Source organism: Macrotis lagotis, chromosome 1, assembly GCF_037893015.1.
Source record: "Macrotis lagotis isolate mMagLag1 chromosome 1, bilby.v1.9.chrom.fasta, whole genome shotgun sequence".
Lineage (NCBI taxonomy): Eukaryota > Metazoa > Chordata > Mammalia > Peramelemorphia > Peramelidae > Macrotis > Macrotis lagotis.
The window spans coordinates 589755899-590035485 of NC_133658.1; the positions used below are offsets into that span (position 1 = coordinate 589755899).

The 279587-nt window shown below is 35.0% G+C and overlaps 4 protein-coding genes across 12 annotated transcripts; 1 reads left to right on the top strand and 3 right to left on the bottom strand.

Annotated features, from left to right (window-relative positions):
• Positions 1-2486: 2486 nt before the first annotated feature.
• A4GNT (alpha-1,4-N-acetylglucosaminyltransferase) lies at positions 2487-6871 on the bottom strand. The gene is made up of 2 exons (XM_074211590.1): positions 6458-6871; positions 2487-3110 (listed from the first exon to the last, which is right to left on the bottom strand). Exons 1-2 carry the CDS (start codon positions 6869-6871, stop codon positions 2487-2489), a joined length of 1038 nt encoding a protein of 345 aa, XP_074067691.1.
• A 31095-nt stretch (positions 6872-37966) lies between these two features.
• DBR1 (debranching RNA lariats 1) lies at positions 37967-47732 on the bottom strand. The gene is made up of 8 exons (XM_074214852.1): positions 47391-47732; positions 46370-46494; positions 45108-45188; positions 44676-44761; positions 43504-43728; positions 41380-41457; positions 40185-40330; positions 37967-39403 (listed from the first exon to the last, which is right to left on the bottom strand). The coding sequence occupies exons 1-8, from the start codon at positions 47585-47587 to the stop codon at positions 38710-38712; spliced, it is 1632 nt and encodes a 543-aa protein (XP_074070953.1). The 5' UTR covers positions 47588-47732; the 3' UTR covers positions 37967-38709.
• Positions 47733-60016: 12284 nt separating this feature from the next.
• ARMC8 (armadillo repeat containing 8) lies at positions 60017-193520 on the top strand. Of its 7 annotated transcripts, none has more exons than XM_074214853.1 (24): positions 60019-60292; positions 65799-65861; positions 72528-72589; positions 78512-78588; positions 108863-108934; positions 111081-111223; positions 111336-111433; positions 119565-119657; positions 127485-127565; positions 131593-131668; positions 131772-131862; positions 132537-132597; positions 142851-143051; positions 144016-144111; positions 163756-163838; positions 164141-164222; positions 171801-171887; positions 173766-173858; positions 176530-176679; positions 177661-177756; positions 188362-188457; positions 190178-190250; positions 192306-192399; positions 192838-193520. In XM_074214853.1, the coding sequence occupies exons 2-24, from the start codon at positions 65801-65803 to the stop codon at positions 192869-192871; spliced, it is 2100 nt and encodes a 699-aa protein (XP_074070954.1). In that variant the 5' UTR covers positions 60019-60292; positions 65799-65800; the 3' UTR covers positions 192872-193520. The 7 variants fall into 7 exon arrangements, with proteins under 7 accessions (XP_074070957.1, XP_074070954.1, XP_074070959.1 ...); XM_074214857.1 differs by lacking the exon at positions 60019-60292 and adding an exon at positions 71430-71564 and having other exon boundaries at positions 65826-65861; XM_074214856.1 differs by lacking the exon at positions 119565-119657 and having other exon boundaries at positions 60017-60292.
• Positions 193521-206845: 13325 nt separating this feature from the next.
• On the bottom strand, positions 206846-255317 carry NME9 (NME/NM23 family member 9). Of its 3 annotated transcripts, XM_074214861.1 has the most exons (12): positions 254936-255317; positions 250258-250335; positions 232592-232649; positions 228808-228908; positions 221749-221820; positions 218903-219019; positions 217425-217500; positions 213393-213475; positions 209918-210010; positions 209013-209167; positions 207618-207730; positions 206846-207066 (listed from the first exon to the last, which is right to left on the bottom strand). In XM_074214861.1, the coding sequence occupies exons 3-12, from the start codon at positions 232614-232616 to the stop codon at positions 207032-207034; spliced, it is 870 nt and encodes a 289-aa protein (XP_074070962.1). In that variant the 5' UTR covers positions 232617-232649; positions 250258-250335; positions 254936-255317; the 3' UTR covers positions 206846-207031. The 3 variants fall into 3 exon arrangements, with proteins under 3 accessions (XP_074070962.1, XP_074070961.1, XP_074070963.1); XM_074214860.1 differs by lacking the exon at positions 250258-250335; XM_074214862.1 differs by lacking the exons at positions 221749-221820; positions 250258-250335.
• Between the last annotated feature and the right edge of the window lie 24270 nt (positions 255318-279587).

Genomic DNA, 279587 nt, shown 5'->3' on the forward strand with positions numbered 1-279587 from the left:
CTCCAGGCTATTTTTTTCCTGTTCAACATTCAGTCATCTGGTCTAATTATTGCATAGAATGGACTCTATTAATTACTCTTTAATTCAGGACAGGACACGGGCCAGAAGGCGTAGTTCGGGGCCGAGAGTAGCACAATGTTCCTTAAAACATTAAAATGCTTCAGTTTGCTGGCTTGGCGACAAACCTCCCTTCTCTTCTCCCCCACCACCACCACCACTCATTTCCTTTTGAGCTTCCCAGCACTGAACTAGCTCTGCCAACGCCTACGTTGTCGAGCTCATCATTTATATGGATATCCTGGAAGTTATGCTGTAATTAGTGGTTTCACATATTTTGCCATAATTCGACAGCATCAAAGACACAGCCCTGTAGACAGGCCTCTGTTCCGCTCGTGGCATTGCTCCTGGAACTGTCAGGCAGCAAACACTATTTATATTGACTCTTCCTAGGCCATTTCTGCAGCCCTATCGGCGCCCAGCTATCAGCCCAAGGAGAACCCTGGCAAGAATCTTGCCAGCAACCCCCCCTGTGATGGTCTCGGGACAACCTTTAGAGAGCCTTGAGCTCCCGGGGGAGGATCTTCTCCTGTCTTTTACTCTGGAAAATCTCAGTCAACATTTCTATGTGTAAAAGAATCCCCCACCTCGGAATTTTAACTGCCCTAGAATCAGCACCAGGTGCTTTGCCACTTGAAAGGAGCCTGGTGACATTCAAAACCTGTTTTTCAGTTGAAACTTCAGCTAGTGCGGGATTGACCTCAGCCTGAGACGATCAGAAAGTGGCCTCAGCGTGGACCGAGGAGGGCTTGCGGGGAGCGCTGCGGCAATGTGCAGCCAGCCTCTCTAGTCTCGGCCCCATCACTGATCCATGTGGCCCCGCAGGTCTTTGGCATCGGGGAATCATTACTCATTCTAATAGGACTAAACTGTATGTCAGTCACATTTATCCACCGCCTCCGGCCTCCCTTGGAAAGTTTTATGCTTGAAGTGACCATTTTCCAAGGCACCTCCCTAATCGTGCCACCAGAGAGGACACTGCAATAGGCCAAATCAGTGTGGGCAGGGACTGCCTTTTCTTTGACCACACAGCACAATACCTTGGAGGCAATAAACCGTACTCACACAAAGAGATTCTGCTTTTTCCGAGCCAACAGGATTCTAGCTGTGGACACAATCTCTTCTGCCTGTATTTCCCCTCCCCTTTTTTGGAACCACCTATGCCTGGAATCTTTATGTTCCAGGATGCAATATGAGCAATTAGCAATGGGTTCTTTGATATAATTAAATAAAACCAAAACAAAATTTATGTAGAAAATTAAGGATGCAATTGTAAAGAAAAGAGAAAGATTATTGAGAAAGCAGAATAAATTATTAAAGGCAAAAGACATAAATTTGGACATAAGAATTTTTAAAAATCTTGCACAACAAAAATGGCCAAAATAAACAGTCTAGAATATTTTTTTACTGAAACATTTGTTACAAGAATTCTGTCATCCAGAATCTATAAGAAAAGACACAACTTTATGAGAATATTGACTTTTTTCCAATAGAGCCAAGGAATATTAAAAGATAGTTTTTGAAAAGGAGATGCATAAATTTTAAATATTACCTTAAAAATTTTTCATACTCTAAAAATCAAAGACTTACATATTAAAACAATTTGAGATAGTAATTTATACCATCAAATTTGCCAAAATAATTTTAAAATTAGGTCTAATGTTAACAGGACTGACAGAAAATAAATATTCATTTTTGATGGAACTATAAATTTAGGTAATAATTTTATAGAAAAATTTCAGCAACACACAAGTTACAAAATTGATTTTATCTTCTGACATAATGATGTCACTATTAGGACTACAGATTAAGACTTATTAAAAGAAAAAAGACCTATTTAAACAACAAATCTCATAACTTCTAATTTGTAATTTAAAAAATGAAAAGCAGCTTTAGATCATCAATTTAGAGCTGGAAAAGGCCTTAGACACCATCTAATTAATACTCTCATTTTACAGATAAAAAACTTAAGGCTCAGAAAAGTTGTGACTTGTTCAGGTTCACCTAAGTAGAAATTAGGTAAGTATTTCCATCCTAGGTTCCAAGTCCCTAATAGATTTTGGTACAACAACATAATGTAATGCTATTTGTGCTATTAAACAGGAATATAAAGCAACATAGAAAGAAATATACAAAGTTCTGCCAAGTGAAAAAAATTTTAAGAAAATATAATAATGAAAAACTCAGCAGTTGAAGGAATTCCAAATTAAAATGTGCTCCCCCTGGAAATAGTGAGTTCCCCCTCACTGGAGCTCTTGAAGAAAAAAAATTGAATGGCCACTGAAATAACACTGAGATTGGGCCATGAGTCACTGCTTCTCTTCAGGTCTAGGAGAGATAGCAATAGTGGGGGGGGGGGGGGAGAAAAATTATTTAAATATAAAGGAAGTATCTAATTTAATGTATTTGTTAAACCATAGGCCTCTAATTTATTTAGTGGGGGGGATGGTATCTTTTGGTTCTCCTTTATCCATTCTCTCTTTGCCTTGAATGAGATTCTTGTAAGTTATAGGGCAGTACTTTTGATAAAGATTTTCTGCCAATGTGTTGCTCCCACTAATCACAGCCTTCTTATCTTGGTTCATGTAGTTCCATAAATGCAAGGCATAGGAGTCATTGAAACTTGGTTCTACATCCCAGACCTCATAGTAACGTGTCCATTCCTTATATGAGATGGGATAAAACCTCTGGGGATGTAAGAAGGATAAATTTGGACACTTGAGGTCTTTTATCTTCTGAAAATCTGTAAGATTACATGACAGCCTCAGCATTCTTGTCATTAGTTCAGGGCCCTGGTTACCCCAAATGTTCCCATTATAATGCTCAATAAAATTTTCCATACAGTCCCAAATGAAAGGGTGATGATGGTGGAACCCAAAAACCCCATTGCTGGAGAATTTAGAAGCCTGGGCTGCCAGAAAATTATCCTCTGGAATGGGTCTGATAGAAATTATGTCAGTGTCCATGTAGATCCCACCATATTTCCAGATGAAAGCAAGCCTACAAGCATCCGAGCTGATGTGGATCCAGCTTTTTTCTGCACTGGAATTGATCTGCAGGAATATAGAGAAATTAATCTTCTGAAAAAACAAAGCTAAATTTTTTTAGTTTAAAAACAAACTACCAGGCTCAGAGTACCATTATTACAGTGGCAACTTACAAAGAACCAAATAATCAAAAGAAAACAATTTTATATTTGAAGAGATCATCTCATCCAAATCTCTCATTGTAAGATCTAAGTCTGTATAATTTGTCCAAGAAGAGATGATCTACAGTTGTTTGTCCTTCTTTCTCAGAAAACCAATGATATCACAAGTGTGACGCCCTGACTTACACATGAATTAGATTTAAGTGATGCAGAGCTGTGTAGTCATTGGCCTCATCCTCTCCTCCAGATTCAGAGAAGTCCAGTAGCAAGACAAAGGTCACAATGACTGGCAATGGCCCAGGATGCAGTAGTGACCTTGGCTCTTCTAAATTAAGGTCTTTCCAAGTTCTTAGTTTATATGTGCAAATGCATTAAGCCCAGGTGTTACCAGCAGTTGTCAGAACCCATGACAACTTGGAAGATCTGTTTGTGAACTAGAAAGGACTGCAATGGAACTGGGGGAAGCATGAGCTCTTTGCAAACTCAGATACCATCTCTATCAATACACTTATTTGAAATGATGTTTGATAACCTATGCTTCTCTTAATTGTTAAGCTAGGTTGTATCTCACAAAGTTGCAAGTCTTCATGCAACCCAGTATTCTGAGGTTATCATCATAATTACAGGTAAAATTGCCAATAGTTTTGTTGCCTCTTGCAGACCTACCTTAAGGGAAAAATGTAACCTGTCTTAATCTGTTTCCTTATTTGTAAAAATGATATAAAAACCCATATTACTTGCTTCAGCAGTTGTGAATCTTAACTAAGATGATCTATTTAAAGACTTTGCATATTTTAGAACTGCATATAGGTGTCTGTTATTATCATTTTCAGTCCCCTCATTTTTTATTCATGGTAGTTGTGAGGATGACAATAGTCTAAGAGGCAATGAAGTAATGTAATGGCTAAAGTCCTGGACTCCAAGACCTGAGTTAAAATTCTACCTTAGACATTAGCTAGTAGTGACACTGTTGCAAATTACTTAATCCTCTTTTAGTCTCAGCTTCACCATCTGTAAAATGGAATCAATGATAGCACCCACCTCCCAGGGTTGCTGTGAGGACCAAAGTCAAGAACATATGGAAAGCATTTGTAAACCTTAAAATGCTCTAAAAATAATTATTAGTCAATCTTATTAAATCCTGGAACCCAAGAAAATGGTGAACCTGAAATTCAGCATTATTATTTATAGCAATGTCCTATTAGAAACTGTATGGACAATGTCATTTGGCAGGTTACCTATTTAATTGAAAATTTGCTTATTTATCATGCATTGCAGGTGGCAAAGAGAAATTCCATTTCCTAAATCCCCTTAACATCAAGAATTTCTTAGTCATTTCTTAGTTGGACCTAATGACATGTAGCATTATCACTTGATACTTCCTAAATTTGCTTCATTTAAATTATTTTAATATGCAATATATCATCCTCAAGAAGGAAGAAAAACAAATAAACAATAACAACCACCAAAACAGAAAGATAAGATTACTAAGTGTTGCATTGACCTGCAAGAGACATAGAAATTCTTCCCAGATTCTAGCAATCATAAAAAATAAATAAACCCAGTTTTCACAAAGAAAAAAGAATATATATAAAATATATACATATATAAACTAAAAGAAAAATAACAATTTTAGAAATATCTTGTACAGTAAGAGACAAGATAGTAGCCCCTTTTCCTTTCCTTTCCCATTTCATTAACTAAGGAAAATAAACTCTGCCTGTCACATTTGAATATACATGGTGATGACAGAGCCAGCAACAGAGAGGAATTGAACAATGAAAAAGAGATAGAATTTTTTACCTTCATCAAAGATATGGAAAAACTGCAGGGTTCTGTAATGCTTTATCAGTCAGGATGGAGAAATGAAGACTTAGGGTAATTATACTAGAGAGCCATCAGGAGTGGCAGAAAGAAGGAAAGGAAAATTTAAAGAGTGGGAGTAAAGAAGAGAGAATGTGTGTGTGTGTGTGTGTGTGTGAGAGAGAGAGAGAGAGAGAGAGAGAGAGAGAGAGAGAGAGAGAGAGATTTCCCTCCTTTTCTCCTTCCCCTTTCTCTATTCTCAAGCACTAGGAAATAGAGAGCAATAGTATTATACAGGACTTATGAAGAAGAGATAATCACAGGGAGTTTCAAAGGTAGTACCTCAAATGACAAGGTGTATAAACATAATGAAAGACCAGCCAATATTGCTCAGTCTTGGGAATTATCATGTCCAGTGAACCTGCTTCAGTAAGTGCCTGATGATCTGAAACGGAAGGGCCCTTGTTCTCCATTTTTAAGTATATGCAGATATTTTTTTACTATTTCTAGTTCATTAAACTCATGATAAGGAAATGAGCTTTTATCGGCTGCTTAGTCAGAATTGCCTGCATTCAAAAGGAACACAGCAGGAAGAGCAAGCCTCTCTGTTCTCATTGATGTTTGGAACAAGGTGAGTTATAAGCCTACAGGTAGAAAGACAGTAGTAGTCATGGGAGTAGTTTTCTGTTGACAGGTATTTTTTCCCCAACCAGGACTTATATATGGTCAAAGGTGAACATGGCACCCCTGTTTCTTTTCTTCTCTGAATTTATTCTTTCCTAACATTAGGTGAAGAGCTAAGACATGTTGGAGATAGGATAGACTAGGTCATGAACTCCTGAGATATTAAAAGGTATGGATGATAACTCTTTCCAGACTAGAATTTGCCATCAGTGAAGCTACAAGTAACCATTTGTAGTACTAAGCCAAGCAGTGAATCAAACCAGCAATGGAGACATTGTTTTCTGGAGAAATTTAATGAGAATTTGAAAATAAACTTGACTGGGCAAATAGTTTATTGTAAATGTTTTAAATTTGAGCCCATTCTCCCCAGGGATGAAGCTGACAGAGGAGAAAATGTGCCTTAGTTCAAGGGGTTGTATTTGTATCTGTTGTTGTTACATCTTTTTTAGTAATCATCCCTACATTTGAAAAGTTTATTGATATTAATTTGTTAAATGATATTGGGATACTAATCACTGGCACATTTAATTATAAGAATGGGATACTAGCAGCAACTGGTGATTGATACACTTGAAGGAAGTCCAAGATGATAACATTAGAAAAATGTACCCAACCCCTCAACAGTACCCCTATAAACCAGAGGGAAAAATATAGGCTTGTTCAGGAATCAGTCAGAGGAAAAAATCCCATCCCTCAAATCTTTCTAGGTCCAAAGAGAGTCTTTGGCACAAGAATTATTTTCTTTTATACCCTTTGAACACTTACTTGAGTATACCATGAGAATAGAGGTGTCTCCTGTAGCAAAGTTTCCATATCAAGAGGGAAAAAGAAGACATTCCTGATTGCTGATAAGAGGGAAAAGCTTGGGTAGGTAGCATTTAATGGCAAATAAGTAGAATTATTATCTAGTCCTTTCATTAAAAAAATAATAGACCTTTCAGGATATATTCTAGCTGCAGATTCTACAGCACATGAAACTAAGGGAGAAGGCTCCAGGCGATCAGTGGTCTCCAGGAATACAATGCTTCTTCGTCTCAAAATATTCTCAGGTTTCATCATGGTCTTGTATGTAGGTATGCAGGAAAAGAAACATCTGGGTTTCAGAGTCATTTCATACAGGAATCCACAAGCAAATAATAGCAAAAAGACTGAAAGGGAGATCTGGAACTCCTTCAGCATTGTTTTTTCTTCATAGACCTTTTTCTTTAAAATAAGAAAACAAATTGAAAATTATCTTAGGTACTGGCTTAAAAACTATTAATATCCCATTCATCTTAGAGGTAGCAAGGAGTAATGGATAAAGTAAAGGACTTTAAATCAGGAAGACTAGGATTCAAATCCTACCATACAAGGGCTGTGTGCGACACAAGAAGGAAAAGGAAAATGGAAAGGATGGGAGTAAAGAGAGGAAGAAAGAGAAGAGAGGAGAGGAGGGGAGGGGAGGGGAGTGGAAGGGAGGGAAGGGAAGGGAAGGGAGGGGTAGGGAGGGGAGGGGATGGCAGGGGAGGGGAGAGATGAAATGAATGTCAAAGGAAAGAGAAGAGATAGAGAGACCCTGAGCAAATCACTCAACCTCACTAAACATTAGTTTCCCCATCCATAAAATTAAGGGGGTCTACTAGTTAACTTTTTAGGTTACTTCCAGCTCTAAATTTATGTTCCTATGTTCTTATTCTCTTGCAAGTTTTTAATTTATTCAATAAAGCAACAAAATTCACACACTAGAATTCTTTAAAGTCCTTTGGCCCAGGAAATGACCCACAGCTGTTAATTCATTAAGAACAGGTCTTACTTGTGGCAGAAAAGTAAATTAAATTTTGTCCTTTTTTATTCATTTCCACTAATTATGTAGTGAATAAAGTTCTAAACATAGAGTAAAGAAGACCTGAGTTCCAATGAGACAATATTAAAAAAAAAAAAACCAGTACAGTGACTAGCATATATTAGGCATTGTATAAAAGCATATTCATTCTCCCTTTCCTTTCTATTTTTCTTCTCCCTTTTAACACTAAGGAGGTTATTAACAACATAGCACTGACAGCATTATTTGTGAAAAGAAAATATTAGAGTCAAAAGTATTATGGAATGAGTGGGTGAAGTAGGGTTTGTCAATGTAATATAATATTATTTTGCTAAAAGGAGCCACAAATATAAGAATTTAAGGAAATATGGGAAGACTTTTATGAGATAATGCAATATGAAGGAAACAAAGCCAAAAGAATATCATCTTCTTGAGGACAGGATTGATTTCATGTTTGCTTTCCTATCTCAGTGCCTTTCATCAAATTGAATTTAGAATAATATACAGCATAATATTAACAATAGAAATAAAGTCATCATTGAGAGGCAACAAAATTCCAGTCAAGTACTAAAGTATCATACTATCCAAGTTAAAGGACACATCTCTTTCCTATGATGACAATCAATGAATTAACCATTTTCAGAGATTATACTGGAGAAGGAAAACATTGGAAAAGGGAATAGAATTTGGTGTTTGAGTGAATGTTTGAAAGTATCTATAGTATCAAAATAAATTATATCAGTTATTTTAAGGTTTATATATCTTGTGGAATGACAAATAGAAAGAATTCAGGGAAGCACAGGAAGAATATGAAATAGGGGCAGCTAGGTGGCACAGTGGATACAGCACTGGCCCTGGAGGACTTGTGTTCAAATTTGACCTCAGACATTTAATTACATAGCTGTGTGACTGTGGGTAGGTCACTTAAACTCATTGCCTTGCCAAAAAAAAAAAATACAAAACAAAGCAGAGTGAGGAAAGTAAAGCCAACAACGAAAAGAAACAAAACTTAGGTAAAGGACAGTGTTGGTGACAAATGATTAAATTGAAAGCATATATATGTTTTTCCTCTCCCATAACAATTGACAGACTACAAGACTTAAAAGTGTCTTGAAGGGGCAGCTAGGTGATGCAGTGGATAAAGCACCAGCCCTGGAGTCAGGAGTACCTGCGTTCAAATCCAGTCTCAGACACTTAATAATTACCTAGCTGTGTGGCCTTGGGCAAGCCACTTAACCCCATTGCCTTGAAAAATCTTAATAAAAAAAAGTGTCTTGAACTATCAATTTTAATTATTCTATTATCACTGATTCTATGTACTTGTTACTATGTAACATGTTGGGGGTAAGGGTTTGAGTGTTTGAGGGGAAGTGTCTATTGTATTAAATCAAAATGCATCAGTACATTTTTTTCTTTTTTTTTTTCAGAAAGATTTTATTTGAGTTTTACAATTCCCCCCCCATTCTTACCTCCCTCCCCCCACAGAAGGCATTCTGTTAGACTTTACATTGGTTCCATGTTATACATTGATCTCAGTTGAATGTGATGACAGAGAAATCATATCCTTAAGGAAGGAAAAATAAAGTATGCGATAGTAAAATTACATAATAATATAATGCTTTTTTTTCTAATTTGAAAGTAATAGTCTTGGGTCTTTGTTCAAAATCCATAATTCTTTTTCTGGATACAGATGGGATTCTCCATTGAAGACAGTTCCAAATTGTCCCTGATTGTTGCGCTGATGGAATGAGCAAGTCCATTAAGGTTGATCATTGCTCCCATGTTGCTGTTAGGGTGTACAATGTTTTTCTGGTTCTGCTCATCTCACTCAGCATCAGTTCATGAAAATCCCTCCAGGCTTCCCTGAAATCTCATCCCTCCTGGTTTCTAATAGAACAATAGTGTTCCATGACATACATATACCACAGTTTGCTAAGCCATTCCCCAGTTGAACAACATTTACTTGATTTCCAATTTTTTTTTGCCACCACAAACAGGGCTGCTATGAATATTTTTGTACAAGTGATGTTTTTACCCTTTTTCATCATCTCTTCAGGGTATAGACCCAGTAGTGGTATTGCTGGATCAAAGGGTATATACATTTTTGTTGCCCTTTGAGTATAGTTCCAAATTGCTCCCCAGAAAGGTTGGATGAGTTTACAGCTCCACCAACAATGTAATAGTGTCCCAGATTTCCCACATCCCTTCCAACATTGATCATTGTCCTTTCTGGTCATATTGGTCAGTCTGAGAGGTGTGAGGTGGTACTCAGAGATGCTTTAATTTGCATTTCTCTACTAAGTAATGATTTGGAGCAATTTTTTCATATGACTATGGATCACTTTGATTTCCTCAGCTATAAATTGCCTTTGCATATCCTTTGACCATTTGTCAATTGGAGAGTGGCTTGTTCTTTTTGAAAATTTGACTCAGTTCTCTATATTTTTAGAAATGAGTCCTTTGTCAGAAATATTAGTTGCAAAAATTGTTTTCCAATTTACTACATTTCTTTTGATCTTGGTTACAGTGGTTTTGTCTGTGCAAAAGCTTTTTAATTTAATGTAATCAAAATTATCTAGTTTTTTTTTTGTTGTTTTTTTAGATTTTGCAAGGCAATGGAGTTAAGTGGCTTGCCCAAGGCCACATGGCTAAGTAATTATTAAGTGTCTGAGGCTGGATTTGAACTCAGGTACTCCTGACTCCAAGGCCAGTGCTCTATCCACTGCACCACCTAGCCATCCTTATCTAGTTTGTTTTTAATGATGTTCCCTATCTCTTCCTTGGTCATAAACTGTTTCCCCTTCCATAGATCTGACAAGTAAACTACTCCTTGATCTTCTAGGTGCTTATAGTATTGTTTTTTTATGTCTAAATGCTGTATCCATTTGGATCTTATCTTGGTATAGGGTGTGAGGTGTTAGTCTACATCAGTACATTTTAATCTGGTGCCTTAGATCACTCGGTCACCCTGACAGCTGGCTACATCAGTACATTTTAAAGGAAAAACCACTACTTAAGAAAGAACCTTATCAATGCAATTGCCAACCATTATTCCAGACATCTGATAATAAAGAAAGTTGCCTAGAGAAGCAAACAGAACCAGGAGAATACTGTACATGGTAATTGCAATTTTGTTCAATAAAGAATTTTGAATGACATAGTTACTCTTAGCAATACAATGACCCAAGGGATTGGGACTGGTGATGAAGCACACACTATACCTCCAGAGAAAGAACTGATATTGATTGAATACAAACTAAAGCATGCCACTTTTCACCTTTTACTTTCATTTTTTTCTTTTATTCAAGTTTTCTTCTACAAAATGACTAATATGAAAATGTTTTACATAATTGCACATGTTTAATAACCTGTATCTGATTTCTTATCATCTCAAGGAGGGGAAAGGGAGGGAGGGAGGAAGGGAAGGAGGAAGGGAAGGAAGGATAGAATTTGGAACTCAAAACTTTAAATTAAAATGATTAAAAATTAAAAAAAATAAAGAATACTTCCACTCCCAGATGAGAAAAACTGAAGCAAATAGGGTCAATGACTTGCTCAGGGTTAAACAGTTAGAAAGTGTCTGAGATCAGATTTTAACTCAGAAAGATGAGCCTTCCCAAGTCCAGATCTTTTGTGTTATCTACTGTACTACCTACTTGCTCTATATAGAGATGAGGAGGCCTCTACTTGAGTTCAATGTTACTATATACCAGTTGAACATCCTTGTTATATGTGTATGTATATATCTATACATATATAGCATGTATATATATATCTTCATAAACATATGTATATTTGCATTTGGGTTTGTATGTATATATCTTCCTCCTTTGCAAAGCTAGGGAATGATAAGTACAGAACACTATTTTTGTATTAATACTCAATTGGCATGTTTGCTTAGTATTGCTAAACTGCTTCTCTTGTAAAAAAATAACTCTAGGTAAAAGAAGAAAGAAAAGGGGGAGGGAGAGAGAGAATTCTTTTCAATTTTAAACAACCATTTGAAAGGTTGCCCCAAATCTCTAAAAATCAGAAATACAAATCAAAACAATTCTGAGGTTTCACCTCACTCCAACAATTTGATAAAAATAATAAAAATAGGAATAATCAATGTTGGAAGAACTTCATGAATACCAACACATTAATATATAGCATTAGAGGAATCTTTTTTTAAGTGCTAAGAATATCACTTTGATCCAAAGATCCTTCTCCCATATATTTAACCCAAGAGGTCAAAGACAATAAAGAAAGGCCCTATGGTCAAACCAAAATAACTACAGCACTTTTGAAGCATCAAAGAACTGGAAAGAAGCTTAATTGTCAGCAATTCTGAAATGACTAAATAAATTATGGTGCATGCATATAATGGAAGTTTCTATGTCATAAGTGATGACTATGAAGAATTCAGATAAATGCAAGAAAACTTAAATGCACTAATACAAAATGAAGCAAACAGAATCAAGAAAAGTATATATGAATGTGTGTGTGTATGTGTGTGTATGTGTGTGTGTGTGTGTGTGTGTGTGTGTATATATATATATATATAGAGAGAGAGAGAGAGAGAGAGAGAGATTACAAATATGTAAGTAGAAAGAAAAGAGTAAAGAAAGGAAGGGAAGGAAAAGAAGAGAAATGAAAATTAAAAAGGAAATAAAACAGTATAATTAGAATTATTTAGTTTGGTCCTGAAAAAGAGGAGAAAACACATAATCCTCCATTCTTTGAGGAGGTGGGAGAATTGATGATGGATATGAAATCAGAGTTAGTTAATATATTGCTAAATTTGGCTGAACTGCTTTTTCCTTTTTCTTTGTTTCAAAAAGATGAAGGAAAAGACACCTTCAAAAATAAAAGTTATATAAAAATTTTTTTTATTTTAAAAGAAATAAAATGCAGACTATTTTGCATAAAGCACATAGAGAAGTTCCCACAATTCCTTTTTAGTGTTGGGCTATGGAATTATGTATTGAAGAACAAATAAATAAAGTAACCCAAAGTCATCCTATCCCTGGTCATGAATTACTATTAACATTATCAACCCTTGTAAGGTACAATACTGACATAGGTTAGGGGTAAAGGAACTATAACTCAATTTTTCTGGATCTAGATACAAAAGATCTAGTGTAATTTCCTAAAAGAAGGAATAAGGGATAGCTGGGTGGTATGGTGAATAACACACCAGCCTTGGACTTAGTGCTACAAGCCACAGAGAAAGTAAAGGTCTCCACTGGGGATGGTGGAAAAGGGTTACCCAAAAGAAGGAGAAAGAAACTCTTGACTTTTATAGGTTCAGTGTCTTAGAAAGTCCTTTCTGTGCTCTCTTAATTCTGATTGCTTAAAAAATGGATAATGTTCAGTTTCAGGACCACATCCAGATGGTAACCACACCATACTGAGAACTGGGAATATTTCACCAAGAGAAGGCTTGGGACTAGCATGATAGTAGTCTTTAAACAGTTGGATAGTTAGCACTGAAAGAAAGATTTATCATATTCTGCATAGCACTGGAAAACAAAAATATAACCAATGGATGAAAGTTATGGGTGGTGGGTTTCAGTTCAATAGAATGAAGTACTTCCTAATATTTAGAGATGTTCAAAAATAAGAGATGCTTCCTCAAAAGACAGCAAGTTCCCCAACAGTAGAAATCTGCAAACAGAAAATGCATGCCCACTTGTGGGTACTTCAAAGAAGAATCTTGCATAGACTAGATATAAGTTGAATTAGTTAACTCCTAAAGTTCCTTATAACTCTGAAGTTTCTCAATGTAAAGACTGACAGATTGCTTTCTGTGGGAGGGTAGGGGGAGGGAAGATTGGGGGAAAAATTGTAAAACTCAAAATAAATAAAATACTTAATTTAAAAAAATTAAAATTAAAAAAGAAAAAAAAGAAACATAGAGTCCGTGAATTTCAGAAGAACCTGGAAGGGCTTGCATGAAGTGAAGTGAGTAGAAATAAGAGAACATTGCTCATGGCAACAGCAACATTGTACAATGATCAACTATGAATGGCTTAGCTATTTTCAGCAATGCAATGATACAAGACAAATCTGAAGGTATCATGATTAAAAACTGCTATCCACCTCCAGATAAAGAAATAATGGAGTCTGAATAAAGATCAAAGCATACTATTTTCACTTTATTTTTTTTCATAGTTCTTTTTTAGCTTATGGTCTGTTTCTTTCACAAAATGTCTAACAAAGAAGCATGTTTTACATGACTGAACATAAATAATCTATATTAAAGTATTTACTGATTTAGGGAGGGAGGAGGCAAAGGAGGGAAGGAAAACATTTGGAACCCCAAATTTTTTTTAAAAAACATTAAATTTTGGGGTGGAGCCAAGATGGCGACAAGAGTGGATCCTGTCCTAGGTGCTCTCTCATAAATCTTTGAAACTAAGGATTCTAACTAAATTTTCAAGAGACAGAACCCACAGAGAGACCCAATGAGGCAGTTCTCCTACTCAAGGTAACCTGGAAAAGAGCAGAAAGGCTCTGCTCCCTGGGGTTGAAGGGGCGGCCTGCCAGAGGGGTGGCCCACCAGAGTGAAAGAAAACTTCAGCCTCCCAGAGGCAGCCCCAGGGCACTGGAAGCCATGGCTCACAGCAGCGGGGGAGTTTCCTGATCTATGCCACGGGGAGCACCGGGCACAACTTGGGGGAACAGTGGGAGGACCTCTGCCAGAGCGAGCACGTGAAGCCCAGCCCTCAGGGCACACAGCAAGCAACTTGGTCATGCTGCAGCCCAGATCCAGCAACAGTAAGCAGAAGCCAGTAAACAGGAGCCCCCAGAGCATGAGTGCTGAGCCTAGGGAAGGAGCAGAGAGAAACTGCCGAGCTCTGTCCTCTGTCCCTGAAACAGGACTCTAGGGTTCTGACCACATTCAGATCCTGATCGTAGTCTAGGCCCCCCCCATAGAACAGCAAGGCCCCCCCCACCTCAGCCCCATGGCAAAGGGGGGGGGGTTTATGGTCATCCACAGACCAGGAGGGAAGACAGAGCCTCACACACTGAGACCCTTGTGGGAGTGTCCCAAAAGCTCAGGAAGCACGCCAAAAACAGGCTTAGGCTGGGAAAATGAGCAAGCAGAGAAAAGAGAGAAACACCATTGAGAAATACAATATCTATGAGCCCAAGAAGGATCAGTATACTCAGTCTGAAGATGAGGAAACACAAGCTCCTGCATCTAAAGACTCCAAGAAAAACAGAAACTGGGATCAGGCTATGACAGAGCTCAAAAAAGACTTTGAAAATCAAATGAGGGAGTTAGAAGAAAAAATGGGAAAAGAAAGGAGAGAGATGCAGGAATAATATGAAAATGAAGTCAGCAGCCTAGTCAAGGAAATCCAAAAAAATGCTGAAGAAAATAGCATGCTAAAAACTAGCTTAGGTCAAATGGATAAAACAGTTCAAAAAATTATTGAGGAGAATGCTTTAAAAAGCAAAATTAGCCAGATGGAAAAAGAGATAAGAAAACTTTCTGAGGAGAACAAATCCCTCAGACAAAGAATAGAATTCAGGGAGATCGATGAATTTACCAGAAATCAGGAATCAATACTTCAAAACCAAAAAAGTGAAAAATTAGAAGAAAATGTGAAAGATCTCATTGAAAAAACAACTGATATGGAAAACAGACTTAGGAAAGATAATTTAAAAATTATTGGAATGCCTGAAAGTCATGATCAGGAAAAGAGCCTTGACATCATTTTCAAAGAATTACTACAGGAAAATTGCCCTGATATTCTAGAAGCAGAGGGCAAAATAGAAATGGAGAGAATCCACTGATCCCCCTGAGAAAGAGATCCCAAAAAAACAACCCCTAGGAATATTATAGCCAAGTTCCAGAACTCCCAAGTCAAAGAGAAAATACTACAAGCAGCCAGGACACAATTCAAATATCATGGAGCTGCAGTCAGGATCACACAGGACTTAGCAGCAACTACATTGGAAGCTCCTAGGGCTTGGAATATAATATACCAGAAGGCAAAAGAGCTTAGAATGCAGCCAAGAATGAACTACCCAGCAAGGCTGAATGTCCTCTTCCAGGGAAAAAAGATGGACTTTCAATGAACCAGGGGAATTTCAAATGTTCCTGTTGGAATGGCCAGAGCTGAATAGAAGGTTTAATCTTCAGATAGAGGACTCAGGTGAAGCATAGAGATTAGAGGAGAAGCGGAAAATATGAGGGACTTAATGATGATGAACTGCATGTATTCCTGCATAGAAAAATGACACTGTAAAAAAAGGTGGCTTAGCCCTACCTGATCTAAAATTATATTATAAAGCATCAGTCATCAAAACTGTTTGGTATTGGCTAGGAAATAGAGTGGTGGACCAGTGGAATAGACTAGGAGTAAAAGCAGATGATTACAGTAATCTCCTGTTTGATAAACCCAAAGAGTCCGGCCATTGGGATAAAAACTCCCCCTTTGATAAAAACTGCTGGGATAATTGGAAGTTAGTATGGAAGAAACTTAGATTAGACCAACACCTCACACCCTTTACCAAGATAAGATCCAAATGGTTACAGGATTTAGACATAAAAAAAAATATTACAAGCAAATTAGAAGATCAAGGATTACTTTACCTGTCAGATCTATGGAAAGGGGAGCAGTTTATGACTAAGGAAGAGTTGGAGAACATCACCAAAAACCAATTAGATGATTTCAATTACATTAATTTAAAAGGCTTTTGCACAGATAAAACCAATGTAATCAAGATCAAAAGAAATGTAGTAAATTGGGAAACAATCTTTACAACTAATGATTCTGACAAAGGACTCATTTCTAAAATATACAGAGAACTGAGTTATATTTTTAAAACAAAAAGCCATTCCCCAATTGACAAATGGTCAAAGGATATGCAAAGGCAATTTACAGATGAGGAGATCAAAGCAATCCATAGACATATGAAAAAATGCACTAAATCATTAATTATTAGAGAAATGCAAATTAAAGCTTCTCTGAGGTACCACCTCACACCGCTCAGATTGGCCAATATGACCAGGAAGGATAATGATCATTGTTGGAAGGGTTGTGGGAAATCTGGGACACTATTACACTGTTGGTGGAGCTGTGAACTCATCCAACCCCTCTGGAGAGTTATTTGGAACTATGCCCAAAGGGCAACAAAAATGTGCATACCCTTTGACCCAGCAATACCACTACTGGGTCTATACCCTGAAGAGATGATGAAAAAGGGTAAAAACATTACTTGTACAAAAATATTTATAGCAGCCCTGTTTGTGGTGGCAAAAAAATTGGAAATCAAGTAAATGTTGTTCAGCTGGGGAATGGCTTAGCAAAGTGTGGTATATGTATGTCATGGAACACTATTGTTCTATTAGAAACCAGGAGGGATGGGATTTCAGGGAAGCCTGGAGGGATTTGCATGAATTGATGCTAAGTGAGATGAGCAGAACCAGAAAGACACTGTACACCCTAACAGCAACATGGGAGTGATGTTCAAGCTTGAAGGACTCGCTCATTCCATCAGTGCAACAATCAGGAACAATTTTGGGCTGTCTGCAAAGGAGAATACCATCTGTATCCATATAAGGAGATGTGGAGTTTAAACAAAGTTCAAGGACTATTCCCTTTAATTTAGAAAAAAACAGATATCTTATTGTCTGATCTTGTCACCTCTTAGACTTCTCTTCTCTTCTTTAAGGATATGATTTCTCTCTCATCACACCCAATTTGGATCAAGGTACAACATGGAAACAAAGTAAAGACTTACAGAGTGCTTTCTGTGGAGGGGGGGGAAGCAAGATAGGGGGGAAAATTGTAAAACTCAAAAAATATCTTTAATAAAAATTAATTTTAAAAAATGACACTGATAATACTCATATGAACCTTCTCAGTTAATAGAGCAGGTAGAGGGAGCTTTTATAGTTGAAGCACAGGAGAAAGCTGAATTCGAAGATAAAATATGGAGTAAAAATGGAGTCAATAGAAAAAAGGGAAATGTAATGGGAGAAAGAAAAAGGAGAGGGGGAATAGGCCAAGATATTTCATATAATAAGATTTTTCTTTATTACAATGAGCTACTGCAATGATATGGAAGGGGGGAAGGCAAGGGGGAATGAGGGAATCTTCACTCTCATCAGAGGTGGTTAGGAGAGGAAACAGCATATATACTCAATGGGGTATAGGCATCTGGAGTAAGAAGGAGCGGGGGGAAAGGGGGGAGGGGGGATGATGTGAGTGATGGAGGAGAGGATGGACCATGGGGGGAGAGTGGTCAGATATAACACGTTTTCCTTTTTACTTCTTGCAAGGGGCTGGGATTGGAAGGCCTGTCCAGAACCATAGGGCCAGGTGGATGCTGGGCCTAAGGGGTGGTATGGGGGCTCAGGGCCTCTTGGCCCCAGGACCAGGGATCTGTCTGCTGCTCCACTCAGCTACGCTACAGCAGAGTCAGAGTGAAAGAAGAGGGAAAATATAGTACATGATAGTGGAGAAATACGAAAGGAGAGAGTTGCGATCAGCAATGGCAACAGTTGGAAGTAACTTTTGCCATGGACTTCTCATAAAGAATGTGACCCACTCACGACAGAGTTGTAAGGCAAATGGGGCTGGGTGGCCCACCTGGGGCCACATAGCAGGGTGATCGTTGGGTGTCTGAGGACAGATTTGGACCCAGGTGCTCCTGGCTCAAGGGCCAATGCTCTGTCTGCCACCTAGCCACCCCTACTATTATTACTATTTTATTTTATTTTGGGTTTTTTTTTCTTTTTTTGGTTTTTGCAGGGCAGTGGGGATCAGGCGGCTTGCATGTCACACAGCTGGGTGATTGTTGGGTATATGGGGCCGGATGTGGGCTTAGGTGCTCATGGCTCCAGGGCTGGTGCTCTGTCCACTGCACCACCTGGCCATACCTACAATTATTACTGTTATTTTTTTTAATTTTAATTTTTTTCTCTCTCCTTTACTTTAGTGCTCAAGTGAGTCTATATTTTTGGGGAGTAGGGGGGTATTTTGTTTACTCTTAAACAAGAATATTTTATTAATGTATAAAAAAATTTGTACAAAATGAGAATAAATAAATATTAAATATTAAAAAAGACATAAAAAACATTAAATTTTGTCTTTACATGTAATTCAAATAATACTATTTTAAAAACAAAAAAAAATAACTCTGAAGTTTCTAATGTTACCACTCAAAGTATAACATCTTGGGAAGAGCCCTGGATTTGGAGTCAAGAGGTGTGTGTTTGGATTCTGTCTCTGAAACTATCAATGGAACTCGGCATAAGCTCTCTGTGCTTCAGTTTCCTCATCTGTAATGCAGGAAAAAACACTTGCTCTCTTCCTGCCTCATATGGTTGTTGAAGGTAGGAGTTATTATTTTCCTTCAACCAAGATTGTTATGAAACCATACCACTATATCTTGTAAGAGAACAAGAAAGAAAGACTTATCTTTTCTATAATTCTAGTGTAATGTTAAACAGTTAAAATTCTGTTTAATTTTCTATGGCAAAAGATACTATAAATTTAAAATACTCTCCTACCACTTGGTGGCAGCATACGCTATTGAAAGGGCCATTACAGTTAGGAGAGAGACTTGATATGAGGAAACTGCCAAAAACAAACTATGCTGGAACTGATATACATACTAAAATGTTGCTCACAGTCACTCAAATAACACTTTTTTTTAAGGATTTTGCAAGGCAAATGGGGTTAAGTGGCTTGCCCAAGGCCACAGAGCTAGGTAATTATTAAGTGTCTGAGGCCAGTTCTGAAGTCAGGTACTCCTGATTCCAGGGCCAGTGCTCTATCCACTGTACCACCTAGCCACCCCTCTTTTTTGTGATCTTAAAGAGGCTGTCATTTAAATTTGTTTGCTTCAGTTTCCTTACCTGTAGAATGAGCTAGAAAAAGAAATGGCAAGCTACTTGCCAAGTATCTTTGCCAAGAAAATTCCAAATGGGATCACAAAGAATTGGACATGTCTGAACAGCACAGGGGATAAGTTTATATCCTAATATTTTTATTTAATTACAAAAAAGTTGTTATCCAACTATGCAGTAGTCATTGAATATTGAATATAAAGGAATAGTAATAGTATAATGACTTTTCCCAGAACTGTTTCTATCTGAACAAAATAAATGATAAGAATGAATGAATACTGATAATTGGGGGCAGCTAGGAGGTGTAGTGATAGAGCACTAGCTCTGAGTTCAATCTCATCCTCAGACTTAGCTGTATGTCTTTGATCAAGACACTTAACTCCAATGTCTTGCAAAAATTTAAAAAAAAAAGACATAATTGAACTTAAAAACTAGTATGCTCAAAATTGTAATACTTTAATAACTAATAGAATATTCAAATTAAAACAAATGGGTCAGTTGACTTAACCCAAGACAGTTTCTACCAGAAATCCATTGAAAATTTTGATAATTAAATATAAAGACAAAAATTTCATCTAATATATCTGTAGAATGAATAAAATACTTGAGATTCTACTACCAGATATATAGAGGAATTATATAAATTCAACTACAAAACACTCATTAAAGGAATAAAGACAAAACTAAATGATTGTATAAATTTTAATTGTTTGTAAGTAATCCAACTCAATATAAGAAAAATACTGACTAAATTAATTTACCTACTTAATGCCATAGGAAATTATCTAAGGTTTAGTTTAGAGATTCAGAAAAGAATCTAATTATAAAATTTCATCTGGAAAAAAGGTCAAGATTATCAAGGGAAATAATAAAAAATTTTTAAAAGTTAAAGGGGCCTAGTTGGACTAAATCTCAGATTATATTGGTTAAGAAATAGAAAGCTAGATCATCAGAACATATTCAGTATATAACATAAGAAGCAAAAGAACATTGTAATCTCATGTTTGACAAATCCAAAGATCCCAGCTACTGAAGTAAGAATTCACTATTCTAAAACAAAACAAAACATGCTGGGAAAACTGAAAAACAAGCTGAAGAAACTACAATCAAACCAAAAACTCACACTATATACCAAGAAATGACTAAATTAATACACTATTGACATAAAAGGTGATATCATAAATGAATTAGAAAGAAATAACTTTTCAGGTCTATAGGAAAGGAAAGGGTTCATGACCAAACAAGGGATAGAGAGGATCATAGAAAATAAAGGGAACAATTATGATTATATAAAGTTAAGATTTTTGCACAAATGAAAACAATGTAGAATTAGAAAAAAAAATAACTTGAAAAAAATCTTTATAACAATTTTCTCTGATAGGAGTCCCATTTCCAAGGTATATAAGGAACTGATTCAAATGTGTCAGAATAAGAATAATTTCCCAGTTGATAAATGATCAAAGGATATCAATAGGCAGTTTTCAGATGAAGAAATTAAAGCTATCTATAGTCACATGAAAAAATACTCTAAATCACAGTTGACTAGAGAAATTCACATTGAAACAACTCTGAAGTACCACCTCATACCTATCAGATTAGCTAATATGACAGAAAAGGAAAATGATAAATGTTGGATAAGAGAAGGGAAAATTTGGACATTAATGCATTGTTGGTGGAATTGTGAATTGATCCAATCAATCTGGAGACCAATTTGGAACTATGCCCAAAGAGCAAGCAAACTATGCATATCCTTTAATCCAATAATACCACTTTATGTCTTATCCCAAAGAGATCCTTAAAATGTACTACATATGCAGCTCTTTTTGTGGTGACAGAATTGTAAATTGAAGGGATGACCATCAATTGGGAAATGACTAAACAAGTTGTTGTGTATGAATGCAATGAATACTATTGTGCTATAAAAAATAATAAGGGGGCAACTAGGTGGCACAATGGATAGAACACTGGCCCTGTAGTCAAGAGGACCTGAGTTCAAATCCATCCTCAAGATATTTAATAATTTCTTCACTGTGTGACCTTGGGCAAGTCGCTTAACCTCATTGCCTTGCAAAAATATCAAAAAAATATTAACAAGAAGGATGATTTCATAAAACCAGGAAAGACTTACATTAACTGATGCTGAGTGAATTGAGCAGAACCAGAAAAGCTTCATACACAGCAACTTTGTATGACAAGCAACTATGATTTACTTAGCTCTTCTCAGCAATGCAATGATCCAAGACAATTCCAAAGGACTCACGATGAAAAGTATTATACATATTCACTGAAAGAACTATGGAGTCTGATTGCAGATTGAAGCATACTATTTTCATTTTCTTTTGTTTGTTGTTTTCCCTTTTTCATAGCGTTTCCCTTTTGTTCTGTTTCATCTTTCACAACATGACTAATGTAGAAATATGTTTAGCTATAGTACAGGATATATATGTAGATTTCATATATATACATATATATATGTATATATCTATGTCAGATTACTTGCCATGTTGGTAAGTCAGGGAGAAAAAATCTGAAACTCAAAATCTTGTGAAAAATGAATGGTGAAAACTATTTACATGTTATTTGAAAAAAAATTTTTTAAATCTCTGCAGCAAGTTTCTCTGATAGGAGACCCATTTCTAAGATAATATAAGAAACTAATTAAAATATATCAGGGTGGCTAGGTGGCGTATGGATAGAGCACCAACCCTGGAGTCAGGAGTACCTGAGTTCAAATCCGACCTCAGACACTTAATGATTACCTAGCTGTGTGGCCTTGGGCAAGCCACTTAAACTCATTTGCCTTGCAAAAACCTAAAAAAAATTTTCTTTAAAAAGAGTCATGCTCAAATTGATAAAAGGGCAAATAATATAAACAGGAAGTTTTCTAAAGGAGAAGCTATCAATAGCCAAAAGGAAAAAAACTGTTTCAAGTCACTAATAATTAGAGAAATTTCATTAAAAATAACTTTGAGATTATTCCTCATAACCATCATATTCTCAAGCTTGACAAAAATGAAAATAACAAATATTAGAAGAGCTCTAGCAAAATAGGTACACCAATCCACCATTGAAAGAACTGTGAATTTGCTTAGCCATTCTGGAAAGCCATTTGGAATTATGCCTAAACCCTTTGTCCATATTCTTTGACCCAGCAATACTACTACATTCTATGTCCACAACCTTTGACCCTGTAAGAGCACTACAAAGTCAATACCCCAAAGAGATTAAAAGGAAAAAAAGGACCTATATGTACAAAATATAAATTTATAAAAGCTCTTTTTTGTTGTTTTTTATGGTATATGAATATAATGGAATAATACAGTGCTATAAGAAATGATGAATAAGAAGATTTTAAAAACATCTGAAAAAATTGGATAAATTGATTAGAGTGAAGTGAGCAGAATCAGAAGTAAAATGTATATAATTATAACATTGTAAAAGATAAACAGCTTTGAAAGACTTAAAACACAACGACCATCCATGATTTCAGATGATCTCTAATGAAATGAGGAATGAACTCTTGAGTACTCATATTTTGGGGTCTTTAAGCTACCTCTAGCCAAGTTATTGTTTTAAAAGTCAAGTGGCAACACTTGGATTTTTGAAAATATCTTTTGTAGTTAATATCTAAGAAGACCGGGTCCCCAGGGTTAAAGATATTTATCAGAGATGAAGGTAGATGGGAGACTTTGTTATAGCATCTCCCCTTACAATTGTGAGGAAAGCAGAAACCATCTGGAAGCTTGTCCTGGACCACAGAAAGCTAAACAAACTCATCATGTCCACCATTACAGCTATTCCTGATCGTGTCAATGTTATTGACCAGACCCAGAATAAGTGGCAAGGATTGATTATCCTAGTCCATTTTTTTGTCTATTCCTGTAGCTAAGACTAGTCAGGAACAGTTTGTTTTCACTTGGGAAGGAAGCCAGTATGCTTTCACTATCCTTTCTCAGGGCACCTGAGTTCTTTTATGTTGTCACATTATAATGGTCAAAGACCTGAAAGAGACCTCCATTTTTTTTAGGTTTTTTTTTTGCAAGGCAAATGGGGTTGAGTGGCTTGGCCATACAGCTAGGTAATTATTAAAGAGACCTCCATTTCTGAAGGACTTAATAAGAGTACAATATCTATGACATAATATTGACCTGGCCAGATTAGTCCTATAGATTAGATTAAATGGTGATTGATATAAGGATGCAACTCCCTAAGGCAAGTTTTGGGGAGTTTAATGGGGAGAGATAATTCAGAGGATTCTGTTCATTGCCTAAAATAAGTTATTGATATTCACTTCCCTCAAAATCCTATAAGGAAATTCAAAGATTTACTGGACTCCAGATTGTACAGAACTCTCATTCCTCCATTGATTAAGTTACCTGTAAGCCTACCTCTTTAAAGTGGGACCTAAGTAAGCCGGGAAACAATTTTTACAACTAGAGTCTCTAACAAAGGACCCATTTCTAAAATTGTCTTCAGTTTTTAAATGTTATCTTATATAGTATGTCTTTTTTCTCTTTAATTTCTTTCATTTGGATTTGATTCTTCTTTCACAACACGATTAACATTGATCTATGTCTAGCATGGTTATACATGTATAACATATTAGATTGTCTTCTGTCGGGAGGGGGAGAAGAATGTAAAACTCAAAACCTTGCAAAAAATGATTATTGAAAAATATCATTACATGTAGTTGGAAAAACAAATAAATAAAATATTTTTCAAAAATTTCCACTAAGGAAGAATAAAAATATCCACCATGAAAAAATACATAAATAAAGTGGGGCTCAGAACAGACTACGGAGCTAGAAGATCTAAAGCAGACTGTCACCCCTTGGGTGGGCACTTTATCAATATCCCCTTTGATCCTCACAGTAACACTGGGAAAAAAGTATCATGATGAATAAGAAAATGAAGTTTTCTTATAAGTAAGTTCTCTGGAGCCTGTATGAGGATGTGCCTTCTGCACGAATTTACCTTCCCCCCCCCCCCCCAGACATGCCATAGGTGATTTGGCCGCATTCCAAAGATTCCAGGAGCCAGCCACTCCGTGGAATACAGGTAGTACTGGGGAGAACTGGCTATTCTAACAGTATTGACTTCATTCAAAGTAAAATCTTCTCAAAATGGTAGACTTGTAGACTTTTCCCATATTTCTGTTAAAGGAACTCAGGAATCCCTCCCAACTAAAATAGCAACTAGCCTTCTTTGTTCTCCACTGATAAATACTCTGAGGCTCCAAGCCTTAGTGGGAATCTCACCCATGGAGAATTTTTTCTGCCTGGGACTTTCTTTCTTTCTTTCTTTCTTTCTTTCTTTCTTTCTTTCTTTCTTTCTTTCTTTCTTTCTTTCTTTCTTTCTTTCTTTCTTTCTTTCTCTCTTTCTTTCTCTCTCTCTCTCTCTCTCTCTCTCTCTCTCTCTCTCTCTCTTTCTTTCTTTCTTTCTTCCTTTCTCTCCCACTCGGGACTCAAAAGGCTGAAAAGAACACGGGATTCCCCCAGCCACAGACTGTTCAGAGTTGGTGCTCCCCCGAATTGGTGATGTTATCTTTATCTTTTTCTTCTACTTTGATTATAGTATTACTAACCCTTTGTCTTTAATGTATTATTTGCTGTATTGGATGTTATTGTAATCAATCTATTCCTTGTGTTGTGTAATTAAAATACTTTCATTCTCACAAGTGTCAGCGAGAGTGTCATTTGCAGGAATGAATCCGAACCTCATTTAAAATCACAATACACGTGATTATCCCCATTTTTAAAGTTAAGGAAATTGAGGAAAACAACAGTTAGTCATTTGGAGTTTATTGAATAGGAGAGGAAGTGAAATGATACCTGCACTTTAGGGAAAAAATCACTTAAAGAAATAGTGGATGATTTGAAGTGGACAGGGAGTTGAGGCAATCAGACCCATCCAGGAATGTGATGAAGTCCTGCACCAGAGTGGTGGCAATGTTAAAGGAGAGAAGGAGGTGTTTGAAAGATTTTTGGAGATATGATAGAGCAGAGAGTTTGGGGAAAGACAGCTAGATCTGAGAATTGTCAGCATAGAAATAGTAAATAAATCCAAAGTTGCTTATGTACCAAGTCAAGCAGTATATTGAGAAAAAAAAGGACCCAGAACTGAGAGGGTACATTAAAGCAGACAGAAGAATGGTCATAAATCAGATGGAGAATGGTGTCCTAAAAACTGAAAGAAAAGAGAATTTCAAGGAGGAGAGGGCAAAAGTGTCAAAGGCTGCAGAGATGTCAAGAATGAGGACTGATTGGATTCAGCAACTAAAACACATTATTAACTTTGAAGAGAGTAGTTTTGATTTGAAAACTGGATTGTAAAGAGTTAAGACAGTAGAAGAGAAAAAGTGGAGGCACAAATTGTAGATGACCTTTTTGAGGGGGTTTAGTTTCAAAGAACAGAAGAGATACAGGATAAAAGAGGGACTGGGAAGAGTCAGGTGAAGGATTTTTTTTCAGGATAGGGAGACATGGGTTTGTTTGTAGGCAATAGGGAATGAGCCAATATACAGGGAGAGACTGAAGACAAGTGAAGGAGTGGGGATGATAGAAAACAATCTATTTGACAAGTAAAAAGATTCAGTCAGGTAGCTGAAATTATAAACCAGAAGTTGTCACTGGGACTGAATGACTGTAATTACATAATAGAAGCCTACTATCTTTTTTAAACTAAGAGATGAACAATCTCTATACCATAGATACCCCCAAAATAACCCTATGAATTTAAATAATTTTGAAGTCAACTATTCATCATGGAGAGAGTTGCTGAGACATGAGATTGATTCACCAAATTGTAAGATCAATATTTTAAAATAGTTTTCACCAAATATTCACCATCTCCAAATTTCATGGAAAGAAAAGTTTTCAAAGTATAGAAATTTGGAAGAAGAAATTTGAACCAGGTAGATACAGAAAAAGGCATACATTATTCCTATCTGCTATGAGATTTGTCCCAAGGATTATTTTCAATGTTTCTTCAGAAGATGAACTTAAATTCTAGGGCTCTTATTTAATTGTCAAAAATATAGTCACTTTTATCCTCTTGTGTAATCACCCATAGAACATTAGATATTGAAGAATAATAGTTGAATAAGAATATCTTGAATTATTTTGACTAAAATTCTATCAAAAAAGAACAAGATAACTGATAATTATAATAACAGTAATATCTAATATTTACATAGTGCTTTCAGGTTTTTAAGATACCTTTTATACATTATCTCTTTTGCTCTTTGCAACAACTTCATAAAATATTTGACACTGTGTTATAGATAAGGAAAGACATTCAAAGACATTATTTGATTTGCTCTAAGTCACAGAGCTCATTGAAAAAATACTTGGGGACAATATCTGAGCTTAAATTTTCAGTTCTGCCATTAGTTATGTGACAGAGAACCTCAGTTTACTTACATATAAAATTAGTTTCCTTAAGGAATTTTTTAAGAGAAAGTACATCAGTGCTATATAGAACTGCGCACTATCATTAGGATCATCTAAAATATATATTTTCTCCCTTGTTTGTAGATCTTAATTTTGCTGGTTCTTTTTCCTCTCATTTTAAGATTTTATTAGTCAGCATAATAAAGTATCTGTAGAAGATTTTTTTTTACTTTTTTTATCAGTTTTATAATCTATTCATTGGCTCTAGAGAAGCACTGGCTTTCCTTCTTTTTAAAGATGTACCTTTATAAATGAAATTGAACTGATCATTCCTGGACAAAGGCAGAGGAAAGACTATGAAGACTACCTATGAAGTCTTGTTGTTTTTTGAACAACTTTAAACTCAAAAAAGTTTTTAGACATGATCTGCATTTATCAAAATTGGTTTATTTAAATCTATCAATACTTTGCAAACCCTTGAACCGACTTTATTTGCAAAATGAGAGTGAACCTGTGGCTAGTTATTCCTAATTCTAACATTCTGTGATTCTGTGGGTCTTTAGAATTACATATCACTTCAATCTAGATGAAACATTTCCTATCTAATTTAGACAAAAGCTATACCTTGTCAATAAAATTTATTGAAATCAAAATTGTTTAACTTCAAGGACAATAGAGGTATAAGTCTTCTGAGGCTTTCTTTATTATATTCAAAATCGTAAGTCTGAAAGAAGCAAAATCAGAAAAAATAAGAACCTACCTTCAAAGCAGGAATGTGTAATCTGTCAGAATTTGGAGTCTTGTTGCCAAAGAACAATTTTTATTTCTATTTTCCTTCTGATAAGCAACTACCCAAAGTTTCAAAGCAATAAAGTCAAGGAAACACATCCAGGATAGAAAACTTGCTAAATGTAAAAGTTTTCTCTAAGCTCCTCCCTTTCCCTCCCTTGCCAAACCAAAGTGGCAGGGCACAATCTGCTGAAACATAGAATTGGATTTGGAGTCAGGCTTAGTTTCTGGTCTGGCTTTGTTTCCTACTGGCTTGGTGACCTCGAGCCTGTCAGTTCCCCTTTTTAGGCCTCCAACAGATTCTTCATTTGTAAAATGAGATAGCTGGAATAGGTGAGAAGGCCACTTTCAGGTCTAATATTCTATGACTCAGTAGATGAAGATGAAATCATCAAGTTATTTCTTATGGGATCTGCCAGAAATAGTTATAGGAGATATAACTATAACTAGCAGAACTAGTTATAGTTATTTATTTAGCCCAAAGAACACAACAATTACATGGTGTTTGATTGTTTTCCAGGGTATATCTTCTTATTCACTCAACTACAAATCCTGAGATATTCATTACCTTATGGTCAGCCTTCTGGGCATAAACTGCCCAACATTTAACTACTCTGGTTCCTGTTCTCCTTGTCCCAAGCAGATATACAGACTTGAATTCAACAAAACTCCAAAGTCTCCTTTGGGCATAGGATCAGTCAATCAATAAACATTTATGAAATATTCACTATAACCTCAGTATTAAGGATATAAGAAAGGCAGAAAAAAACCCAAAAGCAACCAGTACCTACTCTCTGTGAGTTCAGAGCATTGACTGAACAGTTCTACCAAGATATACCTTCATCCTAACCTGGCAGGTCCATAAGAATTAACTATACCTAAACTATCCTCTATCTAGGATATGTCTTCATTCTATCCTTTCCCCTGGGGTACAAATATAAGGTTTCCCGGGTTATTTCTAACATGGATACAAACACCCTCCCACAATTCTACTGGTCTTGTTCTGGAAGGAAAGGAAAAAATCAAAGTACATGCACAAGCAAAAAGGTTAGACTTTCACTGGTAGCCATGGTAAGATCATTGGTCTTTAAGTTAGAATGTATGGGCTAAAATTTCAACTCTACTACTTTCTACTTGTGGCACAGCAATCTTGAGAAAGTTGTATAACCTCTCTTGGTTCAGATTTCCTCATCTTTAAAGTGAATTACAAGTAACATGTTGAAGTAACTGTTGTGTAAAGCAATGTGCTATAGAGACTAGGGAAGATACAAAATGTCCTAGGACTATTAGAGACAAAGCTGGTAGATTTGACATCGCATCCCTCTTCCTACTTTCACTTCTGATCAGAACAACATAACTATTTCCCAGCAATGCAATCATGAATTGAGGTCTTTCCTCAGAAGTGACCAGTTTTGACTAAATAATTTAATTGATTTAAGAGTTTTCATACAAATTAGTATGAAAGAATTAACCCAACAAAAGCAATAAATAAAAAAACAATATGCATACCTCACTCCGATTCAAATCTATCTATGTAGAACATCTGTACCTGTTGTATCTTAGAGCATTTACTTGTTGAAAGATGGCTGGTCTGGACAGAGAATCTTCCCTGGCTTCAACTCTCAGCTCCCAAGAACATTCTACTGACTGATGTCAAATTCAAATAGAAAAAGAGTCACTAATCCACACAGAAGATATGTTGCCACATGCTTGTTTCATTTTAAAAATGTAACATTATCCATGTTTTGTTTCATTGACATTTATTTTATTAAATATTTCCCCAATTATATTTTAATCTGGTAGCAGCCATATTTGGGAATGTTGCAAGTCACATGGACAGGAAGGCTGCATATTTGTCACCTCTGCTCCGATGTAATACTAAAGATCAGTCTCTGCATTGATCTCTGGAATACAACTGGGGGTTAGGGGTGGAGGATGGGATTGGGAGACCACCAACCACAAGTAAAATGAGATAGCTGGAATAGGTGAGAAGGTCACTTCCAGGTCTAACATTCTATGACTCCATAGAAGATGAACATGGTTAATTCTTATGAAACCTGACAGAAGTAGAGATGATTTAACTTAAAGAACTTAACAATAACAGATAGATTGGTTAGTGTCTAGCTCCCACTATCAAGATGCAAGTGCTCAAAGCAAATGAGGTACAGGCCCTACCATTTCTTATATGGGTTAGAAACACTACCTGGAACCATCCCCACCTCCATATTTGAACTGTGATCAGGTACTCCTACTAAAGATTAAGAGGAAGAATATTATGGGACTGTACCTGAAAGATGTCTGAAATAGAGTGAAAAAACAGTATCTATGAAGATACTGAAATAATTTGCATATGTATATGTAAAATTATAAAAGTATTATTCATACTGGAGAATTATGGAGGATGGGGAAAAATAATAAAAGATGAGACTTGGCCAAATACATTCCAATCTTCAAAAGCTGGAAAGTACAATATGAAAGAAAAAGAAATTGCAGCCTTATAAACTTGATAATTTCATGTCAAAATTCTGTAATCTTAATAAATGTTGGTTGGTTTTGAAGAAGACCAAAATGGCATCACTATGTTAGAGACAAGTTAGAATATGGCTGTCTGTGGCTGATCAGAGCAATATGATCTCAGAATGCTCTACCACAGGTTAGGCACAAATAGTCCGTGTGAACATAGTACTCCAAATTTACACATCTCATGTTTTCCTTTGAACTCCTTCAATTCTTCCTTGCTCCTAGAGCACAGCAACTTCTCTGACAAGGGCATGCTATTCTGGGTAGACCAGTGTCTCACATGCTACACAATCTATTTCAAAGTTAAGAGACACCTTCAGAATGTGCTTGGATCTCTTTTTTTGAGCCACCCATGTGAGTGCTTGCTCTGTGTGAGTTTTCCATAAAATAGTCTCTTTGGTTGAACAACGTGGTCATCACAGTTATACTCTGTGTAGTAACATTTGATTGCTTGACAGTTTAGTTCGAGAAAGGACCTCAGTGTCTGGTATCTTATACTGCCAGGTGATCTTCAAAATCTTCCAAACACAATTTAATGGAAGTAATTTCATTTTTCTGGACATGGTGCTGGTAGACTATCCAGGTTTCTGTCCAGGTTTCACAGGCATATCAAATACCTACACTGAGGATGAATATGGCATCAATATCAGCTATGGCCCTGCCAGTAAATTCTTCAACTTGAAAAGGCTTTAAGTCAAGACCAAAGAGGAGGGAGTGCTGGGGCATGATTTTCTGTTTGCAAGTGATTGTACACTCAGTGCAATAAAATATGGATCAATTCTCTGTTGCTTATCCTAATTTTGGTCTAGCATTTAACAAGAAGAAAAGAGGTGCTCCATCAGCCAGTTCCTCACATGCATATGTGGAATCATTGGTCCAGCAAATTAAATGTATGATTTATAAAAACATAGGAAAGGAAGTGGTGGTCAAAAAGAACTAGTATGGGCTCACTAAGAATAAGCCATAGCAAACAATTTCTTGTTGCTATTGTTGTCATTGGAATTTTAGGTAGCTAGCTCAAGGAAACATTCATAGACATGGTATCCACTCATAGACATGGTATCCATGAAACAAATAAACAAACAAAAGACAATATTCATCGCAGCTTTATTTGTAGTGGAAAAGAATTGGAAATTGAGGGGACGCCCATCAATTGGAGTATGGCTGAACAAATTATGGTATATATATTATATATATATATATATATATATATATATATATATATGTATGTATGTATATGATGAAACACTATTGTTCTATAGGAAATCATGAGGGATGGGATTTCAGAAAATCCTGGAAAAATTTGCATGAATTAATGCTGAGTGAGATGAGGAGAAGCAGAAGAGCATTATACACCTTAACTACATATAACACAGGGTGATGACCAGTCTTGATGGACTTGCTCACTCCATCAGTGCAATAGTCAGGGACAATTTTAGGGGATCTGTGATGGATAATACTATCTGTATCCAGAGAAAGAACTGTAGGGTTTAAACTAAGACCAAAGTTTATGATCTTCAATTCTTAAAAGTTGTCTTATGTATTAAATAATTTTGCTATTGCTAATTTTTCTTTCTTTCTTTCTGATTCTTACGACACATTCAATTTTGATCTATGTTTATCATGGATGCAAATATCAGATTGCCTTTTGTTGGGGGAGGGGAGAGGGAAGGGAGGGAAGGAGAGAAAAAATTGTAAAATTCAAAACCTCATAAAAATGATTGGTAGAAATTGGAAAACAAATAAAATATTTATAATAATAAAAAAGACATGAATAAATAACATTTTTTTAAAAGTTCTTTTGGGATAGCTAGGTGGCTCAGGGGATAAAATACCAGCCCTGGAGTCAGGAGGATCTGAATTCAAATCCCACATCAGACACTTAATAATTACCTAGCTGTGTGGCCTTGGGCAAGCCATTTAACCCCATTTGCCTTGCAAAATACCTAAAAAAAAAAAAAAAGTTCTTTCCATGATTCCTGGCACAAAAATCTCTCTTTTCAATGCTCATATTCTTTTGTTGATACAAACATGGAATACCAGAATTATAGAGGTCTAGAGGCTATGCACAGTACTTTTTACTGATTCTCCTTACTTGGAGAGGTTGAGGAGCCACAACTGGGAGAATTGTGATTACATGAGAGGGGTGTGCCTTAGAGACAGTGGAAGATATATAGGCATTCTGTAACTGATTTTTCTCAGTTAACTCCATGATTATAAGAAGTCTTTTTAGCATGATTTGAGGGCCAGAACTGAGCAAGCATGTGTCTTCAAAAAGGCCTAATTCAGCCTTAGTTTAGTCCTCTGCAGCTGTTTTCTGATGACTGGAATCATCATGCATCCAATGACTGTGTCTAAGAGGAGACAATGCTTAAGGAAGAGTAATCTTGGGACCCTTTCTTTGTCAAAGCCATGTGACCCTCCCCAAATCGTCTTTGTCCTTGACTTCTACATTTGTTGTTTTTTATTCTGCATGGTCTCCAATTTTGTAAATTTCAAAGGGTCAGAAAGGTGAGCATCCAAAATGCCATTATATCACAGTCTCAAGAATCAAAATTATGAGTACCCCAAAGGAAAATGGAGAGAGATAGGATGGGTATATACAGTTATAGGAGGTCTATCACCAGCCGGGGCTTATGTGCAATAAATGGTGTTAAAGGTGTATCAAGGACATATAAAACCAGAAAAAGTAAGATGGTCAAGGACCAATAATATGAAATGGTACACAGACTTAATATTTGCACTGCTATCTAAAATATTTAAAGTCTTAGAGATTTGTCTCTAGTACTTATCTTCTTGATAGAATTTATATGAAGCAATGGATGAATACTGTACAGTAGCTAAGTGACTCAGTGGATAGAATGCTGGGTCTGGAATCTGGAAGACTGAGTTCAAATCTGGCCTCAGATACTTAGTAGCTGTGTGATCTGGCTGAATCACATAATATTTGTTTGCCTCAGTTTCCTCATCTGTAAAATAAGGATAATAATAGTACTTACCTCTCAGGGCTTTTTGTAGGGATCAAATGAGATAATAATTGTGAAGTGTTTAGCATAGTGCCTGACACCCGGTAAGCTATAGAAATAGTAATTACTACTACTACTACTACTACTACTACTACTACTACTACTACTACTACTACAATGTGTTGCCTATGGCTTGCTAAGGGTCAGTCATAAGGCGTAGTAGTAGTAGTAGTAGTAGTAGTAGTAGTAGTAGTAGTAGTAGTAGTAGTAGTAGTAGTAGTCATTTAAATGTTATGAGAAATGGTTCAATTTGGTCTAATATCCAAAGCAGTCCAGTCTCAACATCATATAGCTGAATATCTAAAAATGTTGAAATAATGACCAATGAAGAATAAGACTGCTCCAGTGACTATTATAACATCTACCAACATGACAATAGAGATATGTCTTTGCCCTGTGCTTCCTAATCATTGAGGTCAGCCTATCGGAGCCCAACTATAGAACTTGGGCTAAAAATCACCAATCAAAGAACAATTAAATGCTCCTAAGCAGTCAATTGATGGCATCATGCTATCGAACAGTAATGTTCAAAGTACTAAACAATGCTCCACACTCTTGCAAATCTCAAACCCCAACATCACAATGAATTAGAACATCTTATATCTTGTGGTTCCAGTTGATATGGGCTTTATTCTATAGCCTTCCTGGATTTAAGGAGACAATAGTTAATAATAGCTCATTGTTTCTCACAATAGTAATGTAATAGTCAAAGCTACTACAATTGTATGAAAGCAGTCAAAAACTCCAAACAGAAGCTTCCACAACTTTTCCAAAAGGCAGATAACCTACCTAAGATTAAAGCAACAGTTTGGACTTTGTTTAGGATGTATGAAAAGGAAAGGCTAAAGAGACCTTTACAACTTTGTTGAATTCAGATTGCTTAAAAAGTCGAAAGACTCAGCAGAGCTCTATTTATCTTCAAAGCTTTTAGCACAATAGTTCCGGTTTTTAATATGTTCATTAAGCAAGAAATGCTGATACACTTGTTCCAGTCTTCAGTTATTAACAAGCAAAACAAACATCCAGCAAGATATCTTATCCATATTTCCCATTCAGTTCAGCTCAAGTCAGATGCTGAGACAAAGAACAGTGTGTTTAATTTATATTATTGAAGACCATATGATGTAATATTTTAAATGAAAACAGTTGTGCAATATTTGGCAGACTTGAAATCTTTTTATTTTAGTACTTTTCATAGTATCTATTATTCATCATTTCATACATTTTGTAATTCATAGGAAACCTCCGAATTTTTTGACTTCTGAGATTCCTTCAACTCTAAATCTATGAAAAATTAATTCCATTCTCTGAAAAACTGCAAAATTGGATTGATAAAGGTCACAGAGGCTTGTAACAGAACTAGAGTCTGGTCTTCCAAATCTCATAAAAGCTGCATGGAAAACTATTGGATTGGATGTATTTTGAGGTCCTTTCCTAGACCATCCTATCTTTCATCACTGGGACAAAATGATTTCTTTTTTTGTGAATAGCTTTGATAATTCTCTAGAATCCTACTAGTTCCTCTTCTCTATTATACCACCAGTCTATTGTGACTTTATTTACAAAACCTCCAATGAAGTTAAAGTTTGCTCATGAGGACTGTATTTGTTCCTATTATTCTACTTTTTTAAGATCTTGTACTGATAAAAAAAAAAAGGGTGGGGAGAGGAGGACAGAGAAGTGGCTTCAGACTATTCATAATTCTCAGATGCTAGATTCAGAAGCCTAATATAACTCTTGACTCAACCTCAACCTTGATGACAAAGTCTGAAGAATTATTTATACCTCAAAAGATGAAGGAGGAACATGTGAGTAAATGTGATTATGCATAAACTCTTGTAGATCTGTCAGGAAATACCATGAAAGTCCTTTCTGCAATCAATGGAAATCCAGGGGAAAGGTTGGGGGTAAAGAACATTAATAGTTTTGTTAAAAAAAAAAACAAAGAATTTTTATTCTTCTTTCCTGGTAGGAACTTTTTAAGTTCTGGATTCATCTTTTCCAGGGAAATGAGTCATAAACATTTTCTGGTTTCAGAAGTCTAGGTTGACATAAGTATCAACACACCTGGGATCTAAAAAGAAATCAGACTGAGATGAAAATAAATTAGCAATGAGTTTAAAAGAAACCAAGCAAATTTGGTTTAAAAAAATCTATATAGCAGGAATTTTTTTGGGAGAGGGAGGCAAAATGGGAAAAAAAAGTTTATTCAAAATGAATCACCATCTTTACATATAACTCTAAACTTTAAATTGTTTATTTAAGAGTCACAGCATTTCAGAATAGGAAGGGATCTCTAAGACCATGTAGTTAAATCTATATTTATACAGAAATGTCATTTACAACTTCCTAAATAATTGGCCATCTGGCCCTTGAAGACCTATGAGAAGGAATTTCAAACATATAAATAAATTATACTTATGACCTTAGTTAAAGATATCATCAGAACTGTCCCTAATCAGCATGATAGTCATATATCTCATGTTTTATGGAAAACTGCAGTTGCTGGAGATGGTCAGTGACTCACATTGGTATTGGGTAAACCCAATAATGTGATTCCTATCAATTGGTGCTAAGAAAGAACCAAACTCCATAACACTCCAGCAAGTAAACCAGCCCAGATGAAGCAAGACATTCTGAGGGAGAGACATGGTGTCTTAGTAGAGGTCTGCTCCAAGCACAATATATAATAGGGAGACCTGGGGTTGGAAGATATGACTTAGAATTTTGATTCTAACATTTATCAATAATTAGCATTTATATAGAACTTTAGGTTTACAAAGCACTTTACATGTTAACTCATTTCTGTTATTACAGGCTATTATCCTTATTTTACAGATTAGGAAACTGAGGCACAGAAAGATTAAGTGACTTAATTTTAGTGATTGACTTCAGGTAGCTGAAGTTCATTGACTGACACAGGTAATGTCTGAAATGGAATTCAAATTCAGATCTTTCTGACTTCAAGTCTTGTGCTCTGATTCTGAGTCATCAAGCTGTATACCATTTTTTTCAGTATCTTCCAATAATGAACCTAAACTATAATGTAAGTTTTTTCTTTTTGGATCATACTATGGTAGAAGGATAAGAACTTTAATTGGAGAAATGAAATGAGTTATGTATGGAGATTTCCTCAGAATTTGATCAGAGCAGGAGCAAAGTACAAGGTGAATTTGACAACTGTTGCAATTCTAATCAATCCTTGAGGACCATGGACCAAGATAATTTGGGCAGGTGTTGACCACAGTTAGGACTTCATAACTATCCTACTAGGCAATGAGGCAAACCTGTTTCCTCTATCAACCTATAGAACTGGGAGTCAATTCCTCCTTTCGTGAGGCTCCATCCTCATAGTTGTATTATAAACATCATTTCCCTCAAAATCGTTATAGAACTGAAAACTTCTAAGCCTGAACGAAGTACTATTCATCTCTCTCATGCCCCCAGGAAGTAGGAAGGAGTGGAAACTAGAAGAAGCATAATGTACTAAAAAAAGAGGACTGGACTTATAAGAATCTGATGATCTGGATTCAAACCTATGCTTTGACACACTTACCTATTTCATTTAATTCCACCAAGAACAAAAATCCTAAGAGGCTATATGGTGCAGCACAGAGAGCTGGAATTCAGTCAGAAGAACTGTATATGAACTTTGTCTTAGTTTACTAGCTGTATGAACCCAAACTAGTCATTGAATTTAAACCTAAATCCTGTTTCATCAACTGTAAAATAGATCATACTGGCACAATTTGGACTTATTCTACAACCTTGATGGTTATCTCAATTAATTTCTTAGCTAATCTTCCAATCCTGCTAGGGAATTTCCTTAGAATCATTTACCTTCAAAACCAACCGGAAGGACTGAATTTGGGGGAGCTGAAGATTTCTCATTAGACAAACAGAATAAGTACTCTTCCCTTATTAGGACTGGATGCCTTTGGATTACCAATGGTCATTTTCACCTAATTGCCTCAATGAAGGCTTACTGAAAATCTCTTCCAGGTTAAGGGGAGTTATATTTGTATAAATGGGGAAAGAATTGTTTGGTTTTGGGGGCAGATGAATTTGGGATTTAGGATAGGGAGAAATGTCACAAATAGAAATAGAACAAATGTCTGCTAAAGGCAGGCAGTTTAAACTGCATCAGTTTAAATTTCCACTCTCAAACTGGGCATTTTTCCCCTCAGGAACTTCCAATAAGGAACTCTAAAAGAGCCTGTGCCCCTGGCAACCTCCTCCATCCCAGAAAGGCTTTTGGCACATGGCAAGAAAGAGAGCACAAAATAGCCTAAGAAGGCTCTGGCTTTGTCCTTCACTGAACATGAAGGAGTGGGGTGGGAGTGGAGGAGAATGGGGATGGGAGGGTAAATAAGGAGGGGTTGTAATCCTGAGGCTTCTAGTTTTTTTTTGGTGAAGCAATTGGAGTTAAGTGACTTGCCCAGGGTCACACAACTACTAAATGTCTGCGGCCAGATTTGAATTAAATGCTCTTAGCCTTGAGACAGTCTTGTGAGCTAAGGTGTCAGGAGCTCCTGAATTCTTCAGCAGGGGCCCAAAGATAAATTTCCTACAGTGGAAAAAAATGATCATATAGGAAAAACAACTTGTGCCCTGGTTATGATTGGCCAGAATCCTTTAAAGTTGCCTTAGTCATCTCATGGGACAATTCCTGATGTCAACAAATAGAAGGGACCATTGAGAGCATAACACTGCTCTGCAGTACTCACCAGGAACAGGCAGGCAGTGGCAGTGCAGGGAGGGGGTGGCAGGTGGGAGAGTTAGGTCTCTGCAGTGGCAAGGCAACAGGTCTCAGGCCTATAACAACACTCCTATTACAGAATGGGGAGGCAGAGTCAGAGCCAGTGTTTAACACAGTATCTAGCACATAGTAGGTGATTAATAAATGCTTTATTGACTGACCCCAGAAGGGGACAATGCTTAGCCCAGCACTAGGCAGCAGAATGAGGACTCTGTAGTGACAGCACAGAGGAGCATGTTACCCAGGCAGCAGGGAGAAACAGGAACCCCATAAGCAGTGGACAGAGATACAAATGTTGATGAAATGCCGTCCTAAAACAACATCAAGATCGCACAAGTGCTAGCCTCATTTTGCAGGGGAGGGGAACGTGGGCTGAGAGATGTTCTATGAAGGGTTCAGTCACAAACAAGTAGTACTTCAAACTCGGGCCTCAATATCCTGACTGTAAATCCAGTGTGTTTTTTTTTATTACATCCTTAGTCCTGTGTCTGATAGATTCGCAGACTGCCCTAAAAATAATCTAACTTCTTCAAATTAAATTAATATTCTTCTTAATGCTTTCTCAGTTCAAACAATAAGCTTATTTTTGCACAGCTCAAGGTTATTAAAGTTTAGTAAACTGAGCATGGCAAAAAATTTTGACTTGAGAAAGTGAAATTAATCTGGAATATTTAAGAAGTTAAAGAAACACACACACACACACCTCCCTCCCAGAATCACCCTCTCCCCCAAAGCAAATATTGAAATTTCTTGTATTGATTCCATTGATAAATGTGAGGTACACATAGGCAAATTCAATGTCATCTGACTACAAAGAGTATGTACATACTACAATTTATTCTGTATGAAAGTATATGAAAAGTCTTTTCTATTGCTTTCACTCTACATTACTATCATCTGCCGAATAGATAGCTTGATTTCTTCTCTTAATTTTCTTTTGTAGTTGATTTCCATTTCCAGTTTCATCACTTAGTCTTTTAAAGGATTTCTCATTTAAGTTCTTCCCTTCTTCTGATTCTTGATTTTCACTAGATTTCTCCAGTTCATTTGTGGAATTCATTGTGTCATCAGAAGATACCACCATGGAATCTGGTAAGATCCTAATGTCAGAGAAGCTTGTTGAAAAATCAGGCGGGGGTTGATCAGATGATGGCTCCATTGAGGGAGTATTGACATCATCATGTAGGCCTGTAATACTATCTTCACCCTCATCATCCTCATCAAGCATTATTTCATCTGGGTTAATGGAGGATGACAGGACAGAGTTATCTGTGTTATATTCACTTGGTTCTTCTCCTGATCCATTACTGTCTACTTCCTCGTCATAATCTCCACGCAATGACCTTTCTTCTATCACCTGTTTAATTCTATTATTAATATCAGTGAGGCCAAGCTGGGCACAAAATTCTGTGGTCTGAGGACTGATCCTATGAACTAACTCCAGGTTTTTGTGGGGTTTGTTAGGATCATAACATACAGCTGTCACACTGAAGTTACATGGAATTTTGAGATCATGGTTCATTTCTTCCAATACCTCTTTCATTGCATCCTCTGTAGCACTATAATCCCACCTGTTTGGGGGAGAAAAAAATAACATTTATTTTTATCTTGTAAACTTAAACAATACAGAATGAGAAATTAAAAAATTAATTTTAGACTCACAAAGAGAAAATATATTCAATTTTGTAAAAATAATTTTTTTTTGGCAAAGGAGTGGGGTTAAATGGCTTGCCCAAGACCACACAGCTAGGTAATTATTAAGTGTCTGAGGCTGGATTTGAACTCAGGTACCCCTGACTCCAGGGCTGGTGCTCTATCCACTGCACCACCTACTGCCCCCAAAATAATTAATATGGCGGCTAGGTGGCATAGTGTACAGAACACCAACCCTGAAGCCAAGCATACCTGAGTTCAAATCCGGCCTCAGAGAGTGTGCGTGCGTGTGTGTGTGTGTGTGTGTGTGTGTGTGTGTGTGTGTATGTGATGATCATCTCCTAGCTTTCCCTTTAGGTGGTAGGCCCTTAGGTCTTGAAACTGTGATCTACATGTCATTAGTTTTAGGGTTTTTTTTAATACTGGTGAGGGGAAAAACTTCATATATTTTGATGTTATTCAAGAACAATCTCTCTTCATTTTAGGTTTACTTTAAATTATGTATGTATCAGAAAGAAAAAAAAATCTTTTCAATTAAGTCCCTAAGATGTGCTAAGCACTGGGGATAAAAAAGACAAAAATTGGCTCCAGTTTGCAAAAAAGTTGACAATCTACTGGAGGAGGGGAGGAGGAAAAAAGGAGAGTATCATGTACACAGATAAGCATATACAAAGTAATGTAGAACCAGATTTGACTTACTTTGCATGGAGGCCATTATTTTCAGGCATATTCCATAAGCCTCGGGATACATTTACAAGACTATTAGTAGCCTTTAGAATAGTGAGCCATTCAAGGTCATATTCCAAATAGTCCGGTGCATTTGAGTCATGCTCTACTTCTATTATCTATATAAAAAAAATACTTTTAGGAAGAGCTATTCATTTTAACATTACTATTATTAAAACAACATCTAGAATGCTCCCTATTTTTACTACTTAATAAACAATATTTTTGCTCTCAAGGGAAGAAATCAATCATCTAACTTCAGGATTAATTACCCAAAAGAAAGAAATCAAGGTGTGGAGAGGTACTATCCAGTAGTAGTTATCTAACATTTTAAAAAAATATTATGGTTACATAAAACACCATCTTATTTTAGGACTATCTAAAACAATAATTTTAATTTCCAAAATTTACTAATAATTATAATTCTCAATTCAACCATCCATCTTCTTAATTACCTATGCTTCTTCCCTACAGAAGAGGATGTTGGTGATAGCATTTAATCTGTAATAGTAATTACAGAGTATTTAAGCCTGGATCTCCAAATAGAATATTTCTTTTGGAATTTGTTTTTCTGTTGTTATATCACTGTCCCAAAGGTTCAAATTTTATATTTCATCTTTTTAGGAATATTAATTCACTGTTCCTAGAACTAGAAAACCTAGAAAAGTCACTAAACTATCCAGATACAGTGGATGTTGATTTTTAAATGTCTTTTCTCTTTGTTAAATGGAAGGCTCAATATGGTGGAAAGAGGACCATATCCAGAATAATTGTGATATAAAAAAGCAAGAAACTTGAAAGAAGAGAAATAAAATGAAACAAAATACACAAACACCAAAGTGTACGTGTTATTAACATACATTTATATACTAACACTTTAAAATTTTTACAAAACCTTTCTTTTTCAATACTGTAAAGTAGTATAAGTATTTTACAAATTTTACAAATATGAAGGCTGAAGCTCAGAGAAATTAAAGTTATGATTTGCCTAAGATCATACAGCTAGTAAGAATGAGACAGGATTCCAAGTCTTCTGACTCTATGAGCGACATAAATGTACTTCTGTTAGAAAAACTAACATGGATCTTTATGATTAGATGAAATGAAATTCCTTTTTTATATATTCTTAGTACAAAACCCCAAAACAATCATCTTATTTCATTTTTACCTGTAAAAAATCTCTGTGTGGTAGACATTTGTCTAAGGCTAAAAACTTGGTTACTTTTGGTAGCTGTCCATCATTGGCCTAGAAAACAAACATAAATAAATAAACTGTTAAAAAGTAGATACCTGTTAATTATAAATGGATAAATTACAATGTAATAGAAAATTTCTGTGCCATAATGATTAATGAATGTCAAGAATTCAGGTAAGTCTCATTTAGATTTATATGAGCCAGTGTAGAGTGAAGCAAGTGGAACTAGAAATATACAATGTCTACACCATTACAGGCAGAAAGAACAAAAAGACTGTAGGTGAAAATTATATTTTAGCCCTGGATAAGAGTTGAGAAAATACACTTCTTTCTCTTCTTTTCAGAGGTGGGAGATTACAGGTAGGAAATTCTGCATGTGGTATCAGACTCCAGATGTGTTCATCAGTTGATTTCCCTTAACTAATTTCCCCTCTTTTAAAATTCTTTGTACAAGTGATAGTTTGCTAACTAGGGATTGGGAAAAGGAGATATTTAGAAGTGAAGGTGATGTAAAAATATAAGTCTGTTTCCTTACTTCTACAGTAAGGAAGGGGAGTTAGAACATGTCTAAGATTCATTCTTGCCTTAAAAATTCTACAGTTCTCGGATTTACCAAAGGTGTATTTAAAGATTCTCCCCTGTTCTCCCACCCAAGCTGCCTTGGTCCCTTGAATTTATCCCTTTTTATAATATGGCTTCTCCACTAGCTCCTCTAGTTCCCAGTTTCAATCTGTGTCAATTTTGGCTTCTCTGAGAATGAACATTAAGGATGGGACAAAAGACCTCAGTCTGGACCCTGAGAACTGGTAAGACACTATGAGATTCAACTGGGTGTATATATAGAAAGCTAAAAAAAAAAAAAACAACCCTGGAGCAGCTAGGTGGCATAGTGGATAGAGCACCAGCCCTGGAGTCAGGAGTACCTGAGTTCAAATCCAGCCTCAGACACTTAATAATTACCTAGCTGTGTGGCCTTGGACAAGCCACTTAACCCCCATTGTCTTGCAAAAACAAAAAGAAAAAAAAAAGAAAAAACCCCAAATTTATTGAGAACCTACTTAACAGAACACTGTGTTTAGATGTGAGAAAGACAGTTTAGTTATTCTCCATCTTTTAATGTTCCCTCAGTCCCTACATCAACTCAACCTACCATCTTATCTGCCCTTTCTTTGTTCCACTACTAGGCTTCTTGAGGGGGTTAATCTATATCCAATGATTCTACTTCCTTTCACTTCTTTTGTCCCTTGTAACGGAAACAAACCAGGTTACAATACTAAAACTGTTCTATCAAGGGACACCAATGATCTATTCATCACTACATTCAATGGTCTTTTCTCAGGTATCATACACTTTGATCTATTTCTCTGTAGCACGACACGGGAAAATTATTCTTAAAAACTTCTCCTCAGATAATATTGGTTTGTTTCATATAATAATTACCCACTAACACAGAAAATTATTATTTATTAAGTGCTTTTATGTGCTAGGCACTGTGCTGGTTGTGAGGATACAAATACAAAAGCAAGACAGTTTCTGTCTCAAGAGATTTTACTTCACAGAAAGAGTAAACTATATATACTAAATATATAAGTTCACCGAAAAAGTAAACTACATACACACACACACACACACACACACACACTAAATATATAAGTAAAGTAATTGGGAAACAGGAGGAAAGTGAATGATAACTACAGGAATCACAAACAATCTCTTGAAGGAAGTGTCAATTGATCCAAACTATGAGTACTAAAAGGAAGAAGATAGGAAAAAGAACATTCTAAGTATGGTCAACAGCCCAGAAAAGATTCAGAAGGAAGAAATGCAATATGGTGTACAGGGATCAATACATAAATCAATTTTGTGCCAAGGGATGTGTATAATTAATGTGTATGTAATTAATTGGTCTAGAAAACTATACCAGGAAAAAAGGTGGGTAAATTTGTTTTTTCCCCACGAGTCTAAATAAGTGAGATATGAAGTTTCCCTTTGAAAGAGCTGTGGTATTAATGGGAGAGAGCCCATTTAGAAATAAGACATTAAAAAGGTTTTCTAAGTAGATTTCTCAGTAGTAACTACATATTTGAAATACATTACCTGATGCTTCATGAAAGCTGCAAACTTCACGTGAAGATGTGCAGAGAACCAATAAGTAGGTTTCAAATGATGTAAAAGCTCTGAAGCAGCAGGGCTTCCTAAAGTGTTGTTTTCTACTTCTTTTCGAAAGAAGGTTTTTGTTTGAAGAAGTTGCTTTTTATTGCCATAATGGTATATACTTCTTGGCCAGTCATGAGACAGGAATATATCAATAGATTGTTTCAACTATAAAACAAAACAGTATAACATTTAAGATTCTTTTTCAAGGCAATGGGGTTAAGTGGCTTGCCCAAGGCCACACAGCTAGGTAATTATTAAGTGTCTGAGGTCGGATTTGAACCCAGGTACTCCTGACTCCAAGGCCCAAGCTATCCACTACGCCACCTAGCCGCCCACGATATAACATTTAAGGGTAGCCTGACCTAAAAATCAAGGACCCTCACTTCCCTCCTCTTCCATTATCCCTCCACTAACTACACAACCATTTTACCATTCAATTCACTGTTGCTTAAATTAAGACCTCATCCACCCTCTAACATTAAGATAGTCAAAGATGGTATCCACTATTCAAAGCAAACAGCAATCCTTGTTCAGAGGAACCCGACTCAGCCTTTTATACAATTTCTAATGTCAATTTATGTTAAGTGTTTAAGAAGTTTAACAAGGCCACGTGTTGACTGAGCACCTATTAACATAAATAACAAGCTTGGAAATGCCAAAGAATATAAAAAAGTGTAACATATAGAACCTGCCAGCAGCAACTTATATTCTAACTGCAGAAGCAAAAACTTACATACACATAAACAAAGTTAAAAGATAACCTAAGACTTTAAAACCAAATTACAAGATTTCAACATTGCAGGATTGTCTAATTAACATCATAGACAGTAATTAGTACAGGACATCAGAAAAGAGAAAAATCCCTTAGGAGTAAGGAAAAAAATGAAGTAGAAGGTTGGAATTGATTTGAATGACAGAAAAAAAAGAAAGAGCATTACTAGCAGTAGAACTGAAGAGACCAAACAAAGGAATACTAGCAAGATTAATAGGTATGCTCAGTTAATACTACATCAGGAGATGTTGCACTAATCTAATTACAAAAAAAAATTGTAGGGAGTTTAATTTTTATAAAAACGATTTCCAAGGTTACTTTAGTATATTTTTTCCTATACCTGTTTTAATTTGAAGACTTCAATATTTCTCACATGGTATACACTTCTTACTGAGCTTTGATCATAAGGAGGGCACTCATAATGTCCTGAAATTAATCAATGTAAAATAAGTTATATATATATAAATATTATACTTTCCTAGTCTTCAAGACAATTAATAAATGCTAAAAACACATTACAGTTATTTGCTAATATTACATTTGCTTTTATATATTGGTACTGGTGCTTTTCAAATTGTTATAACATTCATTTTTGCTTTATGAAATTACTGTAAAAAATTAAACTGAATTATTTGTGGGATAACAAAACTTGTACTTTGTATATTATGTTGTATATATTTGTTTTAAAGTTATGAAAATTCACAAGAAAAAATAAGGAAATATGCTATGTTACCTATAAGTTTCTATATAGCATTTTTATAAGTCACATTACCTTTTCGGTAGTCATGAGATTTGAAGATACCAGAGATTCCACCAATTCTCAGACCACGGAATTTAATCACTCCAGCATATCCTGAAAAATTATACATGCAAGTAAAAAACTCATGTGCTTCAATATAACACAAAGAACTATGACTCCAGAGCTAAATAAATTATCTAATTATGTCTACAATGCATTTAAATTCATAATGCCAATTAATTCATTCTCAGAAAATTACATTAAATAAATTTTGTGAAAAAGCAATCAGTAATAAAATAAAGAATAATAAGGCAAACCATTACCAAGATCTCTCTTGGTAATTTTTGCTATTAAACAAAAATTTAATAATTTCTTATAAAATTCCCAGGATCTATGTCATGGCAGAAGTTAGTGTTCAAAGTAAGAACATGCCCTAATGCAAAACTACTGGAGCTTACATGAAGAAAAAGAAATGATGCCTTCTAAGAAATTCTCTTTAGAACGGTTTTGTTTAGAGTTCTAAAACAACAAAATCAATAGATTAACCACCACCTATTTATAAGCTAGGTTGTTAGGGACAGGAAAAAAAAATGTCCTTTGGGAAATTTACTTGAGGAAATGATCAGTCTTTACTTATTTATTAGCAAAAGCAGGCCTTTACAAACATTATTTCATTTAACTTTCAAAACAACCTTGCAAGGGAGAAAACCCTATTATTATTATTATTATTATTATTATTATTATCTCCATTTTATGGATGAGAACATTATTTTTAAGTGGCAGGACCTTACAGTTATAAAATATTATGGCTCAACTATACAAAAGAAATAAATAAAAGCACCAATTATAACTTAAATTGTCTTTGCAGGGGCAGTTAGGTAGCACAGTAAATAGGCACTGGTCCTGGAGTCTGGAGGACCTGAGTTCAAATTTGGCCTCAGATTAATAATTACCTATTTGATTGACCTTGGGCAAATCACTTAACCCCACGGCCTTGCAAAAACCAAAAAAATAAAAAATAAAAATAACCCCCCCAAAATTGTCTTTCCATACAGATCAAAATAAATATACCACTGGCTTGGACATGAACATTTTTTCCCCATAAAAAGTTTTAACTCTTTCATCTTTGAAATATGACTTCATGTCCTACTACCCAGATTGGAGACTATCATTGATTGAATAATATAAACTTACTTTGAATTTCACAAAAAACTACATACTCTGTAGTTTAGAGGTCCATATAAAGATATATGCATACCTATCACCACTTTACATAAGAAAAAATGAGCAAATACCTAGATAATATATATTTGGAGCCACCCAGCCACCATAAGGTAGTTCCTGCAGATGATTAGAGGCTTCATGATTTCCCCCAATGAAGATTGTGAGAACAGGAGCTTTCTTCTCACCAGAGTAATACCTAGGATACAAGTATAAATTTGTCAATCACACTATACAACCCCATTTTGTCAGGCTGCTTGTTATGGACCCAATACACTAGAAATTTTTCCATTATGGCAATACAAATCAAACATTCCTTAAGCAACTACAAGAGCATGTGTATGAAAGGAAGAGCATGGGAAGAGGTGTGGGAAGTAGGGTATTTTAACCTGCAATTAAAAATAGAAGGAAATTAATGTGATCTCTATGAAATCAGAGGCCATTTTTTTTGTTTTTGTCTTATAATCTCAGCAGCTGGAATACATAAGAAAGACATACTTGTTAGGTTAAAGAGTGCACGATGAAACACTTTATAATACCAGTGACTGTAATATCCGAGGTATTTAAGAATCGCTCGCTAAAATAAAGAATTCAAATTTTACATAATCCTTTAAAGTTTGCAGAGACGTTATTTGATCCTCAAATGAGGAATATGCTATCATTAACCACATTACAGAGAAGGAAACTGAGTCTCAGACAAGTGAAGTGACTTGCCCCGATGGTCCAACAATCAATTCAACGCAAACATTCAACAAGCGCCTACCATCCATGTGCCAGGCACTGTGCCAAGTCCTAGGAATACAAATCGGGGCAAAAGACAGTATCGAAAGGTTCCTTTGCTTCGGGCTGGACCTTGTGTCCTGACCCAAGACAAGCCCTTGGCACCCGCAGGAGACCACCCGGGGCAGCGCAGTACGTCATCTTTATGCATCCCCTTTCCAGGGTCAGAAAGGAAGAAGGAGAGGATCCACGCAACTGAGCCCGTGTCCTGGGCTAAGAAAGAAGGGCTGGGGAGGAGGAAGGGCGCGAGGCACAGGGGGAGACGGAGACAGAGAGCGGGGAAGCCGGGGGGAGGGAGCCCGGGACCCACGTAACCTGTAGAAGGTCTGCATGTGCCGGTACTTGGGCGGCACGGCCATGCAGCGGAGATCGGCCTCGTTCCGCACCGCCTGGAAGTCGCCGCAGCACAGCAGCAGGTCCGCCGGGCCCCCGCCCCGCCGCTCGGCCAGCGCCAGCGTCTCGTAGATCTTGTCCAGCTCTCCATGACAGCAGCCGGTCACGGCCACCCGCATCCTGCCGGCCCGAAACCTCGGCCTCCGCGCTCCGGTCCGGCCGCCACAGCCGCCGTGGGCGAGCCCTTCCAACACACCGGAGGGGCAGCGGCCGCCCGACGTTGAGCCGGGCACCGAGTCTCCCGCCTTCCCCGGCTCCAGTCAAACTCCGGCGGAAGTGGCGCAGCTCCTCGCTACAAGAGCTCCTCCGCTTCCGGCTCGGCAGATCTCGCGACAACAAGGCGAGCGGCCTTCGAGACTTGGCCGGCGCCCGAGCGGGCCTCGTCCGACTCGTGGGAAAGTCAAGAAGGAAGGTCCTTTGTGATGTTCTTTTTAAGGAAAGTTCTGCGAGGAATGGGGCGGGGAAAGCATTGAGGATTTTAAAAATAAAGTTTTATTGTTGGTTTTTGCTTTTACGTTGCATACATGTACGGGTTACTCCAGATTAGGGAACAAATGAAATAAGTGCCACATGAAGCATCCACCATCGCCATCAACCTAATTTATTTAAAAGTTAACAAACATATTTGTATGCCTTCGCTGCCGCATCGCGGGGGAAAGAAAAGAAATATAAATTTCTAGAGAAATTCATTATGTTTTATAGTAGAAGAAGAAATAATGCTTATACTTCAAAAATTCACCAGGACAAGTCATCAAGAGGCTTCTTCACCCCTTAATTTTTTTTTTTAGATTTTTTGCAAGGCAGTGGGGTTAAGTGGCTTGCCCAAGGCCACACAGCTAGGTAACTATTAAGTGTCTGAGGTCGGATTTGAACCTCTATTCACTGCGCCACCTAGCCACCCTTCTATTAGTCTTCACATTGGTCCCATGGTATGCATTGATCTCAGCTGAATGTGATGAGAGAGGAAATCATATCCTTAGGAAGAAAACCAAAGTATGAGAGAGCAAAATTACATAATAATATAACGCTCCCCCCCCCCCCCCAATTTGAAGGTAATAGTCTTGGGTCTTTGTTCAAAGTCCATAATTCTTTCTCTGGATACAGATGGTATTCTACATCGCAGACAGCCCCAAATTTTCCCTGATTGTTGCACTGATGGAATGAATGAGTCCATCAAGGTTGATCATCACCCCCATGTTGCTGTTACTGTGTACAGTGTTTTTCTGGTTCTGTTCATCTCACTCAGCATTAGTCCATGCAAATCCTTCCAGGCTTCTCTGAATTCCCATCCCTTCTGGTTTTTAATAGAACAATAGTGTTCCATGACACACATATACCACAGTTTGTTAAACCATTCCACAATTGAAGGACATTCACTTAATTTCCAATTTTTTTTGCCACCACAAACAGAGCTGCTATGAATATTTTTGTACAAGTGATGTTTTTACCCTTTTTCATCATCTCTTCAGGGTATAAACCCAGTAGTGGTATTGCTGGGTCAAAGGGCATGCACATTTTTGTTGCCCTTTGGGGGTAGTTCCAAATTGCTCTCCAGAAAGGTTGGATGAGTTCACAGTTACACCAACAATGTATTAGCACCTCATTCTTTCCTACAGAGTCACTGAAGTCCAGTGGCAAGACACAAGTCAAAATGACTGGTGATGATGAACAAGATGAGAGTACATTTTAGGAATCTCTTGTATAGTCCACTTTTTTGCCTAAGAAATGGACAGGTTAAGATAATCATGAAGACAATAACTGGTCAGTTAACCGGAATCTTTTGCAACCTGACTGAATTCTATGCAACAATCTGAACTTCCCATTCAGGGTCCTCCAAATCTATCCATTATAGTTTCTATACTTAAGCTTGAGCGTAACCATTCTACAAGTTGTATGCTAAATCAGGACTTTCATTTGATGATAGCTCAAAATATAGAACATAGAATAGATTTTTCAGAATTGTCTCACCACCATATTAGTCTCAGGTCTTTTCAGAAAACTACTATGAGAATTCCATCCATAGTTGGGTGACTCACACAAGACTGGAATCTCTTCTAGATTTAAACACATACTTTTCAATACAATTACAGAAATATATATTCAAGCAATATGAAGTTGACCAACTTGTTGACAATAAAGAAATTTTTTACAAACAGAAACAATACTAGCTGACACAGATATATATATAGTTCTCATATTGCATACTCATTCATACTTTATTTGGAAAGATTCCTCTGCTGTAACTCAAATACACCTCTTCTAGAATCACCCTAATCTTTTCTCTATAGTGAAGCTAATAACATACCCAGACCTGTTAAACTATGCCTACTTACAATCTCTAGGTTATACTCATTTGGGAGATATACTCTGCTCTTTTTTGATAGCATTTCCTTCTCTTAGTTGCCTTCTACCCAGCATGGTGCAATGGAAAGACCACTGAATTTATCATCAAGGGGCCTGGAGTTTAAATCTTAGTTCTATCCCTTAATATCTATGTGACCTTGGATAAATCTTTAAGTACAACTGTGCCTTATTTTCTTCATCTACACAGTTAAGGGATTAGATTTTTTAAATTCCTCCTAGCTCTGAATCTTTAATTCTATGACCTAATTTCCTGATGCCATCACTCCTAAAAGTAGGCAAAGATTTCAAAAGTGGTATTAAAGATACTATGCTTTCTTTTGATTTCAGGAGGCAGTCAGGGATGTTAAATGAAGCATTTCCATTCCTTCCTATTCTTCACTGCCTGTCTAAACATTCATTCATTCATTCTCCCCATGTTGAAGACATTTCAAAGTTGTCTCTCCAACTGAGAAATTGCTTTAGTTGGATAGGCAACCTGTGATGTGAAGTCAATTAAGCATCAATTCTCCTTCAATAGCCCAGCTCACTCTTCATGAAATTTTTGGTATCTGGATAATAGAAAATCTGATATATATATATACAACTAATACCTAAATTCTGGATCCTATCTTTATAATGCCTGAAATAGGAAAGGAGTCAGTCCTCAATAGAAGCAATCCTCTATGCCACCAAATAGAGGAAAAATCAATTTCTCTTCAAAGTATTCAATGACAGAGGCTAAGCCAAGCAAAGTCATAACTAGCATAAATATTAATGTACATGAGAATCTATTTTCCAACAGGAAGGGACCATGATAGTCTCCCCCAATGCATGGAGAAATAGAAAGTTCAAGTGGGTTCTAACAAACCAGAATCTCATTCTTTGTCAGTAGCATCTCACTTTTGGTCCTATTACCAGCCCCCCCCCCCCAACTTAGGACAGCTGGTGACAATCAGCCAAGAAACTTGAATTTCTTTTAGACTTAAACACATACCTTGTAATCCAATTTCAGAAGTATTTATTCAAGTAATATAAAGTAGGATAACCCATTAACAATAAAAAAATTTTAAAAAAGAAACAATTGTATGAATCAAACAAGCATTTATTTTTAATTGATATTTCATTTTGTTTTTCAACATTTATCTACTTACATATTTATAAATTACACATTTTTTCCACCATCCTCCCTTCCCATCCCTTCCCTCTTAGCAAAGAACAGTCTGGTAAAGGTTGTGCATTGCTTTTTTGTTATTTAATATGTTTACATTAATCATCATCTACCCATTTCTCTCCAGAGATTAAGATAATATAGGGAACGGTGTGCCTGACATATTGGGGAAAATTTTTGAGGTAAAAATACTTTTATTTTTGACATAAATATACTTTAGTTACCATTTGATGCTTTGTAGTTAATTTTGTATGAGGAATTAGGACTTAGGGTAAAGAAAGAAAATCATGGAATAGGAAGGAAAAACATCTTCCCTTGTGACAAGACTAGGGAGTCAATTCCTAGAAGAATTGTGACAAGTATAATAGGATGGTAACAACAAATTGAAGCATTTGCAAAGTATATTAAGGTTTGCAAAGCATTTTATACTACTCTCTCATTTGATCCTCACAACAGCCTGGGAAGTATTGTTACTCTCATTATATTGTGGAAACTGAGACAGACAAACTAAACTACTCTCCTAGTATCTCATAGCAAGCAAGTATTTGAGAAGTGATTTGGATTTAGTATCTTACTGACTCTGGGTTCAATGCTCTGCCCACTAGAAGTGCCTTGGAAAAACTTCAGAATGCACATGGATATTATATGATTGATTTTGGTCAGCTAACCATATGGTGAAGTAGATGCTCATTTATTAACTGCAAAAACATTCAAAAAATACTAGATGACCAGAGCCTTACCCAATTCTCTTTGGCTAAAGGATTTAGTGGATCTCTGTTCTTAGTTTGACTCCTTCACTGACAGTGAGAGATACTGTTGTTTCAGGAAAGGCACTGGTTTATATAAGTTATAGCCTGAATATTGCTCGGTGAAACACATTAGTCTTTTGCTTCTATATTTCTTCTTTCCCATTTTAGGTGAAAGGATCAGAGGTTGCAACTGGTAATTATTAAGTGTCTGAAGTGGGATTTGAACTCAGGTACTCCTGACTCCAAGGCTAGTGTTCTATCCACTGTGCCACCTAGCCGCCCCAACTTTACTAGTTTTGAAAAGTCAATGGGCCTCTGGAAATCTCCACTTGTAATAACTTTTGGTTATGCTTGCTATGCATCCAGTTCGTGCATTCTTGATTTTTGAATCCAGCAAGTTGCTGAGATTAAGAATCATTTGGAAGCCTTTGGACATATACTTGATGGAATTGATCCTTTTAAAGAACTGACCTAAGTCTCCACCCACTCTCCCAGAAATTAAGAAGATATAGGATAGGGTGTCCCTGATAGATTGGGGAAAATATTTGTGCTTTTATTTTTAAAGCAAATATATTTTTATCTGACATAATTATACCCTTGCTACTATTTGATGTTAAGTAGTTAAGTGGAACTGAGTCCTTACTGTTAGCTACCAGTAGGAGAACCAGATAATATTTTCTTAGCTTCAGTAGGTGGAAAATGGATAGAGTGCTAGGCCTAGAGTCAAGAAAATATGAGTGCAAATCCAGACTCATAGCTCTGTGAACCTAATCACTCAATCTCTATCTGCCTCAGGTTCCTCTCCTGTAAAATGAATATAATAACAGCACCTTTCCCCAAGACTATTGTGAAGATAAAATGTGATAATATTTGTAAAGCACCTTGCAAATCTTAGAACATCATATAAATGCTAACTATTATTAAACATTGAAAATCACACTGACAGCATCAGAGAAAAGAACCCTCTGGACACCCCTAGAACCTAGAACCTAGACTTTCCTGTCAGGGTGGTTCATTGCAGCACTCTTTTGGAATCCTGACTCAGACTCAAACTATGGATCATGTTCCTGGTCAATAGAGATTACTACTGACACCTGAGGTTTATAAGAACAAGTGAAACAATACAGAAGCAGAAAAAATCCAGACGATTTCTCAGAACCTAGAAGTAACAGAAGAGAAGGAAAGTATCTCCCTTTTCCTGTTCAGTGCGTAGCCTCTATGATGTGAGTAAATCACCCTCTGGATGGCAGCAAGAGTGTGCAGAAAAGAGAGTGAGATAGTCCCATGCTGGCAGCCATTCTGGTAGTGTTCTGGCTTCATAGCTAATTTTTTTTGTAGGTTTTTTGCAAGGCAAATGGGGTTAAGTGGCTTGCCCAAGGCCACACAGGGCTTCATAGCTAATTGAAGGAGTCTACTCCCACCCATGAGCTAGGGGAACATAGAGAAACCTTGGGCATGTTCCCAAGACCTATTACATATATAAATGGTATATACACAAATGTGTATATACATATGTGTTGTATGCATATTCATAGCTTTAAGTGCTAGCATCAAAGAAAATTAGAAGTAGAAGTAATATTCAGGAGGCAGTATTTGAAATGAATTTCAAAGGCAATTAGAAATTCTTAATCTTCACAACAAACCTGTAAGTTCCACAGGATATATTGTCTCAGTGTAAGCTCAGTAAGATGAAATGTCTCAACTAAAGTCATACTAGTAGAAAACCTCAAAGTTCTGGATTTGGGATTTTGGGTTTTGGGTTTTTGTTGCAACCAGGATTGACTAATCTCTCTATTTTCTTGGGGGCACATTATACTGAAATATTTATTGTCATACAAGTTACTTTTATGCAAAAGACTAAAGGCCAGAATAAAGAATGTGTTCTATATATGATTTTAGAATGAGTTAGCTTACCTTACCACAAAATAGACTGCAAGGTTATAGAATATAAAGGAAAATGTTAAAAGATTTTTATAACTAGATTATTAACAGACACCAAATGGCCACTGGAATCTTTAATACTGAGTTCATGTTTACCATTTGTAAAAGGACTTTTGCTTTTATGGAATTTAAAGTAAGAAGACAGGGTAACTATGCTAATCCCCTTGTCCTGTAGAAGAGAAAAATGATAGTAACTTGTAGTAGTTTGTGTACTAAGATCAGAAAGAAAACAAAAAGAGAATTATACATTAATTCTATGCCTTCCAGGAAAGAATTGTGAAAAAAATGGAGCTGGGAATATAAAATTATTTGTTACAGGCTACAGTACTTACTATTTTATACTTTTACTAACTACGTTGTAACTCAGTTCCACAAATTTATTCTTTAAGAAGGCTTTGCTTAAGTGTTCATATTGGTTATACAAAATATTTAAGTTTGATGTATTGTTACCACTGATGATCCATAGGGTAATTTATGTTGTTATCATTCCATTTTGTAAAGTAATAGCTATAACTGTAGTTCCTGGTTCTTATGAATGAAAGACAATTTTTAATTAAGTGCCGACTATGTACCAAGTACAAAGCTTAGTACTTTATAAATATTATTTCATTTGATTTTCACTACTTTGTACTTTATAAATATTATTTCATTTGATTTTCACTGTAACCTTGAAAGTTAAGTACTATATTACTCCCTATTTTACAGCTGAGGAAACTGAAGCAAGCCAAAGTTAAGTAACTAAGTAACACAGCTCATAAGTTTCTGATGTCATGTTTCAATGACCCTATGCCTACTGTTCTGTGCACTGTGTCACCTGGCTGCTTCTGAGTAAGAATGGAAAAGAAGGCTGTAAATACATTACCATATATTTTAGAATGATCCTTTCTTTAAATAATGTTTTGCTTTCCAATATTCTTTTTTCTCTCAGTTCACAGATAACTGATTGACACAAGTTGCCTAGACTTGACTATCAACTTTGTGTTTTTACTACCTCAGAGAGGTAAGGAAGATTTAAATAAATACTTCCTGCAAGCCAAAATTGAAGTTTCAATCTGGAATAAACACAAATGCTCAGAAAGAAACCACTATTCTTTACTAGGAGTCTAATTAAATTGACTCCATTTGGATTTGGGAGAGGCCTACATAATTTTAGCACTGGACAACTACAGAACTTGTCATCATTAATGAATAAGATTGACTCTGTAACAGACTGAGATACTCCAATAGGACAGAACCAGTTCTGAGGACCAGAATTTCTTAAGTGAAATAGCTATGGGTCACAAATGGTGAACTCATTCATCAAAATTGTCCAGACAGATCAAAAAAACCAAGATTTCTTTTTTCTGACCTCTGGTCCTGGAATTATGCTTAGAAGTTCATAAGTTAGGGTAACTACTCACAATGGTCCTTTTATAGCTAAGATCCCATGAAGAGATTTTTGAGTCATGGCTCAGAACCAAAGTAATTCATCATGATGTGTCGGATCTAACATTCATTAGAGGAACCTTGCTGATTCTTAGTAAGTGATCCTGGGAAAACACTAGGTATCTGGTATGAAATAGGGAACTTGTACATTTTTCATCACAAGGCAGTGGGGTTAAGTAACTTGTCCAAGGTCACATAATTAGGTAATTATTAAGTGTCTAAGGCCAAATTTGAACTCCAGTCCTCCTGACTCTACTGTACTGCTGACACTGTACTACTAGCTGGCCCCAGTTATATACTTTTTAAACTTTAATAACCATCCAGTTGGAGTATGCAAAGACCAAATTCAAAATGAGAATGCAGTTGCTATACTTAATAAGATTTGATGTATTCAATAAATAATAGCAAGTACACTCTGCAAGTGAGACTTATAGTTGTGTTGTAGCAATTCTTTATAGATTCAGTATAATAATTCTGTAATAGCTATGACTAAAGGGACCAGACTACTGTTTAGCTAGAAAAGCAAAATAATGTCACTTTTAAGTACCAATTGCCTTTAAAATGAATCATCTTGATCCCAGATAGCTTTATTAAACTGTCAAGCCTCTAGATGCCACATAAAAAAATAGAGCACTGGCATCTCAAGTGTATTTGAACATTGGATCTTGTCTCTACCTGCTACATAGTTTTCTGTACCCTAATTCAAGGCGATATTCTCTAGTCTACTAGTCACTTGACATACTATTATATGTGAGGGAATGAGAGAGTAAGGGTGAGGGAGGAGAGGGGGAGAGAGGGAGAGAGAGAGAGAGAGAGAGAGAGAGAGAGAGAGAGAGAGAGAGAGAGAGAGAGAAAATGAATATTCCAGCATTCCAGCATCTTTGGTAATTTTCTGTAGAAAGTGTATGGAAATCTTGATTTTTTTACTTTTTTCCCTTCCTGGTATCATGAAAATTTTTTTTTCCTTTGTACTGTGGCTTTGAAATTTAGTTATGATATACATACATAATGGTGGACACTAGGGACCAGCACATGTACAAAGAGATCACTAGTCTATACATTGAAGGGTACACAAGTTAATATCTATACAAGAGGAAGGGATGGTTTCTGAACTGGTCAAAGGAGGGAAGAATCATTCAAGAGGAAAATAGTGAAAGGACAAAAGTAGTTGAAGGGAGAATAAGAGGGAACAATTTAGGGAAGGATTAGTCCTAAGCAAAGTAAACTCTAATGATGTAAAAAAATCTTTACAATTCTTTTTGAAGTAGTATGGAATGAGAAGCTGAGGGATTATCTGAGGGATAAATTGTAGAATGGATGAACATTATAGTATATAAATATAATGGTATGCTATAATTTCAAATTCTTCTCTGCATAATGACTAACCAGGATTCCAGAAGACTAATGATAAAACATGCTTCCTACATCTTGATGAAGAGGTGAAAGACTCAGGAGAATGACACAATTTTTTTTTGGTGGAGGGTGAGGGAGGTATGGTCAATATGGAAATTTGTTTTAGTTTATACATTCTTTTTGGCAAGGCAATGGGGTTAAGTGGCTTGCCCAAGGCCACACAGCTTGGTAATTATTAAGTGTCTGAGCCCGGATTTGAACCCAGGTACTCCTGACTCCAGGACTGGTGTTTTATCCACTGCACCACCTAGCCACCCCTAAAAACTATACATTTTTAAAAGAGGTTTTTTTCTCATGGTCTCAGTTAGAATATGGTGAGAAGGTGAAAATATGTACTGATTAAAAAAAATATTTTTTAAAATCCACCAGAAAAATGGACAAAACCCACATAGATTGAGAAATCTTGGATGTGTTATGATCTGTATAGTGAGCACCTACATCAGTGAGATCATAGATTCATGGAAATATTGAAGTTTCTGAAAACTTTTCTTTCAATAATTTACTTATACTTAGGTTCAATCCTATGCTCTTTACTATAGATTGATAACATGCTTGTTAGAGAAGTAAGCTTCGAAAGTCTGAAATTCCTAGGTTCTCCCCTTCCTATGAATATTTGTCATAGCTATTTGTACTTATGCCATCTTTATAAAATGCCATATTTGTGAATGAACATAATTGTTAAACCATTATCTATTTGCAATAAAAAAAATCCAAGTTAAATAGGTCATAATTTTTCTTAAAAGTCTACAATTTCGGGGCATTTAGGTGGCCCAGTGGATAGAGCCCCAGACCTGGAGTCAGGACCTGAATTTAAATCCAAATTCATACACTTAACCTTGGGCTGTATAACCTTGGGCAAGTCACTCAACCCCATTGCCTTAAATAAAAAAAAAAATAATAAGTTCTACAACCTATTTAAAAATTTTCAAATATTAAATCCCTAGCTATTTCAAATTTTTATCTTTTGTTTAGAAGATTGAATCCATTTACTGTTCTTTGATTTAGTTCCTCCAATTTCTCCATTGTAAGGAAATAATTTAAGAACAGGAACTTTTCTTGATTCCCCATTGTAATTCTTGTCACAGAGGAGATTTCAGTGTAGAGAGAAGGTAGTGGGTTACTCCAAAATGACTGATAACATCCATCAATAAAACTTAATTTAAAAAATAAAATCACCAGTAAAAGATTTTAAGAGATCAAATTCACTTTTATACCACAATTGATCAAGTATATCCAGATTATTTAGTCAGTTCTCTACTTTTGGTCTGTTGTGTTTTTGTTTGATTTTGGTCTGGGTATGTTCTTTTGTCAAATGAAAACTAAAGTATTCATACTTATTGGATGCTTGCATGGAATGGGACATAACCATCCCTAAGTATCTATCTGGTAGATCAAGGAACCCCTTACTCCAAGTCCAGTACATTTTCCACTCTATAGGATGTCCTGAAAGTGTTATAATTTCCTTTTTTCAATATTTTGTTTTAAAATTTTTTTGTAAATAGTATTTATTTTTTCCAATTGCATATAAAGATAGTTTTCATCATTTTCAAAAGATTTTTGAGTTCCCAATTTTTCTTCTTTCTGCCATCCCTTCTCTTCCCCTTCCCCAAGATAGCAAACATGTTAAATGTTGTAAAAGAAGAAACATACAAAGGAGGAAAACCATGAAAATAAAAAAAATGGAAATAGTGTGCTTTGATCTGCATCAGTTCTTTCTCTGAAAGTAGACATTTTCTATCATGAGTCTTTTGAACTGTCTTGTATCATTGTATTCTTGAGCACAGCCAAGTCAATCACAGTAGATTATCGTACAATGGTGCTATTACTGTATAGGGTGTTCTCTTAGTTCTGTTCACTTCACTTAGCACCAGTTCATGTAAGTCTTTCTTAGTTTTTATAAAATCATCCTGCTTGTCATTTCTTATTGCACAATAGTATTCCATTACATTCATATACACCAGCTTGTTCAGTCATTCTCCAATTGATAGGAATTCCCTCAATTTCTAATTTTTTGTTACCACAAAAAGAGCTATTATTATTTTTCTAATTTAAATCCTTTTCCCTTTTTAAGGATATCTTTGGAATACAGAACTAGTAGTAATATTGCTGATCAAAGGGTACACAGTTTGATTCCCCTTTGCATATACTTCTTCCAAATTGGACTGCAGAATGGTTGGATCAGTTTGCAGCTCCATCAATAATGCATTAATGTTCCAATTTTCCCACAACCTCTACAACATTTATCATTTTCCTTTTTCTATCATATTATACAATCTGGTGGGGTTCATGGTACCTTAGCTTGCGTTTTTCTAATCAATAATGACTTAGAGCATTTTTATATAACTATAGATAACTGATTTTTTTTGTCTGAAAATTGCCTGTTCATAATCCTTTGACCATTTATTAACTGGGGAAAAGTTATATTCTTATAAATTTGACTCAGTTCTCTATATTATACTTTGAGAAATGAAGTTTTATCAGAAGTAATGTAAAAATTATTTCCCAATTTTTTGCTTCCCTTATAATCTTGATTGTATTGGCTTTGTGAAAAACCTTTTAAATGTAATCAGAATTCTCCATTTTGCACTTCATAATGTTCTTTTTCTCTTGTTTGGTCATAAATTCTTCCCTTTTCCATAGATCTGATAGATAAAACTATTTCTTGTTCTCCTAATTTTCTTATGGTATCACTATTGTATGCATCAATTATGTATTTTGGTATCTCCAAAACAGTGTGAGATGTTGGTCTATACCTCGTTTCTGTCATACTATTTTCCAATTTTCCCAGCAGTTTTCGTCAAATAGTGAGTTCTTATCTCAGAAGCTTTGGGTCTTAATGCGGTTTCGAGAAATTGTGGCTACAACTTAACACCTTTATATAGTATTCTAGGGTTAAGTCCGTACTTGTTTGAATTTGTTTGTTCTTAGTACCATTATAGCGATGTTCAATTTAACTTTGTATACGTGGCATTAACCTGAGGGGTTGTGTCAAAAAAAAAATGAAGTGGCCTTGGCTTAGTCACTGTTTGCTTCACTGTGTGGGATTTTTTAGTGTTTTTGCAAGGCAATGGGGTTCAGTGGCTTGCCCGAGGCCACTGAGGTCGAATTTGAACTCGGGTCCTCCTGGCTCCATCCACTAGCCGCCCCTTAACTGCGGGCTTTGAGAAGCGTCCTCTAGACCTCCCAGCCCCGCACGCGTAAAGGGTGGCGAGACCCCATCAAAGAGCCTTGGGTGGGATTCCCGTTCGCGCTCTGGGTGACCTTGAACGAGGCTCGGGCTCTGCCAATCAAAGCCAAGGGGTTGGCCCGGGCTCCTGTCAGGTTCAAAAGGAAGAAAAGTTTTCTCCCGACTTGAAAAGCACGCTGTCAACTCTTCTCCTCTAGAGGGCGCCCGCCGGCGAGCAGAGGCCTTGCCCCGCCCAGGCGGAGGCTTCGCACGAGGGCAGTTGCCCCGACGCGCATGCGTCAGCTCTGCCCCCGCCCCTCCCCTCCGTCCCGATCCCCCCGACTAAGATTGATGTCTGTTTCCCATCGGCCGATTCGTTAGCAGTCTGCCCTTTCTTTTTTTAATTCTTCGTCCAGCATCCTTCCCGGAGCTGCGGCCGCGGCCGCGGCGGGGCGCCCCCTTCGCTCGCCGGCCCCTCCGCCCTGCCGGGCACCGGGAGCGGCGGAGGGCGGCCGTCGTCGAAAGTGCCGACGCCATCTCCGGCCTCGACCTCGACCCGGTGGGAAGGATCAAGATGGCGTGTCTGCTGGAGACCCCAATCCGCATGAGCGTCCTTTCGGTGAGTGAGCCGCGGCGGCCGCCCGGGGCGTGGAGGCCGGGGGCGCTCCGCCGCCTCCGGGGCGCGGCCAAGTTTCCCGGCGGTTCCCGCGGCTCCGCCTGGTCCGCGGGGGCGGGGGGGCGTGTGAGGGGCCCCCTCCCCGGCGGCCGGGCTCCGGGGGTGCTCGGGGCATCGGGGCCGGGGGGCGGCGCCGGGGCCCGAGCTCGGCCCCCTCCTCGCGGATCCCCCCGCCCGAGTCCCGGGGGGCGCGGCACGCCGTGGGGGGCGGGGGCTCCCGCCGCGAGCCCCGGAGAAGCGAGCGCGCCGGCTGCCCCCGTTATCCGGAGCCGCCCCGGGGTCCTCCCGGGAGCGGGGCAGCGGGGGCAGCGGGGGCAGCGGGGCAGCGGGGGGCAGCGGGGGCAGCGGGGGCAGCGGGGGCAGCGGGGGCAGCGGGGCAGCGCGGGCAGCGGGGGCCAGCGGGGGCAGCGGGGCAGCGGGGGCAGCGGGGCAGCGGGGGCAGCAGGGGGCAGCGGGGCAGCGCGGGCAGCGGGGGCAGCGGGGCAGCGGGGGCAGCGGGGCAGCGGGGCAGCGCGGGCAGCGGGGGCAGCGGGGCAGCCGGGGGCAGGGCGCCCCCGGGAAGCGGCGGGGCCGGAGCTGTCCAAAAGCGGCGCCGGGCCGGGCGGGTCGGAGCCCCAGGGCCCTCGCGTTTCCTTTATTCCGGTGCTTTTCTTTCCACCTCTTGATGCCCTTGGCCATGGGAGATGCCGCCCGAGCAGATGGGCCACTGAGCCCCTTTCTGCCCGAAGTGGAGGCTCCAGGTGGGCCCGGCCGGGCCCGGCCCGCCCCCTCAGCAGCGCATATTTTGGGAGGATTTTGCACCGAACACCTCGGACCTTTTCTTGTCCACTCCAGATCCAACAGGCTCCATTGACAATGCCGGTGTTGACGCTGGAGCCCGGCTCCCCCTGAGCTGTCCATCCATTCCTCATCCTGTCTTACTTATCAAACTCAACACAAAGGTCCCAGAACACGTTCGTTCTCACCCTGATTAGATTTGGGCCGTAGCCCACGCTGACACAAAAGAATATTTTTGGAGTATAGAATGGTAGTTTCAGTAAAGATTTATGAAGCAACTACTGCTGCATGCACAGTGCCGTGCTAGAGGTCAGGAAGTTAGGAAGTCTGCCTCCTAGTTGGCCTAGGGTAGTGGATGGAGCACCGGCCTTGGAATCTGGAGGACCGGAGTTGGAGTCCAGCCTCAGATGCGCACTTACTAGCTGTGTGACCTCGGTCCAGTCATTTAACTCTGCCTCTGATCTAGGGCTATCTCCAGTCATCCTGATCCATATCTGACCACTGAACTTTACCCTGCTCTGGAGGAGAAAGAGAGGCTGGTCACTCACATTGAATTCATGATCTTGTCGTGACATCACTCTGATGTCATGGTCTTCTTCAATAATGAAAGACAAACATCCTCTTTTCAAGTCTAGTTTAGATATGACCTCTGCCCCATGAAGTTTACAATTCAGTTGGCTACTACAGTCATTCCATACTTTTAAATAAACTTCTTTAGTACTATCAATCATGCATCTCTCTTAATTCTCAAATATTTATCTGCAGTGAAAAGCAGTTATTTTTCACTTTGTCCTGTCTTCAGGGGCTACCTCCTAGTTCATATTATGATAATCATTCAGTAGAACCAACTGGATGTTTAAAACCCTTTATCTTCTGAGGTACAGCCATGGAGTTGTCACTTTTGGAGATAAGGTTTCATAGTTCTGTGGGTCCAGAACTTCATCTCACTCACAGTTGATTGGTGTCTGAGATAATTGGCTTATATTGTCCAATACAGATGTGATCCAGAATAACAATTTATTAAATTTGTTGATACATTATTTAAGTGACTGAAAGTCACTCTGTTGACTTTTTTGTTTTTAGTACTAAGTGAGGTAGCTGGGATAGATAGCATGTCAACTATTTTCTTTTTCTCCTTCCACTGCTTGTTTTTTCTTTTTTCTTTTTGTAATCAGTAGGTAGATTGACAAGCATTGCATCAAAGAGAAAGTTGGATTTGCAGTAAAAGATTCTCCCCTATACTTTCTCTTTTACAGAATTTATCTATTCCACTGGCTTTAATTATCACTTCCTCTACAGATGAAAATTCTCTATTCCTAACACATAAGGATTTTCCTGAAATGCAAAATCACACCTCCAGCTTCTTGTTGAACACATATTACTTTCATTTTTTTAGGGTTTTTTTTTGTTTGGTTTTTTTTTTGGAAGGCAATGGGATTAAGTTGCTTGGCCAAGGCCTCACAGCTAGGTAATTATTAAGTGTCTGAGGCTGGATTTGAACTAAGGTACTCCTGACTCCAGGACTGGTGCTCTATCCACTGCGCCACCTAGCCGCCCCTCTGGACACATATTGCTTGGGAGTTTTGCTATAGACTCATATTAAACATATGAATAAAGTACTATATACTTTTTTACTATAAATATTTTATTTGTTTTTCCAACTATATACATTGGTAGGTTTTTTTTGCAAGGTTTTGAGTTTTAAAATTTTTCTTCTTCCTACCTCCCTTATCTCCCCCCTCCCCTGACAGAAAGCAATCTGATACAGGCTTTACATTTGTAACATGCTAAATATAGATCAAAATTGAATGTGTTTGTTGTGAGAGAAGAATCAGATCTAAAAGGAAAAAAAAATTAGAACAAATGACACAATATATGACAAGTTTTAAAAATTGAAGATAATAAGCTTTGTTCTTCATTTAAACTCCACAATTCCTTCTCTGCTTATGGATGGTATTTTCCATCACAAGTCCCTAAAAGTTGTCTTTGATTATTGTATTACTTAAATGAACAAGTCGATCATGGTTAATCATCACCCCATATTATTGTTAATGTATATAATGATCTTCTGGTTCTGCTCATTTCACTTGGCATCAATTCATGCAAGTTGAAGTACTGTATAAATTTAAAGATAGGGACTGTACCTGCAATTTTGTTTATATAGGAAAAGAAATTGTTAGAATGTAAATGTCTTACAAGTAGTTATTGCTTCATTCTTTACATTTGTATCCCCAAGGTAGGTCAGCACCTTCTCTGCAACTTAGAACCTTAGAGTTATTTAAATTACCAGAAGTTTGAGTAACTTTCTTAGGGTTACATAGCTTAGGGTTACATACATAGTTGTATGTAGACATACAACTTGAACTCAGTCCTCCTGATTTCATGGCTCACTCTATCCACTATACCACTGATGCCTCTCATATAAACATAAGCTGCAATTATTCCTGATCTTCCCCACAGCTTGACCTAGTATAATATTTATTGCTTCTCACTTAAGAGTATTAATATCAATAGCCTCTTAACTGATGCCATTACCTTGCTGGTCTTTTGATTCTCTATCTCTCTAGATTAATTTTATCCCTAAACAACTTTGATTATATGACTCTTCCACTCAAAAAAATACCTTGGCTCCTCATTACCTATATGCCTATATGATAAATTCTTTTCTTTTTTTTTTTTTGTAAGGCAAATGGGGTTAAGTGGCTTGCCCAAGGCCATACAGCTAGGTAATCATTAGTGTCTGAGACCGGATTTGAACCCAGATACTCCTGACTCCAGGGCCAGTGCTTTATCCACTACGCCACCTAGCCGCCCCTATATGATAAATTCTAAACTACTTAACCTTGCACTGTGATACAGTGGAAAGAGCCCAGAACCTGGAAACATGGAAACTTAATTCATATCCTAACAACTTAATCTATATGGCTTTAAACAGATAACATAATTTCTCTGTGCCTCAGTATGTTCATCATTAAAATGAAGACATTGAATTAGATGACCTCTTGTGGACCTTTTCAGTTTTACTTATATGATTTGATGGTCAAGATATTTAGAATCTAGCATCAATTTTACCCTTTTAGCCTCTGCTGTTCATACAGAGAACCTCTACTTCAACTAAACTTCTGATCTATTCTATTTCTTGAATATATGTTGCAATTTCTTACCTCTCTTTTTGCTCACACAGAATGCCTCAGCTCTTTTTAAAGAGTTAGTACTCTATCTCTTTTTCTTTACTTGTACAAACCCCATTTATCTCTCAAAATTTATCTTAATTCCAGCCCTCTGGAGTCTTTCCTGGTTTATGAGAAATTCTGTTAATTTTACACTCATTAATTGCTGTCTTATTATTTATTGTTTTTAATAGCTATATGCCTTGTCTTCCCACCTTGATTATAAACTGAGAGGTTTAATTAATTAATAGGTTTATTCATAAACTAATTGGTTTAACTCTGGAATATACTTCTCTTTTGACCTAGAATTCTTTTCTTTTTCCAAGATAATGTTAGAAGCATATAGATGAATTATTACTATCTAGTTTAGTTTAGTTTTATTTTTCTAGGTAGTCTGACAACTATTTCCTTTTTCTCCTCCCACTGCCTATTTTTTTAAACAAACATGAAGATATGATTTCTGTACAACTTTGAATACTTTCCTGTAACACCAAGTGTGTCAATTGATGCAAAAATTTATAATTTTACTTGAAAATAAACATTTTCATTCTATTTTTCTTTGTTTCATGGATTTAAAAAGATCAGTGGCTGAAGTATAATCCTTATAGGTACTCTTAAATTCTAGTCCTTCTGCTGTTAATAATGCTAGATTATATCATCCTATTTGGCTACAGCTTCACATTTAACTCGTGTCTGTTGCAACTTGATTCTTAGAACTTTTTATATAATCATAAAAACTCAGTTATCTTTTTTTTTTAAGGTTTTTGCAAGGCAATGGGGTTAAGTGGCTTGCTGTAGGCCACACAGCTAGGTAATTAAGTATCTGAGGCTGGATTTGAACTCAGGTACTCCTGACTCCAGGTGCTCTATCTACTGTGCCACCTAGCTGCCCCTATCCTTGTTTTTTTTTGGGTTTTTTTTTTAGGTTTTTACAAGACAAACAGGGTTAAGTGGCTTGCCCAAGGCCACACAGCTAGGTAATTATTAAGTGTCTGAGACCGGATTTGAACCCAGGTACTCCTGACTCCAGGGCCGGTGCTTTATCCACTATGCCACCTAGCTGCCCCTATACTTGTTTTTAATAACAAAATAATAAACCACTGGATTGCATGTTCTAAAGATTCAATGAACACATTTAAAGTAGTTTGTCATTAACTTACTATAAAGAGCCAACTATCCAAAGTATATCAAATGTTGTACCAAAATAAATCAATACTACTGGACTTAAGACTTATTATTGGTCTGAAGAGAATAGGAAGTGCAGTAGTGATGTCATTTCGTATATGGGTCGTTTTGTTAGGTCTACAGCGCTACCTGAATTCAATATTTTAATACCGACAACTTTAAAATGGGGGAAAGGACTGGGAAGTCTCCCAGACTTACTTGGAGATCCTGCTGACTAAGCCCCTCAGATTAAATTTTAAAGAACTGAAGTTTATGATGATACTAAGGGTTATCAGTGATACTGGACTTAATCTAGCTTTCTTCTGATTTGCCGATAGACATGACCTGCCCTAACTTCTATAATGTTGCCAGTTTATGCCGCCATGACTTCAGGTTACAAGGTATAGTGCTATTTGTTTAAGTAGTTTCTTTTCTTCTATAATCTGTAAAACACTTGCCATTATTGAACACTGGTTATTCAATGTTTCAGTTATTCTCCTATGTTCTAATTAGTTATTACATATATTTAAAATAACACGTACACATTTATTGAAAAAAAATTGGTGTTTTCCTTCTGGCATATTCGGAACATAAGTTTTTTTAGTTCAGTAACCTCTTCCCCTTCACCTCTCTCCACTCCATTTGTAATTCAGCAAAAAGTATCTAGGAACTAATAAGACATGTATACTTAGCATATTTTTCTTATTTGGAAAATGAAAATGTAATGCAAATTTTTGTTTAGTTTTATGATGTTTAAACATTGGAAAAAAATCAAATGTTTCAGCAATAAATTATGTTTAATATATAAACTTTTTTGTATTTGCTACATAAGAGTTGTTAAATATAAATACCTCTGGTCTTTGATGGATACTGAATTTAGTTTCTTATATCTGATATTTAATAGATAATAAATTTAGTTTGTATCATATTTACAAAAATATCACACATCAGTATTTCAGATATAATTTTATTAGTGGGGATATTTCCTTCATTGTAAACTTCTTTTCCTTCCAATTCCCCAACTTAGAATTTCTTAGAGAATTGCTGTAACTGACAATTCATCACCCTGTTGCCAAACTGACGTTGAAATTCTTAGAAACATAGTTATGACAATAGGTGTACAGACAAGTAACTGATGCTGAAAGACAGGAAAAAAATAAAATCATAAAATTTTATAAAATTTCATAAAATTCATAAAAGTTCATAAAATCAGCAAGGAACTTGTATTCTGCTTAAATATAGTCCTTTCCATTCAAAGTCATCTTTACAATTAGGCATTAAAGTAGGCTCTGTAATTGGAGTAGGGCCCCTAAGTGCAAAAGAATCTCAATGGTCTAAACAAGTCTGTTTTGTATAAAACTTGAGGGGAGGAATTATACTCTTAGTCAAGAGACAATTAAATTGATGATGAAAATAACAGAACATCTTTACCACAATGATGCTTTGTTAGAACATAGAATGGAAAGGTAATTTGGAATCATTATAGAGGATCTTGAATGCTAGACTAAGGAATTTGGTTTTCATTGTGTTTTATTTGGTCTAAAAAAGACTCAAACCATGGAATCCTGGTGTTCTGGGACATCTGAATAGAGATTCTATGAGAAATTTGACTTTTTAATTTATGCTACCTTTGTTTTTAAGAATTCCAAAATTTTCTTATCTGACAATACTATTGATTTTTCACCTCTCCCCTCTGCCTTCCATTGCAAAACCCTACCATTTGTCCATCTCATGACCTCCAAGTCCTTGACCCCCTCAATTCTCTCCCTGACCATCTTTCCCTGTAATAACCATTTTCTTTTTTCCCTATCTTGACCCCATGGTGAACCAGTACAACTCTGTACTACTCTCTCTTGGACAGTTCTATACAGCAACTGCTGAATGAAGGTGGAAAAAACCAACAATTTTGATTAGCTATACCATAAATTTATATTATATGACCTCAGTGGACCCTTACTACTGCTACTTGGCAATTGTGCTATCCTTCCTTTGTCAGCTCACTATCCCACTCTTCACACTATTGTCTTACAAATCTTTTCATCCCTCCTCTAACCTCCCCTGACTCCTCCTCCTCCTCCTCCTCCTCCCATCCTCTCAATGGAGATCCTTATCTCATTCTTTTTCAGAAAAAATAGAGATTATTTGCCATAAACTCCATAATTATAGCTCCTACCTCCTAGAGTTGTTGTGAGGATCAAATAAGATAATTATTGTAAAGTGCTTGATTATCACAGTGCCTGGCCCACAATACCACTATGTAAATGATAGTTATTGTTATTATTATCAGGCTTCTGGGTTTGTGAGTAGAAATTCCAATGTTTAGAGTCCTCTACAGTGTTATCCTCTATAATGTATAAAATATTTTCCTGGTTCTGCTTGTTTCACCATGTATTAATTCATCAAGAGCTTTCCAGGTTTCTCTGAGTCTATCATATTCATGAATTTTTTTCCCCTCTCTCTAGAGCTACTGGGGAGAATTAGCTTTTTTATCTTGAGTTCACTTGAGTGAAAACACTAGTAACAAGATTGAAAAAAAGTGTGCTGAAGTTAGTCAGAATTTGGAAGTGAATTCCAAATATTTGTTCTAATACTTGGACTGTTAAAAAAAAAAGGCATAGAGATTCAGTGTCTTTTAGAGTGAGAAAGATGGGAATGTAAAAAGTTGAGAATGAAACTCCTGTGGCTTTAAACAATTGAGGGATTTGTTAGCACTTTCCCTCTTGAATCATTTAGTATCAGTAGTATTTTCTTTCAAACATGTTCTATTTTATGGTGTTGACTGTCCAACATTTTGTCTATTGGATATTTCAAACTGAATGTCTTAGAGATATCTTCAACTCATTTTTTCCATAATTCCACTCTTTTTCCCTAATATGCCAGGTTTAAAGACTTGGCATTATCCTTGTATTCTCTCATCTCAAATGTTCAATTCAACAAATCTTGTTCTACTTTAATGAGATTTCTTGCAACTACCTCCCCTCTCTAATTGCAAACCTGGTATCTCAATTCAGTCAGTTACTCTTCACCTCCCTCTCTTCTAGATTACTGGAAGAGCCTCCTAAATGGACTCCTTGCCCCACCCCATTCTACCCTACTGCTGCTAGAGTAATTTTACTTAAGCACCTATTTGACCATGTCACTACCCAATTCAATCAAATTCTGTGACTTCTTATTGCATCTAGGACATTTTTTTTAAAGAGCCCAGTAGAACCTAGCCCTAACATCTTTGTAGCTTCATTGATCATCACCTCTCTCCCCCACCTGTGCTTCTATCCAGCTCTTCTGTCTCTATTCTGTTCCTTCCTCATAATACCTTAGCTCCTCTTTCCTTACCTTTGCACAGGCTGTCCCCTCAGAATAGGGGGACATCATCATCAAGCACATCTACATGCAGTCTTTTCCTGATTTTCCCTAAATTGCAAGTGCTCTCTCAAATCAGATAAATGCTTATTCTCTTCTACCTCTCCCCATACTACTTAGTACTTAACTGTTTTATATACATTTGTATTTATTAACTGGTTATTTATACTTTGTATTTTTTATATGTAGTTATTTCTTTTGCTAGGTCATGAGCTGTTTCTTTTGCTAGGTCATGAGCTGTGGCAGGTAGAGATCTTTTCATTCTTTGTACATAAAACTATGCTTGGTACATAATAGGTTTTTTATGAATACTTGTTGATGGATTGAATAATACTTGATGTACTTAACCTTGAGTTTTGTTCAGTGTTGAACATATGAAATAATGTATGTAAAATATTTTGTAAATTTTAAATTGTTATTTCTGTATCATTTGCTGTCAGCAAAGGCAATGTCTTATGCTTAAACTCAACCCTTGATATTGAATAATTAAAAGAACTTCATTGCCATAAACATCAATCAACTCAGCTCCCAGTAAAGTTTTATAGACTATGCTAACTTAAGTACTCACTCTTCAACTAGAAGGAAATCTACCTTATTACTTACTCAATACCATCCCCCATTCAAGACTTAGCTTAAGTTGATTATAAAAAAACTTTCTTTGATTAACCACCTAGTGTGATTAAGGTACCTAGTAGGACATTTCTTGGGGCATGCTTCCCCATGACTTGGTTCTGACCTCTAGCCATGGCTTTCCTATTACCCCAGACCCTGTCAGCTGCAGGAATGATTTGCCCAGTTCCTGTCTACTCTAGATGAGAGGGCATAAAAAAGCCCTAGTACTGGTGTTCCAAATGAATGGCATTATTGATGAGTAAAAATCACAGAATCAGTAAATAGTCCAATAGCGCTCTATTCCTTATTTTTTTATTCTTTAAATTTAATATTTATTTATTCTCATTCTGTACAAATAATGTTTTTTATACATTAATAAAATATTCTTGTTTAAGAGTAAACAAAATACCCCCTCCCCCCAAAAAATATAGGCTCGCTTGCGATAAAGGAGAGAGAAAAAAATTAAAATTAAAAAAATAATGGTAATAATTGTAGGTATGGCCAAGTGGCGCAGTGGACGGAGCACCGGCCCTGGAGCCAGGAGCACCCAAGCCCACATCCAGCCCCATACACCCAACAGTCATCCAGCTGTGTGACATGCAAGCCATGCCAACCCCACTGCCCTGCAAAAACCAAAAAAAGAAAAAAAGACCCAAAATAAAATAAAATAGTAATAATAGTAGGGGTGGCTGGGTGGTGGATAGAGCACTGGCCCTTGAGTCAGGAGCACCCGGGTCCAAATCTGGCCTCAGACACCCAACGATCACCCTGCTATGCGTTCCCCCCCCCCCCCCCCCGCAGGCCACCCAGCCCCATTTGCCCTGTACCCCCCAATAATAATAATAGTAATTATAATAATAATAATAATAAATGTGCTTCAGTCTGTGTTCCAACACCACCAACTCTGTCACGGGTAGATCACATTCTTTTTTTTAAATTATTTAATATTTATTCTCATTTTGTACAAATAATGTATTTTTATACATTAATAGAATATTCTTGTTTAAGAGTAAATGAAATAACCCCCCACCACCACCACCATGAATATAGACTGGCTTGAGCGATAAAGTAAAGGGGAGAGAAAAAATATTAAAATAAAAAAATAGTAATAATAGTAATAAGATCAAACCTTATGTTCAGCTCTGGTCATTCTGTCTTCATTTTCTTGTTTTTCCTCCATCTCTCTCATTTCTTTTCCCAGTTTTTCTTCTAACTCCCTCATTTGATTTTCAAAGTCTTTTTTGAGCTCTGTCATAGCCGGAGCCCAATGTGTTCAGAGCCCCAGAGTCCTGTTCCAGGGACAGAGCTAGCTCCCAGTCTCTTCACTCCCCTCCCTAGGTTCAATGGGTTCATGCCCTGGGGGCTCCTGCTTACCAGCTCCGCCTGCTTCTGTTCCTGGATCTGGGCTGCCTTGGCCATGCTTCTGGCTGTGTGCCCTGGGGGCTGGGCTTCACTGCCCTCTCTGGCAGAGGTCCCCTACTGTTCCCCCAAGTTGTGCCTGGTGCTCCCCTGGCATAGGTCAGGAAACTCCCCCACTGCTGTGTGCTGCGGCTCCCAGTGCCCTGGGGCTGCCTCCCAGAGGCTGAAGTTCTTTTCACTCTGGCGGGCCACCCCTCTGACAGGCCACCCCCTAAGCCTGAGGAGCAGAGCCTTTCTGCTCTTTTCCAGGTTACCTTGAGTAGGTAAACTGCCTCCCTGGATCCCTCTGTGGGCTCTGTCTCTCGAAAATTTAGTTAGTCCTTAGCTTAGAAGTTGTATGAGAGAGCACCTAAGAGAGGATCCTCTCTTGTTGCCATCTTAGCTCCACCCCCTCTATTCCTTCCATTATATAGCTGTAATTTGAATTTTTATACAGAATCTAAAAGGAACAGGACCCTTTTATTCAAAATCAGATAAATTCAGTTCAGCAAACCTTCATTAAGCATTTACTATGCAGAATTCTGTGCTAGACACTCATAGTGTATATACCTGCACAATTACCTTTTTATCCTAACTAGGAGCACCTGAGCTCATCTCCTATGCCTATGCCATGATACTTTCATGTTCCAGACATTTGTGAATATTTACAAGAGATGCAACATCTGTAGTGGAGAAAGCACTGCCCTTGGAGGTCAGAAAGATGTAGTTTCATGGTAAGATTTATCAAATTATGATGAATAAAATCACTTCATCACAGTGAAACCTCAGTTTATTTGTAAAATGGGCATAATTATGTTATGTACTTTCTGGGGTTATTTTGAAAATCAAACTAAATGTAACTTTTAAACTATTAAAAATAAATGAAATGAAATAAAAATAAATCTTTTCATCAGAGTTGATGGCTTGAGGTGGCATCAAGTGTGGAAAGATCTGATTATTTATAGCTCAGGTGATATTTGTGTCCATGCCAGCAGGAACTAAGAATAACACAACCAGTTACCTAGACACAAAATAACATTTCTATAGACTATCATGGAGTGCATCAACTTATTTATCAAACATTAAGCATTAGACAATGCCTTACATATAGTAAGTACTTAAAAATACTCATTGAATTTAGAGTACAACAAGGAGTAGTAGTTCTAAGGAGCTTGGGAAAATACAAAATTAAAAAAAATTTAAATGTAACATACTTCTTCTGGCATGTTGAGGCACAGTGCTCATAATCCCTGCCCTGGGGAGGCTAAGACTAGTGGATCTCTCATTTTAGAAGTTCTTGTCTGCAGTGGGTTATATCAATCAGGTGTTCAAATTTGAGTGGGAGGTGGGAGGGAGCACTTGTTACCTAGGGAGAGGCAGACAGGCCCAGGGAAGAAATGAAGTAGGCTAAAAGTTTCTTTGCTCGAGTGTGCTTAAATTACACTCTGTTCTTTGGGATCACAAAGTTATTATTGGTTTTTGAAACACTGATGAGAGAAGTCCTTTATTTATTCATACCTTTTATTTTCAAACTTGAATTATTTTTTAAACAGATTTATTTTTCCATGGAATTCTAAAGCTTTTTTTTTTGCGTATGAGAACAAATGATTTCAGACTTTGAAATGCCTCTAAGTCTGACTTGCAAAAGCTGTCTTAAATTTGTTCTTTGAAAGATTATAGCTACCCTCTTTTTCTAGTGCAAAGAACTTCAAACCAAGGCGGTTACCTAATCAGTTGGAGAATGACTGAACCAGTGATGGTATGTGAAAGTAATGAAATATTATTGCATCATAGGAAATGTCAAGAGCTGATTTCAGATTGAAATGAATTGAATTAGAACAATTTGTAAAATAACATTGTACAGAGAAACAACTAGAGACTTAATCACTCTAATCCTTTCAATGACCAACCATAATTCTTGAGTATTTAATGAAACATGGTTCCTCTTTCCTGACAGGGGAACTCTAAACTGCAGAATGAGGTAAATGTTTTCAGATTTGACTAGTGTGTGGATTTGTTTTACTGGACTAGGCATATTCTACACACACACAAGGTGGCCCACAGTGGGTGGTGTAAGCATGATTAGGCCATAGTGATAGTTTTGTAGTATAATGTTATGTAACAAGCTGAGTTTTAATAAATATTAACTGTCATTGCTAAAAATATACTGGATGCAGTAAACCTGGTGGGGGTAGGTAAGGTAAGGTAAGGCAAGAAACTTACATATGGTGTCTTCCTGGAGTAACAGGATAATCCTCTGGCTATCTTTAAATGTTCCAAGAGCAGTTGTCTGGTGGATTCATTTATACTTTGTTTTTCTACAATGCAGAAATAAGATCAGTGGGTGGAAAATTTGGCTTTATAATTTGGGGGAAGGGAGAAGGAATAAGCATTGATATAATGCCTATTACATGCCAGGCACTATGCCAAAGGCATACAATTATTATCTCAATTGATCCTCTCTACAACCCTGGGAGGCAGGTGTTGTTGCTGTCTCCATTTTACAGTTGAAGAAACTGAGGCAGACAGAGGCTAAATGTATGCCTAGGGTACACAACTAAGAAGTGTCTGAGGTTGTATTTGAAGTTAATTCTTCCTGACTCCACACTAAAGAAGATCCCCTGTGCAGCCTCTAAATATGGAAAACTTTTCTACTTGTCAGAACTGTGGCAAAAATGAAATGAGTTACCAAGGAAAATATGCACTTCTTCCTGGTGATTGAAAGACTTCAGGCTAACTGAAGATTTTGCCAGGTGTATTCCATTGCAGTGGTCTCCAAAGTGGGATGGATCATGAGTTTATGCCTGTGACCTGATTCTAAGGGTCATTTACTACCAATTCTAGGAAGACAAATCACACACACACACACACACACACACACACACACACACACACACACACACACTTTAATATCAGTGAGCAGGAATAAATGGATTATGATCTAGATCAGAACTATCTTTATATTATCATCTCCTCCCCCCTTTCATCTTCTAAAGTAATCTGTTGGCCACACTGTCCTTTCAGTCATCTAAGCTTGCATAACCTCAGGGTTGACTTCATTTTCTCCCCTCCCATTCCACATAGCCAGTCAGTTGCCATCTCTCATACTGATTTTTATCTCTATCCACTGAGCCACCACTCCCTTATCACCAACCTAGACATGACTTCCTAATTGGTTTCTCTACCCCAGTTAAGGTGCTTTTTAAAAATTACAATATTAAAGCTCTTCATTCTTGATATCTTTTATCCACATTAGATCATTTAGACCCTCTTCCCATCCCTTAATTTTTTTCTCTTGTAGGCAAAAACCAAAACTAAATGTTGATTTCAGAATGTAACTTCCTGGTATTATGGATCAAGACAGCCTCATTCTTACTAAGAAAAAGTATAAGACAGTCAGGCATAGATTTTTAAGGGATGAGAATTGCAAGCTAATAATGCAGTTAATTATTATCTTAGAAGCATCAAAGTGACAGTGAACAAGAGGGAGTTTATTTAGAGGGTATGTACTGTTAATCTGAGAACTGTAGAAAATTGCAGTTAGGATACAAATAAGAAACAGCACTCTACATGCTTGATTTCAACATTATCTGTGTTATTTTAATTACAGTGAGAAACTTATTATGGAACTTCTGCCTATTGGGACAAAATAAATCTATAGCTACAATACAGGGCTCTCCACTTATTTTCATGATTGCTGTATAGCTGTTTATCAGATAAAAGAGATTTCTGAAGTGGATGGGAGTTTGGACTAGATGATCTCTAAAACTTTTTTCCAATGATGGGCACATTTAATAATATGTTGGTAGAGTTATAAATTGGTTCAACCATTTTGATCATACTAAAAAAGTCAAACCATTCATACCCTGACCCAGCAATAACACACCAGCATATACTCCCAAGGAGGAAAAAGGTGAAGTTTCCATGTGTAAAATCAATCATCAAGCATTTACTAATCACTGTTTTCCTGGCACTATAGTTGAGAATATAAAGACAAAAATCAGAAACAATCCTTGCTCTCAGGGAACTTACAGTCTCTTAGAGGACACAATATATACAGCATGCACAACCCATGCCCTTCCAACCTTTCAAGTCTTTCTATATTTTACTGACACACTAGGATTGCACTACATTTTCCCCACAATATTACTCTATCTCCTGTGTCTAGGCCTTGGATTTGCACTGGTTAATCCTCCCCCCCCCCAGTAGCTTGAAATACTTTCCCCTTTTCATTTCCACCTATTTGAAAATCAATATGAATCAAATAAGTCCAAGTTAATTTTGGGGGGAGTGGCACTAACAACTATATTATTCAGGAAAGAATTCACATATTTAAAGTGTCTCTCAAAAGAAATCATGTGGGCTAAGAGGCATCCATAAAAAGGATTGAATTTTGTGCATGGGGAGGGGGAGTAACTGCCAATGTCAAGGTTATAGGAGATGACATTTTGCTTGTGAAGAAGGTCAAGAAGACCAATTTGGCTTTTGAGTGTGTGAAGGTAAAGTGTGTATAATAAGGTTATGTTTCTCCAGATTATGAAGGGCTTTAAGTGACTGAGGAATTTTGTACTTGCCCCTAGAGTGCATAAGCCATTGGAGTTTTCTGAGTAGGTCTGTGATATTATGCTGTTGTTCAGTCTTGTCAGATACTTTCTGATCCCAGTTGGAGTTTTCTTGGCATTTTTAGTTTGCCATTTCCTTCTCCAGTTCATTTTACAGATGAGGAAACTAAAGCAAATAGGGCAGGATCTGAACTCAGGAGGATGAATCTTCCTGACTTCAAGTCCTGAACCCTATCCATTGTGCCACCTTAGCTGCCCAGGGTAACATAGTCAGACTTAAAAATCTCTCCAGCAGTTGTGTAGAAGATTGATTAGAGGGGGAAGAGACTTGAGTCAGGGAGATAAATTAGGAGACTGTTGCACTTTCCGGTAAGAAGTGGCTCTAAGTGAAAAAAAAGGGGACATTTTGAGGAGAAATATTGTAGAGATAGAAAGAACAGAATCTGAAAACTGTTTGGATATGGGGAGTAAATGAGGGAGGAATCCAAGAGAATACCAAATTTGCAATGCAAGTCTATAGGAAGGATAGTGTTGTTGGGTACAAGGATAGGAAAATTTGGGAGGGGATTAGGTTTTGGGGAGAGATAATAAGTTCTGTTTTGAGACTTAATGTTTGAAATGAAGAAACTGAATCCAGGAGAGGTGAAGTGATTTATTCAAAGTCATGCAGATAATGAGTAGAGCTGGAATCTCTCTAACCTCTTGAAATCCTAATGATTATTGGAAACAAATCTTTACTTTGTCCTTTGAGTCATTTGTAATTGAGCCTTGATGTAGAGCATCAGAATAATGGTATTGACAAGATGGGCTTTTATGACATGGAAGAATCCCTCTCTGTAAATATGAAATCATTGAAAGTACTAGGTATTTTACCAAATGAAGTCTTATGTAATATTTTCCTGCTCAAAATTTAGATGATGTATATTAACCTTTATTATTCTAATTTTTTAAGTGCAAAAAAAGTAGAACTATTTAATTCATAAATCCACCTGGAAGGTATTAGTGAGGTATGGATCTAAGTTTATTTTTCTTCCTATTTACCTGTTTTGTCCAGTAACATTTATTGAAATCCTTTCTCCGTTATACAATTTTATCAAGTTTATTTTGGATAGATCCAAAAACATTAAAAAAAAAGATGAAATTTCTAAAATCCCTAGTTTTAGTGAGATCCTTCTGTGCTTTTTTAAAACAAATTAATTTTCTAAATTAAATTTTAATTTAAATGATTATTGAATTTTCTGAAATATAAAATAATATTAAATATTTTTCAGAATATGGAAGTTTCTTTGCTATCAAATTTTTTTAGTATTTTATTTTTTATTTTCTCTAGTTACATGTAAACATTTTTTACATTTGTTTTTAAAACTTTGAGTTCCAAATTTTATCCCTTTTCTCCCTCTACCCTGTACCCCCATTCAGTAGCAAGTTGCTATGGGCTATACATGTTCAGTCATTGGTCATTTAAAAAAAAACTTATTTCCTAAAATAACTCATTGGTATTTTTGCTCACTAATTTTTCCATATACATTTTGCTGTCATTTTATTTGTTTACATAAAATGTTCTACTGGAATTTTAACTGCTAATATTTTAAGTCTGTAAACTTTTAGAAAAGGCACTCTTAGGCAGTTTACTCTTCCTAGCAAAGAGCAGACATCTCTTTTGATTGATTTTTATTGTTAAAGTTTTATGGTTCTCTTACTTAAATCTCATGTGTTCTATATTAGACTAATAAACAAATTTAATTTTTCTTACTCTTCACTTTAACTTATAAAATACCTTGTAATTTAATTTTTTAAAAAAGATCCTAGGGCAGCTAGGTGCAGCTGTGGATAGAGCACTGGTCTGGAGTGAGGAGGATCTAAGTTCAAATGTGACCTCAGACACTTAATAATTACCTGACTGTTTGACCTTAGGCAAGTCACTTAACTCCATTGTCTTGCCCAAAAAAACCCCCAAAATAAACAGAAACAAAAACAAAAAAACCAGATGCTTAAGAAGTACTCTAGAATTCAGAATGCACTTTACTTAGATGTCATATTAGTCTCACAATTACCTTGTGGATTAGAGGTTGCATATGTGTATTGTTATCCCCATTTTACAGAAGAAGAAAAGCTATAATTTTTCCAAGGTCATTTAGGAAGTCATACATATTGAATGAAATGCTATAACAGGTAATCTATTTTAAATAGGTTAAAGGCATCACAGTTTATTATAATGGCTTTTCCTACTTTCTATGATCAATGAGAAAGTAAATTGTTTATACAGATATTGACTGATTATCATATGTGGGGCACCATAAAGTATATGCAAATTTTTCTCTGTAATTAGTACTTCTCATTTTATAATATATTAAAAAAAATTTTATTTTTTTAAGGCAGTGAGGTTAAGTGACTTGCCCAAGGTCACACAACTAGGGAATTAAGTGTTTGAGGCCAGATTTGAACCCACATTCTCCTGACTCTAGGCCAGTGCTCTATTTTGTTTGTTTGTAGGTTTTTGCAAGGCAATGTAGTTAAGAGGGTTGCCCATGGCCACACAGCTAGGTAATTATTAAGTGTGTGAGGCTGGTTTTGAACTCAGGTCCTCCTGACTCCAGGGCCCATGCTTTATCCACTGTGCCACCTAGCTGCCCCTCAGTTCTCTATTTTGAATATTAATTTAGAATTTTCATTTTCTGCTTGCTTATTTTTACATAATTGAGAGAGGATTTTCAAGTATTATATTCTTAGTCTACAAATGAGCCATCATTTAATCATGAATATACTTTGCAGATTTGCAATGCAATCCTGAACACCCTAGAAAGGAAGATGAAGTGCTAGAATACACTAAAATTGTCAGTAACCAACAGTTTAGTCATAAGTGTCTCAAAATATGTTAAGCTTTTCTAGTTTGGTATAGGGTCTGTTAGAGCGTGTGCTTTGATTATTGCCTAGGCTTTAGAATTTGGGGATCACTCATATCAAGGAGATACATAGGAATAGGGTGTTAGTTGGAATTTGTATTCTTATTTCATAGGTGGTAGCAACAGTATTTTAGAAATATTGATGCCACTATCTTGTCATGTATTTAGTATAATGCATAATTTTGTCAACCTGTCATTTTTTCCTCTACTTTCTAGGAAGTGACAGCTAGCAGTCGCCACTATGTTGACAGGCTATTTGACCCTGATCCTCAGAAAGTTCTACAAGGTGTTATGTAAGTAGCTTATTTTAAGTTTTGTTTGTTTTCAGCATTTGAATCTTTTGTTTTATAATTCTTATTTTACTTGAATTATCTTTGGAAAGCAGCACTTATCATTAAATGATTCTATTTTGTTTTACAATTTAAGGAATTGATCTTTTAGTAACTGAATAGGAAGTGTGGTATTACTCACAGTTACAAATACTTATGTGAAAATATTTTTGCTACTATAATAGAGACCTGGTTGATACTCTTGTATGAAATTGTTATTTTTTATATTTTTCCCTTTGATATTTTGCCCTGAATTTTATATGGAGAATTTTTTGCAATCTCAGTGACTATCATTAAGCAGTTTTATTTACAAATAGATCAACTGTTTACATAGCTTGCCATAGCAAGCTTAATTGAATTGAAAAACTTTTAAAATATATTTTATCAAATAATTACTTGATTTTTAAAGAAGACAGTTTTGAAAGAATATAGTTGTGCAAGAGACAAACAGAAAGAAAATAATGTAATTCCTTTTACTTTTAAATTTTTTACTTTGGATTCATTTGTTTCAGTTTTATTGCTTGAAACTTTTCACCAGGTTTTGGCACATTGTGGATCCACAATTTTGAACTTAGAAATTAAAGAGATTGGAGAATGACAGAAGTTGAGAAATAGCCTACTTGGTTAGAAATATAACAGCAAAAAGATTGACTTTTTTTTTGACACTTCCATAGTGAATTTTTGATTTTTAAATCAATGACACTTTTTAACCCATTACTTGCCTTGGAAAGTACAGTTTTAATTCAATTCAACAAATATTTTTAATGAAAATCTTTTGTACAGAGCACCCAGGCATATATTAGGGAGATGCAAGCTTAGGTAAGATCATGTTTGCCTTCATGCAATTTAACACCTCCCTAGATAACTGATATAAAATGCTTCATAACTACATTAGAGAAACACAAAACAAAGTGCTCTGTTAAGTTGCTAGAAGAAAAAGTTGTCATTGACTGGTAGAAGAAGGTTTCATGAAAGAAGCTATTTGAGTTGGACTTTAAGAAATAGGTATTAATTTGACATAGACAATAAGATAAAACTGTTGTATTGAGGCAAACAGGAAGGATGTTTATAGAGAAGGGAGTAGTCAGATAATGACTCTGGCCTCACAGCTTCATACTTGAACTACTGTAATAGTCTCTTTTTTTATTGTTGTTGTTGTTTTTTATTTTTTTATTTTTTTCTCTGACTTTTTTTAAAAATTTTTATTAAAGATATTAATTGAGTTTTACAATTTTCTCCCAATCTTGCTTCCCCCCCCCCCAAGATAACACTCTGTCAGTCTTTACTTTGTTTCCATGTTGTACCTTGATCCAAATTGGGTGTGATGAGAGAGAAATCATATCCTTAAAGAGAACAGAATTCTCAGAGGTAACCAGATCAGACAATAAGATATCTGGTTTTGGTTTTTTTCCAAATTAAAGGGAATAGTCCTTGTACTTTGTTCAAACTCCACAGCTCCTTATCTGGACAGACAGCCCAAAATTGTTCCCAATTGTTGCACTGATGGAATGAGCAAGTCCTTCAAGGTTGAACATCGCTCCCATGTTGCTGTTAGGGTGTACAGTGTTTTTCTGGTTCTGCTCATCTCACTCAGCATTAGTTCATGCAAATCCCTCCAGGTTTCCCTGAAATTCCGTCCCTCCTGGTTTCTAATAGAACAATAGTGTTCCATGACATACATATACCACAGTTTGCTAAACCATTCCCCAATTGAAGGACATTTACTGGATTTCCAATTCTTTGCCACCACAAACAGGGCTGCTATAAATATTTTTGTACAAGTAATGTTTTTACCCTTTTTCCTCATCTCTTCAGGGTATAGACCCAGTAGTGGTATTGCTGGGTCAAAGGGTATGCACATTTTTGTTGCCCTTTGGGCATAGTTCCAAATAGCTCTCCAGAGGGGTTGAATGAGTTCACAGCTCCACCAACAGTGTAATAGTGTCCCAGATTTCCCACATCCCTTCCAACAATGATCATTATCCTTCCTGGTCATATTGGCCAGTCTGAGAGGTGAGAGGTGGTACCTCAGAGAAGCTTTAATTTGTATTTCTTTAATAATTAATGATTTAGAGCAATTTTTCATATGGCTATGGATTGCTTTGATCTCGTCTGTAAATTGCCTTTGTATATCCTTTGACCATTTGTCAATTGGGGAATGGCTTTTTGTTTTAAAAATATGACTCAGTTCTCTGTATATTTTAGAAATGAGTCCTTTGTCAGAATCATTAATTGTAAAGATTGTTTCCCAATTTACTACTTTTCTTTTGATCTTGATTACATTGGTTTTATCTGTGGAAAAGCTTTTTAATTAAATGTAATCGAATCATCTAATTGGTTTTTAGTGATGTTCTCCAACTCTTCCTTAGTCATAAACTGTTCTCCTTTCCATAGATCCGACAGGTAGACTAGTCCTTGATCTTCTAATTTGCTTATAGTATTGTTTTTTATGTCTATGTCCTGTAACCATTTGGATCTTATCTTGGTAAAGGGTGTGAGGTGTTGGTCTAATCTAAGTTTCTTCCATACTAACTTACAGTTATCCCAGCAGTTTTTATCAGAGGGAGTTTTTATCCCAGTGGCCAGACTCTTTGGGTTTATCAAACAGCAGATTACCATACTCCTCGCCTGCTTTTACACCTGGTCTGTTCCACTGGTCCACCACTCTATTTCTTAGCCAATACCAAACAGTTTTGATGACTGATGCTTTATAATATAATTTTAGATCGGGTAGTGCTAAAGCCACCTTAGTTTGCATTTTTTTTCATTAAGCTCCTGGCAATTCTTGACTTTTTATTTCTCCATATGAATTGTAATAGTCTCTTAATTAGTCACCCTGAATCTGATATTTTCTCTGTCCTATCCTTCTGTCACATGGCTGTCCAATCAAATTTTTAGAGCCCAGATCTGACTACCTTTATCTGTCTTGAAGCTTTAGGGCTCTCTTTTACCATTAAGATTTTACAGTCTGTTTCAGTTTTTAGCTTTTTTGGCCTTTTCCTTTCTTGAGCTCCACAGTCCAGAAAACTGACATTTTAGTTTGCAATCATGACAAGTATTGCATAGGGTCCCTCCCAATATAAAATATCCTTCTTCATCCCTGTGGACCAATAGTTCTTTCAAAGCTCAGTTCAAGTGCTATCTTGGATTCTTTTCCCCGAATCTTCAATTGCTAGTGTTTGCCCAACTCTGACTCAAATCACTATTTATTTATTTTCTATCTTTTCTATATTTGCTCATCTGTGAACATTATATTCCTTTAGTAAATTATAAGCTCTTTGAGGGCAGGGACTGTGTAATTTTTATATTTGGCTCTCCAATAACTATTCTAACATAGCAAGCATATTTTAAATGTTTGCTTGTTTGATGGATTGGAGCTTATATCTTTACTTCAATTCTTCAGTGATCTCATTTTTGAGACTTCTATTTCAACCTGTTACAGGTTGCAGCTCATTCTTGTCCATTCTGTGTTGTTCTTATCCATGTCCTATAAATATGCTAGCTTTTATTATTATTAATGATAATGATAAATTTGTCATATGAGCATCACTCAGTTTGTTGAGGACCATCCTTTTGTTCTTTGATATTTATGTGGATATAATGGATTATTATATAATGGAGGCTGACCAGTAGTTATTACTTTCTCTTGATAGTTGACTAGCTCATTTTATTTCTGGTCATACATTTTTTCTGATGACAGCCTAAATACTGTTGGATAAATTTTCATTTATATTGTGTTGGACTCTGTCCATGTCCACTATGAGCTTTACCATTGTGTATCTTTCAGATTATACTTATTATCTTGTTAATAATCCAGGCAGCAACAGAGTATTTTTGCCATTCTTTAGAGATTGTTCCTGTTCCATGACTTGTAAGGTCTATGTGACCTTACAAGAAGAATATTGTTAAAAAGAGATGGGCTTTTGTTTCAGTGAAAAAGCCTTGGGGCAGTAAAAGAATTGTGCAGTTTCCCTCAGGCAATTTAACTTTCTCCTTTCTGTTTAGTTTTAGATATTGCCATTGTACATTTGTAGTGCTAATGGAAAAACTCAGTGGATTTTTCAATTTAATTTCATATGATAGTTTGTATAATAAACATCCTAGTTGGCATAGTGGATGAAGTCTTGGACCTGGAGTCAGGAAGACCTTTGCTGAGCTGTTTTAGATAGTTATTAGGGGTGTGACTCTGCAGGTCACCTAACCTCTGTCTGCCTCAATTTGCTCATTTGCAAAGTAGGGATAATAATAACACCTACCCTCAGAGTTATTGGTGAGGATCAAATGAGATAATAGATGCAAAGCGCCTCGAAAATCTTAAAAAATGCTATATAAATGCTAGCTATTATTATTTTTCATTATTTTAATTTTTCTGTTTACTTTTTCCTTTGTGGATAGTTAGATTAAACTTTTTTGAGTGACTGAATATAATTTAGGAGATTGTAATGTCCCAAATCTTGATTCACTTAAACAATAATTTATGAAGTGCCTATTATGTGACAGGCACAGTGCTAAATCCTGATAATATGAAAGCAAAAATGATTGAATCAGCATATCAGCTATGAATAGGAGTGCCTGCAGGGCCATGCCATTTTTCTTTTGGACTCACCACTGGATGTTTTTCATAACAACAGCAAACACTTTTAGCAAGCATATTTATATCCCAGTTTTAAGTTATACTTAACAATCAGGTCATTAAACAAAGTCATCCCTGTTGTTACCCTTTCCATAGAACCTTGAATGATTTTGACATACATGCTAAGGGGAGACTCCTTGTTGGAGGAAGCTCTAAAAAGTGGTATGTTGTTCCACTGAGTCAAATGTTTTTTGCTATAATCAACAGTAAGCACAGTGGGATCTTAAATCTTTACCCATTTCAGTTAGTTGTAACTATAAAGTGTGAGTTTTCTATAGAGTTATAATTTGTTGTTCCTATTTCATACCTTTTGAAAGATGTTCTTGGCACATGTACAGATGAGTGTCATAACTTTTGTAAATTTGAAAATAGGCATATGAATGAATAATTATTGCTATTCTTTTGATCACTTTTTGGGGGTACTTTTTATTCCCTTATATTTCTCCTTTGAGATACCTTAAAAACTGATTTTTCAGTGCCTTCAAGATTATTTGGTTTTAGTATGAATTGCATGTGTATTCTCTCTCTCTCTCTCTCTCTCTCTCTCTATATATATATATATATCTATGTACATCCTGAACTGTGATATATAAAAGTCCAAATGTGGCAACCCTACTGTCCTTTGGCAAAAAGAGTTTGTTATGAAAATCAGGTTCTTCAAGTTTTTGGATGGGACCAGAGGAGCACACTCTAGCAAATTCTACTATATTGTAAAGACTACAAGGATATGTTTGGCAAGGAACTTTTATGAAAAGACTTATGTAGATTAATTGGTCTCATCATCTGGTGATTGCCCAGTAGGGGATGATTTTGTTTGATCACTGCAACCCATGAAGAGAATAAGAGAGTGGTCTATTAAGCTATATACTTAGCTAGTGATTACTTCTGATGACAGATGTTTACTTTCTAAAGAATATTTTATCTAAATGTGGAGGAGTTGGGCTAAGGAATGTTTCGTTAACAACTCAGGAAACAGGAAAATTCAAAATGATTTTCAATCCTGTGAGTTAATCTTCCTTTGTATGGAGGGTGATTCAAACATTAACCTAGCTTTTGGTATTGAATTATTTGAGATCTTTTTTCGATGACAAAATTGATATATATTAATAGAAAAAATGATTTATCAATTAAGAATCCTTGGCTAGAGCTTAAGAAGAATAATAGATATCAATGTAGGAAATCATTTATGAATATGTAGTAGGTGAAATTAAAGGAAAATACATTAATAATTATAACTTGACTTTTCATAAGAGAACTTTTAGGAGCAGGATGTAAACTGTATCTTTCAGATTATACTTATCTTATTAATAATCCAAGCAGCAACAGTATTTTTGTCATTTTTTAATCTTTTTTTGTTGTTATTTAATTGGATACTTATTTAATAGGATGTTTAATAAAGTTTTGAGTCAATTGTGGAATTGTGAAAACTGGTCTTTATCAATTATGGTGTTACTACAAACACATAGCATTTTGGAAGGAAAAAAAAGACTGTTTAGTTCCTTCCCTTTTAAATAATTACAGAAACAGTAATGGTATAGGTCCAACTTAAATTACAAATTACAAAATGGCACTCTCTCTCTCTCACTGTGTGTGTGTGTATATATATATATATATATATATATATATATATATATATATATATTGGAATTCAAGTTATTTTGTCATTGCTTTAGTCTTTAAGTGATTTAAGTAAAAAAGGGATTTTAAGGAGGTCTTTTAGTGAAACCACTGAATCATCTTTTATTCAGTAGAAAATACGGAAACAAATTATGTAAAATATCATTAGTTTATTAAATTACAATTTCTGAATTATAATTAAATTCGTTTATTTTTTGCCTACTGTGTTCAGTTATTTCTTGGTAGGCAACTCTCTGGATAATCTATCACTATTTTATACCCAACTTATTTAAATTGGAGCTCATTATTTGCAGGTCCCTACTTGTTCTCCCTTATTCCATCTAAACTTTCAGGTCCTCAGACTTCTTCTTTCAAAGGAAAGCATTATTCTCACACCCAGGTTCATTAACTTGGAGTCATTCATTGCTTTTTGAAAAACAATTTTTTGATGATATTTTGTAACACCATAAATATTTCCAGGATTTTATTTTTTTAGTTTTTTTAGTTTTTTTTTTTTTTTTGCGAGGCAAATGGGGTTAAGTGGCTTGCCCAAGGCCACACAGCTAGGTAATTATTAAGTGTCTTGAGACTGGATTTGAACCCAGGTACTCCTGACTCCAAGGCCAGTGCTTTATCCACTATGCCACCTAGCCGCACCCCCAGGATTTTATTTATGCATTTGTTTGCCCCCTGCACTGTCCCCCCCAACTGTCAAAAAGAAAACAAACCAATATAGGGACTATGTCTAATAATGTTTCTACTATTTAGTATCCTTAGTCCCCCTTTCTTTCAACCTTTAGCTATCTATGTAGTTCTTTCTCTGTGCTTCTCTACTAATTACCATCCATACCCTAGCACCAATCTTGATCATTGACTTTTATCTGAGGTAAGTTCTTTTTAATGTGGTTTTCTTTAAATTATTATAGCTATTATGAATTACTAGTTTTCCTTTCTTTGATTGACATCAGTTTGTTTAAATCTTCTGGTGCTTTTTCTGAATTTTTGATATTGATCCTTTGTATTCATATACTTCAATTTGTTAAATAGTTCCTCCAGGGATGAGCACCTTTTTTTTCAATTTTTTTTCCCATCACAAAAATTGCTACTATGAATATTTTGGGTATGTATGTAACTTTTCCTTTTGTCTTTGACTTTGTTGATTTATATACCAAAGGGTATGAATAGAAATTTTCTAGAATGATAGCAAATTATTGTTTCAGAATTATTGGACCAATTCTTTGTACCACCAATAATGCATATTTTTGTCTTCTACCCATGATTTTTTTGTTTTTGTTTTTTTAGGTTTTTGCTAGGCAAATGGAGTTAAGTGGCTTGCCCAAGGCCACACAGCTAGGTAATTATCAAGTGTCTGAGGCTGGATTTGAACTCAGGTACTCCTGACTCCAGGGCCGGTGCTCTATCCACTACGCTACCTAGCTGCCCCTTCTACCCATGCTTCTTCCGTCACCGACAGCCTCCCAGAATCAATTGCCAAGACCTCCTTTAAAAAAAAAATTTCCTGGATAGAACACTGGCCTTGGAGTCAGGAGGACCTGATTTCAAATCCAGCCTCAGATACTTGATAATTACTTAGCTGTGTGATCTTGGGCAAATCACTTAACTCCATTTGCCTTGCCAAAAGAAAAAAAACTAAAAAAACATTTCCCCAATATTTTATATTTATACACACACACACACACATACATACATACATACATACACACAGACACACACACAGACACACACACACACACACACACACACACATTCTTAGATCTTTCTAATACAGGTCTTTAGTACCACTTTCCTTAATAGCCTCCCAATTGTTCTTTCTGTCCTTTGCCTCTTTCTAATCCATAATTCACAAAATAGTCAAAAATAATATTCCTTAGACAAAGATTTTTCTCATGTTAAAATCTCACCTTTTATTACTCCCTATTGCCTCTAAAGATAAAATACTAACTCCCAAGTCTGGGATTTAAGACCATCCATAATCTAGTTCCTAGTTTCTTTTCCTGCTTAGTCATGTGATTCCCTAATATACAATATATTCCATTCAAAGCATGCTACTATTCCCTAATCTACCATCTCCCACTATGATGTTTTCTTCCTCTTTTTTTAAAAATTTTTAAACATTTTATTTGTTTCCCAATTATATACAATAGTAATATGTACCCATCATTTTTTGCAAGACTCTGAATTCTACAATTTTTCTCCCTCCTTCCTTCCCTCTTACCCACAATAGGCTGTCTGACAGTCTCTACATTGTTTCCATGCCATAATTTGATGTAAATTGAATATTATAAGAGTAAACATAACCTCCCCCCCCCCCAAGAAGATGGGAAATCTCAAGAATAGAGAGAGAGAAAAAAATTGTACTTCAGTCTGTGTTCAGGTTCCAATGGCTCTGTCTCTGGGGTGAGTTGCTTTCTTTACCATAAGTCCACCAGAGAAGTTGCTTCAATATTTTTCCCCTCAGTTGCTATTACGAGCTGTACCTCCACTCTATTTCTCCCCACTCTCATTTATTCTATTCTCTCTCTATCTCTCCTTTCATCCTGGCCCTGTCCAAAAGTGTGTTGCATCTGAGTACCCTCTCCCTCGATCTTTTCTCTATTCTATCACCTATTCCCCCCTTCCCTCCCCCCAATTCCCCCTCATCCTGTCCCTTTCCTCCCATCCTTTTCCAGGGCAAGACAGATTTCCTCACCCTATTAAGTGTGTATGTCATTTCCTCCCTGAGCCATTTCTGATGAGAATGAAGGCTCACTCATTCCCCCTTGCCTTTCCCCCTACCCTCCATTGAAAAAGCTTTTTTTTACTCTTATATGAAATCTCTCAGCTTCTTCTTCATTTCCTTTTCCTTCCTCCCAGTACTTTTCCCCCATCATCCATTGACTCCGTCCCTTTACCACATCATACCATTAAATTCCACTCCTTCCTATGTCTTGCATATATATATATATATATATATATATATATATATATATATATATTCCTTCTAACAGCTCTTTTAAATGAGAAAGTTCATATGAGTTATCAATATCTTCTTCCCATGCAGGAATACAAACAGTTCAACATCATCAAGTTCCTCATAGTTAGTTCCTCTCTTCCGCTCCCACTATGGTTCACCAGAGTCCTGTAATTGGAGATCAAACTTTCTGTTTAGCTCTGGTCGTCTCATTAGGAAAGTTTGAAAGTCCCCTGTTTCATTGAAAAATCCATCTTTTCCCCAAGAGAGGATGTTCAGTTTTGCTAGGTAGTTGATTCTCGGTTGTAAACCAAGATCTTTTGCCTTCCAGAATATCATATTCCAATCCCTATGAGCCCTTCATGTAGATGCTGCCAAATCCTATGTAATCCTGACTATGTAGCCTTGGTAGTTGAATTGTCTGTTTCTGGCAGCTTTTAAAATTTTCCCTTTGATTTGGGAGTTTGGGAATTTGGCTATAATATTCCTGGAAGTTTTTCTTTTGGGATTCCTTTCAGGGGGTGACCGGTGAATTCTCTCAATTTCTATTTTCCCCTCAGCTTCTAGGATCTCAGGGCAATTTTGCTGTATTATTTCTTGAAAAATGATATCTAGGTTCTTTTCCTGGTCGTGGCTTTCAGATAGTCCAATAATTTTCAGATTATTTCTTCTGGATCTGTTTTCAAGGTCAGTTGTTTTTCCAATGAGATATTTCACATTTTCTTACAATTTTTGGCTTTTTTGGAAGAGTTTTATTTCTTCCTGATTTCTTGTGAAGTCATCAGCTTCCTTTAGTTCCATTTTGCATTTGAAGGAGTTATTTTCTTCAGAGAGCTTTTTTTAATCTCCTTTTCCAGCTGGCCAATTCTGCTTTTTAAGGCATTCTTCTCCTCATTTGCCTTTTGTTTTGCTTTTTCCATTAGGCCTAAACTGGTTTTTAACATATTATTTTCTTCAGTATTTTTTTGTATTTCTTTCACCAAGCTTTTGATTTGGTTTTCATGATTTTTCTGCATTGCTCTCATTTCTCCCAATTTTTCCTCCACCTCCCTTAATTGCTTTTCAAAACCTTTTTTGAGCTCATCCACAGTCTGAGCCCATTTTCTATTTCTCTGAATACAGAAGTATGTGTTTTGACCTTCCATAGGACTGAAGTAATTCTCTATGGTCAGAGCCTTCTTTTTCTGTTGTTTACTCATTTCCTCAACCCAAGGCTAATTTACAGCACTTACAAGGCTTTGGGGTTTTTTTTCGGGGGGGACACCCCACTGGAACCTTTATTCCTCCCAAGGTCTTAGGCTCTCTAGGCCGTGCTATGATATGTGGATGACCACCACACTGCCCTCTGCCCTGAGGCTATGAGGCAGGATCCAGCTATCTTAGTTAAGGATGCCCAAACTGAGCCCTGGGTCTGAGTGTAGGCAAACAGCAGAGTCCTGTCCCAGGAAGAGCAGAGAAATCTCTTCAGACTTCCTTTACCTTCTCTGGGGGTGCAGGATGCTTTCTCTCGATTCTTGTTGCAGGTTCTGTGGCCAGTGCTCCTCAGTCTGCACTCACCCAGGTGCAGCAGAGTTCTCTCACTGCCCTTTCAGGCTGCTGTGGGTGACCTCTGGGCTGGGCTGGTCAGCGCTTTGCTGAGCTAGGCTGGGCTGTGCCATGGCTTCTTGTCCAACCCCCGGTCCTGGTGAAGCACACCTTTACTGCAGAGTTTCTAAGTTATCTTGGACTGGGAAAATGTATCACTCAGTCATTCTGTGGGTTCTGCCCCTCTAAATTTTGGCTAGAGCCCTCATTTGGTTTTTTGGGGGGGGGAGGTTGGGAGGGTCGGAGTTGTCAGGGGAATGCTGCCTTCATGCCACCATCTCGGCTCCGCCATGTTTTCTTCCTCTAAAGCTGTTTCCCTTGTCTGGAATGAACTCCCTTCATCCATGCTTATTAAATTCTTTATTATTTTTAAGACTTTAGCTCAGCATTCTTATCTTTTCTTAAAACTACCTTCTATTCTCATATGTATCACATGTATCCATAGCTTCAAATAAAATAATTTTTTTTAAGACTGAGATTGTTTCATTATTTTTGTCTTTTCAGTAACTTACAGAGTATTTATATATCCAACAAACATTTGTTAATTAAATTGAGGAAGGGAAGGTTTAAGGAAAGATCATTTTGTAGCTTGTGCACTGCTAGAAAAGCCTAGATTTCAATGACATGCTTCTTTCAAACTTTGGACATCTTTGGGCAGTTGGAAGTCACTGGTTACTTTCAGGGTTTGTACTTCAGCATGTACAAGAATAAGAAATGAAGGAAAGAATGGAAGAAGTCAAATTTTCAAGTCTCTTCTGTTAGTTTGCCAAGGATTAGTCTTACTTTATATCTAGATGATATGCTTACAATTTGCATCTTTTTTTAACTTTAAAAATAAGTTGAGATAGTTGTTATACTTTAAAAATAAGTTGAGATAGTTGCCCTGACTCCAAGAAATTTTTTGGCTTTTCTTTTATAATCATCTTCTCTTTTTCTAACATTATATCTATTTGTCCTAAACAGATCCCTATCTGGCCTCTCCACATAGATAGATCCCTGAGTCATTTCTGCCTGAATTTATTCTCAGTGAAAATAAAAGAAAATGGGGGATGCTCTAAATCTGGTACCTATTCAACTAAATATTTACTTTGTCCAAAGGGAGTATATAAATAGTTCAGGAATTTAAGGCAATATGTATTTTTTTCAATTTAATGATTTTATTTATTTTGAGTTTTATAATTTTCCCCCAATCTTAGTTCCCTCCCCCCACCTCCTACAGAAGGCAGTTTGTCAGTCTTTACTTGTTTCCATGGTATACACTGATCCAAATTGAATGTGATGAGAGAGAAATCATATCCTTAAGAAAAAAAATAAAGTATAAGAGATAGCAAGATTACAAAATAAGATATCAGGGTTTTTTTTTTCTAACTTAAAGGTAATAGTCCTTGGTCTTTGTTCAAACTCCACAATTCTTTTTCTGGATAGAGATGGTATTCTCCATCTCAGATAGCCCCAAATTGTCCCTGATTGTTGCACTGATGGAATAAGCAAGTCCATCAAGTTTGATCATTACCCCCATATTGTTGTTAGAGTGTACAATGTTTTTCTGGTTCTGCTCATCTCACTCAGCATCAGTTCATGCAGATCCCTCCAGGCTTCCCTGAATTCCCATCCCTCCTGTTTTCTAATAGAACAATAGTGTTCCATGACATACATATAACAGTTTGTTAATCCATTCTTCAGTTGAAGGATATGTACTTGATTTCCAATTCTTTGCCACCACAAACAGGGCTGCTATGAATGTTTTTTGTGCAAGTGATGTTTTTACCCTTTTTCATCATCTCTTCAGGGTATAGACCCAGTAGTGGTATTGTTGGATCAAAGGGTATGCACATTTTTGTTAAGGCAATATGTATTAACAAATTTTTATTTTCTATAAAAAATTTTTTTGTTTTTGGGAAGGATAATTTAAGAGTAGTTTTATTTATTTATTTATTTATCTGTCTATCTATTTATTTCATTCATTCATTCATTTATTTATTTAGGTTTTTGCAAGGCAAATGGGGTTAAGTGGCTTGCCCAAGGCCACACAGCTAGGTAATTATTAAGTGTCTGAGACCAGACTTGAACCCAGGTACTCCTGACTCCAGGGCCAGTGCTTTATCCATTGCACCACCTAGCCGCCCCATTTTTTTTTTGTTTTTTAGTTTTTGCAAGGCAATGGGGTTAAGTGACTTGCCAAAGGTCACACAGCTAGGTTATTGTTAGGTGTCTGTGGTGGAATTTGAACTCAGGTCCTCCTGACTCCAGGACAGGTGTTCTAGCCACTGTGCTACCTAGCTGTCCCAAGAGTAGTATTAAGGGAGAAAATAAAACTGGAATAGTATAGTTGGAAAAAGTAATTAATAGAAAGCCATTTTGTTTTATGTATGATATAACTACTATAGAATCATTTATTGCTAGGTTGAAAGATAAAGGAAAAAAACATTTAAAGGTGAAAAAGGGAAAAAGTAGAATGAGGAGATTTTTAAGAATGTATGTTTCCAAAAATTGAACCACATAGGAAAAATGAAATAGACTATCAGCTTTGTTAATGCCAACAAATTTAATATATGTTACTGATATATGCTATATTAATAATATATTAGTATTTAATATATTAGTATTTAATCATAAAATAATTAGATTCAATATTATAAAGAACATTTAAGAAGGAATATAAAAATATAATGCTGAACATTAGCGTGGTTAGCTTTCAGGAGTCAGAAGTCTTTCTATCATAATTTTTCTGAATTGGAGACGTTCACAGTCCTCACCTCTGTGTCAGTCAAATAGACTGTACAAGAATGTGGTCTTGGCTCTTGTCAGGATGGAGCCTAGACCCTGGCAACTCTCCATACAAAAAGCTTTCTACTTTTGGTACCATCTATTATTTTAAGCAACAGACAAAACTTTACTTCAACAGAACCCTTAGTTAATGAAAACTTCCCTCCCCCAGTTATTTATTAATTTAAATAAATAATATTTCTTTTTTTTTTTCGGAGAAAAACATTTGAATAATGGAAAGAGCTTTGGACTTGAGAGTCTTCCTTAAAACAGAAAAGTTAGTGGTTTCTATCTGCAAAGTAGGAGTAGAAATGCTTTTCTGTCTCACAGAGTTGTGAGGAAAGTGAATTGCAAAATGGAAAGTGCCATATGAAAGTGAATTACTGTTATTCCTGGACTGTCATTGTCATTGATGTTTATAATAATGATTCAATGTAGAGCTGCAAAATTCTTAATTATAGAAAGATTGAATGTGTTCTTTATGCCATGCATAGTAGTAAAAGAAAAAAGCATCTTTTAGATAAATTTTCAGTCACAAAAGTTTGAACTAAAACAATTTTCTTTTTAAATTGTTAATGCAAACCTCTTATTTCTAGACTATTCCAATTAATTGAGATATATTATACTTATTTTTTTTTAACATTTAATATCCTTTTTTGTCCTTTTGTTTACATTTTAGGGTCAATCTGGATGCCCTTTGAAATCTATTTTATCTGTTCAAGAAAGTGTTAAGAAAAGGCAATTTTACTTCAGTCTATCCTCCTTTAAGCTATTCTGACCACTCCACACTCAATAAACTCTGGTGATTTCCCATTACCTCTGGGATAAAGTATAAATTCTCTATTTGGCATTCAAAAGCCTTGACCCCCTTTACCTTTTCAGTCTTCTTACCCTCCTCTCTCCTCACTAGCCCCACCCACCAGCTCTACTGGCCTCCAAGCTATTCCATAAAGAAGATACTCTATCCTTTAGCTCTGGATATATTTTTGTTTTGGGTTTTTGGGGTGTTGTTTTTTTTTTTTGGCTGTGCTAGTGTATGGCTTCCTCTCCATCCTCATCTCTTCCTGGTTTCCTTGGTTTCTTTCAAGTTCCAGTTAAAATTCCACCCTGCATGGGAATCCCTTTTAATTTTAGTGCTTTCCATCTGATATTTATTTCCTATTTATTTCTATATATTTTGTTTGTATGTATTTGTTTACTTGTTGTTTCTCCCATTAAATTGTGGGTTCCTCCATGGCAAGGACACTTTTCTTTCTTTTTATCCCCAGAGCTTAGCAAAGAGTCTGGCATTTACTAAGTACTTATTGTCTGGCTATATGAAGGAAATGTGGTGTAGTATAAGAAGTATAGTGTCAAGTATCCGGACATTGATATTTAAATCCTATCTCTGACACTTTGTAGCTGTGTTTGACCAAATCTATGATCCTTTAAGAACTTTGGTTTACTTATCTGTAAATTTTCACTCCTTATCTCAGGGTAGTTAACTAAAAACTTTGTAAACTTTAAAGTGGATTGTTATTGTGAGATAAGAGAATAAATGTTATTTCTCAAAATAATGTGTCCCACAGGATGGAAGGAGCAGAACAAGATAGGGAAACTTCAGTTTCCCAATTCTTCTTCAATTACACATTTATAATATGCCCTTATTTTCTTATTTGAAGTATGTTCTTAAACATTAATAGGCCTATTTAAATGTTAATTTCCAAAAATATTATAAAGTTAAATATAGATGATTTGAGATTTTAAATTCAATATTTCCATCAATGCAAATATGAAAATCAGTAATTTTATTTAAAAATTAAAAATAAGAGGCAAAAAAGGGATGTCTATTATTTAATATTTTTCTAGAAATGCTACCTATTGCATTAAGCTTGATAAATCGAGGGAAGGAATATAGTCAAAGAAGAAACAAAATGATTGCTTTTTATAGATGATGAAATCATTTCCTCAGAGAACATGAGACACTCAACCAAAAAATTAGTTGAAACAATAACTTCACTTAAATAGCAGACTATAAAGCAAACCCAAAGAAATTATCAGCCTTTCTGGATATTGCCAACAAAAACTCAACAGGAAGAGATATAAAAAGAAATTCCATTCAGAATAACTATTGAATATATAAAATATCTGGCAGTTTACTTACCAAAATGCACAGAGTAATTTTAGGACTTCAAAACATTTTTAAAAAATGTACATTTTAATTGATGTCTTTTTTTACATCAATTAAATTTTCCAGTCTATGCTTCTCCCCATATGCTCTCAAAGAACTGTCACTATGAAAAATAAAAAATGAGGAAGAATTTTTTAAAAGCTCTGTAAAACTAACATTTCAAAAGTCTGAAGTTATTTGCAATATTTCAACCCCATGGTTTCCCACCTTTGAAAAAGCATGGGCAAGGAGAAAGGTACCTTCTCATATCTTCTTTGGGGCTAACTTTGAGCATTATAATTTTGTAGCATTCAGTTTCCATTGTTTTGCTTTTCAGTTAGTTTACCTTGTTTTAGTCATTCTATACATTATTTTCCTGGTTGTACTTCAACTTGTAGCAGGTAGATTATAATAAAAACAATATTGCTCTAAACTTACTCAGTAGTGTGAGATGTTGGTCTAAATCTTACTTATTCCAAATTGTGTTCCAATTACAAAATACTCTTTAGAAGTAAGACTTAAATTGCTCATAGTTAGGATATGCTAACATAATAAAAATGAGGAGACTACCTAAGTTGATTTTTGGATTTAGTATTATGCCTTCTCATTTAAAAATTAGAAGGAAGGGGGGCCTAGCAGTGCCAGATCATTGAAGCTATTTACTACTTTTTTTAAAATAGAAAGGTCAATCAGTGAAACAGATTAGTTCAATAACATGCAGAATAAATGAACTTTGTAGTCTAATGTTCATCAAATACAAAGAACCCAATTACTAGAATAAGTACTCATTATTTGACAAAAAACTTGAAGAGAGTATATCTGAAATGAAGTTTAAACCAACTTCAGATACCACATACCAAGATTAGCTCTCTATATACTGATGCTGCTGATAGAATTATTTTACCGAAAGTACCTTCAAGTTTGCAAAGTGCTTTATGGATATTATCTCATTTAATTTTCACAATAACTCTGGGAAGTAGGTACTGTTATTATCCCTATTTTACAGATGAGGAAACTGAGGTGAAAAGAAGTTACTTTCCCAGGGATGTGCAGCTCTTATCTGAGTCTGGCTTTGAACTTAAATTTTCCTGACTCCAGGTCCAGTATTCTATTCATGTTCCACCTTTGATGCCTCAGATTATAATTGTTCACAGCATAAACAGAATAGAGGAGCAGGGAAAAAATGTCCTTTTGGACTTGTGAATAGTGGAAAAGTTTATGAACAAATAAGTAATAGAAAATATGATAGAAGGTAAAACAGTTTTGATTATATAAAATTAAAAAGGGCGGCTAGGTGGCGCAGTGGATAAGCACTGGCCCTGGAGTCAGGAGTACCTGAGTTCAAATCTGGTCTCAGACACTTAATTAACTAGCTATGTGGCCTTGGGCAGGCCACTTAACCCCATTTGCCTTGCAAAAACCTAAAAAATTAAAATTAAAAAATTAAAATTAAAAACTTGCATAAACACACACACACACACCCAATGTAGTTATGATTAGAAGGAAAGTAGCTAACTGGGAAAGCAATTCTTGCAGCAAATTTCTCTGATAAAAGTCTTTTTTTCCCTAGATAAATAAAGAATTGATTTCTTACTGTCTTTTCTGTTTATATTCTTAGTATTTAACAAAGAACCTTGTTCATAGTAAGCACTTAGTAAAATACTTTATTCATTCATTTTAAGTTGATAAAAATAGGAGTGATGGGTGATGGTAGAGTTTTGGGTAGGTGGATTGGCTGAATAGTAAGTGACAGGGGCAGCTAGGTGGCACAGTGGATAGAGCACTGAGCCTGGAGTCAGGAGGACCTGAGTTCAAATCTGGAATCAGACATGTAATAATTGCTTAGCCGTGTGATCTTGGGCAAATCACTTAACCCTTGCCTTGCCAAAAAAACCCTTAAAAAATAGTGAGTGACAAGGGAAAAAACAACAATGAAATATTTAAAAAATTCACAGAAGAGACCAAAAAGTAATTCATAAGTATATGTAAGCAGACTAATTAATTTTTATATTACTATTGTGTTAAATTTAGTATGCACTTAATTCCCAAAATAATTTAAGTTGTATGATTTACAATTTAAATCAACTTTTTATTGAAATATTTTGTTTAACAGCAAAGTATGCATAAAGATATATTTGAAATTTCACATTAATAAAAACTATAATGGGACTGACATGTTCAGGTTTATTATTTAAATCCACATATACTTTATGAACATATTTTTGAATAGTTCATATTAGGCCTTAGATTGACATTATGTACCCAATCTTAAGGGGTTCCTAAATGATACATTAACTTCTGTCTACTGGAAGTGATTATAAGTAGAAGGATCCTAGGTTCAATCAGGGATACTTAGTTTCAGTTTTTAAATTGTGAATTTGTTTCTCTTATAATCTGTTTGTTAATAGAATTCTTGAGAGGTGACATACTGGAAAAGCTCATTACTTTTTTGTAATTTTAATATTAGAGTTAAGCCATTACTTGTTTTTGGAAGGCTGGTAAAGATGGTTTGTTGTGGACAGAGTAATTTTGAACAAAAGCTAACCATCCATTAATATAATGAAAACTCAGTCATAATACAATAGTGTATTGTAGCCTACTTGAGATTCTGTGTACAAGTAACAGAAAAAACCCTGGGTATAAAGGACCTTTGCCATATAGATGGAAATTTTCTTATGACTTATCTACTTTCTAATAACTCTTTAGTGGTACCTTTTACTTAAGGGATATTTGGAATAGGATATAAATCATTAAAAAATTTCCTTTATTTTAAGATGAAAAGTGTGTGTGTGTGTGTGTGTGTGTGTGTGTGTGTGTGTGTGTGTGTGTGTGTGTGTGTGTGTGTGTGTCTGTCTGTCTGTCTGTCTGTCTGTCTGTCTGTCAGACTTAGGAAAACATTTTTCCAGGTTCTAAGACTATAGTAAAGTTTCTGAGCACCGTAAATCTATCTACTAGGTTCAAAGTAAAAGCATATCATGTGTTATGCAAGTGATTTTCTTTGAAGAGATCAAAATGCCCTTATCCAGGACCATTGTTAATTGAGAAGATAGAATACTTCTTATAGTACCAGTAATGCTGATAACTGAACTGGGTGTGTGTTTCCTAACAGTTCTTCAAAGTACTTTGAATAGGAGTAGTTGATGAAGCTCAATTAGTAAACCATGGTATTAGAGCAGCTTTAAAGCCCAGTCCCCTTCACTAAGAGTTTTAAATTGTATTAAAATCCTTTTACTTTGACTATGATTACTAAATTCTTCTTTAGGTTTCTGTGTATTCATTGTTTAGTTTATGTAAAATATAGGAAGATTGACTTTTTTAGCATAACAGACTCCCATAATATAAAATTTTAAATTTAATTTCTCCAAACATTTAACATTGTTCATTTTTTGATGGTTCCATTATATTTTTGTATCTACAATAAAGAAACTTTTCAGAGTTACAGGTTATCTGAGAATAGCAAAGGTATTGTTTTGTTAGTTTTAATACTCACACTATTTAGTAACTTTTTAAAACCTTATTCCTAACTACTAATGTCACCTTGTAGATTTAGTTTAGGGGTAAAGCAATAATTCAGAATTTGAGATTTATAAGACCATTTCTGAAGTAAAAGTTACTCATCTCACAAGGGATCATGCAGAACTTTCAATCTCAATTTTACTTTACTTATGTTATTTTTATATAGTTTATGCCTAGAATATCATTAAATGCCTATTATCCAGGAGAGCTTAGAGGGAATTATGGCCTGGTATCTTGTTTAGAGTATAGTATGACCTCCCCACAACATACTTAAATAGATTTCTAGAATAATGATGAATACTTATCCATCAGAAAATTTGTTTCTAAGTGAAAATGAAGATGAGATTGAAATTGATTGGAAGATTGACATGAATATTAGAAATAATAGATAAGTTTTTGAATGTTGTTGGCAAGTCAGCGGCACTGGACACAACAATCAAAAAGTTTTTCTGGAGAATAATTAAACCTGTAAAAAAGGCTGATTTTCTCCTTGATCTATAGAAAGGAGATTTTCTTGTTTCCCTGGAGGTCTACAGATTCTTTATGGCACTTTTATGAGAAAGGGAAATGACTCAAAAGCCTAATAATGGAGACTTGTTTAAGGAGTTAAGCCTTAGATTATCTTCTTCAAAATGCCCTTTCAGTCCTGTGCCATATGTCTTATGAACATGTATTTAATTGTATTTGTAAGCTGCATCATTACTACAGAATAGTAATTGATGTTCATAATGACTTGAGTAGTCTTGGAACACTTACTGTATTCATTGTATTCTGTTTTCATAGGATGGGTGCTTAGAGAGTTAATCTTGTATGATCTTGAAATCTACTTTATCACACACCCCGTTCTCTCAAAGTGCAGTATAATCTAAAGATTCTTCGAATTACACTCCAGGATTGACTTTGTACAGCAATGTAGTCCAACATTTATTAAATGCCTGCTATATGGAGTGCATGCTATGAGGTATTAGAGAACAAAGGCACTACCCATTAATTAATATAGTTTAATAGGGAAATCTGACACATACAGAGATAATTATAAGACAAAATTGTGCATATGTACCAAAGAGATACAAATCAAGTGCCAAGTGAAGCATGGGGGAAGATTACCTTGAGGAAATAGGACTTCAGATGAGTTTTAAAGGATAAATAGAAATTCAGCAAGGAGACAGGATATTCCAGACATAGGGAACAACATAAGCACAAGCAGTCATGACTGAATTGTGAAGAAAGCAAGTAGCCTAGTAGACTAAGTATTTACTAATTTAATATGTGAACAGGAACAGGATATGAAATAAGACTGAAAAGATAAGGAAGTACCAGATTGAGGGGCACCTTGAATACAATAAGTCAAAGAAGTTTGAACTTTTTTATGTAGAGGTAGCATAGTGGATAGAGCACCGGCCTTGGAGTCAGGAGTACCTGAGTTCAAATGTGGCCTCAGACACTTAATAATTACCTAGCTGTGTGGCCTTGATTGGGCAAGCCACTTAACCCCATTTTCCTTGCAAAAACCTTTAATAAAAAAAGGGAAGTGATCTGGTAGATGTTAGGAAGGATGGTTTCGTTGGAGAAAAAGAGTGACAAGAAGACCATTGGACTATTGGAGTAATCTAGGTAAGTGTGAATAAAGGTAATTATTTTGATAGTACTTGTAGATGAAATGGATGAATGACAGAGGTATTATAGAAGTAGAATTTCTGGGCAAAGTAACTGATTTGGATATGAGATGCAAGGTAGAAAGCAGATGATGATAGTAGCCTCAGAAATTTGCCATTTACTAGCTGTGTGACCTTGGGTATCCAGGGCTATTTCCAGTCATCTTGATTCATATCTGGACACTGGACTCAGATGACTGTGCAGAAGAAAGTGAGGCTGGTAACTTAGCACAGCATCACCTCACTCAAATCCACTTCTTGTGCTTGTCATGGCATCACCTCCCTGATGTCATGGTCTTCTTTGGGAATGAAGGGCAAAATACCAAGATCAGGAAATGATGTGGATTCTTTTCTTGCCTTCCATAATATTTGTATTTTAATTTGTTATTGTTTTAGAATTTATTTTAATCTCATTTTACCTCCAGTATATTTAGAAATAAGAAAATTCATTTTTCCTTATCTTCCCCCCCTAAAATTAATATCTCTCTTTGAAAATATTGTATAAGAGATATAATCATAACTACAATGGCTTTTTTAGACATTGAATGAAGGAAGTCTTGGTCTCATTTCCCAAGACAATTCATGCTTTGATTAAAAGTTGTCAAGAATAATTAGACCAGACTTTAACTTATCATGTGTTTTGGTTTTGGTGTAGGGTATAATATTTGAATATCATGAATGGATTTTTTTTTAAATTTTGAACATTCTTCAAACTTTGTAAGTTATGAAAATATGTAGACTGAATTCTCTAAAATTTATTTTAATTTGATTAGACCTCTGGGCAATATTCTTTTAAACATTTGATTTGGAAATTTTCTTGAACAATGTATCAAATTCAAATTTGGGAGTTATAAAATACAACTTCAGAAATATAAGTAACAACTGTTATTTATAGCCATTTATTTTTCTGACATTTCTTAATTATATTAACTACTACCTTTCCATATCTGTTGAATATTAACAATAATCACAAAAATGTCGAATTCACTTTTCTGGTATATATATCACAGGTACTCAATTTTTTAATATAATTGATATTTTTAAAGAATGAAAGGATCATTATATGTGATAATTATTAATCAGGAATATTTGATTAACCAGAATACCCCATTTCCCGAGCATGCTGTATAACAGTTGAATTTGTAAATCATTTTACTTATTTCAAGGACCACATAATTGTGTAGCTCTGTTAACTATGGTTTTCATTCCAGAGAAATTGTTATATTTAATAAGGTAAAAAAGTTACATCTTTTCACTGTTTTTGTTGGTCAGTATCTTATCAGTGAAAGTTTTCAGAAATAAGAGAGGTATTTTGTAGACTCAACTGAGAACTTTAGCAACCATGTCAGAGGGACCTACAGTTGGTATGGATTATTGCTAATGACCAGGAAACAGAACCAACCCCAGCTACATCACCTTGAGTGACTTAAGTTTGATCAGTGAGGCTACAAAGAATTAAATTGCAGCCTCATCCACAAGTTTTTCATATCATATATCTGGTCACATTATTTTTTTTTTGGCTGATAATGCTACAGTGTTGATGCATGTTTAAAGTTTGCAAACATTTTTCATTGAGTTATCTGACTTATCCCTAGTACTTGTTGAGTTGATTTTTAAGTGAAGTTTAAGCCTTTACTTTTATCTTTATTAAATTTCATTTTTTCCTTCCTTCCTTCCTTCCTTCCTTCCTTCCTTCCTTCCTTCCTCTCTTTATGAATAAAAGCATTTGCAGGGGAAATTATTTACTGATTCTTTGTTTGCCCTACAAATTCAGATTTCTGTTTATATTGATTTCCTATTACTCCTAATACAAATTTCAAAATAAACCTCACCTTCCTCAATTTTAAATCCCCGTTTCTTGTCCTAGTTATTGTATAATTTTTTTTGTTTTAATAAATTAACATGTCATACTGTAAAGTACTATAACTTTAGTATCTAATAGCTCTTTCTCTGACTGATAGGAAGTCGAAAGATATGAATTAAAAGGTCTCAAAAGTTGTGTAAAATATTCACAACTACATGAAAGAATGTTCCAAATCCCCCAAAATAGGAAAAATGCAAATCATATTTATTTTTGTTTTTACAAGGCAGTGGGGTTAAGTGACTTGTGCAAGGTCACACAACTGAGTAATTATTAAGTGTCTGAGGCTGGATTTGAATTCAGGTCCTCCTGGCTCCTGGGTTGGTGCTTTTTCCACTGTGCCATCTAACTGTCCCGAAAAATGCAAATCAAAAAAATCTTGATTCTTCACCTCACACCCTGCAAATTGGGTAAAGATAACAAAAAAAGGATTAATTTTTAATTAATGTTGTAGGAATAGGCGAATGATAACCACACTAATATATTTTGGTGGAGCTGTGAAATGGTACAATCATTTTAGAAAGAAATTTGGAATTTTGCAAATAAAGTGTCTAAAATGTTTCTTTTCAGACAGAAAGGCCATTACTGGTAAGTCTCAAAGAAGCTATCAATAAGGAAAAAGTCCTCATAAATACCAAAATATGTGTTGTAGCAATTTTTATTATAGCACAGAATTAGAAACAATATTTTTGCATTGATTGGAGAATGGTTAAATAATCTGGGGACAATAAATGTAATGGAATATTATTGTGCTCTAACAAATGATTTATTTGATGAATACAGAAAATTATAGAAAGTTCTACATGAATTGATGCAATGAAGTAAGCAAAACCACAAAACATAATATGTACAATAACTACAATTCTGTAAATTGTTTTAATATTGGAAGAATTAAGTTCATTACAAAAAATATTGTCTCAGGAGGCCATGAAAGAGTTCAAAAAAGAATTTTAAGAATCAAGGAAGAAAAAAAAAGAATCAAGGAAGAGAGAAAAAAATTGGAAAGATAAAGGTGATACAAGAAAGTTATAAAAAAAAAGATCAACATCTTAGTAAAGGAGACACAAAAAAAACCTAAAGAAAATAACACCTTAAAAAGCAGAATTGGTCAAATACAAAAGAGGCACAGAAATTTTATGAAGAGAAGAATGCCTTGAAAAAGAGAATTGGCCAATGGAAAAAAAGATAAACAAAAATTCACTGAAGAGAAGAACTCCTTAAAAAGTAGAAATGGTTAAATGGAAAAGGAGGTATAAAAATCTCATTCAAGAAAATAGTTCCAGGGCAGCTAGGTGGCATAGTGGATAAAGCACCGGCCTCGGAGTCAGGAGTACCTGGGTTCAAATCCAGTCTCAGACACTTAATAATTATCTAGCTGTGTGGCCTTGGGCAAGCCACTTAACCCCATTTGCCTTGCAAAAACCTAAAAAAAAATAGTTCCTTAAAAGTTAGAATTGGGCTAATGGAAGCTAAGGACGTTATGACAGATCAGGAAATAATAAAAAGACTGAAAAAAAATAAGAAAATGTGAAATATCCCAGTAGAAAAAGAATTGACTTTGAAAATAGATCCAGAAGAGCTAATTTTAAAAGTATTAGACTACTTGAAAGCCATGCTAAAAGAAAGAGATGGGGTGGGGCACCTAGATATTTTTTTTAAGTTATCAAGGAAAACTGTCCTGCTCTCTTCAATTCAGAGGGTTAGTAAAAATAGAATTTTTTGTTTTTGCATGGCAATGGGGTTACATGATTTGCCCAAGGTCACACAGCTAAAGTAAATGTTAAGTGTCTGAAGTAATTTTCAAACTCGAGTCTTCCTGACTCCAGGGCCAGTGCTCTATCTACTGCACAACCTAGCTGCCCTGGTAAAATAGAATTTGAAAGAATTCACAAATCACTTTTTGAATGAGATCCCCAAAAGAAATGTCTCAGGAATATTATAATCAAATTCCAAAGTGCCCAGGCCATTGAGAAAATATTGTCAACACCCAAAAAGAAACAATTCAAATATTATGGAGCTACAGTCACAGGTTCTTTGTTGAGATTAGAGGGATTAGAACATGATGTTCCAGAAAGCAAAGAAGCTAGGATTAAATCAAGAATCACTTACCCAACAAAAGTGAGTATATGACTTCAGGGGTAGAAATATGGATATTCAATGAAATAGAGGATTTTCAAGCATTCTTGCTGAAAAGACCAGAATGAATGGACAATTTGACCTTCAAATATAGAAACAAAAAGGTAAACAGAAAAGAGAAATCATAAGGGATTTAATAAGGTTAATCTATTTGCATTTCTGCACAGAAAGATGACATAACTCTTAAGAACTTTCTCATTTGGATAGTTAAGTGTATACAAAGAGAGAAGGCATGGGTATGAGTCGAATATAATGTGATGATATCTAAAAAAAATAAAATGAGAGAGAAACGCACTGGAAGAGGAAAAGGAGAGGAAGAACATGGTAATTTGTCTCACATAAAATGTATGAAAGAGCTTTTACAGTGGAAGGGGAAATGAGGGAGGTATGGTAGAGTGCTTGAACCTTATTTCCATTGTTATTGACTTAAAGAGAGAATAACATACTCAGTTGGGTATAGAAATCTTTCTTACCCTTCAGGAAAGTAGGAAAAGAAGGAAATGATATAGATTTTGAGGACATGGTAGTCAGAAGCAAAAAATTTTTTTCACCATGTTTCTCTGAAAAAGATAACTGAGTTATCTTTTTATAAAAATAATTGCCATTCTCCAGTTGATAAATGGTCAAAGGATATGAACAGGCAGTTTTCTGATTATGCTATCTGTAGCCTTGGAAATATATACTGAATCACTATTGGTTGGAGAAATGCAAATTAAAACCATTTTGAGTAACTACCCCACCGCTATCAATTTGACTAATATGATAGAAAAGAAAAATGACAAATATTGGAGGGGATGTAGAAAAATTTGAGACATTAATGAACTGATCCAACCATTTGGGAGAGCAATTTGGAACTATGCCCAAAGGACTATAAAACTGTAAACATACTCTATGTTCCATTAGTATTACTACTTACTAGGCCTGTATCCTAAAGACATAAGAAACAAACAAAAAAGAAAATATTTATCGCAACTATTTTAGTGATGGTAAAGAATTGAAAATTGTGGGGATGTCCATCAATTTGGGAGTAGCCAAACAAGCTGAAGTGTATGATTTTGATGGAATATTTTTATACTTTAAGAATGATGAAGGGGTGGCTAGGTGGCGTAGTGGATAAAGCACCGGCCTTGGAGTCAGGAGTACCTGGGTTCAAATCCGGTCTCAGACACTTAATAATCACCTAGCTGTGTGGCCTTGGGCAAGCCACTTAACCCCATCTGCCTTGCAAAGAAAAAAACCTAAATAAAAAAGAATGATGAGTGCAGAATGAAGTAAATGAAACCAGGAGAACATTGTACATAGTAACAGGAATATTATGTGGTGATCAACTGTGAATGACTTTGCTGGAACTATCTTCTGAGAGGGTTTGCAGCCCTATGATCATTCTTTTTTTTCTTATTTTTTTGCAAGGCAATGGGGTTAAGTGACTTGCCCAAGGCCAAACAGCTAGGTGATTATTAAGTGTCTGAGGCCGGTTTTGAACTCAGGTACTCCTGACTCCAGGGTCGGTGCTCTATCCACTGTACCACCTACCTGCCCCAATATAATGATCAAAGACAATCCTATTTGTCTACAGAAAAAATGAATGGAGCAGATTTAAGTATACTTCTTTTTGGCTTTTTGGTCTGTATTTTCTTTTACAATATTGATAATTTGGAAATATATTTTGAATAACTGCACATGTATAACCTATAGCAAACTGCTTTCTCATTGAGGAGGAAGGGGAAGAAGAGGAAGAGAATTTGGAAATTAAAACTTTAAAAAAAGAATGTTAAAATTGTTTTTACATGTAATTGGGAAAAAAATAAAAAATAAATATTAAAATAATCATCTATTTCTTTTGTGTTCTCAGTTTTGTTAATATGTTTTATTTTTATTCTGATTTGGTTTAGATTTTTGCCTTGCTTATTTGCTGTTTTATTGATTTGATTTTCTGTCTTTTTATGCATAATAGATAGAAATTTGTCATTTTTATTAATCTTTTCATAAGAACCTGCTTATATTTATTTTTATTTTGGCTTGTTTTGCAAGGCAATGGGGTTAAGTGATTTACCCAAGGTCATACAGCTAGGTAATTATTAAATGTTTGAGGTCAAATCTGAACTCAGAGCACTGGTCCTGAAGTCAGGAGAACCTATCTACTGTGCCACCTAGTTGCCCTGTCTACTTTGATTTTTATTTTTTTCCCTAATTTATCTGTTTATAAATTTTAACATTTCCTCTTTTGTGCCTATAAGTTCGTTGGCTTTCTCATTTTTAAAAATCCCTCTTCAGTTCATTAATCATTCTCTCCTTTTTTGGGGAGAGAATGTTTTTGGTTAAATTATGATTTTTCCACCAAGGACATCTCAGAAATTTTGATACTGTCTCTTAATTATACTTTTAATTACTAATTGTTTCTACCATATGTTCACTGACCCCACTTAAAATTGTATTAAGTCTTCATTTAGTTCTGTCTTCTGTGTGTTCTTGCATCAGTGTTTATTTTATTGCATTATTGTCTATGTCAGTCCTTTTACATTTGTTTGTAATATCTCTATCTTAGTACATGACCACTGTGAAAATTCCACATGGTTTTGTGAAATATGCATATTCTTTTTCCTGTCTCATTTAGAAGATGCCATAGATTTTTTAGATCTGGTTCCAGTTTAGATTCTATATTTTCCCTTTTGCTCGTCTTTTTGTTAGTTTTTATCTAGAAATTTTATCTAGAATTTATATACTCTTTTAGTAATATTTCCTTTATTAATTTAATGCTAAGACGTTTGAGGTGTATCCATTTATTACTGATATTGTTTGTCTAAGATGACTTTTAGGAAAATTTCAATTCCTTGTTTATTATCCCTTTTTATTTTTTGAATGCGTTATATGCCAAACTTCATTGCTTTTTGACACACATTTTATTCTGTCCTGTTTTTATTCTGGTGGGTACAAAATAGTTTTGTGTTATTTGAATATCCTTTCCTTTGTATTTGAAAGTCTTTCTCTTGATCACTTGCAGAACTTGTTGAGTTTAATTACCTGACGTACTAGAATTTGCAGGGGTTTTTTTTTTCTGGAAGTGACTTGCTAATTTTTTTCAATTAATATTTCCTTTTCTTTCTTCATACATTTTGACCAGTTCTCTAGTATTACTTCTTCTGCTATTGTGGTCAGACATTTTGTCATGTCCTGTTCTTAGGTTGTAGCTGCATCTCCCTTTTTTTGAGATCATTATGTTTTGCTTAGATAGTCATGTTTTCTTTTAATGTATTGTTTTTTGCTTCACTTCTAGATTTTTCCTTCACTTCTAGATTTTTCCTTCACTTCTATGCATTTGCATTTCCAATCTCTTATTCTTTCTTTTGTTTCTTTAGTGAGACTTGCCATCATATGTTGCATTTTATTTCTCTTCTACCTGTTATTTTTGTTATACAGGCCATTGGTTCTAACTCTCATAATTCTCATTTATCTTTTAAATTACTCAGTAATAGTATGATGATCCTATGTTCTCAAATTCTACAGGGTCCTCTTTTGCATCAACCATTATATCATTTTTCTTCGTTTTATAGAAATCTTTTACTTCTCAAAAAGCTCCCTGGAGTGCTTCTTCAATGTTGACTGTCTTTCACAGCACCCTGAACAAATTTCCACAGCCTAGCCATCTGCATCTTTACATACTAGAAAGAGGATGGAGTGTGGGGTTGGTTTCTTTTAGGTTTTTTTGGCAAGGCAAATGGGGTTAAGTGGCTTACCCAAGGCCACACAGCTAGCTAATTATTAAGTGTCTGAGACCGGATTTGAACCCAGGCACTCCTGACTCCAGGGCGGTGCTTTAGCCACTGAGCCACTGAGCCACCTAGCCGCCCCTGGGGGTTGGTTTCTTAAGTCAGCTAATTCATCCTCCAGCCCTTAACAGTTTGTGAGAGGAAAGACTGAATGAGGGTAGATTGTGTGTGTGTGTGTGTGTGTGTGTGTGTGTGTGTGTGTGTGTGTGTGTGTGTGTAATTTTTTTTTAAACCTTCTTTTGGATTCTAAATATCTTAGAACTTGGAGGTAGCTGAAGTTCCTTTTATTTTGGTGCATAATTTTTATTTTGGAAAGGTTTGAGAGATTTTGGGGCTTATCTCCATCTTATTGATCCATGTTTTCATAAAAAAGCATTCACTGAGATTCTACCTAATATGAAGGAAGCTTTCCTGTAGATCTCTTGGTCCTGAATAGGCTACAGTAGAATTTGTAGGATGTCCATCCTTTGTCTCTCTGATTCGATATATGACCAGTGCTCTTATTTTATCTGTAGTACAGCTCTCCCAATTTATTGTTTGCACTGTTGCTCCTAAGCTATTTTTCGTGTTTGTTATATTACTACATACTCAACCCACATGCACTTCTCTAGGGCCCTACGAATGACTTGCAAGGAGACTGTCATTTATTATTCACACTCAGGCATGTAACATTGGTGGAAGAGTAATGGTGTTGCCATGATGGTTCTTTTGTTAAGGTAGAATTTTGGAGACCTTAAAAAGCACTGCATAGGGGCGGCTAGGTGGCGCAGTGGATAGAGCACCAGCCCTGGAGTCAGGAGTGCCTGAGTTCAAATGTGGCCTCAGACACTTAATAATTAGCTAGCTGTGTGGCCTTGGGCAAGCCACTTAACCCCATTGCTTTGCAAAAACCTAAAAAAAAAAAAAGCACTGCACAATTTCTCCCATTTGGGCCCATTTCATTAATATCTGCATTGTCTATAAATGCTACATATATTGAATAATCTATGTATCTGTGTTTCAGAGTTAACAAAAGATTTTTTTTCATTTTTTTCCTATTATTGATGGCTACATTGAACTCTTTTGGATGTTTATAGAGTTCACTTACAAAGTTTTGTGATATTCTGGAGTTTGTCATTCAGAAATAGCCTTATGGAAGACTCCATCATATGTGAGGAATCCTTTTTTCTTTTTTTTTTTTAATTTGAAGTCTACACTGAATGTCTTATTGGGGGACAAAGACTGTCTATATATTTAAGTTATAGCTGTTGTTATACCTTCTTAAAGTGTCTTATAATTTATATATAGATAGATATTAGGACTATTTTTAATAGATCAAAGATTATACCACTAGCTCATTACAACATGTACTTTTTGGGGGTTTTTCTTGTCTTCCTAGTAGATATGTGTTGAACTGTCTGCACTACTTTCCCTTCTGCTAACTCAGTTCACCAAAAGAATACTTTTTCTAGACATGGGATAGGATTTTTAAAAAATGCTTTGTTTAGCACATGATGCTACATAGGAGTGGTTAACTAGTAGAATTGCTTGAAAATTGTTTCGGGTATTTCAACATGATTCAAATTTTCTCTTTTTAAATTTAGAGACATGAAAAATGCAGTAATTGGAAACAACAAACAGAAAGCCAACCTCATTGTTTTAGGAGCAGTTCCAAGGTATGTTTTTTGAGAGTGTCTTTTTTTGTAATACATTGATTATGTTTTTACCTTAAGAATTATTTTTTCCTTTTTTGTTTTAAATTCCTAAAGAGACTCTTCATTTTTCTTAATGATATTTGGAAGAATATAAAAATGCTTCTAAAAACTAAAGTATCACAGAATTGGTATATACAGAGAGTATTTTTTTCTTATATTGAAGTTTCATAAAGTCATTGCCTTAGTAGTAAAAAAAATATTCTAAATAAATAAACAGAATGAAGGAACTTGACTGTGCATTGTATTAACATTGTTATTTTCCTCCTAATTCCCAGAATTCTAACAATTTCTGCTCTGATTGGGAGCAATAACTATAGAACTCAAATACCATTTTTGGAATTTATAAAAATTATACTTCATTAATTATCCTACTATGAATTTTGCTTTTTAGAATTACTTTTTCATCGACTTTTTGGTTCTTTGAATGAAAGACCAAAAGTTATTGCTTTCCTAAATCATTCATTGAAATTAGGATTTTCATTTGAAGAGAATTTGGTACTATTTTACTTTGTAGAGTAACATCTATCAGTAGCACTTCTCCCTAGGGAAAATGTTTTTATATAAATTATGCAATATTAAAGGGAAAAAATGGAATTCTGCTTTGAATCTCAAAGGAGCAAGTCTTATGTTTTAACTTTTTTATTCTTTTAGTTTTTGTTTTGTTTTTATTTGATTATATTTCTTAATTTTTACTTAAGAAATAAAACAAGTATTTCCATAACAAAGAGGAACAGGAACAAAGAAGAATTGCTTATGAAACTGCAAATCTATTACATAAAACATGCTTTTTCTTTCAAATATATAATAAAATTGTCATGTAACTTTTTCCTTTTCCATCCCCTACCCTAGAGATGATTGCTATTAGGTATAAATATGTGTGTATGTATAACCGTACTATGATACATACTTCTGTCCATTCTTTCTCTGGATGCAGATCACATCATCATTCATAGATCCTTTGTAGTTAATTTGAGTATTTGTAACATTCAAAATGACTTGGTTGCTCCAAGTTATTCTTAAAACAATATTGTTGTCGCTGTATACAATGTTCTCTTGATTTTGCTTGTTTCGCTTTTTCATTATTTTATGCAAGACTTTCCATGGTTTCTCCTAAATTGTCAAGGAAAACTCAGTAGTTTTCCATCATGATCATATACCACAACTTGTTTAATCATTCCCTACTTGATGGGCATCCTCACAATTTCTAATTTTTTGCCACCACAAAGAAATATTTTAGGACATATTCTTTTTCCTTCTTCCTAACATCTAGGGAAACAGACTGATAATTGCTTTCCAAACTGCTTAGTTCACAGTTCCTCCAGTGATGACTTACTGTTCTACATCCCCTCCAACATTTGTCATTTTCCTTTTCTTTCATTTTAACTAGTCTGATATGTATATAATGATATCTCAAGATTGTTTGCATATATCTTATCAATAATGATTTAATGAGCTTTTTTCCAATTACTATAAATTATTTTGGTTTCCTCATTGGAAAACTATCTATTCATATCCTTTGATCCTTTATCAATTGGGAAGGACTTGTATTCCTATAAATTTGACTCAATTGTCTTTAAAAATGAGAAATGAGGCCTTTATTAGAAAAACACTTGCTGTAAAAATTGTTTCCCAGGCTTTCTGTTTTTCTTCTAATCTTCATTGCATTGGTTTTGATTGTGCAAAAACCAATCAAAATTATGCATTTTTAATGTTCTCTGTCTCTCATTTGGTTATAAATTTTTACCTTCTCCATAAAGCTGACAGGTAAGCTAGTCTTTTCTCTCCTCATCTGCTTATGATATCACCTTTTTTGTCTAAATTATGTACCCATAGATTTGGCAGACTTCTTTATATATTTGAGATATGAGAACTTTATCATAGAAACTAAAATTTTTTTCCCATTTTTCTGTTTTCTTTTTGATCCTGGCTTCATTGGTTTTATTTGTACAAGATCATTTAATATAATTGAGATTATCTATTTTACTACTCTCAATACTCTCTGTCTCTTGTTTATTCATAAATTGTTCACCTGTCCATAAGTATAATGAGTAATATACTCCATGTTCTTTAAGTTTTGCCTTTTAGATTTTTAAAATTATTTTTTTAGACTCTTATATCTGCTTCAGCAAGAAACTTCAAGCACAGAGCTCAAAACTGAATGTGCAGTGGTATTAGGAAGTCTTGCTATGGGAACTGAAAACAATGTCAAGTCTCTCCTGGACTGCCATATTATTCCTGCCTTGCTGCAAGGTATGTAAAGTTTGAATTTAATTTTAATTTAGCCCATCTGAGTATATCTTTCTGTTTTTAATGCAATAATTTCATCTTAAAACTGAACAATGATTCCAGTTTTTATTAACAGGATTACTATCTCAAGATTTGAAGTTCATTGAAGCTTGCCTTAGATGCCTTCGTACCATTTTTACCAGTCCAGTCACCCCAGAGGAGCTACTTTATACAGTAAGTTTTATGAAGATGAAAACTAGTCTTAAGTAACACAAATTAAATCGCACTTTTAGAAGTTTCAAAGTTCTCCATTAATTTTATATAACTTAATTAGTATCTAAGAAAAAAGTATTTTCTCATAGCTACACAGAATTTTTTGGTCCCAAATATTTGTTGAGTGTCTGCTATGTATTAGTGCTGCTGGATGCTGTGGGCATTTTCAGTATATAATGTCTATCGTCAAGGAGCTTATACTATAAACAGGGAAGCTAAAATATATAGGCTAAAAAAGCTAAGATAAATCAATTTATGATTAGGTTTGAATGAGATATAGAAGTACTAAAAGAGTTTGTTTTGTTGTGGACTGAGGACAACTTTATAAAGAATGTGAAAGTAAACTGGACTTTGACTGATAATTAAGTCTTAGTAGAAACATAAAGGATACTTTAGGCAATTAAACTACTGTGAACAGTGACTCAGAAAGAAATGTAAAATATCTATTTTCAGGACTATGAGTAAATTAAGTTTGGTTGGAATGAAAGGTTTATATAGGAAACTAATGGATGATATGACTGGAAAGAAAGAAAAAATTATCCAGGTTATAGAGGGTCTTGAGCAGTAGGCTAAGGAATTTGGACTTTGCATCTCTAGAAAAGGGAGCATGTCTGTCTTAAGGTCTTATTTGGAGCCTCCAGAGTCTGAGTGTAGGAAATATGGTAATCAGGCAATTTGTCATGGCCAGAAAGAAGACAGGGCTAAGGACTTATGTCTGAACAGGTATTACAGGCAAAGAAAATTTTGTATTGACCTGCAGAATGTCCTGTGTTTTTCTTTCTTCCAATTCCTAGTAACTTCTGTTTCTACACAAATGCCCTATATTTTTAAAAAAGAGAAAGGGTTAAAGGAATTCAACTCTGTCTTCTAGGTTATCAGGAATAATGAAATGTTGCAAAGATGAATGAAAGAAATGCTTCATGGAGGAAATAAGAAAAGGTATATGAAGAAGATGAAAGAACTTTTTGAAAATATCAGAAAATTGGGGGTTGGGAGGTTGAAGATTGTGACAGAGAAGGAAAGGAAGAGTTTGTCAGTATTTGGAACTAAGTGATAGATTTGAGGTTCTTTTTGTAGAGGGGTCATCAGATTATATAACAAGGGAAGACATACCTCCTTGAGCTTCAGTCCATAGATATTATGAAATGATAGACAATCTAGGAAGAGTCTGAGGAAAAGACACAAGTAATGGTGGTTGATTACTCCCTGTTGAGACATATTTGTCAAATTGAGTTAAACTGTGGAATGATCTACTTATGACTGTTACCTATTTCCAGTGATTTCAGTGGGGAAAAGAATATCATCAAAAAAAAAATCTGCAAAGTGTTGATAAGAATTATGAAGTTCTGAGAAAAAAAACTGAATACTTTATAACTATAAATGGAATTTTCATTATTAATTCTGATTGAGGATAGGGAAGTCAAAAGAAAAAGGCTGATTTGGGAAATTAACAATAGACTGTGCCTAACAGTGGGATTTGGATTTCTGTAACATAGCTTAACAACATAGGGTTGGTGACCAGGGATAGAATATATTTAACTACAGGATTAAAAATCTGATCAAGAGGGATCACATACATGTGTCAAGTTTGTTGTTACCATAGAACATATTACATAAAAGAGGAGAAGAATAAACAAAAGAAAGAACTAGTAGTTTCCTTAAAAAAAAAATCCAAAATTAGATCCATCAATAAAACCCATGGCTTCAGATGTCTTTTTCACATATTCACAAAATATAGGTTATAAAAAGAACAAATCAGAGATAGTAATTTGAAAAAGAACTTGACTCACAGGTATATCACTGACACTTGGTAGAATCATATTTATAAAGCTGAAAAGGCATACCTTATTGAAAATGAACAGAAAAAGAAAAGGGGTTGTAGAGGAACATTTCTTTTAGTAGTGTATTTTTTTTTAAACAAGGCATTATTCTTGGAAATCCAGGAACTCAAAACAGGAGAACATGGAGAACATTTGAACAAGAATCAGAGGAGAAAAAAATATTTTTGTGTGTTACACATTCCTTGACCAGAATGAGTAGCTGGAAATAGGACACAAATGCAGTTTGGATGCCTGGCATTTTAGTGATAGGGAATTTCAACTATCTGGATATGTGCTAGAAGTTTCTCTCTTTGCCAGAAGCAAAGCAACTGACAAATTATATGCCTAATGATAATTTATTTCTTCAAAAGGTAGAATCAATAAGAAGTTATTTTAGAGCTGAGCCTGACCATGAAGGAGGAACTAATGGCTAAGGTAGAAACAACAGGCACCATGAATTTGAAAACAAGGAAAGTTCAGCATAGTCTGACATAAATCTTAGATTCTAGAAGAGATTTCAAAAGATGCAGAAAGAGAATAATTAGGATTCTAAGATTTTTCAGAGAAAGCCAGTCCAAAAGGTAGAAAGTTTTCTAGAATGAAATTCTGAAGACAGAAGCATTAATTATTCTAAGAAGGATTAACTTAACTTTAAATTTAAAGAGCTCAATTTGATTATATAGAATATTTCAACCAAATTAGATTTTTGTAATAATGAATTGTAAAGTATGTTAACACATGTTCAAAAGCCCTAATAATCAGAGAAATATAATCAAGACAATCTTAAAATACCATCTTATATTTACTTAAACATCAAGCATAGTAAAAAACACAAAAGTATAAAATTAATTGTTAGCAGATCTGTAGGAATATATTATGTGCAACTGTAGCTTCTTATATATAAGACTCTTTTTAAAAAAATTTTTTTTCTTTAAGGCAATGTGCCCAAGGTCACACAGCTAGGCAGTCAGTAAGTGTCTGAGTTTAGATTTGAACTCAGGTGCTGACTCCAGGGCCTACAGTACTCTATCCACACTGCCACCTAGCTGCCCCAATATGTAAGAGTTTTAATGAATTTATAGACTAATAAATATTTTGAAGAACAGTATGGCCGTGTATACTGTAAGATTCACAAAATGAATTAATAACCTTTAACCTAATTCTATTCCTTTTCTTAGAGAAGGAAAGAGACCTATTTGTATAATATATTCAGAACTAATAGATATTACATAGCAAAACACTAGACATGGCCAGTATATCTTATTGGAGAAGGATCAAATAAGTTATTATATATTGAAGTAAAAAATAATATAGTACCATAGAAATTGTAAACACAAAGCATATAAGGATAGAAGGGAATATTGAGAGGATTCAAAGTAAAATCAACAAAACCAGAACTCTGTACATGTTACCCAGAGCAAAATTAAAAAACTAAAAAGTATAGCTACCAAAACTTTGGGCAAATTAGAAAAAAAATACAAAACAAATGTATTTTTAAGTTTGTGGACTCATACTTTGTTAAATTATAATGTAGCAAGTATGTTCTGGGTTCCATCTCCTAGAGCAGGTTTACCCAGATCATACTGCCTCTCCTGTTTCCAAGGATACCTTAAGGGGTTTATAGTTGTCTCTTCTCTAATTCCTTGATTAGAGCCCCCATCAGTTGTGCTCCTCATTATTAGGTGTTGGTGAGTAACACCTTAGTTACACTTAACTACTTAACATCAATTAACTTTTAAAAAAGGGATATTTTCTTCAGAGAACAAGAACAAACAAGTGTATGTGTGTGTGTGTGTGTGTGTGTGTGTGTGTGTGTGTGTGTGTGTGTCCCTAATTCCTTGGGTATATTCTCTCCCCTCTCTCACCTCAGCTTCTAGTAAGGATAGGTTCAAACACAGCATCATCCTTAAAAAGCCCTATTCTCCTCAAGTGCATGTTCAAATGTTGCATTGCTACTAGATGGGTCTTCCTCTCAGCTAATGTTGGGCTAGATCCCAAAAGTCATTCTTAACTTCCCAAGGCATTGATGCTTAGCTAATTGCAAATCTCAGAATCTGGATGCTGGAATGTCTAGATGCTTGCATATTCACCCTCCTGATCTTTCAAAATTCACAAAATCAGAGAGTTTCCTATCACTTTTATCAAAATGGAAAAGATTATGTGGTGAGACAACAGGACCAAAGCCCATTATAATGGGGCCACATGTCAGCTCAAGTAGGGAAAATGCTCAGACTCTCTTTATAGTCTCTTACTGGATACCATCTATGAAGGAGTCAAATGAAGAGTGATCAATCAAAAATAAACAGCTAGAGAGAAAAAATGACCAAGACTAGATGCTAGTGACATTTTGAACCCAATGCCAGGCCTAGGTGTCCAGCCAGTTTAAAAGGCATCTCTTAATCTAACTGTGTGGCTAGCAGAACAGAACTAGTTATAGTACATATATACTTGCTCAAATTTCTCAAAAGATACTTCTTTTATATATCACAGAAGCAGTCTTCATACCCCTTCTACATACTCTTGTATATGCATCAGTCCCCATTACACTATAATCTTTTAATTAAAAATTAGATTTTTAATCCTAACTGCATGTTTGATTAATAATATTCATCAGTTAAAATTTTTTACTAAAAATTATTTTTAAAACATGCATATAAGTTGTAAACTAGGTAAGTAATCAAGAATGAGTTCAAAAGAACAGCAATGTCAGGAGAAGTTCAGAAGGGAGTCTGACAAAGAATACCAAGGGCTACAAAAACAGCTTTAAAAGTTATATTGGGAAGCAAAGATGCAGAGTAGAATGAGAACTTGACAACAGTGATCCTTGTCAAGTACATAAACTTTTTTTAAAAAATTTTTGCCCTAGGTCATACAGCTAGGTAATTAAGTACCTGAGGTTGGATTTAAACTCAGGTCCTCCTGATTCCAGGACCAGTGCTCTTATCCACTGCATCATCTAGTTGCCCAAGTGGGCAGCTCTAAAAAACTCTGTTTTGGAAGAATGAGGTTTTTTTTTTTTTTAAGATTTTTCAAGGCAATGGGGTTAAGTGAATTGCCCAAGGCCACACGGCTAGGTAATTATTAAGTGTCTGAGGCCGGATTTGAACTCAGGTACTCCTGACTCCAAGGCCAGTGCTGCACTGTGCCACCTAGCCGCCCCAAGAATGATTTTTTCCCTTTAGGAACAATGATGAGATTATTGTTCTGATTTCTTAAAAAAAAAATGAGACCAAGAAGAGAAAAAAAGAAAAGTTGCATTGCTACTTGGGTTAGATCAGATGTTACAGATCGATCTATGTAGTGGGACAGATAGAACAAAAAATAGTAAGTAAGGACTTTAAATTGAAGATAAATGAAGAGATGTTAAAATAATATCTGGCTGTCATCATTCAAGTGAACAACATCCTAGACTTTCGAAAAGAATTGGCAAGGTTTATTACTGAGCTACTATTAATGATTTTGAAAGACCATTTAGAGGGAAGAGGGCTGCAAAATTACAGAAGTACAAGTGACCCATTTTTTTTAGGAAAAGGAGGATTAAGGTTGCAAACTATGACAAAATTTGGTTGCTTTCCTGTAAAATGCTAGCATACCTTAATAAAAGATTATGAACCTTTAGAAAAGAAAGACCTGATGCCTTCACAAAATGTGACATCATCTAACCAAACTAATCCTTTTTTCATTTTTTTTTCCTGAAAGGTTAATACAATGATAGATCAGAGTGAGGAATAATAGCAGTCTTAAATATGTGTGGCAAAATCTCTCATGCTATCTTTGTGGAAATAATGGGTAGATATGGGTAGTACAGTTAGGTGAACTGGTTTTGAAAGAATACTAATTTATTTGTCTTTTGATTTAGATCTCTAGTGTAGAACCTGAGAGTACCTGTCAACTGGGGTGTGTGAAGTGTGCAGGGAAGACTAGAACCTCTTGTGGAGGGTTTGTTGAGGTCTTTTCAGAGATCATCTACCTTTGTTGTCCACTTACCACCCAACATATACCTATGACACCAAGAAGCTGTACATGTGCAGTGGCCACACCCTGGTAAAACTCAGCAGACAGGCTAAACCAGGCTGAGGATAACTTGATAAGACTTAAATCTGTTAGAGTTAGGGACATCTACCCCAAGTATTTTAAGAGAACAGTTTCCAGTGGTCATAACTGTTTGAAGGAGGTGCTGTGAAGCATATCCAGCTTGATCAGACATTAAAGACACCAGGGTCATCCATTACATTCCAGGTCATCACCAGTCCTCTTTTGACTTTTGTCTTGCCACTGGACTCTGATATCTTTGGATGAGAGAATGAGGGTGACATCATTGTTCATCTCTGCCCCACTTAAATCCTATTCATGAGCAACTGAAGACATCTCATAAAGTCACTAGTACTCTTCAATTATAATGTCAGCTGTGGCAGAGCATTAAGGTTTTTTTTTTTAAGCAGGTTTAGGCATTGAATTTGGTTATTAAGACATTATTATCTGAGTAGTTTCAGAGGAGACAAACACTAAATTGTAGGGCTTAAAAGGAAAGTAGTGATAAGCAAATTGTGAAAGTATTTTATATATATAAACAACTTTCTCAAGAAATTTGTGCCTTTCTATGTCTTTGAGTTCATCATATTAACATGCTTATTTTGTTGCATTAATTGAAAATAAATTTGTTGTACAAAAAAAGTTTATGAAGAGAGAGAATGTTATTTTTCGCTAATGAAGTCCTTCATTAATTTTTGTTCACCTACTAGGTCAGTAGCCTGAGTAGCCCTTGATCAAAAAGTTTTCTCATTCTTCTGTTAAACTGAACCTGATTTGTTTATATATTTGTGAGTCTTTTGTCAAAGGAGTTTTCTTGGCATAATAGGTATAGACTCTTCAGCCAGTAAAAAAGGGGATCAGAAAGCTCTTTGGATCAGTAAAGATCTTAATGTTACAAAGAAGTAGAACAGCTATCAAATATTATAATGTGTTAGAAATAATCTAATAATATTTGATAATAAAGAGAAAGTAGTTGATTTTATACTTCAACTTATTTCTCTTTTATCTATCTTCCTATGGTTAATTCACATTCCAACAAGCTGAGGCAGGTAGAATCCAAACACTGGAATTTTGTAACCTCTGCTACTTTTGTAACCTTCCCTGTCAGTATTTACTGTATAATCACAGAAAATAAGGATTGCAGGTAAATGTTTTATTTTTATATTATGATTTCTTTGAATCTGATATGGTATAACAAGTCTTTGTTACATTAAGATATTCCCATATTTTCATAGTGGGTTCTTGCCAGTAATTTTATTTTTTATTTTGGGTTTTTTTTTGCAAGGCAATGGGGTAAAGTGACTTGCCCAAGGTCACACAGCTAGGTAACTATAAGTGTCTGAGGCTGGATTTGAACTCAGGTCCTCCTGACTCCAGGGTTGGTGCACTATCTACTGTGCCATTTAGCTGCCCCTTGTAATTCTTTTAAAATCATTCTGTTTATTTATCAAACCTGAGAAGTTTACAAGAGATAAACTGAGCTTCTTTTTAATTATCATTTCTAAGGATAGACACTGAAGGCTCTATTCTTGCTTTTTTGCCCTGAGTGTTTCAGTGCTAGCAAACATACATCAGGCACCTACTATGTGTCAGGGACTTTGTGAGGCACCAGGATTGAAAAAAAAAGACAAAAGAAAGCCCCTTTCCTCCAAGAGCTGACTAGTGAGACAGCACCAAGACAGCACGTAAACAATTTATATATAGGGATGAATAGGAACTAATGAAAATAAGGAAGGGACAAGAATTAAGAGGGATTGGGAGAAGTTTCCTAAAGATTAAGATTGAATTTTAGTTGGAATAAAGGAAGTCAGGAAGGTTAGTAAGTATAACTGAGGAGGGAGAGCATTCCAGGCTTGGGAACAATAAAGAAAAAAGCCAAAAGATGAGTATCTTGTTCATGGAACAACAAGGAGGCCAGTGTCACCGGATCAAAGAATATATGTCAGGGAGTAAGTAAAAAAGACTTAAAAGGTAGGAGGGGGATAGGCTAGGAAGGGCTTTTAATTTCAAATAGAAGATTTTATATTTGGTCTGGAAGTGTTAGGGAACCACTGGAGTTTATTTTCCCATTTTACTTTTTAATTTTTTGGCTTATTTCCTGGAGGTCAACTTCATCACTTTAGAAAATGAAATGTTGAATCTTAAATAGTTTATAATAATATAATTTAAAGGATATTTTCACAGATTAATAGAGCTTAAACTTTCTGTTGTTAATATTTTCCTTTTCAACTTATTTCCAGGATGCTACAGTTATTCCTCACCTCATGGCACTGCTTGGTAGATCTCGTTATACACAAGAATACATTTGTCAGATCTTCTCTCATTGCTGCAAAGTAAGGATGTAGAATGAATGTTTTCTCTAATATAAAATTTTGTATTCCTAAAAGAAATCATTTTTCTTCATTATTTTTGAGATTTGTAAATAGAGCTAATAGATATGGAAAGTTTGAGTATTTATTTTCAGTTTAACATGAAATAAAAATTTTTGGACCATAACTGTGATTTTTATAGTTATAGAGAGTTCTTTAAAACAGATCTGTACCTTATCTGAATCTTAGAGCAGCTCTGAGAGATGAAGTGACCTGATCAGGGTCCACAGCTACATGGATATCAGAGCTTGGGACCTCACTCAGATTTTCTAGATTTCCAAGCCATCTTTCTATTCAATATGTGATTAGTGATTCTGTGAGAGAAATCATTGATTTCATTGGTAAAGATAATCTCTGGAGAGGCAACTTCTGCTAATGCTAAGCAGCAGCATCTCATCTGATGAGAGTTCTTTCAAGAGATTTTTTTCAGAGGTGGTTCTGGAAGTCAGGTCTTGTTGGTATTGGGACCAGATATCTCTCAGCTATACTGTACTGCCTCTCAATTTCATGTATCATGGAGAAAGTTGAAAGTTATACCTCATAGTTATTATGGGAAGAAGTTTCTCTACTAATGGACATTATTCTTTTAAAAGCAGTAAGACTTCATAGTTTCTTTTTTGCTAGCATAAAGTTCAAGAATGTAGTTTTTTTTTTCTTTCTGTCGAAGCAGTTGGGGTTAAACTATTAGTAGGTGTCAAGTATCTGAGGCCAGATTGGGTCAGATCCTTTTGATTCCAGGGCCAGTATTCTATCTACTATACTACAAAATTGCCCCTGGTTGTAGATATAAACTATCAGATTTATACTTGGGGACTCCCTCTTCCTTATTAAAATAAGGGACAAAACTAGTGTAAGAAAATAGTCAAGTTACCTGAATGTTATAATGTGAAGATAATTATGGTAGGAATTTAAGGAAATTGTTCAAATATATAGTTCACTTTTTGTCAAAGGGAAGATGAGTGATTTGGAATTTGGAAATATAATATATTAAATTGGTACTAGGTGACCTTTTAATCTAAATTTGAATTTAGTAAGCCACATTTTAAATAGCCCCTTCCAAAATTCCTTTATGTTAATTAAAACAGGCATTTATTAAATAGGCATTATGTTAAATGCTGGTGATATAAGAAAAAAGCAAAGATAATCTTTACTGTCTTATACACACAAACACACAGTCTCTCAGCCTCAAATATATATTATATATTATGTATTATATATTATATTGTATTATATTGTATTATATTATATTATATACACACATAAATATATATGTATATAAATTTTTACATACCTATATTTATTATATCAAACTATCACTTCCTTTGAATACTTAACGTTCTAATTCATTGAATATTCAATGACTCTTCCAAACCTTTTCAACTCCCCTCAAACTTCCCCTGACTCTTCTTTCTCTCATTCTTTCAACTGGGATCCTTTTCTTATATATTACTGAAAAATTGAGACCATTTTCCAAGTGCTCCCTCTTCTCTCCTGTTCTTTATCTAATCAGTCATATGTCTTCTCCACTATCTCCTCCTTAACTCCTATTTCACTTGATGAAGTGATCATCTCCTTGCCAAGGCCAAACTCCGTACACCAAAAAGTATCCCATTTCATCCTTTCTTCTCCAGCAAAATGCAAATAGACTCAAACCCAGGTCTTTGTGTTCACTCTTTCCTCTTTAATACCAAGTCTCTCATACCAAGTTTAATTTAATTTTACCCCGCTCTCATTTAAAAGTGTATAAATCAATCCCATAGAGATTATGCCATGAAGGTCTTCTCTAGGTTCTCACTCTTTTTCTGTACCCCCCCACCTTGAAAATCCTTTCCTTCCTGCCTTCCTACTGTTACATTTTCCTGATCAGAAACCATTCAGTCAACTCTACTGTTCTTCCTGAAATGGAGTGTGCCAATATACTTCCCAGTGGCCCTTACAACTTCCCCAGCAAAGTGTCCCAAATTGGCCACCATTCCTATATGTTGTTTCCCCCCTTTAGAATGTTAAGCTCTTAATTATACTCTTTCCATTGTTTAGTCAAGTCAACCAACAGTCATTAAATTCTCATCTGTGTGCACCTGGGTGAAGTGCTGGGCATACAAAGACAAAAAAAAAACCTCTTCTCATGGAGCTTACATTCAGTTGATGAGAAATAAATTATATACAAAGAAGCTTATAAAACATTTAAAGTAAATTTCCACATTGAGGCATTATGGGAGAAGGAAGTAGGAGGCCTCATGTCAGAGGTGGCAACTTGAGCTGAATTTTAATGAGCACTAAGATTCTAAGAGAGAGAAATGAGGAAGGAGAGCCTTCCAGGCATGGGATCCAACCTATCCTAAGACATAGAGAATAGGAAATGAAATTTTGAGTGTGAGAAGCAGCTAAAGATCCATGTAAATGCACTGAAGAATGCAAGAAATGAGGAATGGATAATAACACTGGAAAAACAATCTGGAACCAAGTTGTAAAGGATTTTAAAAATGACAAACAGAATTTTGTATTTGATTCTAAAGATAATCAAGGGCCACTCTAGTTTACTGAGCATGGGAGTGACAAAGTCAAGCCTGTGCTTTGTGGAAGATGGAACATCCTTGAAGCAGGGAAAGCAATTAGGCATCTCTCTCAAAGGAAATGAGGGCCTAAACTACAGTGATGACTTCTCAAAAAGAGAGAAGGGGATTGAATTCCTGAAGAATATGTTGGACAGAATGTATATCATTCTGCTTAGCTTAGGAAAAGATCTTACTTTATTTTGCCTAGAGTTTAAAATGAACTTTAGGGCAGCTAGGTGGCATAGTGGATAAAGCACCGGCCTTGGAGTCAGGAGTACCTGGGTTCAAATCCGATCTCAGACACTTGATAATTACCTAGTTGTGTGGCCTTGGGCAAGCCACTTAACCCCATTTGCCTTGCAAAAACCTAAAAAAAAATGAACTCTACTGGAATGATGCTTAGCTGACTTTTAACAATTAACTGGATAGAGCTGTAGAGTAAGGAGAACCTGAGTTCAAATTTGACCTCAGACATTTGATACTTACTAGCCATGTGACCTTGGGCAAGTCACTTAACCCAGTTGCCCCAGAAAAACAAAAAAACCCAGAACTAAGAATTAACTATTGGGGCAGTATGAGAGCTTATTATTATTGTCAACATTTGCAAAGATACCATTTGTAAGAATTAATATTATGATTTTATCTAAAATTATGTTGCCAATTATATTACTGTAGGAATAATTTTTTCTGGAACATTGCTTTAAACAAATATAATTGATATAATTATAGCTAATTATAATGATGAAGAACTAATTTTCAGTTGAAACAATGCCAAAATAAACCAACATGATTTTGCTTTTATTATGTTTTTATAATAAAACTTTAAATATGTGTTTTCCAGCCTTGTCACTGACAAAAGCTATGTCTTTAAATCAATGTCTTAGTAACTTATACATGCCAATAGCATTAAGTTGTTCCTTTCCTGCAAAAAAGATTTGCTGTTTTATTTGTATTCCTTTATTAGAAAATATGTGTTTGATAGCAACCGGTTCAGTTTAGAGGATTTAGATGATAATCCTAAATCCTTTTTGGGTGATTTTGCCAAAATGGAAATATTTTTTAAGGGATTTAAATTTTCCACAATTTACAAATTGACTTAATTATCTAATTATATTTAAGCTTGGGGGTGATGTTCAACCTTGATGGACTTGTTTGTTCCATCAGTGCAACAACCAGGGACAATTTTGGGCTGTCTGCAATGGAGAATACCATCTGTATCTAGATAAAGAGCCATGGAGTTTGAACAAAGTTCAAGGACTATTCCCTTTAATTTAGAAAAAAAAAATCCAGATATCTTATTGTCTGATCTTGTTATCTCTTATACTTTTTGTTTCTTCCTTAAGGATGTGATTTCTCTCTCGTCACACTCAATTTGGATCAATGTACAACATGGAAACAAAAATAAAGACTGACAGATTGCTTTCGGTGAGGGGGGGAGTAAGATTGGGAGAAAAATTATAAAGCTCAAATAAAATCTTTAAAAATAAAAAATAAATATTTAAGCTAATAATATAAGATGGTATAAGGTGTTTACCAATTTTCAGTGCGCCTTTGGAAGATCTGACCTCCTAATCTTTGTCATGCAGACTTTGAATGTCAAAGTGGTAGCCACAGAAATTGAATTAGGTGGAAATCTAGTTCTCTTAAAATCTCTGGAGTATATCCTGAGTAATAGGAGTATAGGAGTCTCTCAATGTATCTTATGATGTTAGTTTACAACATAGTTCTGGTATTGTTCATTTGATTGTACTTTTATAAATTGTCATAATACTTCTCAGAACTTTTCTTCACCCATAAAACATCTAGCCGAAACATGTCCTTAGGACAGGAAACTTCCTGACCAAACTTCCTGATTGCCATTTCTGTCTTTAAGATGTAAAAGGAAATTAGACTTGATGATACACATGTACTGAAATCCCTGCTGTCAGAGGAGAATGAAGCTGAGTTCAAAAGTTTTGACCTCAATAGAGCTAAAGACTGCATTATCTGGAACAAATAGGGCAAGGCCCTGAGGATGAGGGACCTCCAGACTTTGAGAGAAAAGGTGACTCAGACCAGGTTAGAAATGAAAGGAGTCATAACTTCCATGTGGATCAGCTAAAGCACCAGGCCCATGAATGGTTGTTCTTCCAGCCTAGGGGAGATAGAGAAATCTAGTCTCTGCCCCCAAATACTACCCTCCCCAAAAAAGAAAGGAAGGGGAAAAAAAAGGTGGTGGTGAGGTAAGTAATGCTGTTGTCAAATATCGTGTAGGCTTATTATTTCTTTTCTTTGAAACTAAAGAAATATGATGTAAAAGAACAGAGGTTGAATTTTAGAGAAGTGATTTAGAAGTATATGAAATTTTTTGCCAATAGTAAAAATAAAATTTGGTTGTTACAGTTGTCACCTTCAAAAAAACATCATCCTAATGTTACAGATTATCATGTTAAGACTAGAAGGGAGAGAGAGATCTTATTAATAATCTAATCATTTTATTTTATTAACGAGAAAGGTGAGTCTCAAAGATATCTTATAGATATCAATAGAGCCAGGATTTGAATCTAAGTCCCCTAACTTCAAGAATGTTTTTGCTATTCCTGTTCATAAAACACACATAAATGCTAGCTCTTTATTATTATTGATACTAAAGCACATATCATTCTTTCAGAATATCTAATATATGGTAGGAGGAAATTTGAATTCCAAGTGAAGCAATCATTTAAGCACCAGATTGGAAAATCAGACTTGAGACCCTTTATTAGGCTTTTATCTATGATTTGTTCAGGGATTCCAGAAAATGGCTTAACCTTGTATGTTTTATTCCATTCATATGAAAAGTGGGACACTCTTACCATGTCTTGGCTATGATGGAGTTTCATTAAATAAATGGAGTCATGCCATATTTTTTTTAATTAAAAAGATTTTATTTATTTTGAGTTTTACAATTTTTTCCCTAATCTTACTTCCCACCCCCACACAGAAGGCAATTCGCCAGTCTTTACATTGTTTCCATGGTATACATTGATCCAAATTGAATGTGATGAGAGAGAAATCATATCCTTAAGGAAGAAACAAAGTATAAGAGATAGCAAGATCAGACAATAAGATTTTAGGTTTTTTCCCTAAATTAAAGGTAATAGTCCTTGGTCTTTGTTCCAACTCCACATCTCCTTATATGGATACAGATGGTATTCTCCTTTGCAGACAGCCCAAAATTGTTCCTGATTGTTTCACTGATGGAATGAGCGAGTCCTTCTAGGTTGAACATCACTCCCATGTTGCTGTTAGGGTGTACAGTGTTTTTCTGGTTCTGCTCATCTCCCTCAGCATCAGTTCATGCAAATCCCTCCAGGCTTCCCTGAAATCCCATCCCTCCTGGTTTCTAATAGAACAGTAGTGTTCCATGACATACATATACCACACTTTGCTAAGCCATTCCCCAATTGAAGGACATTTACTTGATTTCCAATTCTTTGCCACCACAGATAGGGCTGCTATGAATATTTTTTTGTACAAGTGATGTTTTTACCCTTTTTCATCATTTCTTCAGGGTATAGACCCAGTAGTGGTATTGCTGGATCAAGGGGTATGCACACATGCCATATTTTTAAAGTTTATTTAGTTGCTATCTTCTCTCTCCTTAGCCAGATCTTTGATGAATCTCTTAAAAATAAACAGAATTAAATGATTTAAAAGAAAATAATTTCATTCTTGTACTCCTTCCTCATTCATGTTTCTCCTCTGTGAGTAGTAATAAGGGGAAAAAAAAAACCATGAACCTGAAAATCAGAGAGAAGCTCATATGTAACTTAGACATTAATTTTTATCTCTGAATAATTAAAAATGAACAGTATGGTTACAATTTATAGTAATATGTCCCATCAGATAACATTAATGAGTCAAAACAAACTGGGAACTGGGTGTCTTTTAGAACTCCCAGAATCTATTTTTTTCCTCATTTTGAGATGGATGATACTTAACTCTCAAATGCATTAAGGGGAAGGGAAGGGAATAAACATTTCATAGATCACCAACTATATTCCTATCACTCTAAGTGTTTTTCAAATATTGTCCCATTTGAGACCCACAACAACCCTGTGAGGTCCCATTTTGTGGTTGAGGAAACTGAGACAGACTGTGGCTAAGTGACTTGCCCAGGGCTAAAACAGCCAACCAGTGTCCAAGTTCAAGATCTGAACTTAGGTCTTTCTGACTCAAGACCTCACATTCTCTACACTGTGCCATATGTTTAGTTGAGTATCATTTACATTTAAAGAAGCAAAGCTGCTACTTTTCCTGCGCCTACCCTTTATAGGCCCATATTGAAGGACAGGCACAAGAAAAACAGCAGTGCCTATTCATTTAGCTATTAGAAGTTAGTAGAAGAAATAAACTAGCTCTGACAAAGCAGGTTTCATGCTTCCTTGTGTTTTCCCCAGGGGGCCCACTACTTTGTAAGTCCTCTAACCTGTCCAGAGTTGAACAGAGTAGGCTAAGAACAAGAAGGACAGGAATCAAACAGAAGTTTAATTTCAAAGTGAGGAAAATGACTTGCAAGCAAAAAGGTAAATTAAATACATATGCCAGCTCTATACCTAGTGGGGGGACCTGCTTCAGAGAAAGGCAGATCAGATACTTATTCAGTGAACTGTAGCCCTGATAATGAGGGTAACAGCAACAATATAACAAGTTTGATTTATATCAGGACTTCATAACCAGAATTTGACTAAGCTTGTCTGGTGCTTGTCTGAGTTCAGACACAACATCTGATACTAGTCTAAGCAATACAAAAAATTAAGTGATTTTGTCAGATGGCCAGATCATCCAGAGGGTGAGAGCAGTGGATTGTGGTTATGCTAAGTTCAGTGCTTAGTAGACTTTGGCTCTGGAAAACATGGTGTCTCACAATATTTTGACAACTGTAAAAGTTAGGTTTAACTTGCAAGGTATTAAGGTTTTCATGCAGGTTACCTGCTCATAGTAATGAAAATATCAGTATGGTAAAAAATGTTATGGGACGGCTAGGTGGCGCAGTGGGTAAAGCACTGGCCCTGGAGTCAGGAGTACCTGGATTCAAATCCGGTCTCAGACACTTAATAATTACCTAGCTGTGTGGCCTTGGGCAAGCCACTTAACCCCATTGCCTTGAAAAAATCTAAAAAAAAATTATGTTATAAGAAGGCTTATTGAACAAAGTTTCATTTTATCAGATTTATTCATCAGCTCTGCATAAATATATTTTCTTTTCTTACAGGCACCAGATCATCAAACTATTTTATTTAACCATGGAGCAGTACAGAATATTGCTCATCTGCTAACTTCAGTATCATACAAAGTAAGATGTTAAAAATTATAGATGTAATTGTTGTATTTTTGTGTGTTTTTTTATTTAAGACATTTTTGAGAAAGAACCATACTTTATTTATTGCCTTTGTAATATTGCAGTCAGGAAAATGTGACCCTGTAAAGAAAACATTCATGGTTATTATCTATAAAGAGCTTTCCTTCTGACATTTTTTGACAGGTACAAAGTGCTTTCACTTTTTGGTAGGCAGGAAGTTGGTTTTGATTTTTTTCTGTTTTCATTAATAGTATTTCATATCTTTCTTGGCCTGATGCCAGTGAACAATACTTAACTCCTTTGGAGAAATGTCTTGAGGTATATGCTGCTTTTGAAAAACTGTTGTGTCATTTCTAGAAGTACTTTGGATTGGAAATTTCTAAAAACTGTTTTCATTTATCCACATAACTCTACAATCTAATATTAGGCATTTTCATATGAACATTTAAGATTTGTTATACTATTTCATAGAAATTGTACTATAGGTCAAACAGTCATTAGCATTTAGACTATTTAGTCAGTCTTTTCAAAAATATAAGTAGGTAAGCAATAAATTAACCCTTTGAAATACATTTTAAAAATCAAATCTTGAAAATATTGGCTTGTTTCTGAACCAACATGTTATACTAGAAAGCCAAAAATATGTGCTTATGTCTTGGTAGGTCCTGATTTTTAAAGGGATACTTCAGAGGAGGTTGTGAGGTACCCTTATAGGCCACCTTTATCACTCCTCACCAGAATCTGCTCGTTCCCATGTTTCTTACCATCTACTCTCAAGTGTCTGCAGTTTTTGTTCTGACAAGTGTTAGGAACAGCAAAGCCAGGGTAATTGTGTCACTTTGTTATTAGACTGGGACTGCTAAATGGGAAGGCTGTCTCTTTGTTCCCTGTCCTTCACTTGTGGATTGGGGAGGCAGGTCTTTCCATAGCTTCCAGCAGGTTTACTGATCTGGACTTTGTTTCTCTTTTGGAAATGGGTTCATGAATTATAGGAGGAAGACAGGATTCTGACTCAAGGACAAATAATCACAAGTACTGCAACCAAGAACAGTTGTATGATTATAGATTAGATAATTAAGACCTTAAACCTAATCCAAATACCTCAGGTCTTTCATTTTACAGATAAGGAAACTAAAACTGAAGAGAAAGGTTAAGTGCTTTGCCCAAAAATCATACAAATGGCAAGGCCCTAGATTATTAATTATGATGCTTCCATTTTCGTACCTAGTATTTTCCTCTTCTATTTATACATTCAAACTTTAAATTCCCCTCCCCTAATTAAAACAAACAGTAAAGTTTTTCTGTTTTACTGGCTTTTAACTGTAATTCCTTTGTACTACCAGTCATTTAGTCATTTGTTTCTGAATATAGAACAAAAAAGCTTTTTCCTCATTCAAGAAATTTCAGGCGTTATTTTTTGTTTTGTTTGTTTTTCTCCATCAAGTGACCCCTTAAAATAAAAATAGGTTATATTTGAAAGTAAAATCATAGTGCTTTGGAGATGACTTCAGGAAATGAAGGACTGGAAAGAATTCATGATCCTTCTTCTTAAACTTTCCTAGGAGGACTAACTAAAGTTGCCAGAGGCTCAGTGCAAGTTATTGCTAGACTAAAGGGTTCTTTGTATCATCAGTATCTTTGAGGATCCCACAAAAGGTGTCATGTATATGTATATTCATATATGAAACAAAATGTAAATTTTATAAAGTGAGAAAATTTGGTTTAAAAAAGTGGATGATAAACCCCACCCATCTCTATTGGGTACAATTTGCCTTTTAAAATATAATATATTCCACAAGTTAATTTCAAAGTCTGTCTTGTCTGTGTCTCCTAAACTTCCTTTTATTCTTTTTTTATGCATTAAAAAATGCTTCAGTAATCCCCTTTTCCTTATTCTTTTTTTTGGGAGGGGGAATAGCTTTCTAGTCTCATTGTCTTCTCTTAACTTCTGTCTTATTTAAAGCAAAAAAAAAATTTAAACTATTTGAGTAAATAAATATAGTCAAGCAAAAGAAATCAACATTGGTCATATCCAAAAATGAACATGTCATTTTATACTTTTAAGTCTGTCTCTCAGCATGCTTCATCATAAGTCCTCTGGAGTCATGGTAGGTCATTTTCATTATCAGAGTTCTAAAATTTTTTGAACTGTTTTTCTTTAAAATGTTGTAGTCTTGAAATAAACTATTCTAGTACTTTTTACTTCCCTTATTCTCCATCAGTTTATGAGCTTTTTCTAATTTTCTTTGAACCCATCCTTTTTGTCATTTATGGCTTAATAATATTCCATTACTCTTATTTATTATAATTTGTTCAACTATTCTCCAGTTGATGAGTAGCCGCTTAGTTTCTAGTTCCTTTTTATCTAACAAAAAGTTGTTATCAATACTTTTACACACATAGGTAGAAAGTCAATTTAACCCGTTACAAATCTTGAGATTTGATCCTAATATTTTAACTTCAATATGGTTACTAAATATGAATGCTATATTGAATACAATATGAATTTATTCACACCCTAAATAAACATTTATTTTAACAGCAGCAAAAATGAATATTTGGTGACCATCTATGATAGTCAGAATTCCAATTCATTTCTTTTCTCCTTCTTCCCAAACAACCATAGAATTTCTTGAGTTTTGAACTTTAGTCATTATAGCAATTTCTGTTTCATCATTCTAGTTAAATGTGGAATTTTCAGTCCAAGTTTATCATTTTATGTATGCCCAAATCACATGATGCTAGATTGCTAGAACTGGCCAAATCTTAGAAATGGGTGGCTATGGGAAGGCTAGGGAGGTTTGTTTCTTCCTTGGTCTCTTATCTGGTTCTTTTTTTTAATTCACTAAAAAATTATTTTAATTCTTCCTTTTACAAAACTCCCATCATCCTCCACCATACTTAATAGTCACTCAGTTTTCTCTCCATCCCTTCCTTGCCAGATAGCATGTTTATATGATACCAAATTATGACATTTGCCAGATAAGATGTAGAATGAACAAATTTGGAGACTCTACATTAGTGATAGTTTTTAAGTTTTGTTATTCTTGAGATACTCTAACATTATATCCTTTTTAAATATGTAAAAAGCACCAGCAGTAGTAATTGTAACTATACAAATTATTTCCTGTTTTACTTGAGAATTCTTTCACATAGTAGTTAACCTTTCCTATAGATGCAACTTGCTATTTTCAGGCAATATACTATGCTACTGAATGGTGAAAATAGTCATGGAGAGAAATGAAATAACTTAAAATTGTAGTCTTTGCAAAAGGTAGAGTACTCCTTTTATAAAAACATGTATCTTCATAATCACATAAAGCATGATAGCATAGATGCTAAATATAAATAATAGTTCATTAAAGTTTAAGAATTTAACTGTGTAGGACAACAGTTCTTATGTGGTATGTAAAACATTAACAAATTAGTATTTTCAAACTCTTCTCCAGAACAACTTGAATTATTTCTGGAAATGTTTTTCATCTTCTTATTTCTCCTTTTCTATTTTCATCTGTCTTGCTTGAAATGAATTTGTTGATTGCATTATTTCTTATGTATTTAAAAAAGCTTGCTTTGGTTTATTTGATTAAATATTTTCCTTCTTCATGCTTTCTACTACTTTAATAATGTAAATTGTCCTGTTTTAAGTGCTACTTAATATCTTTATTGTACTTTGTTTTGGGGGTAGTTTTTTTTTGCAAGGCAGTGGGATTAAGTGACTTGTCCAAGATCACACAGCTAGGTAATTATTAAGTGTCTGAAGCTGGATTTGAACTCAGGTCCTCCTGACTCCAGGGCCAGTGCTCTATTCACTGAACCACCTAGTTGCCCCCTTTTGTACTTTGTTATAGTAATTCGAATACTAAACAATTTAGATTCCTACTTTTAAAAATTTTGTGTTTGTTTAATATTTTTTCATTAGCCTATATTATAATTGATTACAGATCAGTTTTTATAAACTCTAAATTAATGTCTATTTCCTAGTTTGAGGTTTGTTGGTTTGTTTTTCTTTTCTTTATAGGTTCGAATGCAAGCACTGAAATGTTTCTCAGTCCTTGCCTTTGAAAACCCCCAGGTATCCATGACCCTTGTAAATGGTAAGCTAAAAACATTACTGGCTTTTTCTTTGTCTTAAAATGAATAACTTTATATGTTTAAATAATTTCCCAAATTCTGGTTTGTTTGCTTTTTTATTTCTAGTTTTGGTTGATGGAGAATTATTACCCCAGATTTTTGTGAAGATGTTACAGAGGGATAAACCTATTGAAATGCAGCTCACATCAGCAAAATGGTAAAACTTAAGATGACATGAAGAGAAAGGAAGTGCATTTATAAATATTTCAGAGTATTAACAAGATATCTCTCAACTGCTTCCTCTCATATTTGAGGATTTGGAGAAGTTTTTAACTTCTCCCTTGAGTAATTTATTCTTAAGTAGAGTTGGAAATTAGCAGAGATCTCATCTAGAATGGCACTTATTAAACTCTAGAATGTGTTATAGTAACTGACATGTGATATGTTTATTATCCTCAATGGAAAAAGCTAAATATAGTATTAACTTCCCACTCTTTGAAGTTCAGTTGCCAATAAGCATATAATCATAATTATGGAAAAATTTTAATATCCACTTGGTATAATAGGAATAGCTTTGGCTAAGAAATATATCATATTGTGACAGCTAAACTGCATGCAAATTCAAACTCTCTGTTAGGATTGTCTTTAATGGTATACATATACATACATATGTATATAGTATTCACACTTTATTTTATTCATTGTTTTTGTTAGCAACCCAGCACTGTCTGTGCTAATAGCTAGTTTTGTTTGAACATTTGATGACTGAATAAAACAGAAGTATACTATTTAGTAAATTATAATTCATCTGATTTGCATTTGAAACCTTAAAAACAATTAAAAAAATTTATAACATAAGTAGCAAGTCTATATTTTTCCATTTATTTCTAGCTTAACATATATGTGCAGAGCTGGAGCAATTCGGACAGATGACAATTGTATTGTATTAAAGGTAATTTCATTTCAAGTTGTACTTAGATGGATATTAATTTTTCAGAAATCAAAATATTTTATGCATTTATTGTTAATTCCTTATTTTCTCTCTCTCTCCCTCTCTCTCTCTCTCTCTCTCTCTCTCTCTCTCTCTCTCTCTGTTCCTTTGATCATTGGATAATTTAGATATGTGTACAAAGGACAAAATAATTATAAAATATCTGTTGTATGCATTACTTCACTTCATATAAATGGATCAATCACTCAGATTTTTAAAATCAGTGTTAAGTATGCTTTGAAAAATCTAAGACCAGAAATAAAACATAATCACTTTGGGGATCTTCTTGTAATGGGAAAGATGTAGAATATATAAATGTATGTGAACACAATAAAACCAAATATATTTTGCCATTTACCTTATGCTTTATATACTTGTAACTCACTTTATCAGTGTCAGTACTTAATGTTATTTTAGTTTGATAAGTATAGACAATCACATTCTTATATCAAGGCATTATTAAATATCATAAAAGTTCTACTATGATGCCTTATCATGGCATCAAGGTGACTCTCCTCCATATTGACCTGACCTTCTGTATTGTTGCATTTCCAGTCAGTTATCCTCTTTTTTCCTTTAGTGGAACTTGCTACTGTTTATTCAAGTTTTTCTGTTCTTCCAGATATTTCTGTTATGCATGCCATATATTCTGCTTTCACAGTTCTTAATTCTTTTTTAAACTAGTCAGTAATACCCTACCATGCTTTCCAAGGATCACATATTTGCATAAATTTTTCACATTGAGCCTTCCACCATTAATTTGTAATGAAAGATCTAAATTATTAATCCTTGGCTTCTCATACCTCACCTTGACTTTTACTCCTGAAATCCAGAAAATCCTTTGCCTCATCAGTTGATTTATTTTTCTTTGCTTTGAAGTATTTGTTCATAGATGCTAAAATTTTTACATAATTCAGAGGTCTCACATCCTTCTATTATTAGTATTTGCCTTGTTAGTTTATCTGCTTAAGGTTTTTATTTGGGTTTTCTTCTTTCTCTGGTCTTTTTTCATTTGTCTTTTTTTTTTAACATATGAGTTAACATATGTAAAGCATTTTGCAAATCTTAAATCTATATGGATGCTCACTTTCTTACTGTTCCCCTTTGATGAATGGCAGTTTTCCTGGGAGCTAGATCTCAAAAATGATTCTGCCATTACCCAGAATAGGTAATTCTTGATTTATCAATCCCATTCTCTAAACACTGGGCTCTTTTCCTCAGGCTTAGTGGGATGCCATAGAGATATACTTGTATCATATCGTCTTTGCTTTGGTTACTGTATTCTCTTGTTAAACTTTGGTGTAGCATTGAGGGATCCTATGCTATTTTTGCAGCCAGAGCAAATTTCTACCACCTAGATCTCTCCGGCACTGGGAGGCAGGTGGAGGAAGAAGAGTGTTAGGATGCAGAGTTGAATTTTATTTTGTGCATGTGAGTTGGGATGTGCACCTTATCCACTGGGAGTATGGTAAATAGTAAGGATGGAGTGCTTAAGGGAATTTTTATTGTTGTTAGTTCATCAGGTTTCTATTTTATTTGTTTTCTTGGTGTCCAAGACTCCAGAGATAACTAAAAATGCTCCATTTCTTGTCCATAATTCCTATTTTAGGGAGGTTTGAGGGATCATGAGAACCAGAGAAAATGTCTAGTTCTCTATGTTCAACATGACCTGGAAGCTGGCCCTAGGTTCTCAAAGGGTGTTCCAGTAGAGTTCTAGCAGATATCACTAGCTTAAAAAAGGTTTCAGAGGCAGCCCTGGTGACAAGACTGAATTTATTTAAAAATCAACCTTGCTAAGTTCAGAAAGTCTCATCATTATAGTCCAATACATTTTCCAGGCTGTAGAAAGTCATCTTCCAAGATATATTATAGGAAGGATGTTAATTTTTGTTGATATACTGATATAGACAAAATTATAGATTCTTGAAGAGTTTAAAAATCTAATTTCCAAATTAACTATAGTAATAGTTAATGAACTAATTCAGTAACTAAAGGCAAATGTAATTTAATATTGCAAAATTTTCCTACCTAGCAATTAATAACTATCTGACTTTATGGAACATTTGAATTAACAGTTCTATTGCTTACAAATACAATGGACAACTAAAATAAAGTAAGTTAAAGAAAAATGTAACTTAATAATGCATCCTCATTTCATAATAATTCATCATTAACAGAAAAGTAAAATGAATTTTTACAATGTACATAATTATCTTTTAAATTATAAAACTCACAGACCCCATGAATTGTAAATGGTGATAATAGGTTATGAGGATGAAATGAAATAATGTATGTAAAGCACTTTATAGCCCTTAGAGCACTTAAATAATAAATTCTAGTTAATTAGTTTTTGGTTTCATATTATTGGTCTTCCTTTTTTAAAAAATTGTTGTAGTCATTTTTCCATTGTTTTCCTGATTCTAATTACTTCAATTTCATTACTTCGTTGAAGTCTCCTGATGCTTCATTATTTCATATTCATTATTTTTTAGGCATGTTATTCCATTACATTTATGACCCACAGTTTGTTTCGTTGTTTCTCCTTTAGTGGACATGCACTTTGTTTCCAGTTTTCTGATGCTATATATATATAAAGTGCCAGTTTAAATATTTTGACTTATGTGGGATCTTTCTGTCATTGACTTCTTCAGTATGTACCTACTGTAACATCTTTGGGTTAAAGTGTTTTGTCATTTTAGTAGTCATTTTAGTATTATTCCTGGTTTTTTTTTTAGAATGGTTAGACCAGTTCATATCTAACTCAGTAATATATTAATGAGGCTGTTTTCCCATACATAATTCTTCCAACATTGACTATTTTCATGTGTTGTTATCTTTCCCACTTTGGTGAAGGTGAAGTGAAATCTCAGTGTTATTTTGGTTTGCATTTTTCTTCTCAGGACTTATCTGGAAGTCTTTCATATGGGTGTTAATAGTTTGTTTTTTGAGAATGGTTGGTGAAAAAATAAATATGGGGCGGGGAGGAATGGTTTGTTTCTATCCTTTGACCACTTATTAGTTGGGAAATTATTCTTGGGTAGGAAATTAATACAGACATATCTTGCCTATTAGACCTATATCACAGATATTCTGACAGAAAGGGTTTTTTCCCCAATCAATGATTTCCTTTATTATCCTAGGTGCATTGATTTTCTTTGTCTAAGAGCTATTTTATTTTCATGTGATTGAAGTTTTTTTATTTTTCACGTTTCTTTTTTTGTTTTGTTATGTATTCTTTCTTCAGTTATAGGTTTTTTTTAGTTTTTTTTGTTTTGTTTTTAGGTTTTTGCAAGGCAAATGGAGTTAAGTGGCTTGCCCAAGGCCACACAGCTAGGTAATTATTAAGTGTCTGAGACCCCAGGTACTCCTGACTCCAGGGCCGGTGCTTTATCCACTGAGCCACCTAGCCGCCCCTCTTCAGCTATAGTTTTAAGAGGTACCTAGGAACAGTCAGATTTAAGTAAAATGACTAAACACATAAAGATCTGTAAGACAGATATACATGCACATATAAACATACATATACATAGATCCTTCTAACTCTAGACTCAGTGCTCTACACATTGTGTGCCCTGAAGACAGGAGGACCTGAGTTCAAATTCCAGCCTCAGACACTTACTTTGTGACCTTGGGCAAGTCACTTAACCCTGACTGCCTCACATTCAAGGCCATCTCCAGTCATCCTTATTTATGTCTGGCCACTGGCCCCAGATGACTCTGGAGGAGAAAGTGAGGCTGGTGACTTAGCACAGCACCCCCTTACTCAAATCCAGTTTACATGCATGTCATGGCATAACTTCCCTTCATGTCATGGTCTTCTTCAAAAACGCAGGACAAACATCAATAGGTTCTAGATTTCACTCTCTTTTTCTAATTGATACATACTTTTACATTTAAAATGCCTCTCTCTTTTGAGCTTATATATGGCTATGAAACATGAAACATTAAATGTTGGCCTAAACCTAATTTCTGCTAAACTGCTCTCCAGTTCTTTCAGCAGATGCCCAGATTAAAAAAAAAAATAATGCCAGTGCTCAAGAATTGGCAACTCTGCTCTGCTGCCTAGTAGAACAGAAATGTTGATTTCAGAAAATAAGAACAGTTTTTTTTTAAACTAAAGAGAAGTACAAACAGGAAGCTTTTTGGAAAAACAAGAGACAAATTAGATATTCTAGAGGGCATAGAAAGAATTTGAGAAATATTTTCTTATAGAGTTTAAAGCCTATAATAAAAAGTCTTTAAATGTAGTAAAAATAGTTTATATACATGTAGATGTATGTTTGTGAGTGTGTGTTTGTGAGGTACTTATAGAAATAGGTAGATGTAGATTTATATAGAGCAGCTAGTTGGTGCTGTGGATACAGTACTGGGCCTGGAATTAGGAGGACCTAAGTTCAAATGTGTGCTCATACACTTGCTAGCTGTGTGATCCTGGGCAAGTCATTTAAACTTGTTTGCCTTGGTTCCTCATCTGTTAAATGAACTGGAAAAGGAAATGGCAAATCTCTCTTGTATCTTTGCCCAAATGGGATCTTGGAGAGTCAGATATAACTAAAATGACTAAACAACAAAAATATCTGTAAGATACAGATACACATGCACACAAACACATACATATAAATATGTTTTGTTTAATCATTTTTCAGTGTTAACGCTTCATGCTCTCATTTGGCATTTTCTTGGCAAAGATACTAGAGTGATTTCCCATTTCCTTCTCCAGTTCATTTTACAGATGAGGAAACTGAAGCAAATAGGATTAAATAACTTGTTCACAGTCACACAGGTAATGAGTATCTGAGGTCACATGTGAACTCAGATGCTCCTAACTCCAGGCTCAGTGCTCTATACATTGTATCTTTAGCTACTTCTATATACAGGCATGTATGCATTTATATATACATATACAAATACATATACATATAATATGTATATACGCGCCTGATATCCCTGAAACAGAATAGTGAAATGCTAAACTATGTTCTTATAATAGAAATTCAGAAATAGTAGAGATCAGTGGAAGGGCTTCAGTAGTAGAGAAAACTTTCTTAGAAGATGTTATTTACTAAAATTCCCATTCCTAAATTGTGTTTTGAAATAGACAACCTTGAAGTATTTAATCAAATAATATAAAATACACAGAACATACTCTACTATTTGGCAATCCAAATATTGATAAATCATCATGATGGATAGTCATTACTGAAATTTTTCAAAGCTGAATTGATGATTCTTAGCCAAAGTGACAACCTTAACCTACCATTAAAAAAATGCCCAGCAAGTTTTCCAACATTCCTTTGAAAAATGTACTACAGAAAACTCAAAAACTGTATAGAACTAATACTTTCACTACAGGTAATTTAGAAGTAGGGGAAAGGGAAACCTATAATGAAAGGCAGAATCACTAAGCATTTAAAGCCAGCTTGTATTTTGCAATTTGAATCATAAGTGAGAGAAGTGATAAAATAGACCTTTAAGGAAGAGTAACTATGATTTCCATAATAGAAAGGTATAATGAATTAAGACTCTAATTTTCCTCTAGGGTATAAATCAATACAAAAGCAAAACAAAGTAGATGCAATTTTTTTCTAAAAAAATTTTTAATCTATTTTAACTTCATTTTAAAAAAAAATTAATTCCAGATTCTCTCTCTCTCCTTTCTATCCATCCCTAAGCTAAGAAAGCAAATAATAAGTCAGTTATACAAGTGAAATCATATAAAACGTATTTCCAGTTAGCCATATTGCAAAAAGTAAAGCCAAAAAAAAAGACAGTGAGAAAATTATTTCAATTTATTTTGAGAGTTCATCATTTTTCTCTCAGGAGGTAAATAGTGGTTTTTCATCATGCAACCTTTGAAGTTTCTTGGATCATTTTATAAATTAGAGAAGCCAGGTCTTTCACAGTTAATTAACATCATAACATTGCTGTTACTATGCACAATGATCTCCTAATTCTCCTCATTTCATTTTGTATTAGTTCATACGGGTCTTGCCATGTTTCTTTTGCAAATATGCCTTCTCATCATTTTTACAGCATTTTCTATAGCATTTTTATAGCATTGCAGTATGTATGCCATTACAGTCATATGCCACGATTTATTAAGCTATTCCTCACATCAATTTTCAATTTTTTGCTACCCCCTAAAAGAGCTGCTATAAGTATTTTTGTACTGTTTCCTTTCTTTTTTCTTTTATTTCTTTGGGATACAGACCTAGTAGTAGTAGTAGTATCGAAATAGCTGAAATGGTATGCACAGCTATTGAAAACTATCTTTGCATGTACTTCAGGAAAAAATACATGGAACCTTAAAAAATAAATTATTTAATTTTTGAAGAGTTATCTACTCTCTTGTGAACCTCTACCCCTACCAAAAAAAAGTATGCATAGCTTTAAGGATCCTTTAGCATAGCTCCAGATTGTTATTCTGAGTCATTGGACTAGTTCAATACTCTACCAACAATCCATTAATTCATTAATGTACCTCATTTTCCTTTATCCTGTCCAACATTTGTCATTTCTCATAGGTTTGAGGTAGTGCCTTATAGTTGTTTGATTTACTATTCTTCAATCAATAGTGGTTCAGAGCATTTATTTGATTGTAGATAGCTGTGATTTCTTCTTCTGAAAACTGCCTGTTTATATCCCTTGACCATTTATCATTTGGAAAATGACTCACAGGTTTTACTCATTTACCTTATATACTTGAGAAATGAGGCTTTTATCAGTGAAACTTGCTGAAAAATTTTTTTACTTTATTATCTATGGTAACATTTAGCAAAATGTAGTTTCTTTGATTATCTCTCTCATTTAGACCTATTTTTTGCTTTAGCTTTGTCTGAGGTCATGATTGCTACCTCTGACATTTTTTGCTTCAGCTGAACTGGAGTAGACTCCAGTTCTTTAACACTGTGTGTCTTTCAGCTTTAAGTGTGGTCTTTTGAACACAACATATTTTTGGCTTCTTATTTCTCCTCCATTCTGCTTTGCTTCCATTTTATAAGTTGGCTCATCCCATGCACATTCACAGTTATGGTATTTATGTATTTCTTTCCATCCTATTTTCTTCTATTTATCATTCTCTTTTTTATCCTATTCCACTGCTTCATTTACTCTGCCCTTCTTTCTTCCTATATCTTCTTCCTTTCCCCTCCTTTTTTCTCTTATTTAGTAAACCAGATTTCTTGATCCAGCTTGATCCATAAATTCTTCCCTTTTTGAACCAATTCTGATGAGAATTGAGGTTTAAACATTGCCTGCCACTTCCCTATTTCCTCCTTTACTTTAAAAGCTCTTTCTTGTGTGTCTCTTTTATGTGAGATAATTTTTGCCATTCTACTTCTCCCTTCTTCCTCCCAGTGCATCACTTCACTCACCTCTCTTTTTTTTCCTTGCAAGTCACCCCAACATAATTGACTCATATTCATGTTCTCTGTGTGGACCCTTTCTGACTGTCCTTATGATCATAAAGTTCTCAGAAATTACATGTATAATCTTCCCATATAGGAATGAAAACAGTTTAACTTTATTGAGTTCCTTATGATTACTCTTTCATAATTTGCCTTTTTATGTTTCTCTTGTTTGTAATGTCAAATGTTCTATTCAACTCTGGTCTTTTCATCATGATTGCTTTGGAAGTTCTCTATTTCATTAAACATACGTCCCCCCCCCCCCAAAAAAAAAGATTATACTGAGTTTTGCTTGGTAGATTATTCTTGGTTATAATCTTAGTTTCTTTGTCTTCTAATGTGGAAATTGCTAAATCCTTTGTGATCCTGACTGCTGTCCATAATATTTGAATTGGGTTTTTTCCTGTCTGCCTGCATTATTTTCTCCTTCACTTGGGAGCTATGGAATTGCCAAGATAATTTTTGGGAATTTTCATTTTGGGATGTCTTTCAGAAAGTGATTTGTGGGTTTTTTCAAGTGCTATTTTATTCTCTGGTTCTAAGATATCAGGGCAGCTTTCCTTGATAATTTCTTGAAAGATGATGTTTAGATTCTCTTTGATCAGGGCTTTCAGATAGTCCAATAATTCTTTTTTTAAGGATTTTTTGCAAGGCAATGGAGTTAAGTGGCTTGCCCAAGGCCACAGAGCTAGGTAATTATTAAGTGTCTGAGACCAGATTTGAACTCAGGTACTCCTGACTCTAGAGCCGATGCTCTAGCCACTGTGCCACCTAGCCACCCCCAGGTAGTCTTAATAATTCTTAAATTAGTTCTCCTGCATCTTTTCTCTAGATCTGTTTTTTCCCCAATAAAATATTTGACATTTTCTTCTATTTTTTTCATTCTTTCAATTTTGTTTTGTTTCTTGAACTTTCATAAATCCATTAGCTTCTACTTGCCCAATTCTAATCTTTAAGGAATTATTTTCTTCAGTGAACTTTTGTACTTCCTTTTCTATTTGACTTAATTATGTTTCTTAAGGAATCTTTTCTTTCACTGAATTTTTGTTTCTCCTTTATCATAATGCCAATTTTTTCTTAAGTAATTTACTTACAACACTTTTATTTCTTTTTCCAATTTTTCTTCTATCACTCCTACTCTTTAACTCTTCCAGGCATTCTTGTCTGCTTTGGGTCCAATTACCATTTTTCTTTGAGGCTTTATATATAGCTGTTTTTACATTGTTGTTTTCTTCTGAATTCATGTCTTGGTTCTTCCTTCCTCCAAAGTAGCTTTTTATAGTCACTGTTCTCCTGGTCCCCTTTGTTCTTTACCCAGGAAAGGCTACTACTACTCTGCAACTACAAGAGCTAGTACTCCTTTTGGCCCTGAAAATGAGATTTTGCTTCCTTGTGACTAACCACAAGTGCTCCTCTATTCCCTGGAACTCCTACCCAGAACAGTAGAGATGCCAGGCAGTGCCAGCTATATCCAGTACTTGCAGAGAGGGTACTCTGTCCCCCTTACTACCTTTGGGTTGAAATCTCCTGAAGCTGCTGCTGTTGCTGCTGCCTCCAAGGCCCTCTGCTGGTGGTCCTGCCACATTCTTTGCCTGAACCCACCCAGGGGTTATAGACCTCTCCTGTGGACTTCCTAAAATAACTTAGTCTGGATTAAGGTCTCCTTTTGACCTTTTGTTGGCTCTGCAACTTCAAAATGTGATTTGAGATGTTATTTTAAAGTCATTTTGGAGGAGAATATTGGGGAAGTTCAGCAGGGTCCAAACCTATACTTTTACCATCTTAACTCCATCGCTGTATATGTGTGCACATGTATGTGTGCACAGGTTCGTGCATTATATATTTACATGTATACATAGGTGTGCATACACACATGTTTATACCTACATGCGTGTGCTCACATGTGCATATTTACATGTCTTTGTTTCTGTGTGTGTTTTTTCCAAACTTTTAACATCTTCATCAAAATAATCATCATCAAAGATCTTCATCAAAATAATAAATTCCTAATCAGTTCCTGAATTAATGAAGTTCTGTTTTACTTAAACTAGAATTAACACTGAAAAATCTAATCCACAGATGATATACATGATTTAATTTCTGTAGAGGGATTTTAGATATAGACTTGATTAGAGGCTGTTTAATCTGGACTCATATATATATATATTAGGTTTTTGCTAGGCAATGGGGTTAAGTGGCTTGCCCAAGGCCATACAGCTAGGTAATTATTAGGTGTCTGAGACTGGATTTGAACCCGGGTACTCCTGACTCCAGGGCTTTATCCACTGCACCACCTAGCCGCCCCCCGAAAGGTAGCTAAGTTGTATAGTGAATAAAGTGCTGAACCTTTAATAAGGTATGCCCAAGTTCAAATTCTACTCAGACAGAGATATGTGAACTATGGCAAGTTATTTAAACTCCTAGCAGCAGTTTTTTCATTGTCAAAATGTGAGCAATAATAATGCTTTCATAGGTTTACTGTCAGACTCAAGTGAATTATATGTGAAACTTTTTGCAAATATTTAAACTATTTAAATGTGAGCTATTATTGCCCAGTCATAATGGTAACAAACATCAAAGATAGAGTGGAATTTTCCTTTACTTAATCCCATCATTCTCTTGGTTCTACCACACTGCTGTGATTGTATTAGCTTTCATTCTATCCGAAAAATTCTAAATCATTTTGTGACAACTATTGTTTGGAAATTTTAACCATTAAGTATTCTGAATGTAAGAGCTAAAAGGTAACTATAAAGCCAGCTAACTTTTATCTTTTAAAAAAAATCCAAGTAATGCTTATATTTTCAGACTTTGCCTTGTTTGGTTCGAATGTGCAGTAAGGAGAGATTGCTAGAGGAACGAGTTGAAGGTGCTGAAACACTTGCCTATCTGATTGAACCAGATGTTGAACTACAAAGAATTGCGAGCATAACAGATCACCTAATTGCCATGCTTGCTGATTACTTCAAGTATCCCAGTTCAGTGAGTGCAATCACTGATATCAAAAGGGTATGTTTTTATTTTTTTCTTTTGTTTAACAGAATGAGACTTTTTTAGAAATCATATAAAACTTTTAAACTTTTAAGCAGTTTGTAATTTATAATTTAAAACACTTTTAGATAGGTTTTTTAAAAATTTGATAATGTTTTACCATATAGTTTATGATGTCTCAGAATTTTTTCTCATTTATATTTGTAAAAAAATTAGGAATAAAAAAAGATTAACTGCTTTCTTCCACATATCTCCTTCTATCCTCATCCCCCCTAAGAAAAGATAGAAAATGCCAAAAGCAAGGTAGCTTTTCAAGAGGTGAATGTGACAGTGGTGCAAGAATAACAACTCTTCTAATTTACCTCAGCATAACAAAATACTCTGTTGTTGACTATATTCATCCAGAGTACTATAAGATATAATTTTAAAACTTACTGAAAAATCATACGATTCATAGGTATATATACATTATATATACATTTTTCCTCCAAATATGGGGGATCTGATGACACAGGTAGTACCACAGTGCATGCGAAACAGTTTCTGATGATAGTCCAGTGTTCCCTTTAATATTCACCTTTATTTTTTTCTTCCTCTTCATTTTTTTTTCTATTGTTTTTTTCCCTTTATTGTTCTCCTAGTATGGTGAAACATTTCACTATGGATATGAAAAAAATAGCAAAAATTCTCTGAACAAAAATCGTATTGTCAAAGTGACTATCTAAACTTAGAATTTATTAGTCAGGTGGAAGCTATAATGACTAGTAATTGAAATTATTTCTTTATTAATAATTCTCACAGATAGTCATGTGTGCCAAAAAACTTTTCAGATATTAAGGCATTTTCATTTTGCCTATTTGAGGTTAATTTAATTATCTTAAAATGTTAATAAATTGGAACTTTTTCATGTCAAATAATTAAATTTTCCTGAAAGTTCAGATCATTAAATATCTAAGACAGAACATATTGTTTTTTTCTATAGCTTGACCATGATTTAAAGCATGCTCATGAACTTCGCCAGGCTGCTTTCAAGCTTTATGCCTCTCTTGGAGCTAATGATGAAGACATCCGGAAGAAGGTGAGTCTGGGAGAGGGGCGTCCCCCAGTCCTGACAGCCAGCAGGCAGGGAGTGACATCATCCTGAAAGGCGTGGTGAAGAGCACTAACAGTGACTGACTATAATAAAACAGAGGGACTAAAAGCATAATTGAAGAATGAATGGGACCCGGATGTGGGTTTTTTGTTTGTTTTGTTTTTAGAAACGTAGTGTGGCATGAACGTGCTGGAATGACAAATAACTGGTGTGCTTTTATGTGACATTAATATGGATTCTCATGTTGCACATTTTTTGCATGTGTTCTGGTGAAATTCTAGCACTGTGAAGCTTCAGACACCTTGAAAAACATAACACTAGAATTGTAAATGTTATTTATGGAAATATCTTCTTTCTGATACTATTGAGAAATTCAAGTCTTCTATTGTACATTGTTTTTTTTTGATATGTGGCCTAGTTAATGTTTTAATTTTTTTGCTACTGTGCAAGTTTTGTGTGAATAAAAGCTTTGTGGAATGACGATGATTTTTATGGTTTAGTGAGTGGTCATCTGAAGTTTTAAGCTCCTGACCAATGTTCAATGGTATGTTTAGCACCTTCATGTTGTTGCTGCAACTTGGCCCTACACAAGTCCCATTTTCTTTGTTGGTCCTGGGCAAGGAGAAGAGTATATTGTAAAACTCTGAATTGACTCCATAAGCAAAGACACTAAAGCGGACCATTCACAAAGAGATTCTGGTGTACCCTCTGTACAGGGCCTCTCTCAACACCAGGGAGAAAAACCAAGTGTTCTCTTGTTATCATCCATATAAAGAACCCATCAGGCAGTTTTTAACGAATTTGGTAGTTTATTTGCTATATTCATCCAGACTACAACAAAATATAATTTTAAAACATACTGAAAAGTCATAATGATTCATAAGTATACTATAACTTTTATATTTATAGTGAGGAAAACCTCATCAGGATATGGTCAAAGCAAATAAATGTAATTAAGCCATAGAGGGGCCACCTGGAAAAATAATAATAAAATCATAATAGCATCAGAAACAATTAGCATACTTTGTTTTATATGCAGTTTTATTTGGCACCATCAACAAAATGTTTCTAAGTAGAAGAGTGCTTAAAAGGTAATCTGAAAAATAGTTTTGCATCTCCAAACACCAACAGGCAAAACTGTCACTCAAGTTTAACTCAGTGATAACATCTTATACTATCTGTATTGAAATTTGACTTGCTTTATTCATCTTGACACTCGTCTTACATATGATTAGGATAAATGATCTTGTATTCTAAATCAAGGGCCTCATGTGATACTCTGATGCAGATTAAAAATTCATCAATAGTTTATCTTCAATTCCATCATTATTGGTTAAAAATTTTAAAAAACTCAAACGTCTAAATTGTAATGTGGGAAATGAGAAAATTATAATTGTATTAAACCTATGAGATCTGATAAAACTGATATGCTGCTTGGAAACTGGAGAATAATTTTGCCCATTGATAAAACTTCAGAAGAGTTTTTCAGGGAAATGCCATGGACTAAAAGGGAGATAGACAGATGGGCCAGTAGAAAAATAGGGTGTCCTTTTTTGTATTTGTGTATAATTTTTCATTTTCTTAATAAAACACTATTTTAAAGTTATTGACAATTTGTGACATAATGTGTTTAGTGTTATTTGCAACATAGCCTAAATAGTAGCTTATTAAAAATAATTCTGTGTGTATAATGTGTATATCTCCCCCTCCCCACTTTTCAAGGATAATTCCTGAATGTTTCTGTAGAAACATGAAAAAAAATAAAGGATAACTTTAATTATAAATTGTAGTTTGCTGTGCTGAAAAGCAGATGCTATGCTATACTTGCATGATATACAGTATGTGATTTCTGGGAATTTCAGTCTCTAAGTAATTGATAGCTCATAGTTCATAACTACCAAAGAGAGAAACTGTAACATGAAAAATATAGTATGATTGTGGTGATGAGACCTTCTTGGAGATCAGCCTCAGAAATTGGTAAAACTTTATTTTAAGTATTTAAATGATAACAGATTAACTCCTTTAAATGCAATTATTTCTGTTTTATTTTTGTTCAGTTTTATATTTGGACATATTTTCATTTACATTATTTGCAAGGTACCTATTTATTTTTACATTTATATAGTGTGATGCCAATTGTATTATAGTCTGGAAATCATTGTTTAACATTATTTTTAACATTGCATATTATCTTCCTGAAAGCTGGGTAATTTTTTAGAGCTCACTTTTAGCTTTAATCAAGTATAAAGAGACCTTTTATAAAAACTTAGTTCTTAGAACCACAGAGGGAACAGCACTTGAAAACAAGATAATTGAGGGGAGTTTTTTCCTTTTCAAGAGAAGATAAATATAAAATCATGCACTGCTCTGCTTACAATTAAAAATGGGGTGGGGATAGAGCAATATATTTTCAGTAAGATATAAGATAATAAATAATAAAATGTACATTCCAGGGCTTTATAATTATAGTCCTCAGTTGAACAGGGACTGGACACAGAATAGCAAAAAATATTACCTCACAATTTATTTAGGACTTTAGAATTTATAAAACATTTTTCTTACAACAGCTCTAAGTGGTATTAAACATGTAAGTATATGAGTATTATTACCTGGATCTTACAAATGAAGATACTAAGACTCAGCTAAAGTCTAGTAAATTTTACAGCCCAGCTTCAAATCTTTGTTTCCAGACTCCGGATTCTTTCTACTACATTTCAGATTTAATGGAGAAAAGTAGGGGAAAGGACAGAGAAGAAAAGTTGTAGAGAAACGAACACATTTTCTCTCTCTCTCTCTCTCTCTCTCTCTCTCTCTCTCTCTCTCTCTCTCTCTCTCTCTCTCTCTCTCTCCCCCTCTCTCTCCCCCTCCCTCCCTCCACCCTCTCTCCTTCTCTCTTTCTCACAGTGAGACAATTACTACATAGACCCTCTCTTTTAGAGGGATGCAATCCCATCTTGTGAATTTTTAACATTGTTCTTAAAATTTTTTAAACCTATGTTACATTTTTGCCTCTACAGATACAAATAATGCTATATATTTTCCCTGAAGACTAAGTAAAACTAAACCAACTGAGAGTTGGATTTATCATTGTCAGTGATGAGAGTCTAGATGCTTTGAAGGGAGTGCCCCATTGAAATGAAGCAAAGTATACAAAAATCAAAAATTAAAGAAAACATGTCTTGAAAACTAATTTCTTTAGTGTCCCACTGTTAGAAGGATGATATTATTTTATCTTGGTGCATTATAACCTTTTTCAACCTTTTGTAAATTTCCAGTTTTGCCATGGCACTTCAGGGTAGAAATGAGAATAGTTTGTTATTGAAGAGAACTGGGATTATTAGGTTTTTTTAAAGACTATACTTGATTTTTGATATGAAGAAGGAGGAGAAGCAGGAGAACCCTATCTAAGTCAATAATAATGGTGGGCTTGGCCACCCTAAAGAATAGCTAAGATTGTGAGCTGTGATACCTACCTGTCCATCATATTGGGAGAAGAACGACACTTGAGCAGAGCAGTACCTCGAACAATCCACAGAGGGAAGTTGCTTAAACTAGAGCTCGGGGAAAACTCAATTTTCAGGGATACCTGGCATGGTCTTTTCTGTATAATAATGCTTCTTATCATCTTGTTAGAAAAGTACAATTCCTGCATATTAGAGGACTAAAAACAAAAGGAATATCTTTTTTTTCCCCATCATTAGCACAAAGAACTTTAATAGATTCAGACAAATGAACAAAGGAGCAATATGTTAGATAAAAAAATTCTTGTTAAGGGTTACATTACATAATTTTTTTTGTTCATAATCTTAGGGTTTTAAAAATAATACCCCTTAGGGGCAGCTAGGTGGCACAGTGAATAGAGCACCTGCCCTGGATTCAGGAGTACCTGAGTTCTCAAATCCGGCCTCAGACACTTAATAATTACCTAGCTGTGTGGCCTTGGGCAAGCCACTTAACCCCATTGCCTTGCAAAAAAAAAAACCTAAAAAGAAATAATAATACCCCCATTTTTTCTGGAGATGATTAAGACAGAGCAATTTGTTAAATTTAATGTGAAATAGGTAAAATTGATTTACCTATAAAACTGTTTGTTTTTAATAACAATAAAAGGAATGGGTAATGCTGGGTAAAAAGTGGTAGTTAATTGATTTTTCTTATCCTGGAGAGTACGTAGAAAATTCTCAAGAAAAATTTAGTGATACATGGGCAGCAAAGAAATTAAGCACTTTCTTTTAGTTAAGGGTACAGTGTTTACTCTAGCTATTTAATTACTGTTGCAGAGCTAATGATCCCTAAAGAAGAAAGTATGTGTCCATTAGCAACTTTTCTATAGAACTTAGAGGTCTAATTTCCTAGCCAGTAAAATGGGAAATATGAGTACAGAATATAAAGTTTAAATTGTGGGAAAGTATAAATTGTGATAATGTCAATAAGGGGTTTCATTGTACCTCAAGTAGAATGAGAGAAAGCTAAAAGATGCCATTTAAAGGAAGTATCTGTATATCAAACAAGGGCCAGACCACAAGGGTGCATCTGCTTCTCACTTGGAACTAGGCTGAAGGGAACCCAATTTTCTGGTACAGTATTTGTATTTTTTTACTTGTTTTGAATATTAGTCTCAATCAAAATATGTTTTTGTTCTTAAATGTTTGCTTTAAAAGATTTGCTGCATTCTTAAATGTGAATCTTTATCATACTAGGAACAGTTTTGTTTCTTTAAGAACTTATTTTCATTTTTATATTAAACATTAATGGGGGAAAATATAATTGATACCTTGAAAATGGCTTCCTGTCTATCAGTTCTGTTTTGTAAAATGAGCTGTGATTGTATATTGTTATCCTCCAATTTGATGAAATACCTTTGACTTATGTATATACATTTATATATATATATGTGTGTGTGTGTATATATGTATATTATATATATATATAAATGGATAATATATCATTATATTGGGGGCAATAAATAACAATTTAATAAATAAAGAGCTAACTTGATTTTTATAGATTTGAATCCAAGTCCAGACTCCTAACACACTCACTAAATAACCTTGATCAATTCACTTAACAATTCAATGTTCCAAACAATTTTAAAATTCTAATTAGAAACAATTTTAATTTATACATTAAACACTTGTTCTTTCCTATATATGGTTAATCACTCACTCATTCCCATCTTCCTTGTCTATGAATATCAGTTCTCCTTTCAAAGGCAAATCACTTTGCTTTCTCAACTTTCTCATCTCAGGTATACCTTGTCAGAATTCCAAATTAGTCTTAATTAATGGAGTTTTATTTAATTTCTTTTTTTAAATTCTTCAGTGACAGGCAAAAATTGATAAGCAGTAGAATATATTCAGAACTGTCCTCAAAGTCAGTGAGAAAGAAGTAGTGTTACTATTATATGAAACTGCCCCCAAATTTAATTTAGGATTTAGAATTTGTTAGAGTTGAATCATTTACTGGTTATCCTTTAAATGTCTTTAAAGTTAGAAAATGGAAAAAAAAAACCTAAAGTTAGAAAATGGGAAGGAGAAAGAAAAATCCTTCATTTCTAAACTCAGATGAGTGAAAACCAGCATTTAGCTACTTCTATTTTTTCTTATACTCATGGATAATCACTAGCTACAAAAAAATTCTTTTCTTTTTTAAAGATGTCAGATTTTTTCATGAAAAGGGACAAAGAAAAAAGTAGGGTTGCCAGCTATCCCTTTTTCATAGCCATAGAAAAGAAAAAAAGAAACTTATTTTGCATGGATATATGAATTTTTCTGTATATTTGAGAAAATTTTAACTTAATCAATTTTGTCACTATGAAAGGAAAAAGATAAAGAATATAGACATTTGGGGGTGGCTAGGTGGCACAGTGAATAGAGCACCAGCCTTGGAGTCAGGAGTACCTGGGTTCAAATCCAGTCTCAGGCACTTAATAATTACCTATTTTGTGTGGTCTTGGGCAAGCCACTTAAACTCATTTGCCTTGCAAAAACCTAAAAAAACAAACAAACAAAGAATATAGACATTTAAGTTAGGAAGTAGAATTGCGAAAGGAAATTTTAAACCAGAAAAAACTTAAAAGTTTTAAAATCTAAATTTATTTTCAGATCAAACCACTTTCAGATAAAATATACAGAATAATTTTCATGTGCATTTTAATGAACTTAATAATTCCTTCACTTTTAACTTTTTCCATTGTATGTATTTTTTGTTTTAAAAGAATTTTTAAAATGCTAAATTGCCTTTGTATATTTAGAATATACAAATTTAATTTTGTAGTATACTTATTTCCTGAAACATTTGCTAGTTTTGTTATCTTTGGAAATAAATAGCATGTAAAATTTTAGGTAGATTCTTTCATAACAAAATGACAAGAGTTTAAGTTAAATGAGTTAATGAAGAAGAACCAAAATTCTCCCCAACTTTTGATTATCCTTAGCTTAACCCTGTTATTTACATGCTTGGTACTTTTCCACAATAATGTTATCATTTATCTGAAACCTTATTTATCTTTTTTTTTAAAGTATGTCCTTATATTTGATCATATCAGCAGGTTTTGTATTATATTAAACAATTATATGATTTTTGGATAGCTAGAATTTTAGATCAAATTATCTGCAGTCATACAGCCAGAAGCCCTTCATTATACCTTGTAGCTTGTCAATAAGCAATTATTGTTTAATTCTAATATTGTAAGTTCTTGGCCAATCCTTGATTGTTAAGAGGATTTTTCATCTTTTATTTTATCATGTCCTCTAAAGTTAATGTTGTTAATATGCATATATCTATATAAAACCTAGGGTTTTTTCTAAAACCTCAGTATCAAAGCTTTGTTCCTTCCATGGGGACTTTATTCAGATGAATAGACAATATTTACAACTTAGTTTATATGTTTAAAACCAGGAACTTGGATCTTTTGAAGACTTTTTCCAGTAATTTATATGAGAGAACCTACTCTGACCTTAGCTCCGCCACTTACTAGCTAAGTAATATTCTTTGCACTTGGTTCCTCATTTGAAAAATGCAGAGGTTTGTCAAGTCTCTACGGCCCTTTCATACTTTAAAATTATATGCTTCTCTATGATCCATCTGTATTCATTATAATTTGATAATGATGAGATTGCCTTAGTGCTTACGTCAGTTAAAAGAATAATTAACTGGGAGTCAGGAGACTTGTGTCTGCCATTCCCTTCTAGCTAAACTATGTGATCTTAGCTAAGTCAGTTAACCTCTTTGGGCCTCAGTTTCCTCCTGAACTTTTAAGGCCATTTCCAGCTTAAAATTGAATTCAATGAAATCAACTTTGAGGTTCCCATAAAGGTAAGTGTTTTTAAATGAGTTTCTAAAACAGGATGAGACTTTTAAACCTTTTGTAGTCTAAGATCCTTTGTCCTACAGAGTAAAAGAACTGAAAATAATGATAAGGTTTTCATGATATAAGTACTTCTGAAAGAAAATAATCATGAAGTGTTTCAGAATTTGTTAAACTAACAGGGATTTTGACTTTTAAGCACAAAGTGTATTGTTTAGGTTGGTGATTTTTACTAGTATGTGAATAATAAAACAGCTAAGGAAGACATAGATTTTATACTTAAAGAAAAATTATTGAAGTGGGATCTCTACTAGATCTGTAAATATTAAAATAGTGATTGACTTGTTTGGATTTGGGGTCAAATTTTATTTGGAATTGAAAAAGTGAGCATCTATCTAGTTGTGGCCTTTTTGATAATCTGGCTTATTATGGAAGGACAGTAATTTTGTTAACTCTATCAGGGCAACTGTTTCTTTTTAGCCTTTAGATTTCCCCTAAGTTTAAGACAGGGTTCTATATACAGCAGGTGTTTAACAAATCTTGATTTAATTGAATTCATCGTACAGTTAAAACACAAGTGCTCTAGGATTCCATGGAATTTGTTTCTAGCCAGTTTTTTGTAAGACCATGTTCTGTAGTAACCAATACAGTTGGTACTAAAGGAAGGAAATGAGTACTAGTAGCACTTGGATAAAAGGAAATCTATCTATCTGAAAATACTATCTAGGATCTCCTAGAATGGGTTGAAATCACACTATAACATGTTATCATTAGCTTTCTGTAGTTCCCTTGTCAGCAAGTTTGACTGCTGTAAATTGTAAGAGCAGTCAGTTGTACCACCTAATAACTGACCACTTTCTAAAATAAATAAGATATATATATATATATATATATATATATATATATATATATATATCCCCTTTGTTCATTAAATTTGTAAATTTTAGAGCTGGATGGGGTCTTGGGGATTATGTAGCTTAATTAACCTGATCATTTTTGAGATGAGGATAGATATCTTTGTACAGAGAGACATCTTTCTCAACTTAACTCCAAAGCCCTATTCTACTCTTTTGATAACATGCTTATACCCACTTTGATATATTTACAATGTTACTTTAGATTTTAGAAATATAATTATTTCCAGTGGTAACAGTTTTGTTAGGAAAAGTAAATAAAACAAAGAAAAACAGAAATCATTGTTGGTTTCTGAGGCAAATGATATAGCAGGAAATGAAATAGAAATAGGTAAGACTCCTATCACACTTCATTACATGTTTTTATCACCAGAAGGGCTCGTCTCCCCTTTGACCTGGCCTGGATGGACCAGGCAGAGAGAAAAGAAGCTACAAGATAAACAAGTAGATCAAGGGAAAATCAATAATTCAAAGCTATACAAGTATAGTTCTATTGACCTTTTAAGTCAACTACAATCAGGAGGTAATTTGAGGGACAAATTATGGAATATTTTTGATTGTAGACTGATGCTACAGATAATCTTGCATCATCATCTCTTATTCCAAATGTGATAAATAACTTTTCCCTATTGTGTAGGATGGGATAAAGGAAAGAGCATTACATTCAGACCTGAGTTAAGTCCTTAATGTACTACAGATTTCCTGTGAGGCATTGGACAAGTTATTTAACTTCTCTGGGTCTGGAGTTCTTCATGTGTAAATTGAAGGTGGGCAGGGTGGGGTGGGGTGGTGGACACTAAGATCTCTTAAGTTCCCTTCCAACTCTAGGTGCTACAAATCAATATGGCAATTTTTTTGCCTCAAGATATTCTGACCATTGCTCTTCATCAGAAACTACCTCCAGTGAACTTCATCCTTCACTGTGACTGTTCTTCCACGAAATACCTAGAGATAAAAATCCATTGAATGTATATGAATTAGGATCTGGCAACTCAGCAAATATTCTGTATCCTGTATCGTTTACCTTTCTTCATTCTATTAATCCCAACTTTGTAATAAGAACGTTATGACTTTAGGATGCTTAAGAGGACAGCAGAAAAAATAAGGGAAAGAATAAGCATTTATTAAGTACTAAGCACTTTACAAATATCGACTCATTTGAACCTCATAACAATCCTGAGGGACAGGTGCTACCATTATCCCTATTTTATAGATGAGTAAACTGAGTCAGTCTTGCCCAACTAGTGTCTGGGGTCACTTTTGAATTTGGGTCTTCCTGATGCCAACTCCAATTATGTGTACCAGCAACTAGGAAGGAGTGAAACAAGTGTCTTTTATTGGATATTTAAAATAATAGGCATTAAGTTAGCTGATCAGTAGGACATTTTTGATAAAGTGCTGAATTTAGATTTAGAAAAGCCTAGGTAGGGGCAGCTAGGTGGTGCAGTAGATAGAGCACTGGCCCTGGAGTCAGGAGTACCTGAGTTCAAATCCAGTCTCAGAACTTAATAATTATCTAGCTGTGTGACCTTGGGCAAGTCACTTAACCCCGTTGCCTTGAAAAAACAAAAATAATAAAGCCCAAGTTCAAATTCTACCTCCAGTAATTAAATGCTCTGTGACCATGGGCAAGTTCCTGAACCATATTCTAAATCTTTGTTTTCCCATCTCTTAGGTGAGGATAATGAAGACTGATACCTTGTTCACTGCATTATTGTGAAGATTAAATGTCAATGTCTGTCAAGCACTTGGTAAATCCTGAAGTGCTCTATGACTTGCAATAATTATTTTTACTTACTTCCTTTGGGTGTTTTCTCAGAAAAGCACTTAATTAAAATATTTATTTTTTTTATGAGAGAACCTGACAATGCCTGGAATCATGTGTGGTCATTCATTTGTTTATTCTAGATTGTGTAGAAAGGGCTTTATATATTTTTTAGCACTCTATAGACGTATTGTGTTTAACTACAAATTGCATACATTTCTAAATGGAGTACAGGAAAGGTTTTTTTAAACGAAGTTGCTTGCATAGTTTTTATCCCATTGAGTCTATTTTCAAATAGACATCCTTGTGCTCTCAAGAATTTTGCAAGTTTTATTTTCTGTCTATGAATTAGAAGGAAAAAGGAAATTGTACTTTTTCCCAGTATAAGCAGATTCTCAGCCTGTCTCAAACCAAACATCCATTCTCCCTGATATTCTTTTGTCTGAACTTCCTGGACTCTCAGTCACAAAATTTTGTCATTTTTGCCACATTCTCCTTCCATTTATTACCAGTAGCTAATGCTCATCAAATCCTAAAAGTCCTGTTGCAGTTTCTTTTGTTGTAAGAAGGCTGAAGAATCTTCTGAGTTCCAATCCAGCCTCAGACATTTAATAGCTGTGTGACACTGGACAAATCAATTCATCTATTTTTTGCCTCAATTTCCTCATTCATAAGAATAATAAATAAGAATAATAATGAAATCTTACTCCCAGGCTTGTTGTAAAGATCAAATAAGATACTATCTGTAAAGCATTTAGCTCAGAGTCTGTTAGCACATAATAGATACCAGATAAATTCTGGTTATTACTATTGCTCAGGGAAAATCCGTAAGCAAGCAGACTTCTTACCTCCTATAGGTGCTACAATTATCCCATCAGGTCATATCCTTAACTTTGCTTTGACAGCCCTTTGTACATTATAGCTGTCTAACTGGATCTTCTGGTGGTCCTGAATTTAACAGGATCTGGAAAGTGATAGTTTCATGATAACTTCTTTGACAGAAATATAAGAGTTAGTGTGCTGCAGTCAACATCTCAGAAGTTATGAAAGAGTTCATCCCTTCCTAATTATATTTCATTCATTGGGTTATAATTCTTGTTTATCAGAATTAACCCCATTGTTTCTACAGAGCTATAATACAAGCAGAGAGTACATTTCATTATATGGGGTCATAAAAGTATCTAAGTCTTCTTTTTTGATTTGGAAAGGTCTGCCTGGAATTTATGAGCTTGTATATATCCTAGATGTGGCCCATTCCAGTAAAAACAAAAAGAGTTAATCAGATGCCTGAATATTATTTAAGGTCCTTCTTGAGGTACCATCAGGTTGATTAGTTTCCCCTACTAATTCTCCTGAAGTTTTTATATAACTGGGTCTTCATACTTGACTAAGTCCAGCCCTTCTACACCTGTTGTTTTCTTCTTTAGAATGTCTCATCACATTTGTCCTATCAATAACTAGGTAGAACAATCTTCTTCACATGATTTGGATCCTAGTAGCTTGAGGGTGCCAAGTATGCTTACTAAGAAATGGCTGACTACAAGCATCATAAGAAGTACTGCCTTTTTTTTTTAATTGCTGGGGTTTTTTTTTGTTTGTTTTTTGTTTTTGCACAAAAACCAATTAATGGAGTTACCTCATCTGACAAGCATCTAGGACAATCTATATCTCTAGTTATCTCCTCTCAGATGAGAGGAGGAAGGTGTTGATCAGTTCTACAGGACTGATATAGCTCATGACAGTTCATCCATTTTCTTTTTAGTGTTGTTAGCATTTACTCATGAAGTCATTTTGCATGCAATTTTCTCAATTCTACTTTTTTTTTTTTTTAGCAAGGCAAATGGGGTTAAGTGGCTTGCCCAAGGCCACACAGCTAGGTAATTATTAAGTGTCTGAGACCGGATTTGAACCCAAGTACTCCTGACTCCAGGGCCGGTGCTTTATCCACTATACCACCTAGCTGCCCCGCAATTCTACTTTACGTTACTAAACATCTTCCCATGTTTCTGTGAATTCTTCACTTAGTTATTTCATAAGGCATATAGTTTATTTCATTCCTATACTACAACTTGTTAAACACCATTTCTCAAAAACCATTTTGTTTTCACTCTTTTGCTGTTACAGACAGTGCAACTAAAATATTTTGTTATATATGAGACTTTTCTCCTACTGACATAGAGTAGGATCACTAAATTAAGAGAACATAAATGATTTAGTGACTTTCCATTCATAACTCCACACATTGTTTTCTAGGATGGGTGGACCAATTCAAAGCTAATTTTATTGTAGGCAGTGATATTTGTCTGCACCTTGAATTCCATCATACCAATTGCTCATGCATAATATTCAAAAACTGAGTTTTCTGCCTTGCCTACAAGCTTACCATTTGCTCTCTTTTTTTTTAAATCTCTCCCAAATCCTTTAAGGATAACCAGCCCTTTCCCTAAATTGTACCACTTTCACCCCCCTCCCCTTTGCTCCATGATAAGTAGAGGCAAAAAAAAGGTATATTTAGCAGATGCTTAAGTGTAAGGAAGTCTAAGGACAACTGTCTTATTAGAAAAATAAGGAGAATGTGTATTTTGGAGTGTTGATTGGTATCTATAAACAAATTTATTCTAGCCTTCACTCTAGCTACTGCCCCTAAGAAACTAAAACCTCAAAAGTAAGAATAGCTGTTAGAGAAGTGCTGTGACATAATGCCCAGCATATTTTACTTTGAGTTGTAATAGTCTTCATTATTTACTTGCAATTTCCTGACCATCATATACCCTCCTATTCCTCCTTCTATTAAAAGTACTATTGTCATCTAAAACACACAGGCACAAAACCTGGAAGTCATTTTTAATACTTCCCTTTCACCCCTGCATACCATCAAATGCCAACTTCTGTCAAACCTTAGAAGTCCTTCAAGTTGTAGTAAGTATGCTTTGTTGTAATATGACTGGAGGATCTCCTAGGGAGAACCTTAAAGCAGACAACTCTCATCTCCTTTAGGTACTTCTGTTACTACATCAAACAGTGACTGTTCTGTGGATTCAAGGTCACTCACAGCCTTGCAGTCAGTATAAAACAAGGATTAAAAAATTATTTTGTGTGGATAACAATAGGCACTTGCTATTAAAAATACATGAAAACATCAGAAAGATGTCTTCTGGTCAAAGTTCCAGATATTCTGAACCATGACCTGGGAATAAAGTGCCTCTCTCCTGCTGCCCTATCTTCCCCTTAGCATAAATGCCAGCAAAGACAATAATGATGATAGACTTTTAATCCTATTTTATACTGCTATCAGATTTGTATTTTTTTATTATCTGTGGCCAAACCTCTATGTATTTTATTATTCCAAGCAAATACTTGCTTAATAGAAGTGCTAGTTTTCTATCATCAATCTATGTGTGCCTAACATGCCTAAGACTACTTCCTGATGCCCAGGAAATGTTATACATCTTGCAATTTCCTGACTAGTATTTATCCCCTCCTTATCCCTTCAGGTTTTTTAATCATTTCCATTTGGCTACATAGCATCCTTTGTATAGGATCAAAGTTTAGTGTTGCTTTTACCCTCTGACCTGTATATTCTTATACTTATTGACCTCCTTGGACATGGTTTGTTGATTCCTAGCTCTGCCATATCTATCAGAATCCTCCCTATCAGTTGGACATTTGGTCGTAAACCTTTTTTGCTAAACCTGTCTTGTTGCCCATGTTACTTCTCAGCAACATTATAATTTTGCTCTCTTTTATTCCCATCAAATAGTTGGAGTTAAAGTTCACTCTGCCTAGTTACACTATACAAAAGATCATTCTTTGTTTAAAGATCTCAGCCTATCAATTCTAATTTGGAAGGAAGAAGGTATTGGTAGCATTCTAAATTCCAGAATTATGTATTCTTTAGGCAATGGGGTTGTGACTCGCCCAAAGTCACACAGCTAGATAATTATTAAGTGTCTGAGGCTGGATTTGAGCTCAGGTCCTACTGACTCCAGGACTGGTGTTCTATCCACTGTGCCACCTAGCTGCACCTCATTTTGTTAAATTATTTTTAGAACTCTTGTGACATGCTTTCAAAAAATGAAAGAATGTAAATTACCCAATTCTCATAAGATTGCTAGACTTTCAGTTCAACAATTCAAGTATTTATTAAATATCTTTTATATGCCCGGCATTAAACTCTGGCAAAATAGAGACATAAATAAAATAGTCCCTTCTCTTAAGCAGTTCATAGCTAAAAAAAATTTTTAAATTACTACCACTGGATTATTTGTTCCTCTTCAGATAAAAATGATTATTTTATTTCCTTCTGTTCTAATAGTAATTAATACCCCAACCCTATATCAGAGAAATATATGAAATGACTCACAGAAGAAAAAATAGAGAAACAAAAAAAGTAAGGGAGAGAGGGAAAGAGGGAAGAAAGAAGAAAAAAAGGAGAGAAAATAAGTACATATTTTTTTCTTCCTAGATTTATTTTTTAAGCTATCAGATTCTCTTATCATTCAAAAGGCCAAGATAGCATATTGGATTTGGAATTGGATAGGGGAGTAAGGAGAGTTGTTTGGCATCCCAGACTCAGTATAAAGCTAAGATTCCTATCTTTGTAGTTTCAAGAAGATTGGCATCTCTTTGATTTAGGAGATTGTCACTTCAAGGTATAGTTCTTCTATTTTATCCCAAAGAAAATTCTTTCATTTCCCAAAAACCTGAGAATATAACTTTGGGCAAATCAAATTAACACAACTGTAACCTTCAAGACCAAGCTCAGGTGCTGTTTTCTTTGCAAAAACCTTTCAGTGTTAGTAGAGAAAGACTGCAATTCAGAAAGACCTTGGTTCATATCCGACCCAGTAAGTCATTTAACCTCTTGGATCCTCAGTTTCCTCATTTATAGGATGAGGATCTTAAAACTTCTGGTTCCTACCCCCATAGTTTTGTCATAAAATTCAAAGGTGATAATATATGTAAAGTCCTTTGAAACTTTAAATATTATATAAAGTTATTATTAGTCTAGATCTGTGTTTTCGTTAGTATAGGCAGTTCCTCAATGAGGCAACCATTCATGAGTTGTAGTTCTGTAATTTTTTTCTGCAATTTAACAGTTGTAAGCATCTTGCCCAGGATCTTACAACTATTAGGTATAATAGGCTGAATTTGAATCCAGATACTCCTGTCTCCAAAGCTCACTTTCTTTCTACTATATGGTATTTATCATCATTATCAGCAGCAGCAGCAGCAATAGTAATGGTAATAAGAATAAATCATTGGGGGCAGCTAGGTGGCATAGTGGATAAAGCACTGGCCTTGCAGTCAGAAGTACCTGGGTTCAAATCCGGTCTCAGACACTTAATCATTACCTAGCTGTGTGGCCTTGGGCAAGCCACTTAACCCCATCCATTTGCCTTGCAAAAACCTTAAAAAAAAAAAAAAAGAATAAATCATTGGGTTTTAAGACAACAAATAAAGCTAAGCATCTAATTCAGCTAATTCTGTGAGTGCTAGAGACCTGGAAATCAATTTAAAGTAGAATTCACTTGGCCATATTCTACTAATTCCAAGAATTTATCTAGTTCATGGGATATCCATTTGTTTCAATGATATTTACTACTGTGTAATCCCTATAGAACTGGATAGTGTAGGAATCCTAGATACTGGTAGAGTGGTCATCTTCTGTCCTAACATGTCCTGAAACCATATTAATCTTTTGGTGTAGAGCAGGGCTGTCCAAAATGTAGCCAACTGCAGAGGGATTTTATGTGGCCCCCTGTGGGTTTACTAAATGCTTTAGTAAATGAAGCCAAGCTACCGCAGAGCTTTCACTAAAATGGCAAATCAAAATATATTGTCTATTGTTTCGATAAAAACTTTTAAGGCAGTGGTATTAATTGACTTGTCCAAGGTCAAACAGCGAGGCAATTATTGAGGGTCTGAGGCCAGATTTGAGCTCAGGTTGTCCTGACTCCAGGGCTGATGCTCTATCCACTGGGCTACCTAGCTGCCCTTAATAAAAACTTTTAAAAGTAAGGTTGGACAGCCCTGGTATAGAGTATAGAAGGGTTCCCAAACTGGTTGTATGATTTACTGAGAAAAGTACTAAACTAAGTCAGTAAACTTAAGAACTGACTCAGGATCCTCTATTTGAATGATACTGAACTAGCCATATAACTTCTGAGCTTCCTTTTCCTTATCTATTAAATGAGAATAATACTATTAGGAAATGCCATTGTGTCCCTTTGTAATAAGAGAAGACTCTACTATGGAATGGGGTTGGGGCAGGAATAAGGTTTTTTTTAATTATAAAGTGGTTTTTTTAATTGGAGTAATAATGCATACTCTAGCTATTTCTCATGACAGTTGTGTGCCCAATGAGTTAATATGTGTAAAAACACTTTAAAAATTATAAAGGATTGGACAATTGTAATACCATTAGGTATTACTCTTGTTCCTGTTACTTAGTAATAGTCTCATTACTGCTGGAATCTTGACTGAATTCCCCTAAAAGGCAAACTGGTCCAATTTGAGAAAGATCTTTGTTTTATCAGTTGTTGTTGGGTCCTCAGAGTACAACATTTAAGCAAGGGAGTTCTGTGTCTTGTAGTTAGTCACAAGTCAAGCCTGATCTTGCTTGTCCTATCAGGTCTAGAGATGTACAAAAGGGGGTACCATATAATAAGAATTCATGTAATTTATTATCATGAGATCATGGGATTCAGAGCTTAGAAATTGTCTGGGCCAACCAAAACTTTTACAAATGAAGTAGCCCAGAAAGATGATATGAATTGTTCAAAAGTACACAGTTGATATGTAGCACAGCTAAGATTCAAAGTCAGATCTTGTGACTCCCAAGTCCAGTCTTTCTGCCACACTCTACTGCCTTCTAAATATTCCTTTTCTTTCCAATGGATCCTGTTAAAAGAATTATAAAGGGCAGTTTAGGTGGCACATTGGTTAGAGCATCCACCCTGGAGTCAGGAGGACCTGAGTGCAAATCCAACCTCAGACACTTAATACTTACTTAACTGTGTGACCTTGAACAAATCACTTAACCTCATTTCCTTGCAAAAAAAAATTAAAAAATAAAAACTATTAATTCCAATTTTCCAAATGAGATGAACCATAGAGGGGCTTTAATTTTTCTTCCACCTTTGCCCCCTAGATGGCAGACACCACAGGTTTTACAGTGGTTATGTTGTGGTTAGCTGCTAAAGAAGTTGATCTCTCTTAAAAGTCTTCCCTATTTCAAACTCCTTATGATATATTCCAGTTGTTATTTCCAGGGAGAAATCTTATTGATATTTTGTCCTTAATCCTGAAAGTTTTGAGTTTTGGGAATATCCAGCTTTTTTACATGTAAAGCACTCTTGGCTTAATCCATTGGCAAGCCTTTTGCTACTCTCCATAGATTTTTTTCAGCTTTTTAGACTTGACCTCCTATGTCAAGGCTTTTTCTCTGCCTTTGGAGTCCAGTCACCATTGGCTTTTTCCAAACCCAGCTCCTCAATTTGATTGTGAACTTTGTGCAGACAGGGACCATACTATATATGCACTTAGTTGTATTCCCCCTAGCACCTAAGCAATACTTTAATTTGTAAATGTTGAGTTTTGGGGGGAGTGGGGGGAGTTTTGTTTTATGAGTAGTGCTGACAAGAAAGATCAGGGATACCTGAACAGTGTGGGAAATTTTTAAGATATATAGTATTTTTTTGACTTTTGGATACTTACTTGAAACTAGAATACTTAGGAAACAGATTGACTTCACTAGAGCTTAGGTTATGTAAAGAAAATAGTGTGAGATAAGTCTAGAAAAGTAAATTAGAGTCAGACTTTAGTGCCAGACTAAAACTTTGACTTTGTCCTAAGACATTTTTCAGTCAAGTGTGAAATGGTTAAATTATTTTCAGAAATTTATTCTGGCCCTTCATGCATGATAAATCATGAGAAATTGTAGTCTGGGAATTCAGTGAATTATATATGTTGTCATCAAGAGATAAGGTCCTGAATTAAGATGGTGGGAAATAAAAAGGAAAAATCAGAAATGGATATAACAGATACTATTCTTCCCATAGAAGAATCCATAGAATTTGGGTACTAGCAATTGAGGGAAAGGGAAGAGTCAAAAGTTGTGATAATGTTTGGAGACTAGGAAATTGCTATTTAACAGAAATAATTTGCTTAGGGAAAAATGTTGGTTCAATTTTAGACATGTTTTGTTTGAGATCTCCAAAGAAGAACTAAGTAGAAAGGTTCTCTAACTCTCTGGAAATGTGAGAATGATGTTCCAAACAATAAATATGTTTTCCTAGTAACAGGAGCTTGCTCAGTCTCCTCCAACATCTGGTCTTTTCCTTTACAGAAAAGGAAAGGTGTCAACATGCAGAGTATTTCTTGGTATTTAAAACTATTTGCCATCAATAAGGTAAAAAGAACATAAAGGTCCTTGGAATTATAAAATATTGATGCATCTATTTCTCTGGTCTGTGTATCTTTTAGCCTATACTTAATGTGTTATCCAACTAGATTTCCAACCCATAGGTGAAGTTTGGATTTCATTTTTTGAGACTTGATATCCTCCCCAACCAGTTCTACTTCTATCCATACACTGAGTATAGTGGGGAGAGTGGTGGATTGAGTAGAAGATTCAAGCTCTTTCTGTCACTAATCACCTGCTTGACCTTGGGCAAAACACTTTACCAGTCTAGCCCTTAATTCAAAACCTGCAAAGTGAAGGAATAGGATAAGGTGATCACTAAGTCCTCTTCTAGATGTAATATTCTAAGTCTGTGACAGTTTTATCTCTTTTTTTTTTAGTTTTATCTCTCTATTTTTAGTTTTATCTCTTCTAATATGCCTTGAATATTCTGTTATTCTCACCCCACTCCCCACTTTTCCCTCAAGACTCTAATCAACTTCTTAATTGTATCCACAATGAACTAAAAATTCCCACTCTTTTTTAACTAAGATTATTGGAGACAGTAATTCATCTTTTATAAGGTGTGAGTTAGACTACTTATAAAATACTGTGGTAAATACTTTTGCAGAAGTTGCAGTTAGTATTTTCCAGGTATTCAACTGGACTAAGGGCTTCAGTGAAAGAAGACAGTAGTTAAGTTTTTAAAAACATATGCTTGGTTTAAATGTCAAGAAGAAAGTAAGCTACTGATCAATATTAGAAAATCTTCCACTCGACGGGATGGCTTGGGTAGGAATCTAAATTTCTTTGAAGAGTCTATGTTATTTGTTTCCTTTCATGTTTGTTGGTCTAATTCACCAAACTAGAAATCATTTTCATCATTTAGTTTTTTTTTAAATTGTCTTAGATGGTTATAAGTGAAATGTCTGTATTTCTCATGCTGTTATTGTCTTTAGTGTTTTTATTTTTCTAAAAACAAAGCCTGCCCTGTGTCTATCATTTATGATGGTAGATGCTCATAATCAGTAGGTGTACCTTTCTGATGTGTTGCCCAGGTCCAGTACAAGATTGCTGTATATAAGGTAAAAAAAAACACTTTTACCAAAAAGCAGCATTTAAATTGTAATGGCCATTTAAAAGGCGGGGGAGGGGGCAGAATTACTAACACTTACAAACAATAAATAAATTGTCAACTTCATGTTGTTATTTATGCAGAATTAACCTTTTTCTCCAGATCATTGATACTGAAAATATGATGGACCGAATTGTGAATGGCTTGTCTGAGTCTAGTATCAAGGTGCGGTTAGCTGCAGTCAGGTATGAGCTTTCATGGTCTGAATAAAAATCATTTGCAGTATATTTAAATCAGTTAACTTTCTGGTTCTTCATGAAGTAAGAAATCAAATGAACTGAACTTAAGCTCACATAGACTTATAAATGCTGTATGTAACCTTATTGGAGAATATACTTCCAAAAGTACTTGAAGTGTTCTGAAGTGGTTAAATATTCATAAATGTGTTATCTGCAGAACATTCATAGTTATGAAATCCCCAATTATTTATGTTTGAAAAGTAAAGACTTAATCATCCTGTGAAGCTAATTTTGATTGTTCTTTGTAGATGTTTGCACAGTTTATCCAGGTCTGTGCAGCAGCTTCGAACCAGTTTTCAGGATCATGCAGTGTGGAAACCTTTAATGAAGGTAAGAGATGGGGAGAAAGGCTGCAAGTTCATTTCATCAATACTACCTTTGTAACAGCTCATTTGCCCTGCCTGCTTAAATTTTTCCTTTTCCTATAAGGTCTTTTGAATAATTGATGTGCTAAAACCTAATATTTTTGATGTTGACACATCTAAAACAAGCCTACAAAGAGTGTTTCTGAGGCCAGCAATTAGTACTTGCATGTGTTTCTGTTTATTTTCCTTTGCTATTTAAAATTTTAAATATTCATTTGAGTTTATATAGCATATTTAAAATTAGCTAATGTTTTTCTTATAATTCTTAGGAGTTAAAAATGGAAATTAATTTGCAGTTTGAGCAATCTAGTTTAGCAATTAGTCTTTTATCAATTGTAAGAACATTTTGAAATGGTGAGGAGTTTCTATAGGTAAACATATCCATTTTCTCATAATGCCTTATTCAGAATACCATCATTTTGATGACTCTGTGGTCTCATCATTGTGTTTACTGCTCCCACAAATGTAATAATAATGATGATGATGACGATAACTAACATTTATATAGCACTTGGTATGTGCTAAGCACTTTACATATATTATCTTATTGGATTCTCACAACAAGGTAGGTGCTATTCCCATTTTACAGTTGAGGAAACTGAGGAAAGCAGAGGTTAAGTGATTTTCCCTGTGTCACAACTGTGACCAGATTTGGACTCAGCTTTTCTTGACTCCCGGCCTAATGCTTTAACTAATAGGCCACCTAGCTGCTCAAGATCACAACAGAGCACAATTTTCTATACTGAACAGTTCTTGCTGAAGACCTATCATGAATAATTGGACATAATTGAAAAAAAAAATGCCTGAATGACCTTGGGCAAGCCACTTGACCTCTCTGGGCTTCAGTTTCTCATCAGTAAAATGAGAGTGCTAAACTTGGTGACCTCTGAGAGGTGCCTTTTAGCTCTAGATCTCTGATCCTATGAGTTCTGACTCTAGAGCTACCCATCACTCCTTCTATTTGATCACTCTATCTGACATTAAACTAACTCATCTCTCTAATCACCCCTATGAAGGAATCTTAGACTTCTTTAACATGTATGTAACAGATACCTTATTAAAAGATACTCTTTGAAAGAGAATATTGCTTTGTCAAATCTTTTTTTTTTTGGTAATCAAACAATAAACACAGGATTATCCTATTTTTTTTTACATATCTCAATCATTTTCACAAATGTGAAGAGGTGATCTATTCAAGAGAGTTGTCTATGAGAGCATTATTTCCCTTTTCATTTGTATCAAAGATACCTTCATTAAATGCATAGATGATCCAATTATTTATTTATTCATTTATTTTAGTCCAGATCTACCCTGCAATTTCATTTATTTAGGGACCAGTGAAGAAAATCCACCAATGTAGATCTACAGCTATCCTGACACTTCTGGTCTTAGAAAATTGCCTGGAGAAGTTCCAGGGTTACACAGCCAATATGGGTCAAAAGCTGGATTTATACCTGGGTTTTCTTGATCCCAGGGTTGACTTTCTTTCTAGTTTGTCACCCTGGCATAGATTTTATGAAGATGAGAAAGAGTGTTTATGTTTCAGCAATCACTTTGTTTGATTTGATTTGATTTGATTCCTCCTTTCAAAATTGCCATTACAAAAGCATGAATTTTTTTTTTCTCTAGTATTTGGGTAAGTCCATGTTTTCTTTCCAGTTTTATCACCTTAAGAAAGTTCCACTTTCTCATCGAGAACAATAAGAATGGAGAATGAATTTTAAAATGTGGCGAGATTCAGATTACTATAAAACAGTGCTAAAGTTCATCTGCTAAGAACAAAAAAATTTTTTTAACTATATTGAGGAAAAGAGAAAGAACAAAGTAAGGATAGAACTATTGTGTTGGGTTGGTGAGTCAATGTTAAATGACAACTGAGGGTAAGACAAAACTACTTAATGCTTCTTTTGTTTCTGTTTTGTCTGCAAAGGAAAACACACTTTAGAACTGACAGAACAAAAATGGCTAATAATAGAGTTAAAATCCAAGATAAGTAATGAGATAGTAAAAGAGTACCCTGCTACACTTGATGAATTCATTTACATATGCCCAGCATATTCAAAGAACTAACAGGACCAGATAAGGCTAAGTGTCTCCATTTTTAAAAAATATTAAAAGTTTGAATTTGTGAGCCACTAGCTAGCATAACCAGAAAAATTATAGAAAGTATTGTCATCAAAGGTGCACCTTTCCAAGAAATATTCCTTTAATATATTGCTTTCCTAACTCCAAGCCCACAAAAGGGCTTTAACTTTGGACATTGAAGCAAATAGTTAGTTTAGTCAAGTCCACCAAACCCCTAGAAAATCACTTGTTAGTAAACACCTAAGAAAAAAAGATGGTGATTGCTAAGTGCTAGATTTCATTAAGAATAAGTCCTTCTAGGGGCGGCTAGGTGGCGTAGTGGATAAAGCACTGGCCTTGGAGTCAGGAGTACCTGGGTTCAAATCCGCTGTCAGACACTTAATAATTACCTAGCTGTGTGGCCTTGGGCAAGCCACTTAACCCCGTTTGCCTTGCAAAAAACTAAAAAAAAAAAAAAGAATAAGTCCTTCTAACTTCATTTCCTTTTAAATGAAAATAGCTACCTTTTAAAAGACTTTTATTATTTGCAAAGGGTTTTACATATATTATCTTGTTTGACATAGGTAAAAGATAGTAATCTAGATTTTAGCAATGCATTTGGCAAAACCATAGCTATTATAAAAAAGATAGAGATATGTCTTCCAGTCATTGTACAATTAGATAGATTCAGAAATGGTTGAATGCTTAGTCCTACATGTATTCGTTGACATTAGTAGTTTAATGTCAAGCTGGCAGGGAGTCTCTAAGGATTCCCAAGGCATCTGTGCTTGCATTCATGTTTTTTTTTTCAGTGATTTGGATAGACATAAATGAAATGCATTTCAAGTTTGCAAAAGATACAAAGGTAGAAAAGAGATCTAATAATACATTGAATGATGGAACCAAGATCCAAAAAAAAAAGAAAGATCTCAAGAGGCCAGAGCACCAATTCAACTGAAATTAGATGGAAATTTAATAGGGACTAAAGTGAAGTCATAAATTAGAGGTAAAAATTTCACAATAGCTACTGACTAGACACTAATCTGAAAAAGTACTCAACAGGATGTTAAAGCAGCTTCCCTGCCCAACCCCCATCCCCAATAAAATCCAAACTAGTAAAACCTATGTTTGTTTTAAGAGAGGCATAGAGTCCAAGCACTAGATTAAATAATTGTCCCATTGTACTCTTGCCTTATTCTGATCACACCTAGAATATTTTGGTTTGGTCTAGATACTGCATTTGGGGGGGGGGGGGCATTAATGAGTAAGATGGCCTCTGGGGGAGGATGACCAGGATGGTACTTAATATCATCATGTCTTATGAGAAACAGTCAAAAGAATTAATGTTTAATTTAAGAAAATCACATTTAGGGGGCAGCTAGGTGGCATAGTGGATAAAGCACTGGCCTAAGAGTCAGGAGTACCTGGGTTCAAATGCGGTCTCAGACACTTAATAATTACCTAGCTGTGTGGCCTTGGGCAAGCCACTTAACCCCATTTGCCTTGCAAAAACCTAAAAAAAAAAAGATCACATTTAGGGAGGACATGCATGAAACTGTCTGAGTATTTGAAGCTCTATTGAATGGACTAGGGATTACGACAACTAAAGAAAAAAACTAAGAACTCTGAGTGGAAGTATCTTAGAGGCTGATGAGCTTCACTTAAAGAAAAACTTCCTGACAATTAGAGCTATCTTAAAAAGAGGAACAGATTTCCTTGGAAGATAATGATATTCCTTGCATCAAAAGTATTTAAAGGAAGGCTGAATCACCTCTTGGTGGAGTATAATCGCAGAGAAATTCTTTCTTTGTGTATGTATTAGACTCCGAAGTTCCATATGACTCTGAGATTCTGTGTATCTTTAATGTGACTTGTTGATCACGAACTGAATTTGTACATAATACTTTCCAGTCTCTTATATTTTATTTATTTAGCAGACAATCATTTGCTTCAGTGTTCAAGGATAAGTCCTTGTATTGGTGAATTGAACCTAGAGAATCCTAGAAAGGGAAAGGAGTTAACAAGGGAATTAATTAAAGTAATAATGCTTGGAAAGTGGCACCACAACTGGATGTTTTTAAAACCAAGAAGTTGGATAGAGGTCTTGACAAGGATGATTCTACACACTTTTCCAGGCTGAAAAAAAGTAGGAAAAAGAAAATAACAATAAAAGTAAATTCAATGGATTTAGATTTGACAGGGAAAGATCAGGGGAAAATTTTTGATAAACTAGATTTCCAGAGAATATGGAATGCAGGATCATAGTGGGATAAAGAATACAGATAGGTAACTTTTGCACAGAAGGGAAGGTAAGTGAGGATAGTGAAAAGTTCATTAGGAGAAGAGGTGAGCTCAGTAAGTTCATTTTTGGATAATTTCAGTTTTATTATGGAAAGGTACTGAAGAAACTTAAAGTAGATAAAAACTGGAAAAAATATTTTGAGACTCTTTCGTGGAAAGTGATGAGGAAAAAATGAGAAATTAATGTCAATTTCAGAGTCCACATCTTCATGTTTTATTTGTTTTCCTAAAATTGGCATAACAGTACAAAGTCATTCTTTATAGAAACTTCAGAAATGGAGGCTCTTTAGACCAACCCAGTTATATACTTCCCTCTAAGTTTTGTGCCATCTGCAAATGAAATCAGCATGCCATCTACATACATTTATCTAATCACTGATAAAAAAAAATATTAAAAAATAACAGGGGAGGGCAACCAGGTGGTGCAGTGGATAGAGTATGGGCCCTGGAGTCAAGAGGACCTGAGTATAAATCAGGCCTCAGACAGACACTTAATAATTACCTAGCTGTGTGATCTTGGGCAAATCACTTAACCCCATTGCCTTGCAAAAAAGCAAAAAGATAAAAATAAAAAATGACAGGGCCAAGAACAGGTCTCTTGGTCATTGCAAAAAAGACTTTTTAAGCTGATACTGAAGAACCAAGTCATTTAACTAGTTCTGGATCTATCTACTTGTACTGTTTTGTTAAAAATGATTTTTTTTTTAGGTTTTTGCTAGGCAATGGGGTTAAGTGGCTTGCCCAAGGCCACACAGCTAGGTAATTATTAAGTGTCTGAGCCAGATTTGAACCCAGGTACTCCTGACTCCAGGGCTGGTGCTTTATCCACTGCGCCACCTAGCCGCCCCAGATTTTTATTTTCTTGAACTGCCTAGGAGCAAAGCTTTAAAGGTTTATTAAATAAATTTATGTATTTATTTTTGAATTTTACAATTCCCCCCCCCCAATCTCACAGGCAGCCTGTTAGTCTTTACATTGTTTCCATGCTATATATTGATTTAAATTGAATGTGTTGAGAGAGAAATCGTATCCTTAAGAAAAAAAAGTAAAATATAATAGTTAGCAAGATTATATAATAAGCTAACAGTTTTTTTTTAATTAAAGGTAATGGTCTTTGTTCAAATTCCACAATTCTTTCTCTGGATGCAAATGGTATCCTCCATTGCAGATACTCCAAAAATGTCCCTGATTGTTCCATTTATGAAATGAGCAAGTCCATTAAGGTTGATTATCAACCATGTGTTGCTGTGATAGTGTACAATATTCTTCTGATTTCTGCTCATCTCTCTCAGGATCAGTTCATGAAAATCCCTCCAAACTTCTCTGAATTCCCATCCCTGCTGGTTTCTGATAAGATAATAGTGTTGCATCACATACATATAGCACACTTTGTTCAGTCATTTCCCCAATTGGTGGACATTCACTCAATTTCCAATTCTTTGCCATCACAAATAGAGCTGCTATGAATATTTTTGTACAAGTAGTTTATAAGTTTTAAGGTTTATTGTGATCAATAATGCCTCCTCAAAATCAATCTATTTAGCAATATATTTGGGAAAAATCAATTATGGAAAAATAATTCTTGATCACTTTTGTAATAGTATTTTGCTTTGTCACAAAGGAATATTTAGAAAGGACTATTCAATAATATCTTTGTTACTTATGGTTCACTTATTCTTAGTTATTTCAGGGTTGATTTTCATGCTTTTTTTTTTTGCTCCTCCTATTCCTCTTCATTAGAATTTACAGAGGATAAACAAGGGAAGAGAATGTGGAATCTTTTTTTTTTAATAAACCAAGTGCACTGTGCCTCTCATGGTTATTTTTAAGATACTAAATTAATTTTTAAAACTTTTGCTTTGTTTATCAATTTGATGAAAATAAACTTTATTAAATTTCTAGCTTTTGAATTTTACTTAGTTTTACTCTTATACTGTCCTGAGATACCGAGGTACTCAGAATCCCCATTGTTTGATCTAGTATGCATACAAAAGTTGAATAAAAGAGAAAATTAATTTAAAGATCATGAACAGTAAGAAATTTTAAAAATAACTGTAGAGTGAATCCAATCAAAGTAGAAAGTAGTTTTTAAAGCCACAGCTATATAAACTTAAGAAAGGGGCATTTCCATACCCATACATGAATCTACCTATTTTAACCAGTAATTATGCTTACTGAAATAATTTTGGCTTTGTCTTGATTTGATTTTGTTAAGTAACATTCAGTCAAAATTTAAAATTTTTAAATTAAAGGTAATAGTCTTTGGTCTTTGTTTAAACTCCACAATTCTTTCTCTAGATACAGTGCATTTTCATTGCTTCAATTAAAGAATAACTTCTGGATTGTTAGATTTCTTTGATTTCCAATCGAAATGGAAGAGTGTTTGTTCATTCAACAGCAAAAATTTGAACTCAAAAAAATTGAGAGAGAGAATATCATTTAGGCATGGGGAATACTCATGCAAAGTCATGGAGGTGGGGGATAGATGGAACAGCAAACAGGCCAGTTTGACTGAAAAGAAAGTGGATGAGGGAAAATTATATATATATAGCATGCCTGGAAAACCAGATCGTGAATGTCTGTGAAATATCAAACTATTTCAGAGGCAAGAGAGAGCCACTGAAGCTTTTTGAGTGACATGGTCAGACTTGTGCTTTAGGTATGTCATTTTGGAAGATTAAAGAGAATAAGAATAAAGGCTGGGAGACCAAGTGAGAGACTATTGCAAGGTAAGAGTTGATAGGGATATATAGGGAAAAGAGGACAAGGACAAAAGATGTTTTGGGGACTGCATGGGCAAAAATTGCCAGCTGATTGAGTGTGAGGGACTAGTGAGAGGGAAGATTTGTGGATGACACCACAGTTGGTTATCTGGGTGACTGGGAGGGTGGTGATCCTCTCAACAGAAATAGGGAACTTAGAAAGAAGAGAAAATTTGGGAGAAAATGAACTCTGTTTTGGACATGTTGAATTTGAGATACCTCTGGGAATTAAAAGATGCTTTGAGGATTTGGGCCAATCCTAATAAATAATCAGTTAATAATTCTATATAAATCTTTATTAACTGTATTTTACATTTGAAGAATCAGCTGAAAAAATAAATTGCTTTTATTGTACTTATTCATCTTTTGACTTCTGTGATTCTATAAGTTAATAGATCTTTTGTCTCTCCTCTTAGGTTTTACAAAATGCACCAGATGAAATTCTAGTGGTAGCCTCTTCCATGCTGTGTAATCTATTGCTTGAATTCTCACCAAGCAAAGAGGTTGGTATATTTTTTCTTCAGTTTTGAAATTGACCAGTTGTATTGTAGTTACTGTTGATGGACCTGACATTTTCATTGCTTCATTTAAAAAATAACTTCTGGATTGTTAGGTTTCTTTGATTTTGATTTGAGGGTATTCTTTTTTTTTTTTTACTGTTTAAACTTTTATACTTTATAGTGATTCACCTCTACCTGTTACCACAAAAATATAATTTTAAATTTTACTTGTGTTAACCTTTTAATTTTCAAAATTGTATATTCAGAAATTAAACAAAATCATCCATAATTCTAATTGATTCACCAAATATCCCATTCAAGAAAAATTAAATAGTTCTCTGGAGTTTTACCCAGCAGTGACATGTTTTCTGGGCCAGGGTTTTAAGGCATGGATTCAGATCCTCCTCTCCTCTCGAACTCAAAAGCTCTTTGATATTGTTCATCTAAAAATGCCTTGAATTCATTTTTTTAAAATGTTAAGCCTCTATTACTTGTAGTCATCTGCCTGGTACTTGGGAAGGCATTGTTGACTGTAAATAAATAAATAAAATTTGTTCAAAGTCATTTCCCAAAGATACATAAAGGAACAAAACAAGGATGTGAGGAGTTGCTCATTTAAAGGAAAGGAAGACAGAATATGTTTATAAAAGCCTTTGTCAGTATTTCTGTGGGCCATTGCCCGTTGTAGTAGTCACATCCCTTATGATGGTTCCATTCAGGGATTAAAAGGAGTCCCAAGGTTAAAGGAACTTCATAGATGATTGAGTCCATCTCTCATCTTGCAGATGAAACCAAAATCATTCATTATTAACAACAAACCCTGACTTTCCACGGGATTCAAGCATCTATTCTGTACAAGGCACTGTGGATCTAAGGGTGACATAAGACAGAATTCCTGCTGTCAGACATTTACAGTCTAGTTGAAGGGAATAGGACAGATAAGAAGTGGTTACAGATAACTACCAAACAAAAATGGGAAAAGAGCAAAAAAAAGGGGTCCAAAGTGTTATAATAATTTATAGTGGGAGAAATTACCTTCAACCAAAGGAGAGGACCTCAGGGAGAGAGGCAACATGTGAGTTGGGAATTGAAATAAAGAAGGTAAAGAGCAGGACATAATTTGAAGAGGACAGTCCAAACATGGGGTGGGGAGCACGGGATCAAGGATAGCAGTGTACCAAAACTTATTAAGTACCTTCCTTGGATCAGGAACCATGCTGAACAAGAGAAAGGGGCAGGGCAGTATATGTCATATGAATGAGAGTGATGTGCAATGTCTGAAACAACTGCTCTTGAGTGTACTTAATCTCAATAGATATTTAAAGGGAATTTCCTTAAGGCTAGGAGCACTCATCTGGATGCATCATTTCTGGTCATTTGGTTGTTTTTTTGAAAATCTGTTTATAGTCACTTCCAATAGATAGCACAGAAGATGCATTTACATATTGCTAGGCACACATTGAAAGTGAATCCAAGAGTGGTGACAGTGATAGGTGAAGCTAGTGAATTGTAACATGCAAAGCCAGAATGAGAACAATTTTTTTAAATAAAGTCTATAGTAATACTACTTATCATTGTATTGCCTCAAATATAAGAACATATTTCACAAGTTATCAGAAAAATATTTGGAGTGAGGGATAACATTTAGTAAGATTTTAATCCAGCAATTTTTTTCTGTGAGAGAATGACTATCATTTGCCAATATTTGTGTGATTCCTTTTTTTAAAAAATTTCTATTTAGTTCTCGCTTAATAAAGAAAATATTGATTTCAGTAAAAAGGCACAGGAAAAGCTTAGGGGGAAGAACATCATTTGTGCATATCCACTGAATTCACAAGCATAAATCTCAAGCTTTTAATTTTTTTTCTTTTCTAATTGCAGCCTATTTTAGAATCAGGAGCCATAGAGTTACTTTGTGGTTTAACCCAGAGTGAAAATCCTGCTTTACGAGTGAATGGGATTTGGGCTTTAATGGTATGTTTTCTTTAATATAGTCTTTGGGTGTGAGAGGAAGAGAAATAGAAGTAAAGTATGTAATGTCTAAGACTTCTGAATTTTTCTTAAGACGAATATTGGGTGATCCTGTAATTCAGTGATCCAAATGATGAATTGGAACCAAGTAGAACCCAGAGGTATAGACTTCTAGCTCTGCCATTTACAGAATCACAGGATTTCAGAGTTGAAAGGGACCTCAGAGGCATCTGTTTCAATCCATACATGCAACATATACAAGAAATGGTCATTCAGTTCTTTCTTAAAGATCTCTAGTAAAAGAAATTTTAAAAAAAGCTCTTCCTTCCACAGCAGCCCATTCCATATCTAATTGTCATCTAGCAATTAGATAAATCCAGTTGTTAGTAATGCTTTTTCTCTTTACCTTAAGCCTGAATTTTTACTTTGGGCCTTCTGTCCATTGTTCATATTTCTGCTTTCTGGGGCCAAGTGGAGCAAGTCTAACCACTCTGCCAACATGAGAGTCCTTTAAGTACTTGAAAACAGCTATCCTTGCCTCCTAAGTTTTCCCTTCTCCAAATCCTTAAGCCAATCCTCATATAGCATGATCTCAGGGTCTTTCATCATCCTTGTTGCTTTCCTATGGACACTTCCTGTCTTTCCTAAATATTGTGTCCATCACTCAATATACTATTCTAGATATAGTCTGAAGAGGCCATTCAAAATGACTATCAAACTCCTTACTTCTGAACATTAGTACTCTCTTAATATAATTTAAAATCATGTTAGTATTCTTGCCTTTCATATCATTATTGGCCTTCATTGACCTTGAAGTCCACTAAAGCCTGATATCTCTCAAAGTGCTCTCAGTTCGTATTTGCACATCTCTTACCTGTGAAATAGATTTTTGAACCCATGTGAGACTTTACAATTGTTCCTTTTAAATTTCATCTTATAGATTTGACCCAATGTTCTAGCTTGTCAAATCTTTTTGAATCACAATCTGTCAGCCAGTATTTTAACTCTCTCTCTCAACTCTGTGGCATATGAAAATTTTTTAAGCATTTTATCTATGCCTTTAAAATGTTAAATAGCATGGGGACAAGCACATCGCTGGTTCACTTTACTGGAGACCTTTATCTAAATTGACATTAAGCCATTGATGACTATTCAGTCTTCAACCATTTTTCAAATCCTAAAGTCATAAAATTATAACCATCTAAGCAACATCTCTCCATCTTTTTCATAAGAGTGGCTTGAAAGACTATCGATCTAGCTAAATGATATCGACAATATTCCACGCATCTATATCCCAGTGAATATAAGATATAAATTAAATTTGGCATGACCTGTCCTTGAAGCCATGCTGATACTTGGTGATACTTTTTTTAGATGTTTACTAACTATTCCTTAAAAAGAATACATTCTAGAATTTCTTTTTAATTTGTTCCCCAAGCAAGCCATATATTATTTTTTAACTCAGTATAGAAATAAAACTGATTTAAGACTATTTAAAAACACTTTTAAAAATTATACTTTTATTTGAATAAGGTTTCATACTGTTGAGAGCCCTTATTCTCGAATTATCACATCTGTATAATAGTCCATAAGATAGGAAATAAATACAAATATATATATATATATATATATATATATATATATATATATATATATATGCACACACACACACAACACACATACAATTCCACTTTTGCCTCATTGTGATGTGGATGTAAGCTTGGATTCTCAAAGGCTATGCAAGTGGAAAGTAGAACAGGTCCTAACAAGCTGTAAGGAAATATTAATTAAGGTGTTCTTTTTCAAGGATGAGTCAAACTAAATTTAGAGAAGTCCAACACCAGAACCTTGGCCACCAGGTGAATGTTTTAAGCCTTGTCAACTCATGAATCTAAAGCATGGTCCATTATAAAGAAGACTAAATTTAAAGTCAGAGGTTCTGGTTTCAAATTCTGTCTTTAACTTGGACTCTTAAATCTCAGTTTCCTCAACTACAAAATGAAGGTGGTGGATTAGATGACTTGAAGGGCCCTTTCAGTTCTGAATCAGTGATCTATAAATATTATCATTTCTATTTTACAATGAGCAAGAAATTGAGATTTTTACTTAATTAAAAGTCACATAATTGCTACCATACATGCTTAGTACTTCAGTTTTCTAAAATAAATCTTTTTATTTCAATAGTGTAGTTACTTTCACAACTGATGTGAATCAGAATCTATCATTCCTGAGTACATAGTTTCATTCATATCACCTGGTAGCCAACTTTCTAATGATGAGAATTGCTTAATAATTTTTAAATATTATTTTAAAAATTAAAATGATAGGAGCACTTTTACTGTAAGATGAACACTGCTTAACATTCAGTTGAATCATATATTCTGCAATCTTTCTATAATTGTTAACTTTGAATATGGTATACATAAGCAAAAAAATCTGATACACACATGGCCACTTGGAAAGAATTGATCTTTGGGGACATATCTGTGACCCCAAAACTTCCACTTAGAAAGCCCAAGTGATTTATTATTAGGAATCATAACAATAAAATGACTAGACAAAGATGCTACAGATCCTCTTCTTATTCTTACTTTAAAAAACATCATCACTAAGAAAATTTAACATTAAAAGACAGTTACAGATGTGAAGACTATAACTTTTTTTTATCTTTCAGAATATGGCATTTCAGGCAGAACAAAAAATAAAAGCAGATATTTTACGAAGTTTAAGTACCGAGCAGTTATTCCAGTTGTTATCAGATTCAGACTTGAATGTGTTAATGAAGACTTTGGGACTTCTCAGAAATCTCCTTTCCACTCGCCCAGTAAGTAAGATCTTCCAGGCTGCCAGGAATCTTACCATATGGAACAGTTATTTTCTTTTAGGCTCAGGAATACAGGAATCAATCAGTTCATCAGACTTTATAGGAGCTTACTTGTTTACTGAGTTGTGTGTGTTTATATATTGTCCCCTAACAGAAGAGTAAACCATCTTTAGCACCTAACATCCATTCTAGGATACTTCTTAATGTGAAGCTCCACTCTCTACCATCCCCATTATTGCTCTCTCCCTGTCTATCCTGAGGTCTGAGTATTGCTCCAGTTTTAGTTTTCATTTATTCCTTTGTCCCCTTTCAGTTTCCAAGTCCAGGCTATTTTTACCACTTTTCCCAATGATGTCTTCTAGTCTGCTGCTTCTTGAGTATCCTTGCTGATCCCTATTCCTTATTCTCTCTCACTTTATTTGCCTACCCTACTCCCACTGAAAGGTATGAGCACTTTTCATGGAAATTGGGAAGATGAGTGGGCAAATCCTCTCAAAAATGAGATAGGATGGACTTTGCTATTCTCTCAAACCATGCCAATGATGTCACATCCAGAAATGGCTTTTTGGTACTACCAGATACCTTCAGCAATACTTCCCTATTATTCTCAACTTTTCTCTGCATACCCTTTTTCCCCCAACGATACTATTCACATTAGCCACACCAATTTTGTTATGTCTTCATTCTTTACTCGCTGTCACCATTTTTCTTCCTTACCACTTTAACATCTGAGCAAAGGACTCCCAAATTCATACATTGCAAAATATTGGCCTTTCTATATTCTTCTTCCTCCTTCAAGTAATTGAGGAAAAAATAAAAGTGTAAATGAAAACAAATTAATTTTAGGAGTAATTCTGTCATTTTCTAGATTTGATAATTCTATTCTCTGGTCTTTAGCTTTCAAAAACCCTCTATGTTGTTTCTCTCTGTCTTACTCTCTGATCTGAGAGATTAATTTTTCATTTCCAATTGATTTTGCAGCACATAGACAAGATAATGAGTACTCATGGAAAGCAAATTATGCAAGCTGTCACTCTTATTCTGGAAGGGGAGCATAATATAGAAGTCAAAGAGCAGGTATATTTTACTTTTCTATGTATAGTATATTTTGTATATGTAAAAAAGGCAGAGTAATAGAAATCTTAAAGAACCAAGTCTGTAAAGGTAAAGTATTAATATATTAATGAAGATAATCTAGAAACAGAATAAAAAGTCAAAGAAGACATTAGGAAAAGAAGGCATATATATGGGGAAAACTAATTAGTGTCCTACCAATTACTCCATTATTCTAATACTCTCCAAAAATACATTCAGTCCCTAATACCCTATTTGCAATCCAAATATCCAGGTCATGTCTAGTTCATGCCATAGTCTTAGAAATAACTTACTTGGATATCTATTTCCCCCCTTGAAGTAATCTTTTATTCTGGAACTCTTCCATTTCTTGTTTTTTCCTCTACCAAACACAGAATCCACGTTATTCTACAAGAAAATAATCTTTCATTCAGGAGATGACCTTTCTTTCACAATAAGTCATCTTTTAGTTCTCTTTTTTCATGTCTTCTACCTTCATCCCCAATAGCTGCACTTTCTCCTCTCTATCGAGTTATAACATTTAGAGTTAAGAAATTATATATTTATCAAAGGACTATATTCAAAAATCTTTTCATTTCTTTCCGATAATTTTTCTATGAATGCTAAATCTAAATATTTTATAAAATATTATAAAAATTGACTTCAGTTTTACCCTCAAACTTTTATATGCAAAAAGTTAAATTTGATCTCTTAGGTATCACTGACATTATATAAGATAACATTTTTGACTGAAACATGATAATTGAAGAATTTCTTTGTTCGAAAGAAAGATTTAACAGGGGGGGAAAAATGAGGAATGGCACCATATTTGAAGAAGATATGTTTTCCTTATGGCAGTCTACAAATCTGAGAATGAAAACATGATAGATAGATAGCATTCAAGTTAAACTTACTTTGAGAATATACTGCAGTCCTCCTAGTAGGAAAAGACCATGTCAGTGATGCTTTCCTAATAGAGATTACAAAACTGACAGGGACATACTTCAATCACTTTGAGACTTACTGAAAAATAAGAGCATTTCATACATTTCTATGAAAGAAGAAATAAAGTAATTTCTATTCTAGACTTTATTTAGACCAACAGGGAAGAACTAATTAGTAATTTAAAAATGTGTTCTCACCTTAAATTAAATTTATCTTTTTTAACATGTTGCACCCTCCAGTAATATATAATTTCTGGAGGACAAGGACTGCTTTTTCATTTTGTTTTTCATCTCCAGTGCCCAACACAATGCCTTAGTGATCACATGTAGAATTTGTAATAGCAAGGAAAGGGAACACAGAGTCACATATATTGTTTTCATATTTAAGCAAATCAGATATTAACCGTTTCAGAGATACGATCTCATGATCAGAATCTCAAAAGGGGAATATTCTTATGGATATTTTATGGAAGTTTTCAGTCATGAAATTCTGACTATATAATTCTGAACAATGTCAGTGAGAAAGATAAGAGGGTGACAACTATAGAAGGGAGTTCACCTTCCCAGGAGACTTTGAAAAGTCAAATACAAAAGATGAAAGAGAGTCACAGCTCCCAAAAAGCACAACCCCCCCCCAAACACTTTTTTTTTAAGATAACATGAAAGCAATCAATTTATTGATAGGTACATTAGAAGGTACAGGGGATATTTTAAACTCCCAAATTCTTATTCACTTGTCTCTTCTTCAGGAAGGAAGTTGGTCTTAAAATGGAAGGGTATAACCTCATAATAAAGAAGCATTTATAGCCGAAGATAAGTGAGGAAGAAGATAGTGAGTAATTAGCCACTTTAAATTAGCTCACATTTCCAGAAACCAGATGAATTACATGCTAAAAGGAACTTGGAGATGTGATCTCAGAGACATTACTAGTAATATTTTTTAAATCACAAGAAAAAGAAAAGATGAGAAAAGACAAGAAAAGATTAGAGATGAGAAAATATCTCTCCTTTTTGAAGAGGAAAAACATGGATTATGGGAACAAGACAATGGCAAATTTGATGCTGATTCTAGTGAAATTCTAAAACAGATCATCAGTTAAATCAATTGTGAACATTTGAAATGAATTTAATAATCACTAACAATCAACATGGATTCATGGGGGGAAAAAAGTCATGCCAACCTAATTTCATTTCAGTTTTTAATATGTCTGTCAGGGTCAGTCTCTCAGAGGATTGCTAAAAGCCCAGTGTGCCTCAATATCAGGAAAGTATTTGACACAGTCATTCGTGTTAAATATGTGCAAAATAATTGAAGTTAAATCATGGACAAGATAAAGAGATGTTGGCTAGAAGATGATAGGTGTTTTGGGGTTGATTGACCAACTCCAAAGGTTAGTCTTTAATGAGTTGATATCTTACTTGTATGAGAAAGTGATCATAGGTAAAATTAGTAATAGCAAGATAAGAGAACATTAAATTACATGTACTGTTTGAATACATTAATAAATCAAATGTCAGCAACTTAGCAGCCTTAGGTAACATGTTTATCACCATCTCAGATTATAGACTTGGCAGAGATAGCTAATACTGGATGATAGGATTCAAAAAACATCTTAATGGACTAGGAACAATTGGACAAATCAAATAAAATGAAATTTAACAGGAATAAAGGTACATTTTATAATTGGGTTAGAAAATCAATTTCATAAGTTTATAATAAGAGTCCTGTGAAAAAGGTATGGGAAGTAAGGCAGGGAGATTGCAAACTCAGTACTAATGAAGGTAATGGGTTCTGCTTCATTTTATATTTTCCCACAGAGAGATGGGATGACCATTTGTTGCGGATGCTTTAGAGGAAATTCTTGTCCAGGTGGCGTTTGAATTCAATAGCTCTGAAGGATTGTTGAACTCTTAGGTTCAAATTCTAAAACTTTTGACAAAATGTACCATAGAAACCTCATGGATAAGATAATAAACATTTGGGCTAAATATTAATGTAACTGAATAGATTCAAAATTAGTTGAACAACTATATTGAGACCAATGGTGGTAGTAAATGGACCAGTAGTGAACTTGAAGGATACTTTCCAGTGAAAAATTACTAGCATTCTGGCCCAGTTTTAATTTAATTCAACAAAAATTACTGCATACAAATCACTGGGAATTATGGAGAAATGGTCCATCCCTGCTCTCTTAAAAGGTTACAGCATAGTATTAATAGGAATCTAACTAGTGTTTTGGAGAGAGAGAGGTTTGAGGTTATGTGTGCATGACCTCTTTACTATAGTCATGAATTGTGTGAATGGTATGTTGTCATGTAGTATGTGTACTGGACATATATCAAGAAATTAAACTGTGGGAAAATGGTAATATCTAGAGATTGAAGCTATGTAGGCTGTTATCTCAGAATAATCTGAGTGGAAGTGATGGTCCAAAACCCATTTCTGGTTGTCTTTGAAACTCAGATTCATTGTACTAAGAATAACTTAGATAGTGGTTGGGTACAGGAAAACATTGCTCCCTCCAATATGATCCTATGCACTTATTTCCAATTCTTCTGTTACGATGTTTCTCTGTAAATATTTATAACTTTGATTGAGTTGTTCCCTTTCTCTGGCCTTGATTTTCTCATCTAGAAATGAAGAACTTTAGAAGAGATGATGTTCAGGATCTCTTCTGAGTCTTAATATTGTACAGTTCTAAATGAGCAGCAAGGTGAAGTTGAAAAAAGACATAACTGGGGTGACTAGGTTGCGCAATGGATAGAGCACCAGCTCTGGAGTCAGGAGGACCTGAGTTCAAATTCAGCCTCAGACACTTAATAATTACCTAGCTGTGTGGCCTTGGGTAATCCACTTAACTCCATTTGCCTTGCAAAAAACCTAAAAAAAAAAAAAAAGACATAACTGAGCATTGTGTATATGTGTGTAGGTATAGTTGCACATCCACATACACCCAGTTGCAAACAACCTCAGTCTAGTTCAACCCATGACTATCGAGTCAGTCCAACTGGCTCAAACTATGGCCATACAAGAACCCTCTACAACATCCAAAATAATCATCCAGTCTTTGCTTGAAGACCTCTAGGGAGGGGGCATCCATGAAGTATCCCATTCAACTTTTATGTAATTTTAATTGGATCTTTTTTCTTATGTGAAGTTTATGCTTCTCTCTGCAATTACTATTTTAATCTTTCCATGATTTCTATACGTTGCTAACACTTTTGCTATTCTGTCCATTTACCCTGATGCTATCTTGTTATGGTTAAAAATCCTCACTTTCTTCAGCCAATTGTTGTAGGACGTGATTTCAGGAATCTAATTTGACTTCCACTAAAAGGCATAGGAAAACATGTGAGCCCATGTATAGTAGCCAAAAGGAGGAGTTTGCATTCATAAAAAGCATGAGTAACTTTGGAAGTATATGATTTTTGAGGGCGATTGGAGAGATAATTCTGAAAATAGAGGCTGGATCAGACAGTGAAGTTGTTGAATCATTCAGTTCAGTAACTGAGAACTGGTGCAGTCCTTCACATTCAAACTCTACCTGCCTATTCTCTCTCACACATAAGTAGTTTTGCCTTCTCATCTTTCCTTGTTCCTTTTCTTGTCAGTATCAGTGTCATGCTATTATTATGTATTTAAACAAGGATGATCTGCTCTGGGCTTTTCAGTGTAATAGGTTGAAAAAATGTCACATCAAAATGTAATTTACTCACATGGTAAAAGGAGAAGAGGGGAGATGTTGAGACAAAGCAGGTGACTTTGGAATTAGCAGATATTACCCAAGTGTGTTATTCACCCATTGGTCACTGAAGAGAGCGAAAGTTAGTAGGCTAATTTTTTTGCATTGACTATCTCATGATGAATGATTGGGACACATAACCCCAATTCTTTTGGGCTCAGTAAAGATTGTGAATTTGTTGGGAACTGTTTCCCAGGTATTTGAGTAGTTGGGGTACCAGAGTGGGAGCAGCTTTCCTTTAGGAAAAGAAAGGGGCTTACTGAATGTTGATAAAGGTCTTCTTGCTATAAACTACAAAGGAAAAGGTCAGAACAGCAATTTACCATACTGCATATATGGCATAAGCAAGAAAGGAAAAACATAATTTCAAGGGGAAAGTATAAGTAGCAGCTCCACTCTTTCTCTTCATTCTCTTGCCTCCTCTTGAATCCATTAGATTCTCTTTCTTAATTCTGTATTATTTCCTCTTTTTTACTCACAGCTCACAACTAAATAGTTAAAATCAACAGTGTCAGGGAAGTTAGAAAGAATTACAAGTAGAAATGGCTTATTAATCTGCTAAAAATTGACTTTGTGGGGGCGGCTAGGTGGCATAGTGGATAAAGCACCAGCTTTGGAGTCAGGAGTACCTGGGTTCAAAAATCCGGTCTCAGACACTTAATAATTGCTTAGCTGTGTGGCCTTGGGCAAGCCACTTAACCCCATTTGCCTTGCAAAAAACCTAAAAAAAAAAAATTTGACTTTGTGGTATCACATATATAATACCTTTACATGGTCTTTACTCCTATCCAATTATCCTCTATAACTTTAGAGTATACAGTTTCTTTTGAAGAAATAATGCTGACATTTTGAATGTTTTACCTCATCCATGCACATTTTTTTGGTGTCAAGTGCTTCCCTTTTTTTTTAACTGTATTTACTGATAGTCATATTTTCCCAAGTTTTGTTCAACCTTAAGCACTGGTTCCTTGGAAAACAAACTATTTATTCAATTGAGCCTTTAGCTTCCTTTTAAAATGGCATTGTATTTTACCACATCCTCTATTCTTTTGGAGCTTTTGTTATTGCAATCATTATCCTCTACAAACTTTGACTTGTCTACCCATAACCCAAAGGCTTCAAAATGACATCATCATTTTGTAATAAATGCTAATGATCTGAAATCATAATTTTAATATACTATCTAAACTTTTTATCTGCTCCAAATTATACTCCTCTATCATCTGTTTTCTGCTTGCATAGAAACAGGAAGTAATTCTTCGATGGAATCTTGTCCTCTTAATTCTCTCTTCCATAAATTAAAAGATGATTTTTTTTCTTTATCTAGGCCCTTGGAGCTCTCTCATCTTTGCTTCAGGGTCTCAAAATTTCCATTCTTCAGCTCTTTGCCTTGGCCATGAGTCTAACTAGTCTTTTTTTTTTTTTTTTTTTTTTTTTTTTTTTTTTTTTTAGGTTTTTGCAAGGCAAATGGGGTTAAGTGGCTTGCCCAAGGCCACACAGCTAGGTAATTATTAAGTGTCTGAGACCAGATTTGAACCCAGGTACTCCTGACTCCAAGGCCAGTGCTTTATCCACTACACCACCTAGCCACCCGGGTCTAACTAGTCTTAAGCAATATCAGAAATACCTTGTCACTGATCGTCAGGTTTTCATTTTTTATGGTAACTTTGACTCAAATTACTTGGTTCAAGTATAGGAGTATATATAATATTTTTTCCTTTCCAACTGAGAATCTGTTGAATCCTCATATTCTTTCATGTGAGATCTTAGTTGATTTTGTTAGGTGACTTTTTTCTGAGGTTTTTCAAATTTCTTCTTATTTTTCTGTAAATGCTTCTATATAATAATAACGGCATATGCTCTTAGGGTCCAAGACTCCAAATACCTGGACCATATCATCAGTGTGTCCATTAAGTTGACATTAGGCAAATGTCTGTTTCATTTCTGCAATCTGTATCTGTGCCTACCCAATTTTATCTTAGGTTAGGAAGAAAATATAACCCAATTGTCAAGCTAAAGTCTAAACATATATTTCTGTTATATAATGCCTGAGCGAGATGAGCAGAACCAGGAGAACATTGTACACCCCCAAGAGCAGCATGGGGGGTGATGATCAACTTTAATGGACTTGTTCATTTCATCAGTGCAACAATCAGGCACAGTTTGGGGTTATTGGCGATGAAGAACACCATCTGTATCCAGAGAAAGAATTATGGAATTTGAACAAAGACCAAAGACTATTAACTTTAATTAAAAAAATTATCTTATTATATAATTTTGCTATCTTTTATACTTTATTTTTCTTCCTTAAGGATATGATTTGTCTCTCATCACAGCAATTTACCATACTGCATATATGGCATAAGCAAGAAAGGAAAAACATAAATAGCAGCTCCACTCTTTCTCTTCACTCTCTTGCCTCCTCTTGAATCCATTAGATTCTTTCTTAATTCTGTATTTTCTTTTTTTTACTCTCATCAATATATACCATGGAAACAATGTAAAGACTAACAGGCTGCCTTCTGTGAGGAGTGGGCAGAGGGAAGCAAGATTGGGGAAAAATTGTAAAATTCAAAATAAAATCTTTTATTTAAAAAAATTAAATTAATAAAAGAAAATATTAGCATCCAAGACAACATTAATAAAAATATTCTTAACCTATTCAATATATTTGCGTTTAAGAACTCCTTTGTCTTATTTTAGCTAATGGAGGGATGTCCTATCTCTAACAAACTTGTCAAGTATTCATCATCATCTGACAATAGATACCTTAAAGCCTTAAACCATCCAAAGATTATGGTGCTTCAATTATTTTTCTTAGTACTGACCATGGGGGCAGCTAGGTGGCTCAGTGGATAGAGCACTGGCCCTGGAGTCAGAAGTACCTGAGTTCAAATCTGGTCTCAGACACTTAATAATTACGTAGCTGTGTGGCCTTGGGCAAGTCACTTAACCCCATTTGCCTTGCAAAAACCTTTTAAAAAAGACAATAGAGTACTGACCATGTCTGCTTGCTGTTCTGGATATTATAAAATGAGAGAAAAGAGCATATACATTTTTTAAAAATTATTCAAACTCTTTTACATAATAATATGTACTGTTTCACTTTATCATTTCTTTTCTTCAATTTTTCTTGCTTTTATCAACATCAAAACTTGAAAGAAAATAGAACGGGATTAGATTACCGCCTATGATTGTCATTTCTGCCTGCTTGCTTCTTGATAGGTGGAGTTCTTATAAACCTTGCTGCTCTGAATCTTTCTCTTAGAATATGAAGGAAGAGGAGGATTAGGAGAAACAGGTTTTGGTTTTTTGGGTTTTTCTTCAGTAAGTAATTTCTACTTTGCTTCCATATGTGACTTGAGTATAAGGATATGTTCTGACTGAGTTTAGTTTAGGTGAATGTAGTCAGAAGTTAAAAGGCATAAAATTTCCAGCAGTAGTTGATAGTAGTGTCTGATAGGTTCCCCAAATAACCAGTGTGTGTTCCAAATTGTCAGTGACTGGATAAATCACTAAGATATGCAGTTAACCCACACATATCAGACATCTGTCATCTAGGTCTGTCCAATGTGTTAATTAATTTTTGAGTGATCCCTTTCAAACAAATAGTTGAGTATTCAACTATTTAGCAACAAAATAAATGACTAAGTATCTCTATTTTCAGCCATTTATGCCCTGTACATATCTTTCTTTTTTATAAATTTTTTCTTTGTTTTTTCCCAATGCATGCAAAGATACTTTTCAACATTCATCCTTTTGTAAGCTTTTGAGTTCCATATTTTTTTACCACCTTCTCTTTCCTCTCCCCTCCCTATGGCAATGAATAATCTGATATGGATTGTATATGTACAATTGTATTGAACATATTTCCATATTAGGTATGTTATGAAATAAGAGTTACACCTGCTTATATTTTTAAATGACTTTAGTTGATCTTTAGGGAAGGAGAACCCTTCCCTGGGATTTATTGGTATCCCTATCTACAATGAGTCTATCAGGGACAGCCAGGTATTGTCTTCAGTTGTAGGTAAAGCAGAATGAAGGGACCAGAACTTTACTCTCCAGCTCCTTTTAGTCCTTCTAGACATTTAGTTCTCTGTTACCAATCACCATCCTATCAGGTATTGAATTACCTCCTTATTTCTAGGCAAAAGCCACATGGTTGCATTTCTTAACTCTTCATTTTCATTCACTAAAAGAAGGTGGAAGGAATTAGCATTTATGTAGAGCTTACTAGGTACCAGGTACTGTGTGTTTTATAAATATTATCTCTTTATCCTCCTAACAACCCTGAGAGATATTTGCTGATATTATTCCCTTTTTACACTTGAGGAAATTGAGGCAAACAAATTAAATGACTTTGTCAGGATCACACAGGTAGTGTCTGAGGTCAGATCTGAATATGTCTTCCTGACTCCTGGCTGCCACCCAAAAATGATATCTGATATAGATTCCTTTCAGATCCTTCTTAATTAAAACTTTCCTTTTTGTCTTCTGGGAATTATAAGTTCCCTGGGAGTGTCATCTAAGAGAACTAGTAATTTCAACAGTGAGAACATTCCTCTCCCAAAACAAATTATAGCCCCTATATATTTAACTGTATTTAATTCATGAGTTTCTGTGACTGAAAAAAAATTCACCTGATGGCCAGTCTACTGGTGACAAAAAAAGTCTATTTCTCTATAATATAACTAAAGGGAAAAATGGGAAATAAATAGGAGTAAAGTACAGAGAAAAGGAGGTATCATTTCAATTATTTCACAGAGTTGGAATTATTATCTTCAGCTTTTATGTAAGAGAACCACTTCAGCCCTTACACTAACAAAGTTAAAAGGCTTTTAGCACATAGCTTTAGATATCCCTAGTTATTGAGAAGTCACTGTTTAAGAACTTACATTATGTAAAACATTGTGCTTTCTGATTTGGAGCATTACAAAGGAGTATACAAAGATAAGTATGACATATACTCAGCTCTCTTTGAATTTCTAGCCTTGTGAAGGAAGGTGCAGATCCAAGAGGAACACCATTATCCCATAGTTTTATAACATGTAGAATATCATATCATTTGATTGTAAGAGCCATGAACTTTTAAGCACTGTTGATGGAAGCAAAGATCATAGAGTCTGTCCCCTAGTATCCCATATCCCGTGTTAGGGACACCCATATGTTATCTCTCCAAGGATCAGAAAAATTCTCAGACTCCAAGAAGACATCCCTAATATAGTAGGGGGAAAAGAGATAACTTACCTATCAGCAAGTAAAGAAGCCTTTTAAAGACTGAGAAATCTAGCAAAGATTACTGAATACAGCATGTATCCGCTATCAGGGGATAAAAGACATTTAGAGAAGTTATTTTACTGATAAGGAAATGACTGGGCTTTCTTCTCCCTACCCTCCTTGTGAAATTAAGCCACAATAGGTCAATGCAAATAGTTCCTATAGTAGTAGAACACATAAATAACAATAAAGTACTTAAAATGTTTTTGTACTAGTCACTAAAAAATCACATTAAAGTCCCACTTTAAAACTCATCATTGTACTAAAATTATTACTTTAAAAGCTACTTAATCACATAAACAATAGAATTTTGAGGCAAATTTCATCTTTAACTATAGCATGATAAATTTTTTTTTCTTTTACATTGAGGTTATATGAAATGTGTGGGACTGATCATTTAAAAACACTTAATTTTGGTTTCTTTGTGGTTTGAGCACTACAGATTTTTCAAGTTTCTGTTAGTCTGAAACACTTTTTTGTTTATTGTAGTTCACAGTGTCGAAGATAAGAAAGTTTATCATTTAGAGGAAGAAAATCTATGAAAGTTCAAATCATGAAGTATCAAAATTGTTTAAAAAGTTTAATTGTTCAGATCAATTAAGTCCTGCATCTATACCAATAATTGTTCTTTCCCCTTCTAGACATTATGTATATTGGCCAATATAGCAGATGGAACAACAGCAAAAGAACTCATTATGACCAATGATGACATTTTGCAGAAAATTAAGTATTATATGGTATGGTCTTTCTTTTTTAATAGAAAGGTTTTTTTCCTTGTGGTTTGTAGATTTAGGAGACAGGAAAGTTTTACAAGTGCCACTATTTCAAAACATAAATTGTGCAAAGATTTTTGAAACATAGGTCATTTTAACAATTTAACTAAAGTATAAAAAATATTATTGTGACAAATTTAATAATTTGTACATAAGTAGGCACTCAAGAACTATTTGCTAAATAAAGGAATAAAGAACTTGACATTTTTCTTTTAATCAAACACAACAAAATCTCTCCAAACTAAGAGTGATTGAATTTTTTGGATAATGTCAGTATGAGAATTTATTTTATCTGAATATCTCTTTATTAAAAGGATTTTGTTTTCCTTTGTTTTTTAAAAGGAAGAAAAGGATTGGAAAGGAGAGAAAATAAACACTTGTTAATGGAAAGATTAGAGAAAATAAATGCTTGTTATTTGAAAAAATAAAATGTAATCTAAAAAACATTTAAGAATAAGTGATTGGCAGGAGATTTAATTAGAATTGTAAAATGCTAAAACTGTTTAGCTAATTAATCCTTTTCCTTATCTATAATCACATATACTTTGCAAACTTACTTTAAGAAATATGTGGTTTCTTCTTAAGTGAAATATTGAGAATTCTGCTATTAAATGTTATGTGTTGTATATACTTACATATATACACACATACAAACATATCAAAAGCAGTCCAGTGAATCTTCTTGAGAAAAGAGACATTTTCTTCCCAAAAAAGTTTGCCTTTTTTATATACCAGAAGGAATTAATGGAGAAAAACACAATTCAAACAAATTTTTGAAATGTGACTAATATAAGTCATAGATATGTGTTTATATACCATGTTACAGTTTAAAAAACCTTTACATTCATTTTATTAGAGTCTCATAATAATTTTGTGGAGATAGATGAGGCAAGTACTCCAAAGGTTTAAGTGGATAAAAATCCTGATCTTTTGACCTTGAATTCAAGCTCATAATATTAATTTAAATAAAGTCTTCAAAGTTCTGCATTCAGTGTGTGCTTGGGTTTAATGTCATTTGTAATAGAGAACTTTTTTGAATTTTTTCTTTCTATTTGATTTTATTTTTTTGCCTAGATTTAAGATGTAAGCGGTAGTTATAAGTAACTTATCATGTTCTTTGATATCTTTTCACATGAACAGTAGTAGTTTAACCCTTTTGGTGATCCAGATTTGAAGAAGTTAGCCTCCTCAGTAAAATGTACAGGTTGAATGAGCCACTTATAAAATACCTCATTTTAAAACATTTTCAGTTTATAAAAGTATATGCAATGCTCTCTGTCCCTACCACCTCTGAAAAAAAGAAGAGTAAAGAATTTGAAAAAGATAAATACAAAATTAATGATATTTACTTTATATTAGAGGTTTGAGTATTATATAATGAATAGCTCATGGATATTGTAAATTTACATAAAATCACAATTATGACTCTTAAATATTTCCATTATGACTTTGGATATAACCCATAGTTTACCCGGAACGAGTATATTATATCTACTAGTTGGTGATAACATGAAAAGTTATCTATTAATGACAAGGTATCAACATAGGATTCCTGTATTGATATCTCTGTGCTGATTAATCTAAATCCTCATAACTTGGTGTTTTTCATGGGACTTTATTACTTGAAATACAGTTTTATATAAAATTACCTCTGTGACACAATTTCATTTTCTTTGTTATTTAGGGCCATTCTCATGTTAAACTACAGCTTGCTGCCATGTTTTGTATATCAAACCTCATATGGAATGAAGAAGAAGGTAAGAGATTTTTGAATTTGTCTTGAAGAAAGGAAGTCTGAAGGAAAAAGCTTTTTGAAGGTCATTTGATCTGGAAAGCACCAGGTAGTCAAGATCCTTTCTAAAAGCAAGGTCTAGCTTTGGACCCTACTCCAGTTTTCCCCTAGAAAAATATATACATCCTTTTGTATATTGAACTATAAATGGGTCCAGTGCTCATGCATCTGGATATTTACTGGGCAACTAGTTTGTTAAGAGCAAATGCCTTGGGGATATCATAAAGAAAAAAGAGATTTGGTCCTGGTCACATAACATTCACTTGAAAAACAGTTAAGAAAACTAAAACAATAATATATGTCCTAAGTCTTCAACTACTCCAGATATTGAGTAAGATTATGATCAGAGCTGAAAAGATCAATGAAAACAGAATAGTCTTGGACAAAGTGATTTTGGATGTAAGTTTTGTATTAGATGAAGCCATAGATTGACAAAGATCAGGACAGTGAACATTCTAATTTAATTTAGAAAATAATGTGTGCCAAGGTATAAATAAGAAAATCATACCTAGATTTTAAAATTTTAATGACCTTGACAAAGCAAAGGAAATGAGTTGCAGAGTGCTAAAAATTGGGGTGGGTAAGTGGAAGTAGTCAGTTAGTGAAGAGATGGGAAGATGAAAATGAATGGTCTGATTTTAATATATAGGCAATAGGAAGTCACTGGATTCATGAGAAGGTATTTGAAGAAGGCTAATTTACCCACTCTATGTATATATGTATGTATATATGTATATCATATATTTGCTAACTTATTCTATCTCTCATTATACCTCACTCATCCTAAACCTATACTTTGTCCTCACTATATTCTCCAGTCCTACTGTTGCTCAGAATTTTCCCAGGCCAGCATCCCTACTCTGACTTCATTTTTCTCCCTTCCCAATCTCTCTTTTTTTTTAATTTATTTAAGGCAATGGAGTTAAGTGACTTGCCCAAGGTCACACAGCTAGGCAGTTATTAAGTGTCTGAGGCTGGATTTGAACTCAGGTCCTCCTGATTCTAAGGCTGGTGCTCTATCCATTGCATCACCTAGCTGCCTCTCCCTTCCCAATCTCAACCCTGAAGTTAACTATCTCAACAATGCACTGTCTTCTCAATCCCTTGCCTCCTTGGCCTATTATCACCCAACCTAACCCCAGCTATGTGTCATTTTACCATCTGCTCTGTTTCATCTCAGGTACTGCTGAATAGAAACTAGAGGAAAACGACAAGTTCTCTACAAATTAATGTTACACAGTATCAGCTGGTTCCTCTTCCAATATTTTTATTCTTCCTTCCTTGATTCTCTGTCTCACCTCCCATTGTAACTACTCCACCTCTCCTATACCACCTTCTCTACCTCCTTAGCTAAGGACATTGCCTACTACTTTACTGAAAAGATGAGAAAATTTGTCCTGAGCTTCTATTTTCCATGTTTCTGATGTCAGAATCCCTTGTCATAATATCTCTTCCCCCATTCTTTGCAAATTCATTCCAAACACTGATTAAGAGGTGGCTTTTTGACCATGGCCAGCCCTCTGTTGTAGATCATCATCCCCATCACATACCTGTGTGTCTACTCCAAACACTGTCCTGGCTTCTTCTTCTTTCCTCTTGACAATCTCTCTTGGTGACCTTATTTACTCCCATGGGTTTAATCATCATGCTAGGGAGATGTTTGTGAGAGAGCATTGATTTTTCCACTTTTTTAAAAAAATATTTTTTGAAAAAGTTAATCAATGCTTTCATATATATGTATATATTTATATATATATGTATGTGTGTATATATGTGTCTATATGATATCTATGTATACACACACTTTTTGGCAAGATCTGTGTGTGTGAGGAAATCCTGGTAAAGAAACTTTTTGCCCTAATGTCATATGAACAGTTCTGAGACTTAAGAGTCTCACAGAGTTGGTGTGGCTTGATCACACAGCTGTAGCAGGACTTGAATTCAGCTCTTCCTGACTCTGGGACCAGCCATCTTTATGCTACACAATATTCTCAGTAATATCTAAGGTTTTATTTTCCAGGTTCACAAGAGCGGCAAGATAAATTACGAGATATTGGCATTGTAGACATTCTACACAAACTCAGTCAATCACCAGATACAAACCTATGTGATAAGTAAGTACCCATGATACTTTATTTGAAAGTATTTAAATTGCCTGATAACCTACCATGCCATTCTTTGCATGAAGTTTTAATTTTTTCAAAGAAACTTAGTTTTCCCTGTCCTGAATCAGGGGAAGAACCAGGTATAGCTCAAATTAATACTCAAAAGTTCATTTGAGGGATTACAATTTGCTTATAATATCATTTTTCTCAGAAGATTGTGGTGTTCAGAGCTCCCTTTTAAGTTTGTTGTTTATACATTTTGCTTTGCCACGGTATAAAATTCCCCTAAATCCAATAATTCTGTTTAAGAGTACTTGCTCCCCCTCCTTAAAGTGATGCCCTCATCTATCTTTCCACATTTTGGAATATGAAATTATAACTTAGCTAAATTTTTTTTGAAAGGAAAATTTTCACAGCTACTCACTAATTCATTGTTTGTGATTTCAGGGCAAAGACAGCACTGCAGCAGTATCTTGCATGATGGGAAACCCAGCAAGTCTTCAGACCACCCCCTCCCATTTGTTTAAGGAGTAACAGGAAATAGCCTCATCGGGTTCCTTATATTTGCACAAGTCACCTTGGACTGAGTTTCTCTCACGTGCAGGGAGCTGTTTTGCAAAAGCAATTTAGTAGAATAGATCTCGCATACATCTTGAGAACCTTCTTCAAGGTAGTAACTTACTCAGAGGACTATTGTGTTTATTTTTTCCTGAGCTACCTGGACTCTATTAGAACAATCAATTGTCATTTTCCTTTGGACCTACAATTTTTTGCCTATGCTGCAGCCACTTTGTGTGTGTGTGTGTGTGTGTGTGTGTGTGTGTGTGTGTGTGTGTGTGTGTGTGTGTGTGTGTGTGTGTGTGTGTGTGTGTGTGTGTGTGTGTGTGTGTGTATGTATGAGGGAATACCTCAGAATTTTGTTTCCTTATTTTATGTGTGAAAATCTCTTTTCTACAGATTTTCCAGGGTTTAAGCATTGCTTGCTGTATGAAACTTTACTGAATTATATACAGTTTGAATGATATGTTATTTTAAAAACAAAAATTTGTTAAGTGTTCCATAAAGGTTATGTTGAATTTTGATCAGATGAATATTTGTAAGTAAAAATATATGCATTTCTGAACCTCAAACTTAACTTACATATATTTCCTTTAAAAAGAGAGAGAGAGAGAGAGAGAGAGAGAGAGAGAGAGAGAGAGAGAGAGAAGAGAGAGAGAGAAAATGGCTCTAGATGACCTGAATCACAGGCAATATTAATGGTGCTAGCTAGCATCTTACTGCCGCTCAATATTAGCAGGTACTAGTGGCTCTTCCAGCCCAATTAAGTTCTCAGGCTTCCTAAGTAAAGGAATGAGTTAACTCTCCTTAAGTTTTTTGGAAAATATCCAAGGGGAAATGTCATGGTACTACTGATAGTGATGCTTCTGTGGCAAAGCACTGTGAGAGAAGAACCAATGGGTTCAGTGCTGGGACTCACTAGGGAACTTGCCAGTCCCATCTGAAGACCTAGATCTACACCCATGTGTACAAGTCTTAGGATCAGCATGGTAAGTGACAGCCATTGGACAGTGATTAGGGAAGACCATTTCAGACCAAGTCATTTCCTGAAAATGCTGTCTGGCAAGTTTGAGTTTGAAGATTCACTGCATCCTGATATTTGCACTTCCTACAGAATATATCACTGTGAAATTAATTCATTTTCTCCAAAGTTAAGCTATTTCAGGAGGCTCAAGGTAAAGAGTTGAACAGTTTAAAAAGAAGTCTTTCTCAAGAGCACTGCTAAGAATGATTAGCATTATGTAGCCAGGAATTGAAATATAATGTGTTTTTATGAAAGAGATCAGGGTTTAAGTAACTGTTTGGTGCAGTCAGGACCTTTATGAATGAGGATGGAGAACTTAATATCTAGAGAAGGAAGAGAAAATATCTTCATGATGACTGAAGATAGTGTATTCTCTCTGCACAATACATTTATCTTATCTCTTTAACAGCTTTTAGTTTAAACTGTTCTTCAAACTATGGGTTAACTTATTTCCAAGTGTTTACATAAAACATAATGCAAATTACAATGGAGGGAGAAATCTGGCCCTCATTTTTCTTCTTGAAGAAAAAAACCAAGTTGGAAACCTGGACAAGTGTACAATTTGAGTCAAAGAAAGAAAACTGGGATTTCATTACCCAATTCTCTCAAATATTACTATTCTGTTATTATCCAGCACTTTCCTTTATAGAATTTATCTGTTTGATTAAAGTGGAGCATTTTCCAAAAAATACATTTAACCTCATTTTTTCCCCTACTCTGAATGTGGCTACTTAGATCCTCTGATTTAAATGCAGAGATAATGAATGTTTATTCATTCAGGACATCAATAAAAAATTATTAAAATGAACATCTGGATTTTACAGAGAGATCAAAATGCAAATATGGGAAAACCTGGGAGTATTTTTTTAAATCTAATTTCTTGAAAATAAAGCCTTATTTTAAAGAAAACATTCAATTGATGAAAGTTTTTCTAGCACTAAAAAACATTCTTGATTAAAATTTTTAATGTGAAACACTCCAAAGTTACTATCAAATTAAAACAGACCAACAATAAATGCTAAGACAATCCAGACATCACATGGAAAGAAAAAAGTATTTTTCCAGAATAATATTAATAGTCTAAAATTCCACTAAATTGCATTTTTACTCTCAAACTATGTGAATTGATATTGCATATGGGTGTATACAAGGAAAATTAAAAATACTTTACCATAAAGTAGCTCTTATGAATTTCATGGAAAAATGTATTTGTTATGATAATACTGTTTTACATGTTACATACAATTTTTAGTCTGCAAGACACTGACAACAGTGGGAAATGGTCTTATGTATATAGCCCAAGCTTTTAACTAAGTTCAACAATCTTTATTATTGCTTTCTGTTTTCTTCTTTTTTTCTCCTGATTGTAATCCAGAATTTATGAAATAGAAAAGAATGTTCAATTTAATAAGTTGCATTTATTTCCTGAAGCACTTTATTGAGAACAATATATGTTCTGGTAGAGTTTGGATGAAATTATGACTTTTAACACATGCTAATAAAACCAAGAAAAAGCACAGTAATTTCTAAAACTTACTCTGTTTTCCAACTGTCCAGTGCATTAGAGAACTTTTGAATAAGGTATCCTTTGTCATTGGAAATTCATCTCTCCATGACTCCAAGGACTGAAAGGTGACTGAGTTTCAGAGGTTCTGCCTTAAACAAGCCTGAATATGAACACAATAATCCAGGTTTGTGTGCTGCTCATTGAAGGGAATGGACCTGATGATGTCCTAAATAATTTTCCATCTCCATCACTTCCTCTGTGTCTGCTTCAGGCCATTGCCACCTTCCTCAGGCAAGCATAGTCTGCCTTGTTCTTTGGTTTTGATTTCAGCTGCTTCCAGCTATCATCTCTGTCTTAATATTTCACTCACTTAATTTCCCTTCTTTCTCCTGAGTCCCATATTCTTATTGTTCATTTTACTCTATTTCTGCCTCGTAGGCAAAAGGATGCTGCCAAATAAGGTGCACAAAGAGCTTCTTATTCATTGCAAAAGTAGCTAATTTAGTAAAACTAAATTCAGGTGACTTGGGTGATGACCAGCAAAAGTGAGGAAGAAGGGATGCCAGTGTAGTGTCACCATCAAGTAACTGATGAAAGGGAGGGAATGTGGAGTGTGAACTGAAACTCTGGAATAACCCAGGTCAATACTTAGTTGACTAATAAGCACTTAATTAGCACTACTATATACCAAGAACTAGAGTAAGTACCGACTTTGTCCAATGTTGACAGGATATAATAGCAAGTGGAGGACCTGAAAAAGATAGAAAGCAGAATACTTTTTTTCTGGGGGTTTTCCCCTGGTCTCTGGGCACATTGGTGGGGAAGTTTACTACAGAATGCAGGCCTGATAAAAGGGAAAGAAGAGGAAAAAGGGAAAGTCGAAGAGCATTCCTAGCACCAGTGATTATTCCAAAGACGGAATTAGATCATCACTGATACCATGCACCATTGATTAAGGAATTATTATTATTGTTACAGTTGTTTGAGTTCTAAAAAAGTATTTTTTACCCAGTGAGTTTCCATTAGGACATGACTGAAGAGAAGGGTATGTGATCCAGCTTTCTTCCTCCAGGTTTACATACACACACCTAGTTTCTCTACATCCTTCATTAAGATGAATTCTAAGACCTCCCTTCTCAGAACCAAGAAAGGGTTGAATGGGGACTTCGACAACTTTATACTCTGTGCAGAGAGGACCATATACCAGACTGCTAATACTTCTTTCACCCTCTATTGCTCAGCCAACCTGATGATTAGTACATTAAGTTTGCCTTCTGCCTTCTTTGGAAACCAATCTAGATCATTTAGTGGCTACATTTATTCTTTCTTCCAGAAGATAAAATCCTCCATCAGGGCAGATAGAAGGTATTTCCTAGTTCCCTGCAATGAAGGTATAACCTCAGCATTAATCTCAACTTCACTTTTTCACAACACACAGGACCTCGATTTTAAAGAACTTTCCAATGAGTTCAAAGATAAGACCCTACCTCTTTGCCTCAAAGGATGGGATCCATTCTTTTTCCCATGATCACATGCTCAGGGATTGAAAGAGTGCTTTTAAAGAAGATAGCAAGAGAGAAAGAGGATAGAATTTGGAATTGTAAGACATGAGACCAAATCCTAGCACTGACAATTAACTTCTGGACCTCAGTTTCCCCACCTATATAAAATGTGAAGACTATACTCATCAATCATTTAAGTATTTTAAAATCACCTACTATGTGACAGTTCTGTGCTAGGTACTAGGGTTGTACTCTAGTTGTACCCTAGATAAAACTACTCGCAAGCTTACATTATAATGAAGATAAAGACAAAAATATATATAGTGCATAAATAGTTAATAAATACAAAATAGATACAAGTAAATATGGATTGAGGAGCCCTAAAAGTTGTTGGGATTAAGAAAGGCTTTGTGTAGAAGATAGTATTTATATTGCATCTTGAGAAGAGAAGACAAAAAATAGAAGGGAATGCATTTTAGCTATTATGGCACAGTGGATGAGGAGGAAAATAATGTCCTTCCATTTCCTGCTACTCTAGTCTGATGTCCAACCTGATGTAAGGAGAGGAGAAATTTTCCACCTGATCAAGTGTTTTCCCTTTTTGTGTTCATCCCCCAAAAGAAGGTGACAAACTTAGATCTTCTGTCCCCACCATCTTCTTATTCTTCCTGTCATCAATGAAGACACCTCTTCTGAGAAGAGAAGCACCCTTTCCTCTCACTGGGGGCTTTCTACTGTACTTGTTCCAAGGGAAGAGAAAAATTGGAGAGGGATTTCTATTCTTTCTGACCAGCTCCCTCTGGGAAGAAAAGTGGCACCTTCCACTGGTCACAGCCTACACAACCTAGTAATTGTGAACCCCTGTAGATTATTACCCAAACCCCATCCCCTATGCCTTACCACAATTCCCTTTCCACAAAGAGTTAAGTACCTGACTCACAATTTTTCTTGCCTTCATTCTAAGGGATTAAATATTAACTCTCCATCACACACCCGAACCATTTAGTTGCTCAATCTATTCACCTCCCATGGCCTGTTCCTCCACCCTACCACCCCACAAAATGATCATACCCTTGATCTTAATTTCACTTGTGAATGCAACACCTCTACATACAAGAATTCCAAATTCCCCTTCTCTGACCATATTTTGACTTTTCATCTTATCCTCTACCTTCCCTTATCAAACCCTTCTCTTTTTTCTACATTATGTCCTCCAATTCTTCAACTTTTCAGTTCTCTCCAGACTACCACCCTTGCATTAACTATTCTGTCCTCTTTTCTCCATCTTGACCTCTTGACCCCTGAGTGAACCAGTTCAACTCAGTACTGATTCTTTTCAGTTTCTGTTCCTTTTATCATATCAACAATTACTCCCTAACAATGTAAAGACTAACAATGCCTTCTGTGGGGGATGGGGGGAGGGAAGCAAGAATGAGGGAAAAATTGTAAAACTCAAAATAAATAAAATCTTAAAAAAAACCCACCCAATTACTCCCTGTTAAGCCTCAATCTTGGTCTCTTTCACAGTCTACCACCTTTGCTCCTTCACACAGCTGCTGAATGAGGGAGAAAAATTATGTAACTTTTCTGGCAAGAACCAGTACAAATTTATGTAACAAGCCTCAACTGAACCCTTACTGCTGTTAAGCAATCCTTCTACTTCTCACTTAACAACTTAATATCCCTGTTTCCAAAGAAGTTCTTCTTGTCCCTCATACCTCCCAAGGCTTCCCATCTTCCCATCCTCTCTGGTGAAAATCTGATCTTTTTCAGGGGAAAAAAAATGAAGTATTTACTAGGAGCTCCTATTTCTTCTCTCTTCCTTATATCACTCCTATCTATACCTTTTGCCAACATCTCCTTTATCCCATTCTCAAATAAAGAGTTACCAAGTCTATCTCCTCTATCTGCAATCCCATTTCATTCCATCTCTTCCATTAGATCATTTTCTCTGTTGTCATTCTCTCTCTACTGGCTTCTTCCCATAAACATGCCCATGAATTCCCCATGCCTCAACTAAAACCACCTTTTCACTTAATCCTTCCATTCTCAATAATTACCATCCTCTATTCTGTCCTTTGTGATGAAACTCATTGAGAAGGCCATATATAAAGAAAACTAATTTGGCAGTAATGAGTAAGATAGTTTGGAGTGTTGAGAGAATGAAATAGGGAGACCAAATAGGAAGAAGTTGCTGGATGAGGGGAAAGAGGCTTGAACCAAATGTAGTTATAGGTATAAAAGGAAGGTGTCAGATGCAAAAGATGTGTAAGGAAAGACAAGATTTGGCAAATGATTGCCTGAGTATTGTAAAAAAGTTGAGGTTAATGCTGAGTTTATATCTTTGGGATAGTGGAAGAATGGTGGAAACTTCATTGGAAATAAGCAAGTTTAGAAAGAAAAATAATTAATTCAATTTTGTTGAGTTGCATTTAAGATTCTCTAAGATTTTCAGTATCAAATGTCCAATTGGAATATTGGTGATAAAGGAATGAAGCTCAGGAAGAAAATAGAACTACATATGTAGGTTTTAGAGTCATTTGGATAGAAATAAAATAGGTAAAACATAGCAGCTGATGATCATACCAAGAGAAAGTGTAGAGAGAGGAGACCTAGGATAGAATCTTGAAGAGCATGACATGGATGATGACCTCCCTCCCCTAAAAAAAATGAGACTGAGAAAGAACAGACAATGTAGGAAGAAAACCAGTGAGCATTAGAATGAAAAACTACAGGAAAGAGTGTTTTTAAAAAGAGGTTGATCAGCAATGTCAAATGCAACACAGTTTGAGAATAATGAACCCTATCAGGATCAGCAATTGAGAGATTATTGATTATAGAAGAGAGCAATTTCAGTTGAGTGATGAGATTAGAGGGTGAAAGTGAAGACAGGAAAAATAGATTTTTCAGAGAGTTTGAGGAAGGGAGGAAAATATATAGAATGAAGGAGTCTGATAAAGGTTTTCATGTTCTTTAAGGACAGAAGAAAATTATTTCTTTTCATATTAAAACACAATAGGAAAGAAATCAGTTGATTGAAAGAGGTTGAAATTTAAGAGGAGAGGGTATGAAGATTCAGTCCATTGGAGAAGATAGTGTTAGGATTAAGACAGATGATGATAATAAAATCAAGTATACTTTTTTGTTGTTTAATTCAGTTTTATTTTCAGTTCCAAAATTCTTCCTTTTCTCTTCCCTTTCCCTCATTCACTCATTGAGAAGACAAGAAAAATAAAAGCCGTACAAATTTATGCAGACATGCAAAACAAATTTCTGCATTAACCATGTATCAAGGAGAAAAACAAAAGAAATCAAAGGAAAATAAGCTTCAATCACTAGTTCTATTTTGGGATATAAATAGCATGTTTCATCATGAGTCCTTTGGAATCATGGTTAGTCATTGTATTGATGAAGATCACTAAGTTTTTCAGAGATGAGTACTTTTACAATATTGTACAGGATATATATATTATTTTTTCTGCTCACTTCACTTTTCATCAATTTATATGTCTTTCCAGGTTTTTCTGAAATCATTCCCTTCATTATTTTTATGTTGCAGGAATATTCCAGCATATTCATATGCCATAATTTGTATAACCATTCCAATTAATGGGAATCCCCTCAATTTCCAATTTTTTGTACATAATAGACCTTTTCCTCTTTGTTTTTTTGGGGGGTACCGATCTAATTGGGGTATCTCTTTGTTAAAAGCAATTTACAATTTAATAGCTTTTTGAGCAGAGTAGTTCACAGAATCTCCAATAGTTCATTAATGTACCTATTTCTTCATACTTCTAGCATTTGTCATTTTTTTGGTCAATTTGGACAATCTGATAGATTTGAGGTGATACCTCAGAGTTGTTTTATTTACATTTCTCGATTAATGACTCAGGGAAGTTTTTTCAAATGCTATTGATAGCTTGGATTTTTTTGCTCTGAGACCTGCCTATTTATACCTTTTGACCATTTATTAGTTGGGGAGTGGCTCTTATTGTAAGTTTGACTCAGTTTCCAATATATTTTAGAAATAAGACTTTCTCCAGAGAAATTTACTGCTATTATTTTATGTGTTTTTAGAAGAATGATCTATTCCCTGTGGGAATTTGGGGTTATACTTGACATTTTCTAGCTTTAATACTTGTGATTTGATGGATTTAAATTCATTCCATGCTAGGTGGCGCAGTGGCCGGCCCTGGAGTCAGGAGTACCTGGGTTCATATCTGGTCTCAGACACTTAATAATTACCTAGCTGTGGGCCTTGGGCAAGCCACTTAACCCCATTTGCCTTGCTAAAACCTAAAAAAACAAACAAAAAAAAGGAATGTTCTGGTTTGGATTAGTTTTGAAGGGAGAAGAAAAGATATAGAGGAGGACACAGCAAAGGGGTAGAGTGGGACATGAGTGGAATGGAATTGTGGAGGATGGGAATGAACTAATTAATGCTTTCCACTTTGCCAGGTCTAAATCCAATGATCTTTTAAAAACTTCAGACATCCTTAATCAGATGCCTCAAAGTTCAGGTTATGTCATGACCTTTGTGACCAAAGACATTAATTAAGCATACTTCAGTGATCAAAATATTTCTGAGGTTTCTATCTTTTTTTTTTTTTTTTTTAGGTTTTTGCAAGGCAAACGGGGTTAAGTGCCTTGCCCAAGGCCACACAGCTAGGTAATTATTAAGTGTCTGAGTCCGGATTTGAACCCAGGTACTCCTGACTCCAAGGCCGGTGCTTTATGCACTACGCCACCTAGCCGTCCCTGAGGTTTCTATCTTAACCACATAATCCTAGCTGTCCAACACCCTCTTTTCTCTGGAGCCCCCAAAATGGTCTGGACTATTCTAGATACATTTCCTCCTTTTACAGACTCACAGGAAAGCAATAGATAATTAGGAGAATGGTTATGGTTTAACTATTACATGATGTATTCATCCAATTCTTTATCTAGTAAATACCCATAGAAATCTATAATTAGAATAAAGTAAGCTTTTTGATGACATTTGATGAGAATATTCTTAATGTTAGAGATTAGGAGTATCAGAAGTTTCAAGAAATTACTTCTGTGATAAACAAATGGAAAATATCAATTGCTCTTGGGTGGTCCAAGTCAATAATAATAAAAAAGATAATTCTATCTAAATTAATTTATTCAGTGCCATACCATTGAAACTACCAAAATATTTTATAGAGCCAGGAAACTATCAAAAATATTTTAAAGAGCTAGAAGAACAAAAAATCAAGAGAATTAATGAAAAAATATGAATGAAGGTGAACTGGCTGAATCAGATTTCAAACTGTATTATAAAATAGTGATCATCAAAATAATCTGGTAAAGGTCAATAAATAAAGTAATGGTTCAATGGAATAAAATATACAATATACAGTAGTAAATGAACATAGTAATCTAGTGTTTGATTACATCCAAAGTCCCATTTTTTTTTTAAGATAAGAACTCATGGGGCAGCTAGCTGGCTCATTGAATAGAGCACCAGCCCTGGAATCAGGAGTACCTGAGTTCAAATCCAGCCTCAGGCACTTAATAATTACCCAGCTGTGTGGCCTTGGGCAAGCCACTTAACCCTGTTTGCCTTGGCAAAAAAACTAAAAAATTAAATTAAATTAAAAAAAGATAAGAACTCACTATTTGATAAAGCTCTGGAAAACTAGAAGATAGTGCAAGAATCCATACCATTTGAACCTGAACTAGAACTATTATGACTGTATCCCAAAGAAACTTAAAAAATGGGAGTCTACTTGTATAAAAATGTTTATAAACAGCTTGTTTTGTGGTGGCAAAGAATTGGGAATTGAAGGGATGTTCATCCATTGGGGAATGGCTGAAAAAGTTTTGCGATATGATTGGAATGAAATACTATTATACAGTAAGAAATTATGAGTGAGATAGTTTCTGAAAAATTTCAGAAAAAAATGGAAGATTTATAAGAGCTGATGCAAAATGAAGTGAGTAGAACCTTGTACACAGTAACAACAATGTTGTTCCATAATCATCTATGAATGACTCAACTATTTTCAGTAATTCAATGATCCAGTTCCAAAGCATTTATAACAAAAAATACTATCCTTCAGAAAAAAACTGATGGAATATAAATTCTGATTGAAACATTCTTTTTCACTTTATTTTTTGTCGGATAATTTTTCTTTTTGTCTGTATTTTCTTTCACAAGGTGATGAACATGGAAATATATTGTACATGATTACACGTATATAACTGTTATAGAATTATTTAGCCATCTCAGGAAGAGGGAAGGGAAGGCAAGACAGAATTTAGAACTAAAAATTTGAAAAAATACTAATGTTAAAATTGTTTTTACGTATAACTGGGAAAAATAAAATATTTTTTTCAAAATAAAAAAAGAAAAATTACCTCTGTGGTTGACTCTATGTTATATTAACAAAATCCACTCTAAGCAAACCAGGTTTTCTCAAGAAAGAAGAGAAATCATAAAGCACCCCAGAATACCAGAACTCAGGAAACTGGAACCAAAGAGATTGATGTAGATATGACCCCCATCTTCCAGAATTATATCTGAATAAATAATAAAATCTTGAACATGTAACCAAGATTTATAATATTGTACTCTCATTCTTCTTTCATTTTAGAGCTCATAGCATTAAACCTCTAGTGATCAAGTAAACTTTAAAAATTATATCCCAGGTCAAATATACAGCTACTAGTGAGTACATTTGTTTCCTAGCCTGGACCTATGAAAGGCATCGCCTTCTATTATCATGTGGAAGTGTGGAGTGGTAAAGATCCTGGATAACAAATCCAGAGACTTTGATTCTAACTCTTATTGTGTTGCTATACAAACTGTGACCAAAAAAGAAATCACTGTTTTAGTACCTCTGTTTGCTAGTACAAAACAGGACGTTATTATCTAAACTATCTGCCTACATGAGACTTGTGAAAATTCAATGAGATGTTATTAGATGTGGACTAGCTTTGAAAAGAATGAAGTGCTATATAAGTGAATGTTTTTAATATATTGTCATTACCTTGGTTGTTATAGATGTCTGGGCAGTACAAGGGATACAATCACCACTTCCTATTTTCTGTCAGTGTCTTCTACCCCTTGACAGGATCTAGAGCAGCTTAATTTCCATGTTTCACAAAGCTTTCCTTATATTCACAATCATGAGCAAATTATAAGCAACTTCTAAGCTCCTGAATTTCTACTCAATCAAAACAGAGGAGATATTAAGACACCAACTTATGTGACTAGAGTCTAGGAAAGTCCATAGTCATACCACCTTGAATGTTCTTGAGTTCATCCAATCAGAGGTGTGTCTGGTTGATATTTGGATAGGAGACTAAAACTCAGGAAACTGAACCAAAGAGATAGAAATTACCAAGGGAGAAAAACTCAAGCTAGTTATCTCTTAAGAATGGCATTTTCTGCCCTGTTGGTGGGGTTGTGAATTGATTCAACCATTCTGTAAAATAATATTGCTCCTTGGTCTGTATTCCAAAGGGGAATAAAACAAAAAATTGATTTTAATCTTTTATAGTTTAAATTTTGTCTGTCCACAGCCCCCTAACCCCCAAACACTTGTTGAAACTGTCCTGTACTTGATGATTAGTCAAGATTAAGTGGAAAGTGTGTTATCTTTTTCATAATTTTAAATACATTTTTAAAAAGAACAAAAAGGCAAAGGACCTGAATATTCAAAAATCTTTGTAGCAGCTCCTTTCTGAAAGCAAAGAATTGGAAATTGAGGGGATGCCCATCAATTGGAGAATGGCTATGTGATGGATGCTATAAGAAATGATAGGGGTGGCTAGGTGGCGCAGTGGATAGAGCACCGGCCCTGGAGTCAGGAGTACCTGGGTTCAAATCTGATCTCAGACACTTAATAATTACCTAGCTGTGTGGCCTTAGGCAAGCCACTTAACCCCATTTGCCTTGCAAAAACCTAAAAAAAAAATGATAAGCAAGAGGCTCTCAGAAAAACCTGGAAAGACTTACATGAGCTTATACACAAGAACTGTCTACAAGTAGAAACAACAATATTGTAATGTGATCAGCTGTGAATGACTTCTCTATTCTAAGCAATAAAGTGAATCAAGAAAATTCTGAAAGACTTAGGATGATTCCCAGAGAACTGATGGTGTCTGAATACAGATGGAAGCATACTTTTTTTTACATTATTTTTCTTGAGACCATTTTCTTTAGTCTAGGTTTTCTTTCACAGTGTGACTATTATCAAAATTTGTGCATGACTACACATGTATAACCTATATCCAATTGCTTGCCTTTTCAAAGGGGGGGGGGAGAGTCAAAGGGAGAAAATTTGAAACTCAAAATTTTAAAAACAAATGTTAAAAATTGTTTTCACATGTACCTGGGGGGAAATAAAATAAGGCAGTTAGGAAGTGCAGTGGATAGAGCCCCAGCCCTGGATTCAGAAGGACCTGAGTTGCAATCTGGTGTCAGGCACTTGACACTTACTAGATATATGACCTTGGGCAAGTTACCTAACCCCACTGCCTCTCAAAAAAAATAAAATTTTAAATGATATTTTCATAATTTTTTAGGAGGCATATCTGTTGTGATAAAAAAAAATTAGGCTTTCCTACCCAATTTTAACAATCGAGTAAAATCAGCTGTCCAAATTTCACTAGTGGCTACTTATATCTTGGGACTTCCAGTGAATGCTATTTCACAATTTAGAATCCTTGGAATGCATCATATTTAGACCCTTTAAACTCCATGATCCTCAAACTCCCAACATGATTCAACCACTATATCTGTCCATAATAACTTTAAGAACAATTTAAAGTATTGAAATAACCTGATATATCACTCAATCACAACCAATATTTCATCTCAGAGATTTTGTTTAGATGTCTCCTAACTAGCAAGTATCTGAAGCCAGATTTGAACTCAGAAAGATAAATCTTCTTGACTCCAAGTCTGGCATTCTATCCACTGCACCACCTTAATTGAGGGTCCATAAATCAACATAAGAATCACTAGTCTGGAGGTAATGGAAAAGCAGGGAGATTTGATGAAAGAGCAGAAAGGTACATTTCAATTTCAGTCTTTGTTGTTTATTGGGCATGAGAATGAACAGAGAGGAAAGAAAAGGTGAGGATAAGATGAAAAGGAAGAGCAAAATAATTTAGAATTGACCAAGAGCATTAGATTCCAGTTTTCAGTCATTGGTTTTGGATCATCTGCCTAGCAAGCTACCAATAAGCAATGCCCATTGAGACTCAAGTGATTGTATAATTTTTTTTAATTTTCTTTTTCTCAATTTTATTAAGCTCATCTTTAATTTTTTAGGATTTCCAATTTAGTGTTTAAATGGGAATTTTTTAGTTTGTTCTTTTTCTAGTTTTTTTAAATTGCCTCCTCAGTTTATTGGTCTGTTCTTTCTGTATTATGTTAATATAAGCTTTTAGAGAGAGAAATTTTTATCTGATTACTGGTTTTGCTTTATCTCATAGGTTTTGATATGTTGTCTCATTAATGCTATTTTTAATGAAATTATTATTTCTATGATTTGTTAACCTATACATTCCTTAAGATTAGATTTTATCTCCAATTAATTTTTAATCTGTTTCTGTGGTCCCATATTTAATATAATTTCATTGTGATCTGAAAAGAATATTTTTAATATTTCTGCTTTTAATCATACAATTTTATGTCCTAATATGTAAAAGTATGTGCAGGATGATTTCACATATATATGTACATAAACATACATACATATTTGTGACTAATGGTAACCACTGGGGTAAGGAGGAGGGAGGAAGGAAAGAAAAAAAAGAAATTTACATGATAATTTTATTTTATATTTTTAAAGGAATTCCAAGTTATACATAGTAGACTTGCATTCATCTTTTTTTTAAAAATTCTATGTTATGGAAATACTTGTTTTATTTCATGAACTAAAAATAAATACAATTAAAAAAATTTTTTTAAATTCTCCTACATCTGAAGATGGTAAATCTGAATTAAAACTTCTGGAGTCACATCTAGTCATTTTAGAAGAAGAAAAGAGTAATCATAATCCATAGGTGTGTTCACTGTAGAATTTCTTCTTTGTCAGCTTCACTTCCTGTTGGACAATAACAAAATCTGTTCTTAACATTCCATAGTATTTCTTTATAATAGAAAGATCTATAGCCCCTGTATCTGCCTCATGAGTTTCAGTAACTACTTTCCTGATTCCCTACTACACCTGCAATGATAAGAGGAAAAATCTGGTAGCTTTTTCTACCTCTTCAAAATCTTAAAGAAGGAAAACTAATATGAGAAAGCACATTGGGACCAGAAATTGAGAAGACACATTTAATTGAAATTTTACAGAACATTTAGAGGCCAGTATTTTCATAGGTATATGTAATGTCACAATTAGATAGGACTGTGGGACCTTTACTTTTCAACTTGCAGCTGATGATCTCCTTTATGTGTTGTGTGAACACAGGGACTGTGCTGCTTTTCTAATTATTTTCCTTGTGCTTAGCAAAGTAAGTCCTTAATAAATGCTTTTATCCATTCATGCATTCATTCACAATACTGAAATTAGTTACTAGATATCTAATATTTAATTTTTTCACATTAACTGAGGGCAAAAGTCATCTTTGATTACTTGGTCTGTATCCTTACCTGAAATTTTAAAATTTGGGAAAAATATTCCAAGCTCTCTGTTGGCTTGTTCTCTGTTTTCACTGCCATGAACAGCATTAAATGGCATTACTGTGCCATACTGAGCCCGGAGACTGTAAACAGTAAAATTTAGGGATAGTAAATAATATAAAACATATCATAATTTTGGTTTGAAAAAAAATGACATCTGACTAAATCTTGATCATAAATCAATTAGCTCTCTGAATTCCTTATAGGTTGAATTTACTTTTCTATAGAAAAACAAAATGAATTCATAAAACAGAGGAAATGAACTCTTTGTTATTAGCTCATAAAATCTCCATTCTTAACCCTTTCTTATTACAAACAAATCAATTATTTTCATAAGTCTTTTTTTCTCATTTAGGAACAAAGTTCCTATACTCTTTAATTGAAGAACATGTAAAGCATCACTTTTCTTTAGTCGACTCCGTAGTGATTAAAAGGAAGCATAATGATGACAAAAGCAAAATTGCAGTACAGCCTTCGTATCCAATTTCAGATTTGTCATATAATCTAGGTAATTTATTTCTTATCTGTAAAATGGTATCAGTAATAACCTGCCCAATAGGGTTGCCATAAGTTTTGTTTTTGTTTTTTGTTTTTTTAGTTTTTGCAAGGCAATGGGGTTAAGTGGCTTGCCCAAGACCACACAGCTAGGTAATTATTAAGTGTCTGAGGCCGGATTTGAACCCAGGTACTCCTGACTTCAGGGCCGGTGCTTTATCCACTACGCCACCTAGCCACCCCCTGCCATAAGTTTCAAAAGAGAATATGCATATGAAAGTTCCCTGAATATTCTACAAGTGCAAAAAGTATAATTCCTTGAACTTGTCCTTAAAGAACCTAGCTGTTCCCTATTAATGTTCTTTTTGTTTTGATGATCAAATCCAGAATAAACAGAAAATTATTACAAATGACTCAGTTGATAAATCTAAGCTGAACTTAAAGAGCACCCATGGTAAGGAACCAGTTAAAATAAGCAAGATTCAGTGACTTCCAAAAGCTATTTTTCCTCCTCTAATTGAGATGAGGCAACAGAAAATTGCACATGCCTCTCTTTAAATGTATAGCCCAATTGAGATTTTTGTGACTAACAACTTCGTTTAGTATTGAACAAGTTTAGAGGAGCCTAAATCAGAAATAGTCTAGCTAAGTTTGGAAAGCCTCATTACTTGGTTTTTTAGATGTTAATTAATTTGACAGCCACCATCACTCACAAAGACCATCCACTAAGGAAAAGAGGAGTTTCAACCTGTTCCTACCACTAAAATTAAGGATCCTTAAAGAAGTCAAGTCCAAGATCATTAATATAAGTATTGTCATGATTTTTCATTATGACTGTAGGTTCTGAAAAATGAAAGATTGTGTTATTACCTTTCAGGATTTTCTCTCTTAGCAGTTTCAATATCACTGGGACCAATGAAGTCTCTCCAGGCAGCAACTACATCTTTATCATTTTCCGTACATGATATTATGAGTAGCCGGCATGGTCCATTCGACATGTGCTGAACTAACTTTTCAAAAATTTCCTAAAATATGATGCCAAATTTACCCAACTATTTATGGTATTGGTATTTATGCAAAGAAGACTAAGGAAGTTATAGTTCCTCTATTTCTAGAAAATAAGAAAACCATCAAAGTATGATATGTCTCAAGGATCTTAGACCAATATTAAGTTATTAAAACAAAATATAGCTCTGACAACTACAGCAATAAGAACAATGTTACTCTCCTTCTAGCTTATATATTGCTCAGTTTTGCACCTTTATGGGTCACTAAAATTTGTGATCACAAGCATTTCAAACTTAAATATAATGAAAGAAATTTAATGCGATACTGAGGATGATGTTGAAAAATCTATCCTTCAGGCAGCAGTTGGAGTAGATTTTCTCTATTGTCTCTGCAAAATTATGAGTTTTTAAGTCCACCTTTCTCTGTGAAACCTACCCTTTATTAGTCAAGGTAGATTATCTCTTATTATTCTGAATGTATTTTGTAGTATTTTCTCTTACAAATAGAAGTCTATAAGTTTCTTGATGACAAAGGTTATGATTTGTACTTTAAACAGAAATTTATTGCCATATAAATGACAATCTATAAACCTTAATAGATTTTAAATGTTAGATGTCTATCGATCTATAAATTATTTCAGTTTACAGCATATTTACATGCACTTTTATAGTATTCATGCTAATCTAAGTTGATCCAGACTTCAACTATCACAGAGGAAAAAGAGAGAGAAATGTGAACTTAATTTTAGAAACAGAAGTAGAACTGACCTCTTCAGATCTCTTTTGGTAAAGAGATCTTGTTTCAGACTCTGACATAGTTCTTTCCTCATTAGTTAAAATCTCAAATCCAGCTTCTTGGATCTGTGGTATGCAAAGGGAGGATAAGGAGGTTATAAATAAAAGCTAAATTTACTTTCATTAGCAGCAGAGTGTAGTATCCAGTAGTCCAATAAGCTCCTCCAAATAGGATACAATTTTTTTTATTTTTGTTACTGTCTCTGTATAAATTATATATTGCCTTATATATAGAATGTTTGTTGAATTGAATTAAATGGCAAGCTTTTGAAAAGGCAAGGAGATTGAATCAGACACTAAAATACATTAAACCCTTTATCCCAAATGGGTGTGCAAGAAGGAAAAAAATCAATAGATTTAACATGAGTGATATATAACAGGCTAGTAAGGGAAAATTATGAAATTTAGGGTCTATCCTTAATCTTTGAGAATTATATCAAGCCACCACGCTTTCCCAAAATTTACCTTAATACGCATATGAAGGTAGACTATCAGTCTGGATGGAAAACTAGTTGGACATAAGAGGCACTTCTTATGCTAAATTCTTAATGAATATTTTGCAAGAAGTCCTACCCAAGTAGACTAGAATTACTTTAGTTATAACATCTCAGCTTCTTAGTTGCTCTCATTTGGCTGTCTGTACTAACCAAGGGACTTAGGTGGTCCCATCACATCTTTACAGCTCAGTTGACAACAAAGCTTTTTCCTCCATCTGAGAGTAACAGGCTATAACATCTTTTGAAAAATCCTAGCCAAAGAGGACCCTAACAGTTGATGTTACTACAGTAACCTCAAATCTTCTTCCAGAATAGCTCTTTTCAGACATTTGTTGTCCATATGAAGAGTTTAATTTAATTTCCAGTGCAGAGGTATGGAGATCGCTTGACACGATGGTGCAACTGACACATTTCCAGAATTATTCATTTAGTTCAAGAGTAGTATGGACTAAAGCTGAATTTTTCTGAAGAAACTAAGAATTTGTTGACACATTTGGTACTATGACATTTAACATCATTTAGATATGATTCTTTAAGACTAACTTCCATTTTTCTCTATACAACATTTGCAAATTATATATGTTACTTGTCACATCGATGGTAGTACTTCAAATAAAAATTGGTAATACTAACAATTAGGTGTTTTCTTACAGATGTGATTAACTAAAACCCATAGATTAGCATACTGTACCACTTTTTGTATTTTTAAGTCAAAAATATAACTTCAAAATAGAAAAAAATATATAGCTTCAAAGTAGAACTTTACTATATTAATCATCAGATTTAAATAAGATTAAAGGATTTTTTTTAAAAGATGAAGATAATCAGGTACCATCTTCAATAGTCAAAGGAGATATTTGAGGTTATCAGATAATACTAATCAAGTACCAACTATGTAATAGGCTTATGGTAAGCATTTAATAAATGCTTTTCCCTTCCCCCACTTTCAGTAGTCCTCAATTATTATCAGATATTTCTTTATCCACCCCATTTCCTATCACTTCCCAATAAATTCACTGGCATCAATTTTTTTCTCTTTTTGATCTGTCCATGGCACCATTGGGATTTGTCCATTTTACTGAGAGTACTAGCCAACTTTGCTACAAGTCAAAACTCCAATAACATTTCTTTTGCTATGGACTTCTGTTTACCATACTCTTTCCCTCTATAATCTTGCTCATGACTTATAAGGAGAAACATCATATCTCTCCTTCCAAATTCTATGCTTCCTGAGTGAGGAATTGTATGATTCCTCATCTCTTCTGTTTATTATTACTGTTTATAATAAATAAAATAATAACAATAAATGTTAATAAATAGTAATAATAATAAATAAAAATTCAGTAGTACCATGATGGTCTTTTTTCCCAATGGATGCTTTCTCTGAAATCTTGTTTCTAATATTGAGTCTCCGGATGCCTAGGTGGTGTAGTGAGTCCTGGAGTCAGGAGTACCTGAGTTCAAATTCAACCTCAGACACTTAATAATTACCTAGCTGTGTGGCCTTGGGCAAGCCCACTTAACCCCATTGCCTTGTAAAAAACCTAAAAAAATAAAACCCCCTAATATTGAATCTCTATTTCTATTTGGTCAAATATCCTTCAGCTTCTTCCCACTCCCCCTTTCTGATAGTGATCTGAAAAAAAAATTAATGGCTCTCTTTATCAACAAGCTCATGCAGATAATCCTTGACTGTACTTGATAGTGATTGCTCTACTTTAAAGGGCCCATGATCCCTCTCTCATAAAAAATATGTCTAAACAGAATATGTGATTTAAAAAAAATGTTTTGAGAGTTCTCCACAATCCTAAATTCAGTATTCAAGCTCTCATTGAATATTTGCTTACATTATTAACAATTTTAATTGCTACCAATTGAAACCGGACTTTAACTGAAAACATTAAACTATGAGGGAAAGTGTTGTCTTTTGTCCTTATTTGTATCTCCAGCATTTAGTGTAGAGCTTGGAGCTTAATAAATATTTATTGACTGAAATCCTTAGGAGAAAGATATTTTATTTCTTTTTTTTTTTTTTAGGATTTTTTGCAAGGCAAATGGGGTTAAGTGGCTTGCCCAAGGTCACACAGCTAGGTAATTATTAAGTGTCTGAGACCGGATTTGAACTTGTCCTCCTAACTCCAGGGCTGGTGCTTTATCCACTGCGCCACCTAGCCGCCCCAAGATATTTTATTTCTAAGAAGAACTGAAAGACTAAGAAGAAAGAACTGAAGACTTTCAAAGTCCTTTATAATAAAATCATACATTTAGAGCTGGAAGGGTCCTTAGAGATCAAGCCTCTCTTTTTACATATAATGGAACTGAGATACAGAGGCTGGATGATTTACCCAAGTTCACACAGATAGGAATTACTAGTTGCTCAGTCATTTTTTTTTCCTAGTTATATCTATCTCTTTGTGACACATTTGGAATTTTCTTGGCAAAGTAGTCTATTGAAGTGGTTCACCATTTCTTTCTCCACCTCATTTTACAGATGAGGAAACTAAGGCAAACAGGGTTAAGTGACTTGCCTAATCCCACAGTAAGTGTATGAGACCAGATTTGAATTTAAGATGACTCTTCCTGATGTGGAGCAATATTCAGTGTACCCCTAGCTTCCACAAGAAAACTAGAGTCAGGCTTCAAATCCTGATCTATCCTCTTATTCCAAACCATATCACATTGCCTTTTTAACTACAATATCTGCTTATTTTTATAGATAAGAAAACTAAGACCCCCAGTGATGCCAAAGACTGAGCTATGATTAAAAATCCCCAATGAGATACCAATGATTGAACTATGTTTATGTTATCTAGTTAGATTGTAGCTTTTTGGTCTAATACCCTTAAAAGTATACCAATTGTCCCTCTATGAAGTGGTTACTTCCAGATATCTTCTAATTAACCAAAGGAGATATTACTACAGTTCTAGTGTATATTTGCTGCAATTCTTACCCTCAGGATGATCTCATCCACCTTCCCATGTGCCACAGCATCTGGTTTAATAATTGCCAGTGTGCAGGATTTTTCAAGGGACACTAGAAGGAATTAAAAAAAGCCCTTAACTTTAATGAGGATTTTATTCTCTGGAGATTTTAATGTTTGAAAAAATAGTTATTAACCTTCTACTTGAAGACCTTGAGAGATAGGGAACTCATTACCTCTTGAGGTACTCTATTCTACTTTTAGAAAGAAAGTTTATTTAGGAACTTTTTTTTTAACATACTGCGTAAATATCTATTTTTCTGCAGTTCCTATCCGTTAGTCTTAGTTTTGGTCCTGAGATCTAAAATAGCAAGACTAATTTCTTTAGGGGTAGCTAAGTTATGCAATGCATAGAGTGCCTCACCCAGAGTCATGAAGTTCAAATCTGCCCTCAGACACTTACTAGCTGTGTGACTTTGGACAAGTCACTTAACCCTGTTTGTCTCAGTTTTTTATCTGTCAAGTGATCTGGAGAAGGAAATGGCAAAACAAATGAAGATCTTTGCCATGAAAACTTAAAAATGAAATCGTGAAGATTTAGACATGAATGAAATGAACAGTCTCAAAAACAATCTATCTATATATAAGCCAACTTTTCAAATGTTTGAAGTCCAACCATTCTATCCCTTCTAAGAGTTCTTCTCTTCAAGCAGTACTCATATGGAGTTAATCAATCTACTGTCATTTATTAAGTACCTACTTACTATGAACCAAGCACTGATCTGGGTACTAAGGATTAAAAAGATAAAAATGAAATGATATAGCCTAATACCTTCAAGAAGCTTACTTTACTAGGAGTCTTCCTTACCACCCTAGTTACCTTCTTCTGAATAGAATCTTACTTGTCAGTGGCTTTCCTAAAATATGATGCTCAGTACTACATACTGAGGCAAGGGCAATGTAGGGCTGTGACCTCTCTTGTTCTATATACTATGTCTATCAATGTAAGCTAGGATGGAGTTTGCTCAGGCAACCTAATATTGTAGTTTGGGGGCGGGTATTTTGTTTGGTTTGATTTTTGGTTGACACATCCTATTGTTGAGTACTATTGTCTACTAAATGGGTCCGGGTCTTTTCTAGATGAAGTATTGTTTTTAGCTACCCTTATTTTACAAATGAAGAAAAAATAGCCAAGAAACATAGTAACTTTTTCAAAATCCTCTTTATTAGTGGAATATTAGTGGAAAACGAGAATTAGAATGTACAGCTCCAGATACCCAGGGCCTTCATTAAATAAACAAAATAATTCATGAATATGCAAAACTGTGTGCTCATTTTATTCTACCTTTGATTTGGATGTTCTTTCTCTTTTTTATTATAACTCTCTTTTCTGATCTTTGCTAAACTGTATCCTTTTTCTTCTTCCAATCTAAGCTAAAGTCTTTCACTTCTTAGAAATAAAGGGTTTACTTGTGGTTTCATTGACATAAGAAAGTCCTCATTAAGAACACATTATCTTTTCTGCAACTTCATAATCTCAAAAGAGTAGTCTGAAACACTGAGAGTTTTAAGTGACTTGCCCAGGCTCACCCAGTCAATTAGCACCAGAGGCAGTATGTGAATACAAGTCTTGTTTCCTCTGCCAGCTTTCTAATTCTTCAACTGTTAAATAAGGGGGTTGGACTAGATAAATTATAAGTTCCCTTCCAGCACTAAATCTGTTTGTCTGATTCTTTATGCTAAAATAAATGCTAATTAAATGTAATAGAGGATGAGCCAGACAGATAATCCTTGGCAACACCCTCAGGGGTATTATGTGGATGATTGGAGAACCTACTCCAAGAAATCCATAATGATGTACAATGGAGGGACCTCATCTGGGACAAATATTAAAACCTTTGAATTTTCAGAAAATCACTGGAAAGATTCTGTATCCCAGATTCTCTTTACTGAATCTTCTATTTTTTGTAATTCATTAGAGATTTTTTTTCTCTGTTTTAGTTTATAAATGTATAGTCATTTTTTCAGTTTCCTTAAAAGTCAGGTCAGTTCCTTTGTAATCACTTTTGCTTGTTTGAATGCTTTGTTATCATTGGGTTATTTCAATTATGTCTGACTCTGTGGGAGTGACTCTTTGTGAGCTCATTTTTGCCATTTCCTTCTCTAGATCATTTTACAGAAGAGGAACCTGGGGCAAACAAGTTTAAGTAACTTACCCAGAATAATCCAGTTTGTAAGTCTCTGAGGCTATATTTGAATTCAGGTCTTCCAGAGGCCAGGTCCAGTGTTTTAACCACTGCACACTTAGCTGTCTGATACTATTTGAATGCTTATGTATCAGTAAACATCTATCATACTACTATAAACTGAAATGTAGTATAAAAATGATAAGTATGGGTTTTATTTCTCTAAAATACTGGTTCCTGGTTGATGCTCATTTCTCTCCTTTTCCTAAGCAGTCCAAGACTTTCTTATTTGTGACATGAACTTGTCAGAGATTGTAGTGGACTGCAGATCTATAGGACTTGCTAGTCTAGAAAGCTAAATAATCAAATTCATGTGCTTAATTCTTTTTCTTTGGAACCTCTCACTTGTTCAGGGCTTAGCTAATCCTTTTTTTCTATTCTCAAACTAGAATTATTTTCCTATCATAGACTGAAGAAGAAATTACATTTGGATTATCATTGACATGGCAGGGATCTATTGGGGAAACTTTCAGATGCTTTTTGGTATAGGGACTCAAAGCAACTTTATCTGAAAATTCAAGGAGATCACTCTTAGTACAAGAATGCCTGGAGAAAATTTGGTCATTTCCCACATGGATAGGAACATCTAATATCAGCCAAACTGATCTCTCTCTCTCTCTCTCTCTCTCTCTCTCTCTCTCTCTCTCTCTCTCTCTCTCTCTCTCTCTCTCTCTCTAGGTTTTTTGCAGGGCAAATGGGTTTAAGTGGCTTGCCCAAGGCCACACAGCTAGGTAATTATTAAGTGTCTGAGATCGGATTTGAACCCAGGTACTCCTGACTCCAGGGCTGGTGCTTATCCACTACACCACCTAGCCGCCCCTCAAACTGATCTCTTTCTTTCCTACTTTTGAATAATACAAAAATTGCTGTAGGGAATTGGTAAAAAAGAGTCTCTCCCATTAGGGTGTTACGTGACCTGGAACATATGGAGCCTGTGGCTTTTTTTTGTTGTTTGTTTCTGTTTGTTTGTCCCTGAATGTCTATACTCTCTGGTTTTTAGGTAAAAGAGAATTGTGGGTGGAATGGTCTTATTAGTTTCGAAAGGTCAGAACAACCAGCAGAGTTTACCAGCAATTGTAGGCACCATAGCCCTGAATCACCTATTTGACCCAACCTGCAATACATCAGTCCAGCAATTGAGATATCATATTCTGAAAGGAAGAAAGTGACTTCTCTGTTGGTTATGCTGAACCAAGAAATGAAATTTGTGGGACAAATGGTTTGTAGTATTTGCTTTAAGTTTGGACTCATTCTCTCCAGGAACCAAGGTATACGGAGAGAAGATTTTGCCTGGTTTGAGGAAGGAGAGTATTTTTGTACTTTAGTTCTTGCTATAGTTTTTAGTACATATCTCTTTGTAAAAGCTAATTGATATTAGGAGTGTTAATCACTGGCAATGATATTTGATCAACAATCATTATCACTTGATTTTCATGAAAAACACACCATAATGAAAAATGTGTTCTATTGTATTAGAAGAATCCTAGGGGTGGCTAGGTGGCTTAGTGGATAAAGCACTGGCCTTAGAGTCAGGAGTACCTGGGTTCAAATTGGGTCTCAGACACTTAATAATTACCTAGCTGTGTGGCCTTGGGCAAGCCATTTAACCCCATTGCCTTGAAAAATCTTAAAAAAGAAAGAATCCTATTGTCCTTCAAGGGTCCCCTAGAACCTTGAGGGAGAGATGTAACCAGTTATTTTAAAGTATCATTTCCTTTAGTGTATAGATATAGATAGATATAGATACACATATGCATATATGTGTACATATATATGCATATATATGTGTATGTGTAGGTTAATTGATTCTACTTACCTACTTCATCTTCCTCTCCATATTCCTGATCTTGGGAAATACTTTCTTCTTCAATAGAGAGAACTGTATCTTTAATCTAATATAATTAGGTTAAATAATGTAATTATACATTAAAACCAATAATCAGGTATAAGGACAAAGAAGTTTCCCCTTCCCCCTGATTTATTCTAAGGAAAAGAAAATTATCAGAGAAAACAAAATACAACTTGGATAACCTAAAATTTGGACTTAAGGTTTCTTGAGAATTTTAAAAATATGTTTACTACTTAGGTAATAGGGGAAAACTAAAAATAAATTTTGGTAACTTTTAGATATTGTGTAGAATCTTTTAAAAAATTAAGTAGAAAAAAAGACTCAGTCAATACAAAAGCAAGGAAAAGAGTAGAAGCAAAGTTGACAAGAAACCAAGGATTCCAAAAGAAAATTTCAAGTTTGGAGAAAAAAATTAAACTGTGGCTAGCTATGGCAGGGGGCCATAAAGTAACAGATTTTCTCCCCATGGATTGTTCCAATTTGGACCAAAATGGGAATTCAAGTTTCTTTCTGAACCTTATGGTATTTTCATCAGAGCAAATATCAATTTCCTTTTTTTGACATAATTTTTTCTTTTTGAATGCAATATTTTATTTCTTCCTATTTCTTTAAAGTAGTGTGATACTTTAAAAAACTCAATGTGCAATTTTAAAGTAATGTTTTATTTGTTTTTGCAAATGTCATCAACAGTCATATGCTTTCTTATTTATAAATCATCATAAATTTAATTTAAAAAATTCTTGTTATTTTGAGTAGGAGGATAAATTTCTAAATGAGAGGAAATTTTCTCTCAGTTGGAGAGAATAAACTCTTGAACAACCTGTAAATTAAATCTATGGGTCTATGAGTTTACTACAAATTTCTTATTGTGTCACAAATATTCATTTCAGGCTTTGTTGAATATACCTGAAACATTTGGGAGGTTTACTTTTAAAGTTTTTTTAATTCTATAACTTTATATTCCATATTGTACCTAACAAGCATTCAGAAAAAGTTCTGATATATAAAATATAATTAGGTAAAGGGAATTAAGATGCGATTGAATTGAAGGGAATGGAATGATATCTGGTCTAGCTGAATGAATAGATTTGTTGAATTAAGGTTGAAAAGAAAGTTTTAAATAAGTGTAATAGAAAGTAAGCAGGAATTCCTCTTAATCTACTCTGACTATAGCATATATCATGGGATGTGGGTTCTGTGCCCAGGACACTTCTGGGGAAACATGATTTTACTTCAAATGGACTTGGTGCTTTAGTATAATGCAGCGAAACCTTTCTCAGAGTAAGACTTTGTTTCTCTTTTCAAACTGGAAAAGTTTAATCACTCTGAATAACTGAATTCATGGAGTTTTCCTATTAAAAGTCAATGAATATCAGAAAAGTAGATCACTCTGTTAGAATGTACTGTATTGTACTATGATAGACAAAATAAGATCCTCCAATTACCACTTTCCGTTCAATTCCTTGTTCCAAAACCTTATTTTCTGCCTCCAGCTGATCTAGAATAGTTTTGTGCAGTAATGGTCCATTTGCTCCTCTTACCACAGCCACTAATTCTCCACCCTAGAATAGATGATAAAATTACCACTTGAAATCTTAGAATCACTGGTGAAAATGCCTTTTATTTTATTTTTATTAGTCAATTTTAAATTGCAGATGACTTTTACTTAGAATGAAATAAGGAACAACCTTGTGATAAATCAGGAAGTTGAAGTGGTGATTTTTTTTTATCCTCCACCTCTTCAAAAGCTGCCACTCTGCTCGGCTTCACAACTGCCAATTATCACCATGCTGCTCTGAGTTCCCTACATTGAGGCACCCTTAGCCAGAACTACTTCATGATTTAAAGTTATTTTTCCATATAACAATAATGTTTTAGATCAGTGTACATTTTACAGTTTGTACAGAAGGTAACAACAAAAATATTCTAAAGAAAATGAAGAGCACAAAGGAAAAATGGCTATCTGAAGAGACTCTACAAATGGGTAAGGAAAGAAGGAAAGGAAAAGGAGAAAGAAAAAGATACATTCAACTGAATGCAGAATAAAAGAGAAAAGCAAAGAAAGATAAGGTTTTCTTAAATGAGCAATACAAAGAAATAGAAGAAAACAATAGAAAGGGAAAGATAAAAAACCTCTTTAAGAAAATTAGAGATATCAGGGAAAAGTTTTATGTAAAAATTGGCATTGAAAAAAGACAAAAATAGTAGGAATATAACAGAAACAGAAGAGAAAGAAGAGATGGCAAGAATATCCAAAAGAACTATACAAGAAAGATCTTAACATTACCAACAACCACAGTGGTATTGTTGCTGATCTAAAACTAGATATCCTGGAAAATGATATCAGATGTACCTTAGGAAGCATTGCTAACAATAAGGATAGTGGAAGCTATTTAAAAACTAAAAGATGGTGCTAAAGTGCTGCATTCAATATGCTAACAAATCTGGAAAACAAAACAGTGGCCTAGAGGTCATTAATCTAGAGATTAGAAAAAATCAGTTTCTGTCCAAATCCTAAAGATGGGCAATGTCACAGAATGGTCAAAATACCAAAAACTTGTTCTCATTTCACACACCAGCAAAGTTATACTTAATATTATGCAAACCAAGTTTTAGCAATATGTGAATCAAGTACTACCAGAAGAGTAGGCTGGTTTTCAAAGAGGCAAAGAACTAGAGACCAAAATATCAGCATTCTGTGGATTATAGAGAAAGCAAGGCAAGCTCCAGAAATACATCAATTTCTGCTTTATTGACTACCCTAAAACCTTTGACTGTGTGGTACTCAACAAAATGTGTTAAGTCCACAAAGAGCTGGAAGTAATGGATCATCTTGCTTATTTTTTGAGAAACTGGTATGAAGATCTATTGGTCTTAGTCATAGGTAGAACTGAACATGGGATAACTGATTAGTTTAAGTTTGGAAAGTGAATATGACAAGGCTATATATTGGCATCTCATTTATTTAAATTATTTGCAGAGTACATCATGCAAATGCCAGGCTAGACAAATCAAGTGGATAAATTAGCTGGAATTAAGGTCATCAGGAGAATTATTAACAATCTCAGATATGCAGACAATGAATGCCACTCTGATGACAGAAAGGAAAGAGGAATTAAAAAGCCTCTTGATGAGGGTGAAAGAAGAGGATATCAAAATTGACTTGAAGTTTAACAACAGACAAAAAAGTCTAAAACAGTGGCTATTGATCCCATCATTTTCTGGCAAATCGAGGGAGAGATGAAAGAAGTATCAGATTTTATCTTCTTGGGCTCAAAGATTACCGCAGATGGCAACTGCTAGAATGAAATTAAAAGACATTTTTCTCCTTGGACAGAAAGCTATAGCAAATCTAAACAGTACTAAGAAAGCAGAGACATCACTTAGCTGACAAATGGCCATATAGTCAAAGCTATGCTTCTTCAGTAGCTATGTCTGGCCATGAGAGTTGTACTATAAGTAAAGTTGAGTGGTGCAGAATTGATGCTTTCAAATTGTGGGGATAGAGAAGACTTTTGAGAGTTCTTGAAAAGCAAGGAAGCTCAATTAGTCAACAATTCAAGAAATTAATTCAGGTTATTTATGGGAAGGTCAAATACTGAAGATAAAGCTTAAATACTTTGACCACATAATGAAAAGATAGAACTCATTGGGAAAAGACTTTGATATCAGGGAAAACTAAGGGCAAAAGGAAAAGAAATGGCAGAGGATGAGATGGATAGAGAGCATCATGGAAATATTGAACATGAACTTGGACAGGCTTCACAAAATAGTGTAGGATATAAGGATCTATGGTCTGTGGAATCAGAGTTGGAAGTGACTTAATATCTGAACAACATTTTGCAATTTACAAAGAAATGTGAATTATCTAATTTATTCTTTAAAGCAACCCATGGGAAAGTCAACATAGTTACTGTTTTTCTATTGTTTATCAAATCAAATTGTTTATCATGTTCTATTGTTTATCAAAAACTAAGTCATTTTTTTTAGTTTTTTTGCAAGGCAAATGGGGTTAAGTGGCTTGCCCAAGGCCACACAGCTAGGTAATTATTAAATGTCTGAGACCGGATTTGAACCCAGGTACTCCTGACTCCAGGGCTGGTGCTTTATCCACTACACCACCTAGCCACCCTGACTGAGTCATTTTGTAATGATTTATTTTGTTGTCATATAGTTACCACATAAAAGTGTGACTCCTAATAAAAATACATGCAAAATGAAATATGCCTTTCTTGAAGCTGAATATTTCTAATTGCATATAACACTGATTCTTATTTTAAAAAATACTCACTGCATAAAAAAGAAAGGTAGGTTCACACTTTCCTCGGTATTTTTCCAAAATATCAAGGCAATCTGCCTCTGCCTAAATTTAAAAAAAAAATAAGTTTCTCTGATTTATTTTATAGCTCAAGTGTAGAACAGTCAAAACAAATCAACAATTAGAAAAGCTATATTGTTATTATATCTCCTATTGCAAACCAGTTAATAAGAAATAGTGACCAAATCTCCATACCTTTTTGATTTTGAAACCAATTAATATCTCAAATGTTAAATCCAATGGTTTTCTCTAAGTCTTTATTCTATTTGACATCTGTAGCTTTTGAAATGCTAACCAATTTTTGTACAAACCAAATCAATAATTAAAATTAGATGAGAAACAGTGGACTGGGGAAACATTTTTGCAGCAACTTCTCTAAAAAAGATTCAATATTCAAAACATATAGAAAATGATTCAAATATATCAGAATAAGAGCTATTCTTCAATTATAAGTGGTCAAAATATATGAACAATCTTTTCTCAAAAAAGAAGTTATTAATGAAGACAAAAGTTTATTATCTAACTTATTATCAAAGCTTATTATCTTCAATTTTTAAAGGATGTCATGTGTATTACATAATTTTGCTGTCTCTAATGTTTTCTTTCTTCCTTTCTTCCTTTCCTGTTTCTTCTCTCACAACACATTCAATTTTGATCTAAGCATATCATGGTTGCAAATGTAAAGACTATATCAGATTGTCTTCTGTTGAGAGGAAGGGAGGGAGAGAGGGAAAAATTGTAAAAATCAAAACCTTGCAAAAAATGATAGGTAGAAACTACCATTGAATTTAATTAGAAAACAAATAAAATATGTATGTAATAAAAAGAAGTTATGCAAGGTATCAACTATCATATACAAATATTCAAAATCACTAATACTAAGAGAAATACAAATTAAAACAACTTTGAGGTTCCACTTAATAGTCATCTGATTCATAAAGATGACAAAAAAAGGAAAGTGGAAATTTTTGGAAGGACTGCAGAAGGAAAAACAAGCTAATAAACTATTAGTAAAACTGTGAATTGCTTCAATAATTCTAGAAAGCAATTTGGAAGTTACTTCAAAATTCACTTAACTATTCATTCCTTTTGACTCAGTGATACCACTACCTGGTTACAGTCCCAAATAGAGAATAGAAAGAACTAAAAAAACTATGTATACAGAAATACTAATAGCAACAATATTTGTGGTTGCCAAAAATTTGAAACAAATTATAGTATACAAACCTTGGGAAGATTTGTATGAACTGAGGTGGAATGAATTAAGCAGAATTAGGAAAATAATTTGTACAACTACAATATTATAAAGGAAAACAACTTTGAAAGGCTTAAGAACTCTGACCTATGCCCTGTGTATTTGAAGGTCTTTCTCTTAATTGCTTCCAGAACTTGTTTCTAGATTAAAGTGTTAAATTTAAACATGCTGTCTTGGAATTTGTAACCTTGGGCTTTTTTTCCCCCTGGAGATGATCTGTGAATTCTTTCCACTGGAATTTTCTGTGTTTAGAAGTGCTAGAAGTTCTCTCCTATTAGTTCTTTCATTAAGATATTAAGGGTTTTTTGTCTTAGTCATGCTTAATCTTTATTATTTGTTACTTTTGATTTTTGATGGGTGGTTATTCTTTCCATGTAAATTGTTGCAGTTATTAGTAATAAATTGTTTTCTTGACTCTACTTCATTCCTCATTGGTTCATGAAAATCATTCAATGATTGTATGGATACCTAACATACATCATTTCTTACAGTACAGTATTATTCAATTATATTCAAGTACCATAACTTGTTTGACCATTCCCTAACCAATGGGCATCTATTTCACTAGAGCAAAAAGTACTGCTACAAAGTATGTTACTGCACAAACAAAATTAATGTACCTAAGATAAAAAAGGGAAGTGGTCTAATGAAAAGAAATCTTTGCAGATTTGTAGATAGATAAATAGATGTGTGTGATTGTGAATGTGTGTGCAAAGTGTGTGTGTGTGTGTGTGTGTGTGTGTGTGTGTGTGTGTAAAATAATCATCCCCCATGAAAAAGGGTAAAAACATCACTTGTACAAAAATATTCATAGCAGCCCTGTTTGTGGTGGCAAAGAATTGGAAATCAAGTAAATGTCCTTCAATTGGGGAATGGTTTAGCAAACTGTGGTATATGTATGCCATGGAATGCTATTGTTCTATTAGAAACCAGGAGGGACGGGAATTCAGGGAAGCCTGGAGGGATTTGCATAAACTGATGCTGAGTGAGATGAGCAGAACCAGAAAAACACTGTACACCCTAACAGCACCATGGGGGTGATGATCAATCTTGATGGACTTGCTCATTCCATCAGTGCAACAATCAGGGACAATTTGGGGCTCTCTGCAGTGAAGAATACCATCTGTATCCAGAGAAAGAACTGTGGAGTTTGAACAAAAACAAAGGACTATTAATTTTAGTTTAGAAAAAAAAAGATATCCTATTGTCTGTTCTTGCTATCTCTTATACTTTATGTTTCTTCCTTAAGGATATTATTTCTCTCTCATCACATTCAATTTGGATCAATGTACACCATGGAAACGATGTAAAGACCAGCAAATTGCCTTCTGTGGGGGGGTGGGGAGAGGGAAGTAAGATTAGGGGAAAAATTGTAAAAGTAAAAATCAATAAAATCTTTAAAAATAAATAACTAAAATAAAATAAAGTAAAATAATCACTCCCCAATTGATAAGTATGAATGCTAATTGTTCTTTAAATGTTTGACAGAATTCTCCTGTGGATCTATCAGCAACAAGAGGTTTTTTCTTTTGGTAGTTATTTCACAGTTAAACCTATTTCCTTTTCTGACATTGGGTTATTTTATTTTTATTTGGGGGCAGCTGGGTGGCATGGTGAATAAAGCTCCAGTCCAGAAATCAGGAGGACCTGAGTTAAAATATAGCCTCAGACATTTACTAGCTGTGTAACCTGAGACAAGTATGTCACTTAACCTTAATTGCCTCCAGGGAAAAAAAAAGATTTTTTTTTATTTGGTCTTCCAGTAGTTTGGGTGTTTTATATATTTTTTAAAGTTCTCCTCTATTTATTTTGAGTTCTCAGTTCTGTTAGCTTATAACAAATAACATGTCTTCATTATCCTTTATATTTCCTCAGGTTTTGCCATTATTTCACCTTGTTCATTTACTATTTAATTGACTCGCTTTTTTTCTCCACTTCTTTTAGTCAGATTAGATAGTCATATTAAATTTATTAGTCTTTTCTAACAACCAGCTTTTATGTTATTAATCATTTCTGTGGATTTTTTATTTCTAATTCAACTACTCTCATTATCTTTTGTAATTATTTTAGGTTTATTAGCTTTCTAGTTTTTACATGCATATACAGTTCATTAATCTTTTTCCCACTTTTGTTAATATGTTTGTAGAGATATGGTTTTTCTATGAGAACTGCTTTAGCTATATCCCAAGGATTTTTATATGTTGTTTCATTATTATCATTCTCTTTCACATAATTATTCATTGTTTTTATAATTTGTTTTTTGACACTCATAATATAGGACTTCATTGTTGAAATTGTCATTTTAGCCTGTGTGTTTTTTTGTTTCTGATCCCTAAACTAATGCTTATTTGTATTGTGTCATGGTCCATAAGAAATGCATTTATGATTTCTGACCCTTTTATTTGTTTTTATTAATTTGCATTATCTCTGTTTTCTTACGGTCATTTTTTGTAAAGGTTCCTTTTGATGCTGAGGAATATATATATATATATATATATATATATATATATATATATATATTCTTTTGAGTTGAATTTTTTAAAAGTTTTGAGTCTTTTAGAGCTAGTTTTTCCAATAATTTGTTCAGTTCCACATTTTTCCTTTTTTAAAAAAATCTTTCCAATAGATATCCAAAATCTGAAAGAATATAAAAGTCCTTGTCATTATTATGTCTTTGTCTCTTGTAGATCAGTTAACATTTGTTTTATTAATCTGGATTCAAAAGAATTTAGCACTAAAGTTTATTGGCTTATTATCTATAGTTCTATATGTGTATGTGTTTATATATGTATCTTGTTTCCTTACTTTTTATTTTTGAATGTTTGTTTTTGATTTGTGAAATAGCATAACTAATTTCTTGTATATAATTGATACATTGCAATTTTTTCATCCCCTAAGTTTTATTTTGTGCATGCCCTTGTTTTTTAAATTTGTTTATTGTAAGCAATAGTTTGTAGGGTTTTGTTTTCTTATCCAATCTATAACCTTTTTCATTTTATTGGGTACCTGATCCATTCACATTTGAAGTTATTAATTATGATCAGCAACATTGTGCAATGATCACCTAGGATAGATTTTGCTCTTCTCAGCAATGCAGCAATCAAAGATAATTCTAAAAGAATTGTGATGGGGGTGGCTAGGTGGCACAGTGGATAGAGAACTGGCCCTGGAGTAAGAAGTACCTGAGTTCAAATCTTGTCTCAGACACTTAATAATTACCTAGCTGTGTGGCCTTGGATAAGCCACTTAACCACATTGCCTTGCATAAACCTTAAAAAAAAAGAATTGTGATGGAAAATATCCTTCAAATCCAGAGGAAAAAACTTTGGAATCTGAATACAAATCAAATATACTATTTCATATTATAAAATCTATTTTTTGTTTTTTTTTCTTTTATGTGTTTTTTTCCCTTTTTGTTCTGATTCTTCTTTCACTACATGGCTAAAATGGAAATATGTACAATATGTTATAACCTATATCAGATGATGTGCTATCCTAGGGTGGGAGGGGGAAGGTAAGGAGAAAACTTTACAAAAATGAATGTTGTGACTAATTTGGAAGTATCTTAAACATGATTCCATATGTGCAGCCTATATCATATTGCTTGCTGCCTTGGGGAGGAGGGAAGGACATGTGGAACCCAAAAGCTTACAAAAAGATGAATGTTGAAAACTATCTTTGCATGCAATTAGAAAAAAAATTATTAAAAATAAAAAATAGAGAATAAAGTTGTTAATTATATGTATATTTTCCTCTAATTGTTTCTAACATTGCTTTTTTTCAAGTTATGATTTTCCCTATCTCTTTAGTTATTTTAACTTTAGCTTAATCTTTTTTTTTAAGTGACCCTACTGGCTCATTTCCCCTTACTCCCAGTCTTCCCTTCCCTTTGGTACCCCTTTAAAGTTTTGCTTATTATTTCCTTTTTCTTTCTTAATTTTATCTGATCATTTCATTCTTCCCCTCTTTTATTCCTCTCAGTTAAGCATATAGATTCCTCACTTCTCTTCCTCTCCTACAAATATTCCTGTTCATTAGTTATTTCCCTTTCCAAAGAGAATTTCTCCCACTCTCTTCTTTATATATTCTCTCTTTTCTAGACCTTCATTCTCAAGACTCTTATATTTATCTAGACCTCTATTGTCTGTATTCTTCATGAATTTCCAAGATTGCTATTTTAGTCTCTCCCTCCTCTATTCAATTTCTACCATTGCCTTATAGAGCTTGCCTTGTGGATCACCTTTTCCTTTTTGCCTTATTCCCAGAACAATGACAATTCCTATAGGTAATAATCACCCACTGATTTATATCTTTCTTCTGATTGCCTTCTTTCTTCATTTGCCTCAAAATCTCCTCAGGTCTATGTTTTCCCACTCCCCCCAGGTGCCAATTGGCTGCCTCCCAAGGTAGTACAAATCCCTCAAACAATGCCTAGCAGAAAGCCTTCATCTCCCTTCACAGAACATCTCTTTTTATTCATAGGAGCATTCACTAGTAGAACTCTCTTCCTTCATCAAAACAAGATCTTCCATTGCCCCTCCTTTTCTATTCTTGCCACATCTTCACTTACTCCCCTTTAGACTCTTCCTATGAGTCCACAGAGGTCCATCTTCTCATTACTACAACTTAATTTGACTTGGATACATCACCCACTCCCTTCTGATCTTCTCCCCTTTTCACAAATTTTCCTTTATAATCATGTAGTGCCCCCCCCCGTATACACAGACCCCAACAATATTGATTCCACTATTATCAGGGTGCTACATAATGTTCCAAGATCACCACTCCACTGTTACTTCTACCTGATATCCACCTTTATTCTTGTCTCTTTGTGTTCATTTAGAAAAAAAGATGTTGCTGGTTACTCTGCTGTTATTTTGTTATTCTTTTTTTGTCTGTTACTCTGTAATTTTTTTCCTTGGCTGCTGTGTGAATACACCTCTCCTGCGTTTCAGTTGTCTGGGGTGTTCAAGAAGCAAATAATTTCTTCAGATCTAGTTTTCTTTCTAAGATTGCTCCAAATGATTCTTTTTTTCCTTTTTTTTTTTTAACTAGAGGCCATTTTTTTCCCATTTATTGTTAAACCCAGGTTTACAGGATTGGTTATCCTAGTTTGCATCCTGTACTCTATTGCTCTTCAGAATACATTGTTCCATTCTGTCCTGGGTTTTCTGGTGCATGTGTTTGAAATAGTCTCCTTTTATTTAAATTTTTTTTCCTTTGTTTTGAAAGACTTTCTCCTGGTCACTTGCAAAATTTGTTGTTTCTAAATTCAATTATAAAATTTTGGGACCTGAACCCTCATTAGCCAGCCTATTCTCCTTACCCCTCTCAGTTAATGTTAGATTGAACAATGAAATTAAGGATCCAAGTGAATGTCTTTTTTTTTAATGAAATACTCTTCTAAATCTTAAGCTATTCTAAGAAAAGTACTAGTGTGCAGTGTGGTATATTATCATTCTTACAGGAACTTAAAGAACTTCTGTTCATTTGTAAGAGACACTATAAATGGACATCAACTCAAGAATGGAGAAAATACTCATAAGTTTAGACAAGTCAAAGAATCCCACTAATTGAGGGGAGTATCTGCATATGGACTTTCATTTCATGGGAAATTCTGATGGAAGACATTCCTCTGCCAATAGAGTAAATATCAATTTGAAAATGAAAATTTAAAACTTTGTTACATGAGGGAAGACTTCCTTCTTACACCTTTTATCTCTCATTTTTAATTTTTGTCACATTGAAATCTTACTTTTCCCAAGATGAAATCTTACCATGGCAAAATGAAGGTTGTTTCCAACTTCAAGTTTTATTTTCCTGAAAAGGCTGACCACAGGTTTGCAAGGTCCGCACCAGCTTTGGAAGACATCAACCACTGTGTAGCAAAAGGTGCCCAACATATCACAAACAGACAACATAGTATGTCAGACAGCAACATTTGGAAAATATGTACTTTATGTAATATGAAAATTTAAAATTAAATAGGACATTTGTGTTTTAATTAATTTATTAGTGATTATATACACACAGGTATATATACAGATATATTGACATGTATACATATGAATGTGAAGATATAAATAATATGTGTATTCAAAATTTTTTTATGAAAAAGAATGAAAATAGATTTCTCTCATAATTTTAAAGTTTAAAACATTGAACAAAAATTACTTTTTATAGAAATAATCTTTATAATAAAATTGACAGCCTTCAAAAAGTTACAAACCTTCAATAAGGCATTTATGTGAATAGAGCACAGGACTTGGAACCAGAAAGAACTGAATTTGAATCTGCCTTAGACTCTAATTAACAGGGTGATCCTGAACTAATTACTTTACCTCTCTGGGTCAGTTTCTTCAACTTTAAAAAGAGAATAAGAAAAGCACCTCATAAGATTATTGTGAAAATAAATGAACTAACATATACAAAGAACAGTGAAATCTTAAAGCATTAGGTAATGATAGCTATTATGACAATCACAAGCAAGAAAAGATTGTGAATCAAATAATAAATTCCAAGTGAAGTCTATTCAATAAAAGTATTTAACCATAACAACTGCATTAAAACTTTAGAGTTAAATTTTTAAAAAAAGTTTAAGATTTTACCTTTATTCTTATGAAATTTCATCTTATTAGATTTTGGTCCTTGGTCTATTAATGTGGGGTCTTTTGTATTCTGGCTCTTTTGTCCAACTGATTAGCATTGCATTTTAACTTTAACTGCTGCCTGCTTCAGTCTCCTCAAGTAAAATGAATGCTAATACCTAGCACCTTCCCTGGCTTATAGTTGTCATTCAGTTGTTCAGTCATGACTCATTGGGCACATAGTAATTGCTTAATAATTCCCCCCCCACATACTCTGCCCCTTCCCAATTTCCATTCCCCACATCTCTATTCTTTTTTTTTTCATTTTTGCAAGGTAATGGAGGTTGAATGATTTGCCCAAAATCAGTTAAGCAAGTATTAAGTGTCTGAGGTCAAATTTGAACTCAGATGCCCCTGACTCCAAGGCCAGTGCTCTATACATGGCACCATCCAGCTGCCCCCCTACATTTCTATTCTGTGTCACCTGAAAATTTGATAAAACTGCCATTAGTGATCACATTGTTAAAAATGAGATGCAAAATCAATTACAGAATCAGTAAGCACATCTGAACAGACTACTTTCCAAGCTAACATTAAATTACAAATAAATGCAATTTAGAATCAGTCATTCAACATTCCAGTTCCAAATCCACCAAATGCAACTAAATTCAACTGTTGTCTAACCCACATCTTTGCATCTTGTCAACAATTCTAAACTGAAAAACTCTGCCAAGTATTTTGCTAAAATAAAAGTTTTATTCATGTTATATATGCATTTATGCAAATATGAAAATATATATCTATTGTAATCCCATCAAAAAAGGAAAGAAGGTTAGAATGGTATGATCTATTCTTGGTCTTGCCAACTCATTGTAATCAAACCTTCCTTTTCTATTGCAAGTCCCACCAATCATTAAGAAAGATCAAATTAGTATGATCTCAATATTAAGTAAACAGTATTTATCCTCTGAAAAATAGAATTCATGTGATAAATATTTTAAAGACTCTTAGGTCTCAGAGTAGTCAATGACCATAACAACCCAATGTTTGATAAACTCAAAGATTCCAGCTTTGGGGATAAGAATTAATTATTTGACAAAAACTTCTGGGAAAACTGGAAAACAATAGGACACAAACTAGGTATTTATATCAACATTGCACACTCTGTACCAAGATAAGACTAAAATGGGTGTATGATTAAACACAAAGAAAATTAGAAGAGCAGGAAATAATCTACCTTTCAGATCTAGGAAGAGAGGGAGAATTTATGGCCAAACAAGAGATAGAGAACATTTCAAAATATAAGTGATAATTTTGATTATATTAAATTAAAAGGCTTTTATACAAATAAAATCAATGCATCTAAGATTATAGGGAAAGCAGGAAGCTGGGAAATAATCTTTATAGCAACTATCTCTGTTAAAGGCTTCATTCTTCAAATATATAGAAAACTCAGTGAAATTTATAAAAATACACGTCATTCCCCATATGTTGGAGAAGATGTGGAAAAAATTGGGACACTAATGCATTATTGGTGGACTTGTATCTAATCCAACCTTTCTGGAAAGTAAATTGGAACTTCGTTCAAAGATTAAACAAACTGCATATTATTGATCCAACAATACCACTATTAGAGCTATTTCAGTATCACAGCATTATATGATGATCAATTATGAAGAACCAAGTTCTTCTTAGTAACACTTTGATCTAAGACAAGTAGAAAAAACTCACAAAGAAAAATGCTATGCATAGAAAGATAAATAACTAATGAATTCTGAATGCAGTTTGAAGCATATTCTTTCTCATGCTTATTTTTTTCATTTTGATTTTTCTTCTTTCACTAGACTAATATGGAAATATGTTTTACCCGATAGCATATGTATAAACTATAACAAACTGCCTACCATTTTCTGAAGAGGGGAGGGGATGGAGTGAGGGAGAAAGATTTGGAACTCAAAATCTTGCAAAAATGCTAAAAATTTTCATAATATGTAATTGGAAAAAAAGAAAATACAATTAAAAAAATAAAGACTATATCTCCTATCTCACTCAGACTGCATATGCAAGGGCTCTTCACAGACCTAGTTCCCTTCTAATTGGCTCAGGAGCTTTGACCTGCTCCACTTTCTGACCTGGTCCAGTTTGCCTTTCCTTAGTCCACCTTCTTCCAGCATTCTACCTTCTAGAGGGCTCACAATATTGGTGCTGAACTTAGTGCAGACTCACATTAGACTTATCCCACCTTAGCATAAGCTGAAGAAATATTACATCTTTGTATCCATAGATAGCAGGAATCACAGATCTGCACTATCACACTCAGGGATATCTCTATTAAATGTAGCTGACAATTCTTAACTTTATAGAGAATAGAGACTACTTATTTTAGTAAAACCTTATAGCAACCAAAATAGTAGACTAATCAAAGTACAGAAAATTTAGAATGGTAAAAATTGAACAAACAAACCTCAAACCAATTATTGAAGTGAATTGATTTCTTAGCTAAATAAAAGTCTAGCTAGTCCTTTGCATCTACAGTTCAATTATACAGTGGATAGAGTGCCAGATCTGGAGTCAAGAAGACTCAATTTCCCCAAGTTCAAATCCATCCTTAAAGGCTAATTGTATGACACTGGGTTTCACCTTATTTTTTTGCCTCAGTTTCCTCATTTATAAAATGAGCTGAAAAAGAAAAAAGGCAAACTATTCCAGTATCTTTGCCAAGAAAACCCCCAAAGGGGTCATAGAGTTTGATACAACTGAAAAACAACTCAGACATATGTTAAATAAATCATGATATGTAACTGGAAAAAAAGAAAATACAATAACTATTAGGTTCGAGTTAATATGAAGTGGCACATATTTGTTACAGCAGCAATGTTTCAAATATGAGTACGATAGTTTAGGGGTAAAAAATTAAACATTTTAAGAGAATATGTTAGAAAAATTAAATATGAGTTTTTGTTAAGTTCCTTACCTGTTAATCCTTTAGAACTGAGCATTTCCTCCCAAAGCTCCTGGTTATTAATATTGACCTGAATCCAAATCAGAATTTACAATCAAATTATAAATATTTTTACACAGTGAAGAAAAAAGAAAAATAAACTTTTTCTGATAATGATTTATAGAGACTTTATTGAATTAAAATCTTAAGGACTAAAACAATAATGTCTTAAATAAAAAGCAAGAGCTAATAAAGTCAGCAAAATCATATTATCTACAAAAGAATGAAATTGTAAAATGCAATAATTATAATCTCAGTTCATGATCATTATCTGCAAGCACATACATAAAAATGGAAGAAAAATATTTATATGATTGTATTCCCTAAAACAAATTCTAAGTATGTAAAACAAAAGTCATTGAACTACAGAAGTAACTGCTGCTCTTCTAATAAAGTAATAGAAATCATGATAAATATGATAGTCTTAGATATGTTGGAATAATTCCTCTATCTTTGAAATAAAGTATAATTGTTTTGTTAAAATATGAGACTTAATAGGTAATTTTAATTTTAGAAGTTTGGGATTAAAAGGTTCTGAAATCACTGATATGTCTTTATAACAAATATAAATATATGGAAGTATGTATGCATATTTTTGTTCTTCAGTCATTTATGTATATATTAATAAACAACTTTTGTTAGCCTCCCAACATCCTAGATTATATTCAGGGTATAGCAATGAGTCTATTATTGACCATAATGATGTTATCTTCAAAAATAACGAAGCATATACATTACTGAAACTGGCAATGTGATAAAAGTGAAAAGAATACTGACTTATGGAGTAAGGAATTCAAAGTGAAGCCCTTCTCTTGGAGATCCCCTAGCAGAATTACCTTGAATAGTCTCCATACCTCAGTCTGACTCAGAAGATCTCCAAGGAATATTTGAACAATCTGATGAATCTGTGATATCTGTGATGGGGGCATGCCTTCAATAGTGTGATTTGTTGCACAGCCATCCCTTCTCCTCCTAGATGACTTTTGTCCATTTGTCTTCCAATAAATCTTTTGCAGGGTCTACTCAAGCTATTAGAGTGACTCTTAATATATCACGTATAACAGATAATTCCATTTGGATGTATATTGCTCCACACTAAATAGGAATTTCTAGGGTGGAGCTAAGATGGTGGTATGAACCTAGCATGCTCCCAGTGTTTTTCCCTATGTGAAATGAAGGGAATGTGAAATGAAGCCTGTATACAAATAGCTATAGATCCCACCAAAAACAAACAAAAAAAGATCAAAATGAGTTTTTAACTATAAACATTATGGAGGATCTTCAGTGAAGGTCTGTCTCTTCAGGGGAAAAGGGCAAGTAAAATCCAGGCAGGTGGGAGAGTAGGAAAGCCAGCAGAAGACTTCTAGACACCATGCAGCTTAGGACCCAGCGACTAGATAACAGTCCAGTTCCCTGCAGCTACATGGTAGGCCAATAGGGAAGGTCACATACCTAGACAAAGTCTGAACCCTGGGAACACTGGGGCAGTAGAAAGGACTGGGTTAGGAACAAACCACTGCATAGACAGAACTTAAACATAAAGGAGGAAACAAATCTCCTCATAGGCATTGTCTGAACTGCATAGGCAAGACCTTGGCAAGTGGTAGGCCAGGAATAAGATGGCAGCCCCAGCACAATACTCCCTATATCTCAGGAGCAGAGTTCAACAATCAAGATGAGCAAAAAAAACCCTCAAAAAAGCACTAACCATAGAGAACTACTATTCAGATAGAGATGTAAAAATGCCACCTCAGAAGAAGAAAGCTGTGACAAATTACCATCCTACATGGGAAGTCTCAATGGAATTTATGAATTGGACTCAAATCCAAAATCTCATAAAAGAGCTTAAAAATATTTTAAAAAGCAAAGAAAATTGATCAAAGAAATCAAGTTCTTTAAAAGTAAAAATAACCGGGAGCGGCTAAGTGGCACAGTGGATAAAGCAACGGCCCTGCAGTCAGGAGTACCTGGGTTCAAATTCGACCTAATAATTACCTAGCTGTATGGCCTTGGGCAGGCTACTTAACTCCATTTGCCTTGAAAAAACCTTAAAAAAAAGTTCAAAAGTAAAAATAACCAACTAGAAAAAGAATATAACTCATCTAAAATTCAAATTGACCAACTGAAAAAAGAATGCAACTCAGCTAAAAGCCAAATTTACCAACTAGAAAGGGAATGCAACTCAGAAAAAAAGTAAACTTAACCAACCGGAAAAGGAAAAGAACTCATTGAAAAATAAAATTAATCAACTGGAAAAGGAAACACAAAAGCTAACTGAAGAAAATAAAACCCTAAAAAACAGAACTGGATAAGTAGAAGCTCATGAATCTGTGAGACACCAAGATTCTATGAAACAAAATCAAATGGCTAAAAAAAATTGAAGAAAGCATAAAGTACCTTTCAGGAAAAACAAAGAACCTGGAAAATAATTCCAGAAGAGATAGTTTACAAATTATTATTCTACCAGAAACACTAGATCAGAAAAAGAGTCTGGAAAAAATCTTTTAGGAAATTATTATGAAAATCTGTCCTAATATACTAGATCAAGAAGACAAAAATAGTCCTTGAAAGAATACACAGAACACCTTCAGAAAGAGACCCCAGGATAAAAACTCTAAAAACTATAATAGTCAAATTCCAGAATTCTCAAATAAAGGAGAAAATACTGCCAACAGACAAAAAGAAGCAATTTAAATACAAAGGAAGCACAATCAGAATTGCACAGGACAAATTAGCTTCAACATTAAAGGGTCTGAGGACCTGGAATATGTTTTGGAGAGCAAAGGACCTTGGACAACCAAGGATTTGCTACCCTGAAAAATTCAGCATATTCTGTCAGAAGATGGATTTTCTTTTTCTTTTTCTTTTTCTTTTTTTTTTAGGTTTTTTTGGCAAGGCAATGGGGTTAAGTGGCTTGCCCAAGGCCACATAGGAAATTCTTTTTTTGGGTTTTTTTTGCAAGACAGTGGTGTTAAGTGGCTTGTCCAAGGCCACATAGCTAGGTAATTATTAAGTGTCTGAAGCTGGATTTGAACTGAGGTACTCCTGACTCCAGGGCCTGTGCTCTATCCACTGTGCCACCTAGCCACACCCTAGAATATCGGTTTTCAATGAAATAGAAGACTTCCAAGACCAGAGCTGAACAGAACATTCAATCTTCAAATATAAGACTTAAGAGATGCATGAAAAGGTAAATAGGAAAGGGGGGGGATGCTAGTCAAGAACATTAGATTGTAAAAGTCCCTGCAAGGGAAGATTACATTTGTAATTCTTGAGAATTCTATTTCTCTCAGGATAGTCAAAGGGTTGAATATAGTTGAAAGGATCGTATTTAGAGGATATAAATATGGTTGGTTCTTGTCGTTTGTTATCAAAGATGACCAAAATGTACTATGTTTGAGACAAATTTGAGACAGTCAGACAATTGCCAATCAAACCAATATGAACTCAGAATGCTCTACCAGTGGTTAGGCACAAACAATACCAGTGAACAACTGAGGCATTTACTCTAAATTTATGTTTCTTATATTTCCTTTGAACTACCTGAAATCTGCCTTGCTCATATAAATCCAGCACTTTCTCTGATGAGGGCATCCCATGCTGGGCAGTCCTGTGCCTGTGACTCCCATGCCTTACAATTAACTCTAAAGTTCTTAAAAGAGACCTTCAGGGTGTCACAGTACTTAGAGAACTTAGAGGCTCCATTCATAATTAAATTAAACAGCTTCACTAAGGAAGAATGTAATACAATAGGGGCCAAGAATGGAAATATACTTAGAAGGGTTGGACATAAAGAGGATGGTGCCTAGAGGGACTGCACATGAAAACATCACAAAGAGAGTTTGCTTGGCTTGACCATTTGACTACAATTGGAAGTAGACTTGGGGGGAAGGTATAAATAATTCCTGAAATGACTTCCCATGATTTTGTGGCTCATGAGGATTACATATCTATGAAAGGTACTGGAAAAGGGGATAAGGTACAAAATGATTATAAATTGAGGTGATTTATGACTCTTGAGAAATGCATTGCTAATGACATAGAAGAGGGGAGGGTACTTAGTGACTAAAAGACAATGCTGCTTATCAGTCAATCAGGCAATCAATCAAACTTTAAGAATAGTTCTTCTATCAGATCAGATAAAAGTAAATTTTGACAAAGGGGGTGTAAGTACAAGATAGGTTAAAACAATAAAAACATAAAAAGAAGTACTACACTAGAAGAAGCCATTAATGGAAAATAATGTGAAGAGGCCACAAAGACCTATTATAGTAGAGTGGAAGAAGAAAGGGTGTAAAAACTGAGTAAATCTACTCAATAGATCCCAGAGAGAATAACATACATTTTCAAATGGGTTTAAAAATCTATCCTATCCTACAGGGAAGTGGGGGGGGGGGGGGAGATGAAAGGAAAGGAAAGAAAGGAAGAAGGGATTGTTAGAAAGGAATGTAAAGATAAAAGTGAAAGTGAAGTTAAAGCTAAAATTTAAAAGAAAAGGGAAAGGGAAAAGGAAGCAAAATATTGGTGAGAAGGAAAAAGAGGAAAGGAAAGAGAAAGCTATAAATAAGAAAACACATCATGGAGGGAAATACAGAATTAGTAATTTTAACAATAAATGTGAATGGGATGAACTCTACCATAAAAAAGGAAGCAGATAGCACAATGGAATAAAAAAACAGAATCCTACAATATGCTCTAGTATATGAAACACATTTGAAGCAGAGGCACATACAGGGTAAAGGTAAAAGGCTGGAGCAAAATACATTATGCTTCAGTTAAAGTAAAAAAGTCAACAATGATGATCCTGATCTCAGACAAAGCAAAAGAAAAGATAGATATTATTAAAAGGAATAAGGAAAGGCATCATAGGCAATGAAGTTGTATCATTATTAAACATATATGCACCAAACATTCAAATAACATTCAAATTCTTAGAGGAGAAACTGAACAAATTAAAAGAAGACATAGACAGCAAAACTTGAATAATAGGGGACCGCAACCTCCCTCTCTCAGAATCAGATAAATCTAACCGCAAAATAAAGAAGGGAGTTAAGAAGGTGAATAAAATCTTAGAAACGTATACATATACATATACATACACATACACATACACATACACACATATGCACATACACAATATACATATATACATACACATACATATACACATACATATACATATACGTATACATATATATATATATATATATATATATATATATGAGAGACCTCTGGAGAAAACTGAATGATGATAGAAAAGAATATATAATTTTCTCCATAGCACATGGAACCTCTACCAAAAATCACCATGTACTAGTTCATTAAAAACTTTACAATCAAGTGTAGAAAGGCAGAAATAATAAATGCATACTTTTCAGATCATGATGCAATAAAAATTACATGTAATAAGGGACCATGGAAAGATAAACCAAAAATTAATTGGAATCTAAATAATTTAATTTTAAAGAATGAATGGATCAAACAACAAATCAGAAATAATCATTTCATCCAAGAAAATGAGAACAATGAGTCATAATGCCAAAACTTAGGGAATGCAGTCAAAGTCATTTTTAGGAGAAATTTTATATCTCCAAGTGCTTATATGAATAAAATAGAGAAAGAGGAGATAGATGAATTGAGCATACAACTAAAAGAGCTAGGAAAAGGAACAAATTAAAGATCCTCAATTAAATAACAAATTAGAAATTTTGAAAATCAAAGGAGAGATTAATAAAATTGAAAGCTAGAAAACCAGTGATCTAATAAATAAAATTAAAATTTGGTTTTTATGAAAAAATAAATAAAATACATAAACCTTTGGTAAATTTGATTTAAAAAAGAAAGAATATCAAATTACCACTGCCAAAGAGGAGGAAATTAAAGAGATATTTCAGAACTTAGCCAATGACAATAAATTTGACAACCTGAGTGAAATGGATGAATGTTTACAAAAATAAAAAACCATCCAGATTAAAAGAAGAAATAAAATACTTAAATAATCCCATTTCAGAAAAGAAATTGAAGAACCCATCAATAAATTCCCTGAGAAAAAGTCTCTAGGACCAGATGGATTTACAAGTGAAAGCTACCAAACATTTAAGGAAAAATTAAGTCCAATTCCACATAAACTATTTTAAAAAATAGAAGGAGTTCTGCCAAATTCTTTTTATGACACCAATAATAACTAGTTTTTTTATAGCACAATCACTTCTTTTTAAAAATTTTTTATTATTTATTTAAGGCAGTGGGGTTAAGTGACATGCCCAAGGTCACAGAGCTAAGCAATTATTAAGTGTCTGTAGATGAATTTGACCTCAGGTCCTTTTGACTCCAGAGTTGATACTCAATCCATTGTGCCACTCAGATTAGGGCAACTAGGTGGCACAGTGTATAGAGCACTGGCCTTGGATTCAGGAGGACAAGAGTTCAAATCCAGCCTCAGACACTTGCCACTAACTGGCTGTCTGACCATGGGCAAGTCACTAACCTTGATTGTCTCACATACAGGGTCATCTCCAGTCATCCTGATTCATATCTGGCCACTGGACCCAGATGGCACTGGTGGAGAAAGTGAAGCTGGTGACTTAGCACAGCACCCCCTCACTCAAATCTAATTCACGTTTGTCATGGCATCACCTCCCTTATGTCAAGGTCTTCTTCGAAGATGAAGGACAAACAAATGGGGCAGCTAGGTGACACAGTGAATAGAGTACCAGCCCTGGAGTCAGGAGGACATGGGTTCAAATCTGATCTCAGATGATAATTATGTAATTATGTAACTGTGTGACTTTGGGCAAGTCACTTAATTTAGTGCAACTAGATGGCACAGTGGATAGAGCACTGGCCTTGAAATCAAAAGGAAAGGAATTCATATCCATCTTCTGACACTTACTAGCCGTGACCTTGGGCAAGTTTCTTAACCCTGATAGCCTCACATCCATGACCCATGCAGGGTCATCCTGATTCATATTTGGCCAATGGACCCAGATGACTATGAAGGAGAAAATGAAGCTGGTAACCAAGCCCAGCACCCCCTCACTCACATCCAATTTATGTGCTTATCATGGCATCACCTTCCTGATCATGATCTTCTTCAAGAATGAAGAACACAGTGGGAGGCTAGGTGGCGTATTGGATAAAGCACTGGGCTTGGAGTCAGGAGTACCTGGGTTCAACTCGCGTCTCAGACACTTAATAATTACCTAGCTGTGTGGCCTTGGGCAAGCCACTTAACCCTGATTGCCTTGCAAAAACCTAAAAACAAAACAAATTAAAAAAAAGAATGAAGAACACCATTATGACACCAATATGGTGCTGATAACTAAACTAGGAAGAATCAAAACAAAGAAAATTATAGACCAATCTATTATTAAAAATACTAGAGAGGGGCAGCTAGGTGGCGCAGAGCACCTGGATAAAGCCCCGGCCCTGGAGTCAGGAGAACCTGAGTTCAAATGCGACCTCAGATGACACTTAATAATTACCTAGCTATGTGACCTTGGGCAAGCCACTTAACCCCATTACCTTGCAAAAAAAAAACTAAAAAAAAATACTGGAGAGTATAGGAATAAATGAAGTTTTCCATAAAATAATTAGCAATATCTATCTAAAACTATCCACAAATATGATATGTAATGGGGATAAACTAGGAGCATTTCCAATAAGAACAGGAGTGAAACAAGGATGCCCATTTTCACCATTTCTAATCAATATAGTATTAGAAATTTTAACTTTAGCAATAAGAGAAGAAAAAGAAATTGAAGGAATTAGAATTGGCAATGAGGATGGAAAATTTTCAATCTTAGCAGATGATATAATGGTATACTTAGAGAACCCTAGAAAATCATCTAAAAACCTACTTGAAATCATTAACTTCAGCAAAGTTGCAGGATAAATAAACCCACATAAATAGTTAGCATTTCTATATAGGAAAAACAAAACCCAAGGGCAAGAGATAGAAAGAGAAATTCTGTTTAAAGTAATTGCAGATAGGGGTGGCTTGGTGGCACAGTGGAGATAAGAGCACTGGCCCTGGAGTCAGGAGTACCTGAGTTCAAATGTGGCTCCAGACACTTAATAATTACCTAGCTGTGTGGCCTTGAGCAAGCCACTTAACTCCATTGCCTTGCAAAAGAACCTAAAAAAAATAATAACTGCAGATAACATAAAATATTTGGGAATCAATCTCCCAAGAAAAACCCAGAAACTGTATGAACATAATTACAAAACACTTTTCACACTAATGAAATCAGACCTAAACAATTGGAAAAACATCAGTTGCTCATGGTTAGGCTGAGTTAATATAATAAAAGTGACAATTCTACCCAAATTAAATTACTTATTCTATGCCATACCAATCAAGCCAGCAAACAACTACTTTACAGAGATAGAAAAAATGTTAGAAAAATTCATCTGGAGCAACAAAAGGTCAAGAATATCAAAGAAACTGATTAAAAAATGTAAAGGAAGGCAGCTAGCTCTATCAGATCTAAAACTATACTATAAAGCAGCAGTCATCAAAATTCCTGATACTGTTTAAAAAATATAATAATGGACCAGTGGATTAGGAAAGGTACAAAAGAAACAGTAGTAAATGACTATAGTATCTATGTTTGACAAACCCAAAGAAATTAGCTTCTGGGTTAAGAACTTACTATTTGACAAAAACTGTTGGGAAAACTGGAAAATAGTATGGCAAAGAGCTAGGCATAGATCTACATATCACACACTTAACCAAAATAAGGTCAGGGGTCCAGGATTTGGACATAAAGGGTGACACCATAGAACAATTAGCAGATCAAGAAAAACTCTATCTGTTGGGTGTATAGTAAGGGGGGAAATTTATAACAACAAGTAATTGAGTACATTATAAAATGCAAAAATGGATGATTTTGGCTAAAATAAATTAAAAAATTTTGCACTAATAAAACCAATGCCGCCAATATCAGAAAGAAAATAGAAAGTTGGGAAGCAATTTTCACAGATAGGGGTTCTGATAAAGATCTCATTTCTAAAGTAGATAGAGAATTGAATCAAATTTAAAAGTTTACAAGCTATTCCCTAATTGAAAAATGATAAAAGGCCATGAACAGGAAGTTTTCAAATGAAGAAATTAAAGCAATATATAATCATATAAAAATGCTCCAAATCATTACTGATTAGAGAAATGCAAATTAAAACAACTATGAGGTGCCATCTCACACCTAAAAAATTGGCTAAGATGACAAAAAGGGGAAATGATCAATGTTGGAGAGGTTGTGGGAGGATTGGGACATTTGATACATTGTTGGTGGAATTGTGAACTAATCCAACCATTTCAGAGAGCAATCTGGAACTATGCTCAACTATGTCCAAAAGCAATAAAATGGATCATACCCTTTGATCCAGCAATATCAATACCAGGCCTATAGCCAAAAGAAATCATTACAAATGGAAAAAGTCCCACATATTCAAAAATATCTGTAGCAACTCTTTTTGTAGTGGCAAAGAATTTGGAAATTGAGGTGATACTCATGAATTGGGGAATAGATAAACAAGTTATGGTAGATGAGTATTATGGAGTACTATTGTTCTATAAGAAACCATGAATGGTCAAACTCTAGAAAAGCATGAGAAGAATTTCATGAACTAATGCTGAGAGAAGTGAGCAGAACCAAAAGAACATTGTATATATTAACAACAACATTGTGAGTTGATAAACTTCCTCTCAGCAGTTCAGAAAACTAGGATAACCCTGGGAGACCTATTAGTGACAACACATCCACATTCAGATGGGGGAAAAAACAACCACAGAATTTGAATGAATACTTTGTTCATTTTTAAAAAAATTTTCTCTTATATTTTTCCTTCTTATTCCATGATTTTCTTTCTTTTCTCATAGAGCACCGCCCTGGGAGTCAGGAGGACAGGAGTTTGAATTTGACCTCAGACACTTGGCTCTTAAAAGCTGTCTGACCTTGGGCAAATCACTTAACTATGACTGCCTCACATTCAGGGGTATCTGATCCTTTTCTGGTCACTGAACCCAGATGGTTCTGTAAGAGAAAGTATGGCTGGTGACTTAGCACAGTGCCCCCTCACAGTGCCTCCAATTCACTTGATGGTATCACCTCCCTGATATCGTGGTTAAACACAAATATACATGTACAATGTTCACTAGACTGTTTGCTGCTGAGGGGAGGGGGGGAGGGAAGGTGAAGAAAAGTGTATAACTTAGAAATATGCAAGTGGATAAATGTTGAAAAACGTTCATATCATGTAATTGGAAAAATAAAATAAAATATCAATCACAAGAATAAAAGAAATTGTATGTTGCAAAAAATATATTTATTTCATGTATACCAAATGAATCCTGTAGATTGTTGGGAAGATATGCCTTGTTACTGTTATAAGACCAGCCTATTTATTTTTCCTGTCACATATGTCTATAGTAACATTCTTTTATACTAGAATTGTCAGACATGAATCTGACATACGATTTCATGACTCATGAGTGTAGCCCAAACCAGTTTAAGATGTAATTGAAAATACTGAACAAAATAAAAATATTTTAAAAACATAGATGACATTGCACTTATACTATCATTATATGACCTGCAAGGGTCCTTATTACAGATTATAGATCCCATTTTAGTTGCATATAATACCACTGTTTTAGACTTCTTGCAAAATTCTTCATTGGTATCATTTCATTCCCACTGGGTATCTGTCCAGTGTCCTTCTGGTAACCAACAATTTTATCTCTGGACACACAGTCATATAACATCACCAAAAGAATAATGATATTAAAAATATAGGCTTTTCCTTTTTTCAAGGAAAATCTTAGTGTTATTAAAAGCATTATTCGATTTCCTAAAAGTGGTCTAGTGTCATCCTCTCCAGTTCAATTTTAAGGATAACTTATTGCTCATTTTTAATATCTGTCTAAGATCTACTTACACTCTAGACTGAGTCGAGATAATAGGTATTTTGTTATCCATTTGTGTTTTCTTCTGTACATACTTAGACTGAACTTTTTTGAATATGGCAGCTCTGAAATAAACTTGATTTCAATGAAATCCACAAAATGTCAGCTGAAAATGACTTTGGAGAATATCACCATCTATAGAGAATACTTTTCCATTTGGACAATCAGTCACTAAATAAAGTTATATTTTGTTATTCTTTCTGGGAATCTTGGATTATTTGAACATGTATCTAGAAGACTCTGTGTTGCAAGAGACCTTTTAAGGCAATTTTTTTTCTTCTCATCAAATGCTTTTTCAATTAACAAAAAAGGAACACAATGGGACCTTGTATTCTCTATACCTTTCATTCAATAATATCCATGTAATGACGTAGTGAGCTATATTGTTTGTGAAGGCTCAGCTGTTCCTTTCTCATACATTTGTCAAGGATATACTATTTTTCTTTAAGGCAATGGGATTAAAGTGATTTGCCCAAAGTAACACAACCAAGTAAGTATTAAGTATCTGAGGACAGATTTGAACTCAGGTCCTCCTGACTCTATCCACTGTGCCACCTAGCTGCCCCATCAAATATATTCTAAATATATGTGAATATTATTCTCATTTTATATTCTCTTCCACTTAATTCTCCCTGCAAACCATCATACTTGTTCTGATTTAAAGTATAGCAACATTGTTTCTAGCATTTTTTTCCTGCTTTAAATGCTATACTAGGATTGGTGGAAATCTTCTAGGGCAATTTCTGGCATTGAGTATCACTGAATTCCATTTGTATCCAAATCTTCTTAAAGCATACTGAGGATTATAAAGGGGGCAATTCATCCATTCTCCACTCATTGCTCTATTTCAAATGATCACCAGGAACTTTAATTAGATTCTAATAATAAAACCAATCATTTACCATAGCACATTTTAAAATTAATTAATTTATTACAAAATACTGTAAGGTAGATAGAGAGCCAGGACTATTCTTTTTTTTTTAAATGGAATGTAACCCAGGTCTCAAGTCTGGTTATCTACATAAATCTCTACTGATTGATGGAGAGAATGATTGGATGTCAAATGCCTATGGAAGGGATAGAGTCACCTCTAGAGTTTTGAAGAGGAGGCATTCTTTTTCTTTCCTATTTCCAAAGAGGATAACCAAGTCCAAACTCTCCATAGGGAAAGATGTATGAAGAAATAGAAGAGACTTTCAGATATGTTAAGGAGTCAATTTTACCCTTTATTTTGGTTTACTTTCTAAAGTGTGTTCCCTTTCTCCACCAATTTCTCCTTGAAGAAAGTCTAGAACTGGGTATATTGTCTCTTCAAGTAAGAAAAACTTACATCTCTTCTCCACAATTCTAGAACCAACTTTTTCTCTCACAAAAGCCCTCAGCCTTCATTCGTCATTCTCTCCATCAGTGAGGAGAGTCCTATTCAAATGACTTAGACTTGATACTTGGATTATATGTGCATATGAGAAAGGGGTATCACAAGAAAAGTCTGTAGTAGAATCAGAGCTCCACACCACTAGGGCAGTGCTCTTTCCTGAGGACTGTGCTGCCTCCTGCTGGGGTAAAGTAGAAAGTTTGGGAAAATAAAAAAGAAGCATGAAATAAAAACTAAAATTCTTTAGGATGTACATAAGAGAATAAAGCTATTCTATTTTAAAATGTCTTATGTGTAGGAGATCTGGTAGCAGTTTGTAAAGAAGGAGGATTTGGCTGGTTACCTTCTTTTTGTTTTTCTTAACTCTCTATCAAGAAGTAATTACCATTTGCTGGGGGGGGGGGGGGGGGGGGAGTAATTAACGTGTTGAAATTTCCACCAAGAGAAGCACAGTTTAAAAAGGAAGAAAGCAAAATTTCAATTCAACAAACTGAAGTAGTCTCCACAGACCAAGTCCAAAAAAAAGAGAAAAAAAGGAAGGCAAGAAGGAAGGAAGGGAGAGAGAGAGAGAGAGAGAGAGAGAGAGAGAGAGAGAGAGAGAGAGAGAGAGAGAGAGAGAGAGAGAGAAAAAAGAGAGAAGGAAGAAGAAAGGGAAGGAAGGAGGGAGGGAGGGAGGGAAGGGAAGGAAAGAAAGGAAAGGGAAAAGCACAATGTAAACGTGTATAATATTTTGATCACATCATGCAAAAATTTTATAGCAACAATTGACTGGAAAATTTTTAGCTAAGTTAACCTTCATTTTTAATGTTAGAAACTGATTCTGTGAGTGTGGATTTTCATTCTGGTACCTTTAGAACTCATGCATTCAATTTTTCTAATTTTTTTTTTTTGACAAGACAATCAAGATTAAGTGGTTTGTCCAGAGTCACAGAGCTAGTTAGTATCAAGTGGTTGAGTTCGAATTTGAACTTAAGTCCTCATGAGTCCAGGGCCAGTGTTGTATCCATTGGGCCACCTAACTGCCCTTCTTAACATGTTTGTGTCAAATTCTCCTTTGGAGATCAGGTGAAACATATGGTCCTCTTCTCAGAATAATGTTTTATCCTATGTTCATTCTAAGTTTAGTGTATTCTATAATTATTCTATATATATTTATAGTTAACATACATAGGATTCCAAAGTTGAAACAATTATGAAAATTCATGTGCATGTATTGTACATATTTACACATATATTCTCATACACATACAAATTCATACACCCCAGGTTAAGGATTTCTGTTTTAATCATTGTTTTAAAGCATTAAGTAGAGGGGAACAAGGTCAAGTCTTCTTAGGTCTCTCCCACTGTTTGTCCTAACAGATCTTGACCTTGATGTTAGCACACTTCTAATCTTACTGTAGATTTGTCCAGCCAGACTGCTACACTTAGACCTTCTGGAATTTATTTCTTCAGGCTTCATCTGTGAGTGTGAAGTCTTGGAACTGGATGGGAATTTTAAGATTCTCAGGGGTTTTTTTAATTGATATTTTATTTTTCCAGTTTATGAAAGTTTTCAATATTCATCCATATGCATATTTTTGAGCTACATAATTTCCTTCCACCCTCCTTCCCTCAGCAACTAGTCTCAGTCAGGTGAATATTGTACATATACATTTGTGTTAAACATGTTTACAGTTTAGTCATTTTTGGTATGAGGAACTGGAATTAAGGGAAAAGAAAGAAAACCATGATATAGTAAAGAAATATACAAGAGAAGTTTTTTTAAAAAAGCGAAAGTGGTATTCATTCAGATTCTGAAGGGTTCTCTTTTTTTCCCCATTTTGTTTTGCTTTGTTTTTCTTCCTCTGGATAGGGATAGCATTGATCATAGCCAGTCTAATAGGGCTGTCCTAAGTCTCTGAACTGTTGAGAGGAGCTGCTTCCATCAAGGTTGATCAACTCACAATGTTCTTGTAAACGTGTACATTGTTCTCTTGGTTCTGCTCCTTTACCTCAGCATCAGATCCTATAATTCATTCCATGCTTCTTGCTTATAGTTTCTTATAGAACAATAGTATTCCATAGTATTCACATACCATAACTTGTTTAGTCACTCCCCAAATGATGGGCATCCCCTCAATTTCTAATTCTTTGACACTATGAAAAGAGTTGCTATGAATATGTTGGAACATGTGGGACTTTTCCCAGTTTTTATGATTTCTTCTGGATATAGACTTGTATTGGAAAAATTCTCAGTTTTCTGAGCCATTTTGCATATATTTCTCCCCAACATATTCATGCTGGCCTACCTTTTACTATTGATGAAAAAAAAATCTCTAAATGAGCCCCAAATATAGCTTCCCTCAAATTTCAGGTCATTCATTTTCCTGAAGACTTCCATGCTTTAGCCTTCCTGGTTGTTTTCTTTCTTACTTGCCTCAATTTCTGTTTCCAGCTGATTTATCTAAAGTTAGTATTTCAATATAATTTGTTTCCTTTGTAATCTTAAGTATTTCATTTTATGCATTTAAAAGAATTATGCACTCCTTTCATAGGAGTTTTTAATTTCAACAGACTTTGAAAAGAGACCATGACACAAAAGTCAAGAATTATGGTTTTCAAAAAAAAAAAAGAATTATGGTTTTCAATAGTTACCTACAGCTTTGAGAGGTTAAATGATTTGCCTCAGGTCACTCAGCTGATGAATATCAGAGCAAGACTTGAACCCAGATCTTCTTGACTCTGAGACTCTCTATCCACTACATTACATTGCCTCTGTACTAACTTAAATAACAATTTAGATCTAGATGCCGTGTTTCCCAGAAGGGATGGGATTGTCTCTTTTTTACTTTTGCATTCCCTGGGCCTAAAACATACTTTGCTTTCTACATAGTTTAATAAATATTTATTGAATTGAATTATACTTCCTCTATCTATGTTCTACCAAGGCTTTCTGGGTAGAATCAGCCTCACTCCAGGTATCTCTGAGTCAGAATCCCCAGGTTGTTCAATGAATGATCTTCCATACTTCCCATTCTAGGTTAAACTCTTCTTCCAATTTTTTGACACAGGTATTAATTCCCACTCATCAACACAACCCACCTGAAGTCACAAATATGCATCCTGGCCATCATCCTCTTTTCCCTTCCACAAGAACTTTAGATTGTGCTCTCTGGAATGTTTTTCATTGTTGAGGCATTTCAGTCATATCTAACTCCATTTGGGATTTCTTGGCAAAGACAAAGGGTAGTTTGCCATTTCTTTCTCCATCTCATTTACATATGAGGAAACTGAGGCAAATTGGACCAAGTGACTTGCCTAGGGTCATACATCTAGTAAGCATCTGAGGCAGAGTTTGAACTCAGTTCTTTTTGACTCCAGGACCAGGATCTATCCACTGTGCCACCATACACACATCCACATACTTACATTCATAAATATACATACACATGCACACACATATATACATACCTACATATATAACTAAAAAGAACTTTAGAAGTCACCTAAGCCAACACCTTTATTTTAAGATGAGGAAATGAAGGCTTGGAGAGGTTAAGTGATTTTCTGCAAAGTAGTAAGTTGCAGAGACAGAATAGTTGGAGGCAGAGTGTGAATGGCTTTGTCAAATAGAGAAGTCAGTATCTTAGAGGTGATGGGAAACCCCTGAAGATTCTTTTTCTCAGGGTAGTGAAATAATCACATATATCTTTTAGAAGGGAAGGTAGGTGGAACAGAGTTCCTGGCCTGTAGTAAAGAAGTCTCATTTTCCTGAGTTCAAATCTGACCTTGGTCATTTTGTTTAGCTGGGTGACACAGGGCAGGTCACTTAATCCTGTTTGCCTCAGTTTCTTCATATGTAAAATGAACTAGAGAAGAAAATGGTAAGTTATTGTAGCATTTTTTGCTAAGAAAATCCCAGGTGGGGTTACAAAGAGTTAGACAAAACTGAACAGCAACATTTTTTAGGTGTTTTTTTTTTTGCAAGGCAAATGGAGTTAAGTGGCTTGCCCAAGGCCACACAGCTAGGTAATTATTGTCTGAGACCAGATTTGAACCCAGGTACTCCTGACTCCAGGGCCAGTGCTTTATCCACTGTGCCACCCAGCAGCCCCAGAAACATGTTTTTAACAATCTTTTGTCTTTCATTTTTGACATCAGGGAGGTGATACCATAACAAGCACATGAGTTGGATTTGAGTTGGGGGGGGGGGCGTACTGTGCTAAGTCACCAGCCTTACTTTCTCCTGCAGAGCCTTCTGAATCTAATGGCCAGATAGGAATCAGGACAACTGAAGATGGACCTGGATACAGGGCAATCAGGGTTAAGTAGTTTGCCCAAAGTCACTCAGCGAATAAGTAGCAAATGTCTGAGGTTGGATTCACACTCCCATTCTCCTGGATCCAAGGCCAGTGCTTTATCCACCATCCATTGTAAAAACTATGTGAATGTTAAATCAGAGATAGGAGAGACTGGAGGCAGAGGAACCAGTTAGGAGGCTGCTGTAATGGTTCAGATGAGAACTTATATGAGCCTGGACTATAGCGATGTCCATGAAAATGGAAAGAAGGGGATGAAAGTAAGAGATGTCCTGGAGGTAGACTTAGTGGGGTCTGGCAATTAACTCCATATAGGAAGGTGATGGAATAACAGAATAATAGATTTAGAGTTAGAAGGGACCTTTAGACTATCTAATCTAACCATCTTATTTCAAAGATGAGGAAACTGAGAGATGAGATTTGAACCCCAATCTTCTAACTCCCTAATCTAGATTTCCCCCTTTTTAAACTGTATTACAGAGGAAGAATGAAGGATGACCCTCAAAAGTTGTGAACATAGTAGAATGGAAGGATATGAATATTTTTCTGTATGGCTACTAATTATAGTGATTATATATACAGAAAGAATTCTTGCTTAAAGGATTCAAGTAGAAAGGAATTGAGCCAGTCCCTCCTGTTCTAGCCTTACTAAAAAGAAGTGGGGCTAGGGTTATTTATAAATGTGCATGAAAAATTCTGATCATTGGCTCCTGGGGGAGAGAGCCATGAGGAGAAATTAGGAAACTTCCAGGTGTGGCTGCCATAATGAACCTGAGTCAGTTGCCGAAAGGTTCCAAGGTGGTCCACTGCCAGCTCAATGCTGAAATGTTGCAGAGAAAAGCCAGGACTGTAGTGACCAGGACAGTCTAAAGAGGTAGGCAGAGTGCTACAGAGCTATGGGACCAAAAGCTGAAAAGTAAGAATGCAGACCTAGAGAAAGAAGTAGAAGAAGGGAGAACCCAAACCAAGAGATATATGCAAGAGACATGATACTCACTCTAGGATAGCCAGGTATCAGGTGAAGACTTGTCTACTTGATACCCTGAGTCTCTCTGCAGTGGTTATACATAAAGTTCTGGAGGATGGACAAGAAGGAAGCAGCATTCACTGAAGGTGGTCTATGACTCTTCCCTTGCTAACTGAACTAAGAAAAGTAAGCCCCCTTTCAAGTTACTTACATGTCTTTCAGTAAATCTGTTCTATGTTTGAAAGCTTACTGTTAACCTGATGCTTTTAGGTAAACTAAAGATCCCCAGTAAATTAATAAAAATGAACCCAATACAAAAATTCCCAGTCTCCAAGTGGGAGCTAAACTCTCAAGATTGAACTCAAGCCTGGAACAATGGAAACTTTGATTACAATAGTATAGTTTTTCTTTGCTCTTTGTGATATTTTTATTGACCTATCTGACTTACCAAAATTTATTGATTTGTACCTGTAAATAATTATATGAACTGATCAAAATAGAAGAACACAGTAACAGCCACTATTTCAATGTTAATCAACTGTGAAAGACTCAGCACCCTGATCAAGACAGTGATCCAAAGCAATTCCAAAAGACCATAATGAAAAATGTCATCTACCTCCAAAAAGAGATCTGATACAGATTGAAGCACATTTTTCAATTTCTTTATTTTTCTTACTTTTGTGTGTATGCGTGAATGTTTGTAACACAAATGATATGGAGTTATATTTTCATGACTTCACATTGATAATTGATATCATATTGCTTGCCTTCTCAAAAGGTGGGGGAGAGACAAACCGGAGGGAGAGAATTAAGAACTCAATGTTTTAAAATATTAATAGTATTATATCATCTCTAATTACATATGAAGATCTCCTTCCTTCCCTTACTTATCCTCTCCCCAAGACAGCAATCTGATATAGTTTATTACGTGTATGATCACATTAAGCAAATTTCTATATTACTCATGTCATAAAAGAAGAATCAGTACAAAAGAAGAAAATAACTAGAAAGGAAAAAAACAAATTTTAAAAAGTGAAAAATAACATTATTCAATCTTCATTCAGACCCCATAGTTTTTTCTCTAGATATGGATAGCATTTCCATTGCAAGTCTTTTGAAATTGTCTTCAATCACTGTATTGCTGAGAAAAGACAAGCTTTTCATAGCTGATCATCACACAATGTTATTGTCACTACATACAATGTTCTCCTAGTTCTGTTCACTTCACTCAACATTGAACACAATATTTTTTAAGAGAAGTTAAATTTTTTTACACATAACTGGAAAATATTTAACAAAATAAATACAAATGTAATTTAAAACATGTTTTGCTTTGCAAACAGATTTACTTGGATTAATATTGTAAAAAAATCTTCAGGCTATAGTCTTGGAAATCTTAAATCCCTCTAGAGAACCGAGGTTTGTATGATAAATGAAAACAATTTCTTAAAACCATTTATGCAATTGCTTTTGGATATTATAGACCTATAAAATAATCAATAGATATTCATTTAGCAGCCACTCTGTTGGTGCCAGACACTTTTTCAGATGTTGAGAATATAAGTGAAAGGAAGTTAATAATCCCTACTCCCAAGGAGCTTACATTTTAATAAAAGAGACAAGTACATATGTAAACATATAAAGCATTAATATAAAATTAATAAATATATCCAAAGAAGTCAAATACAAGATAATTTGGATGGGAGGACTCTAGCAGTTGAAGAATCAAGAAAGACCATGCAAAAAAATCATACTTGAACTGTGTCTTAGAGGAAGAAAGAAATATGAGGCAAAAGAAAGAAGGGTAACTTTCCGGGCATATGAAACAGATAATATATAGACATGGAGATATGAGATAGAGTATCATATGTGAAGAAGAATGGAAAAAAAGCAAGTTTGGCCAGATCACAAGGCATAAGAAGGAGAGTAAGATTAGTTGGATCTAGGTTGTATAAGATTTTAAAAAGAAAAGGAGAAGTTATGTTTTTATCCTAGAAGGGATTGGAAGTCACTTGTGTTGTTTGAATAGGGGAGTTGTGCTCAAGGAAAACTATTTTACACTAACAGTTGATGGAATGGATTAGAGTGAAGAAAGACTTGATGGAGGAAGACCAATTAAGAGACAATCGAAAATGAAATCGGCAAGAACTAAAGTGATACCTGTGTAAACAAAGGGCAAAGGTCATTAGCAAGCAATATAACAAAGATAACATTAGCAAAATTTGACAACTGATTGGATATGTGGTACAAGGAATTGAGGAAATGAGGCTAATGATGAAGTTACAAACCTGAATATAAAAAGGATGGTGATACTTGCATCAGTAATATGGGGAGGCAGAGTTACCACGACAGAATGACAGGAAGCAATGCCTTGAGCTCCTATCCAAAAAATCCTCCTAAGAGATGGAGAAAGCACACCAGATTGGATTCTAATCTTAATGAAATCAAGAATAAGTCATATTGAGTCTTTTGTCCAGTCCATTTCAGTATAGGAAAGCAATCACTGTGGTCTGGAGTCATTGGAGAAAAGATCAGATTCAGTAATCAGGGAGAGGTTGTATACAAAAACAAGAGGAAATCATACAGAGGATTCCCAAACCCACACCAGGGCACAGTAGAGAATAGGATCGATAAGCAGGTTTTTTGTCCACTACCTACTCCCAGGTCATAGACCTAGGATGGAAGGAGAAGGGGATCTGGGCAGAATGGGGGAAGCCTCAGGAAGGGAGGCACTGGGGGAGTATAAATAGAAAGAAGGAAGTTTAAAAGTAAGCAGTAGTGGTAGCAATGGTGTGGCTCAGATCTCAGGGGTAATGCAGGGTCTCACTTCCAATATCTAATGCATCCTACAGAAGAAAACCAGGGCAGGAATCCCAGGCCAAAAGAAAACCTTAATTCTGCTGCTTTGAGCCAACAGAGATTTCCAGCAGGTTGATAGGCCTCACCCCCTAGGTCCAGAACTTGCAGAGCTCAGAGCAAGGAGCAACAATCAAACGTTGGCCTCAACCAGACTACTTTGGGAGCAATGAAAGTTTGCAGGTCCTCAGACTGTCCTTGAGATCGTGGAATAACATAATACTCAAAAACCCCAGGAAAGTAGCAACAGAACCAGCCCAGATCTTCCATACTGAAATCGAACAGGGTTCAGCCCTAAAATCAAGTCTAAAATGAGGAAGTAGGCTAGAAGAATGAGCAAATGAACAACTACCCCCCATCAAAATAAACATAATGGCAGGAGGAATGTTTCAAGATATTGAAAACACTCCAATGATATCTAGAAGTAATATGACTCCAAAATATCTATAAGTAATGCCTTAGAGAAAAGAACAGCTTGGGCACAAATTCCACTAAAATTCCTGGAAGAAATGAAGAAATCTCTTTTTTTTATTAAAGAGATTAAAATGTTTTTATAAATAGAATGAGACCACTTGAGGAAAAAATTTGAAAGAAAGATAAAGAAGAATTAAACAGAGAATTAAAAGATTTGAATAAGAGCTACAAAACTTTGTCCAAGCAACAAACTCCTTGAAAATTAGAATGAACCGGGTGGCTAGGTGGCAAAGTGGATGAAGCACCCGTCCTGGAGTCAGGAGTACCTGGGTTCAAATCCCACACCTAGCTGTGTGGCCTTGGGCAAGCCACTTAACCCCACTTGCCTTGCAAAAAAGAAAAAGAAAAAGAAAATTAGAATGAACCAAATAGAAGCTAATGAGACAACAAAAAAGTATGAAAACAAAGTCAAGAAGCTGAAAAAAAATAGAAGAAAATGTAAAATACCTCATAACAAAAATAACTAACCTGGAAAACTGAGAAAGCTTGGATCTTAGAACCAGAAGGCAAAGTGGAAATAGAATCCACTGGTCACCTCCTGAAAGAAATCCTCAAATGAAAATGCTAAGGAGCATCAGAATCAAAATTCAGCACTTCCAAGTCAAATATATCTATATCTATATATGTGTGTGTGGTGAGTACACACACACACACACACACACACACACACACACACACACACGCACACACACACACGCACAGAGACAAAAAAGAATTCAAGTACTGAGAAGTCACAGTCAAGAACACATAGAACTTAACAGCCACAATTTATAAAGGGGCAGAAAGCTTGTAATATAATATTTCAGAAAAGATCTATGTTCACATTCAAAAATAACAAACCTAGTTAAATTGAGTAGGTTGTTTTTATGGGGAGAGGATGGACTTTAATGAAACAAAGGGCTTCTACATTATGATTTGATGTTTTATTTCCCCAATTATATATAAAAAAATTAATGTGTATATGTGTGTATTCTACAAGCAACACAGTAACTACCCCAAATTCCTAAGAACTCACCTCTTGGCAGAGAGGCAAATAGACTCAGGGCCCGGATTGCGATATTTTTTTTCATAGTGAATGAGAAATTTGGTTTCTAACAAGAGTTTTCTTTTACTAGCTTACTCATTGAGAAGGAGAGAAGGATGATCCATGTTTGAAAATAAAATTTAATTTAAAATGGAAATAAAGAAATGTTAATAGTTAAACTCTTAGGAACTGTTAACTTCAAGGGGAGAGAAGAAGAAAGAGGAGGAAACACACACACAAACACACACACACACACACACACACACACACACACACACACACACACACACACCCCACCCCATCCTGCTTTTCTTCTTCAATGAACTGCTTGAAACAAATACCAACTGCACTTACCTGCAACCCTATTTCCTTCTTCTTACTCACCATGCTGCTTCAAAAAAATATACCAACTTTCCACAGACAGTGGAGTGCAGTAGTACAAGACTTATAGCAAAGCGCTCCTTATGTTTGGCTGATGCCATGGGAACAGACGCCAGAGCCTTACAACGTCAGAACTTGTGGGAGTGGGGGAAGCCCTTGGCTAGCTAGTCCCCTTCTTTTAATTTATTTTTCTTACAATCAACTCCAGTTTATGTGGCCCGATATGTTCCTTTTTGATACCATTAAACATATGTGACAAAGCAGAACATTTGAAACACTTTTCCTTCTTTCTCTTTTGTTTTACAGATCTCAGAGTCTTTTACAAAGACTTTAGAAAAATACAAAGTTATAAGGAGATGGTTGCCCATGAAATAACGTAAAAATTTAAGAAGGGGAGGGGAGGCGGATCAGCTTTCACAAGCCGGGGAGTCGGCGGTAGTTGTGGCTCATCGCTTTGGATTTATTAAATTTTTTTTTCAGACCTAGAAACTGGAAAGAAAAAAAATGAAGGTTGTTTGACCTAAAAAAGTGGAATTTCCTACTGGGCCGCAGATTTTTTTTTTTATTAAGGTTACGTGACGTGCTGCGGTCAAACCGTTTGAAAGCAAACGCTAAATATACCATTACAAAATTTCTTCTTTGCATTCCTGGAATACAAGGACACTAGTAAACATCCCGCACTTGGACGCTGCGGGTTGCCTAGGGTTTTCTCTCCCCCCCTCCCATTTTACATAAGCTCCCTCCCGCTTCTCCAATGACTCTGGGTCTTTAGTTTCTTTTAACTATAGTTTAGTCAACCCCCTTCCAGTAAATCTAAGAGATCTGCAATCCCGAAGCGGAAGAAAGCTAAGAAAGGCCTTTCCGAAAATCCTTTTAGGGCGATCTTGTTGCTTCAGTATCCTCTTCCCTCTTCTTGTCCCAGGAAACCTACTGGTGGGTTTTGGGGGGTTGTAAAGGGTGTATATTCCCTACTGTAAGCTGGAGGCTGTCAGTATACTCGGAAACAAGTAGGATAAGGTGGTAGGGGTTAAAGGACGGTAGGTTGGGGGCTTCTTTATAAAGGATGGAGGGGTTGTCAGTGTCAGAAGAGACTGAGAAGGGGATAAGAGTGCTCTTGGGAGGTAGGAACCTTAAACCTTTTCATCCATTGGCTGGCGGAACTGTCAGCATTATTGGGGGAATGTGAGATGAAGGGCTGGGGATGCTAGGGAAAGAGCTTTGAGTCTTTTTATCTATTGGCTGAAGGAGCCGTCAGTATATTACTGGTAGGCTATGGGATGGGGAGGATGGAGAGGGCTTTTGAATCTTTCCATTCATTGGCTGAAGCGGTTATCAGTATTCTTGATGATAAGGAGGTGGGAGCCTTGTGATCCTTTCACCCATTGGCTTTTCACTAATTGAAGGGAATGTCAGTGCTGAGAAGTAGAACGGGGGTTGCGCGTTAACTCTGGTTTTGGAATTGTGTTGGCGGACCTGCAACAATTGGAATTACTTTTCATCCTAGTAGAGAACTGTATAAAATGACAGTCTCAATGACAAAACTGGGGCGGCTGGGTGGCGCAGTAGATAGAACATCGGCCCTGGAGTCAGGAGGACCTGAGTTCAAATCCGACCTCAGTCACTTAATAATTACCTAGCTGTGTGGCCTTGGGCAAGCCACTTTAACCCCTTGACTTGCAAAAAACCCTAAAAAATGGTTCCTACACTCAATGAGAACGTACTTCATGCAGAATGAATATAGCTCCCCAGTTGTGTTTTTGGTGGAGTCTTTAATTATACTTCAAATAGGGTAAATGTAAATAATGTCACTCCTTTGTGGGATTATTCGTGTTAATGAGAACTAGCAATAGTTTTATTGCTGGGTCAAAGGGTATGCACAGTTTAGTAACTGTTGGTCCATACTTTCAAAACCTAATTATTTTCGCAATTTGTTACTGTTGTGGCCTGTTCAATTCCTTTCTTTGCAGTTGCAAGGAAAACCTGTAATTGTTCTTTCATTTAGCTGAAACTTCCTTCTTCTAGAAGGAAATCACTTAAAAAGACAAGGTCAAGATTGGGAAAATTCAGTTCTTCCAAGTAACATGTCCATTTTCCATCTACAGCTCTGCTTGGTTTGAAACAAGCCCCCTCGCTCCCCCCCCAACCCCACACCGGTTCCCCCACCAGATAACCCTGGGGCTTGCCTTCTCTATCCAATTTCCTTTTATGTATTGTATTTCCCTATTTGACTGTTAATTCCTTAAAGGCAAAGACAGTATTTCTTTTTATTTGTAGCCCCATAATTTAGGGTGGGAGTAAAAAGGAGAAGAAATGAAAAAATATAATTTTTATGTTTTTTGTTGTGGTGGTTTTTCATTTTTTTTTTTTCAGATTTGTCCAACTCTTCGTTATCTCACTTCTTGGTAGAGATACTGGAATGGTTTTCCATTTCCTTCTCCAGCTCATTTTACAGATATGCAGGTTCTTAATAAGTGTTTATTGAATTGAAAACTAGATGTGGATATCAGAAACTGTCAAAACTGAGTCAGTCTTGTCCCCTACTATCAGCTGCTTTTATCAGCCTTGACCAATGAAGATCACCTATAGTACAGGGGCCAAGAACTTAACCAAAGGGAAAGTACTTTCTTTCCCTATTCTCTCTTTTACCCAAGCTCTGAGAAAACACTTGGAGTTATTCACTTGTTTTTCCCCCCTTTTGTTTGTCCTTCTCAGCTTCTGGTGCTGGAAGGAATCCTTTTGGGATCCCAGGAGTTTGAGCCTTGATAACCTTGAAGCCAGGATTCCAGACAGACTGGTATACCCACCTGCCATCCACACATGGAAACTAGGGTACCTGGTTAAATCTGAGTGGGATTTTGGACTCAGAATTGGGATTATGCTCTATTGGAATTGAGCTAAACTATGAAATTAATCTCATTTCCCTCACCAGACACTGAGGTGATGTGAGGGTGTAAGGCTTAAATCTCCTATGAACTAAGGGAGTAAGCTGATGATTATACCTTTTGAAATAAATAATTCTACTTCATGGCTTTTAGTCAGGGCAGCTAGATGTGACAGACAATAGAGCAAAGACCCTGAAGTCAGGAGGACCTGAATTCAAATGGGCCCTCAGACACTTGATACTAGCCAGGTGAACTTGGACAAATCAATTAACCTCACTGCCTCACAAAAACAAAGAACCCCAAAACCAATTTTAAAAAAACTATTCGTGGCTAAATGGAATCGTGGTGCGTACCCTACCCCCACCCACCCACACACCCACACACATACTTGGGTGTGAATACCTTTGGTGAAACCCAAAACAAATGGCAAGAGAGTTGGGGGGAGGGGGAAAGAAAGCTAAACTATAACCTACCTCCTCTCTAGTCAGTGGGGGCCAGAATAGCCTATATTATATGTACCCCAATAACAGAACTTTGAAGAGGTTAACCTGGGGCGGCTAGGTGGTGAAGTGGATAAAGCACGGGCCTTGGAGTCAGGAGTACCTGGGTTCAAATCAGGTCTCAGACACTTAATAATTACCTAGCTGTGTGGCCATGGGCAAGCCACTTAACTCTATTTGCCTTGCAAAAAAACTAAAAAAAAAAAAAGATGTTAACCTCCATGGTGGGCTTTGTGGAAGATACAGTTTATATACTCTAGTAACCCATAATCCCCAATCTTTCTTCTCATTGCCTTATTTCCTTTCCAACAAGAAATTTTAAAAAACCACTTCCAATCATGCTGAATATTATTTTGCTGGAAAATATTTGTATCCTTAAGGGGATGCATAGAAATTGCTTAATTTCATGTGTCATCAAAAATGGTCCATACCATTGTTATGACTAATACAGCAGCTCAAAGTGGTTTATGTTTGTCTTTCCAGTTCAATTGTACTTGGAATTTGTGATCACAGGACTCAAGTTGTACAGTTGACTTATCATTGACTTGGCCAAAGGCAAGGTTCAGATCATCCAAGTCTAATTTCCTTTTCTTTTCCTCAGATCCTCCAGATCAGGTATTAACTTTTTACATGCTGTGGATCCCTCTGGCAGTCCATTGAAGCCTATGAATACCTTCTCAGAACAATATCTTTATAGGCATGCAATAAAATACATAGTATTACAAAAGAAACTATTTAAATTGAAACAGTGTTTCAAAATTTTCAGTGCATTTTCCAGCCTTTTAAAGTTGATATCATTTATAGTTATTTTTTTAATGGACCATGCTTATACCTCCTGCTCTAATTTTTTTTTATTGTTATAATCAAGGATGTTAGTTCAGGATTAAAGAATTTTAATTTAAGTCAATTCAAAAAAATACTTTTAGTTACTTACTTTGTTCAGGTGAGGAAGTAGCATCCACACTTTAAAATTTAAGAAGTTTGCTTCACCATTCTTCCAAGACCCATACTTTCCTCCTCCTACTAACTTACATTTTCCTTGGGCCACCTTTCTACTCTGTCCCTCATTCCAAAGACTGAAAAGTTCACTAAAACAGGAGCGACTATAAACTATTTGAATTTTGTTTAGTCGTGATAGTTTAGCCCAGGGGTAAATGATTCCAGGTTATGTGATTCATTTATCTTTGCTCTTTAGGAGCTTCTAATAATTATAAATAATATAAAAACCAATAAGATTATTTTCTCCTTTGTCTCAGTCCCCAGTTGAGAAGGGTGGGAGTGAGAAGAAGACATGAAAGAATATCTTTTCCTTCTACTCAGAATACTCAGAAAGACATCCTGTATCTTTATCTTTGTAACATAAGATATTCACAAACTTTCTCCATTAAAAATCTCCTTTCATGCAATTAATATAGAGACATGAACTATAGACAAATTGTATTCTTTCAAGAACTAGAAACAATTTAAAGGAAGAGGGAAAAGTACATAAAAAGTGACAACTAGCTCCATGTAAAAGGGAACAGAAGAAGGGACGTAAAACCACCAAAGTTCTTTGATCTCAAAGAAGTGACCAGTTAGTAGGTCCAGATCACTACAGGTGCTTCCAAAACTATAATGCTGCTGAATTCATATTGCATTACAGTTTTCAGAGCCTTTCCTTGACCACAGGACAATAGTTATGGGAATGAAATGTGGTCTTGATATTCAAAGAATCATAGTTGTATATACACCCTAGCACAAAATATCACTGAGTTTGGAATCAGAGAACTTAGGTTCAATTCCCACCTCCAATAACTTAATAAACTTTATGATCTTGGGCAAATCACTTAACCTCTGTTTGTCTCAGTTTTCTCAGTGGTAGAATGGGGATGTATAGTTAATACATAGGATACAAGATTTTCCATGATAAGGCCTTATAGTTTAACTACAGAGAATTACGGACCCTCAGTTTACCTCTGTTGTACATAGAATCACTGACCCTCAATTCACCCCTGATGTACAGGATGGGGAGATGAGCAGGACTGATCTCATGCACATATTTAAAACAGCTTGAGTATTTAAAAGAACTGCTGAACATCCTTGACTATCCTGGCCAGACTCTCCAGGTGGTACTTGATTAAAATTGCCTATCTTTTCAGGAACTAGCCATTCCTGAATGTAAATACCATAATTCTTGGGGTTCAGGGAGGGGTGGTTCCCTCCTCAGACAACCTGGAAAATTTGGTTTTATTCCACAAAAAACTGGCAAGAAGTTTTCTTTGTTCTCAAGCTATTTAAGATCTAATTAGAGCCTCTTCAGATTGGAGTTTCACCCATGAAGAGGAGGCTCTGCCTGGGGCTTTCCCTGATTGGGACTCTGAAGGCTGTACCCTCTTGGAGCTCCCCAACTGCTGTTGATTCAGATGTTGAAGCTCCCGGATTGGTGATGTTTTCTTCTTTTTTTATGTAGGCTTTGTTCTTCTTTTTATTATATTGGGACTTATTGGTTACTTTTGCTGTAAAACATTTATTTCTACCTGTTTTATAATCACTTTATTAAATATATTCTTTTTAGTTTTATTGGTGTGAACATGTCATTTTGAGGAGCAAATTGGAACCAAAATTCCTTAAATAAACAGGGGGTAATGATAGAAACCTCACAGGGTTATTGTGAGAATCAAATTAGATATTATTTATAAAGCACATAGGAAAGAGCCTAACATACATAGTAGGCACTTAATAAATGCTCATATCCTTTTTATTCCTTTCCCTCATATGGTATAATCACTTAATATGTTAAGCTCTTAGTTTTTTTCCCCTATGATAATAAGGGAGTTGGATTAGATGACCTCTAAAGTTCCTCTCACTTCTAAATCAATGGCCCATGGCTTACAACAGTAGAACTAAGAAAATCCACTAAATCCTGAAAATCTTCAGGTTTTCTGAGCACCCAAGGGCCTCTTCAACAAGCTAGATGAATGGATGACAATGAGTTATGATTGCATGTTAATGGGCTGATTCTTAGAGGCAGCCTCTTGTAAGAGCATCATGGACTGTGTCCTCTTGCCCTGGGACTCAATAACTCCTCTGGTTTTTGGTGGTATCCCTTGCCCTTATCCCCCACTCTATCTCCTATGGCATTAGGTGTCTCTCGTATAGCTAAATAAAATGGTTTTTTACTTTCAGTTTTGACTGACTCTCTAGACTTATTCTCTTCTACAAAGCTCCTTTAAGTATCAACAAAGGTTCACCTCTGGACTTTAGAAATAATTTCATGTAGTAACCTCATTTTAAAGTTGGAAACCTGGGTTGCATCCTCTAGCATCAATACCCCTAACAGATCACAAGATAACAGTGTTATTTCATTCATGTAGCTGTTTTTCTAGACTTTCATATTAGAAAGTCAGAATTATTCTCTTTTAAAAGCAAGAAAAGGGGGGAAAAATTGTAAGAATGATTTTTTAGCCTCTAAATTTAAGGTAGAAATCAAAATATTTTTAATAATATATGTTGATGTTATCAAAACTTTTATTTAAGAGAATTGAGTATAATCTCTGGATCTTTGGTTAGTCTCAGATGTGTTCATTATTATTAGGTCCTTTTGAGTTCTAGTAGCAAATATTTAATTGATGCTTATGCTTAGCAGTGACATTTTAGAAAAGCTAGAAAGTCTTTTTTATTTTATATTTTTATAAAAATATAATCTATTAAAATAGTTAAGCACAAAGTAAATAGCCTTAGCATAATATTTAAATAATAATATGTTACATGATTTTAAAAATATACACATTTGTAACCCATCTTTCTTAGTGATTTCAACTCTAAAATTACACTTACAAAGGTTGGTAGTGATCTGCTAATTCCCAAATCTGGTGGTCTTTCATAAGGCTATAGTCTCTTTGAAGTATCTGACACCATTGATCATTCCATATTTTATGATCAGCTTTCATCTGAAAGTGAATTTTTCATCTGAAGTGAATGTTTTTTGCTTCATATACTCTAAATGTGGTCATATGCAAAATTTCAATTCTTGACCTTCCATGTTGCCTCAGGAATCACATCCATTTCTGTGGCTTCAACCATTACTATTGTGCAAAGGACTCCTAAATTTACATCTTAATACTTGAATTCTCTTCTGACTTTCAGCTCCACATCTTTAACTGCTTGGTGGACATTTTTACATAGATGGATCATCAGTATACCAATTTCAACACGTTTAAAGCCAGACTCAAACCAGAACTCCTTACTGACTCCCCTACTTTTCTCAATGTTATTACTTTCCTTCTAGGTAACTAGACCAATGATTTAGCCCTGATTTGAATTAGTCCTATTTCTTTGTGTATATAGGATTTTTTTTTTTTTTAGGTTTTTACAAGGCAATGGGGTTAAGTGGCTTGCCCAAGGCCACACAGCTAGGTAATTATTAAGTGTCTGAGACCAGATTTGAACCCAGGTACTCCTGACTCCAGGGCTGGTGCTTTATCCACTACAGCACCTAGTTGCCCCTAGGATTTTTCTTAAAAAGAACAGTATTTTATAAAGAACTGAGTCAAATTTACAAACAAACAAGCTATTCCCTAATTGACAAATGGTCAAAGGATATGCAGTGGCAATTTACAGATGAGAAAATCAGTCATATGAAATCATAGTTATATGAAAAATTGCTCTAAAGCAATACTGATTAGAGAAATACAAATTAAAGCATCTCTGAGGTACCACTTCACACCTCTCAGACTGGCCAATATGACCAGAAAGAACACTGATCAATGTTGGAAGGGATATGGGAAATCTGGAACAGTGATGCATTGTTGGTGGAGCTGTGAATTGATCCAACCTTTCTGGAGCCCAATCTGGAATTACAACCAAGGGGCAATAAAAATGTGCACCCCCTTTGATCCAGCAATACCACTACGGGGTCTATACCCTGAAGAGATCATGAAAAGGGTTAAAAACATCACTTGAACAAAAAATATTCATAGCAGCTCTGTTTGTGGTGACAAAGAATTGGACATTGTGTGAATGTCCATTAATTGGAGAATAGCTGAACAAATTGTGGTATATGTATGTTATAGAAACTATTGTTCTATTAGAAACCAGCAGGGAAGGGAATTCAGAGAAGTCTGGAAGGATTTGTATGAACTAATGCTGAACAAGATGAACAGAACCAGAAGAACGTTGTAACAACAACATGGGGGTGATGCTCAACCTTAATGCACTTGCTCATTTCATCATTGCAAAAATCAGGGACAATTTTAGGGCATCTGCAATGGAGAATACCATCTATATCCAAAGAAAGAATTGTGGAGTTTAAACAAAGACCAAAGATCATTACCTTTATTTTTTTTTAAAGTCACTTACATAATTTTGCTATCTCTTAATTTTGATCAATGTATAACATCGAAACAATGTAAAGACTATCAGATTGCCTTCTGTGGGGGGAGTGGGGGAGGGAAGCAGGATTGGAGAAAAAATTGTAAAATTCAAAAAAACAATAAAGTTAAAAATTGAAAAGAATAATATTTATCAAGTTTTCTTTCTCATTTTAATTCTGCCTTTGACAACAAATGCTTATGCAAATGAGTAATGTTGTAGTCAATCAGCATCGTTACTAAGAGAGAATCATTCAATTAAACATGTAGAAATTAAAGTGACTTCAAATGTCATCTAATACCATTAAGAACTGAAGAAAAGATACTTGGACAGAGTCACATAGGTAGTGTCAGAGACATGATTTGAACTAATTTCCTACCTCCAGAATCAGTGCACTTCTCATTATATGCTATCTGCACAGTTTTTTCAGGGCTGGATATGAGAAATGCTGTAAATCTATACATTTGCATGCTGGGTCTGGAGAAGTAGATAGAGCACTGACCTTGGAATCAAGAGGACAGGAATTGGAATCCAGCTTCAGGGTGGATATTTACTTGACATTCACTAGCTGCATGACCTTGGGCAAATCACTTAGCCCTGACTGCCTTGCATCCAAGGCCGCCTCCCATTGTCCTAATTTATATCTGGCCACTGGATCCAGATGGTTCTGTAGGAGAAAATGAGAATGGTGACTTAGCACAGTACCCCCTCACTCAAATCCAATTCTTATGCTTGTCATGGTATCACCTCCCTGATGATATTTTTTTTTTCGAGAATGAAGGACAGATATCATCATTTAGGGTTAAGGGAGTGGATAGAAGTTCACCAATGATGGTTTCTCAGCTTCTCCCCTTTTGTAATGGTAAAGTTCTGTACTTAACATATGTTTACCACTTTCCCCATATTCCCAGAAGATCTATAGTGGTGCTAGAGAGAGAGCAGGGTGTTACCTTCTACTTAGAGAACTAGACTTTAGTATCTTTGAGTACCCTAATGGACTGAGAGGTCAAAATTAGGAGGGAGGAAACTGAAAAGGGTTAACTTTGAGCAATTCCCATAGAGGTGAGTGCTTTGAAACTCATGATCTTGATCAGACACTTATATACTCTCCTCTGCACAAGTTCAATGAGCTTATATGAAGATTAAAAGTTCTGAAGTTTGTTCATGGTCCAAGTTTCTTATCTAACCATTAACTCTTCAGGGCTAGTTCTCAATCTCTAATAATACTATAGGTTTAATAAACAAGTTAGCATTCATTCAAGACTTTTTATTCAGTACTTCATATTTCAAGGTTCGTTGTATCTAAAAGAGAATCCAGAAGACAATTAACCAAGCCTAGAATATCTCCTAGTAAAATAACAGAAATATGAGACACTGTGTAAGAAATGTTTAGGGACTGAAAACAGTCCACTACCCTGGAAAGATCCATAAAAGAAGACCTCACTAAACCCCTAAGCTATGATAGAGGACTTTTGTCTTCCTCATAAACCTATTTTTTAAGATCTTTAAAACTCAGTTTAAAATTCATATCCATGACTATTTTCACTTACTACTTTAACCTTGATCTTTCTTATTTTCACATTAGCCTGGACTTAATGTAAGTACAAAGTAAATCACTGAGTTGAAAGAGTTGACACATTTTAGAGATTATCTAATTCATATACTATTATTTCCTATAGTTGTATATATATTTATTATATAGTTGGGTTTTTTTAGGTTTTTGCAAGGCAAATGGGGTTAAGTGGCTTGCCCAAGGCCACACAGCTAGGTAATTATTAAGTGTCTGAGACCAGATTTGAACCCAGGTACTCCTGACTCCAAGGCCGGTGCTTTATCCACTATGCCACCTAACCACCCCTATATAGTTTTTTATATAAATATATTTATATATAGATGTTAGCCATATGGATAAATTCCAACAAACATTTCTACACAAGTACCCATATAGTCTCTCAAATTAGACTGTAAAATCCTCAAGAAAAATAACTTTTCAACTTTAAACTTTTCCTCCCTTTCAGCATCATGACCAATATAGATGGTGTTGGATGAAAAGAATACATGCAAAGGGAATTCTTGATTTAAAGATTCACAATTTAGAGATGATCTCATCCACACAGTTGCTCTCTCCCTCCCTAATCTCTGGAACTTTCATTACCATGGAGCCATTTTAAGGGAAAAAAAAAAACTGACTCAGAGAATCTGTGGGATCTGAAATAAAAGGGAAGAAATTATGAAAAGCAAGAACCTCTTAGGAAACTGACTCCTAGAAATTTTTCTTTGATAGAACTGGCATGCATCCATGGAGATTACTATACCTCAAAATGTCTCTATCACAACCTTCTATCTCAATCATTCCCTCACAACCTATATAATGGTCTAAATTTGTCAGTTTATTTGTTACTATTACTTTAAATTCTACCAATCAGAAATGTGGTTTGGTTGACAGGTATATGTTGACACACAAATACACCTCTTTATGTAAGGCTTAGACACTTAAGTTATCATGAAGGAATTAAGGCACTTGGGGACTTGGGATGAGAAACATCAGAAAGTAGGGAAGGAGTCAATAAAGGGAGATAGGAGAGCTTTGAATATTAAAAAAATATTCCTATCATCTAGCCAGTGCCTGTAAACAGAGAGAAAAGCTATTCTCTTTTCCACATTTCCTGTATCTTATATTAAACAGTCCTTTAACTTAGGCTATTTTGTTAGTAACTTAACCTAGAGGTTAAATTCAATTCAAACAGTTATTAAACAGTCATTAACCCCCTACTGTATACAACATTTTTATGCAAGGGTTTAGGGATATAAAGACAAACAATATAATCTGCTTTCAAAAAGATTTCAGTATAATAGAAAAGGATACAAGAAGTACAAAAATAAGAGGAATACATGATTACAAAGGATTGATGATGAAACATATTTTCCATCTCCTGGGAAAAATTAATAATGACAGAGAAAAAAAGAGAGATGGGAGGGACAATGAGGGAATTTATTTTGACTTGACCATATTTGTTAAAAAGTATTTGTTTTTCTTTTTTTTTCCAACAGGGTCAGAAGTCATAGATAAAATAGATTTCTATTCATTTTATTAAATAGAGAGTGCAACAGTTCTTCAAATGTAAAATGTTGTATGTACTTTCAGATGAGGTCATTGTATTATTAGGTTTGCTCAATTGTCTTGATGTTACAAGAGACTTCTTATGGATGTTATAATAAAACACATTAATAAAAAATTTAAAAGTAAGAGGAAGGCAGTATGTGTGGTAGCTAGAGCAGTGGATTTAGATTTAGAGGACAGTGATTCAAATAGCAACTCTTCTGTTTACTTAGGTAAATCATTGAATTTCATGGTCTTCAGTTTTTTAATTTATAAAATAGAGGAGGGGAATAGGTATTTTTATATTATAGAGGATATATAAGGATCTTTCAACTCTAAATCTATTATTTTCATTTTTGGTTAATTCTGGACCCCCTCACACAATTTTATAAGCTTGAACTTTATGGAAATGAAGAATCCTCTAAATTTCTTCTAAAGCTTTTAATGTGAGGATTATTGGGGATGTGGAAATTTAATTAATCAGCAATTTCAGGTATAACACACAAGTTTCCAATCAGTGCCATTTTACAATAATGCCTTTAATGCATGCCCAAACAACTGACATTAATGTTATAAAACCAGTTTTGTTGACTGCCTAGGAGCTTAATCAGATATTCTGTGGTCTGTGATCATCTCAGATAACTTGTGAACCCTAGTGTCATTAACTTTTTTGAATATCAGTCTTCCTATTATTCTAATGAAACATTTTTTTACAACAATTTCCCCCTAACTTTGTTTCACCTTAACACTATGCTTTTATAGAACCAATTAAAATCTTTAGTAAGAATGTGACAGTACTGGGTGGGGATAGCATTGCATATTAAGAAACTATCTCCATAAAGGAAAGTCTGGGAACTAAAAGTGATGTGGAGAAAAAAAGGAAGAATATTTGGGTGAAGGTCAAGGTAGAGACAAACATTAATGATTCTGTCATTGGAATAAACTACAGATTATTCAGACAGAAAGGAAATAAATGAGAAGATTGGTAAACAGACCACACACAGAAACATGATATAGTGGTAATGGAGTTCTTCAACTATCTACTGGAATTCCTCTCTCTCCTTCTCTGTCAGGCTACCTAATAACATTTTAATTAGGGCTATATGTATGCTATTGATTTTTCTTCCATCAGTCTGTCAGTCATAGCAGATTGGGTGCAAAACAAGCCTCAGAACCAGGAAGACTTCTTGCCTCTGAAACATACTGGATATGTGGTCCTAGTAAAGTCACTTAATCTCTCAATCTCTAGACAATTCTCTAAGATTACAAATGGCAAAGTAGATGTTGACCCACTTTGGCAGAATGAATTTCCTTCTGGAAGTTCCCTATGAACCATAAAATCATAGATCCAGTACATATCTCCTGTCCTTCCTACAGTGAAAGTTTCCTTCCCTAAATTATATTAATTTAGTATATAGTCTATACAATGTCTTCCCCATTCCCCAAATTTAAAAAACTTCTCTCTCTGATTTCTAGGTTGATGGACTTGTGGGGGAGAAGAGGACTAATGTAAAGATTAAGGTCAGTGTCAACCTTTCTTTCCTCCAATGAACTTCAGTGATGGTTTGTGAATGTACCATCACTGTATTCTTATCATTGCTACTGGCTTCAAAAATCTCAGAGCCCTTTAAAACCTTGACCAAAATAGCACTAATAGCATTCAACCATCTCACCATTTCCAATTTTGTTTCTCCTCAATTGTCTAGCTTTCACAGTAAAATAATTTATACATTAACTTAATATGATTTTGAGCAAATCTCTTTTCTTTAGTGGACTTCAGTTTCCTCCTCTGAACAAATTAAACAGGATGATCTCTAAGATCTCTTCTAGTTCTAAGTCTGTGATGTATCATATCTTTGTATACACATACTATATATATATGTATATATATATATAGTATTTGATAGGATACAGTAGTAAAGAGAATTTTCTCATGGAGAGATCCTTATACCAATGAAATCATAAATATTGTCCAAAATAAAAATAAAATAACTCCTTATAAGAAATTAATTCACAAATAATAGCCCATTTTAAGTATGCCATATACCTAAAATTAGATCTTTGATAAGAAATATGTCCTATATGCATATGTATAAATTTTATTACATTTCATACTTTTATATTTTAATGTATTAAGTAATATTGTCTTTATATTATATTTTTATGATATATTGCTATATATTATTTATATGTAATATATTTATTCACAAATAAGAATATGCTAAGGGTCATAATCCTAAAATTATAGCTGTTAAGAACTATATATTTCATATAAATATATACAAACATAAGAAATACATACCTATTCTTACATGTCATGTTTATATATTATATATTATTTTTATATGATACATTATTCACAAATAGCAGATTAATCTGAATATAAATCACTCTTAAAATTAGAGCTTTGATGAGAAATATTTCTCATATATATGAAATACTCATATTTCTTATATATTATATATTATGTTTAATATATTAATAATATATACATATATTCTTTTATATATTTTTCTTATCAATGATCTAATTTTAGGAGTATTATCTATATTTAGGTTAACTTGTTATTTGTGAATCGATCCTTTATAAAGGTTTTTTTTCCTTTTGAATAATAGCTATAATTTCATTGGTATAAGTTTCTTCCCATGAATAGATTATTTTAGCAATGCATCCTAAGAAACAGCTCTGCAGCTTCTAATCTGAAAGTTTTCTTAGACTTAGACAATCCAAATGATCTGTTAGGTGGTCAGTATATATCAAAGGCTAAAGTTAAACCCAGGTCTTTTAATTCTGAGGTTGGCTGTCTGTTTATTATACCATTATGCCTCTCATTCAAAGAGTTATAGAAGGAAATATAGGTTTGGGGAATGCTAAGGAAGCAACTGAAAGGGAAGTGGATGTGTGCTCCTAGGTAAGTCCAATGTTGAAACATGGTGGACTTAAAGATGGACTTAAAGACATACATTTTTGGACAGGGTCAATATGTGAGTGTTTCAATTTGTTATGCACATTTACCACAAGGACTTAGTTTTTTTTAATTTTTTTCTCAATAATCCTTTTTTAAATAGAAATTTAAATAGAAATTTTTTTTAAAAAATAGAAATTTTTTTTAAAAAAAGAGACAAATCAAATATCCTGCTTGGCAGGTGGGCCAAGAGAAGCTCAGATATGTAATGTATAAGTAGACAAATATAAAATAGTGTGTATGATTATAAAACTGTGAATACTTAAATATTTATTGATTTGGGGCAATGATGTGCCATGTGGATAGAGTGCTAGTCTTGTAGTTAGGAGGAAAGGAGAACTAGTTGTGTGACCTTGAGCAAGTTCCCAATTTGCCTCATTTTCCTTTTCTCTAAGTTAATTGGAGAAGGAAAAGGCAAATCATTCCACTATCTTTTTCAAGAAAACTCTAAATGGTGTCATAGTCAGACACAACTGAAAAATAACTGAAGAGCAATAAAAGTAAATTCCATAGACTGGAATTTCTATACACAAGTGCCAAAAATTTCATCAAGAAATGAGCAAAACTAAAAGTCCTAATCCAGGGAGGCAAACTTGCCTTAATAGGCATGCCTGAAATTTGGTAGAATGAAACCCATAATGGGAATATAACTCAGAATAGACATACTTTACTCAAAAAAAAAATAGGATAGGTAAAAGTACAGGTGAGGATAGCATTTTATATATCAGAAAATTGTTGATGTTTGTCCTTTGTTCTCAAAGAGGATTGTGACAACAGGAAGGCAACACCATAACTTGCAAGTGAATTAAATTTGCATAAGGAAGGGCTGTGCAAAGTCACTAATTTTACTCTCTTCTCTGGAAATATACTCATATTAGGAAACCAAGGAACTGGAAGAAGAAATATGAGGGAGAACATTTAGGTGAAGGTCAAGAGAGGGTGAGACCATGGGTTTGTCATTGGCCTAAACTGCAGAACATATTGACAGAAAGAGGAAATAGAAGAGGAGTTTGAGAAACACATCCCAATTCTGGGTAGTAATGGTATATGTCAGGTGTACATATATCTATTCGAGTACTTTCTTTTTTTGTGTCTGTCTCTGCCTCTAAGTTTTTGATTTGTTTTTAAAGTTCAATTTAATTTTATTTTCTTCCTTCCATTCATTAAGAAGGAAATAAAAATAAAACTCATAACAAATTTGTATAGTCATACAAAACACATTTCCAAATATAAACTACTAAGAAAGACTTAAGAATTCTGATCACAGAATGATCAGTTGTGATTATAGAATGCTGAGGGTTTCCCATCTCTTGGCTAATACTGAAGGAGAGAGAGGAGTCAGCAAGTACTAAAAGCTATATGGTCCAGTGGGCAGAGAGCCTGACATGGAGTCAGGAAGGACTTCAAATCTAACTTCAGATACCACTAGCTTTATGTCCCTAGGTAAGTCACTTAACCTGTCTGCATCAGTTTCCATATCTATATAAAAATAGTAATAACAGGGGTGGTTAGGTGGCGCAGTGGATAAAGCACCGGCCCTGGAGTCAGGAGTACCTGGGTTCAAATCCAGTCTCAGACATTTAATAATTACCTAGCTGTGTGGCCTTGGGCAAATCACTTGACCCCATTTGACTTGCAAAAAAAAAACTAAAAAAAATAGTAATAACAATGACATTCATCTCACAGGTTTGTTGCAAGGAGCAAATGAAATCATAAAATACTTGGCAAAAATGAAAGCACTATATAAATACTGGCTATTTTATCATAAAATATTAATGTACTATATTATATATTATTATAAAATATTATGCAATGTAATATACAATATCATTATACATTTTACATTAGCAATAAACTTCCAGAATAGTGCCTTTAGATATAATCTTGAGAAACAACTCCTGTGGATACAGCCTGACAATTGCTCACAGACTCAGGAATGACCTAGAAAAGAAAAAAAATTGACATCAGAAACTAATATGATTATATTAAGGAAATGACATCAAAGAAGAATCACTTGATTTTTCTTTGCTCCTGCACCCTAAGGAGCTTGGGACTCTTCCATATAACTTGTAGCTAAAACTTTCCATGTTTGTTGTCATCTTCATTAAAATAGGAAGTTCTTTGAGAACAAGGATTGTCTAGTTTCCCATTTCTGTTTTTATTACCAATTTTTAGGAAAGTACTTTGCACATAGTACTTAATAAATTAATTCATTTGATGGCACATATTCAGACATTACCAACGTGTAGATTTATTTTGCTTGACTATAAATTGTTGTATGGATAGATTCATTTGTCAGGGATAGAGTTAAGAGGGGGATTGGGGAAGAGTGATAGGGATGAAAAAAAACAGAAGGCAGGAAGTTCAGAAAGGGGAATACAAAGAGAGAGGATTAGTACAATAAATCTAAATTTAATATATACTTAAAAATAACTGCAAGTAATAAATATTTATGGTTTTTAGAGATATTTTTCCAGTCTAAATATATATAGAAATATTTAACTTTCTGATGTGTATGAGGTTCATAATAAAAAGAAAATTTTTTTAAAATTATTGATTTTCTTTCATGATTTTTTTTACTTTAAAGAGTAGAGGAATCAATGATAGCAATTTATATTTCTAGCCCATTTTAAGCTGTGCATGCAGCCTGGGACCTCCAGTAGTGTTAGTTATACTCATTAACATTAAAAAAGGTCCGTTTAGTTACTATAATCATTCACTTGATTATTTTAAAGGATTCCTTTATTTAGTTGAGAATTACCCTCACTCTTTATGTACTGACCAATCTAATTATACTGACTTGGGAATCAATGTACAAATATTCAGTAAGTTCCTGTTATGTGCTGGGTACTCTGAATAAAAAAAAATTGCATTTTTAAAAGCAGGCAGTATGCTAACCATTAGGCTTTAAAATACAAACGGGCTCAGAGACTATGCAGAAGAGATAGAAAAAAGCATGCCAACAACCTGAAACAATGATGGTCAAAAAGCCTTAATGAGTAGAGTTGGGTTAGGACTAAATAAGATGAATACTCAATCAGGAGTACCCCCTTCCCCCCCAAGAAAAACAGTGTAAAAAACTGACAAATCAGGTTAGAAGTGGAGAAAGGTGCATTTCATGAGAGTTAAGAACATCATGCATCAGATGAGGACATGGACTCTTCATTTGAGGGATAGCTAGGTAGTACAGTGGATAGAGCACCCAGATTTGGGTCAGGAAGATCTCACCAGTTCAAATCTGACCTCTGACCCCTTACTTGGATGAGTCGTTCTTCTTGATTGAAATGACTAGTCAACAACAACCAAAGCACTCTGTGACAACCTTGGAAAGGTTCATTTCCTTTGCATTTCTATTTCTCTTTTTAACTGGCTGTCTCCCCCGCCCAAAATGGACTGCATAATATATGTGTCCATAGGACTGTATTGGTAAATGTTTAACACAACCAGCTCTCCATGGGGAAAAAGGTTCATATGACATACTTTTATCTTCATTATTAATATTTTTCTCCATCACTTTCTTAAGTCTCACTAGGTAATCAATCAATGAAATAATAAACCAAACATTGATCTGTAGTATTTGCCCTTTTTAAATAAAATTTTATTTTTTCCAATTACATATAAAAATAATTTTAAGGGGCAGCTAGGTTGGTGCAGTGGATAGAGCACCGGCATTATTATTATTGGGTTTTTGCAAGGCATTGGGGCTAAGTGGCTTGCCCAAGGCCACAGGGTCAGGAGGACCTGAGTTCAAATGTGAACTCAGACACTCAATAATTACCTAGCTGTATGGCCTTGGGCAAGACACTTAGCCCCAATGCCTTGCAAAAACTTAATAGTAATAATAATAACATTTTTTTTTAAAATCCTGAGTTCCAAATTCTTCCTCCCTTTCCTCTTTCCTCATTAAGAAGGTAAACAATTTTGTTTTATATGTGCAGTCATGCAAAATGTATTTCTATATTAGTACATGTCATAAAAGAAAACAAACCAAAGAAAAAAGCAAAATAAAAAAAGTTTTCTTCAATCTGCATTTTGACTCCATCATTTCTCTGGAGGTGAATAGCATTTTTCATCATAAATTCTTTAGAACTGCCTTGGATCATTGTATTGCCAAGTATAGCTAAATCATTCACAGTTTCATTGTACCATATTGCCATTACTGTATATGGTGTTTGGTTTTGTTGCCTATTTCTGAGATATAAATTCTCATACTGCAATTTCATCAGTCAGCTCTTGAGAAAGCAACAAAACTAGCTCTGACATGCTCCTATGTCTATGCCCCTATAAGCAATTATCACATAGCTGTAGGGAGAAAGACCTGACACAGCTATACCCTGCTACCAGCACCTGCAAGGACTGAACTAAGACACGAGCTAATAACTATGCAATCAGGCAGTAACCACATTCAGTTTAAAAACAATTTTGTCCACATAATAGTAAGGCAGAAAGAAACAAAACAGTGCTTAGGGATGGCTTTCTGGTTTCACATTACTGTAGTTTCTTGGGGCACAGCTGTTTCCATTACTTTGTTATTTGAATTCAAATCCTCGTAGAGACTGCCCAGAGAAATAATATCTATTGTTCATTTGTGAGCTTTGTGACTCCCATTTGGAATTTTCTTGGGGAAAAAACACTAGGAGTTTGCCATTCCCTTCTCCAGCTCCTTTTATAGATAAGGAATTGAGGCAAACAGGTTTAGGTGACTTCCTCAGGGTCACAAACTAGTAAGTAGTTGAGGTGGGATTTGAACTCTAGTCTTCCTAACTCCAGGTCTGGCATTGTATTCAATGCACCCATCTAGCTGGCAGAATCACTATATACTGCTTGAAATTTGCCCACAATTTATCCAAAATACCCTAATTTTACAGGAGTTTTTTTCTTATTACTTTCATTAAAACTATATTATATTGCAGTTGATCTGTTAAGTTGACTTTCTGGAGTTGGTTCAGGAACCTAATATGACTTTTCCTGTAGAAAGATGTTTTAGCTCAAAATATCTGGCAGAGAAATCAACTTTTAGAACAGAATGTGTTTGGAACTTCTCTTCATAAACTAAGTATTCTGTTTATTTTGAAATATTTTATTGCTTACAATTTCTTTACATTTCATTAACTAGCATTTATACAATACCTCAAGGTTTTTGCAAGATAGTTTTTGTTACCTCATTTACTCCTGACAATTTGTGAGACTAATGTTATTATCACAATTTTACATGCAATAAGAATGAAGCCAAGAGATGTCATTTGTCTTGGGTATGAGGCAAGTTAAGTGTTTGAGGTAGGATTTGAATTCTCATCTTACTCACTGAATCCCCATATTAGTGGTGTCAAACTCAAATAGCAAAAAAGAATCCCTCTTGACTGCATATTGACTTAGAATAACATATTTACATCATGTTTTTGTATTTTTATTTATTTTGTTAAAGATTTCCCAATTACATTTTAATCTGATTTGGTCAGCTCTCCAGAGTTTCCAACAAGCTTAGTATTCAAACCTCTGCTATCACCTAACTATAATCATTTCCCTTCCCCCATAATCATTCACCCATAGAAAGTATAGTCAAAAATAAATGAACACATTGGCCAATATTATTATTATCGCAGTAAATTTAAAATTTTAAAACTCCTAAATTCATTATTTCCATGTACAATTTTTTTTTATTCTTTGTATGTTGAAATGTCCAAGTTAATAAGTATCATCTTAAGGATTCCACTCAGTTCCAATTCAAAAATCCATTACATTAAATATTACAAAATAAAATTGGCAATTAATGAATTAAATACCATTCATTGTGGCTATTCGTGATGGGAAATATCACAAAGCATTTAAGAAAATATTCTTATTCATCTCTATCTCCTGTCAGTTTCCTGGCTAAATATCACTGCTTTGGGGTTTGGAAAAGAATTTTAATTCCTGTTCTATAAAGGATACTGGGCACGAGGTGGCAGCAGAGGGTAAGCAAGTGTCTAGCAAAGGGATTGGAACTAAGAAACCTATTTTGCAATATGTCATGATTTATTTGACAAGGGAACAAGATGTTAATGAAGGAGGAAAAGACGCCCAGGAGACTAGAATACAGAACCTCATACGTTGCTTTTCATTTCAGTAGTCTGCTGGAGCTTACTTTCCCAAAAAAAAGAAAGCTAACCCTAGGATCCAAGTACATAAGGAAAGATAGATTTTAGGGGTTCCAAAGAGGAACTTAGAGATAGAATACAGGTGGGGATAAAAGTCATAATTAAAACAAGAAGGTAAACTTGCAATAATGCTGCACTTTCAATAACAGCAAAAAGGCCATTGTTTCTTTTGTAATTCAGAGAGCCTTTGAGAGGTTGTACAGCAGATTATTTCACTAGAGCTTGGTTTAAGAAAGACATTCAGAGCTTATTCGTAAAGAATATGGATATGTTCATAGCATCAAGGAGGGTAGAGAATAGAGAAATAATCACAATGGAAAAGAACAGAGCCTAGCTAGTCTAGCTAAACCCTAGATATTTCACAGTTTAATGGTAGAGATTTTAATTTAATTTTACAAATTAATAGTAAATTCAAACCTGAATAAGAAATCTTGAGAACATATACCTATTTCTTCCCCTCACATACACATATACACTTCTTATATGTAACTTTAAAAAAGCTGCTTATGATGACAGGGTTCTAGAATACAACTGATGAAAATACAAAGCTAAAGATATTGCACATACTTAGGTCCTTGCTGCTGGGTAAAGTAAATTTCCATTATCTAGTTCAATTAGTCTTCTATAACACAAAAACATACATACCCCCAATGACAGATTGAGTTTAGGTAGGCAAAAGTAGGAACAGACTGAAGGAAGTTTTGCTATCTTAGGGTCTCCTTAGATTTGATTATATTAAAATCTTTGGAAAGAAATATGATAGAATAATGTTAAACCTTCCTTGATTTTATTTTGACAGTCCCTAATCTGAAAGGACAACTGATTTGAGGGTCAAAAAACCCTGCAATTTTGGCCAAGAATGTATTACTTATTTTGACATAAGTGGTGTTCATATTTCATTTTCCTAGATGACTAATGACATGAAATTAGGTGATGGATAAAATAAAATAGGTGACATGGACCATGTATTATAGACTTTCATGTGAGTTGGAGTTAAGTGAGGCAGAGTTGCTCAAAGAGCAAGTTGCCTCATTCTTTCTTCCAGAGTCATTGAATTCTACTAGCAAGACAAAAAATTCAGGTATCATTGATGGGAGCACAGTGCTAGATTTAGTTTCCTTCATGATCCTGGGAACCAAATTGTTCTTGTCTGCCACTATTTTCCACATGGTCAGGAGAAGTCTTAACATGTTTGGAGTAGGTATCTCCAATAACTCACCAATGGAGTTGAAGGCCAATGGTCAGTCTCATCGTAGTGTGGCTGCTACACATGCTACAGTTTCTTGGGGCCACTGGTGAGAGTTGATTGACAGGTGAACACAAAAGTGGATGAGCAACTCTGAAAGTTCTCAGCAAGCCCTCTTACAAGGTGCCAGTCTTCCCTGAACATTTTATATTGTGTATTTGTAGAAGTACAGGATGATATTTTAAACAAGTTGGGTATACTCACCTGGATATGAAGAGAGAAAAAAAAAACAAAAGTCACCTATTATTAAAAGTACTTAAGAAATTTCAAGACATAAATTATAATGGGGCAAGGGTACAGATTTAAAATTTTTCCATTCTCTATTTGCCTTTGTTGTGATCAGAGTTATACTCCTTAAAATGGTGGTTTTGATGAGTCAGGGACCTTATGGCTAGTTCAATAAGCAGGATGCAATTTTAATTCTTTAGTTAAGGGCAAGCAATAGAAATGGGATCTAGCTTCTTTTTAAAAGAAGCTGGGAACAATGACTAAAGACACAAAAGATAATTCCGCTCTCCAAATGATTCTGAATCTTTCTAGTTCTGAACAAGTAAATCCCACATAATTCCCAAGATTTGTGCTCATAGTTGTAAGTCTCTCAGCCTTCTTACAGGCATCATGACCTAATACAAAAATGTGTTAGCCACCTTGACAAAAGAAATTCAATATTTTTTCCTCTAGGCATTTGGAGGTGGTTCCTAGTTGGGTAACAAGTTTAATGTTCCCTTTTCTTAAGAATGTCTGAAGAATGCTGATGAAGGCTCCAAGATCAAAAAGGATGATGCCAACCACAAATCTAGTGACCAAGAACAGTATAATTCACTGGTTTCGGACAGCAGCGAGATTGTGGTTAGTCCAGGTATTAAGGATGAAAGAAATATAGGTTTAGAGTATTTTAAAGTTAGAGCTATTCACTGTAATCTACCAATAAAGAAACTAAAAAGCAAGATATCAGGTTAGTAGATGACAGCAATCCAACCTTGGAGTCAATGGTCTAGGGCATTACCAGGTCAAACAACAGCTATAAGGCATAACTGAAGGCAGAGGACCTAGATGAGATCAAGCAAAGCAGGAATCAGGGCAGTCAGTATCCATCAGGATTAAAGTCAGGAGGAAAAGTTTAAAAGTACAGAGAGATATAACTCTAGAGTTAGAGGATTCCTAAGTAGCCCTCTATCCTAGTTGGCTACTTTGAAGGGAAAGATTAGACTGAAGGATTTTATCTTCAAAATATTCATCTGAATACTGGGATGGCTAAGAGGGATTTTTTTCTCTGTAATGCTTAATTCTTGTGGGGTCAGAAAATAATCACCCTAAGTTGTACAGGAGGGTCAAGTCTTCTGTGCTTCACAGAGTTACCGTTGTCCCTAGGGGCTCTAGCAAGCTGGCCTTGGGTTTTCTCAAGTCTCTTCCTCATTCATTCAGATCATGGGAAAGAAGCTCAACTTCAAGCCCTTAAAAGAAGTCAGTTATATTATCTCACTCCAATAATGTTCTCCACATAGACATCCCTACTCCATTTGACATCCTTCATCATTAGTTCTTACCTAACAATTTATCTTCCATTGGAATGGAGTCTTTTTTTTTTTAGTTCACTGGGATGGATCCCTGATACTACAGTAACATCCTTTCTGCTAGTCAGACAATCAGATATATTAGCTATGGAAGAAAAGTCACCCAGGAGGAAGCTCTGCAGAGGACATGCAGATTCATAGGATCTGTATCTCTCCCTTCCTCCTGAAAGGAATCAAGCTATTAGAGGGATCTTTTGGTTCCTCGGACATATACTTTGTGTAGATCAGAGAAGGTTCACTAGATAAAGATGGCCTTATTCTTCATACCAGACTGATCCTTCTGGGGCTGATGTAAAAGAGCAAGAAATTTTAAAAGTTTAAGATGCATAGAAAAATAAAATATTTTTTCCTAGGTGCTTTGGCATCCCCAAGGAAATCCCACTCAAGAACCTAGATCTGTGCCTAGGTCTATTCTCAGAGCAACCCATCCATATGCCTTTTGGAGGTAATAGGGGAAGACAATAATCAAAGGTCCTGATGCTCCCAATTACCAATATGAAAAGGATACATTTAATATTTCTGTTTTTCTACATTTGATTAGAATACTTTTATGCTCTGGTATATGGTCAGTTTTTGTAAAGGTGCCATGTACCATTGAGAAAAGGTATTTTCCTTTCTATTCGCACTCAGTTCTCTCCAGATGCCTATCATATCTACCTTATCTAAGATTCTATCCTTGACTTTTTTTTGTAGGATTTATCCAGTTCCAAGATAATAAAGTTGGAATCCCCCACTACTATAGTTTTACTCTTTCTACCTGTAGTACATCTACCTCTATAAATTTGGGTGCTATAGCTTTTGGTACACATGTCTTATGTTGACAATACTTCATTATCTATATCTTTTTTTTTTTAAGGTTTTTGCAAGACAAA

Bases quoted from the DNA above. Each gene is read 5' to 3' on its own strand.
- A4GNT (XM_074211590.1), bottom strand. From the start codon at position 6,871: ATGCTGAAGGAGTTCCAGATCTCCCTTTCAGTCTTTTTGCTATTATTT. The intron at 3,111-6,457 runs GTAAGTGTTCAA...ATATTCCTGCAG, and splicing joins TATTCTCATGGTATACTCAA to ATCAATTCCAGTGCAGAAAA.
- DBR1 (XM_074214852.1), bottom strand. From the start codon at position 47,587: ATGCGGGTGGCCGTGACCGGCTGCTGTCATGGAGAGCTGGACAAGATC. The intron at 43,729-44,675 runs GTATAGGAAAAA...TTTGTTTTATAG, and splicing joins AAGTCTTCAAATTAAAACAG to TTGAAACAATCTATTGATAT. The intron at 40,331-41,379 runs GTAAAAATGAAA...TTTTTTATATAG, and splicing joins CACACAGAGATTTTTTACAG to ATAATAGAAGTAGAGCATGA.
- ARMC8 (XM_074214853.1), top strand. From the start codon at position 65,801: ATGACCTGCCCTAACTTCTATAATGTTGCCAGTTTATGCCGCCATGAC. The intron at 173,859-176,529 runs GTATGTTTTCTT...TTTATCTTTCAG, and splicing joins ATGGGATTTGGGCTTTAATG to AATATGGCATTTCAGGCAGA. The intron at 188,458-190,177 runs GTATGGTCTTTC...TTTGTTATTTAG, and splicing joins AGAAAATTAAGTATTATATG to GGCCATTCTCATGTTAAACT.
- NME9 (XM_074214860.1), bottom strand. From the start codon at position 254,968: ATGGTGAGTAAGAAGAAGGAAATAGGGTTGCAG. The intron at 217,501-218,902 runs GTAATTGGAGGA...TAATTATATTAG, and splicing joins AAGGAATTGAACGGAAAGTG to ATTAAAGATACAGTTCTCTC. The intron at 210,011-213,392 runs GTAAGAATTGCA...TGCATACCACAG, and splicing joins TGGATGAGATCATCCTGAGG to ATCCAAGAAGCTGGATTTGA.